Source organism: Limanda limanda, chromosome 1 (assembly GCF_963576545.1).
Source record: "Limanda limanda chromosome 1, fLimLim1.1, whole genome shotgun sequence".
NCBI lineage: Eukaryota > Metazoa > Chordata > Actinopteri > Pleuronectiformes > Pleuronectidae > Limanda > Limanda limanda.
The window spans coordinates 37,415,968-37,689,778 of NC_083636.1; the positions used below are offsets into that span (position 1 = coordinate 37,415,968).

The 273,811-nt window shown below is 42.0% G+C and overlaps 7 protein-coding genes across 11 annotated transcripts in view; 5 read left to right on the plus strand and 2 right to left on the minus strand.

Moving 5' to 3' along the window:
• Positions 1-26,254: 26,254 nt before the first annotated feature.
• sfswap (splicing factor SWAP) lies at positions 26,255-69,283 on the plus strand. 3 transcript variants are annotated; one of them, XM_061068953.1, is made up of 20 exons: positions 26,568-26,613; positions 27,969-28,040; positions 28,418-28,581; positions 30,706-30,837; positions 32,641-32,711; positions 33,618-33,843; positions 33,961-34,061; positions 34,872-35,037; positions 39,187-39,439; positions 39,550-39,702; positions 39,870-39,963; positions 45,756-45,831; positions 46,680-46,783; positions 47,147-47,276; positions 50,635-50,831; positions 57,373-57,779; positions 59,174-59,311; positions 59,682-59,822; positions 62,809-62,881; positions 68,558-69,283. In XM_061068953.1, the coding sequence occupies exons 2-20, from the start codon at positions 28,012-28,014 to the stop codon at positions 68,621-68,623; spliced, it is 2,721 nt and encodes a 906-aa protein (XP_060924936.1). In that variant the 5' UTR covers positions 26,568-26,613; positions 27,969-28,011; the 3' UTR covers positions 68,624-69,283. The 3 variants fall into 3 exon arrangements, with proteins under 3 accessions (XP_060924934.1, XP_060924935.1, XP_060924936.1); XM_061068951.1 differs by lacking the exon at positions 27,969-28,040 and having other exon boundaries at positions 26,255-26,613; XM_061068952.1 differs by lacking the exons at positions 27,969-28,040; positions 62,809-62,881 and having other exon boundaries at positions 26,255-26,613.
• Positions 69,284-123,480: 54,197 nt separating this feature from the next.
• On the plus strand, positions 123,481-185,833 carry mmp17a (matrix metallopeptidase 17a). Its single transcript, XM_061078448.1, has 10 exons — positions 123,481-123,588; positions 159,778-159,910; positions 160,840-160,975; positions 170,469-170,755; positions 176,424-176,600; positions 176,684-176,786; positions 178,778-178,860; positions 179,361-179,513; positions 179,615-179,872; positions 185,514-185,833. The coding sequence occupies exons 1-10, from the start codon at positions 123,481-123,483 to the stop codon at positions 185,831-185,833; spliced, it is 1,758 nt and encodes a 585-aa protein (XP_060934431.1).
• A 10,015-nt stretch (positions 185,834-195,848) lies between these two features.
• ulk1b (unc-51 like autophagy activating kinase 1) lies at positions 195,849-217,630 on the plus strand. 3 transcript variants are annotated; one of them, XM_061071944.1, is made up of 28 exons: positions 195,866-195,919; positions 196,120-196,433; positions 197,367-197,459; positions 197,863-197,904; positions 200,817-200,849; positions 202,189-202,225; positions 203,439-203,612; positions 205,784-205,857; positions 206,178-206,279; positions 206,787-206,845; positions 207,471-207,553; positions 207,916-207,966; positions 208,481-208,572; positions 208,734-208,899; positions 209,175-209,229; positions 209,413-209,499; positions 209,958-210,089; positions 210,168-210,316; positions 211,190-211,440; positions 211,532-211,719; positions 212,104-212,225; positions 212,355-212,480; positions 212,979-213,163; positions 213,468-213,652; positions 214,070-214,188; positions 214,271-214,428; positions 214,576-214,711; positions 214,953-217,630. In XM_061071944.1, exons 2-28 carry the CDS (start codon positions 196,344-196,346, stop codon positions 215,006-215,008), a joined length of 3,045 nt encoding a protein of 1,014 aa, XP_060927927.1. In that variant the 5' UTR covers positions 195,866-195,919; positions 196,120-196,343; the 3' UTR covers positions 215,009-217,630. The 3 variants fall into 3 exon arrangements, with proteins under 3 accessions (XP_060927921.1, XP_060927935.1, XP_060927927.1); XM_061071938.1 differs by having other exon boundaries at positions 195,849-196,433; XM_061071952.1 differs by having other exon boundaries at positions 195,849-196,433; positions 208,737-208,899.
• Positions 217,631-218,771: 1,141 nt separating this feature from the next.
• Positions 218,772-221,817, plus strand: si:ch211-222n4.2 (uncharacterized protein LOC101885505 homolog). Its single transcript, XM_061075767.1, is given in 6 exon segments — positions 218,772-219,117; positions 220,222-220,269; positions 220,673-220,790; positions 221,015-221,213; positions 221,295-221,412; positions 221,636-221,817. Coding segments are annotated over 6 exon segments (1,011 nt in total).
• Positions 221,818-224,952: 3,135 nt separating this feature from the next.
• On the plus strand, positions 224,953-234,697 carry crkl (v-crk avian sarcoma virus CT10 oncogene homolog-like). The gene is made up of 3 exons (XM_061073143.1): positions 224,953-225,969; positions 226,550-227,024; positions 232,453-234,697. Exons 1-3 carry the CDS (start codon positions 225,662-225,664, stop codon positions 232,585-232,587), a joined length of 918 nt encoding a protein of 305 aa, XP_060929126.1. The 5' UTR covers positions 224,953-225,661; the 3' UTR covers positions 232,588-234,697.
• A 2,800-nt stretch (positions 234,698-237,497) lies between these two features.
• Positions 237,498-240,038, minus strand: LOC133008063 (T-box-containing protein TBX6L-like). Its single transcript, XM_061075778.1, has 8 exons — positions 239,905-240,038; positions 239,597-239,699; positions 238,814-238,978; positions 238,573-238,719; positions 238,401-238,477; positions 238,227-238,297; positions 237,884-238,094; positions 237,498-237,705 (listed from the first exon to the last, which is right to left on the minus strand). Exons 1-8 carry the CDS (start codon positions 240,036-240,038, stop codon positions 237,498-237,500), a joined length of 1,116 nt encoding a protein of 371 aa, XP_060931761.1.
• Positions 240,039-250,585: 10,547 nt separating this feature from the next.
• LOC133011080 (matrix metalloproteinase-17-like) overlaps positions 250,586-273,811 on the minus strand; it is a 31,699-nt gene continuing 8,473 nt past the window's right edge. The window contains exons 3-9 of the mRNA XM_061078774.1: positions 271,414-271,700; positions 261,290-261,466; positions 260,108-260,210; positions 257,675-257,757; positions 256,783-256,935; positions 256,048-256,305; positions 250,586-250,899 (exon numbers count right to left, since the gene is read on the minus strand). Of these exons, the coding sequence (XP_060934757.1) occupies positions 250,586-250,899; positions 256,048-256,305; positions 256,783-256,935; positions 257,675-257,757; positions 260,108-260,210; positions 261,290-261,466; positions 271,414-271,700 (1,375 nt within the window). The remainder of the gene's footprint in view (positions 250,900-256,047; positions 256,306-256,782; positions 256,936-257,674; positions 257,758-260,107; positions 260,211-261,289; positions 261,467-271,413; positions 271,701-273,811) is intronic.

Consider the following 273,811-nt stretch of genomic DNA (forward strand, 5'->3'; position numbering starts at 1 on the left):
TCATAAATATATTCAGCAGAGCCTCCGGGGCCGCCACAGCATCACAGTCACTCAGCTCTTTAGAGGTGCACTGCTGATAATTGTCGCTGTCGCCATGCCGAGCAGGATCAGATAATAAACGTTCCGATGCCGGGGAAGAAAAAGCATCTCGAATCAACACAACGGCAAATTTCATCACCGGTTTCAAATTAAATGCGAAGCTCAAATGAACAGCATCACAAAGACAATCCGCATCACGGAATAAAACTCGACTCAGCAGTGCTTTTAATTTCCTCCTCAGTCCTTTATCCCTCTAACCTTTATTCCCATGATGTTATTAAAGACACGGCACCCTGCCATTATGCAGGCGGCTCGGTGTGGGCTGTATTGAGCTTCTCTCCGTTCTCTCTGCTCAGGTGCCTTTTCAACACAAATTGAAATCTGCTGTAATGGAACACCGTTAAATCAGGATGAATAGTTGCTGCTCAGAACAGCCGAATGGACGACTGTTACTCAAGATATGTTTTCATGCCTCAAAGTGAATCTCTTGTCCACACCAAACCCTTCCGCTCCATTTTCCCCATTCCTCTTCATACCAGTCTCAGCACTCACAGTTTCCCTTCTCACTAAGATTGCTCTGAAAACATTTTGAAGACCGAATGAACTTTTATAAAAACCTTGAAACGATCTTTTCCTGCACCGACACCAGCCTGGACAGACGAGGTTGCTCCAGTGATGCAACGACTGAACGAGGCCAACTTTCTGTTGCCTTCAGCTCTCAGGGATCGTTCGTGTTTTCATCTGAACAACTCACTTACAATCAGTGTTGGGAGTAACGGCGTTTAAGTATAACGGCGTTACTAACGGAGTTCTTTTTCAGTAACGGAGTAATCTAATTAATTACTTTTGTCATCGTTACAACGCCGTTATCGTTATTGATAATGTAAAGTGGCGCGTTACTACAATTTGGTTGAATGAAGCGGTCAGTCGGCGATCTCAACCGGCAGCGACTCCGCAGTCGCCGACCGGCCAGGGCTTACTCAGTCTCTCTCAGAGGTCCGCTCCTTAGTTTCGAGGGTTTCCACTGCCTCTCTTTCACTTCCTCCGCTATAGTGGTCACGCTGTTTTGCCGGCTTCCTCCGCACTTCCGCTTTCTCCTGTCCCTTGCGACTCCTTCTCCACCAATAAATAGGCTTGACGTCGCTCGCTACGTCATCATCCGGCGACGGCTGTCAAACAACACTGGTGTACTATCTTAATGGCCAGATTTTCCTTTGTTTCTTTTTACCCAAGTTTACATTTGCACTTGAATTTTATTTTCAATATTTATTTTAATATGTTTTAATTCTATGCATCATATGGCAGGCTGCAATCTATTGAGTTCAAATAAATACCAAATGTTCTAAAATACTGTATATAGTGTTTTTATTCTTCAATCAGTTAATATAAACATCTTTGACGTTAAAGATGTTACAGAACGTAACAGCGTTATAAAACATGAAAAATAACGCCACAGTTACTTTGCTGAGTAACTAATTACTCTTACAATGTGGTAACTGAGTTACTAACTCAATTACTTTTTGGGAGAAGTAATTTGTAACTGTAACTAATTACTTTTTAGAAGTAACTTGACCAACACTGCTTACAATATAGATGCAGCCATTAGTATGCCGTCGAATGACTCAGATAATTGAGTTATAAATCAGCAGCCGTGAAAACAATTTCTCATGAGACTTCTGTATTTTCACGCAAGGCATATACAATATGTATATCAAAGAAACAAATAAGAGATTTCACTGAGGGGTTCAGAAAAGTAGCAGATACACTGGTGTGTTTGTACATATCAAATCTACATGAACAATAAATTGGGTTTTCCCTTGTGGAGATGAAACATGAAACAAAAAAATTAAAATTTTCTTTTATGTGTCCATTTACCTGGAAGACTTGATATAAGTTGCTGTTCAGACGCCGCTAGTGAAAAAACAAATTGTTTATGAGACAGTTCAAACTCGGACTGAACTCAGCAAAAAATTCCACTTATCTCCCAAATTTCTCCTTTCTAGTTTAATAAGTAGAGTCATGAAAGTTATGAATGTATGTGTGTGTGAATGGGTGAATGTGACTCGTACCATAAAACACTTTGGGTAGTTGTTCAGAGAAACGTTGAATAGACCATAAACCCTAATTTTCACAGCTTGCGTCCATTAGCACTTTCTTGTGCCTTTTCTTTAATTTTGCATGATTACACACTGGAAGAGGCTCTCCAGGCCGAACCCCGAGTTCATGTGTGATACGAACAAAATCATGCCCACAGAAATGATACAGTAACACTAACACAAGAGCGACGCAGATTCATCTTTGACAGCTTTTCAGGGGCTTTTACAATCCTGTTCATCAACTCAAATCCCAGTCTGTCGCAGAACATATAATTTGCCAGCATGTCGAATGTACTTCTTCATTATTAATGTACCTGCTTGACATTTCCTTGCAGCCGCTTTTCTCGTGTAAGATTCTAATCATGCATGGCACAAGGGGCGGAAAGGTCAAAGTGACAGACTCCAGCTTAGAAGGAAATTACAGTCGTCAAGTTCATCTTGTTGTTATGGACGAGAGGAGGAACTGATTGTTTACTCTACACATGAAAAAACTTATTACACTGCAAATTGAACAGATGATTCAATCAATCTTTCTGTCTTGAAAGGGTTTATGGGAGATTTAATGCAATAGTCATTTGGTTTCATTAGGTGTGAGTTAATGTTAATGAGTCAGGACCCACGGTTATTGTTTTAAAATGACCTTTCCCTTAATACTGTATTACAATTTTTATTTTCACACTTATAAAACATAAATAAAATGTTATGACGTTGTTATTGCCGTAAGAGATGAAAAAAACAACTGCTTTACAGTCTAGGTTATTGCTGTTGCATCCTAGTTCATGTTTGGCACAGGAGGAGCAGTGGGTCATCCAGTGATCACAGGGTGGGTGGTTCGATCTCCAGCATCTCCGTGCTTCCATTATTGTGTGTGTGTGAGAATGGGTACATTGCAAATTGTAAAGCATTATGTAAATGCAGCAATTTTTTCATGGTTTAACACTCAGTAAACATCTAACGTACTTGTTTAGTAACTTTCATGTAGAAACTTGGGATAAAATATTTTATAGACATTCATATTTACATATCTGACAATGAAAAATTTCGAGTAAATGCATCTAAAAATATAGTAAATTACTTCTATCAAGAATGTAAACCATGAAATAAAAGTTGTAATCTGTAAATGAGTATAACTGTAATTTATAGATTTTTTTCAAAGATGATTCAATTGCTAAATGGTCTTAAATGTATTGAATTCTATGTAAAAGTTCATAAAATACACATAATATTGCTGGATATGTTTGTATTCTGTAGACTAACTAAAGTTTTGGAAAGTTTTTGCCAACTTTTTACCATTGTTCTTTTGATTATTTTTCACAGTTAAGTGTGTGATAGTCAGTTTGTCACAGGTCCCATCTGATTGTGCACACAGACTGGAGAAGCCCGGGTTGACAGCATATTAATAACCATGTGTTCACCATGACTGATGTTGTTTGTTTTTGTGAACGATAAGACGCCAGGGACGTTGTGAAGATGTGAAACAAAGACCTTTCAGCACTATTACCAACAATATCTGCAGCATCAGTTTCCCCCATGGTGCTGAGAGACTTCCATTAAAAACCAGAGCCCAGATATTGGACATAAAACCCACGAGTCCCGCTGCCGTCAGTCCCACACACATGGAGGAGCAGGTGGTGGGATGCCGGGCGGAGGGAAACAGAAACAAAAGGGGGAGTGGGATGATAAAGTGGGCCACATCTAACCGGCATCATGCTAATGTCGTTCATCAAGAAAAAAAAAGAAACAGCATTAAAAATTCATGATCCACTGGCGCTGCTGCAGAATGCTGCTGAGAAACTAACTGCCTCTAAAACAACACAACAGAGATTGATTAGGTGTCATCGCGGGAGCATCCACTTAAAACAACAGATGTAAAAAGAAAAGCTGCAGCGAGAGACACACAATCGCTGCTGGAGACGTTTTCAAACACGTTGAGATCCCAGACGCTGGCACCTGACCGACCCACCATCCACTTTCACTCTCTGAGTCACACTCTCCTCTCCTTCTCCGTCACCCTTTCCTCCCCCCTTTATCTCCCTGTCTGTCCGGGGGTCTCGGTAACGCTGTGAGTGTGCCTTCTAATCGCTTCATCTCCTCTTCTTCACCGGTGGAACAATGTGTCCCGACAGTCGACAAGACTCCGTCCTCCCAGGGGCATAAACAGCTGTGACTGGTAACCTGATTAAGAGGTCCGAGATAACATCTCATGTGGGCACTGAAAGAGAGAGAGAACAGAGAGAGAAGGAGAGAGAGATTTGAGCGATAGAAAGAAGAGATAACAGCCGGATTGATGAATGACCCACAGCAGTGGTCTTTGCCTCTTGACTCCTTTGGGAGATACTGGACTGTCAATGTATGTTAGTTCAAAAGTAAATATGCTACAGTTATTTAACTATACCTGCATACTGAGAGAAACATTTACATTTGAAAATCAAACTCTCAGACTCGTACTTGAAAGCGTTGAGGATTCTTTGAGATTGTGCCATTTTCTTTGAGTTACATAATATTATTATCAAGCGCGTGCAATGAGCTGCAGTCGCCTGAAACTGGAAATGTTTGGAAGCTCATTTCTGCCAGTGAAAGAATTTAAAGACAAAATATGAGATAATAGGTCACGATAAGAGTAAGTTGAACAATAATGAGAAAGTAAGTCGGTAAATAAAAAGACATTAAGACACAATTATGCAAGGTAGTAAATTGAATTCGCCATGTTTTTGAGATATTAACTAATTTTATCTGAGAAAGTTCTTCACTGTTGTGACTTACAACATTTTCCGATGTAACTCGCTAGAGATTTGTTTTTTTTTCAGCTTCACACTCGGACAGTGGGGTTCTGCATATTAATACGAGGTCAAAACATTGTCTTACAGTTGCAAACCTTATCTCATCTCCCTTCGCCCTGTTTCTCCGTCTGTCTCCCCCTCCGCTGCTCCCTCAGAGATTAACCACAATCCCTCACTCCCTGCCTGGTGATCCCTTTTCTGGTCCAGGCTTTATTAGGTTCTGAAGTGTTTATTAGAGAAAAGCTTTAGAGGATAGGGGCCTTGATAAAAGACGGAGGTGGGAGACCAGATGGAATGAAAGGTAAATCCTCTTCATTTCAGATTTATGAAGTCAACCCGCCGGGACATTTTAATTACTTAAAAAGACAAATCAAAGGAGTCCGTTGGTAAATGACAGACGGATTAATAGATATAAGACGTGCAGTAGATTTCAAGTCTGTACCGAAACTAGACTGTAGCTTAAATTCAGGAGGATGACATTAATGCTACACTTGTCAATTACTCCATCATTATTATATATAGTTAAACATCAACATAAATAAAAGGGTGATTGGTTTTTATTTGAGACAATATTATGTAAAACACTAATTGAGACAAAAGTTGATGCAAAACCACAAGATCAATAATTAGAGTTTCATCCTGAACTAGATTTGGGTTCATCTCTAGTTTGTTTGGTCCACAGCCGCTACTCTAGCTCAGTAGTCTTAGCTTCAAAGAAACACATCCTGCCTGACACCCTGTACATAGCAGAAAAGACAAGACACATATTCTCCGCAGATCCAAACAACACAAAATGAAATAACACAGGAACAAGATCAGTGGTTTTAGAAAATGGGATTGCAGCGAAGGCTCTTTTTAAAGTACTCTTCTAAGCTGACAGACTCTATTGAGAAATCCCTAAACTGAGGCCCCTCTCAGACAGCTGTCTGAGCCTCAACTTATGCGGTGGTCCTCTGCAGTTGTTTGCATCTTATACTGAAATCTCACAGATTTGAAAAGAGCTCTGTTGTCAAAAAGGATCCCGACCATGGATTTAGCAACTGTCTGTACAAGCAGTGAATATCAAGGGGCCCAGTTTTTTCATCAAAACAATAGTTTCCTAATCTAATTATCCCCATTTAGCTCAAACCCAACAGTTCTATATGAAGCTTCATGTCCAGCGATGAAGCTTAGCCCTCAGTAGATCTTTGTACGATTAATATATACATTTGTGATTAAGCCACACAGAAGTAAACAGGTAGACCCTTTTGAAAATAGCTTCTAAGTCCCCAGGAGAATCCCTAGGGTCCGATCCTGGGCTACGTTACTATTTTCTTTCAAGTAAAGTTTATTTTACAAATGAAAACATCTCCTTCCTCAGTTACGCTGATGACGTCCCGCTTTACCTGCAATTCCACTCACTTGTGATGTGTGAGATCAACATGAAACTGGATACACACAAAACTTCATGCAGCTTAATTATGATACAACTCTCACACACGCACCAGAGCGATATGTATTCCCATAGTCTTGCCAATTACATAAACACCATTTTTGAAACTTTTTTATATATTCCTATCACTTAAGAAATAGCTGTCAGCCTCCGAAACATCATAGAGACGTATGGGTATCCATCGTCTCTGGATAAAACTTCTTCTGATCTTTGTTCTTGTGTCTCTGCAACAGGGTCAGAAACTTCTCTACAATGCAGCAGCCTGAGAGAAGAATATCACATTGATCCTATTTTGGCTCGATGGCTCAACTTTTTCAAGTATTTCCGAACTTTTCAAAGTCTCATACAAACACGTTAAAAACCACACTCACCACATTCCACAGTGAAGTCTTGATTTTGACTCATTTTTATTTCTATATTACTTTTTTCATTATCAATTCTATCATACTCCATGATCCATACTTTAGTTTCTATTGTGTTCTGCAGCAGACTCGGTGCAGACCAAGTGCTGTTGATTGGTTTTTAAATATATAACAAACCATTGGCATGAACTGCCCCTCTATTCAAAAACAACCAGCCAAGATGTGCCAGACTTTTACTGGCACTGAACACCACCATGCGTTGCACATTCCAACATTGGTCCTCTGAAGTGGCAAATCATGATTTTTTCTTTCAGTCACAGGAGGGATTTGGGACTCTTTTGCTTGATGATGGGCCCAATAGTTACACACCAGCCAAAGGTAATTTATAAATTAGTCAAAGCTAATTATTTCCTTGTGTTTGCACGTGATCTCCTTGGCTGTTTTTTGTCCAGACCACTGTTTTTTGGACATTGTTTTGCTTCAGCTTTGTTTCTGGTCTGACGGTTCAATGCAGCCTTTCCCATCTCCGGGTCTTCCTGTGAGCCAACTGGATCCTGTGATGGGCAGAGTGCTGTGTGGGAGCGAGAGAGTGAAAGCCGAGCGAGAGCACTCAGGGTACAAGGCTTCTGTTTCTCTGCATGCAATTGTGTTAAACGCCCACTGACTGTCAAGGCTGTGGTGAGTGCAACAAGTACCAGACCAGGCCCAGGTGTAAATCGCTCCACTATGCTCTTTCCTTAAACCTTTTTCTACATTTGTTACATGAGCACTTTGAAGCCGAGGCATGAAAATAATTTCTAAACATGCAATCTCCCTCTTCAGTGTCGTCCTTCAAGAATTCATCCAAACAATCAATAAGCCTCGGGAGCGAAGGGCGAACAGAATCTGTGATGTGTTACCGTCCAGCGTCTTTTGAGAAACATCTGATTAATCACAGATAAACAGTAAAAGGAAACTTTAATAAAAACATCACAGGCTGAAAAGCGAAATGTATAAAAGCAGACTGACACACGCAGCATCTCAAACAACAACAGGTGCTTTTATGAGCTGCAACAGACTGAGCGCTGACAGGAAACAACAGCCACTAATGAATTTCAATGAGGAGAGACTTGGTTTTAATTTACAATGTTTATTTTGTAAACACACAAGATATGAATGTTTACGGTCTGTGGCATTTAGACCCCTGTGAGATGTCATCAGGGTTAGAAGGGGGTGGAGCAGAACATTGAACAGGAATACCCCCCCGGGGTCTAGACACTGGTGGTGGTTCATCAGTCAAGCGATAGTTTTGGATGGCCCATGTTCGTGAGAATTGTCCTATTGGACTTCGCCAATTGTGACATCCTCTGCCCTTAACCCTCAACAAGAGTAAGGAAAAACTACAAAACCTTCTTAAAGGAAAAACGTAGAAACCTCAGGAAGAGCCGCATGCGAGGGATCCCTCTTCCAGGACGGACAGAAGTGCAATGGATTCCACGAGTAATAGGTATATTGTCAGGCAGGTTGTTGCCTTTTTAGTCCGCGATCAGCTCCCACCGTGATCGGGTGCCGCCGTAATCACGATCCACTGACAGTCTTGGGATCCGTCATCAAGGTCCATGATCTCTGCCAGCATGATGTGAGATTAGGCATGTAGTCAGTTGAGGTCGATGAATATCCTACTGGGGACTGGGGACTGGAGGAGATTGGGGTGTAGGAGGGGTTATGCGCGTCACTGAAGGACGCCTGACTGCGGAAGAGAACAGAAGGGATTTTTAAAGTTTGACAGGTGCTGAATGATTGGCTGAAAAGCCCGCGCCAGACCTAATTCGACATTTAGAAATGCCCACAATCAGCTGATCACTTTGTAGGTTTAGTGGTCCGTAGATCAGCTGATTGTCTGCAGCTTAAGTCTTCCTCACTGAACTTGCGCTGAGCTTCATGTGATGTCTCGATGATAATTATATACAGAGTGATTCATTTTCAAAAAGGTATTAGGTTGCCACACGGTGTAGACAGTTGTAGATGTGTCCAGAGATGAAGAAGATTCTCATTTATCTTCTGTTTCAACACAACAAATATCAAAAAGTAGAAGTGCCTCATATTCTGTATCTGCTGCAGAAGTGCTTGCAACAAGTTTTATTCATTCTGAACGCTAGAATCAATCAGAGAGGCTGCACACACCCTTCAAATAACTCTCCCCCCGACAGGTGTCTCTGCCGCCTGACATGGAGAACGGATGATTGTTTGTTGGATGGTCAGGTTTGTTTCAGAGGCCGTCCGTCTTCTGCAGCTCAACGTCCATCCTCTCCCGCCCTCAAATGATTCTGACAGCAACAATGTCTATCAATGTGTCTGAAGCATCATGAAGGGACATTTGCATTTTCCACTCTGTGGAAGGGCTGCAACAAGGTACTCACAGCGTAATCAAAAAGCATTTGAAAGCATTTAAACTCGTCTCTATCAAGACGTCTTGGTGCTGTTTGGCTGCTGATGTGTTTATCCAGTCAGATCCTTCACAATCACCTCAATGTACAACGGATTTCATATTGTGTTTGACTGGTTGGTTACTTCCATGGAGAGATTATAGGTTTTATCAACCAGCACAGCCTCCGATAATAACAAACATGAACCAAAGACAAAAGGGGGAAAAGACCCAATTAAACTAATCAATTTAAAATTAGAACTGTTGTTGAGGGACACAGTTTATAATAGTGAAACCAAAGCAGATCAGTGGATGTAATTTGTAAAAGGCTAAATTCTGAAAAAAAATTTAAACCCAGACAAACAGCTTTTTATTTGAGGATATTTGGACAAGGAAAACATATTCAAACACACAAGAACATGACTGACATAACAGAAGGAGATTTAGATGCTTTATCAACTGCTGTTTGCATTTTGATCAGACGAGACGCACGCCGGCGCCCAGAGATTTCTTAACAGAGGGAAGGTTTGTGTCTGTGTTTCTAATGAGCCGATGCCGTCTCATTTTGAAAAGCGAAAATTGGAGCTATTTGGGCTCCTTAAAAACAAATATCGACTTTCACAGTTCAGAGTGGCCATCGGAGCCTTTCTCTTTAAATCCTCCAGAAAGCAAGCAAACCGTGTCTGAATGTTGATGTCCAGGCAGTTTTCAAACCGATACTTCCATCCCACGTGGGAGGGGAGGACATCGATGCTGCCGGATTAACAGCTCTCTTGGAGTCGGGTATTTCTAACTCATGCATTTGGTTAGAGGAGCACAATTAAGATCCGTCCAACAAGCAGACGTTGAGTGTCATAAGAAATCAAAACGTACTCCAGAGCGACAGAGGATGCAAGTGCGTGATGTCCAACTTGTAAACATTGTGCAGTGTTGAAAAAAGGCTGTAATTAATTCTGCACATTTTGCTCAGATAAAGAAATAAAAAAGTAGAAAGCAGCCATATGCTCTATGATGAGAAATCCTGACTGAAGCAGCCGATGCCTGTCAGCCGCTGCTATACCTGAGTTAACCCTTTGCCCCATTTGTTGCTGTGTCTAACACATCATGACCTGGGTACTCCACTGAAGCAGTTGATGGTGCAGACAGCCTGCAGTCCTGTGAGAACCAGTTAACAACTTTTCAAACTGCTCCTCTCAGAAGTCAGAATGGATTTGTTTGAGTGGCACCTGAAGTTAACTCATCCTGTGTGATTTTCGGACAAGAGGGCTCAGGTGGTAGAGAGGGTCGTCCACTAACCAGTCGGAGGTTGGTTTGATCCCCAGCTCATCCAGTCTGCCTTCCCCAAATTATCCTTGATGGCTGTGCAGACAGTGTATGACTGTGTGTTTTAGCAAAATAACTGGGTATAGAAGAGTTGTATTAAAGTGTGTGTGCATTCACTGTCAGTGGTTGATACGACTAAACAAAGTGCTAAATAAACACATTCCATATACCAGTCATGAGAGATTACCCAGTCCTAAAGATGTGTTTGCAAAACTCTTGTTTGTTCACTTCATTACTAAGTTACAGAGCTGCTTCTGAACATTAAATCCCAGTCACATTAACATTTTACCACCTACACGTCTGAAACTGACTGCAGCTGCTGCTCTCTGGGGCGAACGCCCGAGTCCCTGAGGCGTCTCACTTGGGGACGCCACCGCCCCGTGTCGTTTACTTTTCAATTAGATGCATATTTTGTCTTCTGGTTTCTCGAGGAAGTGAGCCCAGCGCATGCCACTTATCCCCCCCTCTGATTCCTACAACATGTTGTCGTGTAAGGTGGGGTGTGAGTGTTTACATTTTACCAGCGGGTGTGGGTAGGCGTGGGTTATGAGATTTAGAAGTTGTGCAGAGGGGGTTAAGTGGTTTAGAGGCGCACAGCAGAGAGTCGACAGTCTTGTTTTTTTATGAGGCTGCAAGTGACATGAATTCAGAAACGTCTCTGTGAGCATCCATTTGAAAAGGAACGGGCGGCTGCATCTGTGGCCTAATGAAGAGGCTTTTTTTCCTCCCCTACATGATTTTCACTCACAAATTTCAGTGCACTGCCATCTCCATCTCTCACAGTGGGCAACATGCAGTCTGTGTGCTTGTCCTAACAGGTTCATGCCAAACATGCTGGACCACATCTGGTTTATTCTGGCCAATGACTGTGCTGCCAATTGTCATCACGCTTCTTTTCATTTTCTTTGGCAAAGTTGTTGTGCAGTCATCATTCGTACAAGTCAACTTCATATCATAGCCTGATAAACAGGTGCACGGGTGTGAACTGCTTTTGTTTGCGCAATATTGTCTACAAATTACATTTCCACACCTAACGCAAGATTCGTTTTCAGTGTTTCCTATTGATTGGCGAACAGCTATATTCCTGCTGGCTCGCGCTATCGTCCATAAAGTTGTTACCGTCCACGCAGATAGTCACACCTCATAGTTTCAGCTGCAGTTTGGCGAATAGTGGAGTGCAATGCAGTTCTCTCTCACTCCAGAACTTGTCTGTCACTTTTAAGTCAGTGATCCTTCTAAGTCACTTGGAATCTGTTGCATGTGAGAGCGACATTTATGTGCATGTACGTGCACCCCAGCCACCACCAAGTCTATGTTGGAAAAAAATGCTGTGTCGTGTAGGAGACCAAATAATTGTCTGCATCATCTCCACGGCCAAAGTATTTTCTGAATAAATAAAGCATTTACTAATAGCATTGACATTTCTGGAGGTGGATGACGGGTATAAAAAGTGGATGAGCATCATACCAGAGACTGGGGCTTCACATTATAGTAAGATTTATAGAATGTTGTTATAAGTTTGTTGTTATAACATATCAAAAATATCCTAATTCACCAGATGTGAATAACCTCTTGGTGAACTTCATTATATATCATGACACTAATGTGTTTTACTTTGCTAAGGAAACAATAAGCTCCTGTGCTTCCACAACCTGCTGGTTGCAGCTGTGCCTTTTACAGAAACTCATTAAAATGAGAAAGTGAAGGGCTTTTTGACAGCAAACTGGCTTTGATGTTTCTGACTGTGGTGATATTTGATGCCCCGTTGTTACATCAGTGTTGGCACAGTGCCCCTCTATCAGCAGGGCTTCCGGGGAGTCATCAATTTTTTAGGATGTGGAAACTTCATTGAGGTTCTCACTGTTGCGTACTGTGACTCGGCGATTTTCGTTTTTCTTTATCTTTCTCGTCCAGCCTCGAGCCAGCGCTCTGTTCCTTTAAAGGAACTAGGGAGTTGCAGTCTGGAGCCAAGCAGGTGACCAGAGGAGGGTCAACACCAGTGATGCTTTGCTGCCTCTGGAGTCTGTATCTATATCTGTTGACAGAGTGCATCCCCAGCAGCCGTAGGTTTTATCTTGATATGGTGAACTTGCAAGCAAACTGTTATATATGCCCGGCAAATACATTTACATTTTATTTGGAGTCTGTATCAACCTCATGATTTATTAGATTTACCCCCCTTTGCCTCAGTTTTGGTCTCCACCAATTCAAGAAAGAAAAATCTCTAGTTCTGTAGCTGCTAAATGTTTCTATTAATCTTCATTCCACAGGTCATTCGGTGCTGAGGTAGCAGCTCAGGTAGGTCGGTTATTAAAGCTTTTTACAGCTGCTTGCTGTGACTAACAAAACCACTGAGGAGCTGTGAGAATGAAGCTAGATAGAAAGGCTGCAGGCTGGAAAACAAAAAGGGAAAGATGCTTTAAAGCTCCATGGATGTAAGAGGGTGAAAGAAGAGAGTCTGTTTGTTGTTTTTTCACTACAAAGATGATCTGTTGTTTTATGCAACATAGATCAGAGCAGATTTGAAAAAAGTTAGGCTTAGGCACGTACAGTAAGTGGAAATAATGGGATATGAGTCAAAATAAAACATGGATTTTATCTGCAAATATGACTTTTAGCTGCAAATGACTGCTTTTCCTTTCTGACTACCTGCATATTGTGTAAAGTGGTAGAACTGATCAGAAAATGTGGGGTGATGCTGAGCACGTCTGCAGACTCCCACTAAATTAGGAGTGGCAAGATAGAAAATGTGAAGAAAACCTTTGGGAGGATGTTCCCATGGAAACAGAATAATACACATACACACACACACACACACACGTACTGATGTGCTACAAAAGCTCACATGCACATTTGCATTTTAGAAGTTGTTCATGCTGTGATTTTAAGTGACACAGTTCATGGAACCGTGCTCACAGTGAATCACGGCATTGCAAAATCCTCAACTGTATTTACATACTGTTTACATCGGCTTATCAAGTTTCCTTTTCAGGGAGTAAATGTTTATGAATTCTACAATGCGTCTCTATAGATTCAAAATCAGTCGGCCACATTTAAGCTGCAGAACACAAGATGTTCAGCAGCAAGAGCAACATAGACTTTGTTTATTCCAGATATTTTAAAGGAAATGTGTTCCTGTTGAATTGCTCTACTTGATGAGAACCTGGACCTGGATTCACTACCTGCAGCCAGTGCCCTGATTACAAATCCTGAAGTTTTAGCTCCCAGTCTCTCTAGGAGCCAATTCTCTTGGCCCTTGTGAAGCCAAGAGCTCAAACTGTGGGAGCCAGTGACCCTGGGAGAAGAAACTGCAGCAGTGGGCGAGATGGGCTGATGGGCTAAATGAACAAGGAGCTTTGTGCTGGATCTGTAACGAACAGCGCACTGACAAAGCCTCTCTGTTCCTCACAGTGGAAGTACTGCAGTTCAAGAGGTTTTTTTTTTATAGAGAGCAGTGTAATCACAGAGGATCACTGCAAGTTCACTGTGTGTGTGTCTCTGTCTTTGTGTCTTACAGATGGTTTAAAATATAAAGTATGGTAACCTAAATCATAACTTTTTTCTTTTTATGCAAAAGCCTGTAAAACACTGTCAGTCCCTCTGGGCTTGCTCCACTCCTGTACACACATACACACACACACACACACACACACACACACACACACACACACACACACACACATACACACACACACACACACACACACACACACACACATGCTGTATGGATTCCAGCGCACTTGAGATATGCTGTCATGAAATTTTTAGAAATATATAATGAATATGAAATACCAAGATGCTATGTAATGATGTTTGGAGGTTAGATTAATTCATAAATATATAATACTCAGAAGTAGAAGTAGCACATATACAGAAGTAGAGGAGATGCAGTCATGGAAAAACTCCACTTGCTTAAAGGGCAGCACTTTAAAGTTTTATTTCCCTTAAAGTATAGAAAACTTGTCAGAAAACTACATTAGAAATTATAGATGTAGAATACACACACATACACACAAGTTTTTGCAGCTATTATATACAGGATAACCAAAACCATGCCTCATGCCTAACCCAAACCTTAACCAGGACCTCAGAAATGAAGTTGTACCTCATTAGGACCAGGCTTTGGTCCCCATGAGGTCCACTGGTCCTGTGTTTGTACTGGAGACGGTCCTAAGAGGGAGCAAAAACGAGCACACGCACACACCTTGTTCGGCAGAGCACACAACCTGCTTCTCTGATTTTGGATGGGCCTGTGGTGTGTGAAGCAATGTGAGTGGAAACATCTGTAGTTAGTGTTACAGTTCATATATACAGTAAGATATTATAATTTCCCCTGGGCAGACAACGTGTTCAATTATTCAATACATGAAAATATATTTTAAGGGCTGTGCAGTTGTTTTTCTTTAGGGCTTACAATAACTTTTAAAAGTTCAATTCAAAATCATTGTTTATTGATTGTCAGTACGGTTGCAGGCCATTTTTCCAAGTTAATAATTTAACATTTTGAATAAGCACCCAAAATAATTCTAATCAGACGCTGTATATCTGGTTATAGAGTTTTGAGAAATTTTCGTCATATTTGGAGGGTTTAATATTTCAAACCACAGCAAATGATGGTGAGGGTTCAGCCACGTCTACTACGGCTCTCATTTGTGCATCATTAAACTTTGCTGTATCTTTTTCAACTTTTTGTCCGAACAAACAGAAAATGCGTTTCTGTGTATTTTTCGTTTCCAGAACGCGCAACAAGATTGAGCTGTTTATGAGACTTAATTACTCTATCAAAACAAATTAAAATCCTGCTCTCCATCTCCGGCGCTGAGAGGTGAGTGTGCCTTCCAAGAATGCATTAATGACAACAGAAGGAACAAACTGACTCATAAATCAGCTTCTTTTTGGGCAGCTGGCAGGTCCGGCTTAAGGGAAGATGATAAAAATATATAACGAAAAAAGACAACAGGTGCTACAACAGGCCTGTGTTTTCAGATGTAACACTGAGACGTAAGAGGAGAAATGAAGGAGGATCACATGTTATCTTCACATACACGTTTCCTTTGGATACTAATGGATCCTCTTGAGTATTTTATCTCCAAAATGTGTGAGCGCAGATCCATACTCATGCTTATTTCTGCTCCGTGTGCACAACTGCGGTTCCACAAGCACGTGGCTGACATGACAACTCAACACCACCAGACAGTCAAGTTGAATTTTGAAGCTTTGGGGGCGGGGACAGTGGCCGTTGCTCCCTTACTTGATTGGTCACTTTGGAAGCTCCAGTCTCCGGCCTTTCTCTGATCCTCTAACCCCCTCCCTGTCATTTCTCTGTTGCAGTCATAAACTTCCTGGATACTTTATACAACAGATGTCAACACAAAAAGTTATGTAACATGTTGTGCACGCGGAAGAGAAATACTAGCTCGTGAGAAGGCCTCTGCTCCCGGACACTCTTGCTCCCTTGTGAGTGAGGTTTTCCCATTACATCGGCATGGTCCTTACGTGCATGAATCAAACAAACGCCACGATCCTCGGAGCAGTCTGGAGAGTATCAGACCCGACACACCTGGCTGGAAACATTTTCTCTCCGTGCACCATCTATCAGATCTCAGTCTCTGCAGGTGTCACATGCAGCAGCGCTTTATCATCACAGCCAGTCTTGTTTTCTTTGTGGCATTGTGACAAATGGAAAGAGGAAAAAAATGCAGACCTGAATTTTCTAGGTGATTAATTCCACTACTGTTGCTTATTCCAGGCTCAGGGATTTATTGACTGATTGACTCCCTGTAGGCACCCTGGTGATTACAGTATTTCTCCCTTTTGCCCACTTATTACATGCACTCGCTCCATATCACAAACTATTTATCACAGTGAAACTGAAACAAAGGTAAGAATTAATGATACCCAGAACAAGACAAAGAGAAATAAGACATTTTTGCTGAGTTGCTGGCCTGTCCAGTGCCAATTCACTGCTAATTGGTGAGGTTTTTTTTTTTTTAAAGCAAACAGCAAAAAGAATGTGTGTATCTCAAATTCCCTACTGTAGAAAATAGATGATGCAGGGAAATGGAGCTGCTTCTTGTAAATCTTGCAGCCCAGACCAGATGCTGTTTCTGTTGCCTGGGTCCAGACCTTAGGTCCAGATGGAGCCTGGAGACCAAGTTAGTTTCCTACAAACACCATCAGTTATTCTCCTCTCCTCCAAGCCTTTCAAGCCAAGGTGGTGGACTATAGAGTCATATCCTCATTACTGACCTGTCTATAGAACACCTACAAAAATCACAGAAGTTGTAACTTCTCACAAACTGGTCAACAACGAGAAGAACACAATAGAAAGAGAAGGATGGGAGGTTGAAGCCTTCTTTTATATAACATGTCTTCATCAGAACCCAATTAATTACAAAGTGGTTAGAGTCGGAAAGACTTAACACAAAGTCAAATGTACGTAGTTCACCTTTACTTTAATTTCATTAAGTTTTGCAGGAGTTAAGTGGCAGTAAAAGAAAATGTGTAAACTCTTTGTAATCTCATTTTTAAAAAGCGCCATTTTGATTGTAACTTTTCTTCTATTTGCACTAAAACACTTGTGCACGAACCACCTCTACATCAGCTGAGTTATTTCATCTCCTTTTATTGGTGAATAAATCTGTCGACAGGCATTATGCCCTCTGCAGTCACACACATACATACCACATGTATGTAACACATGATTTAAACCTCTAATTACTATGCAATGTTTTGCAAGTGGGGATAAAATACTCCAAAAGGTTAGAGGACATGTTTTTATGTCTTTGGTGCCCTGCAGTCAATCAGAATAAAGTCAAAAGCGCCAGTGGAACCCCGTCAATTATTCAAAATCCAATCACTGACTAACCGAAGACATGATCATGTATAATAAAGTATGTTCGCTGAGCAGACTAGGGTTTAGAAGAGATGTAATAAATTATCCAGAAACAACCGGCTTCAATGGGAAGAAAACAAAAGGAGAAATAGGAGGAAAGGGACTCGCTGGACTCAGAGCAATCGGCTTCCGATTGATTGGCTCAGAACTGGGACCTCATTATATCTCATACCTGATCAATGTGCAAGAAATACATTGCATCCAATCAATGGTTGCTTTGTTGAGTCTTTTACACCCGAGCACAAAACCAACTCCATGGCTTGTCACGGGGAGTTGAACCAAAGTGGTAAATGAATTCTTCAGCTAAATACTCGCCTCAGCAGCAGCTGTGCAAAGAGACCATATGCTCACTGCTTAATACAAACAGTGCAACAGAGTGTGGGGAGAAGATGAATCATGTTGTCACTTTCCACAGGTAGCCATGTTCCCAGTTGTTTGAGGAGGAGGCTGTTTCTCCAACCAGTTGTGTGACCTCAGAATGATTGGTGCAACCTCCTTCACACTGGTTCAGTCAATTAGCGAGAAATTCTTGATAAGCAGAATCGGAAAACATTTACTGGTGGTTTTGTTATCCATGGTGATTGTAACTTTGCTTTCTATTCACAGGAATAGCCACATCTCTGACAACTTTGAGTAAGTTCTGATGTTTTGCCCATTGAAGGCTGGTTCCTCCTATTGAGAAAAAAGCCAATCAGTGTTTGGTCGGCGGGATTAGAAAGGGGAACGTTAACGTTAGTTAGAATTAGAGGAATCATCGTATTTCTGGTATTTCTTGCATATTTACATGTGCTTAAAATCATTTTGAAGGAACATGGATTTTACAGAAACTCCTGCAAGAAGCAATAATTTGGAACAAGGAAATTAAGTGGAAACATGAAGCCGAGTGAATTAAACAAAAAGGCAAGGCGAGTATATTCATGTAGCGCATTTCAATAAGGAAATTCAAATTTCTTTACATGAAATGTAAACGGCAACTTTTGAAAGTGACATAAAACAATACAAAAAGGAGGGATTTTAAATTAAATTGAGTTACTATACAGTGTCCCTATGTCAAAACTAATGAGAGATATACCTTTGGTTGGTTAGTAATGCTTCCACTCTGTGAGCACCACTGCCTCAGACTGGCTGAGCAGGTCTGCAGTCGGTGATGTGCAGCTTTGCCACGACCTGCATATGTTGATTAGGAGGAAAACAAAGTGACCGAATTATCCTCAGTGATGTCCAGTATTTGAAAAATGCCAACGCGCTGCCCTCCCCTGCGCCCGCTGTCAAAGACTGTCAGGCTGCCATTCCATTAGATTCCAACCAGGCCGAGATGAAGAATGAGCTCCTCGATGTGAGCTGACCACGGCCCGGTCAGAGCCACTGAGTCGGCCTGTTTATCATTTGTGCAACGATTTCCCACCAGAAATGCTCAGACACATCTGAAAATAACCAAATTTCAGCAGTATCTGTCTGCTGGCTGTTTGTTTACCACTATCTATTTATTGGTTTGTCCCATCGGGTGATTACCTTTTGACTTGTTCCTTCTCAGCTCTGTCTCTCTCTTTTTATTCCATTGTCTTGGCTAAAAATTTCCATTTTCATTTTCCTATTTTGGCGAATGTAGTTTGGGCATAAAGGTTATTTTCCTCTCTCCCTCTCTTTTCTATATTTTGTACCTGTGTGTCTGTCTTTGAAACATTCTGACAAAAAAACAATTATCAAGTACATAACAATTATACCTCACAGTCATATATCATGGGGTTAATATTACAACTCACACTATAAAAAGACTAAAATAAATGAAGGATTAACATGATACGTCAGAGCTAGCCTCTGCTTCTCAGTGTAATCTGTCATTCCACATTTACTTTTGCTCTTTCTGAAAAATGTAAGAATTAAGAATATTCCAGATTTTTTCTTTGCAAATGATTTACTCTGTGATAAGTAACAGTTAATAATATGTGGTCTCCTCTGCTGTCACAGATGCTTCATGTGATTAAATGCCTTGGACCTCCAGCTGAAGGAGTGAAATGCCAAGTCACGGAATCATTTATATTCTGAGAGGTCAGGATAAAACAGGTTTTGTTCCGGACTAATTCAATCCTGCCAAGAGATGCTGTCACTCACCATTTCAATTAGTTATAGGAGAAGGCCACAGGCAAAGGTCAATTTAGTAGAAGAAAGTTGATTATTGATACAATAACAACTTTTGATCAGTTGTCATTTGTCCTCGTCCCCTTCGTCCCGTTGTTGTGTCACTTGCTGGTCATTGCTCATGGCTTCAGCCAATCAAGTTATCACCCCTGAAGCAGTATTTAATTCTGGTTTGAAAAATCCTTTTTGTCTCCCTGTGTCTCCGGATTCCTGCATCGCTGTCCTACGCCCCATCACGTCCAGCCTGGTCTTCATCTGCACTTTGGATCTGGATCCTTTACCGAATCTTCATCTGCCTGCCTTGTCCGGAACCTGGAAATCAGTCGTACCGGGAAACCTCAGGCTGTCCTGCAAGGTTAACAAAAACCTCAGTGAGCCAGCCCGATCAGCTCAACTCTTTTTTAATGTTTCAATAACCCACTCTCTCTGCCTCTCGCTCTGTGTCTGCGATTAGAATCCACAAATTACTCTAACCTTTACACCCGCTGTCGAATGCGATTTAGGTGGAGGCCAAACTACTTGTGTGGATTAAGTTGTTATTTGATTGACTTTGACTGCGGAAGCGGGACGAGACATGATAATTCTGAGACACAAAGACCACACGTCCTGGAGGGAAATTCTAACTTTTTTTTATACAAGCAGCTATAACTCTTTCAGTGTATAATGTTAATCTATTAAGAAAATGTGACATTGTGGGAATGTAAATCATTAGCATTACGTAAGTGTCTCTGCAAAAAGTAATGGCCACTGCTTTCCATAAGTTAAGTGAAGTGCAAATAACTCTTCCTAAAAATTATAATAACTGCATGACAATGGTACCTTGATTCTGAGCCTATAGGACTCTGCAATGACCTGATTCTTTACTGAGCGGGGGCTGAGCAGGCCTGAGAATCCAATTAGGAGCAAGATGCTACTTCAGTTTATTACCATCAGCTCATTGAATCAATATATTATCATAAAATGAAAATGTATGGTAATTTATAAGCAAACAGACTTCTTATTCATAAATAAAAAAGGATAAAAACTGCTTGAAGTTGTTGCACAGTTAGAGGTGAATGCGAGAAAGTTTGAGAAAAGAGACAAATACACAAAACTGAGGCAGCGGTCCAGTGTGTGGGAGAAAAATAGATGGGCTGATAAAAAAGACAACACCTACACAGACAGAAACATTCATCAATTTAAAATATGCAAGGTTAACGAAGCCATTTTTATCAAACACACGCACATGCGCGCCCTTCGTTTAATGTGACAATTGCTTTGTGACTGAAAACGAGACGGTTCAATTCAAAATGTCACATTTTCCCTTCAAGCCACGTGAACCTAATCACAACAGGGATCACATGGGGAACACTTTAAAGTGGATTTGCACAGCGCTCAGCTTGATGGTGACCTAATTCACATCAATCTGCACATTACTCATCACTGGAAACTCATTTCAATTTCATGCCTGCAGACAGATGGCGTGTCACACTGTGTAGAAAGTGAAAATGAATTCTTGAATATATATATATATATTTACGATACTGTATACATTGAGGCATGTGTGTATGAAGGCCTGGATTTCCATTATACACACGCACACACACACACACACTCTCTCACTGTGGCAGGACACACACATTTAAGCAGCTGGCACCCTAGGGTTGGAAGATATAGCCTAGAATTATATCAAGATAAAAAGCTTTGACATTATCAAGATAAATGTCACATTATTATTTCTTTTAGGTTTAAAGACAGATTTTTTTTCTCCTGATAAAGGATCATGAATATATTTTTTCTCTCCCTGTAGCCAGAACATAAGAAGTTGAAATAAAACAGGAAATAAAATATCAAACATGAAACACATGAAACACTTTTCGGTCTCAATAAATTAAAATCACAATAGATTATTTAATAAGACAGTGGCAGCCGACACAAAGGAATTCTTCGTATCGAGATAAAACTGTCTCAATTGCCCGATTTAAGTGAAAAGTTGTGATTTAAATTCTTTATTATGACAAACACTTTATGAATCTGAGGAAGATCGATGTGTTATACATCCTCCCTGTGTTTGCACAATGCATAATCAATGTATCGATACATAGTGACTCTTTATTATATTGATTTTGATGTAAATTTGATTCTGATCATTACTGGTGTTGTTTTATTGCTCACAAACTCATCAATCGTCTATATTTCTATACTTTTTATCTTCTGTGTGTTTGTTTGCATCCTGAATCACTTGAGGTCAAACCATAAACACCTTGAAAACCAATAACAATCAGTCATCTGTATTTCAGTATCACAATCACTCAGAGCCCCTCAAGGTGAAAAGCTCAAAATATCTCACCTACACAATCATCACAATAAAATTTCCGACGAGAGAGCCATGAATATTTATCTATTAATTTCACACTTTGTTTAACCTGCACCCGGAAAGGTTTGCTCTGTGTGAAATAATGATGAAAGCCCAGGGGTCCCATTAGGCTGCTGACTAATCCCAATAAATCCACTCCTCTCTGTGCAGTACGATCCAACCTGACTTGTCACGCTCCCCAAATACAAACAGTGTCAGCTGCGACACGGAGACATTTGTCCTTGTTGGCTCACGTCCTGTCCAACCTGTCAGTCACAGGAAGGATCGCCTGGATTTATACCACAGACCTTGACGTGAGTGTGGGATAATGCAAGAGGCCGGTAAGGAAACTGGAAGACTCATTTGGAACAGTGACATCCGACTGCTGAGACAGAGAAAAGCCAGCTGAGCTCTCAGCAGTCACCTACGATCATTGTGTCGACAAAAACAATCCATGCTTAGAATTTGTTCAACACCTGCCTGGATGCACAAATTCATATTGCATAAAACGCCCTTTTATGCAGCAAAGTAGATTTTTTCCTTTCCTGTCGCCTTTGTGAGTTTTGACATATTGTGTGAAGCATAACAAAGTAAATACAAAGTGTCCAAGCGTGGAGAGATTTGCATTTTTTGCAGCCACGCTGCTGTGTACAGTCGCTTGATGCTAAAGGTTTCTGATCTCACTGTGGGAAAGTGGAAGATTTTTTATTCTTCACGAAGGCAAATCTATCTAATATGACAGCTTAATCCTCTCAGGGAAATTATTCAGCGAGATCAAAGAATAGACTCGGAGCATTCAAAGTTTCCCCCGTGTCCTGATTCTGAGCTGATTGCTGCGGCATCTTGTAAAATGTTCCGGACACGTCAGTGATATTGAAGGTTCTGTCTAAATGCAGGACGAAGCCAAAAGTCCTATTTGCGAATTAAAGCGGTAGATACTGTGTAATAAATCCAATAAATTTAATGGTCAAAGTAATGGACTCTGTCTGACCCTGTTTCTGTCTTCAGTAAGAATACTGAGGCAGAATACAAAAAAGAATACGTAGACATCTTTTGACTGCATCATTTCAGGAAATGAGACCTGCAAAGAGAATTTTTGAGACATTTTTCTTTTAAATTCCCTATTCTCACCATTGACGCACTGCAAAGCCTTGTTATCGAGGCTCTTATTCACTGACTATGAAGAAGAGCAACAAGGCTGGATCCTGAAATCTTAAAATAACTCCTGCTTTTTGATGATACCACAGATTCTAACAAGAAACAATGGAACGAGTGACGCTTTCTAAAAAACTTATTTAGACAAATGAGATTGAAGCCAACCACAAAAAGTCTATATGTTAGAGAATGAAAGCAAAAAAATAAAACAATTAACTAAAACATTATTAGAAAATATTATAAATATATTACAGAAAGAAGGGAAACATTAAATTATCCACATTAATGCATGACGCACATTTAATTACCATCTGGTCATTAAAAGTGGCTTAATGCAAAAACAATTATAAAGGAAAACCCAGTGTAACTTCTACAGTATCATCCCATGTTCAAAAATTCATAGTATATCATTGTTGGTCATTCTGGGGTAAATTTACATGTATACATTAAAGTTTGTTCTGCAAAACCTTCAGCCTTTTAATTGGTGCTAAAGTAAAAACAAACAATATACAATTTCTAAACTGTGACACAGAGAACCACAACATGCAATTAGCCTATATTCCAATACTGTATGAAAAAAGTTTTAGTAGTTGCATTTTGCATATCAACACTTCACCCACATAAGCTATTTGTTTTTACACACACTAATGTTTCCCTCGCAGGACGACTAACTACTGACTTCATGCTCTCATTCCTCGATCTCTCTTGCTCTCTGCCCTGCTCGTTTCACCCTCTGCTTTTATGAGTGGGTTCATCTGAACCTGTGCACTCATTTTAATAAAACACATTCTGGGGTTGTAAATAAAAGAAGGGGTCAGGTGGGGGTGTGTGTGGAGGGTAAAGGATACAAATCCTTCTTCTCCTCTAATGTGTGCTGCTGTGGTTCACCAGGTCAGCTGTGTCTTTCATTAGGCTTAAAGAGTTACTCAGATTTACGCCTATAAATAATTCATCATAGCCATTGTTTGGCAGAATAACAAATATTTGCATCATTATTACCGCATTGAGGTCGTGTTTTCATCAGAGTTTGCTGGATTATGTAAAATCTACCAAACCAATTTCCATTCAATTTGGTGCACCACATACATATTCGAATAAATGGGCGGATCCAGTCATTTATTTTTTACTTCCTTTGCAACGTTGTTCTTTTATTTCTAAATAAGCCAGGTGGTGTAGTTTGCATCTGCAGTCTCTCAACATTGAGAACATATTGTAACATGCAAACATTTCCCTGTTGGTACAACTCACTCCTCTATTCTGTCTGTTCAGCACCGGTTTTCACTTTTCACAAGAGAACAGAGGAAAGTAATTCCATCTAAATCTCATATCAGGAACTGGTCCCATCAAGTTTTCTCCAGTTTCCTATTCATTCCCAATCATTGTTTGCCACAATGCCAAATCAGTGAAAACAATTGACTGTGGCTTCTTCCATGCCACCATCTGTCCTGTCACATTTGTAGAATAGATTACTGCTACAGAGGTAAACTTAAAAAGAGGTAGAACTGGGAAGGCTTAAAAAAGTTTCCCCCCCCCCCATTGATCTATGTTTAACTGTCTAAAAATAAAACTGGGAATGAAACATCATTATTTAAACCAGATGGTGGTAGACAACGACATCACCACTCAGCAAATGTAGAACTTCTCTCCATCCATCTCTGTGGATGAAATCAAATTAATAAAAAGCCACTTCTGCAAAGTGTCTGTTTTTTAAGGTCACTTCTTTCAGTACAGTCAGAGATTCTCTTTTCTAAAAACATTTAGTTTGCATTTTCAAATCCTGCTGCTCTTCAACAGTCAGAGAAAGTGCCAATCCAAACCGATTTGTCTTGTCCTCACTGCTCCATCACCCACTCGTATCTTTTCTCCTCCCAAATGCTGAAATAATCTTCCAAACTAAGGATTATAAAAAAAAGGTGCCCTGTATTATCTGAAAACCATTTCCCGGCATACAGTAATGTACTGTGTACCTGACCGTGACCTGATTCATGGATTTAGGCCTCAAAGGGAAGGGCATCAACTCAAGAAAATACAGATTCTTCCTTTATAGCTCTTTTTTTAATAGAAGTTTTAAAACCTCACAGTCCATTCCCTCCATTTAAAACGGCTCAATGGCGCATGCCGCAGTAATATATTGCAGTTTTAATGTTCCCTGAAAGTCTGTAATAAACCACAAAAAAATCGACTTATTCTCCAGGAGTTCTTCTGCGTGTGAAAAGAGTGGTTTTTAAAACTTTTAAAAAGTCATCACACTCCAAACTAATGAAAACAACTTTATTGTCACATCATAGAATTAAAATGCATTTAACTTTATTATATTTTCTTCTGAACCTGAGCTTCTTGTTTAGTTCTTACCTACATACCGTAGCAATTCACAATAGAACACGCAACAATAAAATAAGGTTAAGAAAACAATCTGTAAAAGTTAATGACAAATAAATGAATAAATAAAGCATTACGTAAAAGCCAGACTAAGTAGGTGGGTTTTTAATACACATTTTAAAAATATCAAACATCTTCAGCATGTAAGAACTGTTTGCAATGATGATTTATTGTGAAATTACAAAACAATATGCATGTGTTAAAGTCAGAATTCTGACTTTTTTCTCAGAATTCTGACTTTAAAGTCAGAATTCTGACTTTAAACTCAGAATTCTGACTTTAATCTCAGAATTCTGACTTTAAAGTCAGACTTTAAACTTTAAAGTCAGAATTCTGAGTTTAAACTCAGAACTCACTTATTTTTTCCACAGTGGCCCTAATCCTCTTCCGTACATGTGTGTGTGTGTTTCATGTCAATAATAATACAAAGACTATTAATGGGGTTAAATAGATTAGATCGGAGTTTCAGATTATGTGGAAAACAGAAAATAGTCGTGGCTTCCATGCAACAGAAGAAATGGATGATTAATACAAAAAAATGAGGATGTTTTCTGAATTAACCCAAAGTTTAATTTATTATATTCAATATTATCCTTTGTGCATCAGCTCCTTAACCAGCTTCATCTCAAACTGAGGTCATGAAGAAACTGGGGTCACCTCTTCAATCCAGTTTTAACAGCACATTGCGAGTTCGATTCCCTCCAGCACATTCGACAAATGTAAACGTTGCAAAAACAAGACTCAAGTAAAGATTATACGTTTATAATAAAACATATCATTGAATTAAACTATTGAATGATTTATAAATCTACATGTTACGTCTTTTAGTTTAAAGAAACGTGTGTTTAAGGCTGAGGAATCTGTCGAAAGTGCTGACGGGAAAACCCAGCTGCATCCACACGCTTTCCAACATGGCGGCCGCTGGCACGTAGAAGCTTGTTTTGCAGGACAACCTGACGGATTATCGTGATTTAAGGAAACACCTGCGAGCCGCTGGGTTTCCAGAAGCATCCCCCCGGGCTCCGGAGGACCCTGCCCTTCAACCTACCCGGTTTCCACGACTCTCCCGGGGACATGTATCGTCGCGGAGCCGCCAAGAAGGACCCCAACAACAAGCCTGCGAAGAAGGACGTGAGTGACAGTGAGAAATACGCCGACCTCCTGGTGTTCGGCTACGCCTGCAAAGTGTTCCGGGACGACGACCGGGCTCTGTACCACGAACATGGAAAGCAGCTCATCCCGTGGATGGGGGAGAAGAGCATCACGATTGATAGGTCGGTTGAACAAACGTAGACCGAAAACATTCATGCTAACCATCCTCTCCTCCTCCTGTCCCGTTAGCATGTCTTCAAAATGCAAAACAAGGGGGACCACTTGGGAGTTTGTCTTGTCTTGCAGAAGCTTGGGATGAAAGAGAAACACACAAACACACACACAGACACACAAAAAAAACAAAACTGTCAACCTGTCGACGAATGTTTCATTTTCCCTTGTTTCTGCTGACTTGTCTTCTTTGGACGTCTTGGAATCACAACACGTGGGAGTTTGAAGTTTTCTGGCACAACATGCGAAGATGCAAAGCCTTTCTCGTTGCTCACACCAGCCATGATGCTGAGCTGTCACTGGGACCATTGAGGACCAGTTTATCAGGCACACCAGCTTCAAACTAACCAGACCTGATTCTAAGGCTGCGCCAGTTTGAATTAGCTGCCTCTCAAACTGGCCACTGTGGGTTTTAAATTGATATTAAAATGTCATAATCCACTCAATCAATCCCTGGCAGCTTTAAGGTGGGCTTTGCATCTTGGCATGTTGGAGAATTTCCTCTGGAGACACATTTTTACAGTTAAAAAGTAAGACAATAAAGAATTTGTTGCAACAAAATTGACCTAAAATAGGAACTCGTGTTCAAATCAGATGGGATTTCATCAAGCTGCACTGAAGTCCACGAGGCCAGAGCAAATTCTAACCAAGACTAAAGTCGCTGCTGGTTAAGGTGATTCAAAACATCACCGTGCTAATTTAGACTTATCAACTTAAGGTTTAAACTTGCTTTTACCATTTCTGCAAAGAATGCAGGAGTTGATGGGGTAATTCTTGTCAAATCATCAGATTTTCGGGGCCACACTCTCACAGATATTAACAAAAAATGACATTCTGATTTGGTTATATGAGAAACATTGTGTCTCAGAACTTTTGCAATAGTTGGGACAGAATACTGTTCAGACTGATGGAGCTGGGAAAAAGCTTGACCTTCTCTATGGGAGACTTGACCAGTTCAAGTTACATATGATATTTAGTTTCCATAGGTCTCTCATTTGACCAAACCAGAATGCCAAATTTCATTAATATCTGTGAGTGCGCCCCAAAAGTCTAATGATTTGACCAGGAGGGGGGTAATGTAATACCCCTGCAGAATATTTAACACATTTTTCAAACCTCAGATTGGTGCCTCTGTCCTTTTGAATCACCTTCATCCGCAGTGGCCCCAACTTGTGTTTTATTTGTACAGCTTTTGTATGTGTGTCTTTATCACATAACCCAGTTCTTTCCCCAGCAAGGTAGGCTAAGGGGTCCTTCCAAACCCCGAATGCCAACCACAGCACCCCATTTCTTTGTCTTCCTGAAGAAACGGCATCTGGGAAGTGGCGTAGAGGGACGAACCCTGGAAAATGTCGTCCATTTGGGTTCTTACGGATAGGTATTTATGTGCTCGGGTTTGTGTGTATGTAACTATCTTTGCAGATGTAGAAGTAATCATGAGTGGTACAGGGGAGGGGGTTGAACCCTGTAAGGTAAGAAGCCAGTTGCTTTGTTTTTCTTTCTAAGGTTCATGGTTTGTAAGACCAGCAGAACCTTTATTAGGCATCTTAAGTTCGCTATTGACTTAATCAGTATTCTGAGAAATGTTCATAACTTCAAGTATTTAACATCAGGACAGACTAGAGGTAGAACATTTTAGATGTTGTAACTTTTGGGTTGTAGGTTTCCTTTCATTGGTAAGTAGGTCCATGTTGTGTTAAAAAAACAAACAGCTTGTCGACTTCCCTCTCTCTAATCCTTTTTATCATCCAACAGATACGATGGGCGTGGTCACTTACATGATCTTTCAGAGTACGACAGCGGCTCGTGGAATACGTCCTACCAGCTGTCGGAGGAGGAGGCCAGGATCGAGGCGCACTGCGATGAGGAGAGGTACCTGGCTCTGCGCACGGACCTGATGGAAGAAGAGGCCAGACAAGGTGGGCTAACTTCAACAACATACACACTTAATATATATCTCTACGTGAATCTACCCATAGTTGAACATGCAGCAGGATCCACAAGTAATTAATCACTCACTTAAAGTTTCCGGGCTGTGGTCAACCAAAGTAAATACAGTTGATTGATGTGATATCTACTCTTCAACCAGTATATGTTGGTTGCCCTAGCCCTGGGGGGGAATCATGCATTTAACTACATTCACCACAGTATACTGAGAACACTATGTTGTCCTCTCTTCATCCCGAATGATTATAAATAAACAACAAAGCCTCAAGCGTTAAAAACATAATTGATGGACACGGTTGTTGTCACAGATTGTTTGCTTCTCTCACTGCCAGAAAAAATGATTTAATTCTGGAAAGCTGTTGATGTAGTGCTCGTCTCCTTATGAAGGGTAACTACAACCCCATTCATTTCTCTGAGGAGACATGGTTTTTCACACTTAATGAAAGCAAACAGCGAGTCAGCCAAAGGGGAAGTATTTCAAACAGGACACAGGATGACTTTGTTACCCACACACATGACTTATAACCTGTACGACAACAGTAAAGGATTAAATATCAGGTTAAAAAAAGAGAATGTGTCTTTTTAAATTGCAGATTTTATTTTGTCTGTAGAAAAAGGACTTTTAGGTAGAACAGGTTTATTGGTACAGGTTAGTAAACAGGGATAGTTTACTGCTCTCTCACGTACATTATGACACTTACGAATGGCTCGACCCTCGTGTTCCACTGACAGATATTGATTCCTATCAGCAGCCGTCCTAAACCTTGTGTTTTAGTGGCATTGCAGGCGGCTGTCACTTTGTGCTAGCCAAGGTTACAGGGCAAGTTACAACTAAACATAAAGGCTACCAGCCAGTGGCATGGCTGCTGTCAAACTGAAATCCTCTCAAAACTTTGACACTTTGTTGAGTTTTCTACAGAGTTTATTACCTTTTATTACTGATATCACATTACACTAATTACTTGAATCCCTCGAGTCATAATTTCAGTCCGTGTCAGTGATGTCTTAATGTTTGAGGTTGACAATGTTCTCAGGCTATCACTGTTTGAAATATTGTCCATATAACTTTTTATTATCAAGCGTGTGTCCTCGTTTAATACTTGGGCTAATATGACAATCTCGTCAGTGCAAATAGAAAAGCGACAAATTTGCTTCTCTTTAATCTTGGCATCGTAAAATTGGATTTTTCCTTAGTGATATTTCCTTTCTTTTGAGGCATTTTCTCTTTTCTATCTCCATCTCTTTAAAAATGAACTGGCTTTGACTCGGGGATCAAGAGCTGGCATTTCTAAGGAAATCACTTTCGACTCATCGAGTGTATTTGCATCTCAGTCATTTCACATTGTAATGAAACCGGCTGTTTTGATGACAAAGCACCCTTCTGAAAGACAGACTTAATGACTGTAATGGAATTAATAGCCAGATTTTTAAGTGAAATATGGTGTCTTGTGCCAAAACAGACTGAACAGAATGTGTCAGCTAATGATGTGTCACACACACACACACACACACACAGACACACACACTCATCCCCCAGACTAGTTTGTCCTTGAATTTGAAAGCACGACCTCATTCACTGAGGGTATAACCCATCTGTCCAGTGAGAGATCAGTGGGGATGCACCGGAAATACTGAGAGTTAAAGTGGAATGTTTGACCTTGCTTCTTTAACAAAGATACAGAGAAGTTTGACGTGAATTTCAGTGAAACATTGATGGGGTTTGGGGCCAAGTAACTATTATTAGTCTTGATTGATCAATTATTGATCACAGGTGAGGCTGTAATCTAGGATTGGGTGCATCATATGACAAGGCGACAAGACTTTTGTCTTTGCAAAAACTGACTCAGTGGGCTTTACCAAGCTGTGAACGTTAGAATGCTTTTCAGCAGTTTTGTTTGGCACCAAAACATTATTTCAAAAGCTGTTGGGATTGAAATTAGCCATTTCTTGTAAAAAAAAATTGATTACAAATATATTTGAGGGGCACTTAAGGTCAACTTGTACCCAAGACTTTTGTCACGGACTGTATGTATCTGATAAGAATGATCAATCTGTAGTAAAATCCTGTCTGTTGCTTGTATTTTTGTTTTCCACAGAGGAGGAGTACAAACGTCTGAGTGAGGCTCTGGCTGATGAAGGCACTTACACTGCAGTGGCTTTCAAATACAGCGCTGACTACTACGATCCCTCTCAACCCACGGAGGAGGAGGAAGCTAACAAGGATGCTGGTGAGAATTCACTTCATTTACACACATTAGAGTGTGTCACTCCATTGGATAGAAATTAAATGGCACGAACAGGATGGCAAAACACACAGCACAACCTCTCAACCCCTCTCCTCTCCTCTCCTCAAAAAAAATCAGCAGTTGTCATATTCAAGCAGTGGTATAACTCCGCTGTTAGATGCTTATATGGGAAAACTGAAATCTGGATTCATTGACATACCCCTTGTGTCTCTTGACACATTGCTGGTGGTGGGCTCTGTGTCATGTCCAAGTTTTCGCTGCTTGAATTTTTTTTTCGCTGCTGCAGACTGCCGTGAAGAACACAGCAGGTCTGTCTAATCCATTTCTTCTTTTTTTTTAAACTATTCTTATCCAAGCAGCCATCTGCAGATACATATCCACCAGGGGGTTGCTGACGCTGAGTTTTTTGCCTGCAGAGCTCAGAGGGAACATGTCAACTTTATGTGAAATTACACAACATTAGTTAAACATCAAGGTTTTTCAGGGCAGTAATAACGAACCCCGATTTGAGGCCCTAAAATTGTTTTGCTCATTTTAGCCATGAGTGGAAGGAAGTATGACATTTAAACTGGTAATAATCTGTGAACATCAGTGTCAACTTTGGTCATATCTGACTAGGACGCTAATTGACATTATGTTTTCCCAAGCTCCTGACCCTAACTTTAACTATCCCAGCTCTATGCCTACCCAACTTTAACCTGACCTCTAACCAAATTATAACCCAAGCCATACAACCCAAGTTTAACCCTGGATAAGCTCTGTGCAGAAATGTATCAGAAGGTGAGGACTGGCCAAGATGTCCGTGCTTTCACAAACTGTCCTCGCGCCATAAGGTCCAAGTCAGACTGGTCCTCACAAAAATACAATTATGCAAACACACACTCACTCCTGCAACGTTAAATATTTGATGTGGACTTTGCTGGAAGCACTTTGTCCCAGCCACTGGCCTAACAGTTAACAGACTAGATGCCTCTCTCTGGGGACGTTGTAGAATTGAGTCATGGGTATGAATACATTTGCTAAAGCTCCCAAATGCCAGAGGAAAAAAAGTCAGCAACGTCTCACCTCACAGTGGCCATTAACATTTAAGCAATTTGACTTAACTCCCTTTTTTTCCAATTGTCTTTTGTCTCTCCCTTCATTTCATTAATGACTGACATGATCACCATACAAATTAATTGAACAGTTTAAAACCTCCACCATGAAATGCATATGAGAGCCACGATAGGAGAGTTTTAGGTCTGATGGATACAGAGACAAATTATCACAATATAAAACAAGTTCATCACTATTATTTGTTCATGAGTGGAAAACAAGCGGGTTAATTTCACTATGATTTGTTTTCTGCTCTCTGTCGAAACCTCCACACTAATTGTGTGACTAATTCATTTCATAATATACCCTTTAATAAGGAACTTAATTGGATCATGCAGTATATTTATTACTTGAAATAATTTATATCTGCACACTTCGCCTTAACTGAAGTACCCAACATTCATAAAGTTTCTACAGTAAATTTTTAAACATGTTAATTCAGTTTCCCTCTGACCTGTTTGCAGCACATGATACAGGATGAATATTGTTGTGGTATATTTATCTACCTGGGAGAAGGCCGTAGGCTTGTAGTTTCCCTCCATTTAAAATGCTTTCTGTACTCAAATCTTACCTGCCCGCACTGCTCAGCTGGGAATGTATCAAGCAAAGTATATTTACTTTTTTGCTGGCAAATGACTAACAAAGAATTGATTTCACTCTTTTTGTCCAAATATCTCATTTCTTGTACAGAAGAGCAGGAGGAGAGTGAGGAACCTTTTGTGGCTCCCCCGGGGCTGGTTATCCCTCCTGATATGGAACTGGTGAGTATTTTATTCCTAGATTCCTTCCTCCAATTTTTTTTGAAGCCTTTTATTTTGAGGTGTTATGTAATATTTCACAAAAGGGAAACAGATTCTGATACCAGCGTCAGAGGTTATGACCACTTCTTTCTCAGCTGTAGACTGTAATATTATATAAAATATGTTATATCGCCATTCAAGCATTTGCTATCTGTTTTCTAACTGTTTTCTGTTACTTATGTCTTTTTCTGTATTTTGGTTTGCCATCCCTGTTGCTGAGTTACAGGGGCGAGGGAGGATGCTTCCTCTGTGTATTTCACATCAACATAGAATTATTATTACACACCCACTTTCCCCCTAATGGCCAAGTTCTTTAATCAGAGTGAGAAGAGTCCTTGTGTGTCAGGAAGTCCTTGGCAGCTCCGAATTCAATAATGGTCTGTGAGGGCCGGACGCTGGCATCTTTTTGGCCAATGTCTTGAAAGGCGGTATTTATTATGACTTTCATCCCGATGAGATATGCTTGTTCTTTTGGAGATTGCTGCACTTCTCTGCGCTCTCGAAGTAATGCCAATGATTAATCAGTGAAAGCACACAAGGGGAACAATAATGAATGAATAATGGACCATTTCTTGTTCCACTGATTCTCACCCCATGTGTATTTTCAGAATTTATGTCATCACAATGAACATAAGAGTGCTTGGCATGAAACTACTTGCCAGACAAAATGGCTTCTGTGAGCTATTAATGAACTGTGCATTGCATCTTAATATTATGTGCAGCACAGTTCACCTTCACGCATGTATATCTGGTAATGATGCTTGTTATTCACTGTTGAACTATTTATTACTTCAGAAACAAGAAATTGCAGTTGCTGCATTTAGTTAAAGTGATGTTTATTTTCTTGTCTCATCTTTTTTTTTGTAGCCGGCAACCATAAAGACCCATAACATCGTGGAGCGGACGGCCAACTACGTGTCTAAGCAGGGCGCTCAGTTTGAGATAGTGCTGAAAGCGAAGCAGTCACGTAACTCCCAGTTTGACTTCCTCCGGTTCGACCATTACCTGAACCCTTACTACAAACACATCTTGCGGGCCATGAAGGACGGGCGATACATCATGTTATCCGCCAACAAGCAAGAGCAGCAGCAGGGTGAGTTACAGGAAGCCGTCACTGACTAGTAACATGCTCACACAGGCTCTACATTTGCAAAATCAAGAAGTGTCATGTACTGTATTTATCATTTTTCTTTTTCTTATCCTACTGTAGACTCAAACTCTGACGATTCGGATGATGATGGGGATGGCAATTACCTTCATCCTAGCCTGTTTGCCCCTAAGAAGTGCTCTCGTCTGGAGGAGCTGGTGAAGGTAATGGAAACAGGCTTCCTGGTCAATAGAATATTTAACGTTGCGTTACTGTCATGTGAAAACAGCAGATCTTGAAAATGTTTAATATGCTAAGAAAACAGCCAGTTTTTTTATTGTTTTTCAAACCAGTGGTGTTTTAAACTGCTTATGTAGGCTATAATCTAATCCCTTTCAATAATACATGATTTTCATTGGACAGTGAAAATAGGCAGCTCCTCTTAAGCAATCAAACTGAAGCTCATTATAATGATGCATACAAATGTGTTAATTCTTATCAGGACACCATTGCCTTTCATGCGAGTTACATTAACATCCCGTTTGTTTTCCCCCATGTCTGCAATAACTGTGTTACAGTTTTTTCCTGAGCACTTTCATGTTCCCCTGTCAGGACAGCCATTAGTCTCTGACTGAGTAGTGAGAATGGAGGCACGTCTTTTTAAAGACACATAATGAGCTCCTTTTAATAAGAAACTGTCAAGCAGTTGTCTCCCATCAGCAGGGAGTTCCTTTTCAAATCAGTCGCTCTAATATTCCTCTAAGGGCTCATATATAATATTTTATTGGGTTCCAAGGAAGATAACTGCATAGGGATACTTGCAGGGTATCGCACATTTTTCGCACTGCTTTCAAATACTTTCTAATGCTTTCATGGCTTCTCGCTTGATAAAGCTTTTAACATGTGGTGTTTGTATACACATTTAACGGGTCTGCCTCCTGCTTGTAGCAAGGTGTCATTGATCTTTACTCTATAAAATGTAACATCATGCTGTAAAAATTCTGTTTATAACAAACAGCCTTGTTGTTTTGCAGCCTCTTAAAGTCATGGACCCGGACCATCCTCTGGCCGCACTTATACGAAAAGCCAAGCAAGAAAGAAACGGCACTGCAGCAGCAGAGGCAGCCACACCAGTGCCGCCACCAGAGGAAGTAGCAGAAACGCCTGCTCCCACCACACAAGCACACTACACAGCTGACCGTGAGTATTGTGCTGTTTTCTGCAATTTTATTTTGTGCCATCTTGACTTTTTAATTTCCTCGGCCAAGGAGAGATCTTCTTGTTCGTCTACCACTGAGCACATAAATGGTCTCTTTGTTCTGCCACTGCTGGTTGTTGACTTCAGCTCCTCACTTCTTAATGCCGACCACAGTCTGCAAGTTATATTAAGCTCAAGGGTGTTCAGGGACAGAGTATAATACCAGGATGCCAGCTAACCTGTTCTTGGCTAGATCGGCCTTTTAAAGATGTTTTTATTTTGATTGGGCTTCACTGTTATATTCTGACAGCATGCAGTTGTAAGTCAGCCAAGTCGGCTAAGCTGTTTCCTACAGTTTTGATGTGATTTGCCAAACTTGTTGTGGATTTATGATCTGCCAGTTTCCTTTATCATGTCTGTTACTTGACTTTTGGGGGTCATCTTCATAAATTTTGAAGTTACTCAGGATGCTTGACGTTTTGATAGAGGTGTCATAACTTATTCCGGTGCCAGTGCACATCAGTCAGGCTTATTTTTACAGCACTGTTCATACAGACAATGGAGCACAAAATGCTTTACAGAACAAAAGCAATAAAAACAATACCCCAACCTTCATCCATGCACGGAGCAAAACAATATTAACAAGAATTGAGGAAATGCAATTGTAAATCTCATCAGGAAACACCAAAGGCGGGTAAACAATGATAAAATTATATAGAAATGATAATAAAACACTATATAGAGATCAGGAAAAGAGAAAGAGAAAATAATAAAATCTTCAGAAGGATGTGAAAAGGATAAAATACAGATCAAACGATAAAATGCTCAAGGAGACGTGAGAAAAACAAAATTTGAAAAACTCAAAATCCACTTTTTATGTTATTCTTTGCATCTTATTTATTATTTTTTCATTTCATTGCTGTCTTACAATCTTTCTTCATTGATACTGAGTCACAAAGAGTCAACAAAGAGGTAAATGTTCAAATAACTACGGGTACTTTGAAATATAATTAAAACCAGATAAGCTCTTAATCCACAGACACTTGTTTGCTGCTATCCTGACCCTCTCACAGATGAACAGCATTATAAAGAGCTACTTTAAATTAGTAATTGTGGATATAACTAACACTATTGAGGCTAATGTAGTAACTTGATCTTTCCCATAAATATGAATTATATAATATTGAAAGGAAAATCCTTCCAATTGGAACATATTTTGGGTAATTATTCAAGATGACACTTTTAGGAATTAATGAAGTGCAAATTAAAGTTATAACATTTAAATTTTCAAAAGAAATGGCTGTATAAAAATGTTATCTGCATATCCCTTCACTATAAGTCCCGACCACCCCTTCTCGTCTTTCTTGACCGCACCGCTGCTTAAGTAATCGGACCATGCATGTGTCCACCCTCCCCTGAAACAGTTTGTTTAAATAAACGCATGGTCGCTGGCCACTCTTGACCCGTGAGAGTTTACTTGGCCATTACTGCAATTTATTCATCTCGGAGACAGCTGTGGAGGGCGTCCTCTGATCTGATCCCCGCTGCAGAAATAAAGCTGTTAATGTTAGTAAATTGGTTGTGGATGACCTGGCTGCTTAATGCTGTTGATAAGTGCTGTGGCTCAGAAACGGGCTGTTAATTTGCCCATCCATGTATCTATTCTTGGCTTGGGTACAATACTCCTGTGTTTTAAACATTAAGATGTTATTATAGGGCGTCAATTAGAAGTTGCTCCATTACCTCTTTTATACCAGATTGCCTCCCGTTAGTGTAATGTATGCAATCACTCCCTCACACCATAATGGATGCTGTAAGCTGAATGTATGAGCTACTCCCAAAATACCAGCTAACCTCAACATCAATGTCAGTCTTTGAAATATATGAAAAGATCTAATCATCTATCTTAACAGTGGATTTTGAATTTTCTTCCCGGCCTTTCAGTAACACATCTTACGTCTTTATCTCAGCGCTGGCACATGTCAGGTTTGTAAATGATTCTGCGCTGTTTCCCATTTTCCTGACAAGAGAAAATTGGCTGTGTGATCAAAGTCAAACAGCTCAGTGACTAATGTGTTAATATCACAGTTTCCACTTTGACGCTGACCATTTATTTTGTCCTTGTCCCTGTACTACCCCCCCTCTCTCTTCTTGGGAAATGTGTTTTTAGTAATACAGCCTCACTGATAGATGAGATGACCTTTCTGTAGATCGCTCACCTGTTGATTTCTGTTGACTTGCTTCTGATGTAAATTAATTACTGCGGCGGACGTGTTCAACATTTAGCACAGCTCGACTGCAAACAGGAAAGTACATAGCATCAGCAAACTTGAGAAACTGCATCACAACATTATCATGAACAAATGCTGCTTGCACATTGCCTCCACTTTTACTAATGACACAGTTTAAAGCATCAACAATTAATTAACTCAGTTTCGTTCAGTTTTTTTTTTTTACTTATATAAAGCACCCACTTAGAGCTCATATTTATATTTACAATAAAGAGACTGAAGTTTTGGTGTCACCTTCATACCTCAGATAAAATGTATTGTGGTCACACAAATTACTTTTTCTATTGTAATAACCTTAACCCCTTATTGCCTGAATTAATTTCCAATTATATAAAAAAAGTATTATTTGTGTTTTTGGCTGTCATAGAGATGCTAAATTAAGTGGAGATTGTTAATTTCAATATAGCATATACAATAAATATAAATTTAGGTATGAGGCAAATAAGCGACATTAGGCATACTGTCGCTAACACATTTTCCAGTCTCTGGTATGTAGATTATTATATTGATCCTGCTTTTGCTTGAAATTGAATAACAACATGTTTCTGTACAATCATTGCTGTTCCATCATATAACCCTAACCCTCGCTTCCCGTAGAACGTTGATGCGTACATTTAGTTCTGCCGACAATAAAGGGCAGAAATTGCATTTATATCCTAGCATTATATTTGTATTCTGTTTTGCACATAATTCAATGTTGCACACTTACTCTGCACAAACAGTTGTACATAGTCTGTATATCTGCAAAGTTATATTTATTTTGGTTTGATAAGGACAATGCACAGCTCCTTAGCAGTACCAGAGTAAGCTATAATCCAATTTTCATCTGTAGTCCCTGGGTATTATACATTATTATATATATTCGATGAACCAAACATCAGATTTACAATCATATAAGGATACTTATACTTATATTCCTCAAAAAATGTGAAGTATATGCACAGGAATTCGATTTTATACGATATTTCACCTAAAAAAAAAAGTAAATTTCTAGCCCCAAGTGCCTGATGTAGCGAATTCGCTACAAACCGAAATCTGCTAATTACATCATCAATTTTCATCACATGAAGTCTATTTGAATACATATTAGCATAATAAGCAACCAATGAGCTGGTATGTATTTTTTATTTTAGCACAACTTACTCAAATTTGCTCAAATCCCCACATGTAGCAGGCTAAATCTACACAGTCTCCGGAGCTGCACTTCCGGTTTCCTCCACCGGATGTATTATCCACTCCGACCACTAGAGAGCGGCAGAGTGCTTCCAATACCATCCTAGGTATGTGTAGTATCTGCACCATCAGGCATTAGTGGGATACAATCATCACCTCGGCGGCACTCAGACCGGAAGGGGTTTGAGGCGAATTCGCGTCATACGTCCTTAAGGGGTTAAAGGGTCAAAGTGGCAGATAACTTCTCCCTGACCTGTTGATCTTCTTCATGGATGTTGAAAGAGAAAAATTATAAAGACTCTGAAATGAATTATTAAATATTCTCTTAATTTGTCACCATTTCTCATATCTCAAAAAGAATTGTTTCTCTTTACTTTCCACTTTCCTGCACAGAGGCATCCACCATACAATATATTTGCCTTTGAGGTCACCATAGACTAATGGGTATGAAAATGGATGGAATTATATTGTGCAGTTTGTGTTCACATTCAAAAGCTGTTCATCCGTGAATTAAAGGGAACAGTTCCACCCATACATCCAAAGTATCGATGCACAGCAATGTAATCTTCCATATATCCCTCATGAAGTAACGTCACTGTTTCTCCTTCATCTGGCACAGCTGAAGCAGTATGAAAGGGACTCCATTTAATTCAATTGCTCCTTGTTTGTTTGCATGAAATCCAACAGCAATGTACTACGGGTACTACATGCTGCCTGATGGAACGTTCTGCCTGGCCCCGCCCCCCCCAGGGATTGATGCAACCGCCTACTATAACAGTATGCCGACAGCTGGAGCGACTGCTCCCCCCGCTGCTTCTGGGGCTGGGGCTCAGTTGGCAACAACACCCACCCCTCCTGAAACTGCCCCCGTGGCACCACCAGCTACAGCCTCCTCTCAGGTCACCAGCTCTGCTGCTCCAACAAGTGCACCAGAAACCAGGTAGGACATTTAACAGACTTCAACAAAGAGTAAGGTGACACAAGTAATACAGTTTTAAAAACACATAACCTCTCTCTAAGTTTAACAACTTTGATTTTCCCTGAAAACAGTTCTAAAGAAGAAGCTCCAGTGTCAGCACCAGCACCACAAGCCATCATCCCCCCACCACCTGACACCCAGCCAGTCATAGACAAGCTGGCTGAGTATGTTGCTAGAAACGGAGTAAAGTTTGAGGCCGGTGTCCGTGCCAAGAATGACCCACGGTGAGTCGCCCCACCACAAATAAATCTGTGAGTCATATCCAGGCTCAGGTTTAGAAGCTCAGTAACTTTTCCTTCTTGTGCTGCAGAATCTCTTTCATCAACTCAGTTTTTTCGAGTGCTTACCACTGATCTTGAACAATATTTGATCTTCTTTCTATCTACTATAGGTTTGACTTTCTGCAGTCTTGGAATCAGTACAACAGCTATTATGAGTTTAAGAAGAATTACTTCATGCAGCGGGAAGGAAGAAGCACAGCAGAGGTAAGATTTATGTGTGTGGGCTCCTAACGACAAATTTCCCTGCAGATTGAATTTAAATCAAGACTACTCCACTAGTCTAACAATCAAAATGAGCACAATTTAATCATGATTCACAACAACTGCAGGCAAATCATGTCATTGTGTTGCTAACTTTAGCAAAGATTGCACCTACAGCTTTCTTTCCTTGCAGATCAATGTCCTATGTGCTGTATGTGATTTTGCATTGCTGCTGTTTGCTGACTGGCAGCTGCGTAAGATCTTAGACGCAACAGTTATTAAGCTTCGTTCGTTAATAAAATATTAATAATTAGTTTAGTTAGTCTGGTATCTCTAGTAATGACAAGCGGTAAATCATTAACTTTATCATTAACACTAATTGCCCACATCCTTGGTTTCTGTGAAAAGGAATTTGAGTGGTGGAGCTTATCTGTCATTCTTAGCAACTCCACATGTTTGTCCCCATGTTGACATTGGATTGCCTTGGACTTGTTAGATTCAGTTGACGCTTCAACTACTGCATTGTCATTAATTGGAAATGGGTACTCATGGTTGTTAGAATTCTAATAGTTGTTGTTACAACAGTCTGCTACACAATCATAAATGACAAAAACTCCCACATAAAGCTCTCAGTGCCTCAGTAAGACGTGTCAAGTGGCACACGAGTAATAACGTTGCCATCGTGGATGCTGCTAAAGGATTTTTTACAAAACCGGTTAAGTCAATTTTCAGAAAGGTCAGAGCAATAAGGCTCATATCAGTCAAGCAAAAACACATTCAACGCTCCCATTACAACTGGCAGACGAACAATTGCACACAGAGCTGATGAAATTAAATGATAGAGAGTCGAGTTCTCGCAAAGCGGTGGCAGAGTTGTTTGAGAACCGACCATCCTATGCAAAATCAGCAGAAATTTGTTGTTGCAGAAGTAAGTGCTGGGCTGGGCCCAAACATTATTACCAGTATTAACACCGTTCTCTCTTTCTCCTGTCATGAAACTCACTGCTCTCTGTGTAATTCTGCATCTGCAGCCAAATCTTAATCTTGGGAAAAGGTTGTCTAAGGATCCACTGCTCTTACAGTCAACCTTGAAATTAGCCGCTTGTTGCTGATATGCCTTTATACCTGCTGTGCTGTAATTAGAGGTATCCAGATCAAACACCAGCGTATACATTAAAACAGACGGACCCAGTCTTCTGAAGCCTCACATTTGCTCCATGTGCAGAACAAGAACAGTGGATTTCTTACATTAAAGTCACACTTGAAAGGATCCGTTGACAGTTTCACAGAGAGAGGAGACATTCACAGCAACCAAATCTCGTTATAATTTACATATTCGCATGTAAGTATCTTTTGAAACAGACTCAGAAAGTATGAAACTTATACTTTGAGGTTAATAATCCAGACGACAGGAGATATATCATATATCCTCTCTGCACTTGTAATAAATCTTACATGCTGCACAAAATAAAAGCAATTATGAGCTCAACTCCCTGAAAGTACAACCTGTTTTCATGCCAAGGTCCCTTTAGAATACGATCTCATGACACCCTGAAGATGAATGGACTGTGCATTATAAGTTTTCACCAGGTATTTGAGTTGTAATTTGATTTTATAATTGCAGCTAGTTTTCTTGCAGTTATTAACCAACAACATCCAAGGTCATAGTTTGAATATTAGGTTAATGAGTATATGAATAAGTTAATGTTAACTTTGCAGTTTGCAGGCAACTACTTATTTTAAGGGGAAATTTCACAAATATGCCTGGATTTAGCAACTTGAGTATTTCATGTTTCATAGCTGCGCGCTGGTGTTTCTTCAACCATTATATTTTGTGTCAATAAATTCATTGGAGCCCACATTAAGCCGTTTTCCCTCCCAGACAAGGGATCTATGTGATTTGAACAGTAAAATATTAAGTGAATAGATGGACATCTAGATTCCATGTCCACATGTCAATACAGTTCTTTCAGAAAGTTTTAAAATACCTTCACTTTTTTTCCATAGATTCAATTATTTGATTCCACTGTTTCCCTAGTCAATCTTACCTGCGTACTACAAGACGGAGAATTTAATATATAGGAAAACACTGAAAATACCGCAGTGAGAAAAGTATTCAGACTTTTTTCTGTGACACTTGAAACTTAGCTCAGGTGCCTCTCGTTCTCTTGGATGTTCTTAGAAATGTTCTACACATTGACTGGATTCCATCTGTGGTAATTTCAGTAGATTGGACATGATTTGGTGGCACACACCCGTTTTCTATGGTTTATCAAAGCTGGCAATGCATATCTGAGCAAAAAGCCCACTGGCACACAGAGTCACCTGAGAACAGGGTGAAGTCTCTGAATACGTCTGTGTCTGAAGGCACTGGATGTCTATGCACTTGCATACAGTCCAGAGTTGTTGAGTTTGGTGTGTCTTAAGAAAGTAGCGAGAAGTGAGTGAAAGAAGTTTTGAGAGGGGCAATTTGTCTCCTGGCGAATCAAATCCATTAGCTTGTCAGAGTGCAGAGGAGTGTGGCCCATTATGACACAGCTCAGGCTGCTCCAGCAAACAGGTGCTTTGCTGTTCTATCAAAAAGCCTGCCTCGTGTTTGTGATTTGTGCGGTGCGTAATGGGATGCAGATATCACTGCTCTCTGTCGGTGCTATTATTTATGCTTTCAAAGTTAATGAAAAAGTGACAAAGGGGGCTGGAATCAGTCAAGGCAGACGGCAGCAGGTTGCGCGGCTGCTGTTTACGTAACGCTCAAATCTCGTACGTTTTGGGAATGATGCACTTTGGGGGTGACTAAATAAAATTATTATCCACAAAGGAAAACTTTCTAAATAGTACAAATCATCACTGGATGATTGTTTTATGTTGATATGCAGGTTTAAAGCACCCATATGTGTGATTTAGTGCCAGCTCGCTGTGAGTTGGCAGATTGTGAAAGAGGACGTGCTCCATGGGTAGAGAGGGTAAGAAAAACTTAGTCCTTAATATCAGGGGATGCATGACTAAAAACACATTATGAATATAACAAAATGTCTTCTTACCCTTCACTTTGCATCTAATGCTGAGATGCGAGCAGAAGCTATAAAAAAGCGTCCAAAAAATAAATAATTAACTTCCGATTTAAGACTGAGAGAGGATTTGACAAATCTGTATGGAGTCTCAATAAGACAATTGAATTGGGGCACAACACAGCAGGACTATGTAGGATGCACTGTAAATCACTGCAGCTGTCATCTCTTCTGCTGTCATTGAGACAATTATACTCAGTTATAGTTTTTCGCTGGAGATACTTATCACTGTTATCTGACAGTTTTCATTTAGCGTCAAATGTATTTAAACTTTCATAGAAACAATTGAACAATGACTTTATTGGTTGTATTTACCTTGAACATTAAATATCTATTGAAATGAACCAAAGCAGACTTCCTTTGCTCGACAATATAGTTCAGTTGGGGAGACGTCAAGACATCAGGCTAAGAATCCAAAATCTGGGGCAAGTCAAACATTTTTCATTTGCAAAAAGCACGTGTCATTATGAATTCCTATGATATCCGACCACTTGTGTTCAGCAGTCAAGGTTTGAAAAGAGATTTTGCAGGCCTGCTATGAAATGCTGCATGTTCCCATTCAGCATGGAGGAGTATTACCTTCTGACCTGTCCTGTGCTGTGTTAACGAAACATGTGGGAATTAAAATGTGGAAGTATTCTAAATACTAAGCTTAAGGAGTCTATATGAGTGCTATCAAGTTTCTGCATATTGCAGCTGAGTTCCTCTCAGGATGATGAGTGAGTTTCTTCCTGCTGCGTCTCCTGTGAGCTTTGATTTGCAAGTTTTTTTTTGGAGTCATGTTCTCTGGGGCCTCTGTAAAGTGCTTTGACTGTTGAAAGCTCTGTTCAGATACAGCAGAATAGTGGGAATCTGCCTTTGAAGCCTTCTTCAAGCATGATAAAATGAACCCCGTGAGGTTCATGTTTTTTCTTCCTCCTCCTGTGGAATTGGCTTCATCACTGCTTTTCCCTCATATTCTATCAGTCGTTTATATTTTGGATAGCGGCTGAAAGCACTCGGACCACAGGTATTGGTACAGAGGGTTTCTGGTTATCTGGCCTGCGCACACGAGCCAGCTTTAACAGCTCTGTGAAGGCACTTTGTTGATGTGAGGACTAACAGACCATTTAGTAGAATATTAGAAAGGCAATTAAGATACTTACAGCAATTTAAGCAAACTAAATAGACTTACACGACTAATTATACTTGTCAGAAAAAAGAAAAAAGAATGAAAAATGTGACCAAACAAGTAATACTGATATGAATTAATGCTTCCAAGGAGATACTGTATTCACATGATGCTGTGACGTGCCTCCTGGAAATGTTAAATTGTACAGCCTTGGCTAGATACATTATTTGCGCTGTTTGAATTTTAAGTATGTTTGCATTTCTGTCAATCTCTCTGTTCCATTCTTGTAAATGAGATATCATCAATCCACCTTGAGGGAATTTCTCCTTTTTGACTCAAAGATATATAGACTGTATTTCGGTGGTTGAAGGTCAAGGTTGCTATGACCTCACAGTACTTGAATTTGGCAATAACTGTACTCAAACACTAATTATGACAAATCTTAATACAAATATCTAATAGAATACAGTTGAAAGTGATGACATTTTATAATGTATGTTACACTTTGCTGGAAATAATTAAACTGCATAACTCTGGTATAAACGTGTACATGACCATATTTCGTGCAACCTGACTGGTTGGTGGAGGAAATAGATATATATTCCAGTTCAAACCAGAAAGTGTGATTCAGATCCTCGGACAGTTTCTTGCTTTTTTATATTGTTATTTTTCCTTTATATTGGATTCAAAGAGCAGTGACAGTCCAGTGAGCGGTGGTTTTGTCCATTCATGTGTAAGAGGAGTTCATGTTTATGTGTGAGTGAAGGAGAGAACTGTCAGTCAGCTGTTGCAAAGTAATAGAGGCAAAAATGTGAGCTTTCCTTGAGACGCCTCTAGACACAATTTAATAAATTCCACTGCTTTTTTTAGCTTCTCTTTATTTTACCTGCTGTGCAGTAACAGTGGTTCACTACCGCTTGTTTTCATCTCACTAGATTTGCTCGACTCTAAAGAGTTTTCTGCTTTTGTTAATCCCCTCGCGAGCTTTCCTATTCTGCTCATCACCACCACATGCTGCCACGGGCAGGAATATAAAAGTACGGAAGAATATACATTGGGCTGGAGCCAGAATTTAGTTCTACACAGTAACTTTTATTTGTTCCGTAAAACAAACATTTCCAGTAGCACCGCAGGGAGACATCTTAAAGAAGAGTGAACCTTGACCGTGGTTTGCACCCTGCAGATGACTGATTACAGTAATTAAATGCAACAGTTAAAGTTTCATCGGTAAGCGATGCAGAGGAGGAAAGAGCTGACTCATCCAAACATTTTTTTTAACTAACTGACGGATAGACGACTAGTATTCCTGAATGCTTGCTTTAAAACTTTTAAACACCAACTTTTTGCACATATTGCTTCTCTGCTTCCTTCCTTCCAGTCATAAAAGCACCTGATGTAAAAAATTAAGCTGAGCAGGTTTCGCTGAAATCTCATTTACACCACCATCTGTCTCTTGTCAAAGTCGTACTGGTTTACCCACAATGTGGAGTCATTTTAGGGGAATACAATTTTGTGGCGTTTACAGTTATTTCACAGGTTTGCTGTATAGAGATTCAGACTAAGTTCAAGTTTATATCTTCTTTTCTTTTTCTCTCTCTATATTTTCTTTCATCCAGAATGTGACAGTAGATGATGAAGATGATGATAAGCTTCAGGCAGACAAGTCACTCAAGGACTCGATGCTGAATAAAGGTAATTATTATTCTCCCACATTAAATCAGATGGAAAATATGTGTATAGGAGTTAGCATGCACATATTTACTCTAGTGTGTTTGTTTGTGTTTATCGTATTCTTATGCACAGCTGCTTGTGAGTCTGATGGTATTTATGCTAGCAATTTCATTCTGCGATATCAGGCTGGAAATGTCTATGCATGAGATGAAAGCGTCTGCTCTCCACAACACTGGAGGGACCCATAAACATCCACATATATGCAAATGAGGGCGTGCATTCACATGGGCTATTTGGAAACGACAGGTCACGGAGCCGGGCTGAGAAAACTGATAACTAGCTGGAGTATCGCTCAAGTAAACTATATAGCCCTCCACAATGAGAATCCAGGTCCTATATTAAGGTTATTTCTTTAGAGAACGAGACGCACGGCCGGCTCTTTCATCTCAATGGTAATACATGTGATTACAAAAAATAAATCAATGTGACACACCATTGCTGCTTCATATCAGTTTTGTGGTTAACTCTCTGTTTGCTTCTCCATCAGACTGTTTCTATTCTATTCTGCATCTTGTCCAGCCTGTTAGTTTTCCTGTCTGTGCATTTGTGTATTACTTACTTGCTCCTTTTTTATTGTTTCTCCTTCCTATTACTCCTTTGTTGTGTTATCTCATTCTCCCTCTCTGTCCTCCAGCCTTTCCTTTATTTCTTGTCCTGCTCTTTTTTTCTGTAGTTCTCATTCATTTTTATTCTACTATAAATTAGTCAATTAAAATAATACCCAAGGATGCAGTAGTCTTCATGCACATACACTCTTCTGAGTCTGTTTAGTTCTTTATAAATCACAGTTTAACTTTCTCTCTGTACAGCCTCCTTTGCCCCCATCTGTTTCGCCATCAAGGCGAAGGAAAATGATTTGCTGCCGCTGGAAAAGAACAGAGTTCGACTGGACGACGACTCGGACGACGACAAGGTCAGGTTCAGATTTGTCTGTTCAATGCACATGCAGTAGAGTTAAGGGTAATTGGAGGTGGGTATAAAACCTGATCCTTGATGCTGTGGATCAGAACATTGAAGGAGTCGTCCACTAACCAGAAGGTCGTGGTTTGATCCTCAAGTCCACATGCAGAAGTGTCCTTGGACCAGACACTAGACAATAGTGCTTTCACTGTGTGAATAATGTCTGATGGAAAAGCATCGCATAAAGGAGTTCAGTATAGACCTGTATCACTGGGTTTGCATCCTATAAGTGGTTGTTGAGACTAGAAAAGTGCTTTACATGGTCCATTTACCATTTTGAAAATGTATAACAATTTTCATACACATTTGATTGTAGTTGATGGATGATGCGGGACTGGAGGCCATGATAGGTGGAGCTGAGATGATCCTCAAGGAGCTTCCTCCAATCAGTGCACCAGAGGAGAAGAAGCCCTCGCTCAGTTTAGAAGAGTTGGAGGCAAAACAAGGTAACGAGTTCAGAAAAATGAACTCCAGTTTTGACCGAGCCTTTTTCTGTCCCTCTGTCCGAACCTCCCCCCCTTTACCCTATCAGCAAATTTAATTGTGGGTTCACAGCTTCAACCAATAAGTTACACCCACTGGCTGCTGCAATTTTCTGGGAGGGTTGGAAAACTGGAGGAAAAAACAAAAGAGGAGAAGAGGAGATGAATAAATCCACTCAGTCTGAATTATGCATTTCTTTTCACCAGGCTTCCCCGCGGTAGGATACATGCAGTGTAGTACAGTTAACTACAGCATATATCTCTCCAAAGACCTAATGGAGATGTATTCTCTACTTAGTTGTCTCTCTCTTTTGTTCAGCAGTTGATAAAGAATACTGCATACTGTGTGAATTCAGACTGCGCTAAAGTAATTCATGTCAAAAACAATGTACTGCAATAGGTTTATTTACTACTTGGACTATACTTCTATGGATTTTTGGCATTGAAAAAATTACGAAAGCTCCTGCAAAAGAGGTGGGAAAATTATATTTTAAGTTTTCATAAATTCTTATTTCATTGACAATCAATTTGAAAATCAATAAGCGTTTTATTGGTAACTGGAAGCTACTATACATATTATTCATTATCTCTTGTTAGACTGTCATCTCCTCCAAAATATGCTGCTGCTCACCTTTAGATTTAAAAAGCTTGACAGAGTCATCATCCTCTGTTTTTTAAATACCATTTAAAAACTAAGTGGTTTGCTTTTCCCTATTAGCAATCATTATATAGTATGTGTAAGCAATTTTGCTTTATACAACTAAAATGATCTTTAACCCCAGAGTAGCTGTCTGGCTGGATGGAGAATTAAATTTACTGATTTTCCATGAAACCATTTCGGTCTTTGACTGTTTTGGAAGAAACACAAGAACCATTTATATCCCATTTAAATCTTTCTTACAACCAAAGATAAAAGTGAGTCACATTTTCAGATGTCTGTGATATTTTTTTATAGCAATTAATTAATAGTTTTTTTTGTGGAATGGATTTGAAAGGGGAACATAGCCAAGGTACAAAATCCTGCAAGAGCTCTTGCTACTAAATGTCCTTCTGTCGTCTTATGCTTGAGATAATTCCTACCATTACGTACCAGACTGTATTCTGATGGAATAGAAAGAGGTTGCTTGTCAGACACATGATTGAGGTACCAGTCCTTCAGTCAGTTGTTCCCACAAAACCCCTAAAGACATTGCAGGCTTTTTGGACACTGATTTTAGGATTTTATAAGGTCTGGAAGGACAGAACAAAGGTGTTTTATCCTCCCTTATTAAAATAGATCCTAAAAGGAAGGACAGACAGACGGATGGTCAAAGACGAATATGCTACTTTACAGCAACAAGGGGTCTGACAGGTCCTGTTTAGGTTCAGCGGACCCGTGTTGGAGTATAATGGTGTCTCACTGACCTGAAAGATAGCCCAAGAAAGAGGCTGGAAAAGCTTAATAAATAGCAGAGCGAATTGGCTGTGCTGTGTGGTAAAGTGGTTGTCAGTCAGCAGGCCAAACTTGATCAGATAGCAGGAGAATCCGTGGCAGACTGCAGAACACTAATCTGTACTGATGGGCTGGAGAACTGCTGCACACGCTAAATACGGCTCCCAGTGATAAGTACATGAATAGTTTAGGCTGCAAACATTTCCCAGTGGCTGAGCATGTTGAATAGCAGCAGTACAAGACTTTGTTTTTATGCCTCTACGTCAACGAAGACCAGGGGCCAGAGGCATTATGCGTTTGTTGGCCCTCCATCCGTCTGTTTCATTTTTATGAACACAATACCTTGAGGGGGTTTCTTCACATTTGGTACAAACGGTCAGTTTAATACAAGGATGATCTTAGTAGATTTTTGTGGTCAAAGGTCATGTTCGCTGTGACCCTGTGAACGCAATATCCCAGAAAGACCCCCGGGATATCCTTTCAAATTTAATATAAATGTTCCCTTGGAATCAAAAATGACCTGATAAGACTTTGGAGGTTAAAGGTCAAGGTCAACGTGATTCATGAGTGCGTCATCTTAAGAACGCGGACAGGGCAGTAACTTGACCTTCAATAAATGTGGAGAAGATGTTAAATACACTATTTAACACCTAAAGCGTATTAAATTCATTGAAGGGAATACTAAAACTTTAATATTTTTGTGTTTGCTGTATAAATCCATATATTAGGCTGCAACTTATAATTATTTTCTTTATCTGTCTGTTAACTTTTCCACAGTGGCTTAATAGTTAAGTCTTAAGCTGTTACCATACAAAAAATATACAAAATCAGCCAATTATCACATATGAGAACAAATAGGAACCTTTCAGCTCTTTTCAAATCAAATGCCTACTGTATAAACCCACTGGACAAAAAAAGTACATCAGGATTTTGCTGCATGATGAGTTATGCCAAATGAGCCTGTAGATCCAGTGGTGTGACTCAGACTGGCCAGGACCGTGTCACTGTCTAGGGTACAGAGGGATTCTGCTCCACTTGACTGTTGTTCACTCTACACTCAAATATGATTTGCTCTGGCATCCAGCCTATTTTTAACCCTGACGAGTTAAGAGTAGCCCCAGCGGTTGTGTAACTTAAAAACAACTTGTTTTCCACGAGCACTTGCTTTGTACGTCACCGTCCTGTCTCCTCTTTCCCTCTCGTCCTCTTGTTCTCTGCGCCCCATTTTGTTTGTGTGCTCCCCTAACCTCTCTACCCCGCCTACCCATCCCCGTCACTTCATATTCTTTTCTCATCTCTCAGAAGAACTGTGCATATATCTTCCACCCCCATTGTCACAAAGATGTCTGTCTCCTCTTCTCTACCCACGTTTCCTCCCACTTTGCTTTGGCTGTATTCCATGAAACTATGTATCACCAGAGACTGCCTGCATCATCATTTAGAGCAGGAACTTGACAGCAGTGGGAAACTCCAGAAAATGCCAGTCATTACCTTATTTAGATGTGATGATGCAAGTGAAAATTACTCTTATCATGTCCTTCTTGTGTCTTTCTCTTTTTGTCCTCTTTGTCTCAATTATATATTTTTTCCCCCACATTCAATTTTCTCTCTTTAAGCCTCCGTCTCCTTAAACTCTCTTTGTGAACTCTTTTCTGAAATCTGTGCTTTTCTTTAAGACCAATAAACTGAGAAGCAGAATGCAACTTCTCTTTCCCTCTTCGTCATATTACTTTTCAATCATGTTTTCCTCCTTGATAACCATTTTGTAAAAGTAAAGTATATCTAGCTGCAGAAAAAGGCAAAAAAAGGTGGCATTACCATTTTTCTTTCATGTTCATCCAACCATCGCTCCCCTGCTTTTTACACTTAACTTTTTTTTTTTGTCCTTAGCCAAGCAGAAACTGGAGGATCGTCTAGCAGCTGCAGCCAGAGAGAAGCTGGCCCAGGCGTCGAAGGAGTCCAAAGAGAAACAGCTCCAGGCGGAGAGGAAGAGGAAGGCAGCGCTCTTCCTACAGACCCTCCGCGGCCCTTATTCTGGAGAGCCCGAGGCCAAGAGAGCCGAGCTCGACTCATCAACACAGCTTGAGGTAGGTTACTGCTGGGTCGGTGTTTGTAATTGTTGCATCTAAAATATTGACTTAACATTGTAACACTTCAATTTGTACAAGTAAAGAGTTCAAGTTGTAGTGAATCTGTTAAGTATGAGACAGGGATCTCCAGCATCACAAATCTCTTGCTGTTTGCATTTATTAAACCAATGGCTTATTTCTTAGTTTGTTACTTCTGAGCTACTGTAGATATGTGGTGGTACAACTTGGCGGGCTTCACTGAATAGGACCCACTCTTTATGTAGACATGAAGGGTTTCATTTAAAGTAACGAAAACACTGCAATTCTCAATTTGAGAGGATTATACATAAACATACACATACAACCAAGTATTTTATTCAATTTCTGCAATATGATTCCTCTAAATTTGACACACTGGATAGACCTGAATAGACCTGTCCACACTCAGTCCTGAGGTCATTGGCACATTGATGGGGGGGCCGTGGCTCAGGAGGTGGAGCGTGGCATCCACTAATCAGAAGGCCAATGGTCCAATTCCCAACTCCTCCAGTCAGCATGTCGGAAGTGTCCTCGGTCAAGCCACTGAACCCCAAACTGCCCCTGTGGATGTTTGATGTATGAGTGATAGAAAGCACTGTATGAATGTGTGTGTGTGAATGTGAACTGTAATGTGAAATGCTGCGAGTGGTAGATAAGACTCCAAAAGCACGATATAGATGCGGTCTATTTACCATTTAACATGTTTTGTTGGCCCTGGATTCTCTTTTTGTCCTCTTAATTTTTGTCGTGAGGCTCAATAAGACAAAAATCAAATTTTCTACAGTTGGTTCAGTATCTCTTTACTGAAACGGCCTCATCTCATATGTCTGGGTAGGATTTTAACGTGTTGACGCCAGATGTCATTCTATGTTTTCCAATCATGTGTTATTGGCTCTGCACGACACTTTGTGAATACTGGTAAACACTGCACATCCATCCGGTAAAGCACGTCACATATTTTTATTGAGCTGTTGCTGCTGAGCTGAGTCCGTGCTTATCTCAGAGGAAAGGTCAGTTCTGACTGCTTTTCATGTACAGGCAGCTTTACTCCTGTGGTATGACAGCAATGCCAGTTAGTCATTAGAGGTGGGATTGTTATGATGAAGAAATTGATTGCTCTTTAGCTGCTGGCTGTGATTATTAAGCGCTGCATCTTTTCCTTGACCCATAGTGTTGTAAACAAGAGAGTCTGACCCTTAGATGGAGTTCTGACTTGAGCTTGATATTTAAAAAGCTAATTTCGTTGTTGGTATAACTTTTATTTTATTATTTCATATAAAGGCTGTCCATGCACATGCTTGCACGTTACCGCAAGTATTTTTTCCTAACATCAAGCTGTAAAGAAAACTCAAAAACCTGTTTTGAAAAAAAATTAATCTGTCTGAGCTTTTATATTTATCGACTTCACATGCATGTACACAAACTGGTAAGAGGGACAGAAACTCGTTGTTTTCACTATGGAGCGTTTTAATATGATTTTAAATTGTTTACTGCATTTAATTATAATAAAAGAATGCCATGCACCAAGACCACTACAGTTAATATAATTATTCTGTAAAATGCCCAGAGCGCACACGAGGAGATGGGAAACTAACCACCATGTCACCCACTTATTCACCAGCTCCTCTGGTCTCTGTTTCAGTCTTTGAGATAATTCAGGGTGTCTCCATCTTAAAATTCATAATGCATAATTCAAAACTGCCATAATGCAAATTTTAAAAGCCTTTGTCCGTTATATTAAACATTATAAGGATTGGTAACAATACTTGATAGTGCAAATAGGCCTCGGTGATGGTCATTTGATGTGTTGATTGCATATCAATTTGATGGATGTTGATTGTCAGCTCCTCATGTGATCCCAGCGGATGCTTGGTGAACTGGCTTGTTGCCCGTAAGGCCAGGTGGCGCTGGGCCCACTCCCGTCACTGTTGCATCAGTTGCGTCACTCTTACCCAGCTGCTCGGTGATGGAACTACCAACATTCAGATCATTGGTCTACTGATGAATAAACAGACGCTGTAGTTCAACGTATTTCAAGTTGACATTGTGAATCTGATTGGTGTTCAGTAAGTCTTTCAGGGGGGAATTATTTTGATCTATTTGGAACGTTGAAACTTGTTGAGGAAAACACTTTGCGAGTTGGTGAGTTTGACCACCACCGCTCTGCCTCTTTCTAAAAGGCACATCATCACATCCACCTCCACCATCAGCATTTTTATCGGCAGAAACCCTCGACTCTGCGCTGCCCTCTAGTGGATACATTACTTAAAACCATGCCATCCCTAAGGACACATGGAAGTATACTGTCACTGATGGTTAGGTAGTTATAAACAGACGTATCTCTTTTCGTACGTAAAGGAGAAGATAAACAACCCAAGAATGTTGCATACGAATATTAGATTTCGGTTTTTGAGTTTTAGTTTAAAAGTGTACAGAGGTCAGGTTAAGACGAGGGGAGCTCAGTGGGGAAATGTCTGTTTTATTTTTATTCCTTGATAGAAGGAATAGCAAGGTAATGAGCTTTCTACTATCAGACAGCATGAAGGGGTTGAGAATCAATGTTGAAATCAGATAAACACGACCGTACAAGCCTGCGTAATGATTCATTCATTACAAGAAACACTTTGAAGAACCACTGTTACCTGGATTTGGAGTGAAGGGAGGTCCGAATAGATCCAAGGGGAGTAAAACTTGAAGCTGCAGTGAAAGTTCTGGCAGCAGCTCGCTGGAAGTTACTGCCGTATTTTAGAAGGCCAGAAAATTAGTGATGCAGCTAAAGAGATGTTTAATGAGACATGTGAATGCTGATGCCAGGTCTTTGTGGGGTTGGCAAAATGAGCTGACTTGGATCTGTTGATGTATAAGCTCCATTTATCCCATATAGCTCATCATGCTGTTTATGCGACAACGCCATAGGAGCAAGTGTAACTTTCATTTTTTAAATCATCATGATATAGTGATGGTGCTGCAAGACTTGTGCATTGCACGGGCTGTAAACTGCTTGCGTTTGCTTCAGATTGTCCATTTGGCCCAATTTTAGACTTCATCCAAACCACTTAATTTCAGTTTTAAAGTTTACCACTGTCCTAACCCTAACCCTAAATTCACGTCTGCTATCCACATGGTTCAGGTGTTTTTTATTACCTAAAAAGCTGCTGGCTCCATTTTATTTGGTTAACTCCAGAGCTGCTTAAAGTGTGGACAGAGAGCGACTGAGACTTTTGGAAACAATAATGCAGGAATCCGCATTTTGTTCCTAATTGGGTCCAAGAAAATAACCCCTTGCTCTTACTTTGGATCATTTGTATTTTTTCGATTGCATTCTTTTTGTAACTAAGCAACCTAGGAGCAGATAATCTGCTTCCTGTTGACACCACCATGCCCGTCACCACGTATGTCATTGTGTTTGCATGTGCATGTGAGCCATGTATTGGCTTAGATGCATCCGTAAAACCCTTTTAAACTTACAACACGGACTCCGCTGGATTCATCTGTTAGAGTGATGATCTTGTCAGTCAGACACGGTAACTTCAACACAAATATTTCTCACCTGTTCATTCAGACATGACAGAACAGAGAAGGTGGTAGTGTCACTGCTGAGAAGTGCTGCTAACTGGAAAGTAATGATGTGACGGAGCATGAAAAAACCCAGCCTCTCCCCTAGTGTCAGCTGGGATAGGTTCCAGCCCCTCGCGACCCTCAAAAGATAAGCGGTATAGATAGATAATGGACGGATGGATGAGCATGAAAGAATGTTCTCAGTTCTTTCACAGGCTGCCATCAATGATGGATTCTAAAAATTATATTGCAGTTGAAGCCATTATTAATGACCACTGTGAGCATGAGGGAAGCTCGCCTATTTCTCACAGTGACTTTTCTAATAAATTTACTCATCAGTTTCCTCATTTATTATAGATTCCTGCTGCCTAGACCACTTTATAATATCTTTTGTAGACCTAGAATGAAAAGAAATAAGGACTCATTTATTCCTATTAACTCACATTCTGTTGGCAAAGTTTTTTCCTGATTCGTCTTCCATGGCCTTGGCTTTAGTAGAAAATAATGTAGAATAGAGCAGATGTTTCACTTTGCTAGTCTTATCCGACATGAGAAACAGTTCCTTAGCACTGTAAAATAGCTCATTTGCAGAGTCTCATTAGAGTCGTTTATTTCTATGAGCGTAGGAGATGGTCATTAAGTGATGATGATTTATTGCTGTGTTTTACTTATGCTAAAAATACGTGTTTAATCTCTATGAATTTAATCTGTTTTAACCTTCTGCCTGAACTCTATATGTTAATCTGAGGAATTCACTTAAGTCTTTTTTAAAGTGTTATGGAAATGTTACTGTATATAAATATAGACGACTCGTTTCCAATTCCTCCCACTACTTGAAAATGAAGCCGAGATATTCCAGATGCAGGTACTGCAATCATAATAATAACAATAATAATAACACATCTCATTTATATGTTGCTTTCAACAATTATTATCAAAGACACTGAACATAGGTTGAAAAACAGACAAAGCAAATTACTACAAATATAAATTATACTTTAAAAGCAGCTCTGTTCAATCAAACTGTCAATGACATTTGACAATTTTTTCATATCATATATAAGAAAAAATTATAAACTTTCATACTTGCCTTTTAAATAACAGATACCCTATATGTGAAGTGAACTTTGATTTTTTGTTTTGCCCATGTCCCATTTTCTAACATTGAACGGGATGGGGTTAATGGCCTATACTGCTGCCAGCCAGCGGGGGGGCTCTTATGCTGTCCATCCTAATATACAGTCATTGGGTCCAACTCAGTTTGATGGGCGTTGTGACTTACATATAACATCATGTCTGTCCAAAAAGTAGCTCTGGCCCCACCCACCCCCAACGATACACACATGTTTGTATTTCCAGCTTTAAGACTCTTGATGTTTCTGCTTCCTCTCCTCCTCCCCTCCTCCCCCTCCTCTCTTACCCAGGGAACTTTTCATTGTTAATGTCCTAACTTCCGTATCTCGCCGCAGCAGGTGTGTGACGGGGCGCCCATTTCCTTGGCCTGGTGTTGGGATAAGCTTCCCATGTGTCAGTCCTAATTTTAAACCAAACCTCGCTCCCTATCATTTCATTATCTTAGCCTCAGCCCCGACAGCAGATAGTGTGCAAACAGAAAGGTGTAATAAATATTCTTCCCTTTCTCTGTTTCCCTGCCTGTTTTTAGATACTTGTTGTTTTGTCTTCCGTCGCAAGCGTTTCTCTCTCCTTTCTTTCCAGGCTCTTCCTCTTAACCTCATTTGCCTCCTTCTTTCATCTTCTTCGCATCATCCTCATCATCCTCTCCCTCTCTCTTTTCATGCTTCACCCGTTTTGTAAACATTGTGGCACCTAATTGACAGTTGAGTGGCAGAGAGAACCGCTCACTTGTTAAGCTAGGAGAGCTACATTTTAATTGAGCTAGACGATGACACACAACCACACGCTCCCTTCATGGCTTCCATGAGCATTACTCATCTCTTTGTCAGACGTGTCATTCATGTCAAAGTTGGCTTTTAAATTAGGCCATTAATTATCCGTCTCCCTTACACCACCATGAATGCCTCCATATACTTTGTAGCATGGGGGGGCCCCAGGAGCAATCTACGGCCTAATCCTAGAAGATGACATGTGACCTTGAAAGATTTAGCATCATGTTTAATCTGCTGATGGAGCGGGCCCCATCTTTCCCGTGTGAACCCAGCAGCAGAACAATCTAATACGAGCCGACAGACCCACACTGGGGTAATTAGAGGCACTTTGCCACTGACAGTTGTAACTCAGTGTGTAGCCAGATGGCTGCACTGTGTTGTATAACCCGAACCATCTTTTAATCAGCTGAGTAAGGAAAGAATATGAGTAATAATTTCCCATGAGACCAGGGGACTTTGAATCTCCCTGAGCCGTCCACTTATGATCCCATCCCTCTTTTAGCACTTTTAATATCATCCTAAAAAGAAGTTCTCCTGATGTCCATTTTTTTCCACCACTTTTCTACTCCGTATCGAAAAGATATCGTGCACAGATAACTTTTATATTTCTCTCTGTTAAATAATTAATCAAAGTATGGAAATATGTGTGACAATCATTTATATTTGGGGAGGTTTAGGAGTGAATGTCTCACTGGAAATCACATGTCAGTTATTCTTTGAACCGTTTCAAGCAAACGATTAACTTTTCCTTCACAATGGTAGTTGGATTATTCTGTAATATTCTGTAGCAAGTGACCCGGGGGATTTTGCATGAATACATGTCTTAATTCACTCAACCTTGTGCATCACCTGCGTCTCCTTAAGTGGCCAGGCCCCCATATTGATTGTCCGCAGATGCATAGAGATAATAAGCATTTGGGAAAGTGTGCAATGTCCCTAATGGCAAAAAGGGGCGACACTGACTGTTTAATTCAATCAATACATTATTTATGTTCTTTTTTTATCTTTGAACCAATTAAAACAGAGAATCCTCTTCATTCTCCCTTTGTCTCTAGATGCAAGAAGCCCTCTCTGTTCTGTCTGACCTTGCGCTGCCTCATCTTTCCTCGACACCGCCTGCGTATCTTCAGGATCAAAAGCCTCCCAAGGAGAGCCATGGATCCCATCGCAGCAGGGCGGCGCCGACCTCCTCATCCTCCCACAGAGGATCAGACCGAGACAGGGATAGGGACAGAGATAGAGACAAGGACAGGGACAGTCACCGAGATAGGGACCGGGACAGAGAGAGGGAAAGGGATCGGGACAGAGAGCGGGAAAGGGATCGAGATAGGAATAAAGATCGAGACAGGAACAAAGGCAGGGACAAAGAGAAAAAGAAGAAAAAACACAAGCGGAGGTCAAGGTCGAGGTCAAAGAACCGACACGCCCTCCCCACGGCCTACAAGAAAGGCCGCCGGTCCCGGTAAGACATCATGCACACTCCCCTTTCTCACTTGTTCACAACTGTCTGTGGAACAGCTGTGAATCTTTACATCTGAACTTTTTTTCAAATTTAGTTTAAGAAATGAGGAGTTTAGAGAAATAATATCACAATTTTCTCACAATAGTAGTTTGTAAATTAAATCGTCAATTAATGCAACATGTAAATATAACAGCCGGTGTTGCAAGTTAACCGAACTGAATCAAATTGTCCTCCTAAAGACTCACTCACTTCACGTATCCATGGTTGTGCTGAAAGATAAAATTCTGTTTCTTTCTGTATGTGAATCCAAGGCTTTCAATTTCCACAGACAATAAAATAAATATTAATGTCCTACTTAAAGAAGCCAGTCTGTGATTGCTGCTGTTAAAGGTTTGGGACGTTTAATGTGACAGGCTGAGAACATGATTATGAATCACCCTCTGTTTGCAGTTCCACTTCAGCTGAAGATGTAGTGCATAACGCACTTCAATCATAGGAAAAACAAATATTAATGGAAATAAATGATTCCTTCTGACCTTTCACTTGCTTCTGTTTCTAATGCTACGCTTTCTTTCCCTCTTCCTGCCTCTCGAAAAAGAGAGTGAGAGGAACAAATGCACAGAAGAAATGCACAGTCTAAAGAGGAAGAAAAGAATATATGAGAAATAACATTTAAAGAAACAATTTAAAAGGGTCGAGAGACAGTTATTAAGCAGGAAGTGCTTTATTTTTGCCATTTACCTGTCAGGCTGAATTGAACAATATCGACCAGACAGCTTTGTTTTCCTCCACAGCACTGACTGATTTCCCTTCACTTGTTTGTTTTGGCTGGGTTTGTTTCTATAAAATAAATATAATTCCTTCGCTAACCCACTTTTTCATGTTTTTTAAATTACATGCATGCTCTGCACATGAGCCAGTGGGAGAAATTAATTTAGCTGTGCCCTTTCTGGAAGGAAATCTGAGAAGTGCATTAATCTCTTACATAACCATTAATATTTAATACTGTTTTCTATTCAGGTTAATTTAGAGAAACACTATTTACATATTAAAGGCCTGTGTGATATAGTTGTAATTCATAGACTTATGGCCTAGTTGCTTAGTACTTGGACTTTCTTGTATACTCACTTTTATATTATACAAACTAAATGTGCTCTTTTAACTGCCTTAATGTGAACTGTGCCACATTGAGGTACTTAGATTGTCCAATTGAACTTATTCACACTTTCCTTTAATCCTCATTGGCTCTTCCATACTATCTCTGTTCTCTTCTCCCTCTCTTTCCATCGTCTTCTCTTCTTTTTCATTTCAAATGCATCTTCCGAGGTTTGCCTCCTGTAATTGAATGGCCTCCTGCCGTCTCACACCTCCTCTGTCTCTGCTCGTCTGGCCAGGTCCCGTTCACACTCCCCGGGGAGAAGAGAAAAGAAGGGCAGCTCATCAGAGAGGAGACGTGAGGAGAAGGAGCGGGAGCGCCATCATCCCAGCAGCAGCAGCAGCGCCGGCGTACCCAGGGGGCATTCGAAATCCAGGTAATGCTAACAGCAGGTGTCACCAGCCTGTGATCAGAGGGGGAGTCACGGGTCGGAGCATACAGCACCAAATGTGCTTTTTTTACACCTGTCAAGGCAACGAGGGGCTTTGCCATTTGTCACAGACTTTAATGTTTGATGCTTTCATTATTTCTTCTCTAAACTAGTGGAAAACTGCTGATACTATGTGTCCATTTGCGTTGGCTTTACAACATATGACAAGATACTAAAACCCTGATGACCCCTGAAGGAAGCAAGCGCTGCCTTCAGAACATGTCCCCTATGATACACTGTGTATTGCCTAGTGTTGCTGTCTGAATAGGAAATATTTGAACTCCTGCTTACTCCTGTCTCGCTTTGTACCTCTCAGGTCACCTTCTGAAAAGAAGAAGCGCCTCTTGTCGTCCTCGGGACAGATGCAAACTTTGGGTTCCTCTCTCTCTCCGTATAACTCACCCAGCAGAGTTTTATCCCCATCAGCTAGCCCCGCCTCCAGCCTGACCCACTCAAGGTAACCCTGTTATATATTTTCTTGGTGTTCACATATGAAGTATGTATAAGGTGATTGTCTGGGTGAGACCTGTCTGGGTAGAGCACGGAGGAGACAGGATATGACGAATATATTCCACTGCACAAGGAACAGTGTTAAAATGCCCAAAACTCTTGGATCTGGTATTTCCAAGTTGATCTTTTCGAAAACAGAAGCCAGACTGACTCTAATTAATATCCTCTCTGTTTACAACTCTTGCTCTAAACATGTTTCTTCTGTTATTTTGTCCAAAAAAAACCTCATCCCCGATGATTTTAGCTTAGCAACCAGAACCAGTACCTGGCGACCTGTAAAGGTTTGGATTCCTCCACGTTTTCCACTTGCTCATGAAGCTGTATTAGCAATAAGTCCAAGCATTTGAAGGGTTTAAGGGGTTGTTTAAGATCAAACGTGTTAAGACTGGTTTAGAGTGTTTTGTGTTTTTTTGTCTGCTTTTACAAGAGCTGCTTGGTGCTACTACATCAGAGTGTCAGGGAACAAAGCAGCTCTGTCTTGCTCTTTATTGGATTTACACTCCAGTAACCTCAGCCAAACACGTTACCCAAGGTAACATTCACCAAAGACATTAAGCCTTAAAGGAGAACATACCGTTTGAAAATCGGAACAGTATGAACTAAACCTCATTCAGATCTCAAGTACAAACAAACCGTCTCAGCCACAGCCCTGTAGCTTGAGATTTAGTATATAGCATCATTTTAAGACCCTTTTTAAAGGTTTCTCCTTTTATCAAATTTAATCCAATCAAAGAGGCAGTATAATTTTTATCCATTTGTAATGTGTGCCATCAGTATAAACTGCCGCATCATCCACAAGATCTGCAGAAAACAACTGTAATTCCATCTTTGTGAATATGAAAGTGGGTAAAACAAAGCTTGGGTCCTGTCACTGGCGTCGGAGGAATTCTAAATCCACTAAGGATGGAAGATACTTATTTTAAAGAGCCAGTGATAGATTGGCCCGGAGCCTACGTCTTTCAGCTTCAAGGTCTTAAAGCACCAAGATAATCTCCTCTGATGTCTGGGCGTTGTTGGTTTGATGCTTCAATATATCCAAAAAGGAAATAAAGATGTATACATCAATGTTTGCATGGTGCCAGGCACAATGCAGAGTCACGTGGACACAAAGAATTAAGTCATAGTTTATTCATTCCTCGCCCTCCTCTCCCGTTTGGTCCCCAGATAAAACATACATCCATTTTACAAATGGATTCTCAAGTAGAGCGGACCATTTGTAACACCAGACCATTATGAATAAAAAAACACAACTTTCCATTTGTATGAATCCAAAAAGAAATCACTGTCATGTCGACAAACATGACAAGAAAAACGGTCCCTGGTCTATTGGAGGAGATGAGCTGTAATTAATTCTTTCACTTTCTGCTTTTTTTTTAATGTAATAGCATCTTCTTAAGAAAGAAACTTTTACTTTCCCTCTGCCCCGCCATTTCCAAAGCCATCTACGTTTTTTAACTTGTCGATTCTTCCTCCCTCATTATCGTGAGTCTCAGAATGAAAAAGTGGAACTTGCAGTCAAAGTAAAACTGAATAGATTTTGGTGGTCAGAGTTCAAGGTCACTGACTTCACGTCTGTCCCATTATTTCCCACACATCCATTTGCCGTTCTTCTTATTCCTCTGAGAATCTGGAGGCAATCCCAGGCTGACACTGGGCGAGAGGCGGGTGCAACCTGAGCAGATGTCACAGGCGCTGACACATAAAGACAAACAACCACTCGCACTCACATTCACAGCTACAAGCGATTTTAAAGCCACCAGGTAAAATCACCAGTTCTTGTAAGTGCATGTCTTTGAGAAACCCAGAGGAAACCGACCCAGTCACATTAACAACATGCAAATCCCACACGGAGCCGTGCTAATGACACCTGGAGCAAATTTCATCGTCCACTGGGACTCCAGGGCTTTGTGGTCAAAGGTCACTGTGACCCTGCAAAACACATGTTTGGCCTTAGTTCAATAATATATACACTAGCTACACATTTCACACAATTGTCTAATAGAGTAAATATCATGAGGTGATGAGGTTTTATATCCAAAAGGTCAAAGGCCAACTTCATGGTCATTACTCATTGCCATGACTCAGGAACATTAGGTGGTTTACATTGTGACTTTACATCTTGAAACTAGATGTTTGCCGTCTGCATACAACAGCAATACGATAACTCCAGTAGGGTATTTCTGCTTTTTGTTACTTGTATGTATTGAATTATCTTTTCCCTCAGGTGCCGGATAAGCGGAATCATTCCTGGAGATTTATTTTTGTGCGTTTTCTGTGTTAACAGAAGTTCTGCATCACCTGCGTAGGCGGCGCACAAAAAAACTGTGTGAATGGATGTGAGCTGGTTTGTGGCAGTTTCAGGTTTTGCTGTTGACTTTCTGCAGAGAATGGAGCCACAGAAGCATAATATAATAATCCCATATTTTATTTTCACACAAAATTGACTGACGGAGATATTTCCTGTGTAGGAGTGATGCCGGAAAACTCTGCAGCATCCGCAGCTGCCTGATCTGCAGTTTCCTTTCACCTGTTGTGTTCAATCAACTTGATGCACACGCGTTTGTCTATTTTAAAAGTCCTTTTGATAAATAATGAAATGTTAGATGCTGGTGAGATTAAAAGCTGTAGACAGAATCATGAAGTTGAATTTGAGGCCAGCAATTTTGGCACCTTCCGCTGTTTGTCCAGATGATTACACGCTCGGCTGCGTCTGACAGTGTTGACGTGATAGTTGTGGTTTTTTTGTTTGTATATTTGAGTTTTCACAGGTCAGGTTTCTCTCTTACCTCTCACTCCTTTCCCTTTCCCTCCTTCGCTCCCCAAGCCTGTCCAGCTTTGAACTTTTCAGAAGACATCATGAATACTGTATGTCCTCTTCTGTTTTCATGATTGGCTTTCTGCCTCCTCTCCCTTTTTTTGTCTCCTCCTCACAGGGATGGTTCTCAGGAGAAAGACAAGGCGGTGTCCTCATCCATAGTATCCTCTGTTCAGTCCAAAATAACTCAGGTACTTTCATTGTTTTTTTAAATCCCAGATGCGTCGGCTGTCAAACTTAAAAGCCGAGCCGGTAAAAGCAAAGAGTGCTGTTCTGTTTCCAGCATGCAAATAGAAAGGACACACAAAAAATATCTGTTTTAAATACATCCTGCATTTAATACATATTTATCTCATAAAGAAATTCTTCATCATGCCTTATAGATTTGTATAATACACTCAGACCTTAAAGTTTCTTCAGATCTCAAACTTTACAACAAAAAATGACAGTCGCATGTGTTTCTTCAACATTTTGTTCCAAAACCGTGAGCATCGCTATTCAGCAGCAACCGTCTGCGTTTCTTTTTGCTTTCGGAGCTCGTCCACGGGGATTTGCTCCCATTCAGCCAGGAGAGCATGAGCGAGGTCGGCTGCTAATGAAGGTGGCGCTGAGGTCTCGCTCGCAGTCACTGTTCCCGAAATTAAATCTAAAGGTGTTCGAGGGGGTTGAGGCCATGTTGAAACAGGAAAAGGGCCCTTCACTAACTATTGCCATTAAGTTGGAGGACACTTTAGCTGAAAAGTGTTTTCACGCCTATAGTTTGTTTGATGAGTTTGAAAACAGTTTTTTTTGTTGGTTCCGCTTTGTTTTCACACAGAAACACAAATGCTGCAAATACTGCAAACCCCATGAGAACGTCTACTCTTCTTATTGTTCATATGTGTGTAGGCAGGAGCAAGAAATTAATTGAGGAATAAGGTTCTGCGTTCTGGACACGTGTGAGAGAAACATTGCACCAACATTTAAAGAAACGAATGATTGGAAATTTAATTTGCTCATAACTCTGGTTTTTATCTGGGCAATATCCAAGGGTCTTGTTTAGGGCGGTTGTACCTGATCTAACCAGACTAGAAACTAGGAATTATGCCTTTATATTTCTGTATGTTTTAGCTTTAAGAATTCCTTTAAAAAGGTTATTCCAGGATATCTAACCTGGGGTAGACATGTGTAGTATTGCTAGACTCTGAACAAAGACCCAGAATCAAACAAACAATTTGAGCCGTTCTCAGTGGAAAAAAGCTCATTAAGTAAACACTGTAAACGCAGTTGCCCTTAAAGATTACATTGAAGCCACAGCTGCTGTGTCGCAGCTGGTGGAGACGATCCATTGAGCCGATTCCAGTTTTTGTAATTACTTTACTCACCCACATTCGCAAACATGGGGCCCAGGTTGAGAAAAACCAAATATAAAATATTCCCCTTTAATAGAACCTAAGATATCAGAACCAAACAATGACAAACGGCTCCAGACCAAATATATACAGAAGCATTCAAGCCTGTCAACATACTTTTGTCCTTTTATAGTGTATTGTAATGTAATGACCGGGTTATGTGACAGTTGAAATGAAGCTAAGTGGTATGTTGAACACCATGTTCCCCATTGGGCTCACAATGCCTGGAATAATGTGTCTGAATAAATGTTACCCACTCATTAGTCTCACTGTAACCTCACACACACCTCGCCAATGAAGTCTGACCCGCGGTGCAGGTTTTCCCCGGTTGCATCTGCAATGTCCAATTTATCATTGCTTTCACAAATGCACCACGATCACATGCATGCACACGCACATGTTCTGTGAGGAGAAGCTGCAGAACGACTAGAAAAAGGCTAAAGCACCGAATGGATTTAGGGAGAGAGAGAAAACACTGGATCATTAGAGTCTTAAAAACTGCTGGTCTTTTATTTGTCTTTGTTGGTGTTTGTGTCAAAAGCTGTCAATACTAATCTGAGCTCCAAGTCAATGCTCCTGCAGATGAAAATCACAAACTCTTTTTCCTAATTCTATTTTTAACTGCTGTGGAAACACGGAGAAAACATTTCCGTTAAATTTTCAAACTCAATTACCTCGATTTTTCCAAACGCCTTTAATCAGTTGGAAGTAGAAAGACTTTTCCCCCGCAGCCGTCTCGACTTAAAATTCTCCATTAGTGTATTTGATCAATTATTCCGAAATATCTGAGCTCTTCATTTCCAGTGATGCAATATTTTCGCTGCTATCGATTCTCATGCAACCAATCTGCAACTGCATGCGGGTGTAGAGCCCAGTGTGTCGGTGTACACAGCAAATGTGACTTCAGTAATGTTCTGCAAGTAAATATTTTATAAACATGTAGCGTAAAAGAGCATTTAGAAGTACAACAAAAACACCAAGCACCGAATGTAGAGAAGCTGCAGTGAATCCAAGAAGCTAATGGAGGTGAACAGAGTGTGAACTCAGAGGCGACACAAGCTGAAACACAGGATCTGGATCATAGTCCCTCACCTAGATTGGCAACGCTTTGTGTGTGTGTTGGTGTGTGAGAGTGTGTATGTGAGTGTGTGTGTGTGTGTGTGAGTGACTGCGAGTCCCGGTGAGCTTCCCTCCCGACACTTCTCTCGAACCAAAAAAACATCTGACTTTCTCATTATTGCTCACAAACAAACAAACAAAGTTCTCCTCCTCTCCCGTCTTCATCCCCGACAAACCAACAAAAGCAGGCCCCCCCGAAAAACACTGTGTTCGCCCGCAGTCGCAACACTCGCACAGCTTCACTACCACTAACTTCTTATACCCCATCTGTGATGTTTTACAAACACATCGTGAATAATTCAGCACATCCTCATCTGCCTAATGGACTCTTCTTTCCTGAGGGTGCTCGGTCGCTATTTGCCTCATCCCGTCTCTTATTTTCCTAATGTTTGTCTTTGTTCCTCCGGTTTCTGTCTCCTCTCCTTCTCCGCAGTGTGTTTGATGTGGCGTGCTCTACCTAGTGCTCTGTGAGAGGAGCTTTTAGACCTGTAACGGGGCTAAAAAGAGAACATTTGAGGAGAACTTATCCGAAGCGAGAGTGCGGGAATGTGCCAGTTGTAGACGGAGAGAAGGCTCCAGGTGTTGCATAGCTCACTCGGGACCTTCCTTACAGTATAGTGAAGTGTAATCCTGTGAAGTCGAGTGTGGGGATGTTTGCAACTAGCAGCGAATGTGTGAAATTGCCTCCTGAGCTTGCAGTGCAGTTTGCTTTTGAACTGGTTAGGAACTCCTGTAATTTTTAGCCTGGGACAAGACAATTTGAGTATCAGTAAGTGATGGAGGAAGTGGGGGTGGAAGCTGCACAAATTACTCATGAGGTTAATTGCGTTTCCTTCTCAGGCCATCACTGGTGCCTGGGTCTCCATGATAAGCCCTTTCTAGTTTTTATCTAAAGTTTCCTACGTTGCTACACGAGTTTTTAAATTGCATGACTACCAGTGTGTCATCTTCTAAGTGACACCACTGCTCAATTTGAAAACTCCAAAGCTGCCAGTGAGTGAAGCTGCAGAGAAGAAGCAGGTGGACTTCCTGTTGCCACAGGCTTTTAATATCCAGCACTCAGTTGGTTCATGTCTGTGACAGAGTTGGTCATTTCAAATAAGTAGAACAGGACTCAGTGGAGAGGGCTCCTCCTCCGCTAGGGCCCAGCACTCCGATTAAATTTAATCAAACCTGATAGCTAACACAACAATGCAGATAATGAAATCTTAATCTCCATTGTGGGAGAATGGTGCGTTGATGAAAAGACAAACCAAATTAATTCACATTATCTCAGCGAAGCATTGGTGGTGGCTTCAGCTTGGGAGCCTTGTTTTTCACCATGTAATGGCTGGAAAACCCTAGTCCCCAATGAAACCTTAGTTAAATCTGCTGGAGACAGATTTATATTTGGATCGGCACCAAATTACACAAATGTATAGATAGCAGCCCCGTAAATATGCATGATTCTTCTCTTATCAAGTTCCATGCATTATTTCCTGGGATATATGTAAATACGATCAAAAAATTGCTTTCAATGTGAGAATAGAGTGAAAACAAATCCTGGATCCATCTCTTCGTCCAAAATGTAATCATTTGTTTCCTGCCTCATGTCCCGCTTCCAAGTTTGATTTAAATGTCTTTTCAGTTTATCTTGCTAACAAACAAACCAATGGAAACCTTGGTGGTGATAATAAGTTCACATTTCAATTACAGGACCTTTTAAGTGTGAAATGCACCACATCTGTACTCTGTCTCTGATTGGTGCAGAGTAAGTAGTTTCTCTTCAAATCTAAACTTTATTTCATGTTTTACAGCAGGTTGAATGATATAAAGAATATTTAGTTGTACATCCTTTGTGTTTTCGAACTCTGTAAATGAGCTTCACCCTCTTTCAGATTCATGATGTAACCCTTGCTTGCTTCCCTGTGGGTGAGACAGCTGTAATGTAATTCTGGATGTAATTCTTTGCTGCGCTTTTATTTGCCACTTGGCGTTAACAAGAATTCAGCTGTTCTTTGAGCTTCTGTCCACCGAGTTGATGATAATTTGGAGAATTGTTTGTCACATTGTGTGTGTCTGTGTTTTGAGTAATAACAATAGTTTGAGAGAGAAAGCGCCTCTGAGTGATTTGAAGCGACAGCCCCCTTCCCTCTGTGATTACAGCTGTTAATTTGTCTCGTCTGTCAGTGAAGCTCAAGGGTGAATATTTGTCCATGCGTGTTTGAATCACTCTTGGGAGGCAAATTAATTCTTCTCATTCAGCAGTGTAGGCGTTAGCCCCCTGGTCAGCAAGAAATCTACATTTCTACCTCCAGAGGGAGGGAGAGGAAAGTGAAATCCTTAATCTGCACTTAATACGTTTAAAAACAGCTTTAATTTGAATGACTGAGCACAAACTTACACCAATGTCATACAATCCTACTCCTTGGTTCTGTTAGTGGAAAGGAAAGTGGTCTGAAATATGTCAACTAGAACGGCAACAGTTGTAGAACAAATCATTTTATATGGTCTGAAAATATGGGACTTGCAGATATTGCAAATAAAATATCTTCGGTTATATTAAAAGTATCAAGGAAAACACAAATCAATATCTTAACCTGCATCTGCACCGACATACATTTAATGGTTTATTCCCAGTCCCCCATCCCTCCACCAAGTCAGGATGAGATTGGTTTTCGGAGAGTGCAGAGCTCAGCCAAGGCTAATGCTCCATCTCGCCATGTTTGTTTCTTCCAAACACTTTCTCTCTGTTCAGTAGTTTTTGAGTAAAGATCCTTCAGGAGTCAACACATCAGCAGCTCAAACAAAGAGCCGGCAGCTGAATAGTGAAGTGCACATTGGGGAGTTGATTCCCATCGGAAGCAGCATTACCAAAAGTTCTCCGACACGACAGGGAGTAATTAGACTTAATCAAAACGGAAATGTTTATCAGTTGCGGCGCAGCAATACACTTGGAATAATAACAGCAGAGAGTGAACCACATCACTTTCATTTCAATTGTTATTCCAATAAATACCAATAAGAGGTTTTTCCCTTGATACTTTCCACTCAACTTTTTCGTGGCTGTGCTCTGTTGCTTTTTTGAAAGAAGAATAAATAGATGATTTTGAGTTGAACCAGGACTTACAGAACCATCACCAGCTTCTGCAGGATTTAGAGCCAACAGCACACCCGGCCTGATGTAAACAGCCCTCAGGGCCTCATCAGGTTGGCAGCCCCAGCCGGTGGTGGTGTTTTACCCTCAGGCGCTCGACAACATGCCAGTGTTATCGCTTCTTAACACCCACGTTCCTCCAAACCCAGAGCGCCTGTATTCTACTTAAGGTTCATTTGATGTCACATCTTCCTACAACTTGTTTCTCCTTCTGTTTTCAGGATCTCATGGCCAAAGTGAGAGCCATGCTGGCCACCTCCAAGACCTTCCAAGCTCCCAACTCCTAAAGAGGACACGGCTTCTTATTCGTCAAGGCAACCCTCGGTCTACCAGCGAGCGGCGTTCTCCGGCTTCTTGGGAGATTAACGTGATCTGGATCTGTCGCCGCCGTGTTCCTGGATTCATAATTTAATCATGATTTGAGCACCGGCTGATTCGGGTTGGGCTGTGTCTTCTTCTGCGGCGTCACGCGAGTGCAGCGAAGGAGCTCGTCCAGGTGAAAATCTGGTTCACCGGCTGGGAGATCACGTCGACAGCGCTTTGAGGGGAGGCTTAAATAATAATGTTATTGTGCAATGTGTTGGAAGACGCGTTGCCTTCCTCCCACGTGCTGACAGCCATTCTTTGCAGCATTAGCTAAAGCTGCTGGAGGTCTGTACTCTCTCCTTCTATGAAGGGCTGCGTTGTTTTGATCACTTAATTTCCATCCTCCCTCATCTGCTATTCCCTGCTGCCGTCTTCCTTCTTATTCTCCTCCCCCAGCTGTCGTCTCTCTAGCACCTCACCCGTCTAACTCCCAGATGCTGTTTTAAATTTTTATTCTGCCCCTCAAACTGTCTAGTACGTGGCCTTCTATTTTTGTTCTCAGTTTGTACTGTAATGAATTTATTGGAGAGCTACTTTCTAAAGCAAACAGTAAATAAAGTTTCAAATGTGATTTAACCGTGGCTCCGTCTCCTTGTTTTCTTCTTCACCTTGATGGACTCCTCCTCTTCGTCGTAATGTTCAAATCCCCCCCCCCCCGCACTCCTTCTCCTCACCGTCCTTCACTGATAAGATGGAAGAAATTATGTTTACCGGCCCCAAACCTTCACCTCCATTGACGGCGCCAAGTTGAGTGTCCCATCCGATAAACCTGACAAATCTAACATTGGATCTGCCTGATATCCTGCAGGTGTCCACTGAGGCTGCCTGAGCCGGTGCCTGCGACTCGGCTCAGGCAAACCGGGGGAACAGAACTTATCAGTAGATTCCTGCTCGATGACCTCAGGCAGAGAACAAGCTCATAAAAGATTAAATGTTCAGAAAGATAACACTTTTAAAGCCATACAGAGCCTTGAAGGAATCAATAAAATGCCAAAATCAATTAGAAATAAACAGGCCACCGATAAAAGACACTAAAGGAGGTGAAATGTGTTTTTCGGGGGATAGAGCCTCGGTAACAAAGTCCCGTCTATGTTCTCGACCAATCACAAGTCAGTGTCAGCTGTCAATCAAAACAATTCACCCTGTCTTTAAAGCATCAAATTACTCAAACCAAACTTACTGGGAAAATTTGCACTTGAATAAACATCTGTGGAATAAGCATCACCTAAAATGACAGAAACCATATTTGAGGTAAATCTATGTGTTGGAGTTTGGTCCATGTCCCTTCCACTAACATGGATGAGACAGGGTTTAAGACCCACACTTCAGGCAGACATCAGACACTAATCTCCATGGTAACCTGACTCCACCCGTCAGCCTCCTGCAGCGAGAGGTTCACACAGAGCTCAACCGTCTCCTCTCTTCTCTTCACTGTAAGAGATTCCACCGTAGCTCTTTGCTCTCCGCCTTTAACGAAACCATTAGAGCGTCTCCTGCTGCTCCAGCGACCTGGAGGCCTCGTTGGCACCTCCTCCTCTGCAGCTGTAGTAAATCCTGCCTCCTCCACCGTCAGGGAAACTCTACGAGATTAGACACCGACAAAATAAAGAAGTGCTCCGAGCCTCGGGCCACGAGAACGCTGAATATCTCTCCTCTCCTGACAAACGTCAGCAGCTGACACACACGCGCTGTTTGCAACTGATGTTATTTTTTATTTATATATTATATTTCTTGAATATATTGAGGTTTGGAAATTATTATTCTATATGCGCATTTATAAAGCAGCAAACACAACCTGGGCTTTCTGTATCAAACTGTCAGTGCTCACACGTCTCCACCTTCATTTGTGTCGTTCTTTGTTTGATCAGTTACTGTTGTTTATCAATTATCTTAAGGATATTTTACAATAATTTATAACTGTCAAACATTAACATCCCTCACAACACAATCATTGAATTAATATAAATAACTTTGTTTATATTGCACCAAAAAACAGACTTATAAGTTGCTTTACAGGTTAAAAATTAAGAATTTAAGAAGAAAGAATTAAAAGCAGTGTAGCCATCACAACATTAGGGCAGAAATGTTCGAATAAAACATTCATATGATTATATATGTGTTGTCCAACATTAAGTGGGTTCGTGAAAACAGGAAAACACGAAACTCCTGCAGTCAAAACCCCCCACGGGCTGTTTGTCAGCACCGATGGAGCCAGGTCAACAAAATAACTTGAGCTAATAACGTTATCTCCATTTCGCCTGCAGCAGGTTTCTCCTCTCGGGATAAAAAGTGCTTTGTGTAGGATTTACTCGGTTTGAGTGGCAGTGGTCGTCCCGGTCAATGTGGCCCCTGCAAACACGACGAGGTTCAGGAGGTTTTTTTATTCATCTGTAGAACAACTTCAACACATCTCTGTCTGTGAAGATGAGCCGGGGAACGTGAATCTTTTGGAAAACAGTTTTCTGTATCTGTTTAATGTTTAACCCAATCCGTCCTGGACAGTTCTTTCCTGCTCGCACTCATATTTACACCTTTGTCGTCACCTCACCATTACAGGTTACTGTTATAAACATGTCTACCAGGGGCGTTTCTAGGATGGAAAGAAAGGGGGGGCTTAGCCCCTAAGGACAAATATGAACTTTTCTCAAATAGAGAGAAATCATTTTCCTGCTTGTAAAGGAAAGACGGATATACTTGTTTTGACTAGGGCGGAGCTGTCACCTCTGCTAAAGAATCTTCTTATATCCATCTGGTCAATGAATTGGATGATATACCGGTACAATAGCGTTATGAGGGACACTATGACATTTAGTTTTAAATAGCATTAACTGATTATAAACATCAACATTCTATAGGCACTGATATTATTGTTTTAAAATACCAGAGATAGATATTAATGCAAAGAATAGAGAGCTGTCGATAGTTATTTCTTACATTTCAAATTTGCTCATTCACACTCTTGCTCACTGGAGACCAGGGTTCGAATTATCTTTTTGTCTCTAAGGGGGTCTCTATCTCATAAAAAAGTTGGCGCACCGCGCACAAAGCCCACCAAGGCTATACAATTAAATAGCCTAGGCGCGAGCAGCGCTTTTGCGCACGGTAGTCATAGGCTGTATATAACTTGACGCACGCACACAACAGACAGAGACATTTTTGTACAGGAATTGATTTATTTTAATTAACTTCAATATATTATTGATTGTAATAGTCCATATATATTTCATTACTGCCAAATCGGATCCTAAATCTTCTACTATTTTTAGTTTTTTTAGCTGTTAACCCGAAACTTGTCAGGGCCGAATATGAATTCGGCTCCGGTGGCCTTTTTTTCAGTGGCATAACTGACCGTGATGTTTCTTTTAGATGTAGATGTATTTATCTCAAAAGCATGTTAAGCTAAAAGCACACAAATTCTTCTTTTGACTTTATGACCTGTCAAATTCTTTGCATCTACTATGCGATTTGCTCCAGCCTAGTGGTGTGGGGGTGAAGTGCAGTCATGCTGCGTTCATGGGCGTCAGGTAGGCTACGGTCTGGCTATGTCCCGTGGTATGGTATACTATTTTAATTTAACGTCTTAATGGTAAGAGACCACACAGGGATGGATAATGAGCGTTATTTAACATTAAATTACAATGTCACATATAATGTCACGACTATTCTGATAGTCGATTAGTCATGATTATTATTGTCATTATGAATGACACAAATTCTCAATTGCTCTTATTTAGCAAACAGCTTTTAAATTTTGCTTGAGGTTGTTCGAGGCATGTGATGAATGAAAATAAAGACAATAAAAGGTCAATACTTCATTAATAAAAAATTTCTTTTAATAAACTTTGCTGCATATAAGGGTACTGTTGACACAAAAGAAAAGAAAAGAAAAATCAAGCTTTTTTCAATTTAAAACCAAGGACAGGTAAAGTGCTAATAAAAAAATATTAATTTAAAATCAAGAATCCATTTTTCCTGTTAACAAAAATGACAGGGAAAATAACAGCAATATAAACATCCACAAACCAAACTACAGTCTTCTTCGGACTAAATAATTGTGATGAAAAAAAAAAAATGTTTTATGTGAAATAAACGTTTGTCAGGCAATAGGATAACATAACGCTTTTAAACTCGTTTAAAAAAAAAAGTTTAAACCATATTTTTGTAATGGATTCTAGAATCCTGCGCACAGGTTTACACAGGTATATACGTTCATATACTATAACATCTGACTGAGATGACATCTGACATCCGCATCGTCTCCGTTACGATGTCACACGTGCCTCCTCCTCAAATGCGCGTGTCATGCTTCCATGCAGAGCAGGTCCGCCGCACAGATATTGCAGGTAGTTTTTCTGTCGGGCCATGTTAAGAGTGAAGTTCTCCCGAACTTTTGACTTCCTGGTACGCTGGAACGGACGCACCCATTGGCCCGTGTTTTGACGCTATTGCACATGCACAGCTTTCAGAGAGAGGAAGGAAGCGAGATGGCTCACTCCTCAGCTAATTCCACCAGCACCTCCGGTAAAACGACTTTTTGTTCAGCTGCACGGCACGAGAAACACGCGCTATGACGTAACCAACGATTCATCGACGAGTAAATTCGACTATTTTTGTCATCGATTTTTGTAGACGACGTTGACTTATCGTTGCACCCCTACTTCAGATATGAGAGACCCCCTCAGATTTTTGACTTTGTTGCTTTCATGGGAGCTAGTCCTCACTCCAGGGGTGGACTGGCCATCGGGCATACCGGGCATAATCCCGGTGGGCCGTTGACCCAATGTGGGCCGGTCTGGTCCGCTATGTTGTTGTTTTGTTTTTTTTCTCTTCTTCCTCTCTAAATTCCCTCCAATTGGGCCGGCCAATTGGCTACAGAGGGCTAGCAGTGTGTTGCCAGCATCGACACATATTATTGGTCTATTGTTTGTCATTGTCAATCAATCATGGGCTGACAGGCTCAGAGAGCCCTGACAGTGCTGTCAATCACAACACAAACCAGGGTGGGGCGGGACCTCATTGCATTGGCGGTGGGAGTCGCGGGACGGGCTGCTGCTGAAACAGAAACTTAAAATGGATAATAAGAGTAAAAAACGCATCGGGGAAAAAAAGCAGAAGTCTCTGGAGGTGGAGGCTGCTAAATGTGCCAAACTGACGGACCTATGTGGTGCCGGGTTCACCAGCCCAGCAGCAGCAGGTGCGCCGGGAGACGAGCGAGGAGGACTCGACAATGATGAGCGAGTGGAGGCAGACATGTGAGCGCGCATTTTCAATTTTCAATACATTCTCCAAACTGGCTCGTTACTTGAGCAGCGGAGGTTGGCGTCGCACGCCTCTACCGACGGCGCACCTCTCTCTCTCTCTCTCTCTCTCACTCGCTGCCCCCTCCCTCCTGAGATGTGCAGGTCCCGGTGGCGTGTTTGCCGTCGGGGGGGGGCAGCGCGAGAGGTTGGTCTATCCCTCCGCAGGTTCACCTTCAGAAATCTTGTTACGACTTTTACTTCCTCTAGAATAGGATAAGAGATAGTGTCTTATTTTGTGTGCCTATAGTATAGTGGTTATACTGTGGTTTATTAATGTTCTTGGGCAGACACAAGAGGCACTTGTTTATAGTTAAATAGAAGTTCAGATGCACTGGTCCATTACTATTTGAACCTCAGCATCTAGGGTTCAAAATTGGTAAAATTATACATTATATGCATATTGTTGTTGTAATTTTTCAGTCAGTTGAGATAAATCTTGAGGAGAAACATTTTGGGTTGTTTTGTGTCTGTATAGACCTACTATAAAAAGCAATTTGCATTTTTAATTTTAGTTCTTGTACTTTTGATACTTAAGTACATTTCAACACCAGATACTTTTGATACTTAAGTACTTTTAATATGAGCTACTTTAAATTGACGTAACTTATGTCTTCTAAATGTCTTAATGGCAGATGTGCTCGGCTAATTATGTGGGCCGGTCTGAGCCAAAAAATGCCCGGGCCGTTTTGTTCTCCCAGTCCAGCCCTGCCTCACTCTATGGGAGCTCAGCCCCCTCTGGCTCCCACGTAATTCGAACACTGCTGGAGACATTTTCTAACAAAATAGCTAGCTAGCTAGCTTAGTGTTAATATAGCTCATTACAATATTCCCTTTCATTTGCCTCAAGTAAACCTAAATTTAAGCAGGTAACAATCGTTAGAAACTACAGATAGCCACATTCTGTAGCCACCTGTACTTACAATTTCACTCCGTGCATCATTTACTATGAGCTAAACTCCTTGGCTGTAATCCTGCTGTCTTGATGAGAGACGTTACTTGACAGAGTGAGAAAGCCAGCGCAGCAGCGATGCAGACTCCCCAAGGTCCTAGTGCCTGGTCTTTTATTGTTAAGTATTATGAGAGGCTATTGGATTGTAATTTGAAGGGGGAGAAAACATAAAAACCAGAGCCGCACTCACATATATAGCATGTTAGAGTTATAAATAACTCCATGTGTAAAACAATAGTTTAATTTAAAAAAAAAAATTACATTTTTTTTTTTTTTTTTTTTAAATCCCAATAATTATTTGGGGGTGCTGAACAACATTTTAGGGGGGCTTCAGCCCCCCTAAAACAGGCCTAACGACGCCCCTGATGTCTACCTCTGTCACTTGCTCCGGTTTGGTCTCCACCATCTCCTGAGGGAAAAGCTATTTGAATCTGTGAACGGCAAAAACATGGAAATATGGAAATTTACATTGGGTGCAGTTGGGGCTCGATTAAGTTTCTCTTGAGCTGCAGTCAGAGTTTGACGTAGTCGTTAAAAGTGTTGAGACTCAAAACTGTGGGACAATCAGGCCCAGGTTTGGAAAAACATGAATTATCAGCCACAACAAACATAAACTGACATTTATCGCTAGTCAAACCATCACAAGATGTTTTCAGGCACTTCACATGTTTTAACTTTCGAACGTCGATCCCATTAAAGCAATCAGATTTCGATTCCTGCATAGATTTCAGTCTGTATTCATGCTGCATCGTCCAAAGAGATTGAGCGCAAAGTATTTTGTTTCCTCTGGCAACGGCAGCAAAGGACACAACAACACAAGCAGCAGAGAAATATGATTCATATGAGAAAACATGTCTGAGACGTGTTGATTAAACTCAGAGCTTCACTGAGAGAAGAACAGAACACTCCCACTCGTGTCATGTTTTATTGTTTTTAATCAGAAATGATCTTAAACGATCAATTACAACAATTCTCTCTGGAACATCTATCCAGTTATGTAACTGATGTTTGAAAATGGCATAGAATCACCTCCTTAAACTAAAGGTCAATTAAAAAAATTGATAATAATAGACTTTAAACTGAACCTTTCAAAACAGGGATACAAGTCGCTAGGAAACAAATTACACTATATTATGGTAGAAATATGAGAATCAAAACGGTACAGATGACAAAAGAGTTAAAAACCTGATGAAATAAAACTTTTTTAAAAGCGTCAAATAGCCGGTAAGATGTATGTAGAACATGTTATGTACAGTGAAGGGTTAACCTCAAGTTCTGAGAAAATAATCAAACACTCTGAAGTTCCCACTTTACAATAGTGACTTTTTCTCTTTGTGCTGGTAGCATCAGAGTCCTCGCTGTACTTTCATTCCTCTGTTTCTTCTCTCGAGAGCCCGACATCTCGGAGGGAAAGGTCAGAGCGCGGAGCAGCTACACTAGTGCTGCGCCGACAACAGTCTTACATCTGACAGCACTTTTGCTTTTGTGCGCGGGTTCTTCAGGGCAGAGCTGAAAGATTCTGTATTGATTCCACTCTGGCCTGTTAGATAACTGCCCGAGCTGCTTCTGAGTATTTTCGGAGCGGGTCCATGTGAAGTGAGAGGAGGCCAAGATGTCGACTGAAGCCTCTAAAGTTGAGTTATGAGTCCTCCAGGCCGAGTCACGAGTCAAGATTGGGGCTTTTCATGCTGAGATGAAAGTCTTGAAATCAAAAAGAAACCTGTGAGAGGTGAAAGTATTTACCCAGAAGGTTGTTACATATCTTATTCACTAAAAAAATGTGTTTCTCTATTTATATGTTAGTTTCATAGTATAACTGTCAATTCATTTTCTAAACACCCATTTTATTCCAGAACTATGCCTTTATCTTTGTTTCTTTATGTTCTTACTTAATTATTTACCAAACTAGTTTACTGCTGCTGCTACAGAGCTTCCCTGCAAAGGTTTTTCCCACAACTATACAATAAACATCATGAATAGTGAATCTTCAACAACTGCAAATGTTATATTAAATGTTTTAGCACAGGCATCGTAAAACCTGTCCTCTGGTGAAAAATGTATAAAGCAAAGAACTGAACAAGATCCATGAATTACTTTCTGTGGAATCTGGGACAATTTTGAAATAAATATTTATATTTATATATCACAATGGTAAAGAAAGTGATGAAGAGCTCCTGGATCTGCCCCCTTCATCCAGATCGGTGCAGAAATGTGATGGGGTCGGTTCCATCCTTTCACAAAGTTTCATGGAAATCCGTTTTGTAGTTTTTTGGCGTAATCTTTTGGTGTTAAGTGCTGCAAACAACCTTTAGCCCCATTTTCCAAGGACCGCTCTGTACAGACGTCCCCTGGTGCGATTTTAAAGAGGAACCTGCTTTTAAACCACAGGTTTTGATGCTAATTCTGCAGAAGCCTTGAACATTTCAGCACAAAATAGAAACAGCAAATTATTTTTCCCCTACGATTCCTCTCATCATCACATTTAATGAACTGCTCTCTACAAGGCTCCCCTGTTGCATGACTGCAAAGAACATTTACTCAACAGATCCAAGATTGATTATTTTATCACATTTGGGCAAAAGGCTGTGAATAATAAAGTTCCTCATGGTTCCCGGTGAAATGTAAAGACGAGCAGCTCTGTGGATAACGACAAGGTGCAGATAAATAAGGAATCCATTCATTTGTACACGTCAGACTCAGTGTCTGGAGTTGGTCACGTCTCCACTGTGCTGCGGTGCATGAGAAGTAAAACTGCTCCCAGCTTAGACAAGGGGAAATTCATCATTTGCTTATGAGCTGATAAATAAAAATAAAGGTTTGCATCCCTCCCTCTTATCAGCCGGGATTCTGTACGGGTCAGAAACAGCAGCCGGCGGTTCATCTGTCCGATCCGGGCTGCTCCCAAAAAGACACTTCCTTCATTACTTTTGCCCTTTATCTGTCTGTACAGCTGCACTGGCTTTGATAAGGCGGGCGGGTGATGCCCGATGCAGCATTTTTCAGCGGATAATTGTGCCGTATCACTGAGGAATAAATAAGTATGAGTCAAACAGAAGTCTAGTGCGGAGGATTCGTACGAGCGATGAGCCTGGATCCCTTTATTACCCATCTCATACTCCTTCTGAGCACGTTCAAGGATTATGCAACATCCAGCTCCTTTGGCCCAGATTCCAGATGTCAAGGGGAAACAAGACAAAGGTCAATGACGCAGCAGTCTGGTGTCGGCCTCAGCAGATCTCACACCCCTCTCTCCTTTTATTAGTTTAGCATCTCACTTGGCAACTGGTGCACCGCTGATTATTCTTTTGTAGCTGTCACCCTAAATCAGGGCTAAGGCCAACAAGGTTAAAACATGCTTGTAGAGTTGATTGTAATACGTTGGCCGGACGCTGTAGAAAGTGAAAGGGAGCAGCTCGGAGCAGCGGACAAACCAGGTCATTTACTTCTGTTGTCATAGAGATAAAACTGACACACAACTGAGCTTTGTGCCGCGTTCTCACGTCTTTCAGCTCATTGTTTTGTTGCTCGGAATCATTATTGTGTTTTCAGCCTTGACCATTAAAATATTTTTTCCCTGTCACCAAATGGTGGAAATGCAAACCCAGGGACGAGATGATGAAGACTAAATTTCATTCCCTAAGGAGTTGGTGGAGACCAAAACGGAGTCGGACACTTCTCCATACTAATGATAACGATGAACCTGCTGGAAATGTAAATCAGCAATTGTGTTTGCAGCTTGTGGCCGAAAATCACAGAGCTATATTTACAAGTTAAAAAATAAAACATTGACATTTTATAATTATCGGTAGAGTTGCCCAAACCGAACCAGAGATAAGACAAATGTCAACCTCAGTCTGTGGGGGGACACTCATACAGAGAAATGATGTCAGAGCGGTAAACAGTGAGTTAATATAGTGACGTCAATGCGAGAATCTGTGAGTGACAAGTCGATAACGTGTTCGCCAGAAAAATAATTACTCAGACCAAACATCAAAAAAAGGACCGAACCAATTACTGTAATTCTTCTGATCTTGACACCCGAGAAAAGTCAAACATCAAAGATCACGCTGGTCATCTCAAAACCGCCTGAAGTTCAGAGATCAGAGGAAACCGATATCAGGTTTAAATGTCCTGGTTGATCATTGAACATGTAAACACAGAAGACAGAAGTAACAGACTCCTTCAACGCTTTTGATTCGCCATAGTTTTTAAGGAAATACTTTAGAACTTATAACCCTGACCCCTTAGCACCAATAGCCCATCGATAGGTCATGTGATAATAGCCACTTCAGCCTTCACCCCCCTTTCAATAGGGGCCATAATAACAACAAGGCCCCGGCCAAACATTAAATCACAATTTTAATATGTAATCAAATCGAGCTCATCACATCTGCACTGATTGATTCTGGCATAAATTGCTGGCTTCCGCACTTTCATTAACTCGTGCTGGCAGAGACAGACTGCGAGTGGGACTCTGACTGGGTGGGGGGGGCAGAGACTTGGGAAAACAGTTAGAGAGAAACACGAGGGCAGGCGAGTGATTTGTTTGTTTTACGGGATCTGAACACGTCGTAACTCATCGCGACATGTGAGGAGATGGCGGGCGGGGGGGTAAAAGAATTGGGCGATAAAGACAAAGGACACGATTCACGTTCATCAACAATAATAATGTCTATTTTGGTGACTTTATGGCCAAACATTAGGATGATTCAGTCCTCGGGGGGTTTTGTGAGTTAGTGTCGAGCTCATGCTTTAATTGGAGTGGCAGATCCGTGACGTAACATGTGTTGTGATCTGGATTCCACCCGAGGATCTCCAGCTCGTGTCGGCCTCTGTTTCCCTGGTGATGAGACGCCTCCGTGCCGGAGTGTAATCACGGTTCACGGTTCCAATTTATTTCTCCCGGTCGCCAGCAGTGGCTGTGACAGATGTGTTCTGACCAGCGACTCGGAGGAGCAGGAGTTGCTGCTGGTGGAGCGAGGACTCCGGGAACCCTGGACAAGACGCAGACAGAGACACAGTGCTCTAATTAAGACTCGTGGCAAGAGGAGAGGGAGTCCCGGTGGTGAACAGAGGTCGGATGAGATGGATGTAGAGATCTCTCCTGTGTTCATATCTCTATTTATCTTCTGTATCTGTTGTGGTGCCCGCTGCATGGAGACGATATCATGTCATCCAAAGGTTTTATTAAATAAAACTCCACCTTACTGGTTTAAGAACAACAAGGTGTGGAAATCACACATGGTGTCAAACTTATGGAACATGGAGTTAATACAAAGATGGACGACACGTCTCTATCTCCTGCTCCAATCCAGAAATGAGGTGAAAAAAATATCCTGGATACGAACTCTGGAATTTGGTTTGTAGCCACGGTATCAAAGTCCCGCCTTTAGACCCTCTCGACCAATCCCGAGTCAGTCTCAGCTGTCAATCACAATGTTTAACCCCTTTTATTACAGCATCGAATAACTATTTAAATTAGACTAACTGGAAAAATAAAAATGTAAAAAATAACGGTTTTACTTTGGTCCATGTCCCATTTGCTAACATTGAGGAGGCAGGATTTTTGACATATGCTGCAACCCACCACCAGGGGGCGATCAAGCCGCTTTCGCTTCTACTATTGCTATCATTTGAAAAAGAAAATAGGTTACTAACTTTAAAAAAACTTCTATTGGAAACACACAAATTAAAGTTCGGAGTTGTATCAGTTTAATCTGTTTAATTGAATTCATTTGTGTGTTTCCCACTGAAGCAATTACTTTAACAGCCGAACTCTTTGCAGCATGTCAGGCACATGATTCCAAAGGGTTGAACATAATCTCTTAATTAATCATCGGTATGTTCTGGGTGTAATCAGCAACACACCAATCAAATGGTTATCTTCCCATTCCCTTTAAGAGCCAGATACACCAGCCTGGGTTGATGTAATCGATGCTATTGGCTTATTAGAGCTGAAATAATACAGAATGTACTGCAGAGGAAACGGCTCCCTTCAAATACAGTTTATTGCTTTGATTGGTCAAATAATTACAATGATAGCAACGATACACCTCATTTGTGTGTATCAGAGGTTATTATGATCACACTTGTGTTTGCAGGACACGACCGGCTTCACTTTGGCAGCCGTGTCCCCCGTGTGATTGGCCACTCGTTACTGGAGTTGTTTGCAGTCGGCTCAGTTTAATTCCTCTGCCCGTCACCTTCTTTCAGTTTCTCTCCGGCTTTGTTTGCCTTCTCATCCTCTCTTTGCTCTTCCTTCTCTGGCAAATACGCAAACAATCTCCATGTTGTAACGTCTCACCCTGTGTTACCTGCTTCTTCAGTGAGTGCACTGTACTGGCATCAGGGTCCAAGCTACAAATGGACAGAAAAACTTAAGATACTTTTTTGACTAAATTCAGGGGACCACATCCTCAGGGTGGAAGGCCGAAACCGACGGGGACAGTCTTTCCTATTTTGCGTCACTATTGACTTGGGGCCATTACACCTACTGCAGCTCAGCCACCTGCATTATTAGCTTCTTAGCTTTGTCCCCATCACACTGAATCAGATCGATTGGCCCAAGAAGGACACGCCCATTTTAACCTTCGTTGCTTCGGGAATGGAGGGACGCATTTGGCTGCCATGTTTGAAGGGACCTTTGAAATTAGACAGCCAAGTCGTGCTGCTGTTACGAAATCAGTCGTTGAAGGGTGTGCCCTTAGGGATTTGGACACAGCTTGCGTTGTATGTAGACATAATAATTCTCGCATTCCTGTCTGCATCCTGTTGCTCTTCTGCAAACCTGTCGTTTTTTTCCCTGATTTGATTTTAATGTCCAGCCCATACCTGCTGATTTTTAACCTTTCCGGCTTATCCCAAGTGTAAAGTCTGTTAACTGCCTCTGAAACCCTCCTGCTCTGTGTCAGTGTCTATATGAGGGTCAAAGCACCTGGGGTCAGTTGACCTGAAGTGACCCGAGTCACAGAGACATTTTCCAATTTACAGAAGGTCAGGAGTATTTCTTTCTGGCCATCTTTCAGTTATATTAAAATATACTTCAATCCAAGAGAGCAGAACCTTTATTTAATAAAGACTTTGGCATTGAATCCGTCGATTAAGGAGATCTACGGCGGATAGACCTGTGAATAGCAGCCAATCTGAAATCCCTGAGGAATCCTCAGATGGTCCTTGACACCGGCGCCGGCGAAGGGAAGAAGTTACGAGCGGCGCCGACTGCAATGACAGCACAGAGAGGCGGTTTTAAATATTCCTCAGCGAAAAGAGGTGAAGCCTCAGCGAGACGTGATGCAGCTAACACCGGCTGACGGTTGTCTTCCTGTTTGAACTCGCACCGAAAGCCTCATTTCATTTTTATTTACACGTCGCAGAATAGAATGCGGCCGCAGCGTGTCAGAGTAAAATATTTATCACCCTGGTGAATATGTTGGGATTTAAAAATAACAAGACACTGAGACAAAGGGGCTGAAAAAGAACAGAGCAAGAAAGAAATATCACAGTAAAGGAATTCATATTTATATTTAAATGAACATTTTCCATCATAATCTTTTAAAATAAGCCGTAATCACGTAAAACAATTAAGGATTTTAATACTTTGCACGAGTGTGTGATACTTTACTGTCTTCTCTGATTTGTCTTTTACTATAAGAAACATTTAAGAAAACTTCACAAACAAAGGGGTTTTGGAAAAGTGTGTATGATTTGTACTGTAGAAAGGCTGAGGGTTAAATCTGCACCAGAACTTGGGGTGTTGGACATATAATTGGCCCCCTGGTATAAATTGTGGCCCCTTCATGGCCCATTATTTAAAAAAATCCTACATCTGCCTCTGGCCTTTTATGGAGTTCAGATTCTTTGTGTGGACCTTGTTGGGATTTGTGTTTCTATTTACCTCAGTTTCCATTTTATGTTTTTTTTATCCTTTTTGAACTGCCGGAAGTTTTGTATTCATGTCTCTGTTTGCATTTTGGATTTGTAAGTTTACTTTGAAGCTTCTTTCTCTTTCTTTCCTTCCTGTCTTTGCACCAATATGTCACACCTGAGTTCAGTTCTTCTCCTCCCTCAGTCTCTGTTTGTTTGTTAGAATCCCAGGAATCTCAAGTTCTTTCAGTGGTTTGTCCACATGCTTGGGTTTCCTGCTGTTTCCGATCTGCTCCGTGCTGCTTCTTTGTTTGGTTCCTCCATCAGCCAACATAACCGAGAGTCCGTTTCTTCTGTATGAAAACCACAGTCATCGATTCCTGCCTCGTAGTCTGGTCAGCCTTTGAAACCCTGCAAACCCGAAAACATGACAACTATTGTCTGTGACTGTTACAGTAAGAATCCCGGCAGAGCCTTTTCCAAACATGCATTTGTGTTTGTGTGCACGACACTCCAGTGATCCCTTTGTGTCGCATTCGTCAGAAATGAAATAACATTTGTTAGAAATCATTCAACTCGAAGATTTGTGGAGCCGCAGACACTTGTGCAGATTATTCATTCCACTGCTGGCAGTGTGACAAACACTCACACACACACACACCTGTCGTTATTCCATTTATATTTAGTCGCATCACATCCTCGCTGCAACAACAACAGGATAATAACCCACGGGATCTGAAAGTCAACATGCTTTCTTTTTGTCAGATTGAAGAGTGGGAAAATAGACTTGAAACCATAATGTGTTGGGAAAAGACAAGTGTGTGCCAACTGCCAAGAATGTAAGACAAACGTTGTTCCAAACTTTGAACAGCGGATCTGGACTCACACTTGATTGGATGGTGTCATTACTACAAGTTTGAATCGTTTCCTGAATCCTGTGATCTGATCTTGGCTCTGCTGGAGATTTACAGTCAGACTGTTATCATTACAGCTCACTTGTCTGTCTGAGCTGTCATCATCCCACGGTTATGGTCCTACATCAGTTTATGATGAACTGTTTTATTGACTGCACGAGGCGTTGAACAGGACGTGCTGTACATGGAAAATACACCTGCTCGTAAAAATTAAGGGAACACTTAAAAGTCAGTTAAACTAAAGGGCAGTGAAAGTGACAACCCCCCCACAGACAGTTGCCCTCTTTTTATCCTTCCTTCTCTAGCTTTGTCTTCTGCTGGCAGCATGAGGTCGGTACCTGCAGCCACATCAGGTTGCACAGGTAGTCCAGCTCCCTCAGGAAGGCACATCCATACGTGCAGTGTTAAGAGCATGGAGGAGGAACCAGGAGACCGGCGGTTAGAGAGCTGGGGTCACAGGAGGGCATCAACCCAGCAGCAGGACCAGTGTCTGCTCCTTCACGCGAGGAGGAAGAAGAGGAGCACTCCAGCAGGCTTCTGGTGTGCATGTTTCTGACCAAACTGTCAAAACCAGACCCTCTTTAAAAACAGCAGCTAAATAAATAGTCATAATAAAGCAGCATGCATAAACCTGATCATGTTTTCGCAGGGTTTACACTATACACACATTTACGAGGCAAGATTTTAATTTTAGAAGCTGCAAATATTGCAGAGATCCCGACCCAAAGTCAGAGACACAGACAGGAAAACATCTGTATATATTAACATCTAGATATTCGATCAATTAAAAAAGTTCCATATTATCAAAGTGAATAAATTTAGGCTGCAAAAAAAAATATAAATGTTGATTTATGGTTATTTCCTTTTATATTTAAACACCTGCTGCTCTTCTTGGAATAATTTTTCTGGACTGTGTGTTTGAATCATGTTTCATCTGAAGAGTGGAGTGGTCACCTCCTCCTCGGTGGCTTGTTCTCTGATATGTTCCAGCTCCGCTCGTCCTGAATCCACTGGGAGATGCGATCTCTTGTCTATGCAGATGTCGCTCTGCACAGCTGCTCCTCACACGATACCGCTGTGTCATCTCTCCGGCTCTGTCCTGATGTCACTGTGCAAGCAGAGGAATCCAGAAGACAATTGGTGTGTGTAAACATTAGCCGTGCACCACTCGAACGTTACTCCGATAACTTGTGTTGACATGTCGTCGATTAATTCAAACAGTTCCGCCCTGCAGACATAAAATCTCTCAATAAGTCTTCTATCTATACACTGTATGTCCAGAGGATTTCCATAGTGCCTCAGTACTCAGTGATGCGGAAATCCTGCTGATCATGCAGTTTGTAGGGCATCTTAAAAAGTTTGTTGAAAACTTTCAACCTCAACTTTAAAAGCTCAGAGCAGTGTAACTGGACGAGCTCTGATTGTGTGATACTAACAAAATCCCTCGAAAGCCTATTTCTCCTGAGGCGTGATTATTTTGTCATCTCTCATTACAGAGTTTTACAGGAAACGTATTATTTCCTCATAGTCATGTTCATAGTTTTACTTTGTGCTATTACTTAAAACAGTTTACATGCTCTAATGTTCAGTAAACACATCACTCTCCTCATAGTGTCCTTTGCTGCAGCTCCTCTGTTCAGCCTCTGTCTGAAACACTTTGTTTTAGCTCCTGTCTCTTTAAGGCCCCCACTTTAATTTTTTTACTTTGCAGAGCTTTTATAACTTTAACAAACTACATAACCCCCCAGGGGAAAGAAATCTGAAAAAGCATGATATTTCTCCTTTAGCTGTTCTTAAAAAAACTCAATAATCGCCATGTAGGAGTCAAACAGTCACTGAAACATTTCATACTAAAGCTGCACAGTGTCGGATATCTGTAAAAAACACAAGTCCCTAACCAGTGTTATAGAGACTCTGTGTGTGTGGGAGAGAGAGAATGAAAAAACCGAACAATGAAAAATCGGACTTTTAGCAAATTGAATTTCTGAAAGGCCACGGTCGGTCAACAGCTTTTTGTTTTCTCGGCCAGATTTACATTTCAATGTGTTTGGCCGAGGTCGAAGTTTCTCCGAGGTGAGAGCGTGGTCGGCGCTGAGGAGGAAGATCAACGGAGACGCACTCCTTCTCGCCTCTGCCTACATTTTATCGACAGCCGGAGAGAAACCTACGAGGATTCATTTTGTTCAGCAGCCGTTTGACCCTCCTCTGTAACTTAAGTCTGCAAAGAAGCATCATTTTCTGAACCACACTCGTGCACCAAGCCTTGCCTCCGTATGTGAGACAAATCATGGATACACAACAGATACAGGACTGTTTCTCTCTGCTGGTCAACAATCAATCCCCATCTGCTAGTGGAAAATGTGGACTTGCAGAGAGACATCAGAGGATTTCAGTCCCATCCCCACTAGAAAGGCAGTCGAGTGTTTACCGAGGACAGAGGTTGGTCTCGGTAATGATGCTCGTGTGGAGAGGAAGCAAATTCTAGTTGACAGACGATGGAGGCTGTCAATGAATATATAGTAGCCTGTTATTTGGAAGTGGAGGATGGCACAATGAGGGAGGTTGGAGCTCGGCCTATTTCTTATTGACTCGCTGTGACTCACTGAAATGATGGTATGGATTTTGTTGTAATAGGTCATCTGCTTTTGTCTGCGCTCTGGATGAAGGTCGCTGCCGAGATTATCCTGGAATGAACTCCATTCTCAGCTTCCCCTTTTCAGCTGTGCCATGTCCTCGTTAGAACTTGGGTGGAACGTTTCTGTGAAAGGTTTGACACGGACGCAGACTTTTTAAGATTGTGTTGTAAAAGAACTCCTGAAGGCACATTCATTCTCAACGTTACATTCAAACGTGAAGAAAAACGGAGCCTTATATCCAGACTATGCTCTCATTTCCTCGGTATGTAGTTAATATAGTTAAAGAAAGACGAACAAAGAAATGTGATCAATGGCAGAACTTCTTGAGGAGAGACTTTACAATATAGCCATTTTTTTTACATGTTTGTTGTCAGAGAATCAACTCTGCACTGCCCTCTAGTGGATGCTTAGCTTGACAATCATTTACGTAAAGGTCGTATGGAAGTATACCATCAGTGATGGCTACAGCGTTTGAAGCGGACATATCTCGTTTGTATTTAAAAGCAGCATAAATAAGCTGACGTTCAGGTACAATATTTTTTCTAGCGTAGAATATGTGATATAAACCTTCCATCCTGCAAATTTCTTCAACTTCATCTATCATTTCACACTGAAAAAGAGCGCGAGCGAGCTGCATTCCCGAACCAAGTCTTGGCCTGATCTCAGAAAGGACTGCTGATTGCAATCCACAGTGGCATCTGAAAAATGCATAGCATTGTGTTTGGGCATTGATTTCCCCTTCCCGCAGTCACAAGCCAAGATTGTAGGAAAGAAAAGAAAAAGTGAAGGATGAGGAAAGTAAAAGAAAGGCATGGGGTGGGGGGGGGGATGAGGAGGAGGGGACTGCAGGCATTCCAAAAGGAAATAAATCCCTCATTAGTGCAACATTTGGCTCATGTTCCGTAACCTATTAGTCAGAATCAGCTTAATGTCCAGCAAATGAACAGTGATTTGTCTTGATGTCCCTGCTGCAGTGACTTTAATCATCAGGCCACTGAAGTGGTTCCATGGAGAGAGAGCAGCAGGCTCGATATGTGTTTACAGTAAGAGCTGGACACAATAACACAAACAGCCCAATTAATTAGATCCATGGATTATAAACTGTGACAAACAAACAATGTGAGCCGTGCAAAGTAGAATTTGTTGTCTTGGTTTTTGCATTTCAGTGAAGAATGATGGATTCTTACTCAGATTAATTCTGTTGTTTTAAAAAGTGATATAATGTCTTTATCAGAGAAACTTGAAAAATTTTGTAATTTTTTCATTTTTTTGAAAGTGGAGAAAGGGAAAGAGATGTTGTCTATATTTAGACTTCTTGACAAGACATTTGTGCAAATATTGACTGTTCTCTTGAAGCCAGAAGTAGTGTAATATTGTCACGCAGCCAAGAAAACCTTCAGATAGGAGTTCAGAGAGGACGGGGGGGGGCAAATATGTGACTCCAAAGAACATCCAGGTCAGGGTATCTGCAGGAGTTGTACAAGTGCACAAACAACAACAGGACTTACTTGTGTTTCTTGACGTTTCACCTCTCATCAAAGACTCTTCTCCATTTCTTACTCAACACCTTCCAACTCCTAAAACACCGACACCATAACATGCTGTTCTGAGTTATTCTGAAGCAGCTGTACTCTTTATATTGGACGGTAACAAAGATCTGTTCTGTTGTCTAAATTTAGTTTTTTTTAACCATATATCCAGACTTGTTTGTCGCACCATAGTTTTAAATAAGGGGCTGTGTGAAGCTGCCAGTGCATCTTCCTCACCTGCATTCTTTTCCTTTTTCCACACACTCTTGCCAAGACTTGGCATCTTTACCTGCCCCCCGTTTGCAAGACCTCGGCTTGGTTCCCACTCCTCCACACGTTGCCAAATTACCTCCGAGAAATCGCAGGGAAGGTATTGATGCTGAAATGGTGTTGACACAGCTGCATGCAGGAAAGCCAAACTCGGTGTCGGGGGTTCGCAGAAAAGAGACCGAAGAGCCTGACTCAAGGGGGCGGATGTAAAAAAGTCTTTACAAGTAAAAGAAGCAGGAAAACTTCCAGAAAACACAAGTCACAAGTGAAGAACAGGATCAGAACTGGAAGGTGACTAAGGAAGAGGAACTGGATCAGTATGTATCCTGATGAAGAGGAGGTCAGGTGACTCCACAGGTATGAAAGAGAGGAAGGTGGGTGGGGGTGTCAGGGTCCGATTAGAACATAAATATCAACAAGACTGAATTAATGAAGGAGACGATTGAAACTCAAATGATTCATCACTTTGCAATAATGTGACTTTTTGGGGTACAATCATTATTAGGGCCCGAGCACTGCCTGACAGGTGAGGCCCTATTGAAATTGTAAGGATGCCCTATTGAAATTGTAAGGATTATTATTATTATTATTATTATTATTATTATTATTATTATTATTATTATCATTATTATTATTATTATTATTATTATTATTATTATTATAATTATTATAATTATTATTATTATTATTATTATTATTCAGGCAAATTAATTGTCTTTTTGAGGGCTTTAACATGCTCAAATTTTGCAGAAAGTTAGAAAGTGGTGAAAAGAAAAATGAAAAATGGGCGTCGCAAAATGGCTCAACGGTGCCCCCCGAGACCCCCGGAATGTGTTCACGTTGACCGATCTTCACAAAAATCGATACACCGGTGTATCATGACTAGACAAACAAAAAAGTCTCAGGTGCAATTGTAAAAACGCCATAGGAAGCCTGCTATTTTGCATTTAGTGGCCATTTTGGCCATATTTTGAATTGTTATTTAAGGTTCCTGCAAACGCTCTGCACATCGGAACTCTCCTCAAAAACGTTTTCACACAGCAAACGAACCAAACCAGTGTTCAGATCGAGACCACCTCTTATGGTCGGACTCAATTTTGGAATGTTTTCCGAGCTGTGGTCCGAGGAACCTTTCACACCTGTTATTTTGGATTGGACCAAAAAGCCCGACGACCCGGAACCAAACAAGGTGGAATCATGTTGAACCTGTGCGGAACTGCATGCTGGGAAAACACAATACACTCAAAACAACCATGCGTTGCCGTCATACATTAAACATAGACGCACTTACACCCCCGATACCCTGACACGTGTAAGTACAGCTGTGAACAATGCTCTCGACTTTATCTCCAATTTTTTTTTTTTAACCTTCCCTCTCTCCAGCGTCTGTTTTGCAGCTGAAAATGTCTGAGTGCCCTGAAGTGCACGCTTCAGCTGCTCGGCTCCTCTTAGCGGAGCCAGCGCAGCAGGGAGACGTCCCCCCCCGGTGCTTTTAAAACCACTTACCAACTCCTGCACTCTGTACACACAACTTTTTTCCGCCATTAGATTTAGTCCTTCACATTTGCACTTTTAACTCTCATTATGATTGAACTTTTTCTTTGTCTCGTCGTGTTCCATTCCTTCCTAACTTTATTATTTCTTTCTTTCCTGCTCCTCTCTTTTGTCTTTCTGACGACTCGTCTCTTTGTGGCACTTTGTCCGTCTTTGTGTGTTTTCCTGTTTGCTCTCCTCACTCTCTCTGTTTGTTGCCGTCACTCCTTTGTATTCTAAAGGGAGATGCTAAATGCGGGTTCTCCATGGATGCATTGTGTTTTTATCTGAAAGCATTTTCAGACCCGTTTCAGCTTGATGGCATCTCGCTGCGCATCCTATTTTTGGGCCTTTTGTTCTCTTTTCTCATCCCATCTTTCCCCTCTCATGCGAGAAGGCCATTCAGACTGTGGGAGGTTTTTTTTGCCTGAGTGCGAGGACATCATCATCAGCAGCATCCTGTTTCCAGCCCACTTCTATTCACCCTCCTGGTGTCTGTTGCTCTCTCTTGGCCTTTTCTCACAGACTAAACCGCCCCCGCTTCCCTGAACCCCACTCGGTGCGCTGCGGCCATTGTTCCCCCGAAACATTAACTCCCTCATATCCTTCCTCCCGGGCTCCGAACCCTGGAACACGGACAGAGCCCCTCGAAAACAATGGCGCCTGAATAACCGTGACATTGGACTCCGCGGACAGTTCCACCGTAATTGGAAAAGATCTCTAATGAGTGAGGCTGAATGGCCACTGAGCCGGGAGCCTGGGAGTTTGCATTGTCCGTCTCCTCTGAAGGCTTTGGATGGCACCACTTTGGCATCGTCTGTGTGTGTGTGTTTGTCTGTGTGTGTGTGTGTGTGTGTGTGTGTGTGTGTGCTCACATCTGAGGATTTACTGGAAGAATATTAATTTCGGGGGAGCGGGTCATTCCCACAGTACACATCCCATCCGTTGGTCTTTGGCTGACTTGCTTCAGCGCTAACGGCTCCTCTTCACCGGTCTCTCACATCCTAACCACCTCCCTCGGAACATGCATGTGAATCTTTTATTCCTTTTTCCAGTTCTCTCTCACCTCTCCGTGAACAGAGGCGGTCGAGGGAAGCTTGCTGAGGCAACGCCGCTTTTTAAATAATGAGCTTCCAGACAGCGGAACAGCCCAGTCACATCTAATATCCCCTAATAAAGGTAGAGTGGTTGCTTCCTCCTGCGGCGAGGGCCGCTCGGAGAGGAATGCCTCTTAATTAAGGGTATTATTACTCCTGAGGGACCAATAAGGAGCCCGTGGGTCCCATGTGTTCATGTCTCCTGTTGACCTCTGACCCCAAATACCGCGTCATCTCGTAAATTTTGTCTAGGCTACAAAGCGATAAACCCATTTCGTGAGCTTGTGTATGCTTTTGAGACTGGGTACGATGTAGCTGGGGGGGGGGGATAGCTTGGTGAATTTGTTGGATTTATTGTTTTTTCTAAATATATTATATTTGATTTACAATGAAATAACAAAAGTTCAAACGATCAAATATCTCAATCTGCTTTACAGGCTGAGAAATAAAACGACTTTTAGCAAAAGATTAGCAAAAACTCAGAAGAAGATTTAGGTTTTGGTTTATTCGGTTTTATTCGGTTGATTGGGTAAAACCTCGCAACATAATTCCACGTTCTATGTTTTTGCTTCTTTCTCCCGCAGCAGCATCTGTCTCCTGCTTCAGCTCTGATATTGCTCTCCATCCTCTCCATGCTCAAAAAAATAAGAAAACAGTGAGGTCGCGATCTGTCTGAGTTTCATTCTGACTGGCAGGCGCTGCTGAGTTTCCTCTTAATCTAAGTAGCGTGCATTCGATCTGGCTTTTGACCGAGCGGCCATGTGTGCGTCTGTCACGCCCAAAACCTGCACCACCAACCACACAGCAAGTCAATAATAACGCTGTGACACTGAGTTCCTCCGGGTTTTCATCAGAGAATAGATTTCCTGTTTTTTGTTCCTGTTCAATCTGATGACAGCTTTATTGACCCGTTCCCCTGATGTGCTGCCTTTTGATATTATGAGGTAAATACACCATATTGTGCACAGTTAAAATATAACGGGTGAAAATACCTCCTCCTGGCAAATCCTCAGTGACAGAGCGTGGCGAGCGGCAGGAATCGGCATCGGTGTTTTCTCCACCAGCTGTGGTCTCGGGCAGTCGGAACCACTGAGGGTTTAACAGCCATGTCAGCGCTTAATTAACATGCCAGACCAGAGGAAACGGCTCGTGTTCCTTGTTAAACACGCTGAAGGCCATGCGCTCAGTGCACAGACTGTCTGAGGGTCAGCGGGTCAGACTGCGACGGTGATGACGTTTCCTGTACCTGTTTTCCTGAGTTCGTCTGAGGCTAAGTGTGAGTTGAACGCCTGGTTTATTATTCACAGGCTGAGATTACAGCCGCCGGCACTGGGTCAACACTGACATGAGAGAAACGCCATCGTGGTTACTTGAGTTATCGTCCCATAGATTTTGGGACGCACATTGTCCATTGAGTCAAGAATGTTACGTCTGCATTAAGCATCTCCTTCAAAATAAAATCCAGATGCTGGTTAAAAATGTATACATTACAAAAAAAGTAGGTGAAATATACCTCTTAATCTGATTTGATCTAATCTGTTTAGAGCTCAGAGGTTAACTGTGAATAATTATAGATCTTATACTTTTACATCTTGTATAAATTACACCAGGTCGTCTCAGTTAAACACAACCTGTCATACTGTTCCAAATTTATATTCTTAAACCAAGTCCTTTATTACTCAGGTAACAAATATTCACATTTGGATTCTCGTCTGGACGGAGATTCTACTCAATATTTAACGGCCAAAGTAGCATGCTTGGCCAGTAGGTGGCGATAAAGTCAACAAGCTGCCAAATACTAGAGAAGAAACTGTAGTTCAAGTAATATCGGTCAAAGCAGCTACACAGTATTGCGATGCTAAATTTACCTGCAAACTTGTAATTAGACCTAGCGCTGCTAACCAAAGTGCAGAGAAATCTGTATATGAAGTTGTTGTTTGTGGCACCTGCTCGTTTTATTATGCAATACAGAAAAAGCAACATTTTACATCTGGATATATGTCTGTATTTAGTTTTTGTGTGATTGCATGTAGGGAAACGTTTGTTTCCGCCGTGTGGACCGGGCTTGCTTCTACATACATTCATAAACCAAGTAAACAACAAGGATGATAAATAAATGTTTATGGCTGTAGACTATTAAACTGAGAGTGTTAAAAACAAGTGTATAACTCCACTGTGCGAACCTCCAAAGACTCACTTACATGTGAAGAGAGCAAACTAGTGGAACTGAGAATAAACTGTTTACAGGGGCTAATTCATGCATGAGACAGTGAGCATTGAGTTTGCAGCACAGCTCGATTAGAGAAACTTAATGTGGTCAACATCATTTGTTTTTTTTAACCAAGCAGTGACCTTGCTTCGTATACTTCCATACGACACATTTACCTCAGTGAGAGCACTTCTCCTCTGCAGCTCTACGGCGTAATGACCCGCGCTCCTGTTACTCTTGGCTGATCCCTCTCTGCCCTCCCCAGGGTGTTTTATTTTTTTGCCATCCCCGATCGAGCCGGTGCAGTCGGTTGGATCCTCCAGACAAAGAATCGTAAAAACTTTAATCTGCGATGAATCGTCCGCCTGGTCCTCTTCCAAATCGGCAGTTGAAAAACGTTTTTGAAAGAATGCGTTCCACTTGGGATGCTTGTTGTTTCATTCATGGTTAATTATCAAACGGGGGAAACGGCTTTGAGACTATGTCAGATCCTACATCTAGCAATACTCTATCTGCTGGGATAGCTGATGACTTGGACATTGTGATATTTGAAATATCTTTTTCCATTTGTGTTAAAGTCACATGAGGCATTTTATCTTCCAAAACTCTTCTTAATCAACGACTTAAATCACACTTCTCTTGGGATTTGATACACACACCCTCCAGAATACTTAGATGGATTGTTCTTAGCTTAATCAATTTTGGGTCCTTAATGGAAACATCATTGATTCACTCCACAGACCCATAAACTTTTTTTATGATTCTTTGAGGTAAAACAGATTTAAACGAGTGGAACAGGGGAATACATCTTAACTGATTAAACATTTTAACTAACTTAAGAGAGTTCAAGAGTCACGATCAGAGAAAGATAACTTTTGAGCCATTGGGCTAAAAATGAAATAAACAACAGCAAGTCAAGAAAGTGTGGAGTTTGAAATATTTCCCCAGATTGACTGTGCTGCTGTGAATAGAGTGTGGGGGGGAAAAAAGATCACGTCTCTATGGTGGAGCCAGAAGGAAGAACAGCCTGAGCCCATTGATCAGTTCATCGCACAGACGAGACACACAAGTGGCCGACAGCGCAGCAAAACGCTGGTGTTTAAGACCTCGGCGTAGCCTGGAGGGTCGGGAACGTGCGGCGGCGCCGGAGGTCTGAATCCGATACAAGCTTCCAGGGGAGAGAGGCTGCAGCGGAGACATGGAGCCAGATGAGAGAGGAACATGCTGCAGGGTTCTCTGAAGGAAGCCGGAGGGGTGAAGACGCTCAGACAGAGATTCTTAAGGGCACGGCTGCTAAAGTTTCAGATTTTTATGAGCCAAACCAATAATCCACTAGATAATGTAATGCCTTTTTCTCTAACCCATAACTCATCGTCAAAATAAATACATTCTAATTTGACAGGATAGAAATGATTATATTTGCACTGCAATCCATCCAGTAGTTCATGAGATATATTCAGTTAAAACAAAGATAAACACTGTGATGGGAATTTTGTATTTAGACATGTTCAAATGTAACAGATTACATTTATATAGAAAGAAGTTTACTGAAAGATGTATTTCTGTGTTTAAGACTCATAGTCAGAGTTTAGCTCAAGTTAACACTATGCATAATGCTCTTGAAGGCCTTATAGACGTGGCCTTCTCAGTCTAGTGTGAACAAAAGGTTTCTCAACAGGGGCCAATTAAGTCTTCTGCAGCAGGGAGCTTCAAAGGCTAATAGGTGTGACCTGCAGAGACAGGAGATCTCTGAGAAACTCACAGGGTCTGGAACAAGATGCGTTTAGCATCTTGTTCAAACTTCAAAGAGACCGCCAGAGACCAATGTCTGGTCTTCCTGTAAACGACATGGAGAGAAGCTGATTGGACAAATGTATTTTACTGTGGAGAGGAGGGATCTGATTGTATAAATGGAGTGTACTTTTGAGAGCTCATTGCGATTGCCCTCACATCTGTCACCGTGATGTTTGAGCTCTGTGCCATTGAGGTCAAGTCTGTTGTCGTGACTTGACCTTTGTAAACCGTCCGCAGACGGTTTGAATTAAACATCCAGAATTGATAATTGCTTGTTGTGTCATGATATGTAATAATTTTCCCATTACATTTGGCTGTTGTTGGCAGTGACATCCACGTGAGCGACTCTGGCTCTCGGTGCTGAGGGTAGGTAATTGCGCCGGGGCAGTACGTTTGGAACTAAACCTTTATTATTTCAGTGGGCCTGATGTTCTGAGAATCCGGAGTGCTCACTGAGGTGGGCTAAAGAACCGACTGGGACAGGCAAGCAGTTTCATTCTGGTAAAGTATAATTCTTGTTTTTAGATCTTTTAAGGAAAAAGGTCCAAAGAAATTCACTCATTCAGGGAAGTGAGTTACAGACGTGTATATACTAAGGAGGTCTTAGAGACCGGTGTAGGATTCACAATAAGCTTAATAGGTTAAGATTCTTTTCAAAAAAAGATCAAAATGTTAAACAGGGTTTAGCGAAAGAGTTTAATGCTAAATTACTTTAATATTGGGCGCTGCGGCATGCTCATAGTTATTGTAAACAAGCAGAAGAGTAGAATATAAATATATAATAGTATTATTATTTTGAAATGGAGGAAAAGCTGTGACAGAGAGACCTAGGCCAGGTCTGTATCGTCTCAGCATAGCTATCTGTTGAAAAATCTGATAAATTCCCATACATTTTATACCTGCATGTGTCTTGTTTAAGAGAAATGTGAAATTAAGTTTTCTCTAAGGCGATTTGATTCATGCAGAGTTTTAGAATTGTATTAGAGGAATTAAAATTAAAACTTAGTAATTACAAGAGGTGATTACAGTGGTAATATTATAACTGAAGGGGTTTTTCTCATTGTCTCTTAAAAAGTGTTTTGAAGGTGAAAGGTTACTATCAACGTTACACAAATGTTGATGATTTGATACAAGTAACATGCATGATTTGATGAGACTAATCTGAGAATTACAGCTGAAAAAGAAAAAGTGAGGAGTGAGTGAGAGAGGATTTCTTGGAATTCTCAACACTGGAATAAGGTGAGTATAATTTCAATCATATTTGGGATATATGTGTAAGTTTTAAAGGCTTATATCAAAAGAAAAAGAAAAAGATTCAGATCAATCTTAAAACGAATTTGAAAATAGACGTTTTTTAAGAAATAGGAAAATAATTGGCTTTAGAAATTAATTCTGAAACATTAGGGTCTTTTCCATATCAGTAGAACTTAAATTCTCAAAAGATTCGTATTCTACTGAATAAATCAGAGTTTAAATTGATAAACAACCATTACAGAGATGAATTTACCACAGATTTCTTCTCCTACAGTTCAAGATATGGTTCTGAAGTATGGTCATTATAGTGTTACACAGTTTGGCTTGTGGGTAAAAAACTATGATTTTCCAAACACAGGGAACATAACTTTAAATCAGTTGAAGCAACTTAAGATCAAATTGCTCATTGAACAAGAACGAAGCAAAGAAGCAACAAGAGGGAGAGATGTGGAGCTATTTGTGCCAGACTGGAGAGCATTTGAGTGTTGGTTGACTGAAGTCAACATAAGAGACAGTATACAGAAGGAAGTAACCGAAATAATCTCCAGGTATCAGTCTCTCCAAATAGGTTCTGATCTGGATACATTTCCACTGAGAGGGAGATCGTTGCAGACAGAGCAGGCGTCGGCCTCAAACGTCCCAATCGACACTTCCAGAATTCAGCTTTGTTGTGGAGGTGGAGGTGAGCAGGCTTTCAGTTTCCACCATTTTGCATGTGGAAGATGTGCTAATTTTACAGGGACGCTGAAAGCTGCCCAGCCAAATGCTTGGAAAAGCCAAGCCCGCGGACGTGGGAGAGAGAGAGGACGTGGGAGAGATGGAACTTGTTTCATATGCGCTGAAGCAGGACACTGGGCAAGAAATTGCCCTGAGAATCCACACAACAGTGTTACTGACCAGCAGTTGAGCTGGGAACAGTAGAAAATGCCATCAAGAGCAGACCATGATGGAGAGAGAGAAGTTCAACAAAACTTCATATAAGTAAGAACACAGCTGCAGACACCATGTGAATTAATGTTACACATAAAGCATATGGTTAACATTATTATAGTTAAATTAGAAATCAATAAAACTAATTGCTAAAAACACACAAATTAAATCTATTTTTAGGTTCAGGAACTAAAAGCACCAGTAAATATGTGTAAATAGTGTGATATTACTCTTAGAATGAATGTTATATAGCTCATAATGATAGAAAAACATATGCAAAAGTTGTAGATAGATCCATTTTTATCATTGGGGTTTAATAATGTGGTTAGAGGCTAAATGCAAGACAAACATTTATCTCTGTTGTCACTTTACTGCTGGGTAAAATTTAGGGGGAAGATAGAATAGTATGCTAAATTTTGAAACAGCAGGGCAGTAGTGGAAGACAGAGTTGAATAACATCTGCATTTATTTAAACGAGAAAGGGGGATCTGACACAAGCGTATCAATGGATGATCCGAGACAAATTTCTCACCTCTAAATTAACATCCTCTTGCAAAGAGCAAGGGGAGAGATCAAATTAGAGCACAAATGGTATTTACTTAGATTTATCTAAACACTTGGTAAGACAAATTTAGTTTAAAAGGTTATATAGTAAGTAAATTAAGGATAAAATAAGTTTGGTTGCATTTAGAATAAGTAAATACGGTGTTGTCTCAGTAGTTTTTGATAGATACATTGGCTATAAGAAAAGAAAATACATTTAATCAAATTAAAAGATTTTAAAAAGGAAGGTTTAAAGTTAATCGCAAACGATTTTCTTTCATGCTAAATCACATTGGGGTTTCTGAACACATTTCTGCATGAAAATGTATTTCTTTGATGTAATTGATTGACATTTTTAGTTTGTTGTAAACATTATTGATTTTTCTGAGTTGATAACAGGTACTATCATGTTTGTGAAACGGACACATATATGATTTTGGTCTGATCAGAAGAGCAGACGCAATAGAAAAGAATATCTGAAATCTTCTTGTGGAATATGAGTAATCTTTTGTTTAAACAGAAAAACTTTTTCCTTTAGGGGAAAAGCAACAGATGCAAAGTTTCAAGCAAGTCTCAGAGCAATGGCAGCTTCTGAGAGAACAGAGTAATGTGATATGTGTGATACTTTGAAATAAGACTCTACTAGTGTCATATGCTGTAACAATGATATTTGCTTGAGAAAATAACATTCACTTTTCAACAGCTAGGAGGTTCAGCTATGATACAGTATTGTTTTGGATGATAGACATTACTATTTACAAATAGAAAGTTTTTAACTAGGAAACTCTTAACTTTATCAGTAGAGCAGATTTAAATGGTTAACAGCTGATTACTGTGAAACTGAAGTGTTTGATGACAGGTTTTCAGCATCACAGTGTGATAACGAATGACAGAGGGGTTTTACGACTCTGTTTGAAACAAAGGAAAACCGTACCCATCATTACATGCATGGACCAAAGAGATGCAAATATGCTAGTGGCGAGAGTGTCAAGATTTACACTGATAGCTTGTTTGCATGGGGGTTCTGCATGTGATTTGGGCTGAAGAAGAAATTCATGAGATTGACTTCACACCATTGTCTTGCCTTGACTGTGTTACTGGTTGCAAACAGTATGCAGTCTGTAGAGGACATGGAAGGCATTTGAATGATTCTTAACACTGACATTTAATGTGGGTTACAGGAGCGGTTAGCAAGACTACATCAAACTAATTTTTTTTAGAATGCAGATTTGGGTTTATTAGTTTAGGAATTACGTAGTCTTGATAGACTGTGTTTTGTTTGGTGGTCGATGGACTTTTGATGTGGGATATGGATGATTTTGTTCAACCTGTGTATGTTTTCTCATTAGGTTGGATTGACACATGACTGGAGTCAGTGTGTCAAGAGAGAGGAGTAACATATGCTGGATATAGATGAATTGGGTTATTGGGTGTACACAAGAAACACTCTAAATAATATTCAATAAAACTTTTTTAACAGAGTTATGTAATTTGAGTTACAAATAAAATAGAGACATCCAGATTCTACAAGATTGACATCCACCTCAAAACAAACGGTTTAATCATTTATAGAGAGGTTTAATAAAGATTAAGTTAAATAAAGTAGGTTAGGGAAATAAATAAATACTGTTTTGTTTTATGATATGATTTCTATGCAAGCAGAAGTGTTTCCCAAACATCTAAACAGGATTCTCCAGCGGTGAAACAGATACTGTTCGGAGAACTCATTCCATGATGGAAGATTTCAAAAGGATGTCCGCTGACAAGGGTAACATATTCATAAGTATAGCATTATGGATACTGGTGAGTATGAGTATCAACACAAGGCAACATCATGCCACATCCCGCCAGGGATGGGACAGTGGAGAGAGAAGGAAGTAAAAAAACAAACATAGCAAACACATTGAAAAACACATTGAAAAACAAACTGGTAGATTGTTTTAAACTGTTTCCTGTACTCTTTAAAATCCACAGGCAGACGAGGAGATTCTATCTAAATCCATGGAGAGAGGACTGCGTGACCTGAAACCAGGAGACTGGATTGTGCTTAAGGACGTGCGGATGGAAGAAGAAGACGACGTCGATGGAACGAGTGCAAGCCAAATGCCTCTCAACACAGATGACAGGAAGGTCGCAGAGGTCAACCTGGAGATGAGGGCCAACGCAGGAGGATTTCCAGAGCCAGGGGTGGATCTACAGGACGGGAAGTGCTTTGTGCCAGTGTGTGAGCTTCAGTCTGAAATTTTTAGGTGTTGCAAGGAGAGTCAACACATTTGAAGAGCTACACGCTGAACACAACCGCACCAACAGGAGATCAGCAACACATGATTATACGACTGAGAAGCATTCAAGGGAAAAGAGATGGTTTCCCTGCTCACGAATGCTTGGCAGGAACAACATCAAATTTCTGATCATCAAAGTCAGAGCATACAAGATGTCTCTGAAACAAGATGTTCTTCAACAAGGAGGTGTTCGACACACGATCAGGACGAAGTGTGGCACCAATACAGTGAACATTTTGATAATATGATGATCATCATGTTAATAATTGTAAAATACGTTATTGAAGTTTGTAGAAACTGATCATTTTCAATTGTGTAACTCTGTTGTATTGTTTTTGCACTAAGACTAGTGTTACTTCTTTAATTCACATATCCTGGAAAATTCCCAATCTAAATGATGAGATGTTATAAAGATGTTGATCCCAGATGGATAAAAAGGGAGGAATTGTGATGGGAATTTTGTATTTAGACATGTTCAAATGTAACAGATTACATTTATATAGAAAGAAGTTTACTGAAAGATGTATTTCTGTGTTTAAGACTCATAGTCAGAGTTTAGCTCAAGTTAACACTATGCATAATGCTCTTGAAGGCCTTATAGACGTGGCCTTCTCAGTCTAGTGTGAACAAAAGGTTTCTCAACAGGGGCCAATTAAGTCTTCTGCAGCAGGGAGCTTCAAAGGCTAATAGGTGTGACCTGCAGAGACAGGAGATCTCTGAGAAACTCACAGGGTCTGGAACAAGATGCGTTTAGCATCTTGTTCAAACTTCAAAGAGACCGCCAGAGACCAATGTCTGGTCTTCCTGTAAACGACATGGAGAGAAGCTGATTGGACAAATGTATTTTACTGTGGAGAGGAGGGATCTGATTGTATAAATGGAGTGTACTTTTGAGAGCTCATTGCGATTGCCCTCACATCTGTCACCGTGATGTTTGAGCTCTGTGCCATTGAGGTCAAGTCTGTTGTCGTGACTTGACCTTTGTAAACCGTCCGCAGACGGTTTGAATTAAACATCCAGAATTGATAATTGCTTGTTGTGTCATGATATGTAATAATTTTCCCATTACAACACAGTCTTTACGTTTCTCTTAATATTCCCACCTCACCGCAAAAACTACTATTTTCGGTTCCCAGACCAAAGTCGTACTTTTACCAAGGATCAGTTTCCACATGAGCTGCTTCATGGCCTTGAGGGAACGATCCCCAGACCCGCTTGGTGTTTTGCCGGCAGGTAAGAGGGAATAATTGTTCCCAATTTCAAATGGAAATGTAATCAAAAGATAATGAATGCATCATAAGTCTTTGTAGGAATCAATCTGCATTTAAAGCCTGTGTGGCTCAACAGTGCGCGGGAATAAAAAACGATGTTGTTTTGAGAATTCAACTTGACTCATAAGCAGGTTTTTATGAGACCGGGAAGCAGTTTTCGCTCAATCAAGCCGTGATGTCTCTTCAGTAGTCGCCTCTGAATGTTTAGTGTGAAAGCCCCTGGGCGGCAGAGACCATGACCGTGGTTTCAACAGTGACAGACGAGTGCGTGTTTATTCAGACAGCCCTTGGTTCGTCCTTGCTGATGCACAAGACCAATGATTAACCTCAACCGCTGTAGCTCTTATCTGGTCCGTGAGTCAGGGCTACGTGCAGGAGTTCGGCTGAGAGCGCCTCTCAAGAGCGGAGGGAACGGAGAAGAGCAGTCAAATCCTCTCCTCTGATCCCACTGATGTCTGAGCTTAACTCTAATTGAGGAGGTGCTCACTCCACGGTGGTGCGAGTCCCTGAGATATTTCTCCACTGAGCAGCTCTTTTCTTCAGCTAGATAAGATGTCATTTACTTCCCCCCCGGTGTCTCGCATGCAGTCAACCTTTAAAAGATCAATTGTAATTTGGGCTGAATAACCTCAACGACTTCTGATGGATTGTTCACATGGGCTCGCGGGGGACTCAGGGATCAATACATCTCTTTGAAAATGAAAGAGGTGAACGGGTGTTCTGTGTTTGCTGCCATCGGAGTGAAACACATACTCCATCTGGTCGGATCCCTACTGAGGCTGCAAGTGAGTCACAGATGAGTGAGCTCGCTACTAACCCATTGGTATGAAGGCATTGGCCGTTTCGCGTGGGGCTGTCGGACTTGTCCTCGGATGTTTGTGGAGGTGCGGCTTGTTTACGTTCGTGCTGATTTAGTCGGATTGTAATGAAGAGAAGCAGCAGAGTGTGTGTGTGTGTGTGTGTGTGTGTGTGTGTGGAGCTCGAACGTGTTGTTTGGGGTCAACCTGTGTGTATAGATTCACGATGCTCTTTTTTATGTCAATCCCTTATCACCACTCCTCCTCTCTATGAACAATTGTATATCTTTTGCAACCACATGTATGAAAGATTGCGACTCATCAGATTTTCCATAAACCAAACACTGACATTGTCACCTTAAAACATGGTAAAGGGGAGGAGCAAAACAGGTTAATTGTGCCCTGAGTTAAGAAACGGCTCCCGAGAACAGCTGATTACAGCAAAGACGATTTTGTGAGAGCGCCCTTCAATTCTCTGCTCGTTTATTTACAACGACACCAGGGTCTGAGTAATGAGGCCACAGTAATGAGGCCCCATGCCACTGAGTTTCTGCTAAACGCTTCATAGTTTTCAAGGTTTGGATGAAACTAGAACATCTAAGAGTGTATGTGTGTGTGTGTGTGTGTGTGTGTGTGTGTGTGTGTGTGTGTGTGTGTGTGTGTGTGTGTGTGTGTGTGTGTGGTGTGTTTGGGATGGTGATGGAGGTTTGCACTTCAACTTTTACAACTTTACAATACATTTTTGAATATGGCCCGAGGTCCCTTATGTGTCAGGTTCCCTTGAAAAGCTGTTGGTTAGGAAACAGTTGCTTATTTACACATTCAGCAGGTACACAGCAACATGAGCACTAATTCAGGGTTGTGTATCTATCTGACAAGTTTAATATTCACTCCATCAAATCCTGAGGGAAACATCCAGCACTTTTGGTTCCTCTTTCTTCAGCCTCTGGTCGCCAAACTTTCATTAAAAGTAGCATCTTGCTGCAGTTGAAATCAAGAAATTAAGAAAGTAAAGAATTTAAAATGTACCGTCCATCACAAACTGACTGGGTTATAAACAATCAGTACAAATCATAATTCTTTGAGATTTTAATTATGTTCTGTATCAACAGTCTATTGTTCAGCATGACACGTATTCCCCTGGAAATGGATTATTAAATTAATAAACTGAATATGAATTAGTCAAGTTAAATTAAGGTAATTTTAAGCAGAACAAATAAAAAAGTGTCAGTTCTCCTCCGTTCTGTCAGTTCAATAAGAATATTTGGCAGCACAGGAACATTCAATTCCCCACAAATGTCAGTTAGCACAAAGAAAGGTCTTTTGCTCCACAGGTCCATACTTGACAGATCTTTATTAACTAGCATCTCACCTGTGAAGGATTTCCATTGTTGCCCCTCAGCTGGAAAACGACCTCCTGTACACGGTGCACAAAAAGAAAGTCAATCTCAGGGACTCCATCAGCGGAATAAGGAGTGACTCTGCGCTGCCGGCAGCACCGGCACCGGGAGAGAGGGATAAAAGATGATGTATTCCTCACAGAGCCTGTGGGCGACTGATCCCTTCAAGGGGGAAAGCACAGATGCAATCATGAACTTGTCACATAAAGTCACAGTAACGTGGAGCACGTGAACCCAAACACCACAAGACCGATGCTACAAATCCAGGAGCTCTCCCAGCGACACACACGGCAACTCATCGCCGGATTAAGAGCTTAAGGGTTCAAGGGTTTTGAGTTAGCATGATCTTTATACGTGTCCATGTGGCAGGATCACACACCGGGGACCTGTCATCACCTTAATGTCTCATCACCACAGACTAAGACCTGATAAGTGCTGATATAAGTCTTTGAGCAGCGATTGGCCTCCTCTCCGGTTCTCAGGCGATGCATCATGTACAGTAGTTGTATCTCAGATCCATTCCACCATAACCACTGTTGTTACACCGAGCCACCGGCCCATCACATCTGTTATTCACAGAACCATGTGTTAGCAGCTGTTTCCAGACTCATTAGATAGTGATCCTACCTGGACCGATGAGACAAGCTGTTGTGGTCTGACTTGTAAGGTTGTGTGGACGCCACAACCCTCATCCACACACAACATTTACTACACACTGACACAAACAGATGGAGCAGTTTGCAGAGACGCTGTTTAATTTTAATGATTTTTGTTGTTGTTCTTCTTCTTTCTCTGTTCTTCTCGGCAAAGATGCATTTCAATTGGAAGACGTCTCGTGAATGGCAAATGATGATTGTGCATCATTTGTAAACATTATAGAATTGTTAAATTCTGAGGATGTTAACTCAGAAAATTCAATTTGGAGGTGAGCAGATTTTATGGGAACTTAATGCTTCTTGATGTGCACTGTTTTGTTGGAGAGGATCATGAGCTGGAGGATGATACTTTAGTTTAATTCTGTAATAAACAAAAACAAGGAAATACATTTGTAAGATGTTTTAAATAAAATCAACCCCAGATAATCTATTAAAATCATGAAAATATGCAGAACATCTTGTGAGTCCTTCGTTTGCTTGGTTGCTATTTAATCAATATCTGCTGGAATCCTCTTTCATGAGATCCATGGATTATTCATGGACTCAGGAAATTAGATGTTTATCTACTACATAATGTATGTGTGCCAAACGCTAATTCAAGAGTGATAGTCAACACAATTATGCAACAATTAATGTTTTAAAAGAGAGTGAAACCTGCGATTGATCTTTGGCATAAACGTCTTCATCACATCCTACTCATCATCGTTCTGCATTGACAAACAGAGCTGAGAATGTGGATTTCAATTAGTACAGGTCATAATTGAAAATAGGGAGTCACCAACATCTATGGGTTCAACCCCAGTGATAACATAATTAAAAAGCTGAGATGGAAGCCCACACATAAACTCTGGTGATTGGAGAAATCAACTCTAGTATCTGACACGCCTCCTCGAAGGAGACCTGGAGAGTTCTGAAGCGTTAAAGCTGGAGCTGCAGCGCCAGTCAAAGCGTCTGCAAACAGTCAGACAAAATAATATTTGACTGACAGCATGTGGGTCTACTTTTCCCACATTTGTTTCATTTTCTGAGGCCGAGGTCGGGCTTCCTGAGAGACTTCCTGTTCGTCCAAGTGAGGCTGGGCCAGCGCTTCTGTTGATTTGAATGTAGATCTACGTCCATGCATTGAGGTTGAAGCCTCTGGCTATTTGGCTGAAGAAATTCGAAGCTTCTCAGATGTCCTGACTGAACATTTAATGATCCTTCAACAGCATTTAACAGGAATGATGGAGCTTTGTTTATTCAGCATTGAGAATAGTAAGTCTATTTTAAGTCATGGTGCTAAAATCTAACAAATTGCAAAAGTGTAAGAACGTAGCTTAAGCACATCAGATGGCACTTCTACTTTAGCTGAGTATTTCTATTTTTTGAGACTTTATACTTCACGCCAATACAGGATAGCTACCTGATTCCAGTCATTTTACTGTTTGATGGTTTAAAACCAAATGTGTGCTGAGTTTGGACTGGGAAAATCCTGAAAGGACCTCTGGGAATCCAGTTTGTCATGGTTCCCTCGGTAGGTTTGGGGCAGGGAATCTGCATGGACCATGTTCAGTTTTGGAAGCAGTTGCTTGGCGTTCGAATAAGAAAGGTCATCGAAGAACCCCTTGATGGACATAATTAATAAAGTAGGATATTGAGCTAAGAATGAGACCTTTCAGGTTTGGTCAAATGTTGGGAGAGTTTGGGGATGTATCAGATGAGTCAGGAAAAGGAGGCAGGACTTGACCCATGCAATGGTCAACAGATGAGATGACCTGCTGACCCCAACGAATGATAACGACAGGGTGGTGGAAAAAGTTGGAAGACTCAGGGGAAGCTTTGGTAGAGGTCTGTCATCCTGTCAAAGCCCCTGGGTGACACTTCTCTTCAGAGTCGAGGCTCCAACATATTGTGAACCAACTCAACTCACTTTTCAGAAGACTGGAGGGTTCATGTGAGTTTAGCAACGTACTCTGCATGTGTTTTGTGGACTGGAGAAAGCTTGCAGCCTCGTCCCCCTGGGGTGTCTTGTGCTAGGTGCTGCAGTAGTTCAGGGTAACCATGGGCCATTGCTATGAGTCACTCAGTCCTTGCGTAACTTGAGTGAGAGCTGTGTCTATACTCTTTGCAGTCAGGCAGGACATGGGGAGATGTGAGAGGAAAGAAAAGCCTAAAGATCGAGCTCTCAATTTACTTGTTGATATTTGCTGTTCACTTTATGGTCGTGAGCTTTTGGTTGTGACCGAAAAACCAAAATTATTAGTAACAGCAACTGAAATAAGTTTCCTCCACAGGCCGAGCTCATCCTTCCAGACTGCTGCTCCTTAACATCGGAGTAAGCCATCTGATAAGAATGGCTTTGGGTTTCTGGGGTATGTCCAACAGGCATTTGGCTTTGTAACACCTTGAGGTTACCCAGGTGGAGCAGGTTAACTAGACCATAAGCAGGAAGACAAGCAGGGGAAAATCAATGAACGGGGGAAGTCTTTCCTTCAGCTCACTTTCGTGCCCTGTCTCGCTCTCAGCGGTCCCATGGGGCTTTGGTTTCACCCTCAATGACCGTCCCATGTCTACTGCGGGGGGGTAAATTAATTATGTGCAGTGACTCATAGAGAAAATGCAAAACTGGAGTCATTCCTCAAAAAGGTTCAAGCACCCAGAAAAGAAAACACTGTAATTGGACCAAAGCAATTTACTGTCTTTTTTTAGCCTTGATGGTTTGTCCTGTGAGTTCCACGGTCCGCAGAGAAATTGACCTGAGGTACAAGAGCATCTGCAACATGGAAAGATACAGATGCTGCAGGAAGTTTTGGCGTAATCATCCTCTTGCTGCTCGGGTTGTGTTGGTTCTGGAGTTTATTACACATGCTCTTTGATGCCCCTCCTGTCTCCTCAGATGCCAGAGTTAGTGGGGTAATTAAGGAGAAAGCCCAAACCCCCCCACAAGTCCTTTCTGCTACGCTCCACCCTGCCATTTACTTGTATCCAGCTGCTAATTAATGAAGTGCCGTGAAAGGGTTACCCAATCAAATCAGTGGACACACATAAATCAAAGACTGTCTCTTTTTCTCCCCCAGAGATACTGGCAGCACAGTCAGAGGAACTATTCAGGAAACTCATAAATTATGTTGAATTAGTTTACACGGCTACTTACATGTGTTTGAATGATCCAGGGTATGCGCTTAAGGACAGGGACGTTTCATTTGCAAGCTGTTCCCAGTTTAGAAAAGCGTGAGTGTGCATGCAGACATGTATTCATGTGTCGCTGCGGAGGCGCATGCTTACGCTTAAACACGTTTGCAGGACGGTACACACACGTCTTTGTGGCACTGTCTCTGCTCGGTCGCACAAAAGCTGGGCCCATTAACCAGATTAATTTGAGAGATTGGATGAACATGGAAGGATGGATGAAGGGTGTAGGGAGACGGGACATAATCCATGACAGCGAAGAGGGAAAGGGAAGATGAGATGGGCGAAGAGGATGATGGATAGCTGTGTGTTGGACAGCAGAATCAAGAGGAAGGGGAAAAGTGCAATGATATGAAATAGCAAGGGGGGAAGACAGGCACATGGGACAAAGATAGAGAGAGAGAGGAGCGAAAACAGGTGGGCGTCAGAGGAAGATTAAAAGTGAGACCGAAACAACGGGGATATGGAGGCGGGATCTTCTCGTGGAGAATAATGGCAACCCCTCTCCTCTCTCCTCTACTGCTCACTGAAGGGCACTAAGTGTCTTGGCAAATGTGTATCACAGTCTGGGCAGCTTAGGCAATTTCATGGAGCTAAAGAAGATGATGATAATCCAGTTAAATTGAAAAATGGGAATGTCTATGGATCCTCGTTCATCCTGTAATTAATCCTTTCTTACATTCATGCAGCCAGATAGTTGATACGATTAGGATTGACTGAGAATAATACTTCCCTCAGTCCGGCCCTGATGAAACACCACTCGCTGCCCTGTGATGGACGACACTGACGTTTCTCTCAAGCTGAGCATTGAGCAACATGGACCTGTGTCTGCACGGCACCGTTTTTTAAGTGTGCTCCAGTGATGCTTGGCCATAAATAAATCACTACATTTTGTGGACCCTCTATAGTGTTTAATAGAACTGTTAAATGGAGTTAGGACAGGAGAGCTACTGTGTGTTTGTGTGTGTGTGTGTGTGTGTGTGTGTGTGTGTGTGTGTGTGTGTGTGTGTGTGCATGTTGTGTCATCAATTTAGCACTAATCAGTTAATTGCAGGCCAAACCAATGTCCCCAGTTTTCTTCCACGGCACTTGACACAGCATTGGATGTAAAGTCAGCAAAAACTGTCTTTGTTGTGCTGATGATGCAGTTACTGCAAATGTCAAACCAGCCAAAGTAAAACTTGTTTTGTATTAGTAGTAAAATGTGTTGTGGTTGGTTCCTTGGGAGAATAAAGCAGTCCTTATTAAAACTGTACTTGTAGGAGTCATTAATTTAATATGTGTACAAGATTATCAGAGAGTGTCAGAGGGGTTATTTTCGTTTTAACCTCTGAGGTATGTGGAATATCGACTTAATTGGCTCCAAATTCAGTATGAACTTAACAAAAATAATTCTGGTGGTGTGCCTGCATATGCAAAAGAGCCTAAAGCTCTGGGTCTTCATTGCATTTATATGCAGCGATGAATAAACATCTGAGCCCGAAGAAGACTTTCTAGTAATTTCTAAGGTAACTGCATATTATGCTAACAAGGCGTATAGCCCTAACTAGCTAATGCATCCCAAAGGTCTAGACATTCAGCCCATCGGCTATTTGTAACTATGCTTGTTGTTTAAAGATGAAATGAACTAGACATGATATCTGAGAAGAGACATATTGCGAACTTTACAAAATGCTGAGAAACACTGAGTTTGAAACCATAAGAAATATAAGGTAAACATTACAGCAGCTCCCCTCTGGAGATGTTGCTTCACGCTGGAGGTGATGAGCCATATATCTCAACAGAAGCCTTTGCCTTTCCAAGTCTCCACTTATTTGTACCTCAAAGAATGCACAGAGGACATTTACTAGATTTACAGGGGACAACAACTTCTTAGAGAAGCTGCTTAAAACTGCAGGCTTCCGCCTCACTAAATCTGAGCAGTGACATTTTGAAGGTCTGACTCTGGTGAAGGGTATATTTATCTTTTTTCGAAAAGCATCACAAGCCATTGTAGGGCCACGGTGCTCTTTATGGGAAGTCAGGTACTAATGGGAGCCTCCTAAAAGGCAGCTTGTCCAAATGTTGTTTTTGAAATGTTTTTTATCAAAGAGTCGGCCATTTATTTTGAGTACCGAATCACTTTCTACCCAATTCAATATATTTCAGGCTTTATTTCCCATCAATCAGCACATGACAACCACTTTCATAGAGGTATGTTATTTTTACATTAAATAATATAGTTTATAAAAGTATAATCTAAGAATATAAAGGCAAACTTACAAGTTGAAAGAAATCCTTGGTAGATGTCAGAAATAATCACAAAGGGAATAAAGAAACTGTTGGATGAAAGGTGGTCAGGAGCAGAGTGGACTTCATTATTGTAAGTATGGAAAAAGTTTGAAACGTGCTGAATTCTTACTCAAACTCTCTCTCTCTTTATCTCTGACACAATCAGACAATTGTTGGCTGGAGAACAAATCAACTGCTCTACCAGGGTACCTGGGCTCCTCTGAAACACTTCACCACTTTTATGAAATTGTAGACAGGTTTTTGAACACCCAATGGCACATAACTGGGCACTTTAGGACATTGGAGCATGAGGGAAACGATTTCTGGCTCCAGTGCCGAGCAGTAAATGTGGGAAAAGTCATGGACCATGCATCCCTGAGTGGAGCGATCTCAATGTTGGAGGTATGACGGACGTACAGATCTTTTAAACAGGACGTGTTCTGGAGGAAACGTCCTTTAGCATTTCAACAACAACGCTAGACTATCTGAGGGACAGGTCTCTATAGACTCGCTGACAAAGAAGAAGAGATGTGTGGACACTTCAAATATGAAAAAGGTCAAAGGATCTGAATATTATTAAAAGTTGATGTGAATGCGGTTGATGCTTTCGAACAAGTTAATCCACAATGCTGTGTAACGCGGCTCCAGGACGATTTCTCTCTCGCTACACTTGACTGAAACAGCCATAAAATAACTTATTTGGCTCTTTATTTATTCCCCTGAGCAGCCGAGACACTCACAACCATTGAACGAACACACAAACACATAAATACGCTGAATTTAAAAGCTGGACTTGAGGGGAGATGAGGATGGGGGGCGGAGAATAACATAATTTATTTATGGAAGCAAATGGGATTTCAAAATGAGGAGCTGAGTGGATGGTCGTTCAGTAGCACTGTGTCAAAAAAGAAAAGGCTCATCAAATAAAGTTAGTTGTTTAAGGCTTAAAAACAGAGCGAACGCCAAAGTGATGGATAAACAGCCGAGAACAGATCCGTGTGCACTCAAGTAGCACAGGACTGCTGCACTCTGTTTACTTGCACTCTGATGAGTCCATTAATGTTAATTTAAGGGAGAAATCAAAAGAGGAAATGGAATATTTTAGTAAAGCCTAGAGCAGCGCACATCTATCTGAACCGTGTTCATATGAATAGGAAATCTGGGAAAGGGTTAAGACAGGTTATTCTCGGGTGCATGGGATGAATCTCAAAGACCAGACTGATATAGAATATTTCCCCATTAATTTGTAATTAGGAAAAACAATTAAACATAATATTGATTTATTCATGGAATGGCATTTACACAGTATAATGCATAATGCCTTTTTACCCTGATTCTGACAACCATCATTAAACCATTTGCTGACAAATATTCAAAACAACGTTTTTATTTGATGAAGGAAACACAGGTTTGCTGAATTACAAGTACAGGTCTCAGGCTCATTTTCAAATCAATGCAGCCTGTAATTAGAAAATCTATGAGGTCTCATTTTTAAAATGGTAATATTAATAAGCGGAAGGGCCCTGAGTAGAGTGCAAGGTCATACAGTCCCCTTAAATGTGATCAAGCTTCGCTAAATTGCACACATTCACAGATATCAGTCTTCCAAATATGCATGAATTTTTTAATCAAGATCCATGAATTATTCACAGAGAAATTAGTGAAAATATTAATCTTGCAAGAAAGAAAAAGAACATGATGGTTTCACTCGCGCCAAATTTTAACGGGTTTTTTCTTGGGCTAGGTCCTGTTCTTCCACCAAGTTTCATAGATATCCGTTCTGTAGTCTTTGCGTAATCCTGTTCACAAACAGACAAACAGACAGTGGTGAAAACGTTACTACTTGGTAAGGTAAGACCAGGTTTCATCAGAATGTGTCATATCATGCAAAAACATTGCCTTTCAATGGTAGTGGGAGGATGTTCTTCACCAACTGGACACCTCAGTACCTGGTGAGGGTTACCTAAATGTCACAGCGCACCTCGGCATTCTACATCAGTCACAGTGGTCGGCTTCCACGTGCCTCCAGCAGAATGATGCAGCATGTGGCAAAGCACTGTGTTCATCAATTCAAGATGCTGCATTGGTCTGAAAAGTCTCAACCAGCACAGCGCATACAGATCAGAGTGGAAGTAGAATAAATGCACAAGCTGAAAAATATGCAGAGACTGAATTATACCATTACAAGAGCATAGAGGCAAAGAGGTCCAACCCCATGCAGGGAGAATGACTCTATAAAAATCTAAAAAAAACACAGTACTTGTCCACATGTTTGTTTAATTCCAATGCAGCTGCAGTGTAAGTGTGTGTGTGAGTTTCTAGACTTGACTTCAGCTTTTCTCTCATCATTTGTTATCAAAGTCAAGAATGAAGAGACCGTGTCAAGCAAATTGTGTCTTGTGAGTCACTGGGTTTCTTTCAATTAGAAAATAGTTGATATTCATTGGAGCGGGTCACAGCCGGTTTAACATTCATGAACTTGGTTCAATATTTCTCCACACGATGTTCCCAATTTGTATATAATGTATCTAACACATCAGAAATACAAAGACAGGAGATATAAATGTACGAGTAGTGACTGTAATTATCGGATTTACGACCACAACACAGAAGCTTCTCCATCGTCCTGTCTTGATGCGGTTTATTGTTCAGTATTATTCTTACTCTCCGAGGGCGTCAGTGCTCTGGCGCTCACAGATTTTGGATGACTTGTACAGTAGCAGGGCGCTGGCAGCCAGTTTAGTTCAGTCAGAACTTCCAAGTGTCTTTTACACTTCTCAGCATTTGCTCAACTCCCAGAAGATGTGTCGAGGCTTTTACACATCCTGCAACACTGCCGAAGCCAAAACATTTGGCATTGTAAACTCCTCTGAGGGTGTAATGGGCAATGTGTTGTGGGCACTCTGAAAAACAATCTCTAAAGTATCTCTGGCACGTTCTCTTTCCTTCTCGTCCTCTATTTAGGTCTGTTTTTTCTCTCTTTGGGTCACATTGTCTCTCTTCCACTCTTAAAGAATACTTTAAAGGAGGCTAATAAACAATTTGAAGGGTTAAATTCGCAATATATGACCGAATCTGCACCTGAATTATGTTTCAGGGTTAGAGAGAACCATGTCACTGTACAAACATTAGTGCTGTATTGCCTACAATAAGTTCTGGGCTGGATTATTACTCTGGATATCCAAATAGCTGTTAACCCCATTGTTTTCACTGTGACTCGCTAATATTAGAAGCTTTAATTGGGCTCCCTGGGTGTTTCCATGTCCTAATTCTGTCGGATCCAAAGCAAGTGAGAAAGCACTTTAGTGTAGAGAGTCATGTACCAAGCGGCCATGATAAATGATCAGAAAGCCTTTTTAGGGGAGCATGTAATCATTTGTGTGCTTATTATAATAAGAATAATACTAGACGCAGGGTTTTGTTTTTCTTTCTGTGTCCTAAACACTCTTCAAAGTGGTTTCTCCTGTAATGATCACTTGCGTTCATTAGAGGACTTCTCAGGGCAGCGGAGCTCCTTCGGTTGGAGAACAGCTCGTCACCTTGTAGCACTCGCTTCACATGCAAATGAGGGAGGATTGATCTTTTCTTTGAACGGCTCCACTTGCTAAACACTTGTTGTCGATGTTTTGTTTTTTGCTTTATTGTCTTGCAGGGGAGACGCAGCGGGCCTACACCTGACAAATACAAATTGCGGGAATGACATAGGAATGGAATAGGCGAGTGTGTGCGATGAGCAGATGAAGGGAGAATATAGAGGAGAAGGAGGGCGAGAGAGACCAGACGGTCGCTGTTGTGATGCATTGCTCTGCTGCAGCCCCCATGGTGCGGCAGTTTATTTGTCACAGACACAGAAGTGTCAGACCGGAGGAGAGCAAATAATGCTAACTAGCCTCCCTGTGCTGTCACTTAGTTACACTGAATAAAGGAGGTTTAATAGACCACCCTGAGATATACACAGAGAAGCAAGTGCTGAACAATTTAGAGTCCTCTACAGTCATTGCAGTTATTATACTGTAAAGGTATATGTTGTCCATTCCAATATGTCATACAAATTCAAAATGTCAAATGTCAAAGAGACCAAATACACACAGTGGAATGATTTGATTAAAATGCCTGGTTTTCCGGCTCATATTTATAAGGATATCTCCAAAGAGGAGTTTATTTTTTCATTAGTGTTTCCCTGGCAGCAGGATTACGCAAAAACTACCAAATCAAGTTCCATGACATTTCTCTGAAATATATGATGGTAGCGGGGTATGACGGTCCATGTGGATGATAAAAACTTTATGGATGACAGCATAGTATGCGGCTAAACAAAGCAGCAACAATGCAAAACACCAAGTTAGAGATCTCTGACGCACAAAAGAGAGCGACAACATTTGTCAAATTTGGTATCAATTTTTATTGATTAATGTCATTCTTTTTAACAAGTGCTTTATATTTCCTTAACGTAATCTTGCTTTTAACTTTCTTATATACATATATAATTTTCTACCCATCATAACAAGGAGTCCCTGGCCGAAGAGATATTGTTTCTCAATGGCACTTTCCTAGTTAGATAAAGGCTAAAAGATCGGCCTGGCACCAGTCCACACTGGAACTACACTAAAGTCTCATTAACATGGAGAGATGAAAGTTGCATATCCGCAACTTGTAGCTCTGCCACCTCCTGACCTCGCTCTTCTAAGTGTTCCTATCCTGCTGGCGTTTATTCAGACTCCAGGGACCAGAGAAGAAGGAGACTGTAGATGTTAAACTTCGGGCATTCATCTTTTCTTTTTTTTTTAAAGACCTCTTTCATCCACAATGTAAAATATCATTATGCTGTGCTGTCCTGTAGCTACTGATTTAATCAAGCTTGTAATCGTCCCGTCGCCGCTGACAACGCATGGAATATGTTGTGTGATCAATATGCATGTCATGAAAGCTGAATGATGTGGGGGTGCGCTGCAGCACTAGTTCTATGATCACACTTTTACAGGCCTCTTAATGCTCGGCTACTTGTCTCTTCATCTCTGCAAAGGGAACATTAGCATGTGCCTGCTCAGCCCCCCCGGGGGGATCAGCCCCTCTGACCGAACCTGGCTCTGTTTCAGCTCAGGGAACAGCAGGGGAGCTAGTTAGAGGCGTCCACCTGTGTTCAGAGAACAAGTCATGTTCTATTTCAAAAAAGTCAGAACCCTTTTACTGTGCTCTGAAGGCAAAAAAACGTAGAACTGTATCCTCAGCAGCCAAAGTGAATCCTAATATTTACCTGGACACACTGGTCAACATTGTGGCCCTCAGCAGCCTCTTGGAAAAGGACGACAGGGTAAGAATCTTCAATTCTGACTGTCGCTAAACACAAAGTCAGGCTGAACCACAGCCTCCTGCTCATCCCTGCTGCCACACAGCAGGCTCTGCACTCACAGCTGGGGGTCTGTTTATGTTAGGTTTACTTCTTGATGCCGATGTTTGAAACGGGGAAAAGGGAAACTTATGTCAGTTCCTCGAAAACGTTCTGCTCAAATGTGTTTGTTTTCACCAGTTGAGGACAAAATCTACGAGGGTGGTATCAAAGTGTGACTTCACCCCTAAGTTTTGGATGAAGTGCATTTCCCTAATGCATAGATTAAACGTCCCAAACGTTTTACTCTATATAAGTATTGGTGCTGCAATGTCCAACATGGTTCGAAACCCTAGGTGGGGTGATGAGCCATATTCAAAACATAAATGTAGATTTTTATTGTTATAAATGTTATTTCTAAACCAGCATTCATGTATTTCATCAAACAACTGTGGTACAATTTCGTTTTTTGTGTTTTTTCTACAGCTCTGAAAACCATTGAATCAAATTGGATTGGTTGTCTCTTTAAGCACAATGGCCTCATCTTCCTTAGCAGCCATGTAGCCATAGTGACAGGAAGTGCAGATTAATGCAAATTGCCATTACATTCTGTACATAGCAACTAGCAAATCAACATGTGTTCTACCACAGACAAAACACATTAAATGAATGCAGTGTGGGGCTGAATGATTGAAGTGTTATTATTAATGGTCCAGCAGTGCAACTCCTCACATGAGGGGAAACATTCCAGCTGCTTCCTGCAGCAGAACAATCACAGATGTTGTCATTTGTAATTTTATTTCTTGTCTTTGCATGTTTCTCCGTGATTCTGTCTACTACCCATAAATAAACAGAAGCAAAATTGGAAAAGAAATATGCTCGTCGGTTGCCAGCTTCTCATGGAGTCTGACGAGGACCAGAAGGCTTATTAGGTAAAGAAGAACCCTTTTCATGGTAGCTCATTAATTGTGTTCTCTCGGCTCTTTTGTTTACCGGGCAGTGAGTCTGATTGATAAAAACATGTTGCACATTATAAGGGAAGCGGCGCGAGTGTGGGAGAGGCGTGAAGGAGCGTCGCTTGTAGAGCCACTCCAGGAAACTGGAGGAGAATTGATCATGTTTGGGTGATGAATGATAGTGCCAGTGCACCTGCGGATCCTGTTAAGGAGCCGGGAGAGTGCTGTTGATCTAAATCATTGATGACTCCCGCTGATGGCTCATGCTGGGGTCCCACCGATGAGACGAGCGAGTTCTTAACGCAGAGCACGTTTTCTATTAGTGCAGCCGCTGTAACAAGGTGGGAGCGAGTGTGGGGGGGCAGCCGGCGTAACGCTGACAGTAACAGACACCATCTTCAGAGGGCGGTGGGGGGGGAACTTGTTCTGTTCCTCCCACAAACACCCCTCACATTGTTCCTCCTCTCTGGCTTAACATGATGCACACATGAAGAGTGACGATGTAATTCCCTGGTATGGTATTTAACTTTCTGACAATTTGGGAAATTTGCTTTTTCAGCTTTTTTCTGCAATTACCTCCAATTTGTCATTGGAGGTAGCTGCATTCACTTTTGAGGAGCTGTCATGAATATATTTGTATATGTTAAAGAAATGAGATGAAACGTGTCAGTGAGTTTGAGATGTGGTCACCTTTGGACAGAGCAGAATGAACTGTTAGGCTGGTAGTATAGAGTATAGGGTCGAATAGATCTTCTTAATTAACTCTCTGCAAGACAGTGCACAAGTTTAAGTCTCAAAATGTTGAACTTTTGCTTTAATTCACAGTCTCTCTGTCTGTGGAACAAAGTCCTGATAACGTCTCTGGTATGAATCAAAGTCTCATGGTTTTAGGGTAATTAGAAAATCCGTCAGGCTCTCCCGCTGTAAAATATCACATAAACTTTATCGATCCAACAAGGGGAGATTTTAAAAAATGACCCTCGTGTAGGACTTGAATGGATACTCGGGGACGCAGGGGACAGGGACGCAGATAAATATCTAAATTGATAGCCTCGGTGCTGATGCTAAGAATGAGGATGATGCTTAATCATGTTGCTGCAGCTACAGCAGCTCAGTGCAGCTGAAACCTTGTTGTCGTTGGAGGACACACACAGACAGAAAGCACACTCAACATAACACATGTAAAACAATCTCATGGACCAATGCGGCTTTTAGAAGAGGCCCTTACTTTAAGAGGAGTACCGTGCTCCACGCGGTGAAGAGGCACTTCACCAGCCTGACATAAATTCTGCTTTTCTGTCTGAGTAGAGCTACTTCACTGACAGGAAACAAAGAGCGGTGGTGCAAATAAATAAAGCAGTCTTTGGCCAAAAGATAAAAAAGTTAAATCAGCCTCATTCATTTCATCCCACTGTCGAGTAGCAGACTTCAATGGAGATATTCCATCTGTATCTACGTTTGTTGTGACATTTTGCAGCACATGCGCTGTCAAATTGAAGATGCTTTCTTAATTCTCACATGTTTTTTCCATTTGCATGTGTTTTCTTAATTTTCTGTGATGTAGTTTTTCCTCAATTATGATGACTGATGTTCGATTCCCATCATTAAACATTTTAATGGGGAATGAGCGATGTTTTGAAACAAAGACTGTAGGAAGATCCCACATCCTATCGCCAACATCATCTGCTTTCAGAAGATTCGGAACAAGATTAGCAAGTTTCTGCGGCTCTGACAGTGAACTGTTGTCTGTGAAGCTGCGTCCACACACTTTGGATCAAGCAGCCCCCCCACTCTGTCTCGGTCGGCTACATCCACCCTTCAGTTAACCCGGCAGCCAGTGGGTTACGTCATCCTCTCTGTTTCCTGATGCTGGCTTCAGACTCTGTACCTTGGAGCTGTCTTCATATCCTCTGGGGTCTTCAACTTTCCCTCATTGGCTGGAAAAGACCCTGAACCGCCTGCATGGAAATTCTACATGCACTTTTTGCACATTTTCTATTCACTTCCTCCTCCGTAACTGTATATTTTGTAATTCGAATGAAGCATTTTTTCTCCAGGGATCATTCCAGTTTTTTCCTGATTCAGATTTCTCTTGACCCACTGCAGACCAGTGACCTCTGCTAGTGTTTTCTGTATTCTGCCCAGCGCTCGCCGGGATGAATAAATAGGATTTTGTTTTGCCCTGTGCTGCACTTGTAAAGTTTGCTAGAGGACAGGAGCAAAACTGACTCTTTTCTATAAGAGCAATATGTTTTTTTTTCCTGCCTCACAAGGGTGAATGTGAATAGAGCAACAGAATATGTTAAGGAAAGTGACAGAAGATGCAGTGTTTTTGGAAAAGGTTGAAAAAGGAGTTTGGTTTCTGAGGCTCAGTGTGGGAGAAGCCTTTTAATAAATCGCGTTCTCTCATCCGTGTGAATAAATAGATAAGAAACAAACAAACAAAACGATTGTTTGATACTTGCTGTGACCCAGAGACGCGCTCACACATGACTGACATGGTAATCTCTGCCAGGGGATGTGAGGTGCGATTCTAGTTAATAGTTAAGTGTTCTGGAAACTTGGTGAGTGACGTGTTTTGAAGGGAGAGATTTTTCACAACATGTTCGAGGAGCTTTTCCTGGGTTAATGTATGCGCATTATATTGAATTTTTAGTTTGCTCTCGTGAGTTTCTATACACCACAGTTACAGTCAATGTTTTTTAGGCATGTTGTGAAGGAAATGAGGAAAATTGTATGTTACAGTTTTATCTGCTAAATTATGGACTGTGATTATAATTGAATTACCTGAATAAAAAAACAAAAAGAGATTACATGTTAATGAATTCATATATTTTCACACAGACTTGAGGTCAATGCCTCTGTATGAATTACTGCATGATCACAAATTATTAGTATATTCAAAAGAGATTTCTGAAAATGCAATTTGTTCGTCCACACGTTATCTATCCAGCTTATTATTTTTAAGGCCTACAGTCAATTTAGAAACAATAAATAAACTAAACTGGATGGTACCTGAAAAAAACATGTGTAGAACATATAGCAAATTCTACTAATACTGCTCAAGGATGTTTTTCTATCAACTACCTTTCATTTAGATAGTACAAATAAAAAATACAAACAGTTATAAAGACACAACCAAGCAGCTTTTGGATGTATTCTACAGTATGTGTTTGTTTTCTTATTTAGAGCAGTGGGCAGTGCTACTTTGAGTGGTAACATCTTCATCTCCCAGTAATGAATCATTTCCCCCGAAGGGTAATGGCTCATTTTGCGGTTCGAGTCAATCGTTTTTGGAACAGTTTGCAAATCTTACAGCCAAATCTGAAAGGAAAAGAAAAAGTCTGTTTTCAAGATGACGAATGACTAAACATCCTCTTTGTGCACTTTCAGCTTGGTTGTGTTTTAACAATTAGTTGGGATCATCGGTGTAGAGCGGTTGCTGGTTCAAGTCCTTGTAGAGTTACCTTGTATCGGTTGGTCATGATCAAGGTCAAAGGTGGACAACATGACAGCTCTCCTCAAGTGAAACCAAAGCATCTTGATCACCCCTGGTGGCTGAAGGAGGATGGTTTCGGTAATTTTTGGGAGTTCTTATAACAATGATGTTTGTTCAAGGGCTAATAGAAAATGATGATTCCTTGCAATCAGCTGTAGATGTTTACGTACAGAGTTAGACATCATTGAAATCCTGATCTTTGCAGCTCCACTGGCTCTGTTGGCGATTATTTCAATTAATCCTCATCAACAACAATGATTTTGAGCTGATTGTGCAGAATATGATGCCAGATAAATTTACAAAAAAAAGCTACATAACTAATAAAAGTGTAACACAAACAATAAGGATCAGGGGCTTATAAAGGCTTTGTTGTTTGTTAAATGGATGTGACAGTGTGAATGTGTAATACACTGTGAATTATGTGAATTATGTGAATCAAACTCTGTCTCCAGACTCAGAGAACAGAAGCCACACAAACACATTCACATCACTATTCAGAGACGCGTGGAAAGATTTCCTGAATTCTAACGTCAGCGATGTCACAAAGTCTGCAGCGAACTCGACATCACGCTGAACAAACACGTGTTACAATACCAGCCAACAAACTCCATTCGGTGCACGTCCACAGAGTTTGCTCATAATTCTTCAATCTGAGCAAAGAAAATGAGTTGAGTTTCTGTGGGAGAATATGTGGAGATGTTGAAACACTGCAGGTCAAATGAGCCCAGGAGTAAACTGATGTTTTAACCTCCTGTGAAAATAAAAGTGAATCACTACGACCGATGTGCGCTGAAATATCCAGACGCCACAATCTACCTGCTGATTCAACAGGCGCCTATTTCTGCCTGTAAGTGAACTGTTCATTTTATCATCTTTGTATATTCAGTGCAGTGCAGATAATGGCCCAATTTCTATAAGTTAATATTGAATAACTGATATGCTCTGTCAGTGGGGGAGGGGCTGTTTGCCTTCAGTATCCTCGGATTAACGAAGCCAAATATTTGATCAGAGCTAAAGCAAATTCAGTTTCATTTTATTGAAAGTATTGACTATAAATCGTTAATCGCAGATAAACCAATAAGGATGAACACAACTCTTCTAACTTCAGTCTGCATCATAGACTGTTTATAAAAAGCTCTGCACACAACGTCCAGAACGTAAAACAATGACAAATTGACAACATAAGGGAGATATTACCACGGACCAAGCAAAGCGTCAAAATGCTGCGACGCATGAGTCCGACTGCGACTGAAAGCAAGTCAAGTCGAGAAGTTTCCAGCCCTCAGCACTAAGACGGCAGGAGTTAATGCTGCTGAACAAAAAAACTCATTTTTCATGTCTTTCTCTTCTGGACCAGTGACAAATGATGCTCGAGGGATCAGCAGAATAAATAAAGGGAAGTATATATGGGCTTTGTTATGTGGATGGACTGATGATAAAACACCTCTGAATTGTTTGGCAGGTATTGACAAAATAAACGATTAATTATTTTAATTGGGGCTGACAGATTTGCTTCAGTTGCAGAACATTGTTTTTTCCTGACAGCTAATTTTCTGCTTATCTTACCTCGAAATTGTTACGAGAGGTAAACAAATAAATGTTTGCATTTCAGAGAAACATTCGCTGAAAGAACCGCGCTTCTGCTGATATGAGTATTTCTCCGGTACAGTCTGGTGCCTCTGGGCCTTAAACACCACAAACACCCACATGGAGTAGCACAACTCGTCTCGACCTGCCAGTCAGAAAAAAATAATGATCATCCTATTAAATATTACCCAGAAACCTATTGGAGATGGAAATGTAATGGCCCCGGCAGTAAATCACCTGGATAAGATTAATTTGTGCATGTGGGTGCCCGTGCCCATGCACTTATTATGTATTTCTTTGCGGTGGAGTCATGAGGCGGTGGCATAATAACTGCGAGCTGTGAATCATTAATGGCAGTGCAGTGGGGTTAAGGAGGCTGTCTATCAAAGCAGACACAGGTTAGTTAAGATGCTTCCACGTGGGTGGACACGGAGCTCTGTGTGTGTCTGTGTGTGCATCTGCATTATGATTCCACATCTAAATGGATAATTCACCTTGATGTTGCGGGGGCAGTCAACCGTGATTCTCACCAGCGATAACAATAATGTTTTACTGTTTAAAATTCTAATGCTCTTTTGCGTGCGCCCTCCACAGGGAGGCCTGGGTGCAGCGGTGCAGAGTCATCCTCAGGTCAGAGCCGACACAGCTCATAAGGATGCACAGGCTGGCAGAGGACATTTTTGTGAGGGCGGATCATTTCCATATTGGGGGCTTGAACTTGGCTCCTCCAGTTGAGGAGTCTTGTTTGTCATTAAGCTCCCACCGCGTATACGTGTGGGAACGGTGAGAAAATAAAATGTAATTGCTTGTTGTCCTAACTTTTAGACTTTCAATTACCATGGAGGCTTCCTGTGACTCCATTTATTTTAAATGAGGATTTTAGGATGTTTGTTTAACCTTGGGCACGGCAGTCATGCCTGAGAGAGAGTGAGTCACATCCATGGAAACTGAACTCCACTAAAACTACTGAGGAAAACTATTCTGAGGGAAACATTAATAAATGATTCTCACGAAACTAATATCATTAGTCAGCAGTTATTCATTATTAATGTGTCATCTATTTTCCAGCTTTATTTTACATTAAATCACTAGTGTAACAACGTGAGCATGTTTAATTACTTTCTTTACATTGACTGTTGTTTCTTTATTCATTAATTTTGCATGAATCCTTTTTAAAGGTCATTAAATACAAGGCGCCTGAAGGCAAATTGAAGTTTTCTCTCAGCTGATTTAATAAAGTCAGAAACAAAGTCCAGTAGCACCACAGGGCAAGTTTCATAATCTGACTTCAAAATAAAAGCATGTAACTGTACACTTTGTGTGGGAACATGGAAAATTGATTGATGTAGAGTAGGAGTCATTTTGTGAGATAATTAAAATGCTTCTGGGCATAATCTTGTAGGTCAAATTAGTTTTTCAAGTCTTATGTACATCATGTACATGGAACGATAATGGGAAATATAACCTGTATGAATGTATATGTTGGTCAGTCTTTTCTAAGGTGTGAGAAATTCCTGAAAATGATTCAAACCAACAGCAACAAATAATTATGTCCTGAAGGCTAATTTGATGATCTTCAATTTGTTGAGTTCAGATGACAATTTAAATTGAATTAGAATTCATTTTTAAATAAGTTAAATTGGACTTGTAAATGTTGATTGTAGCTTCAAGCCCATCATAGATCATCTCCACCCTATTCTTTCACAATGTCAATATAATTACATAGGCTACAACAATAAAGAAAACGGATTACATCTCATATGGGATATTAATGTTAATGGGAGGATAATGATTGAATCCTCGACCTATTAGGTTATTAGTTACTAATATTGCAATTACTGTAATAATAAAAAACATCATTATAATATGTAAACGCAACATAAGGGAATACACAAAAACATTTAAAAATCAAATTAAAACAAAAAAATCTGATATTAAAGATTGAAAGTAACAATGCAGTACAAGAAAGTTGAAATCATTTGATTTAGTAAAAGAGGCAAACAGCAGCATAGAGACTTGTATCGGTCCTTTGGATTAAATTACGTTTATTTAACACAGAATAAATAATACATTCAAAATGGAAACATCATAATAAACAGTAGGACAGGAGGAGACCGAGGTGATCTTATTTTGAAGCATCCATCTAAATATAATACAACATCACAAAACTCAAAGTTTATGTGTAGAAAACACTAAATAAACAGCATCATGTTATGTTATCATGAATGCAAAAGTAAAAGGTGACTGTGTGATTCAAACAGGGCTTTCAGTTGCAGCAGTGAGGTGTTTTACTTTGGTAACCGTCTCCGGAAGTGGAGTGTGTTGTTATGGTTACCTTGACTCTGATCTGTGCCGCTCACTCGATCGCAGCTGTTCTCATTTCCCAGAGCTCAGTGAGAGAGAGAGGAAGCCGGACGCGCTTCAGCAACAAGAAGAAGCAGAAGAAGAAGAACACGAACTTCACCTCTCTGTGTGTAAACATGACTCAGCAGTAAGTGAGCAGCAGCAGGAGGAGAACCACGTGGTGTCTGTGGATGTGTGAGGGACACTTCCCCCCTGGCACCGGCGTGGGGTCGAGCCCGCGGATGCAGCGGCCGGGGGTCGGTGCGTGAGCCCCGCAGGACCATCCACCTGTCTGAGGGGCGAGCACGGCTCCTCCACTGGTTCCTCCACTGGTTCCTCCACTGGTTCCTCCACTGGTTCCTCCATCTGTTCCTCCAGAGGTCCCCGGGTGGAGGAGGATTATGTCTCCGGAGGTGATGATGCTCCTGGTGCTGGTGCAGATCCTGTGGGTTTTACCTGGGACCGGAGCGGCTCCTCCTGTGAGCCCAGAGCAGCTGGACACCGGGGTGGTAAGTTTCACACCTTCTCCTTCATGCACACCCTATTCATGCACAAGTCCACCCCCCATCCCATCCCTCCTCCACCTGTCAGTGGATCCAGAGGTGCAGGCTCTGGATCCTGGCTTCCTCCCCCATGTCCTACTTCTGCTCCTCCTGAGCGTCCAGGGAAGGAGCAAGTGCTGCCTCCTCCAAATACTCGACCTGCATGTTAACGCCGCTCTGCAGCTCCACTGGGCTGGAGAGAGAGGGAAGATGGACAATGCATCGAGCGGATGGATGCTGATTCCTCTGAGAGAAAATCTAATTCAAAACATGGGCCTGTCATAAATAAATGCGTGTGATAATCAGGGTGTCTGTGGTTTGGAGCTGCACGTTTTCATTAAAACTGGCAACCTCCCACCATCCCATCCATTCGAGCTGCCACTGCTCATGGCAGGTCCCCATTGATCATGTGGCACATCAGAGCTCCTCAGGAGGAGGGAATCTCATCTATCTTTATGTTCTTCTATCAGTTCTAAAAGAACATGAGTCCAGATTAAAACATTCCAAACAGCTGTATAAAGGGATAAAACCTTGTGTGGGCTGCAGGCGAATATGAGAGCATCGTCTTCGTAAAACTTTAAACGTCTCGGGCTTCGAAAAGCTGTTAATCATCTTCTCCTCTGAGCAACGTTATAGGTTTCCGTTGCTCTTCATCCCAATCCTCTGTCTTTCCTTCCACTGCTTCCACTCCTCTTCTTAAAACCTGCACTCAGGGATTAAGATGTTTTAACAAAGACGATAACAATAGCATTGAAATGGGTCAGTTTCTACGATCTTACTTATTCTTTCTTAATTCCAGCTTGAATTTGCTGGGGCTTTATTTTTTTCTTTAAATCCCAGACACTTTGATTGGTAGCTTGAATGGACAGTATTTATAATCCAGCTAAGATTGCATGGGGGGGTTGAGACAAGACTCGAATTCGATGTATGTAGGTTACCCAAATTTGTACTTGAGTTTCATAATCTAGAGAAATTGTCCATGAGTCAAACACGGCACACACACAGTAAGCCCACTAAGCATAGATTATCCATATTTTCAGTTGGTGTGAAAGAGCCAGACTTGGTGCAGGAGTGAATTCCAACAACCCTGACATCAGGACATGCTCCGCTGCACCTCAGCTCTGAATCAATCTTTTTGTGGTTTTCCAAAAGGTCAGTGTCATCCGGCAGTGTTTTCGTCACAAACTATATACAGCTCTTTTTTTTCTCCCTGTGTAGCTTTGGCCACAAACAACCAAATGCCTTAAAACAGGCCTTGTTATATTGTCCGGTTGCAGTTTGAAAGTAAGCTGCTGCCTCTGAGCACTGACCACAATGTGCGTTTTCCAGCTTCGTCTGACCTTTCTGGATACAATTTAAAAAATACATGGACAGAAATTGGAAACCTATGGCAGTACTTGTTTTTTCGTGCGGGTCTGTAAAGCTCCTTCTCTTTCTCTATGTTTCACTTAGTTGCACTTATCGCTTGTGGTGTGGAACACAGAGAACCCAGCAGAGTAGAGATGCCAGATCTGTGAAATTGAGGATTGATATCATTAAAGTGTATCTTCACCAGCTCCTAGCCTAACAACACCCATTAGAACAGTTTTGCGATAGGGAGACAAGGAAGGCGAGGGAGCGGATGTAAGAGTGGAGGAGAAGTGGAGGAATATTCCACTCTAGAATAAGCTGAAGTGGGAATTAGTGGAGGACCATGGGCGTCCTGAGTCCTACCAGTTCAAGCTGTTGGCTCCAGTTCCTCCCTAACCTGGAGCTCTCAAGGCCGATGCAATGCATGGAAGAGTGGATGGGGGCGGTCTCCGAGTGGTTGTATAGCAGATTATCTCTGTAAAGAATAATTACTGTCGTGGATAGGACACAATAAGTACAAACCTTTTACTTTCCGGATATTTTCGTGACCTCTGACACGACAAACACAGCTGTGTCTGTAGATGAAGAGCTGAGGTAAGAGCAGCAATCTCCTTCCAATTTACTGCGACAGAGAAAATAATACACAAGGTGGAAGCTTTCCTGCGTCTTGGATAGAGCTGAATATGACACACACAGTCCAAAGTGGTGCTGTCACCTCTGTGCAGCCGGCAGTCTGAGGGCCATTACTCTTGTGTTGATGCCTTGCTCGAGTTCATGTGGCGGTAAATGCAAAAGCAACACTGGCAGCCCAGGGTTGGATACACACCTAAGAACGTCCACATTTGTTATCTAGACTGGCACTAACTTCTGTTTGTCTACTGGTGCAGGTCCCCACACACAAATCTCACACTCTCTGGCTACCTCAAGAGTTGTTAAAGTCAATACATCTATAAAACCTGTGTGTGTAGAATTCAAGAAACTTTGTACAATGCAAAGGAAAAATATTGACTCTTCACTGAGCACTCGCACATACAGTATATATTGCTTATATGCTTCCAATCACATTTTCCCGTTGCACACACAAAGCAAACTCTCACCAGGTTCACCAGCTGCCTCTGCCTCTGCCGCATAGATCCATTAGCAGTAATGTATTGGTCATCAATGACGAGGTCGTCTACACACAATGATTTTTCTTGAACCCCGGTATGATTCCCACTGTGACGACACACTTTGAAAGATCTTCGATAGAGCGTCTGCAGGGTAACTAGCTCTACTCTCTAAGTCCACCCCGGGAGGTAAATGTTTGAACTTCCTGTGCCCACAAACCACAAAGACATGAAAGTGCCTTTCAAGTTTATCATTTTGTACCCAGTTTCACCCAGCTTGCCCACTTTTCATGAGTAAGCACTTGGAATGATCTTTGCACTGCTCCTGCAGGTCCAGGACAGGTCTTACATTCCCAAGTTTTTTGGGGGCTGCCAAAGAAGTCGTCGGAGTACAGACTCTTTCTTCTTTTCCCAGGAGAGGGAGCAGGAATAAGCTCTCTTTGTAGAGCAATGAACCTCGGGGGAGTGGGTGTCTTCCTGTCTGCTCTTCAGAAGCCATATGTCCCTGCCTTTCTCTCGAGATTGAGAGGCCGATGGCAAAAGTTAAGTCCATATTTGTATATATTTGAGTCATACTAAATGTTGTAAAGCCCTGTGCGAAAGTAGGTATTTTTTAAATCAACCTCACTGCAGCATAGTCGCCAATCCTCTGGGTGCACAGATTTGCTCAACTGGAGGGATTATGCATCTGTGATTTTGGGGTTATATCATCGTCAGTCACCAACTACAAACCTTAACTACAAATCAGAATGTGACTCCCTATGATCCAACAATGGCGAGTCAACACAAACCCAATTTGAATATTTAGAGTGCAGTTGTTTGGGCCTATGGGTTAGTGATAGGATTGCTAAGAGCTCCCACTTGCAGAAACGTGAATCGGTGTGTATGCACTGTAGTATCTTTAAGGAGGGGATATACCTGATAAAGGGTGAAATGTATTTTAGACATCCACCGTTGTCAATTAATTGAGAGACAAAAAGTTCCCCTCCTGTATTCATGGCAAAAAACAGAGATCCTCTGTGTGATCCCCGATAGGGAGGGCAGTTTATCGCAACAATATAAAGTAACAGCCGCTCCTAGTTCATCACGGAAAGACAGAACGAGAGTACGAGAGCAGGCAGAGCCGATGATGATTAGTTGGCCGGTGACTGATTTCCCGTCACTGGGGAGCCAGAGGACACACAGAGAGCATTATTCTGCGCCACTGTAAAGGCCGTGAAGCACGGATAGGATCAGCTGATTGTACACATCATTCTTTCTCCTCAGTGGATAAATGTGAGTCTAATCATATTCGCTATTCAATCAGCATAAAAAACGTGACAAAACAAAAGGAACCAAGCACCACAAAACAATCTTCTCCTCCCTATCATTGCTCCCTTCCAGACCCATTACACTTCAGAGCCATGACGCTCCATCACTTGGCTTTTGGTTACGATTGTGAACCTTGTATACAGCGTGTGTCTTCACACAACCCCACAAAGTCCTTTAAGTATCTGAACTACACAACCCAGTACAGATCTAAAGATTTAGTTTCATAGCCTCGCTGCTCTCTGGCTTGATCTGCCACTGCACAGCAGCAGGCGAGGGAACGGATTCCCAACAATTAAGATGTAAATACGCCCTGTGTTTTTTCTACTCATCATATCAGGAGTTGTTTTATTTTTTTTACGTGCTGTTTTCCCAGAGGAAATACTCAGCTGAACAGTCAGGGCTTTCCCTTGGATAAGCAAGAGTGAGCTCAGCAGATTAGCAGATGATAAATTACCTACAATGCCGTTTATTCAGCCACCTGTGGATATTTATTCATTAAAGAAACACAACCATTACACATTTGAGTAATGATACCAAAACCTTAAGACTGCGATAGTGTGTGTGTGTGTCTGAAAGGACAACTACACCCCACCAGTCCCTTTCTCGTCTTCATTTTGCGGTTTAATTTCTTCAATGGAAACACCATCTGGCATCAATTCCTCTGGAGCGGCAGGCGCTCCCCCGTCTGCTGCTCTCATACCGCCACCGCTCGCTGCCTTCCCCCCACTGCTCCAAATCCAAAATGATGAGTTCCTATCAGGTCCTGGAATTCCATTAACAACAAAAACAAAAAATGAACTCAACGAAAAAGACAAGAAGTAGTCTTACACAACACATTTTTATGCTGTTAATGAGGCCCAGGAGCTTTTAGTGACGATCACAATCCCAAATTCCTTGAATTGTGGTGACTTCTTATGATCAATTCTGATGCTATTTACTAGAGTCTGACTGATATTTAGGGACTGATGCCATTACGGATCTTTCTTATTTCAGATACAAATGTACAGAGAAATTCAGGAGACGCCTTTATCTAACCCTTATGATTAAGAATGTTGAGAATCTTTTATTATCTACATAGATATGTCCGTGAAGGCTAAAATATGCTTTTAATATCTGCCAACAGAGAAATCTATTCTCAATCCTTTTAGTTTCTTTTGTAAGGTTGAAGACAGCCATGTTTCAAGGGGAAAAATGTCGAGAGGGCGTCACTAATATGCTGAGATTCACAACAAGAACTCAAATAGCATTCAGCAAAAAAATAAAGCCCTAATTTTTTACATCCCGGTGGAAGAACATCCACTCACCACTCTGTTTGAATCCCAGCTCATTTCCTTCAAGTACCATTCTCCCTCCTCCATAATCCTCCGTCCAACAATGGTTCAGCAGCGAAAATGTTAATTTTAATAATTCACTTTTTGATCTGAAGTATATAATGGTGAGATCATTTAATTTGCAAGCCCTGTTTCTAATAAACTCAGTCTGGCTACCAACTTCACCACTGCACTCATTAGTACAGTGTTTGAAATGTGGGTGCATTTCACCAGCATGGGATTCGGTCCCCTTTGCCCCTTCTTCACTTACTCTGTCTCCTTCCATTTCCTTCCTGCACTTACCGTTGGAGGCTTTCTACCACACATCAGGGTTCTGCTGATTACGCCCAGAGGACCAGAGGGGGCTCAAATAGAGAACTGGAAGCAGGGACAGTCAAAGGAAAGTATGATGGAGGGATTACTTCAGGAACATGACTGAAGTGCAAGAGAAGAAGACTTCTGCTTATTGAACACACTTCTTCCCCAAAGAAAAATGGAATTGGAAGTATTTCTGTAGGTGCTTTCAGATATGCACCAAAGTTCAGACATTATCCAGAACTTTTCCTGCAAGCGCCTTTGGTAAAAAGTCCAAAAAACATCAGAGTGAGTCTTATCGAAACAGGAAGAATGCAAATATCTTGGGGAAGGCGCTGACAAAGATGTCAACATGGAAACACAATAGCAATCAAGAGCTTTTGTGGATAAGGGCAGATGCTGGCGTCAATGTTCCGTAAACTAAAATACCATTTTCATCAGCGGTATTTATACATCATGGCCAACCTACTGCATGTTCTACCCAGACACCCCCCCTCGTCCGAATGGTTTCGGAGTTTTTCCTTTTGTGAACATTTCTGACGCAGACAATCTCCAGTTTTTGTAGTTCATGTCTGGAAAAAAGCGTATGTCTTGTCTATGGGTGGTTGAATTGATTGGTTGTTATAATACAAGTTACATAGGTAATTCAGGAATGTGTAACCATGTCAGACAAAACAGTGTAGATGCTACTCACCATAAATCTGTGCTTACACTCTCAGCCTGGATCATTGGGAGACTTATGAGAGCTGCTGTTCCACTTCCATTAAGCATCGTGACCCACTGTCTGTAGAGATGTGTCGTGGGACTCGTATTGAGGACAACAAGATTATTTCAGGAACAATGTCATGTGTGAGAAGACTTGCACACAGAGATTGACAGCGAGCCTGTGTTCAGCTTGGAATATACTATATAGCACGATCTCGGCTTCTTGGGAAGACGGGAAACCCCAATCCACTCCTGTCCAATCTGTCACGAGAAGCCTTGTTAGGCCTAAAAGTTCTCCAGAGATGTGCAAGTTTCTGAGAAGACTGTCAGCGACACTGCAAAGTTTATGAGTTCCTCAGAAACCAATTCCACAAGGATCCCAGGAGCCCGGACATCTCATTGGTGGCACTGTAGCATGGTGCTGTGGGACCGATGTGTGGCAGCTGCTGGGCTCCTGCATGACTGTTGCAGACAATGACAACACACTAGTTCTGAGTTAAAGTTTGACAGCAGGAATACAGAACTCCATTGTCTGTAGAAGTTTCTCACTCTTGACTTGTGAGTAGAATGAAATAGAAAGGAACATAAATACTGGCCACTGACCCTCAATGCAATGCAGATTCAAACCAGTTTTATTCTGAGAGCTTCTGTTTTCCCTGTCTTCTCCTTTGGTCCATTGGTTGGTGCCATCCCCTGCTTCTTCTTCTTTGTTTGGTTTATTGAAGGCTGACCTGTTTTACTTTTGGTTTCAATAACATCCATTTATATATATTTTATTTGTGTCCTTTTGTTGTAAAGCCAAAAATTATATTTAATATGAATGCTCAAAGTCTTTACCTTTCTTATATTTGCTGGTGTCGACTAGGATAAAATATTGTCACTGCAGATGTAGATATATGTGTGGTTATTCTATAGCAGCCTGGTGTAATTTACATGTGATTTAATCAAAGTGAGTGCTGTTCCATAATGGCTCTGCAACATACCTGCCGCCTTCAGATGGCTGCAGGGCTTTAATGAACTGAAAGCAGCTGGAGAGAAATTCTGTGGGAAATAAGGGTCATTTAAATTAGGATGTTATTCATAGTAATGATGTATAGATTTTCCAGTTGCTGATGCAGATATTTAGAGAGCAGTATGGCTGATGGCCAATATATATACTCCCAATATTATGCTGTTGTCTTTTTGAGAAATGAGACACAATTTACTATACAAATATATTACTCACTGAAAACACACACAAAGATAATACATGTATTGTTATGTGGATATGAAATTGCCTCTCTCTGGATGTGAGATTTTTATCATTTTGTGCAGCCACTTCTACACCTGAGACATATTTTCCATGAAAAGTGACATTTCCATGAAAAGTGACATTTTGATTTGCTCTCTCTCAATTGAATGAACGCACCACCTGCTTGCACCTCTGCTTCCACCCCTGCTGCCTGTGCTGCCGCGCTTGGCACTGAAATACCGCACAAATGGGAAAAAGCAAATGGGTCCAGAAAAACCAAACTGTTGGAGGGCAGCTTGTGCTAATCATTGCCCCCAATCATGAAAATAGTTCCCTAAGGGTCTTATAACTTCCCATAGCCATATATAGATATTACTGCTCTGGTGCTGACTGAAGTGCTGACTTAGTGCCACTGCAATTTTGTTAAAATATATTTCAGTGAGAGACCAAAGCAGCAGATAGGGGAATTCTATATGCAAACAATAGCTTGAAGTCATGTACATTCTTCTATGGCTAACTGTGGGAGTGAAAATCAGGTCTGTGCAAATGTGCCCAGTTTCACAATGAGGAGGATTAATAAAAAGAGAACCATACATATGCATGACTTCATAAATATCACCAAGACAGTACGTTTGCAGATATCTGCCTCCTCAGAGTTTTATTTTATTCACAGAGTTTTGGTGCTATTTATCAGAGCGGGTGTTTATTGGAGAAGTGCTGAAGTATTTTCCTCAGCTGTGTTTGATCCTTGCCGTCTCCCATAGGCTGTTATTGACTGCATGGCTTACTGGTCCTGTGGTTTTGAAGCAAGCTCCCTGTGTAGAAAACCCCAAATCATCTCCATGTGGCCTTTCTATTTTAACCGAGGCATCTCGTCTCCCTGTAGTCACGGACCAGATCAAGGTTTTGGTTACCAGTGCTATTCAAAGGATTGACCAGATCTTGTAATTATGGTGGTTTCTGGAGTTGTGCTGCTCGCATGTTAAAGTTAAAATAAGCTAGGGACCCTCCAAGTGAACTGAAGGAAACCCCAAAGCAACAACAGAGCTCCTCTGAAGTTTTCCTTCTGAAACTGCGGCAGGATTGTAGTAAATGGAGGATGTACTGTATGTGTGTTTGAATGCGTGCAAGGGGAAGCAAAAGGCTGTTGCCTCTGCGGAGAGTTGTGCACATTCTGATTTTCATCTCTGACATCGGCACAGTAGTGATGGCACAGCTGGTTGTTGGTTTATTTCCTATCAATCTGAAGGATAAGTAGCAGAAATGAAAGGGGTGCGTTTGATGTGTGCTTTGGAATTAACGTCCAGTACTGTACGCTCCCAGAAATGAGGACACATTAGTCTGTGTGTCTGAGTAGCGGGGAGAAAGAGGGAGGCAGACAGACTGAGAGACAGAGTGAGAGACAGACTGCACAACTGGAAGGCATCAAGTGTTTGGCCAATGTCTGTGAGTGGTGTCTTAGCATCATAATAAAAGCTTGGATGCAATAAGCATTAAGGCATAAAAATCAGTCGTGGCTACCGAGAGCTGAATCATTTTGTCCCACAGTTTCAAACACAGCCACATTAATTTGGAGAGTGACTGTTATGTTAAAGATTGTATCTGGAGGTGCCTATTAGCTCAGTTTTTATTCATTGGCTAATTATGTATCCAGTGTGTTTTCGCTCTTTCTATCTCTCTCCAGCCCACGGGAGACAAACAAAAAGTGACAATTAAACTAATTACATACCCTCCACAAAAGATTTAGTGATCGCACTGTAAACTCTGCATGAATGAGAAATAAATTAGATTAAAGTTCAAGAGTTACACAGCAGAGGGGATTTGTGGCAGGTAGCCAGGAGACATGGGGAAACAATGTGTTACTAAATTGATGATTAGACTTGAATTAGACAGTAATGCTTTATTTGTAAAGTGCATTTCAAAAGCATCGCAATGTAAGATATAAAAGGCATCATGACTAAATATGGAAGTTCAATGTGCTCCTCAAACACTTGTCTACTCACCTCTGCTGTCTGCTGTCATATTCTTTTAATTTACGGGGATGAGATCCTTTTCGGGTGGAAGAGGGGAGATTCCTGCAAAGTTATTAAATGATTGCGATGAATGTCACATTAATAAGTCACGGCCACTCAGCTCCTCGATCCATTTAGGTTAACCAAGTTCAATTAACTGATCCTGAAAGAGCTGCTTCCACTTTATTCTTCATGATCCTTAAAAATGACTACAACGTCACTCTGTGCAAATTTGAATACGATTTGATTCAGGTTACAATAAATTACTTTATTTTTTCTTTTGATGTCATTTGGATTCATTAAATATCCTGGATTGTCTCACTGATGAGTTTTTGAGCGTCTGCAGCTGTTTCCTTGTGGTTGAGTCTGAGTTTTTCTTATTTTATTACCAGCAGCCCAAATGGAGTTTACATCTCAAACAGGGAATCAAAGCAAGATAGAAGCAGTACAGTGTGTAAACTGGGTCATGGGAAGATAAAATATTTCCGCAATACAACTTTCCACCAGGAGCTGGAGATGTTGATGACGACAAACCCTCGAGCAAGTGTCACAGCAGCACATGTTTTTTTTATATACACGCAACCACAACCTGCAAGTAATTAAAAGAAAAACTTTTTTTTAAAGTGCTTTTAAATGACAGTGGAAGATGATTTTTATGACTGATCAGTTAAATGAAAATCAAACCGTATTCTTGAATCGCAGTATTTTCAAGTGAATTTAAAAGAAGTCTGAGGCGTTTAACACAACCGATTAGTGTCTATTGATTCGTCTTCTGATGCTGACCTTGATTTTTTTACCTTGTAGCTGCAGAACAAATCCTCAGATCAGACAGCTTGTCAGTGATGCACAGCTGCTGAAACCATCAGTCATCAATACAGGTGCAGGGTTGAAGCCAGTAAGTAGTTCACTGTGGTCTGTGGAGCTGAGGAGACCCACAGATGTGAGCATGTGTAAGAAACTCAGGAGCAGTGTCTGCGTGACATTGATCTTTTTACGTGTATATTGGCCTCTCTGTGTTGAATGTGATGGTTTACAGAATCACAGAGCTAAAGTTTACAGGAGCGGTAAACTTTAGCTCTGTCTACGGTTTCTGTTGTGGTAATCATTTTGTCTAAACGAAGTAATAAAACTTCTAAATTCACATTTAACGGCCCCACAATAAAGGTGTACTGCAAATGATTTACTCTGACAGGCTGAAACCTGTATGTTAACAATAAATTACGCTAAAAAGTAAGTTACCGACTTTTCTAAAGTTTTTCCCTGAGACCAGTCTACCAATCCTTTCAAAGACACCATTATACACCCTGTATTTCTAGGTATGCTTAAAGGTCTTGTCTGTATGTGGAGTTTCTGAACTGCATTTCAGTTTTAATGCATTTGTGTGTATGAAGTTGCATTTTTATATCACTGCAGCTATGCCTTGCTAGTGTGCTAACTCAAAGCTGCTCTATTGTTTGAAGTACTGCTGAAGTAAACACAAACCCTGTAGCTCCACACACTCAATTATTCGTCTTAGACTTCTTCGGCTTCTCCTCCACACCTCCCAAGTAGTTTTTATCAGATTGAGGCAGCATGATAATACAAACATTCGTTATTTTCCATGACTGTAGGGTTTTCTCTCTCCTTTCTCTCCCACTCTCTCTCTCCGTCTGTTTCCCATGAACACCGGCTCGGAGTGAATCTTTATTTTTGTTGATCCTTTGTTCTGTTGTCAAGCAGATTTTGCTTGAAAATGAGTATTTTCTGTTTCTATGCATACAGTACATGTGCATGTGTATTTGCCTATGAATGTTGTGTGGCTTTGGCTTTGTGAGTTGGTCTTTATGCTTGAGTTGATTTGGTGTGTGTGTGAGCTTGAATGACTTTACTGTGCAGGAAACAGGTGTTTAGTGGATTTTGTACAAGTGAATCAGCAGTGATATCTCTGCAAGAAAACTTCTCTGTAAAGTGCCAAAACAGTATAAAATGCGATTTGTATAAGTATGATTCTACAAAGCCTGTCTTCTCATTTTATCAATGTGTGATTTCTAGTGACATTTAGCTTTTACGATTAAATAGTTGATAGTGGAGAGTGAGACAGTGTTCTGCTCATTTTCAAGGTAGGAAATCTCGGCCTCAGCTCTGGCTTTACCTGGTTTTGTTAGTGGCGTGCCAGACTAGTCGGTAGAAACCATTATGCAAATGTGAACTAAATTTGAAGTATCGGCTGAGTTTACTGTCCAGGTGTCTCAGGAGTTTTCTGTGTGGGCGAGCAGCTTCCTTTACTGCAGACTTTGGGCTATTTTACTTTGCAGACCTTTCTACATTTACAAATAACTTATGTAGCACACTAGAGGAAAGAAGCATCATATGTCACCTTTGTACTTGGATAAAGCCAGAACTTATTTAACAGGGATTGGAAGTGCAGGAATTCAAATCTCCGGTGTTTCAAACCATATTTCTTCTCTTTTGTGTTTGCACATAACTACAAGACTGTAAATGTATTATTTTACCTGTAAACATGTTGTTTTAACCTCTACAACCATTTTATGCCTTGGCCGCCTGACTGTCGTGAATGTAAGATGAGCTCTACTCGGATTTCTCTCCCACTAACTGTCTGGAAATGTCTCGGTATACAGTTACAGACTTAGCTATGCAGTAGGGCTCCGCTCTGCCCATAAAGTATCTCACTGCCTTGTAGCACCACAGCGTTATCCACAGGAGACGAGTTGAAAAGCAGACACACACACCCTCAGCCTGACATGCAGCACGAGGAGGGATGTGCACCAGGAATGAAGTCATAGGAGAGAAATATACAGCCCATGAAATAAACTTGTGACAGCCACGCCGGCTGTCTGAGTGTGGTGCCGCGGCTACATCACAGCGTAGAAGTTTTGCCGAGAGTTTGAACCTTGACCCCATTTCCAGGCTGCAGTCGTGTCGAATTGCAAAGCAAGCAGGCTCCCTCCGCACCTCATTTTGTCCAATTCAACTCTCTGTGTTTCAGCCTTGAAGTTCCACTTTGGTGCTGAACGAGCTCCGTGCTGCAGAGTCCCAGTGTCTGGCTGTGGAGGAACCAGCTGATCCACTGCGGGCCTGTCAGTTCTATGCAACACTTTTATTGTTATGTAGGTCCAGCTCAGTTCCTCTCAGCTTCTTTTCCCTAATGAAACCACACATATCGAGACAGCTCATGTCTTTCTGCAGGTGCAGCACAAACACACACACACCCCCTCTTTTCTCCCCTTCTGGAACTGCTCCTCTTTTCTCAGATAGTTCTTCAGTGTCACAAGAGCTGGTCATCACCAAGTCGTGTGTGTTGTACTTTTCACAGCTGGGAGCCGTTGGGGGGCTCCTTAATAAAATCCTTCTTTGTTTGTTTTGCATGCTGGAAGGGGAAACTGTCTGTGACTGTGAAAATAAACAGACTAAAGTTTGCAGCCTTGCAGGGATGAGAAGCTTGTCTGATGGATAACAAGGTTTTCTCTTCAGACACATGGGATGTAGCACATAGACAAACAGAAAACACACATGCACGATGTTGCATGGTTCATTCATGGTGACAATGTCTCGGGTACAGCCTGATAAAGAGTTCAGGAGAAGCAAACTTTACTTTGAGCACATTCTAGGTAGATGCATTTGAACCCATGTATCATTGAGCATTGAACTAGTTCCATAAGCTTTGGGTTGGATCAGTCAACACACTAAACTAGAGCCTGATTCTACCATTTAGAAAATATATGCATTTATTTTGAAAGCATCTCTTTATTGTCCTAATTTATAAGGAAGTTTATGGTTTTATTATACATACATGGGAAACGGCACTCTAATCAAAACCATGGTCACTAGAATCCAACATGGCAGGACATGTATGTAGCGTGCACCTGTGGGCTTCAGACCAGTTGTCACCAGTTCTCAGTGCGCGTTGTCATTTACTTGCCTCATAGCTTAACCATTGGGCCTATAAATTACATACAAGATCCATAAATACCCTCATATATTTACCGTGTGTGTGTATACATACATGTATAAATTCCCTGAGCTTGTCTGAAGTCGGAGCCGACAGAGAGACCATCTCTCATAACTTCACTTTAATGTAATACGAGCCAATAAATCCACGAGTGAAGCTAAATAAAAAATACAACACGGTTAACTTAATTCACTGGATTTATTTTGACTGTCACACATAAAACTTTGTGAAGACTAAAATCAAATCGCAGATTCACGCTCTCAGAGTGCACACTTAAAAGTTAGAGATTAGTCGTGACAGAGGATGTCGTGTGCAGTAGTTGTGCAGATCTGTCACGCATACAAGCGTGTGTGTGTGTGTGTGTGTGTGTGTGTGTGTGTGTGTGTGTGTGTGTGTGTGTGTGTGTGTGTGTGTGTGTGTGTGTGTGTGTGTGTGTGTGTGTGTGTGTGTGTGTGTGTGTGTGTGTGTGTGTGTGTGTGTGTGTGTGGTGTGTGCTCATTTCTGTTGTCTCTCTAGGATCCTATCAAGCAGAAACACAGAAACCTTACTGGGACGTAACCCTAGTCCTAATGAGGCAAAGTGGCTTTTTCTGAGGTCCTGGTTGAGGTGAAGGTTAAGATGTGAAGTGTTTTTAGGTTAAGGTTCTCGCCCATAATGAATTAAAGTCAATACAGTTTTTCTCCGGATAGTTGTGCAGTCCTGTGTGTGTGTTTGTTTGTGTGTGTGTACGACCTATCCGTTTGTGTGTAACTGTGAATACTTCCTCTTTGCTGTGGCATGTGGGCTGAATGCCACAACGGGGACACTGGGCTGGCGTTATTCAATCCATGTGTTTGTGGGCCTTGACTCGGTGCCATGCCACACTACCGCCCACAGAGAGGGGAACTTCAAAGAGGGTTTGGGGGCTTTTTCCCCCCCGAGTGGGGGCCACAGAATCTTCTGCTTGTTAAAATAAACTTCAGTTACAGGGACAAGACCTAATTGGCTCCAAAAGCCATCAGTTTGTTTATCTTTAAACCGAGGTTGACTTATTTCCTCACTGCGTGCACTCTGTTTGAATACCCTCTGGAGCTAAATAAAATATGCTATTTGGTGGATAATTTTGTCCAATATTCTTCAGAAGTTCACAGCCCTCTGACAGCTGTGGATAGACTGACACCTTCGCAGTGCAAGTGCTGTGCTCCAACCTTTTCAAGAACAATTTATAAACCCACACAAGCTCTGACTCAACACAAAGGATTTGACTTCCATACTTCAATTTCTAGTCAATGTTGCATTGCAATATGCAAAGAGTTCGAAGTTTTTTACAAATGCAATTGATTTCACTACTTTTACTTTCACTTGACCTCAAAGGAATATGCCCACTGCTTTTCCACCTCGCTCTTTTAAACCAACACAGATGTGATGACGTTAGGGAGGGCAAAGAGGGACACGCAGAAACAGGATCCCATGTTTTCGAAGTAAAAATCTCAATGGCCAAAGCTTTTTTTAATTTGATGCAAAATTGTAAAAGAGGAAAAAGTCCAGACCTCAGGTTTTCCAATAAAACCACTAAAGCTCCGCTTCATGGAAACATGTTATGACTCCTGGCGTGCAGAGGGAACGGACTTTATGGCAGGTTTTTAAAAAAGTTGCTGTTTACGGTGCTCGTAAAGTCGGCATTTACTCCTAGAATCAACACATTTAATATCACACATGGTTTCCCCCTGAGTTGGGTCAGTAACGTAGATACATGATGGAGCTTCTTGTGCTTCTGTTTCCTCATAGGCTATATCCACACTCAATGTTTTTAGTATTAAAATGAGTCTGTATTGTTACGTTTACAGCACTGTTTTGGAGAAGGCTACTGTTCTCGTTGTAGTTTGGAAACTTCAGGTCTGCTTTATTATCTGGACGGGCAAACAGATGATGCAGTCACCAGCCTTCACTTCCTAATTGGTTCTTATCGGTCACGACTACCAGCCCTGAATGCAAAACATTACTATGGATCTCAGCTTTAGTTTCACTTCTCCAAAACTGTCCTTCAGTTCAGCAAGTCTTCAAATACAATATCTACTGTATTACTACAGTTGGCATCGTTGAACCAGAGCTAGACAAAGTCTCTCACAGCTGAGAGGCTGTTTGCTGATGTGGCTCAGGTGTTGGGCCGAGGTTTTCTGGAACAAGCTGCTGAACCTCAACAGCAGAGCAGTGCACTGCAGAGCAGCTTGAGCACTAGCACCGTGTGACATTGTGATAACATGAAAGGGGCTGTGAAGGGCTTTATCTTGCTCAGATAACAAATAACCAAATATACCATTTACAGTGATGATTATAGTTTTTGTGACTTATTCTGGCATTTACTACGACATAGAAATTATAGGTTTTTAGTCTTTGGAGGTGGAGCTGTGCAGTCCCATTATTGGAGAGTGACTGGAAGTGAAGGCACGTCATCCATCTTGACATAACGTCTATGGTTTCAAATTATAGATCCATCTGCCCCATGTGCACAGCTGGAGTCATTACATAAATGATGTCACGCCGCCGTCTTCGCCAGTTACTTCCAGCAAGTGGGTTAACTCTCAGATCAATTCCCTCTATTACCGGCTGTCCATCAATCTCTCCGTCCTCCGGTCCCCCGCTGCTCCGTATTTAACAGGACTGAAGCAGTGGTAGCTTCCATTAACCAGGAATGTCCAGGTCACTTAGTGTTGAAGATCTAAGAGAGGTCGAGGAACCAATTTTAAAGCTCTCCCTCCTCTCCCTCCTCTTCCTCCTCTTCCTCCTCCTCCTTCACTCACTCACTCTCTCTTTCTCTCGTTTTCTTTCCTCGGCAGACAGGAGTTGTGTCTCAGCTCTCTGTCGAACCAGCTGTCTCTAAGCCAGGGATTAAATGATTCACTTATCAGCCACACTTTAATCCTCGCTGTCACACTCTCGCTTTTTTTTCTCTTACACACTCGCACTTTGTTGATTCACATGGGTCCGCCAAATTGAATTATATTTGAATTATAACCGAGAGTTTGAGTTCTGCAATTATACATTGACATTTGCCGGCTAGTGGGAGCCCGGGCGTTGAAGCAAGCACACCCAGCAGAACACATCCTTACAACAAATCAGCCATGTGTTCCATTATAAGCACATTAGGTGGAAGTACTTGTCTAATGAGGTGATTGAGTGCTTCAGCAAGCTGGGGTGCCTGCCATCTGCTCGCGGCATTGTAGCTTTGATTCCCACAGATGACGACTATTATATGTCAGTCCTTGGCCGTCTTTACCATCCGCTGCTCTGAGCCCTTCGCACGTACAGTAGCGTGGAGCGATTTCACCGCCCACGCTTCTCCAGACGTTTGTAGGTTTCCAGCTTCTGTGATGAAAGGATTTACTGCTTTTTTTTCCTGGGGGTTTTTTCACTGTTAATCAGACAAAACAAGCAATTTGAAGGAATAAAACTGGATTCTGGGGGAGGATCTGTTAATAAAATCACACCAATAATTTCCTCGGCCAAGAAGGTTATGATTGCTCCTGTCCATTGGTTGGTTGGTCAGTTTTTCAGCAGGATTGTGCAAAAACTGCACAAGGTATTTCCACAAAACTTGGTGGAAGGATGGGACATTAACCAAAAGAGAATTCATTACATTTAAGGGTCAATCCGGATAAAGAGGCAGATTCCCTTCCTGTAAAATTGCGAGAGGTTTTGTGACATTTTCACAGATTTTTCTGAGAATAATTCGATTTAAACTATATTTTAGGCAATTTACATTCAAGAGTGTGTGCAATTTTAAAACAGGTCCAAATAAAATATGGATGTACTGGATTTTAATGCGATTTCAAAGGGGGACTGTTGAGCCTTGACGGAGGAAACTACAATTGCCCTCAGTAATCTAGCTGCACCCAATTTCACACTCGTATCAGTTCCCTAAATGTGCCGGATCTTTTTTTTCCACACCAAAATTGAATGTGTTCTTCCCTGACTCATACACATCCTTCCACTAAGTTCCGTAGAAATCGACATTTGCAGCCCATAAGCCAGGTGAAGCCAATAATGAAACTATATGGATGCAACATATTAAATGAAGTATCACTACCATTGTATTCTTCTGACTCTATTCGCTTGGTAAAGATGAAGCTAAACATTGAAACTTTGATTTTCAGTAATTGGTGCTCCTGCTTATTCATCACTTCCTTCTACATTTGTAGCTCTGTTTGGGTCGTGCCAATATAAACGTTTACTGGTTATCAACAGCGTTCAGAACATTTGCCAACAAGGTAATATTTCACCCCCCCAGCTTTGCACATAAAGGTTATTGTATTCCCCCCCTTCCCCCCTCTGTTTTCCATTGCACTGGGAGGCACAGGTAGAACGTGTTGCAGCTGCAGTGTGTTGGTGATTATTTACTCTCTGGCGTCCACTTGTAAAGGCACATAAGAGCGTACATGTATCATCTCTGGTGCCTGCTTTTTATTAGATAATGACTGCAATCTATCAGATTTGGACCGTGAGAGCACTCTCTGGAAGCATATAAATGTGCGTGTGTGTGTGTATGTGTTAGTCCTTAATTTTCTCTACACATTCACTCCAGCGTTGTGTTTGCTTGATGTGGGTAAACACGCTGAAAATGTCCTTTCAACCTACTCTTCATTTTCTTGTGCTCCATCAAAAGCATTATTATGGTTTTGCTATGCAAATGCAGAAAGTATGAGTTTGACAGTGTTGCAGTCCGCCTACATGGGAGATTTTATTTATTTATATTACTTGATCAAGTTTGGTCTTCGTGCATATTTTACTGAGGATTTTATACGTTTACGAAAACAAAACGAAAAGTAATAAGCCCCCATAATATGTGACGATGATAAACCCCCCTGACTTGAATTAGGCAAACAGCTCCACTGTCCCTGCATCAGGATGAATCGTGAGATATAAAGAAAAAATAAGACCTCCATCAAAGATTGCGATCGTATCCTTTTTAATTTTAGATCAAGAAAAAAATGTTAAGCCTTGGAATGAAAACCACCCAAGATCAATTTTGCATCTGCTGGAAACTGCACAAAGAAGCGAGCTGATGAATAAAGAAATGGTTTCATTTAAAATTGTATGTTTACATCTCGGAGCCAAGAGAGAAACAAGAGGAGGTTAGAGCGTTGGAGAACGATGATGCAAATTTGAGGAGGTTGCATTGAAGGCTGTGAACGTTTGGTGCTTTGCCCAGTTGCCCCCTGGATTGAACTCGTCGCAGTCCAGGGGGCAAAGCAACAGCTGTGCGACTTAATGATGAAATAAACATGAGGAAGTTGGTTGCAAGAAAAAATGCATGACGCCTCGGAGCTGAATTCAGCTTATCTTGTTCTTTACAAGGTCTTTCTGAGTTTAGTTTATAATTGTTTTTACCCGGATTAAAAGATAAACATTACTGATCAAGTAGCAGTTGAAGGATTTCTGCTACAACATGAATTATTCTCGCTGAATGAAGAAGTCATCAGAATTGAATATCTCAGTCTTTGGAAATCTCGAGATGTTATGAGCTGTCTTTTTGAAGCCTCTGGTATTATCCAACACCATCTTCTTTTTTTAACGATAGAGACCAATATTTAGAGAAGTGATGGGTAAGCCTCAGCCTGACGAAGAGCTAGAGAACAACGCACGCTCACCTACACCTGCTACCTGCACCCATTGGACAGAGCTAGCTGTGAATCGCACGATATCCACACCCTAATACATAGTTTACGTTAGAAATCAAGTGAGAAGAGGAGACATTTTTTCATAGACTTCAATGGAAACTCTCTGTATTTGTTTGTAAATAAGTTTTCGACCAGTTGAGTCGCCCTCTGCTGGTAAGTTAATAGAATACAGGTTTCAGGTACGATGTCCGAATCTAACTGGACCTCAGCTCAAATAACATCTTGCGTCTGAAGTCGTGAAATGTGTTTAGACTCAAAAGTGCTTCACGTGTGATTATTATCATTGCCCTTTTATAAATGGACTTAATATGTATAGTGTGTGAAGTGAAGATGAATTGAAATCAGGCCAGAGCTCAAATCCTCTCTCGAATGAATGCCCGGTATTTCAGTCCATTACCCATAATTCCTCCATTGTGTTTGTCCCTTTCAAAGTTAGAAGTAATATGCCCTCAATCTGAAGGCCACAGGCTGTCACTTATATTTCTCTCCTTTTCTCCCCTCCCTATTGTAAATCAAACTGTTTTTTTATTTTCTTTTATCTGCACACACCTTTTCTTTTCTGATAACTTATCCCTGCATATGGACGTCCTCGTCGCACAATTTAATTTCCGGAAAGCTTCCGGCACAAGGTCTTCCTTTGAGGAATAACTAAACAGTCCAAGATTTAGAGGTCGACGTGACTTTTCAAGAGCTGCACACACCTCATTGTGATTATTATAAATGTATTAAGTTGAATCACCGTGCTCGTCAGTCTTCCTCCACCAACTGTAAGAATAACCTTGAAGCTCCACACACATTTCTTGAATCCCAAGCAAGCTCTTCCAACAGAAGCAAGTTTTGTTGAATCAGATTAATTATGTGATCGTGCAAAATGCAAACTAACCGATTGTTCAAGGATTACAAACAAAGAAGCTTTTTGCATATCTGGCTGTTCTTCCTGACAAATGGAGGAATGAACGTCTGTTGTGCAGCTTTGTAAAAAAGTCTTTGATATTAGTATTGATATTTTATACGGTTTGTACCAAAAGCTTGAGTGTAAATTATGCATTTTGGGAGTAAGTCATATTGAAGGATGCTTGATAACCACTTCATTTTCATCACCAACGGAGGCATCCTTCAAAAAGCAGTTTCTTATTCTGCTTTAATCGGATACATCAGTCAAACACCTCCCTGAAATGTTTCTGTGAGTCACCAAGAGAGGTTTTTGAGCGGAGGGATGATGGAGAGGTGCAAAGAAAGACAGATAACGTCTAGACAGGCATTTACACACTTTTTTCCACCTGCTCCAGTTTAATATTTCTATTTAAGGTAGATCTCACATCATCATTTCAGATGTCAGTAAATGACAATTTGCCGTGTTTTTCAGTCAGATCTTCATTTTGATGGGTGACATGGACAGATAAAGAGCAGCCCACAGATATTATGTGACACACTCTTTCCAAAAAAGGGTCAAACATATCCATCTAAATTGTCAGGTGAGGTTTCTAGTTTTGCAGACAGCACATAATATTTCTTTGAATGTGACAAATTCCCAATGTCCCAATTCCTTTTTGACTACTTTTACAAGATGTTAAACTAGAGGGGCGCTCAGAGAAGGCAAACCTGTAGACCACACCTGGATCCAACCGTTTACCTGGATCTCCTCCAAAATGTAGTGGCTTCCTCCTTGGGTTTTTCTCCACCCCTGCACAAAATTCGATGGAAATTGGTCAATTAACTTTTGAGTAATTATGCAGACAGACAAATAAAACATAACCACCTTGGCAGAATTAAACACAAAACAACCTACCACTGTTTGTGTGCATAATTGATATTACCTTCAGATAGTTCAGTGCAATGTGCATGCAAGGAAATCTGCAGTTTATTTAAATGATATTTACTATGATCGTAGAGAACAATAATAATCTTCCTGCTGTGCTGTGGTGTTTTACTCCTGCAGCTGCAGCACAGATCACCACCAAGGAGCAGAATTCATTTTCAACACAGCACAAGATGATAAATAAGCCAGTACAGGGTTAATGAATGTCACAGAGCACGGTCGTAAGATGCTCCACCATCCGTCTCATCTGTGTGATCAAAGTATGATGCTGAAAGAAATATATATAATGCATAAATGTATAAGAGATGTAGTTTTCACTGTGTACAGTCTATATACTAAATATGAGCTGCTTTACTACCTAATTAACCACAGACAATGAAAATACTTTAGAACTTAAAGAATTAAATGCGATGCTTCTTTTGAGTAGCAAGTAAATGTGATATTTAATCTCCTCCTCTCATTCTCAGGTAGAAGTTAAAGGACTCATTTAACTCAGAGTTGTCACTTAAGGTTTTGTAGAAAAATGTGAAGTTGGCCAAAGTGGAGAAGAGGGAGCAGGGCTGAGGTTAGAGCAAAGTATTATAAGCTTTTATTCCTATCAATCTTTTCCTCCTGCCTTCTCACACATTTTGAAAAATTGCCAGTTGAGTTCTGGAGTGTGTGGTATTCTCCTGCAGGCGTCTCTCTGAAGCCGATATAACCGCATTGCTAATATTCCCTTTGTGTTTTGACCTGGGCAGAGAGCCCATCCATCTCGCTCCCTATCTTCCTGAACCTTATGTATATTGCCCAAGACAATGTGTGGAAGGTGGGTTTTAAATCTTCCATCACCTTCACACACCTTGAAGGCTACGTCCACACTAATTCATTTTCGGTTTAAAATGCAGCACTTCTGCAGCGTTTATGTCCGGTGTCCACATTACTCTGCAGCTTTCAAGCCTCTAAAAGAGAGATTTAGGAAAAACGCTGCAGGCTCTTGTTAAGTTTGAAATATTATGGGATATGGTTTAGTCTGGATGGAAGGAAAGTGAGACAACCTGTTTGGGTCTTTTCCACGAGTTGTATTAAAAAGTCCGACAACGAGTCTCCACTTTAAGTTGTTCACAATGATGCCAAAATATCACGATACGAGTCTGTGCAGTAGTGATCAGGGAATGGAGCACCAGTATGGAGGTCCCACCAGTACTGAGGTCCCAGCAGTCTGGAGGTCCCACCAGTACTGAGGTCCCAGCAGTCTGGAGGTCTCACCAGTACATGCCCTCGACCAATCAGGAGTCAGTATCAGCTGTCAATCTTGATGTTTCCCCTCGTTTCTATAGCCAATAACTAATTAGAACAAATATCCAAGTGCTAAAAAATAGGTCAACTGTTTCTTGAAGACAGTTGACCTCATCTAAGAGGCTTCTTCAGATTAGAACGATAAGAACAAACATCAGTGGGATAAGAAGTACGGCAATTGACAGAAACCATCTTTTACTTGTTAGTTTGGAGGAGGTGGGGTTAATGAACTATATTTTGCGGAACGTGCAAATTAATTTCTGGTTTTACTCTTCGCCAATCCCATTCCTCGTTGTTGCATTTCCTGCAGCCATTAGCAACCACAAGTAGAAAAGATAATCTGTTTTAGTATTTAAGACATTGTCAGGTGTGTAAGTATGAATTATGGCTGGGCAGAAATAATTGTGTATTAATCATAAACCAGGTAAAAGTTTGAAATAATAGGGATATCCATTTGAAGTCATATCGCCCAGCCCTTGAATGAATGCAGATTATTTTTGAGGCAGAGCAGAAAACACTTCTCAAGGGATTTTCTTTGTTTTAAATCATTTAAAGCGTTGTTTTTAAAATGAATATATGCATTACGTAACAGAGGAGGTCCCTGGTGTGAAGACTCGAAAGTGGAAGAGGTCAACACACTTTGGAAGATGGCAAAACAAGTGAAATGGAAAGCGATTGCGAGGAGTGAAAATGCTGAAAATGCTGAATGAATTGTGGTTAAAGTTGTGATAATTGCTTTTCTTTTGGCCCCTTCGAGACTCAGCAGCAAATCTGAGCACGTAGCCACAATATTGTTGCTTTATAAAGTTGTGGCAAAAGAGTCAGCAAACAACTGCCCATTCACACATCCAGCAGACAAAGACCAACATTAGCATTCATTCAGAGTCACAGCTCTGGCAACATGATGAATGTAAATCAGATATGTGCTCCTTCTGCTCAATATTCCTTCTCTGCCTCCGCCGACTCCGAAGAAAATAATCTGGCACTTTATCTTGCTAGGTGTTTTGGCTCTTAATGATTACCAGCAAGTTGTGAACACTGGACTTTATTTGTTTTTCTAAGCTTAAAAGGCCCCTGATCCAGTGTTGATATGAAGGAAATATTGATTATTGGAGCTTAACATTTTATTTTTTATTTTTTTTAAAGAAAGAAAGCTGGTAAGTAATAGAAGAAAAACTAAGATCGATGCAAGGTCCCTGGTAATGTCTGTCTGGAGCGTGTGAGCAGTGAAAACCCTCCAGTCCTCTGCAGCGTCTCTGTCCTCTGAAGCAAACATAACATCAGATCACGAGGGGAATGATTCACCGCTCGCTGTGTTTCCATTTAACTCGTCCTTCTTACCCCCTCTGACATCATACGGTCGTGCATGTCAGCTGCACACACTCTCGAACAGAGACACATACTTTAGGAACATCTCGGATTAAGCGTGACCCTCGGGGGTCAACATATGCTGCTGGTGTTGCACACACACGGCTCCACTGTTTCAGTTTCTCTCTCAACACACTGTGTCACACACTCTCACCAGATACACACCCCGGAGCTGACTCTTCTGCATTTTACGCTTGCGTTGGTTTTCTTGGGACTCTGTTTGAAGACACTCTTACATGAAAATGTGCATTAGAACATAATCACAATCAAGAAGGCTGTAGAGCGAGTAAATGGCTGCAAAGATGGTTATTGAGGTTAAAGTGAAGTGTTGTAGTTAATAAAAACACATGTCTGCCGTGCACTTAAAGACATCCGGGCCTTAGTGAGTTGTTGACCTTTAATCTTTTACAGACAGGGCCATGAAATGAGATGACCTTGGTTCTCTGCAGAGAAATTAAAGAAGAGTTGTGTGTTGACTGTTGAAGACTCACATCTGGTCTCATCTGGTCGTAGTGCCCAGGAATAAACTGGAGGCTTTGAACCAAAACTATGATTATTTAAAAATGGATGCTCTGAGCCTGTCACAGACGTGTTGGTGTCTGTGTTAATGTTTGTGGACATGCGCTGATATCAAATTGGTTTTATTTTATGATGCACAAACATTCTGGCTGTTGGAAATAGTGTCAATATGTAAATTTAGTTTTTACTAATATAGATTTTTCTTAGATGTTAACATGATTCAATGTTAACATGATTCAATGTTAACAATACACAAAGATGTACATTTATGTTTATAGGTTTGATAATGACATCTTAAGAATCATTGAATTGTTTTATTTTTCATATAAAGGCTGATATACTGACTGCAGAAGTATTTTTGATTTGGTGGGTTTCAAATACTTATTGGACATGCCGATCATGTAAAAGGACCTATGTGAATGGTGCTTTTGATTTTGACCTACACCTCAATCTGTGGAGACTCAGAAATTAATTAATCTTGATGACCCCTTCAGCTTCATGTACATAAATGTTGTCAGTTCTCAGGTCACAGTAAGTGGAGCAGCACAGGTTGGTGTGTTTTCAGTTGATAAAAAAATCATAGTTTACATTGTAAAGGCTGTGGCTATGGTTTCATTCAATAACGTCTCCCTTCTCATCTGAATCTCGTCCTGGCTGAGGTGAAAAGTCGTCTCCATTTATTTTTTGATGAAGGCGTTGTGCTTTTTAACCCAGACTCTCTGTTGATTTAATCCTTGACCAATTTGATCAAATCCCTCTCAAAATAAGGTGCTGGCAGATTCCATTTCACTCAGACATCTACCACCCCGAAGCTTTAAAAAGCTCATTTTATAACAAACCAAGTTCTGGCAGCCATCAGAATAGTTTATTTATTAAGGGATTCTCATTCGCACTCGGCACATTCACACTAGGTAAGTCTGTTAGTGGTAATTTCCGCTGCACATTGAGACTTTCTCTTTGCAGTCGCCGCTGCTCTCTGATGTTTTCATTGGCGCTGAGACAGAGAACACGTTGGGGGACGGGTGGAGATTGAGGTGCATCTAATTTTAAAGGTCGTAGATCTGCAAATCCTAAATGAGGCAAAGGCTTTGAGTTAACGTCCAAGCAAAGAAATTATGAAAAATGAGTTTCGAGGCGTTTAATCAATGCCATGGGAGGAACTTTAAATCACAGATGTGGTCTGGCTCTAAAGTTGGCAAGAAGTCGGTTTGTTTGAGTTTGGTTTGTTTGTGAGAAGTGAGACAACAAGTGTGGAAGGTGCATCACAGAAAATATATCTAAAGCTCAGTTTAATTCTCACTCTTTGATCATACCTTGTTTGGTTCGAAACTTCTGACTTTCCAGGTCTAAGGTGCCTCAGACCAATGTACCAAAGAGGTGGTTCCAGATCAACCTGAACCACGGTGCGGTGTGAAAACACTTTTCTGGATTGTTCAGACTGTCGGACCAATCTGCAGGAAGTTGAGACGCCGTTTAACGATAGAAGAAGAAAAAGAAGCTGAATCAGATTGGCTGTGTTGTCTTCACCTCTGATGATTTAGTTTTTTGAAAACCTAGGACATTCATTCTGCTGGTGGTGATACCATAATTGCACTGGCAACAAAATTACCAAAATGAACCAAACCAATCAATGTCATTCCCTGAATTGAAATGTTTAACCACAACTAACCAGATCAAATGTTCTGGACCTTGATCCAGACTCTCAGGTGTGAAAATGACTCTGGAACCACTCCTGTGTGTCACCAGCTGTTTCTCTCCCCCTCTTATCTTTTATATCCTCTTTCTTTTCCTCACCTCTGCCTGCACAGGTGAAACAACATCCTTCACTCCTCCAGGAAACTGCATTTGCTTTCCAAGTCTGTCATTGTTTCCAGTTTTTATGAGCTCCTTAGTCAAACACACAAGATACCACTGCTCCTCTTGTCACATCATCCCAGTGTAATGCCTCGAGTAAACGACTTCTCAATATAAGCCGCCGATATGAAATGGAAAGCTACTCCAACTGCTTTGGAGAACGATAGCATCACTGCAGCTACTGCATGCACTCCCCGGGTGTTATGGAGAGGAACAGTTTAGAGAAATCGGCTTGGCTGAGATGTTTTCTGAAGACAACACTCAGTCTGTTATGTGTGAAATTGTGGCTAATAGTTTTGATATCTTACTTTAGGATTATACTAAATATACTTAGGGTTAATATCATATCACACCGGGATTCAATTTGAAATTCAACAAGGACATTTCCACAAGCAGAGATTTGGAACATCGCTCTGGGAGAAAGGGTGAACTTAAAACCCAACTTTATTTTTATAGAATCTTTATCTTTATAGCCCTTAAGTGTTTATCATAGCCATTATAAAATATATATGTATGTAGTCGTCAGGGATGCACACATTTAGTAAACAAACTTTTTTTTTATTTTTGAGGCTCATTCCCACACAATGGTGAAAGTTTGCCTTATATTTAGTTATTTAAAGAACTTTCATGAATATACCCCCCAGATCTTATGAATATTAATATATTAGAAGCATTTGTAGGGTGAATTTGATTCCCGTCAAATGCTTCTTGATAGAAACTCTTTTTCTCTGTTGCTCGGCAACCTTGTAGCCGACAGGAAATACAAGGTCCGCCCTCGTCCCAGAGGCATCTCAGAACAATGTAAACACTGAAGTGGCCGCTGCTACTTCATTGAACTTTGAGAGACACTGAGGTCGCGGGGGTTAAACGTCTCCTGGTGACTCATTACTTGTCACTGAGGCGGGGGGGTTTGAGGGACTCGGCAGCTGTTGGTCTGGAGGAGAAAACAGAGGGAGGCTCTGTCAGACAGGAGCTCGAATGCAGGAGGGAGAAAACAAATTAAGCCTTTTACAGAGGCTGAGGTGACCTTTGACCTTTGGCTGAATGGAGAAGGGAGTTCGTCCCATCCGATGGGATGTGCTGCTGGTTCAAATGACTTCCTCTCTGACTTTAACGATGAAGAAATGCTGCTGAGTTAAATACAGAATGCTCTGTTTATAGGCTTTTTTCCCCTCTGTCATTTTGTGTCGACACTTATTTCCATTTCCCTCCTTTTCTTTCATCTCTATGGGGAGTATGATTCATATATTTCATCACAACATGCCAAAATACAGGTAGGGAGAGCGAGTAAATGGAGAATTGAGGATGACAAATGGGGATAGAGAAATGGGAGTAATGAAAGAAATGAAAGAACCAGAAATATCTACCGCAGCCGTTTACCTGCTCAGTCCTCAGGAGATAATGCGATTGCAATGACCAGGGCTCCGCATTTCAAGGCCAAGCTAATTTCTTTCCACGGATAATGTAGCATGAAATAGAACAAACAGAACCTCTAATGAATCAATGCCACCGGTGATTGACCGAGTGTGTGAGGAGCGTAGGAAATGTGTGTATGTGCTGTTAGATCATAGAAGGACTAAAGTGCAAAGAGATTGATTTTCAGCTCCCTTTTCTCATAAAGAAATCTGGATCAAATGCAAAGTGGGTTTGTTGTTTTCTGGGGAGAGCTGTTTCAGAAGAGATGTGATTTGTCCTGTGGTGACTTCACTTCTTGCTTTTATGTTTTATGGTTTACTTAAAAGGTTGAGACCTGGACTGACGGCTACACAAGTCAAGTTTGTGCAAAATTTCCCCTCTCAGGTTGTCTCTTTTGAAACGGTTTTCTTTGCGCATCTTGATAATCATCTTGTTTTTTATCTTAGAGTCATGAATAAAAACATTCCTAGGTTCTCAAGTTTGATAAAAAAGATTTTTAATAATGCAGGGGTTTGCATCTACATAATGTTTAGAATATTACACAAGTGAGTTACATGGTGTCGTGCAGGACCTCTGGGCTTCTGTTTTAATTTGGATTCTGTTTGGATTCATAACAGTGGATGTGTACACAGTAAAAACTGTAAGAGACTATCAAGAGGATATAGAGGATTCAGCAAAACACTGAAACCGATACTTTAAACTAATTGTTTGTACAAGGGGAGATGTATAAGGCTTATCTTCAGGTTCATAGTTTTACTTTTGGTTATTACTTGAAAAGGTTTGCATGCTCTAATGTTCAGAAAACACAACACTGTCCTCATACTGTCCGTTGCTATAGCTCCTCCCTCCTCCTGACGACCTGTTTCAGGAGTAGAATCTGAGGGAACAGGAGCTCCCTTGACTTTGGGCTTTTTATCTTTGCAGAAACATGTCTCCTTCAATTTAAACATGAGAGTCAAATGATAAATTAACCTACAGGAGATCATACATGTTTTTTTTTCTGTTAGATCAATCCTTTGCTCTGTATTTATTCACAGGCATTGAAGTGAGACTCCCTGCTGTTTTTGTGGATGACGCCGTTGCCAAATTACCGCAGCACTAATCCTCAAGGTGCAGTCGACTATCCTCCCGACAACACATTGGCTCAGAGCATGATAAACAACCAATTGCATGCTGTACGCTCATGACTCAATATGTTAGCGCCTCTGAATTAGAATGTGGCTGCAAGCTCAGATGGTTCCTGCTGTCCAGGGGTTGCAGTGAAATGTTTACAGTTTAGTTTGTATCATGTACGCTGGAGAATTGCAGGCTGTAAAGACCCTCATAGGCAATTTTAACCAACCCATGAGAATGTTTATAAATACTAAAAAATCTCATGACAGCAATTATTTCTCCTAGTTTGCAGGGATGCAGTTGCGGTGAGAACAGGTTCATTCAAGTGCATCTTCAGAGCTGGAAAGATGCAGCTACGTTGTCTGACTTACAGGGACTAAAGCTCTTTGACGACTTTATGACAGGGACGATGCTGTGCATGCAGATTTTTTTGGAAGTCGAGCTAATGGCTAAGATGCTGAAAGAAGAACTTATGAAGGAACCTCGTTTTGCCGCTCTGAAGCTGCTCTCACAACAATAAGTTGCATTTTGCATTGTGTGCAAACGCTGTGTGTTCTCCCTCAACAATGCAACTATGCTGGCGAGTTTGCAAAACTCCTCCAGACAATTGGCGAGAGGTGTCAGGACGTGAAAAGTAACCACAGGAGCTCAACACATTTGCTACATCGTTTAACGTGGGAGCAGCCGAGGAGCCTGACAGCCGACATCATGGAATCACTGAGCTGCAAAGCATCGACCAGCTCAGAGCTGCGTACAACAACCCCCCCCTGCTGGAGTTCTAGTCACTCTATGTGCATCCTGAGGACTAGAATGAGACGTAATATGTTGGGTTGTTCGTCCATCTGTCCTGTTCTTGTGAATGCAACATCTCAGGAACAACTTGAGGTAATTTCTTCAAAGTTTGTTCATTCCTATGTTCACTTGGACTCATAGGTCAAGGTCACAGTTAGCTACATTGTGAACACATATCTTGAAAGAATTCTTTAAAACTTGGCACAAATCTTCTTTAAGACTCATGGTTGGTTGATAATATTTTAAAGGTCAAAGGTCAAGGTCTTACAAAACATGTTTTTCTGCCTCTTCAACACGATATCTCAAGACTGGCTTTACGGAAATTCTTCAGTTGTCACTGGGACGAACTCAAAGATGATCTGATTCGATTTCAGTGGTCAAAGGTCACAGGGATGTGCACTGAAACTGCCCTGTTATCAAATGAATACAACCGCAGGGCAGTATTTCTAGTTTCCAAGGAGAAGTTAGAGTTTCTGTATGTTTGCTGTGAGCAGGTATTTTCAAAACAGACTCTTGCAAAGTTCCGATTCTGCTCAAAAAAGATTGACCCAAAAAGTAACTTATTCTTGTATCGTCCATTTAACATCAGATGCTTTGCCAAAGCAACTCCACAAGCAGCTCCAGCCATCGTATTAGTGAGGTTAGTGTAATATATGTGTTCAATAATTTAGTACAGCCCTTGAAGGATGATATAAAAATTTAAATGGCCCTTGATAGAAGAGAGTTTCCCAGCCCTTGTTGTACAACATACAGTGGAGCTCCCCTCAATATTGCAGCAGTGCAGTGTTTTACAGCCGCCGTGTGAGAATCAGTGCATCTTATTGAAGCAGTGAGCCAAGCGCCCAGAGATGGGGAAATATAATGACGTTACATAATCACTGTCATTATCGTTGAACACTTCCTAAATGTTATTTCGCTTTAGCTGTTTGCATTCACTGCTTTTTCACTAATCCTTGTGGATTCTGTGCGTCGTTACATAACAGTTTTTACTAATCTGGGAACAAAGTGGTTTGATGTGTTGCAGACGGAGGAACACACGTGTTGTGTGCCAAACATGCAAGTGTGTGACGAGAGTAACCAGGAAAAGAGTCTGTGTTGAATCCACTTCCTGTGAAACGTTGCTTCTGTATGTCACGTTCTTTCATCTTCACCCTGCTGCTGCTGAAGTTCCTCCACACTGCTTCAGCTATGTGTCAAACATGTTGAGAAAACACCTTAAACCAGTGAATTCAGAGCAATTTTTGTTATGCTTATGCTACTAGTGGCATAAATTCAACCAATTTCTCATATGCAGCTCAAGAAGTACACTGTGCCTTCTATCTTTACACTGTGGCACATCACACCCCCCCTCGTCCTCTCCGTCTCTCCCTTTGCCATCTTTGTTCTTGTCTTGAGATCTGCTCTCCCTTTTGTCCATCTGGCTCTTTGACCTGCGAGCGATAAGGAGGAGCAGCTGACAAAACCAGCTTCAGGTTCCCGTCTCTCCACCTCTGAGCTGCCCCCCCCCCCCATCTCTTGGCTCCCGCTCTCTCTCCTTTTTGTACTCCTATTTATTTTCTCTTTCTCCGGTGCCTTTGTTCGGCAGGGGACTGATTCGAGTCTTGTTCGGAGAGACATGTCAAAAATGTGGGGGAGTGGGCTGAGGAAGAAGAGAAACAATTGATCATGTCTTTCTTTGCAATTCCAATGTTTTGTAAAATTTTTATGATTGTGGTAGATTTCCTTATTCAGCCCAGTGTCGGAATAGTATGAATAAAACAAAGTAATGTAATAAGCAAATAAACGTTTCAGTTTATCATTGGGCCGCAATCTTTTACTGAACAAATTTTTGCTTATTTGTTCTTCATAAAAAAAACAAAATCTTTATGGAAAAATTCAGTATGGTGACATTTTAACCTAGACATATAAAAAATATGTCAAGAAAAACTGCTTGGTTTGTTTCTACCCATTGGATTCATCATCTTGGGAGCATAAATGTCTAATTATATTTATAAGGGAGAGTTATGGCAAAATATGTTCGATCCATAACCATAAAGTGCCCTTTTCTGATCCCCACATATCATTTAGACTCGGCTTGTGTTCCGCCACACTCTTTTCTTATAATGACGCCCCATGGCTGCGTCTGTTGAGGAATCTCTCATTGATCACTTGATAAAAATACCCTGTTAAGATGATTGATCCACGCTTCCCATCACTATTTTCTCTCCTTGTGAAGGACCCAGTCTTTGTTTGTTCTCGCTGCCTCTTTAAGCCTTTATTGGCCCATTATTCTTCCAGCACAATCTGTATTAAACTATACAAATGACTGTTTGTGTTCATCAAACTCTTGAATGAACAATAAAATCCCCTTTAAAAAAATTGTGGAAAGTCTCTGTTTCCACTTAGCTCCCCTAAACACGTCCCACACTGATCTTTATATATTTAAGATATATACACAACCATAAAACATTAACTTTGCCTTTTCAGTACAAATCCTCTCAATTTCTTGGCTGGAAACGTGGCTGTAAAGAGGTTGAATGAGAAACATGTTTTTACAGTGGAAAGTGAAACGTCCACAGGAACTTAAAGTACATAAATACACACATAAAACCAGTCTGGCTGTAGAAGTACCTAAACCAGTCCCATATTCTCTAATCACAACCAGCTGGTATTAAACACACATGAGAGGACACGGCTACCTGTTTCACACTGGCCAGTTTTCATACCACGTCATAAATCCACCTTTAGGAAGGTCAGCTGGAATAAAGCCAGTGATGCTGAAGTGAGTGTCTGTCTCCTTCTTCTTCTTCTTCTTTTGGGGTCAGTGTCATTCAGTCCGCTCATGCACAAATGACATTTATCTCCTTGTCTGCGTGAAATTATAGCCAGCGGTTTGATTTGATGTTTACAAGGCTGTACAGCAGGAGGCTCCTGAGAGGATGAGTATCTTCAGACTCTTCTTCTTCCTCCATCTACCCAAGTCTTTCTCCATCTTTCTTTTCTTTGACACACACACAAGCACACAAACACAAAAGCACACACACACACACACATACACACTTTCTGAGCAGCAGTCCTGACAGATAGATAGATGATGGAGTTTGTTCTCTACGGCGTAGAACAAACGACCTTGTGTCAATAAATATGCGGCACAGCGATGCATTGCTTTTTAATAAACAGTCCAATTATGCCGAACTGAATTTTGATATTGGGCAAATCTGCACAGCCTCTAAAGATGTTCAGGGACAAAGTGGTAAAGGCCTTTTTTCTGTCTTGACCACTTTTGTACACACTGTACTTTCTCGTCTTGTCAGATTTAGGCCTTGTTGGTTGAATTGGCTAAAAATGCTGGAATTGATTGAACATTGTGCCACAGAAATGTTGCATAGAAAGAATTTATTATTGTGGTGGACTGCTGTTAAAATGGCTCTTATTTTGGAACATTAGACAGGAAGGATTGAAAAGACCACATGTGACAAGAGATGCATAAACACAGACTTGATCTATATATCTATTTACAGTTTTTGGTTCTTATCTACGAGTGGTGACCCTGAACTGCAGATTCTACACATTTACGCCGACGTCAGCAGAGAAACAGAAACATGACAACGTCCGACAGAGTGATTAGATCGTTCAGATAAAGAGCTTCTGTGGTGCTGGCTTGGCAGGATGTCTTTTGATTTCCGGAATATGTTTTCTCATTTTGAAGAAAATGTGATAGTCGGAGTGTTAGACCTCATTGTTTGCTGTAGTTTTCTGTGTCTCATGCGTGACGTAATGGTGGATGATTAAAGAAGAGTGTCGTCCCGGCCATCTGCGTCAGTCCCTTCCTGCTGCTGTTAATCACAGATTTAGAGAGAAACTCACACGGGCGGCTTCAGTTCTTTCATCATATACCGGCTGAGCGAGGCGTCTGCCCTCTCCACTCTACCTTTCCCTCTTTTTCTCTGAGAATTAAGTGTAATCAAATGTGGCCTTCAGTGAATCCATTCTATCACTGAGCGTCTGTTGTGTGTCATCTGAGCATCTGCAGTGCTTTACATGATCTGTGAACAAAGAAACTTGCAGCTGATGGTTGCAATGGTGCATATTGTATATTGCCTCCATTGTTTACAGAATTCCTACAACTATATAAAGTATTTTATACAAGTAGCCGCACCATAATTGCACTCTAGTGCTGTCACTTGCCAAAACGGAAATTTGAACGAAATTGACATGACACAGAATTAGTTGTAATGCATTTGAATATTTGCCTCATCACCCACATGCATGTACGTAATCACAAGGGTTTGAACACTTGACGTTACTCTGCTCGCCCGTGGTTCCTCCTCCGCTGCCAAAACAATCTTGGAATATTAATGATTATAAAGAAAACCCTGGTTCTGCCCCTTTGTCCGGATCCATGTCTAACTCGTTCTTTCTTGCCCCATCTCCCATCTTTCAACTACGTTATGTGAATTTCCATTCAGCATTTTTGCGTAATTGTGCTGACGAAGCAAAACAACAAACAAGAACAAGCAAACGAACAGGGGTGAAAACCTTTCAGTCGTTTCTATAGTTTAATTTAATATGCTTCCTACTTACTTCAACTGATAAGATTCCTCTCTCGTGTGCCTGTAAGTGTCCGACTGCCTTTTTGTACCTTACGTAAGGCGCATTGAATTGCTTTTATTATCGTACTATCACTTCAGATCCAGCAGCACTTTGGGATTGATGCTCTGAGTGGTTTCAACGATGTGCTGAAACTGCTCAATTGTAGTCACAAGGTCCACTAATGGTATGGTGGTATTTTTTGTATTATTCTCTTCTTTGTGTGACGCACAGAGACACAGAAAGCTTGTGTGGATATGCAGACCGTGGTATTAGCTGATGTTTTTCTAGATAACATACACTCAAAAGGGAGAAATCCTCCTCCTGGTCTCAGCGAGCTGGTCCTTGAGAAAGAAACCGAATCTATAGCCGCTGGTTTTCGTTGACCCTTTGATGTGACTGCCCTGTGAATCAAGAAAAAACTGACGTGGAAGTTTGACACCGAGGGAACAATATCGCCTTCTGAATGCAGTATCGTTATTTTTTTGCTGCAGATTCTGCCAGAGCTTTCAGTTTGCTGACATATCACTTAGGCAATGAGAAGTAGGGCGGCTGGCTTTTGAACCTCAAAGTGCTTCGCTGTAGAACCTCAGCATAACCTGCCCCAGAATCGCTGTGCTTTTCACCCCGACCACATACAGGGTTCCACATGTCGGCTCTGTCGGGCTCGACCCTTGATGCTGCTCAGAATTTAAAGCAGCTCTCTCTTTTTTTTTTATCTTTACCTTCTACTTCATCGTTTTTTAGGTCATTAACTTTCCTAATTTTCTTTTTTTTTACCTTTTCTTTAAACCGGTAGATGTGCTGTGATATATTTACAGAACATCTCAATCATAAACCTCAGCTCATCTACCTTTTTATAGCCGAGCCACCTGGCATGAGCGCCGGCACTAAAAGCACATCATCACAGAGATTTCAGTTTTTATTAGTGAGTGAAAAGTGGCCCGTGTGCCTGACATTTATCAGGACATTAAAGTATAAGGCAGTGTGTGTGTGTGTGTGTGTGTGTTAGTGTGTGTTAGTGTACAGGCAGGGATTTTGTAGTCTGTAGACATCAGAGATATAACTCAGATTTCACACAAGAATAGGACGTTTCTGGAGTTTTAGACCCTCTCCATAAGAATTTGTGGACACGCATATACACTTAACAATGCAACCACTAGAGTCCTACAGATTTATCGGTTCACTCAATAATACACTACCTTCTACACCTGGGTGTTTGTGTTTGTATTTTACAGAATATGCAATGTGAAAAAGATGTGGATCTGTGTTTGCATTTCTTGTAAAAACAGATTAAATTTACCTTTCTTTTTTAGAGGAAATAAACCATAAATACTGAACCTTACTTGTTGTTTTAACACTGACCCCAAATGTCTCCTATTTTCTTATCATCCCCAACATGCTACTTCATCTGTATTCTGTAAACTCCTTGTTTGTTAAGCAAAGCCGAGCACGCGGAGGCGAATATCATCAACATAAAGACTTGTGACAAACTAAAGTTAATGGGATTTTCACAGTGTTGTCGGTGTGATGTTTGCCTCGGTATTGATCTGTGTCATTCATCTCAGTCGAGCTCTGATAAAAAATCCGTTAAAAAACCTGAGTGGCTGTTAGATCATGGAGAGGTAGAGCTGAGAGAGGGAGGACGGAACGAGAGACAGAAACAGCAAGAAAGAAAGAGGAGCAGCCGGAATCAATTAAAAGAAGAAAGGGAGGGAATTTGGCCGTAATTGGAACGGATGATAATTGAAAGTAGAAGAGAAATAGTTTCACCGCTTCTGTGAATAAATATCCCTTATTTTAATATAAGCAACCAAAGGAAAGACTCTTGAACATTTTACACAATTTGCAAAGATGTGGAACAGTGGGAGTATATGAAATATCATTGATTGCAAGTTGAGAAGTACGCGAAAACAAAACTGACAGTAATCAAAATATCGGTATTAAACCACAGACTTTATATACAGCTGGGCAACGTGCCTCTACTTCCTCCCACTTTCCAGAAATTAAGCCAAAATATCCCACATACGAATGCGTTCCTCGTTTCTCCTCGTTTTTATAGAATCAACTATCTAACAAGAATCAAGCTTACTGGAAAATAAAACACTTGCATATTCATCAGTGTTCTAAGAACTACCTAAAATAATAGAAACCATTTTTGAGAAGAATTTTGTTGACCTTTATTTGGGCTTTTTAGTTTGGCCCATGTCCAATCTGCCAACTTACATTGATTTTCCTTCTCAGTGCTGCTTTAAAACATCCTTTATTTTTGAGTCCTTTATTGTCTGTTGTTCCAGACAAGAGCAAAACCTGTCGCACAACCAACACAAAGCTCTCACAAATCCTGGATGCTCACATGTGTACAGACACAGAGCGTAAACACCAACAGGTGTCCGGCCGTCTCAGCAGCCGTGGGATACTTGGAGTCATTGAAATGCCTGCGACGACCCTTGACCTCTGTGTCTCCTGTTTCCCTCTGCAGGACTGGCTGAGCAGGTTTGGCTACCTCCCACCCCCCGACCCAGTGACTGGTCAGCTCCAGACCAAGGAGGCCCTGACCACGGCCATCAAAGCCATGCAGAGGTTCGGAGGCCTGAAGGAAACTGGAGTCTTCGGTACGTGGGCTGTGTTTTGCTTCGCGGAGGGAGAGTTCCCCCTGATGGAAGCTCAATGTGTGTGTTTTTGCTGTGTCATGACAGTACGTGGGTGTGAGAGGATGAGTTGTACTTTGATGTGAAGTGTACCTGGGGATAAAATGCAAGACATTCCCCACAATGTAGTGCAATATCTCGCAATCCAGCTGACCGCAAACACAAAGAACGTCTTTCGTAAAGTGCCACCGAGTTGAATCAATATCATCGTGACACAACTGCCGAACATTAGAACATTAGTCAAATTTATTTCACGCCTTTTCGGCTGGGTTGCATAACATTGCAAAGACGTCTAAACAGCATGGGACAGCGTGTAAACGCCAATCACCCGCTGTCACACACACATGGGCCGGAATGACAGCACTGCACCATATGACTGATAACAGTGGCATCTGTAATACTGAATAACGGCATATTGATTAGTTTATATCCTCATATATATACTGTACACGTTGTTTCTCATAAATAACTTCCAGTCTCACTCACATTTACACGCCACTATCCTCCTTTACAAGCAACATCATTCTCTGCCCTGACGTATGCGAATACAGACGACAGGGAGCTTGATACTACGTGTCATTGATTTTAAAATAGTACCCTGGTGTAAGCAAGTGTAATTCCTGACCTGAATAGCAGCAGGTCAGAGTTTGAGTGTGAATGTAAAAGAGGTTTCATAGATAGCATGTATGATTCAATGGCCTCTCAAAACCTCTGTTAGATGCACATATGTATTCATGTGAGGACACAGCTTTTATTCCTTAAACTGATGTTTTCCACAAAGATTAAACCACTTTATGTTAAATAAAATCTGTAGCTATTTGTCAAGTGTGTTTATGCCTAAGATGCCTGTCTAATATACCCCCCATCACATGCTCTTCTCTGCCTGTCTTTAGACCAAGCCACGCTGGGTCTTATGAAAACACCCAGATGTTCTCTGCCAGATGTGTCCGAGGCCGAGGGGATGGTGGGCCGCAGCAAACGAAGCGCGACCCCTCAGAACAAATGGAATAAGAGGCATCTCTCCTGGAGGTAGGGATGGAATTTAGTACACATTGACTTGATGCAATGACGAAACGCCTCGAAAGAGTAAAATAATCCAGAATCCTGGATGCCAAATGTCAAATGCTTTGGAATATGTGATGCAGAGATACTGTTGGTCAAGTGCATTGAACCATACTGAACCAAAATCATGTATTATTTACATGTTGAAGTAAATCATTAAGTATTTACATCTGTAGTTATGAAGAATGAAGCTTCACAGAGATGTGACCACTGAGTCGATGAGATCTCATCATAAACACCATGGTGGGTTGGTGACGGTGTTTCTGCACAAACAATATAACAAGCTCATCAGTCAAATTCTTGTGTTGATATATTCATTTAATTTATGTACTTAAGTACAATTTGACTTACCTCAAAACACTGTGATCTAACAGCGGGAACTCAAGAGACTCGTTTAGTCTCATTACAAACAGCAATAGGAATGATTTGTGCAGTAGTATTTCCATTTTATTCCACTTTATACTTTTTCCTCTTTAATAATTCAGATATTGAATTACACTTATTACAACATTCATTTTAGAATTGGACTTAATAGTTTTGTTGCAGATTCATCTTATTAATACAAATTAAATCAACAAATAAATTATTATGTGCAATTATGGATTAAGCTTCCCATCAGTACTTCAAGTGGTTGTAATTACCTTTACCACCGACAGCAGCATTAGAATATAAATGAATCCATCCATGGTCATAATCTAATAATCTAATAAAAATATTATAAAGATATTCTAACCTTCACCTGCACATTGTGGTTTTGCTACTGTGAAATCTTAGTAGTACCACTGTACATTTATTTTTGATATTTGTTGTTTTAATTGTGATAATATCTTTCTGTGAGATCTCTGACACGATTACTGATTACAGTCTCACGTGTTGTCAAGGATTCGTAAGATCAAACCTTAGATTTTAGCAGCGAAACCACTGCTGAAAATGAAAAACTATTCCTCACAAAATTCAGGAAACAAATTAACTACATGCCGTCTGTATTAGTCTGATTTTGTACTAATATTTACTGCCGTGTTTCAGTGTTTGTTTTTCAGTGAAGTTCAGTCCGTGTCGAATGAGAACAGAGTTCTCTCTGCCTCGGTACATCACATTATTGCACTGCAGGGAACTCAGAGTCATAAAGCATTACGCTTTTTTGCCACTTTTCTCTCCATCTGTGCAGCCCTTGATAAATAACATTAGGTGAATCTTCCTCAAAGCAGAGATGTGTAGTTTCTGGATCAATTTTTGGCTCCGAGGAAGAGCATTGTGTTTAGAGTGGTGTGCTGGTTAGAGAGACTGGCTTCTCTCCTCTCAGATATACAAAGAAACACACTCCTGTCGCTGTGTAAATGGAATATATAATAATTCAGCAAGAGAAATACATGGATTACAGAGTTTGTTTTTTTAAATTACTTATTCCATCTGCTTGTCCATGCAGCCCAACTCACGGTCCAGCATCTGTTTAACTCCTAAAGATCAAGAGTCATTCTGCAGTTTATACAGTTCATGATGAAATAATATGTTCATGTTAAGTGCAGTTGGAACATCTGTCAGGGAAACAGCTTAGTGCTCGACAGCAGAGGAGGAGGAACATATGCTTGCTCCTGTGCTCGTTCACACACACTCGCCATCAGCGTTTTTTATACAACGAGGAGATGATGAACGCTGGTGGCGCGGTGGCGAGCTCGGACATGTAGCGTGTGCAAATGTGTCCAAACACAACGCATGAGCTGACAAACAAACATATGCAAACACACAGGAACACATCACAATGCAAAACACATATATCTGCTTGTGGTGACTTGTGTTTCCCTCCATGTTGCGTCTCCTCCATCTGGTGAGAGGTGGTTGCTCAGGATTAGTGTCATTGCACAGTCGTCATGACGACAGCCTACTTCTGATGAAGATCTTCCGGCTGATCTCTTTAAACCATTCATGGGGTTTGTTCAAGGGCTTGAACGTCTCCCAATTACATCCCACTGTTGTTGATACAAAGAGCCATCATCTTATTACTCTAGCTTGTGGACGACATGACTCCATGAGCTCCCTATAAGTGAAGCCAAATAACCCTGATGGCCCCCTTGTGGCTGACTGTGGTATAGGTCATAAACCCCTGCCTTCTCCGTGTCAGCTGATAGGACATAGACAAACTTAAAAAGTCAATATGCACTTAGAATACATTAGTCTCAAAATGGGTTCATATTCCAGTAAATCAGGATTTAATTACTTATTTGATGTCATAAAAGGGGCGTGAAACATAATGATTGACACTGGAGACTGACTTGTGATTGGTCAAGAATCATATGTATCGTCAGAACCTCAAACACGATCACTACTGCGCAGACTACTGGCTCCAAATGGTTGAATGGGAGGAAGTGGAGCTATTCATTAATCTTTATATCAAGTCGATGCTTATTACCAACTGAAATTATGTCGTAGTCACTTTGAGTTGCTGCCGCTGTTTGCATCCCTCGGCTGTATTTTGCGTGTTGTGCCAATTAGTAAATATCAGCAAGATAATGTGCTGAACTCACAGGAACAGTTTAGCCACAAACCACCTGTGACACATATTGGCTGTGTGCTCCTTCATGAGTTCTTACATCATCAAGTTGCTCTCTCAGCTTACACAGAGTTTTTATGGCTCAGCTGGTTCTTGCTGCAAGTGTTGTAGCTGCAAAGTTTCTAATTATTCATGACAGGTATGAAAACTCAACCTCAGGACAAGTAACAGCTGCAGAATGTGTTGCAGATTTTATGTGCGCTAACGAGCTAATAACAAGGGACAAGCAAGGATCTGTTTCATTTGGCAACATTTGATTTTGATGATGCGTCGCAGGACTCTTTCTTTCTGATTTAGTTTCATTATTATTCTCCTGCTGGTGTTGAGCCTCCTTTTTCACCAGTGTAAGAGTTTGAACTGCTTTGGTTCAGTGGAGGATCGGGCTGTTTACAGCTGACAGGCCACCACGGCTTCTCACTCGAGCGCGGTGCTGCTCCACAAGCCGCAGTGCGTAGCTGACAGCAGGAACCGACAGGTGGTCTGTGAGAGCCCTGGCAATGAGGATATGTGGGGCCGAGATGCTGTTTGTCAAGAAAGTAAGTTTGGTTTGTAAGTGTGTGTCCTGCAAACTAACATCATGACGCAGCTGCTTTGCTGAGGGTTGTTTTTTCATTTGGTTTACAAAGACCAAATTACCTTTTGTCCAATTCCAGACACAAGAACTCCTGTCATAGCTGAAGGATAAAATCAGGTCAAGGTGGGTTTGCTAGTTTGTTGCCTAAAGTAGCCAAAATACACAATGTGAATTAAAATATAATATGCAGCAGTAAGTTGCATTATGTATACCGAGCAGAATGCATGTGGGTACACAGCGTACGGAGCGGTGATCTGTTCAGTGGACGAGCACTAGTTAAACAAGTGTTTATGAACCCGAGGGAAAGTCTCAGGTTTTATTTTGCCCAGACCAACTTGCAGTTAAGGAGAATGGGACACACACACAGGTCTGATGGGGCCGAAGCAACAAGAGGGATGAGCTGAGGAGGCTAATGGAGCTCAGGTAGGACAGAGGAGGAAGCAAAGTGAAGCAAGCTGCAGAGGGAAAGCAGAACATCGGGGCACTGGAGGATTGAAAGAAAACAGGTCAATAAGCAGGAACCCTCAGCCGATGAGAAGGGAGGGGGGGGCTGCAGTGCTGTAGAAGCAGAAAACAGAGAATCCACGTCCAGCAAGACGAGCATCAGACTACAAACTCTACGAAGAAATATGCTGCTATATTGGTTTATCATTGTTATTTATGATGATTTGCGCTTTGCATTGGACAATCCTGCAAAACCTCAAATATCTAAGTAGCTATTAGATGTATTTCCATATAATAACAGATATTCAGAACCCCTCACCTGAAATCTCAGGTTTTTAAAATCTGTATTCTGAGCCCAGCTTTAGTTTAAGTTTGACCAAGGTTACAGTTTCCTCAGCCTCTGGCTACAGGTGCCGGGCTGGTCCATCCCTCTTCAGTGAAGAGAGAGAGTCTTCTGCTCCTCACTGGTTTGCAGCACCAGAAGTTAAGACTCAGACTTTGAGAGGGGACTCAGAGTTCAGAGGGATGAATCACTTGTCCCCCGGGGGCAGGATGGTCGTGGCGTATTGATAACAAATTACCTGGTGACTCTGTCCTCGCAGGCATTGCCTTGTTGCAATAATCTTCCACATCCACCCACCAGAGGCTTTCAGGCGGAGGTGCAGAACATTATTTTGTTGGGGATATGATTTTTGCACGGAGCCTCTCTCTCTCTCTCTCTCTCTCTGTGGAAAACCTGGTGGCAGCAATCCAGCATCCCACTGCACGGAGACAGTTGTTAAGGAGTGAACATCTGCTTCAGGGGACCAGCATGCACCCTGCTGTAAGGACCCGCTGTTTTATGACTGGAACATTTTTCTATTTTTCCTTCTCTTCGCCGTACTACTGCCAAACTACTGCTGCCAATCATCACGCCTCTCAGCTCGGCTTTGAGAATTAACCTGTCTTTTCAGTCCAGTGAAGCCACCTTTCCACACACAGCTCTCGCATTTGTGGAACAGCCCAAAGCGGCCAAGAGTTTCTGCAAACTGAAATACACATGAACCCTTGAATTTCTCAGCCTGGATCTCCTGCCATGAAGCAGATGGGGAATATATTGTGCTTTTTTATCAAAAACACTTGTGGATCTATTGATTTAATATTCATACAGGTTTCCATATGATGTCACATATCAAAAGAGCAACATTGATATTTCATACAGAACTGCTGTCTCCTGCAGGAGTGTAATTGACTACATATATTCTTTAATCCAGGTTAATGTATAAAATGTTTCCTTATGGACCTTTCCCTTTCCATATTTTTGTATGGCATACGCGGGTGCCAAGCTGATTCCCAAAGTGGAAGAATCTTCGCTTACCCACTCAAAAAACTTCAACAACAATCTCACAACTTTTACCTTCTACAGTCGAGTTCGCCTTTATTCTGCTTCAAGGTCCCTGCTCTGCCGGCGCCACACAGAGAAGATTCATATTCATCGGCAACAGATAAAGCTGCAAGGAAGCGAGTTGTGCTCAGATACTTTCAATCAGTTCAAAGCTTCTGGAGGAGGAACATGGATCCACAGACGTGGGTGTAAAATTGGTACGGAACAAAGAGGAGCAATATTTGAATTGGACTGTTGTTATTTCTCAGATATGATCTGACCAGGATTATTATGATAGTGAAATGTGCCATGGAGCCTGTGATGGCGAATCCCCATCAATCCCCATTTCTATGTTCGGCTTAAGACCTTGATTTCGTACAGATTTTCAAAAGGTGGAAGTTTTACATCCTTCAGATAAGAAGTAGAACTTTCTATAATAATTCATCTGCTCTACAACTCTGAAAAAAACTTTCCACAAGTATTTCAGTAACAAGAAAACTAGATAATAATTAAACTAGGAATAATTTAAAAATTAAAATGCATTATATGTGCAGCCTATTGGGATTTCTTCTGTTATTATACTTGTATTGTTGCTTTAGATTTTCTTGTGTGTGGTCTGCTTTACGATGGACAGAATTTGCGCACTCCAATAAATGAATTACATATAAAACCCATTCCCTTACCTTCCCCTCCTCTTATTTATTACAAGTCAAATGCATTTTAGCCCTAAAAGCTTTTCTCTTCTCACGAAGAAGATGGAAATTAACAGAGACCAGAACCTTAACAAATCCAATTTATCAGATATAAGCACCCCACACTTTAAAAGAAAGAAAAAGTAATTTGGTCCTTTTAAATTAAAAACAAGTCGCAGGGTTTCTATTTAACTCTGTGGTGAAGAAGACAAAAAAGACATTTCTATATGTGGCAGAAATTATTTTCTTTATTTTTTATCGAGATAATTATCACAATGGTCTTATTCCTGACCCCAGTTTCCCCTCATGCCCCTTTCCTCTCCATCTTATCACCTATTTCCTCTTCTTGCTCGCTGTCTGTCAGTTAAACACCACAGAGGAACATCATGTCAGTTCTGCCGACTCAGTAGTGTCCGGGGATTCTTAGATGCAAGCAGCTCTTTATGCAGGTATTAGATTTGATTGATGTGCAAACGTCTAACAGCACGCTCTCTGTTCTCTGATATTTACTTGCGAGTCAGTGATGCAGACTCAGGAGCTCTGCTGCAGCTAAACAACCCCTCGGCCACGTTCCGGCTGATGACTCCTTCTTTCTGCTGCAGCCAAAAACACTCGGATCTGCACTTTTTCTCCTCTCAAACGCTGCTGGCTCTCGTGATTTTAACCCTCTAACTGCTCATCAGTCACAGGCGGGACATGCCAGAAAATAAACGTTTTACGCTTCGATCATACAGACGGATCATCCACAAGTTTATCATTTCAGAGATGAGCTGGGAAAACCGTGGAATGATACGAGCGCTGCGTTGCTCCACACTAACACTCGACCACAACTTTTTACCGTCATCATTTGTTCCCGGTGAGTTGACGCCCAACCCGTGAATAAATGTTTGTTACACCCAAAGAAGTCACATATCTATTTAATTTTTTTTTTTTATCGTCAGACACCTCGGCTGGATTGGGTTATTAAATACATTGGTGAAGCTGCATTGAATTTACTGACATGATTTAATAGCAGATGAGATGAAGTTTGCAGTAATTCCTCTACACATCTATGTGAAGTAAAATAATCATAATTATAAAGTTTGTATTAGAAATATATCTGCTAATTTTACCTGTGGAATACATCGAAATATAGGTTCCCCACTACGCTCCATGCAGTTCATAAGAAAGACATTTCATGGAATTTTGCTTTATTTTGAGTCAATATGTAGATGAACTGCTACATCAGCTCCCTCTTCACCATGGTGACGTGACAGGAAAGAGATTCTTCACTGCTGCTGTCGATTCCCATCACATTCACAAACATGAACGGAGACAATGCGTCCTCTGTGGCGGAGGCAGAGTCTGAGGACCTGGAAGGAGCCTCATCCATAAACATGGCGCTGGCAAAGGTCAGTGAGGTGGTGCAGCAGCTCCGTGGTGGCTACGCGTCCGGTGTGGATTTGGTTTGGGTCCTGACCTCCATGCAGCATCAGTCACGTGAAGGTCAGGACAGTTTAGTGAATAAAAAGACATTAGTCAGTTTTAACCTGGGGACCTCCTGGCTAACATCTGACATATTAACCATCAGGGCCAATTTTGTTCAGTATGTTGCAAAAGGACACTTCGGCGTGTGGAGTCGGGGAGACGGGGATGGAACCGCCAACCTTCTGGGTTAGAGGATGACCCGTTCTCCCTCCTGAGCCACAGCCGCAAGAAGTGAATTAAAACGGAATGAACTTTTGACTGAGCTGGAATTCCTTGTCACCCTGTTTGTTGCTTTTAAATTGTCGCATCACAATCTTTTACGTTTAAGACAGGAGAACAACTATTGTAAAAAAAATAGTAATTTCCTTTCAATAAAGATCTGACAGTTTGATTAAAACCTAATCGATAGCGATCAACTTGTAAGATTGAGAAAGTGACAAGATCCCTGTCACCGTCTGTTAACTTCATCAGAAACTAGAGAGGCTCCACAGCGGAGGGACACCTGCTTCATTCTCCTTGCTCCTGCTGTCTCCTTAAGTAAACACCAGCCGCTCCCTGGGACTGTTCTCCTCATATGAGATGCAGGACAGGAACGCCTCGACCTTGCAGGACTTACCTACAATTGCACACACACACACACATACTCACACAAACCAACACATACATTTAGATGCATACTTACGCTCTGACCAAGACGTGCACGCAGCCTCTCCTTCCTTCTCTCTTATAAACACTCTCACTCACACTCACAACCACCCTCGTCTGTCTGAATTAGGACTAATAAGCAGGTGAATTGTCTGTGGAGTTTGAGCTATTTGCTGTGACCTTGGCTGCAGCAGCGGTTTGCAGTGAGGGTCGTGCATTCACTCAGTATGAGTAAGTGGACAGTGTGGGCACATGTTTGTGAGCATGAAAAATTCATACTTACTGTACAGCACTGGTCTCCCCTCAGGACAGAATAGAATCTAAATTCGATTCTGAAACGACCCCGTGGCATATATTTTCATTTTAATGAGGAAAATCCCATTTTCTTATGGCTGTAAGCTCATGTTGCATCTGTGTCTGAGTGTTTTGTTAATAAAAAGCTTTATTTGTTAAGTGATTAATGGATAACCAGCATGAATGTGGAATAGATATTACAGTGAAATCCTTTACCATGTACAATATATAATATATATATACACACATTTACAAGAAAAATACCCATACTTGTACTTTTCAATTAGATTTCGCAAATACTCGTGATTCTAGTCAAGCGTCTGATATTTTTAAGTGTGTGAACTTAAATGCTGAACATGGGTACAAGTAATAAAGTTGAATAAAGTGAAGATTTACTGGGGGGGGGCGAGGGTTTCTGGCAGACGAAAGCCTGAGGGCAAAGAGGGAACGAGGGTTTTTCAGGCAGGAGCAAGAGAAGTCAGAGCTGTGATCGTGGACTCAGGAGCACGAGTCGGGGATCGAGCGGGAGACCAGTAAAGATGAGGTGGTAATATGGAGGTGGGTCTTTTCGGCGAGTTTGGAAACAGCAACATGAGGTTATCCTGAAGGGAGTAAAGGACACTTTCATTACAAATCCCATTTTTATAGAGGTACCCAGCGATAACATCACATCTGCGTTTGTGAAAATCTAGGTAATCACAGAGTTTTTTCTCTTTTTTATTCCTTCAGATGTTTCACAGAGAATATTCAAGTTTTTTATTTTGTGTGAATTAGTTTTTTTCTTCATAAATTTACCACTTTAATGTCTGAAATTCTCTTTCAATATTAACCCCACGCAAATTCTATTCCTGCCTAAATCCTGTGTGTGTGTGTGTGTGTGTGTGTGTGTGTGTGTGTGTGTGTGTGTGTGTGTGTGTGTGTGTGTGTGTGTGTGTGTGTGTGTGTGTGTGTGTGTGTGTGTGTGTGTGTGTGTGTGTGTGTGTGTGTGTGTGTGTGTGTGGTTTGAGTAATAAAGAAAAAGTAAAGTAACTTTTTATATTCTATTAGCAGTAAAAAAAAAAACGTTCACTGACTTTCAAAGTAAAAGAAGTTCTTTGAAACATGTTTCAGCTCCAATCTGCTTCGTTGTGTTCCTTCTTTAACACTCACTCCGCTGTATGAGACAAATCCTTTTTCTGCCTAAATACAGAAAAAGAAATGTAAGGAACGATTGTTCTTTCACTGACGAAGCCTTTGACGAGTTTTGGACCAAATCAGACTTTTATTTCATCTTTATCTGCTGCAGCACAAAAGGGCCACAAAGCTTCACTAAAATCATCTCAAGTTGCTCTACATACTGAGAAATTTAGCAAGTTTTTCAGTAGCTTGTTTCACATGACAGACCAAGTGTGAGGAAACTAACGTCCACTGCTTCTCTCCCTCTCGTCCCTCAGAGTGAGGACCTTCCCTAAGGATTCAGCCTTACTGGGCAGGGACACCGTTCGAGCCCTGATGTACTACGCCTTGAAAGTCTGGAGCGACATCGCGCCGCTCAACTTCCACGAGGTGGCCGGCAGCGACGCAGACATTCAAATCGACTTCACCAAGGCCGACCACGACGACGGGTATCCGTTCGACGGGCCGGGGGGAACCGTGGCTCACGCCTTCTTCCCCGGGGAGAGGTTCACCGCCGGGGACACGCACTTTGACGACGATGAGGCGTGGACCTTCAGAGCACCAGGTGAGGAAATGTCATGAGCTGTACGCAATTGAAGATGCCTGTGTGATATTGATTGATGGACATTAGAAAGTAGAAGTTGGAAGGTAAGTGAGGGAGGAGTGATGTTCTAGGAACAGCTTACCAAGACTCCCAGTACTGAATAGAGGGGACTGTAAGGACGTTTTTAGAAGATAACTGTGGAAATGTCCAGAAAATGTTGTCTGGACAGTTTCTGCAGTTTGCCTTTCAGATATGAGGAATACAGCAGGAGATTGTCAGTGTTGGATTTGTTCACAACAACAGGAAAATGTCCTGAGTAGAGCAACAGGAGGCAATAACGTATAAATCACGCTGCAGCAGATCACTGCCAAAAGTTCTCGAATCGTATTGTCTTTCCAACTAAACATCTTCCTTTGGGTCTTCTATGTTGATGGCACCTATTTTTCAACCTGAGATATTTGTATTGTTTTAGTTTTGTTTTAGAAACGTCATCAAAATGCCGGTGGTCTCTCGCTGTGAATTTTTATCCTGCAGTTATCTAGCTTAGTCACAAAATGTGCGAGGTTGACTTGCTTTGACATTCGCCTTCTAACGTGCAGCCCCTGCGGGAAGTTGCAGTGAAACATCGTGAGTCCAGTGCGTGTTAGTTAAAGTCTTAAGCTGCTGTGAAAATCAAATGTGAAAGCGCCTCAACGCTGTTTGAAACTCCGTGTTTGCTGAGGTGTCTCCATCCAGAACCAGAGAGCTGACGGTGTAATGTGGAGCCACGCTGTGCTTCCACCTTTTGTTCGTGTTCCAGATTCTGTAATGAATATTTAATGTGTTAGTTCTATCAATTCAGATACAGGCCGCGGCAGGGAATCAAACTGTGGTTAATTGTTTTCACGAGCTTATTATGAGGCACAAAAGGTGTCATTTAATTTCCTCTTTCTCATAACTGCCATAAAGACAAAATCCATTCTAATGTGCCATTGATTGACTTTGTTTTTTTTAACTCTGAACAAAGGATGACTGAGCTTACCTCAATGTTCAATTGCAGCACACGGTTTTACGTTTCTTTACAGATTAATGATTTAGAAGAAAAACAGAAAGAAACACATTTGGACTCATTTAAGTATTTTTAACTGAAAGTAAAGTGTTTGGTTTGATTTGTGGGGACAAGACGCTGAAAGGATTCGTCTCTACGAGACCTCGGAGCAGCGCTAATCTGTGATGTCAGGCAACAGCTGCTCCAATGGTAATCGATAACAGAGTGATGTGGACACAATGACACAGTCCTCAGATGTGCAGGGTCGTACATGCACTGTTATAAAGTGAGGGAACCGTGGTGGAAAGTCGTCCTGTCTACTGATTGAAGTGAACATTTCCTTTTTGTACTACTTTTTATTTCCATCCCAGTGTAGATACTTAAATAGAATTACTTCTATATATTTTTTTTTCCATCAGATGCAGTTGCTAGAGGTCTGAGAGCTTCTGCAAAAAACTGTCTCGTAAAATATTTTTTAAAATGTCAGACAAGATGGAGAATATTGCCCGAGGTTCATATGAAAGTATAATTTTTGGCCTTTATTTGATAGAGACAGGAAACGGGGGAAATGGGATGCAGTAAGTGGTGAAGCCAGTCGGGAGTCAAACCAGCGAGCTGATGATGTATGAACTCAACTGATATGAGCCCAAACCATTTATCCCTTCAGCTTGTTTGAACCTATAAGGGTACTTGGGAATCGAATGCCGTGTTAAAGAACGTTTATCTGGATCCGTGACTAGATTTAAATGGTTCCTCCTCCTTGGGTCATGCACCAGGTAGCGAGGGTCATTGACTACAGATGGTGGTTTTATTCGATCAGTGAATCTTCTGACAGTTTGTGAATGTTTGATTATAAACAAAGTGCTGCTTAAAGGAGCGCTTTGTGAATGTCTGTGAATGTAAAGCACTGTGAGTGGTCGATAAGGTTGGACAAACGCTAAATAAATACTATTATATTTACCAAACACGCCTCAACAAGATTTAATGGAAATCGGTTCAGTAGTAACTGTGGAACTCCGCTGACGGACAGAAAAACAATCCCACAAACAAATGGTAATGAAAACAGCGCACGCAACTATGAAATGATTAAAGGAATTTCCACCTCTTGCATTTTTGACATTAAAATGATGCGAACACATTCGTGCATCATTAAAAAATACCTTAATAACAAAATATGATGTGTTCTGCATGTGTGGATGATACACATGTTTCTTTTCCTGCTTACACCTTAATGATGACGATGATCAAAGATGAACCTCAGGCTGAAAGCTAGACTGCCCGGGGCTGCCAGGCTCTTAGAGGTGTCCTCCTCCCTGGAAACGGAGCTGGAAACTTGTGTCTTGAGTGTGTTTGACGCCGACTCTCCCAGCCGGAGAGTCCGTGACGCAGCAGGGACCTGCGCTCGTCTCCATTCTCTTGCCTTTGCCCTTTTTAAAGCGCTGAACCATATGTTGCAGCAGCTCAATCTGCTTCAATTAGACCTCCCAGCAGGCCGGTGGCAGCACATGATGGCTTAATGCTGTAGTAGTTTACAGCGCTAACTGCATAGAAGGGAGTTTGATTAATGGGAGCGGAGCAGTGAGGGAGGAAGGGAGGGCTCCGAGGTGCTTTCTTGTTTTTATGATGCCAATCTATTTCTCTCTTCAAAGGACGTCTTCCTCAACACAGACAAAAGATGATTTAAACAGAGGAATTAAACAAATAAAACACCATCACACTCGCAAATTACTCAGCAATGAATGGAAGTCGGCCATAGGACTAAAAATGCGGCTTTTTAAGATAGTTGTTTCTGCTTTCATCCATTATCTATGCCGTTCGCAGGGGGGAAATCCCAGCTGACATGGAGCAGGAGGCGGGTACAGCCTGAATTAAAATGTGGATAACAGACGGGTTCGCACCAAATGCTTTAAATTAGATAATGTCGGATTGGGGTCAGCCTCTGTGATTTTTTTCTCCATTCACTCTCACACTCTCCAATGAATCTAACCCCAAATTTGTATGTTTTGGGATTGTGGGAGGAAACTGGAGAAAACCCAGGAAGACACAAGGAGAACAGAAAGACCTCAGCCACAGAACCTTTGTGTTAACTTGTCCTTTCTCACACTCTTGTAGTTTAATACCAACTCCTCAAATGCCTTTAGCAATTCGGGACTAACCTCTTCACCAATGGGGTCCCTGCTAATGAAAGAATTTTAGATCTTCTCTTACTTTCCTCAAGAACTGAAAAGGGATAATAGCAATTACCTGTTTAACTCTAAAGTAATATTTCCGTCTGACATTTGGTTCATGTCCCAGCTCTCCGAGTGCAGTTTTCATTTCAGATTTGTTCAGCCTTTTATTCTGTTACAATAATCTGCTTATTCGCCTTTTTTGACTCTCGAGCCTGCATTGATAGATCTTTGGCTTCTTGGGCGACGGCACAGAAATGAGCTATTAACCCAACGGCCACATAATTATGATAAATTTGGGTGCGTTCACACCTGTGATCGGATCACCCAGAATAAAACAGGTCCTCTTATTGAGATATGATGTCTGGGTTAGAGTATAAACTGTGCAAGAGCCTGGAATATAAAAAACTTCTACATTGTGATATCCAATAACAGTATATATAGATAATGGCATCCACACACTTAAAGTAGATGTATGTGGGCCGGCTATGGATGCAGATATTTCCAGAATAGATTTTTATGGAGTTCATGAAACTGTTTCAGTCTCTGAAGAAAGAGCTCAATCGATACATTAGTTCTTCTGCTAAAACAGTTTTCCAATGAAAATGAAGACGCCTCAATATTTGTCCCGAAACATAAACTCCTAAAATCAATGTTTGTAGTAGATTGAAATAATTCCAAAATACTTGTTAGCAGTAGAGTAAGGGTTAGAAGTAGGGTTACGGTTTGCAGGGGGGTTAAGGTTACTAGTAGGGTTAGGGGTTAGAAGTAGGGTTACTAGTAGGGTTAGGGTTACAATGGGGGTTAGAGTTACTAGTAGGATTAAGGGGTAGTACGTAGATTTACTTGTATTTAACTTTGTTTTGACATTTGATCTCTGTAGGGAACTGTGATATATAACCTTGCTCGGAGAGGCAGCTTTTGTATCCCAGAACATTCACAATCTTCTTTAAACGCAGCAAAAAAAGAAAAATTATAAACCTCAAATACTCTGATAAAAAGACATTGATTTTAGACTCATTGCAATACAAAGTGATGCAAGGTCACAGCACTACAGGGACTCGCATCAGAAGGAGAGGATAGCCCTCGGCTAGCTGTGCTCCTTTTCCATCCACCGTATGCTACACTGTCCTTATTAAACTTTCAACCAGATGCTCCAGGCTGTGTTTTTGTAGCATTCTGGATCCATCGTGATAAATCCAAGCTCGAGGTAGCCCTTAATATATTGTATCTACTCTGCTTCAAAGTAATGAGATTTAAAAAAAAATGCAATATCCAATAATACCATGAAAAGAGTTGTTCTATTGTGTATAAGTTACTGTTCCTGCCCTGAACAATGCAATAATACAATTTTGCTTCTGTTTACACTTAAGCTCTCTTTCTTTCTCTTTCTTGCTGGCTTCTCTTCTCTCTCTTTCTTTCATGGGTGTCCAACTCGATCAATCTCCTCCATCGACCCAAATTTCTCAGCCTTTGTCGCTGTCGGCTGGCAGAAGGATTCTTTCTTTCTGTCGACCTGTAAATACGATGACATGGTACCTACTTTGTTCTCTCGCCCTTGTTCTCTCACCCTCAATCCTCTCTTTTGATCCACCTCTCCTCTCTGCACCGTGTGCTCCTGCAGATTAGAGTTGGCATTTGACTTGCGACCGTCCCAGGTGTTTTGAACGCGAGTGCTCGTCTCCAACTGTCCTTTGTCTCCTGCAAGAGCTCGACACCGAGATGTTCCCGAGTGGAGGCCAACAGGAGGTTAACAGAACGCAGACTTGAGCCCAGCCACCCAGGAGCTCTAAGCCAGCTTGGCTCGACACGCTAGCACTCGCGTTTTTGCAAATCTAAATCTCCAAGGCCTGGGTTTTTGTTTTGCTTGACAGACTCAGACAAGGACTTTTTTGGAGGCTTTGCCTTTTTCTTTTTTCAGCCGAACATCGAGGGTGAATGTGCTTTAATAACCTGCAGCCTCTTTAGATGTGTTTTTTTCCGCACACAGGTTTTGATTGGCAGCCCAGGGACTCGGGCTGTATTACCATAGTTATCTCACCACACCACATGCCTAACAGCACTCAAAGCCACCGGAGCTGTCTGTCACGCCTCTGAAGTTACAACTTCTAGAGTTCACTCATGAAAGGGATAAACATGCAAACAGGGGTCGTGTTGCTTCTACACGAGACACAGATGTTAAGCAGCAAGGTGATCTCAGCTGAAGTCGAAGCTGAGACAGAACTGAAACGTATCAAAAGTGAGAATTATGTTTTCACTTTGAAATCCTTATTTTTACCTCTGATTCCCCAGAAGCATGAGAGTTCATTTTGAAAAGCTGAGAGTGAGGAAGATTTTGAGTTTTGTCATTTATTGCAAGTTCATGTGGTATATTTATTTCTTAATAGAAAAACAAACAAATTGGCTCTGCGGGTTCTTTTTAATTGCCTTCATAATCTCTTTTGATTTACCTCTATGTTCAGTACCCATCCTCTCTCTCTCTCCGCTCCTTCAGACGCCCATGGGATGGATCTGTTTGCAGTTGCAGTCCATGAGTTCGGTCACGCCATCGGCCTGGTCCACACCTCCGCCATCGAGTCCATCATGAGACCGTACTACCAGGGTCCCGTAGGAGACCCTCTGAAATACGACCTGCCCTACGAGGACAAGGTCCGCGTGTGGCAGCTCTACGGTACGAGGGAGCATCAAACAAAACTACACAGTCACGTTCCTTTTCGTCTGTTCATTTGATCTTTAATCACATTTCCTCCTCAGGGGTCCGAGACTCAGTGTCCCACACTAATCGACCAGCGAACCCCTCGCAGACAGCTGAGCCCCCCGTCCTGCTGGACCTCCCTGAAAACAGATCAACTGTCTTGTAAGTAAATGCTGCGTCTTCTTAATGCAGTTACTCTGCCACTAAAGCGAATGAAATAATCCACTCCAGCCTCTTCATCAACAAAATTCGATCTTCTCCGGTTTTTGTCCCAGCCTTCTCAAACACTCACAAGCTCATGATTGATTATTTTCTAGCGTCCCTCAGGTGATTCTGTCCACTGATGTAGTTAAAAGGTTAGAGCGTCATAAATGTCCTGTGTATGAACACAGACAGGCGGAGTAAAATGACCCTTAAATGGACCTGAAATACTGCTGTGTGGATTCATGTGTCCCCACAGCCCTGTCAGTTAAACACAACCTGTCGTGTTCCAGCTGGGCTCCGGCATTAAAACTGCTCAATGTTCAACTAGTTTAGATTATAGAAATGGCTCTTATAACCAATGTTACAGTATTTAAGAAAATAGTTTTTAATTAGAAAATTTGCTCAATTTCTTCCACAGTTTAAAACAGAAAAAGATCAAATTATTAATTATATTTTAGCTAATTAATTGAGGTACTCTTTGTGCCCCTCAGTTTGAGAGTCACTGCTCCAGGAGAAATATGTATAATCTATCTAATAACAATCTGATTTATCGGCTGTTTGCCTCGGGAGCTGCATCGTGCTCAGTGTCATGACGACGTACTGCTGCTAAAAGCAGACAGATCAACACAATAACTCGGTTTTACTATTATCTTCTTGCCAACATAACGGAACCTGTCATGACCATCTGGGTATTAACTTATCATTCAGCCTGAGGTGGGCATTAGAGGGGAGAGGATGTAATATTCAGAATGATCAGAATATATAGGCAGGGGATCATAAATATGAGGAGAGGACATGTTGAGGTGGATGTTTTGGCTGCAGATAGAAGATGAAGGTGAGATCACCTCAGGGATCATCCTCTGGGGAGCATAAATGGTCCCTAGTGGCAAAGTGACATGAGGGCGGCTCCACAGGAAAGATGATAAAGAGCGAAGACAGTAATTGACTATAAATTTGAGACAATCTTTTGGATACCTTGACACTGCAACCGACCCGACCTCAGAGAGAACAACAGCCACATATCATTTATGTTCCCAAGCTGTATCTAAAGACAGACGACATGACCGCTTCCCGAAAGTGAAGTTACATTTTTAGAGATGATCTGGATTCAGGAGCCTCTGGTAAATCTCTAAAATCTGATGTTTTAATATTTTGCTGGAACTGTTCTGTTAAACTCCCAGGACAAAAAAAAGACTTTCATTCCGTTTGTATCCTGCAGAGTTACAGCTCCATAATTCTCGAATTTAGCCTAGTGTTAATCATGTAGATGTAACTCAAGCAGACAGTCAAGAGACTCTGCCTGTGAGATCGCTGCACTCTGATACAGTGAATTAAAGCAATCAACGGGGGGGCAGCTTACGCGTGGGGAAGTGATCAAACTGAGCTTCAACCTACATCGACTTCAACGCTTGCTGACCTCCCTGCCTGCACGTCCCACAAACATGCAGAGTCTACGCAGCAGCTCCAAACTGAACAGGCAAATAAAACCCACTTACCCTGGTATCAGGCTTTCCACTGCCCTCATTACTTGTTTTCCACCACCTCCGTCAGGACGTGATGCGGGGGGGGGAAGCTGGATTACGCTTTGATAAAGGTCACGAAGGCTGCCCACTAGTCCGCGGTGTCGTGTTAATAGAGCCCTGAATGGAGATCTTTGTTTATAATACAAGGGCTGGCGGCCTCCCACTCCCAGTGGTCGCCCTGTGGTGCTAATGGCTTCATCATTGGCAGGCCAACCACATCACTGCTTTAAATCACTTATTAGGCCCAGGGATGAATGCAATGGGGCCCCTCACTGTGTTTATCCTGTTTAACTGTAGGGACAACATGCACATGCATCCACATGTTCAGACGGTCAGTGGGTGGGCGCAGTTTTCACATGCTTGGTTATTTTTGTGTCCAAATGGATTTAACTCTATTTCCTTCCTCTAACTTGTTTCCCCTCTCAGCCTGGCACGAGACGCCCCAGACAGATGCTCCAGTAATTTCGATGCCGTGGCACAGATTCGCGGGGAGGCCTTCTTCTTCAAAGGTATTCAAGCTTGAGAGCAGAGAGTGAACAAGAGAGACAGACAGAATGACAGATAGAGAGTGACGGGAGAAACAGAGGTGAATGGAGTGAGATAAAGCGAGTGAGTAAGGGACAGGGACAGGGGCACAGCTCAGAGTGGCTCCAGCGATCGAGAGGAAAGTCATGTGTGGCTCCGAGGGCCCGAAGCACAGACGCAGACGCCATCACAGATTCTGCAGCCTGAACAAAATGTGGCTGTAGTGGCCGGGCTGTCTGGCCTAAATATCTGCTGGGGTTGAAATTGATCTCTTTGGCTCATTTGTGAGTCTGACTAGAATACACTCACAAAACAAGACAGCTTACATTTGCCAAAACATGTTGAATAAAATCAAATTTAAAATAATTATGTTAAAATAACGATACGTGACGTGTATCAGCTAAAGACTCATCTGTGATTATTTCTGTACCTGACTCCTGAAGGATATCATGAAACAGCTCTAACCTGCTCCTGTCTGTCACAGGGAAGTACTTCTGGAGATTAACTCGAGAGAAGCACCTGGTTTCTCTTCGCCCGGCTCAGATCCATCGCTTCTGGAGAGGCCTGCCGCCCAACCTGGACAGTATCGACGCCGTGTACGAGCGACCTGGGGACCACAAAATTGTGTTTTTTAAAGGTTAACATATCTCCTGTCATATCTGCCTCCGTAAGTCTTTTAACTGTGACTACAAAGGTATTATTTTTCCCTTTTTAATAACATCTGTGTTTACCCCTCAGGTCTCAAGTACTGGGTGTTTAAAGACAATAACGTGGAGGAAGGTTACCCTCGTGCGATCAGTGACTTTGGTTTGCCCTTGGAAAGCATTGACGCAGCGTTTGTTTGGCTGCACAACGACAAAACCTACTTCTTCAAGGACAACAACTACTGGCGCTACGACGACCACCTGCGGCGCATGGACCAGGGCTACCCCAAAGACAGCTCGCTGTGGAAGGGGCTGCCGCCGCACCTGGACGACGCCATGAGGTGGTCGGACAGTGAGTAGCCCTCAAAAAACGATCTCCCTTTCATTTGCATACTGCTTTGAGTTTCCAGGCACCTCAGCCAGGGCCGTCCCTAGCACATTTGGCTCTAGGCAAGCTTCACTCCCTAAGACATGGAGCATTCAGTTCCTCATCCAGACTGCATCTGGCATGTGGGAGGACGTTCCCCCCCAGAGAGACAGTACGGGGTGCAACTGCTCCCGTGCCAAACGTTCCACCTGAGTGCTGCGGTCGTTTACTGATTTCTCTAATGAAACATAAACCCATGTGACTATCACGTATATTAGTAGGAATAATCTTTATTTACTGTTAAAGTCATTAAATACAATATTTTGGGGCATACCACATATAGAAGGGGGCGCAACATTTTTTTTTTTGTTGTATATATATATTTTTTTTTTTTTGCTGGGCGCAGTTTTTGGCGCCCCCCTCTGAGTGGCGCCCTAGGCATCCGCCTATGTCGCCTGTAGGAAAGACCGGCCCTGACCTCAGCCTAAACTTAGTGGTGAAGTTAAACTTTATTGATTTGCAGAGAGATTTAATAAATCGTCATGCTCTGCATCTATAGAGAGACATTCGAGTTTAAACAGACCACATTTGAAACTGAGCAATAAACAGAAATTTCCTCAACACTGGAAAAGTAATGAAAATGTGAGAACAGATTTACTGACTCTGAGGGGAGCTGTTAAAAATCAGGGAAAACTTGCGTCACTCAGGTAAAATTAAATCTTTGAGAAGGAAACAACTTTTATATGTAAAACGCTTAAACTGTTGTGTTTAATAAAAAAATTTAGGATTTTATAACCCAAATGAACACTGTACACCAACTTCCACATGAGAAACCACAGATCCAGATACACAGGCTCTTGTTAATATGATGTGTACGCCCACAAACTGTGAGCTGCGGTTGTGGGAAATGGAATCGAACAACGGCGTGCGTTCCCTTCAGAGAGCTCCTGGATACGAGCGGCTCAACTTTCCAGACAACCAACTTTTTTTTAGATCACAGACAATAAGTCAGTGTAGCAGAATGAGCTGGTGAGACTCTGCAGCTCAGCGTGCCAACAAGAGCCCTGACCTTTACACTGCAAACGCTGTGGAGCGCCGGGCTGCTTGTTATAAATCCACAGGCCGGCCTCCTCTTGTTAATCCATGCTGCCCCTGCGAACTCAGCAGAGTCAGTCAGATTCAGGGGGAGAAACACAGACAAGACACGACCGCTAATCTAATTCAAGAGGTCCCACCGCGGGTCCTTCCTCCAGCTTTGACCCAAATACAATCGATGCCTGGCAGTCGATCCTGATCCAGTTCTGCAGATCCATCTTCTGATACAGCACCGCCCGGCTCCGAGGAGGAACCGGAGTTTGTCATTTGAACGGACGAGCAGTCGGTCGGCTTGTAAAAGGGCTAAATGGCGCCAGAGCAAGAAAAAGGGAATGAAAGAAAGTCCCATTCACAGACTGCTTTTCAGATTCACTGTATCTTCATCGATATCAGTTACTTTCCTCACAGCAGTCAACCTCCAGCCCTCATTCACACCCCATAAGCACAGTTTAATTTTAGATATATGTTTTTATCAGAACATTTTTTCCACCAAAATGTCAGTATTGAATTCTGTAACAATCCTGTTGTTGCCAGATTTAACAGAAGCGTGTGCAGGACTCAGGAGGATCTATTGGAAGTTATGAAATATGAAAGTCAACATTATTTTTTCATTGGTGTAGAATCTGAAAGCAAGAATTGAGGTTTTGTTCAGAATGAGTCTGTCATATCAGGTCCTTTTCCTTTTCTATAGTTCCCCGTCACGTTGTTATTGCTGCTCTTTATTGTCTTTCAGCTCATTGTTGTGGATCACAGATGATATTAATGTGTGTTTTATAGCTGGTTTTGTTGCTTCAGTGGCCCAAATCAGATAATAAAAAAAAATGTTGAGTGTACTAAAAATGTAAGTCGCTTTGGACAAAAGCGTCAGCTAAATAACATGTAATGTAATGTAATGTAATAATACCGCTTTACAAGATTTATGTTTGTTTAATTTTTAAAGTTCTCCCTAATTAACGCTTGCTGTTTGAAACTTCCAAGAGTAAAAATGATCAATCGGTGTTGATCAAATATCGGTGATATGTGGTGTATGGGGACAACTGGAGCCTCCGAAGGGCTTTGCCTTTCCAAACATTTCCGCCTGATGAAGTAGACCTTTGTGGTGTTTGATCGCGGCAGCGGGGCCATTGCCTTCTGTTCATATATAATTAAACAGGTTCCAGAATATAATTATAGTGTAATTTCTGAAACACATCAGGGAAGAAGTGTCGGGCGCCAGATGGACGACCCGCGTCTTGTTCCCTCGCTAACGGCCTCGAGTTGGCTCGTCGCTCTGTGACATATGGTCGCCCACTAAACAGCAATTGACATTAACTTAGAAAAAGTCACCATCAGTCACTGGCGACCTTTTTCAAATATAAATCGGTCAATTATGAGCTTTGATCGGCAATCAGGGCGAGTTCCGGGTCACGGTTCACGTTGGAGTCACTAAGCATGAAACTTCTTTACTCTCGTTGGATCTCGATCGGTTTTCCTGAGCAGCTTTGATTCGTCTTTTTGCAAGAATTGTGAACCGCTGCTTTTCTAATTTCCTCCATGTGCAAATTAACACGATCAGACATTTACCACAGTGTCCAAGTGAGTGAAATAGTTTACTCAGAATAAATTAGACTTTTCATTTAAGAAAGCCCAAGGCAATATTTACCCACAACATTTTTAATGAACAATTAATAAACCAATGTAAAGCTTTATTTGAAAGCATATTTATCTCCTGGACTGTTTCTCTCTGTTTCCACTCTCTCTCCTTCTCCTTATAACTCCCGATATGTTGAATACCACCTCTTTTAAAACACATTTCTATCTATGCACAGTATTTTTGGTTTTGTTTTCAAGTTACGTTTTTCCTCATCGAAGTTTCAGCATTTTTCTTATATTGACTATTTTATTTATTTATTTACTTATTTATTTATTTATTTGTACGCTTACAGAAAAACACACTTTAATCTATGCATAAATGTGTGTAGTTCTAGTTTCAGATTTTGCTCACTAAAGTTAAGTATTGTTTTAAATGTTACTGATAATTAGTTGATTCCTAGTCATTTGCTTTAGGATCCATTTAGTATCTACCTCCCACTTACCCGCCCACCCCCCTCCTCTCTTTCCACTCCTTCTCTGAGTGGCTAAAGCTTTATAGGGGGGGGGGTTGAGTTAATGAGACCATTACTGTATCATATCATGCCTGAATCTGTAAAATCTCTCCAGATGCATCTGTGCCTGTAAAACATCCCGGCCTTTTAGCTTCTCTCAAATTTCTAGTACCTTCTATAAAACTCCCTACAGACATATGCGGGTGTAAAAAATCTATCTGTGTGTGTGTGTTCACAGCTGGCCCTGTGTAACATTGTGCATAATTAGCATGACATTACACATTATGAGGAGTCGTTATTAGTGAGTACTGGAATGTAAATTACAATAATTAAAGACATTCATCAAGACGCGTCACTTCGAATTATATCTGTGAATACAGTTTTACACAGGTTCAGTGTTTTGATGCATTTTTGTCTTCTTGATATTTTGGTTGCATACACAATATATTCATCATTTGAGTGTAAACATCATTTCCTTGTTTTGTTTGCAGCTTATTTGTTCCGATGTTTCTCCCAGAGTCAGAAGTTGAAAAGTATATTAATAAGCTCGTTGAGATTTAGAGTCCCTGACTAAATAGGCAGAAACGTAGAGCTGGTTTCATAACTCTATTTAATCACTGTGCGGCACAAGGAGGAGGTGGAGGACAATCGTAGGAGACTTAATGAGTCCCAAAATATGAAATTAATCAATAAGACAGTTGTTATCCTTCGCTCTGAAAGTCACAAATAATATTAGAAGCGATGAAGGCCATTTTCACTGCAGGGACACATTTTTCATGCTTTGAGCAAGAGAGGAAATCTATTGAGGTTTATCTTGTTGGGGTGAATTCATAGCTGGGAACTAACTTTTCAAACACCCAAAGATTTGTGTTTACTCCTAACTCGAGTGCAGAATAACTCTGAAAAATTAATATTTATTTTCTTTTACATATGCTCAGTTGAAATATCATGTGTCCCTGCAGAATGAGTATTAGTCCCACTTTTTGGGGGTTAGGGTTTTTTAACCAGCAGTGTTTCCAACTCTGTTGAAGTGTGGATGCCAAGAGTTCCCGCAGCAGAGTTAATGCTTGGATGTAGCCGTATGGATGTTGCCTAAGATGTAGATCAATTCAATTTTATTGCTGAAAAACTGATATATCATGATAATTATGTCTAACCATTTAAAATGATCGTATCAGTGTGTTCCTCTGACTACATTAGAGCTTTGGTTCTGAGTTGGACCTCAGGAGGTTTCCTGCTGCTGCTGCTGAGCAATTATAATAGGCCCAACGCTCTGGACACGTTTCCCCCATTGGGATTAATAATGTTTACTTTACCTTCACATTGTTTTGGCAGCCTTTACCCAGCGAGTCCCCTCTGAGGAAAACTCCCTCTCCTTGTCCAGATCTGATAAAGAACTTGTGGATGCTAAAAACTGGAACAAAAAACACTAATTAGCTGGAGGTGCTCAGACCTTGTTTCAGGTCTCTCTCGATGGGAGAGCTCAGGTTCACCTCTCTCCCAGCGGCGGCTCCCAGCTGAACGTCTGGAGGCTCTTTTTTTCGTGTTGTGTTTCGAGGTCTGTGTTGTGTCTGAACTTTTGCCAACTTCTCAGGTCCCTGCTCGATGCTTTCGGACGTGCGTGTGCGCTCGTGCGTGTGTGTCTAGTAACCAAACTGCCTGCATATACTCTACGTAAGATGAAGTGACAAGTGATGGTGAGCGGTGAGAGAGAGGAGTGTTAAGAGACAGACGCCCCGGAGAGAAATCACAGGTTTATGAGATGGATATGAAAGATGATTAGGGGAGAGAGTTGGTGTGATAACAACAATTCTGGAGAGAAATAATCCATATTGTTATTGTACATCAGCTTTCTCAACAAGCTCACACATGTATTTCTGTTTGCTGTAGTTTAATACTAAATGCCATAATATTTGGGCGGAAGAGGGTGAGAACAACCTTTAGCCCAAAAGGACTTTTGTTCTTGTATTGACTTGTTTTCTGCCCTCACACCAAGAAGGTTCCCGGTTAGAATCACGGCTCGGGTCTTTCTGTGTTTATCTCCTGGTACTCCAGCTACCACTAACATCTGGCTTTTGTCTGCAATGGGTACAATGGGTATGTACTCCTGGGTCAAATTATTCCGCTGTCCACAAAAGTTGTTATTGTCTCTATGAGGGAAGCACGACCCTCAAGTGCCTTGGTTTTTGGTGCATTTGTGACATCGAACATGATTCACAAGGAGAAAAAAACAGGGAGGCAAACGTCTTTGTATAACATGTTTGCCCGTGTTAAAAGAACTTGCATATACCTGCTAATTTTGGTGTAAAACAAGGTTTATAGGTCGGCCTGTGATCCGCTGGTGACCTGTCCAAAGGATGAGTGATATAGATAATGGATGGACATGTTGTTTTGTCTCATTGCACAAATAAATACCAACCCTCTCTCTCTTCTCTCTCCCTTTGAAGGCTCGTCCTATTTCTTCAAGGGGAAGGAGTACTGGAAGGTTCCGGGCAGTGAGATGGAGGTGGAGGCAGGTTACCCCCGCCTCATCGCCAAGGACTGGCTGCTGTGCACGGAGATGCAGTCGGACTCCCCCGACTCGGAGGCCAAGAGCACGGAGACCAGGGTCAACGTGCACCGCCAGCCGGACCACGCGGAGAACGGGTACGAGGTCTGCTCCTGCACCTCGGACTCCGCCTCGCCTCTGGGCGCCCGCCCCTCCCCCCTCTGGCTGCTGCCCCCCCTCTGGACGCTCTCGCTGGCCCTCAGCTCCGAACTGCTATGATACCAAAGCAAAGGGACAAAGTTCTCAAGCTGAGGTGCAAGAGACAGACTCTCAGGAGGACACAGGAGGGCCGGGGGACGCAAAATACAAACTCTACCATTTGTTCATATAAATTTCAATTGGTATGTTTTTTGCGGTTGTTTCGCTGTTATTTATTTCACATGCCATTCGGTGTCATCTTAAGAGCCTTCCACTCCAGTGAGGCTACTGCATACAGTTATCATGTTATTATACTAGGGCATCCCTAGTAGCCGTCAAGTCACTGACAATGACAGTGAAAGATCCATACTTTACAAATTCAGTTACACAGAATCACAACTTCTATTCTTTGGCTTCTCAACTGGCTCAACTGTTTCTGCGAGGAATACGAATTGATGATTGGGACTTGATGGGTTCACTCTAAATACAGAAGTATTCTAATAGCACCAATGATTATTACTTGTTTTCATGTACAAGTTTACAGCAATAATGAATGGCCCTGTGGGATGTAAGCAGAGAGACACAGGTACAGAGGTCTGGTTTTATCTTGAAGGAATTAAAGAAAATGTTGCTGATCGAACGGTAATGTCTGTACGCTAAACAGGAAGTGACAGCCGGGAGCTGGTTAGCTTAGCTCAGCATGAAGACTGGAAACAAGGGGGAAATCCATATTTGTATTACTATTTAATACAGATTGAATAATACTGTAAAACAACATGTGGATACACACGCTCGAGTCATGAGTTAGCTGTCTATCACGATGTTTCAACCCGTTTTAAAAGCGTTAAATAACAAATTAATACCAAACTTAACCGAAACATGCATCAGTTTGTGATTGAAGATATTTTGAATGTGTACTTTGACTTTTTTAGTTTGGTCCATGTCCCATCCAACGACATGGAGGAAGAAGCGGCCTATACCATAGCCAGCCACAAGGGGGCGTTCAAGATGATTTGGCTTCACTTTTGGGGAGCTACCATATCGTTTATCTTTACAGTCCATAGTTTCTCTCTGTTTCCAGACTTTATGTCTAGCCAAGCTGAACCAACCCCGGGTGTGGCCTTGTTTCTAAAAATCTATTAATCTTATTACAACCGTATTCTCTGTAACGTCTGTTGCTTTAAGCGGCGCCTGGTGAGCAGAGCCTGCTCGCCAAGCTGCTCACTGCCTCCCAGCGTTCACCAGTGAAATTGGTTACAGTCAAGGATTTGGTCACGGCCGCGGTCGAGGTTCGGGTCCATCAATCCATCACAGAGGCAGGACTTTAAATCAGTCCGACAGGAGGAGCTGCCTGGAAGACTTAGAGCAGGGCAAAGAGTGACATTAGAAGCATAGATCCTGTAGTTTGACGGGTGAGTGACACGCCGGCACGCATCAGGGCGGACAGGTGAAAGGTACGCTGGGATGTAGAGTTTCTAGATAGCTAGGTTTACAGATGACAGGCCCCATGGGAGGTGGACAGAGAGACTCAGGAACGGCATGCTGGGATGTCGACAGGTAAGATGAACGGCCTCAGCAGTCAGACAGGTGAGAAGCTTCCAGTGCGGCTCCACGGAGAAAAGTTCACGCTGGGATGTGTGGAAGGGAAGACAAATGAATGATTTCCTGTTTGACAGGAGATCCCAGACTTTCTTTTAACGTCATTATCCTCCAGTTAATCCCTCTGCTGTTCTCCCGCCAATTCATCATTTCAAACATTCGCTGCCATCATCAGGGGCGGTATTTGGTTTGGTTGTATATTTTTGGTAATAAATATGGATAGATTGTGATTCCATATTGCTTCGATCAGATTATCGTCCACTGAGCCTTTTTTCTTCGTCAATCCAACCTCCTATTGGTGGCGTCCTTCGCCGACCTCACAGGATAGATTTACAGTATTCTTCTTGCAGATATATTTACCTACAGTTTAAATATAGACACAGATATATTTGAGTTGAGATATTCCATGGTTTCTGCAAAAAAAATAAAACAGGTGCACTGTGTATATTTCAAGCTGTGGTTTTTTTAATGTAAAATATTTTTGTAGAAAAATAAAAGAACCTGGATGACTTTATCGGCGTAGTGTGGTCACTTTTTTTTTCAGTCCATCACTCGTACTCAGTCCTGCGGCTGTGTGGGCTGAGGGTGTAATTATTTAGTGTCACTGAAAAGGAGCCGGGGCTGGAAGACGGATGAAGGTGACATGACAGCTTGCAGACACCGACTGGGAGAGGCTGTCTCTTGATCTCCTGAATCATGTTTACTCCTAAAATGGTCGTCAGGAATTTAAACCACGTCACGTCAGTCACATCACACACGCTCGTCCTCTGACTGGTTTTATGAACAGGTTTAAATATATACTATAAATACACCCCTGCCTCATAAGAGCAGTCACCTGACATAGAAGTATTCAGCACTTTATGTGATGCCTGGTTGAAGATGGAAGTGATTTGTAGGTCGCAACTAAGTAAGTGGTAGGGAACATTGAACCGGAGCCCGATGGGAGTCACACTGAAGCTCTCACTCACTTTTATAAAAATTACAGAAGTTGAAAGTGAAGGTGACCTCCATCAAATAAGGAATAACCAAACTTTCGGGTACAATAACTTTAAATTGAAGGACATTCGGAGACATCGGCCAAGGCTGATCTGGCCCCTATGTCACCATATTGCAGATACATGTAGTGCATCAGATACATATACCATGACATTTTAACCGTTTCATTAAACACGTGCAAAATATCGTTGAAAGGAATATTTGTTACCATGATGAATTAAGATCAGCCTTCTAAAAATACTAAATCTAGGTCATTATCCCGATTGGTATCAAATTTCCCCTTATCCTAGATATGAGCACTCTACAGATGTGATCTTTTAAACAAAGAACTCAATTATGTATTAAATATATTGAGAAATTCACAAAACTATGGAACAACCTGTAATGTTCAAGAAAGAAACATGCTGCTGATCCAAATCCACATCAAGGTTTGATGGGTTTTTCCTCTTGAATGAAATCAGTTCAGTAGTTGTTGCCTAATCCTGCAAACTAACAAACAAACAAATGGCCAATCTAGATCATAATCCAGATCATAATCCGGATCATTATCCAGATCTTAATGTAGATAATTATCCAGATTATTTTCCAGTTCCGCACCAACATTTTCCACCCCTCAGTAAAATGTCATGGAAATCTGTACAGTAGTTTTTGCGTTATCCTGCGAACTAACACATTTAAAATAGATAAATATACAAACGCAGATGAAAACATAACCTGCTTGCTGGAGATAAAAAGCATCAATTACTGTGTTAACTGTAGTGACCCTTGACTGAGTGTTTCTTCTTCTATTTACAAGTGCATTTTTCAGTGCTGCAGCCCTGAGATTACACACATTAATTACACCTGCCATTGTGTTTAGTTGTAAACAGGCTGTACATCTGCTCTGCTTTTCAAATGCACCTTTTCTCCCTGAATTCTCCTAATTTATTACCAGGTTAGTTTGAAGCGTGTTCATTGTTATTCCCTGAGCGTCTCCCTTGTGTCTGCCGGTGCAGGTCGGGCTGTGACACCACTAAGAGCACTCATTTTTCTTCCCTCCTCTTGACACACTTGAGTGGGGTTAATTAACTGGTGTGGTTGGACGACCACCGGGGGAGCACCTGCCCCTTGGGGGGGGGCACACAGCCGCTCGTCCAACTGATCCGGTTAGAGATGATGTCTGAAGCAAACCAAAGTGATGGAATTAAAACTCCATGTGTTTATACACTGCTGTTACTGTAGTTACTAGATAAGGAGAGTGGAATCTATTAAAGGTCATTGCTTAATAAAAAATCCTATATTTGTTATAAGTAGTTTAATAAGTCAAGTTTGCAATGAAAGATTTCTCTGTCTCCTGACTAACGGCAGGTCAAAAACCAAACAGTCCCCTTGAATTTAATCAGGCTGCACCAAAGTTCACACACTCATAGATTTAATATTCAGTTTCCCTAAATATGACAGATCCAACCCCTGATCCAGATCGGTACCAAAATTTAACTGGTTCTTGAATCTGTCCTGACATATAGATACTGCATCTGTCTACCAAGTTTCCTGGAAATCCGTTAAGTAGTTTTGTGTTATCCTTTTTAATAACGAACAAACAAATACAGATGAAAACATAACCTTCAAAATGAACCATATTCAAAATGTTACTCCCAATGAAACCAATGATACAGCTCTGATGGTGAAGTTTGGGTTTTAGCTAAATTAAAAACAGACAGGTGTGGCTAACATCTGTAGAAATACTGTGTGTAGAAATGACTGGTGGATTCAACAACATCTTCATCTTCTTCCTCTCCCACCAGAGGCCTCTGAGCTGACAGATGTTAACCTCTCAGATCACCACAGATGAAATAGTGTGTGCAGGAGAACTGACCTGTGCAGTCCACTGATGGACAGCTTGTATAAGTAATTGTGTGTGTCCATGCGCCACAGTGCATTTGTCCCCATAGTCAGTGTGTGAGAGGGAGGCTGTCACGAGTCCAGCTCCTCACTGATGCATGGTGGTGTAAGGTTGTGTAGGGGAGGACTCAGGAGGGAGAAGGAGCCGTTTCAAACTGGCGTGGTGAGACGATCATCGGCCCACTTGTCAGTCCGGGCTCTGGCAGCTCTCCGCCGTCACATTCCACCAAAGGTCATATTGAATTCAACTCTTGCCCACACACGTCAGGGGATAGAGCAGGAGGGAAGGGTCGTTCGGAAAGAAGTTGGGGCAGGAGCTTCGGCTCCACTTTTAATGAACTGGTGTGACAGAGAAGTGACGGAGCAGGAGATGAGAGACGTCACCTGGATGAAGATGATGTGTGGACGGGTGCAGCAAAAACAGACACATGGTACAAGCCCATATGAAGGTATGAATACCAAAAGGTACTTCAAGCTACAAACAAAAGCCTAAATTATACAGGTTTTGGTTTTGACTTACACTTAATGTAATTATCACACAGGCCAAATTAGCTCTTAAAAGCATGAGAAACCCTCCTGATCTCTCAGGACTTTCAGTTTCTCTCAGGAACAAACCCACAGTTTATCCGATGACATGGCTCCTAATCCAGCAGAGATGAGGGGCAGCGGACTGAGTAGAACATGACATCTACGTCCTCGGGTAAAACTACATCAGTGACCAGCGCCTGCCGCTCCACAGGCCATTACTACCACAGACTGAGCAAACAGCCCTGCACTAGTTCAAATGAATCTCTCATTGTCTCGCTGGCCATATTTATAACAAGTTAAAAGCTGTGTTAAATGCGATCTCTGTGCTCAAGTAGCCTTTAAAGTCAAGGCATGAATAGAGAATAGGTCAAGGGACGAGACAGAGCAGTTGTTTAAAAAGCATTTAACAGGTTGTCCCCTTTGTTATCGCACCGATCTGTTATGTAAGACGACTGAAGTCAGCGCTGACACATTAAACCAGTCGCGTCTCCACGGCCACTCAGAGCTACTTGATGCTTTATCCGTTACGTCACATCTCTGAATACGAAGGTCTCCCCCGAGTCCAAGGCTCCCGTGGTTGTAATAGAGCGTATTGAATTTCCTTCTGCTCCTCACTTTAATTATCTGGCATGACCTATTGGCTGGTATCACACGCCTCAGCATAGCAATGCAGCGAGCAGACAAAACTATTATGCTGATCAAGTCTTTAAAGTTCATTTCAGCGCCGGGATGAGTTTGAAAAAGCCTTGACCTTCGTGGCCGCATTCAGCGATCCATCGACAGGAGAAACACTGGCCACCTCTCAGCTGTACGGAGTGTTCACCGAGTGGAGAGGGAATGTGTTGGTGTGAGACTGAAGAGATGCAGGGGGCGAGGCCACAATGCTCGGTGTTCGCTGAGTGAAGGGTGATGGTGATGGATGGAGATGTGTGCATCACATTAAAAATGATAAAAAATGTGATAATAATATCGGTCCAAATGTTCAGGGGGAGGAAAGACAAGTAAATGTGCCTGAAAAGGCGTTAGAACATGTTTTTTTTAAACTAATGTGTATGTAGTTAAGAAAAAGTGGATAGTGAATGTCAAAGTAGAGAGTTTGATGGATGACGGATGAGATGAAGTCGACTGTTCTCAGGACAAACATACAACAACAGTTCTCAGTTGTGAGGACTGACACTTATTCTCATTTTCAGAAATCTCTGTCTGTATATGACTCTCATATCTTGAGAAACTTTCATGTTATTGGCTTCAGACTTGGTGTCCGTGTTTTCAAGGGCCCGAGGAATTGCTGAGTCAGATTTTGTGGGATTTGGTTTGTTTGACAAAAATAAACTTTGAATAAACATGTGACTAGCTCATTGTGCAGCAGCGGAGGCTTCAGGGTTCTGCAGTGTTTACTCGCTGTGGCTCAATCACTGCTGGTCACTTTAACAGTTTCAGAAAGAAAAGCTGAAACGAGCATCACCGGGCCAAACTTAAAGTTTCTGTCTCAAGAGTTGAGGTAAGTTTCCTCAGTTTGTGTGTGTGTGTGTTTGTGTGTGTGTGCAGGTAATGCAAATACACAATCGAAACTCATTTCATTCCAATGCAGAAAATATCACTATACTGAACAATACACATCAACCTCTGAGACAATAAGTTATAGCTTTTTTATAATATTACTTTCTATCTGTAACTAATGTGGAGTGTTTTATCATATGCATGGCTGTCCTTGAGTCATCATTAGTGGTTATTTAATGCATTACACGCACACCAATAAATCAGGTCATTATGTCCTTGCATAGTTCAGATGAGTTGAGGAGCCAGTGTGTGTGTGTGTGTGTGTGTGTGTGTGTGTGTACTTGTGTGTGTGTACATGTGTGTATGTGTGTGCGTGCGTGCGCACATAAATATCTATTGTTATAAGGGCCAATTTTGGTTCAAAATTATCATTTTGAGGACATTTTGACATTGTGAGGACATTTTGGCTGGTCCTCACAAAAGCAAAATGGGCTATTTGAGAGTTAAGACTTGGTTTTAGGGTTAGGATTAGAATTAGGGATAGATTAGGGTAAGGGCCTAGGGAATGCATTATGTCAGTTAATGTAATCACAACTATAGACAGTCTTGCCTGTGTGTGTATGTGTGTGTGTGTACGAGTAGTTAGTGTTATGTCTCTTGGTGTATGTGAACGTCTGATAGCAGATACAACACAAGTTAAAGACGTGTGATATATAGAAGTTACTTCGTTTTTTGCACGTATTTAAGGACACTGCAGGCTGTGGAGTCCGTCCTTTGCACCAACCGTCACCAGCAGGGACTTAATATGGGGCAGGACGAGACAATCAATCATTAGGAGCCACGGAGCTTCTGAAATATTCAAAAGCCGAGCAAACCCCTGCAGAGTGGACACCTGTGACAGTGGCTGGTGGGCAGCTCCCAGCAAAATATGCCAAACTGTCTGTGTGTAGTCAAACTTTGTGACACAGTGAAACACTTGATGGAAAGCAGCAGGGTGAAGAAACTGAATCAGTGTTTTTTTCCTGTATACATAAATAAATGCAACCGCGGCTTGTCAGCGGAACATCATTGTGCAGACCTGTGAATGAAGCCGGATCCTTGGCTCAGGGAAACTACCATGACTAAATTTATGATAGAGGGAAACAGTGCTGTTGGACAGTGCTGCACCGGCATTATAAAATAACTGGCTGTCAGCGAACTCCCTATCTGCTCAGGTGCAGTAGCAGGAGACAATTTGTTATCGGACCGACTGAGAGAATGCGGAGAATTGGATGTTCCTCCACAACTTGGAAAAAAAAAGATGTTTAAATAACTTTCCACTCTGTTTCCAGGTGTAATTTATTCCATGATACTGTCGCTGATTATACAGCATTTACTGAGGGAAAGGTTTTTTTATTTCAGGAAACCTAATATCCAAAGGGTGAGATAACACAAATGGAAAGTTGAAAAAGGGACTTAAGATTTCTGGGTTTTCCTTGATGTTTTCATATCAGTGTTCAGCATAGACGACTCTGCAGTCCTCTACTTCCCTCCTCTGGTGGTTTAACATACAGAGAGGTTGCTGAATACAAATCCTTGGACTTCTTCACACATCAACAGCCTCATACCGTTTAAGAAACCTGTCAAAAGAGCCACATTGGGATTTATTACAATTTGGTTATTTAATGTACCTTTCATCGCACATCTAAGCAAAGAGAAGGTATAGACAATAGAGTGTATTTGTATTTCCTAGTTTGTGTCGGTCAATGTTTTGTCCCTCATGCCATGAAAGCACAGAACAACAGAAATATGTCTGTGGTGAATTCACATCAGATTGTTTGCTGTGGTTAAACTGTTAAATTGCACATGTATCATCTGAACTTCACAGGTTGAAGGTCGTGATCAGGGACGTGTTTATTTAATGGGTAAAACAGAAAAGAATTTCCGTTAAGAAATTGTAACTGAAATCACAGATGGACCAAAGTCAAGTTACATTACTGCTCAAATAAGAAAGAAGGAAAAGATAAAGCTGCTGGGCCTGGTGGGGAAAATAAATCCTAAGTAGGCCAACGTGTCTCTGGTCAATATAGAGGAGGAAGGAAATGAAATACCCTCAGAGTAGAAATAGTACACACAACTATATAGTACACAAATAAAAAGAGAAAGGTTTATGTTTTTCTTTTTACTGTTTCCTTCATTGCAGTTCCATCAGGAGCGACTTACAGAGAAATAAATGAAAATGAGTGAGTGAGAAGTAGAATAAAAGGCTGTGATTGGATGGTTTTGAACAGATTATATGTATATCATCCTTTTCCATGTGGACCCTGTATATCTTCCTTCGTCCTCCTTCTCCTCCTCCTCCTCCTCCTCCTTTCTCTTCCATCTCTCCATCACCACTCAGTGTTGTTCTGCCCCCATCCTCTGGACACAGAATCAAAATCAAGGTTGCTGCAACAATCCAGATAAATGTCATGCATAATGTAAAAGTGTCGGCCACTATGTTCTAATGAAGGCCCTCAAGGTCTCACTCTCTTTCCTCCATTGTTATTTCTGTCCATGTTATCGATGTTCTTCCATTTGCAACTGCTCCACATGTCTCTCTCCAGGTTTGACTGACATTCTTTCTCATTATCTACACCTCTCTTAGTTTTTGTCCCATAATCTTACATTTTTATGGATTTTAACTCAACTGTGTCCAAAGATGCAGTGCATTTATTTTACCACCCACTTCTCGTTCCTCCTCATTATTCTACACAGGGGTGAGTGTCATAAAAATAAAAGCTTATTGTCGAGAATGACACTTTTATACAAAGCAGAAAATATGTTTAGCTCTGTTCACGTCCCCTCCAGAGTCCATGATGAGAACTGTGGGGATGATAATGAGTATTGTGAATACCCATCACTCCATCTAGTGGTGAGTGTATCAATAATGACTGTGAGGTCACCATTTCATCTTCAGTCAGGGGAGTAAGGTATTATTTCCTCTTAGAAAATGTATTAATCCAATATAAATGTGTAAAGGCCTTTAGAAGGGGAAGCTTAAAGAGGCTTTTATAAACTTGTGGAAGAGACTGCTGCTAGACATCAGAGAAACTGGTTCAGTAAACATCTTTAAAAGAAAACTTCAAACACTTCTCTTTACTTATCTTACACAAGGCTCATGCTTTCATTATTTGTATCCCTGTCTTTCTTTGCAGTCTTTATGCATTTCATTCTTTTATATATTTTTTTATTCCAAATGTTTAACATGTTCTTACGTTACTTAAAATCTGTTCATTCATATGAATGCTATTTTAACACTTAAGCACTTTGAGCTGCATTTCTTGTATGAAAGCTGCTGTACAAACAAATGCGTTTATTATGTGTATTATTGTTGTTGGGGGTCCTATTTGTTTTTAATCTTGCGTTATTGATATTTTATTTTGCTTTAACTTTGTAAAGCACTTCGTAACGTTGTTTTGCAATGTGCTTGTTTTATTATTAATACTATAATGTTATTATTATGATGATTATGATGATTATTTATTTCGTGACTCAGGGCCCTGCTCGGCTGACGTCACACCTCCAGCTGTAGCCCTGCCGCGCATGCGCAGTGCGTCGGAGGCACGCCACAGTCTGTGTGTGTTCGTGAGGGAATCGAACCTGTGACACTCAGCTGGGACCACCATCGTGTTCACAGCCGCGGTGAGTCACTGGACGCGGGTCACGTGTTCTCACAGCTGGACGTCCTGAGCTGGGGTCGGTCGCAGCTCGGCCGCGGGGACGCGCAGCCGCGGGGACGCGCAGCTCCTGGATGTAAACAAACCGCAGCTCACCAGCAGCTGCAGCCAGCGAGCCAGCGACTCCATCTTTCTAAACAAAGCAACCTTTCCCTGCTTTTTAAGTTCGTTGACTCGATGGAGACGAGCTCCAGGCCTGGGTACGAGCCCCAGCGTGCGGGACCATGAGAGGAGAGGAAGGTTCGATGCCCGCGGCCAGTGAGAGAGGGGCCGACCATCCGAGCTGCTGCAGCCGCCGCTGCCCCCTCCTCCGCCCGCAGAGAGCCGCCGACCCGAGGCCTCCTGGTTCCTGCTCCTGGTCCTAGAGAAGAAGAAGAAGAAGGGACAACATGGAGACGGTGGGGACATTCGAGTTCAGTCGCAAGGACCTGATCGGACATGGCGCATTTGCTGTCGTCTTTAAAGGGAGACACCGAGAGGTCAGTGGTCAGCCTCTCTCCCCCATTAATATCTCATATTCATCCTATAACAACACACACACACACACACTCGAACCTCCAGCAGATTAAAGGTGGTTTAAATGATCTGTGCTCATTGTTCCTGGTGCATTTCCTTTCACTTCCCCCGGTTTGTGTTTGTTTCCATCGTACGGCCTTAAGAGGCCTGGCAGCCCAGACAGGATGTTCTGAGAAACGAGAGCTAAAGGCTCAAAAAACTGCAATTCCCTTTTTTAAATACACAATTTTCTGCAGGATTGTCAATTTGTAAAGAGTCTTTACTTCTCAAGAGGCTTATAATGCACATGATGCGCGTCCATGAGCGTGGAGAATGTAAATATAGGGCAGCAGACTTGTATTGTGTCCAGAAGCCTGAGGCTGGGGCCAGCAGGGATCATGTTAACATGTCCCACACTTCTAAATAAAGAATATACAGTTGAGAGTAATTTGATTAGATGCTGTTATCATCATGTATCTTCTGAGAGAGAGAGAGAGAGAGTCAGGCCTGCAGCTGCTCTGGGGCTTCATCTGGGAATTTGCATTGCAGTTATGTTGCATCAACATGAGAGGATGACACATATTGATTGTTGCAAATATGAAAGTAAAGAGTCACATGCTGCAAGACTGCCAAAAATTGATGTGGAGACCTCCTGTCTGATTTCAGCGGGAACCACATTTCATTAAGAAGAGAAGCATATACAGACCAACAACCATATTTTTAAATAAATATATGCTTTAGTGTTATACTTCATATAACCTACTATGTTACTTGTGGTAGAATCCACTGTTTCTTTTATCAATGAACGATTCAAACATGTTGACTAGCTGTGGACGTTTCTACCTGTGTATCAGGTTTTCATTCACCAAGTGTAACTGTGCAATAACGATGATTTTGTATGTATCGTGTGCTTCCAGAAACACGACTGGGAGGTGGCAGTAAAATGCATAAACAAGAAGAATCTGGCCAAATCCCAGACCCTGCTGGGGAAAGAGATCAAGATACTCAAGGTAAGTTCCCTGGTTTCCAGTTGTCATAGAATAAATACTGAGAATAGTATCCAGGGCAAAATAAGACAGTAGCTGTGTCCTGGAACCTCAACATGTTTCACTGTGATATTTCCAAGTGTTATAAAGTGTTTCTTACTTTATTTGGCTGCTTATATAATGCTCAGCGCCATATTTTGCTGTTTTGCATGTAGTGTTTCAGTATCCAGCCCTGGAGAGCAGCCAGATGTCAGAGTGAAATATGAGCAGTGATTATCTCTGCATGTTTATCTCCTCGGAACAAGGAGATATCATCGTGAGAGTAAATGTCCCAGGAACAACACGGGAGCCTGACTGGCTGCTGAACGTTTCTGTTAAAGTCAAATATGTGCATGCACAACAATGGCTTTGCTTGTCCTTCCTGCAGGAGCTGAAACATGAAAACATTGTGGCGTTACTGGACTTTCAGGTATTTAACGACACACTCGACACCCAAAAAAACCGAATAGATTACGTCCGTTTGAACAGACGTCTGTTTACACGTTTAATCATGGCACACTTTATTGTCCCAGTTTCCTCAGCGAGCTCTCCGAGTGGAGCAGATGGTTTTGCTGGATGTGACCCACTTCTGTCTCACGCATGCTTCAACTGTTTTGTTTTCACTCGTGTAAATGAGGCTTTTCTGCATTTCTCCTCTGCTGCTTCCTGCTCGAGCACGTTTCCTCTCGGTTTTTCTGCGTTTACAGCGAATCCTCGTTAAAGTTTCAGCGAGTGCCTCAGACTTTGTGTCAGGTTAGAAGTCTGTCATCATCCCCCCCGTGTTTACATTCTGTCTGCAGTTGCATGGCCTGTCCCTGCGGCTCCCATTGATCCGGGAAGTGTAGTGTCGTCCCCTTTCGCTTGCCTCAGGCGTTTCTTCTCATGTGTGTTTACTCCTCTTTTCGTGGAACAAGGCAGGTGCTTAGGGTTCAGATCAGGTGATTAGGTGCAAACACCCAAAAAGAATACAACCTGAATCCACAATCCCAGCGATGTTGTTGCTTGTGTCCTAGTTACCAGTCGCACTTAGGCACCCCTTCCCGATTGTTAAGACAGCACAGCCCCCACACAAATACCTGTCTTAACTCACCAGCTGCCTCTTTTGTCTTTGTAATCCACGACTCTGCCTTCTCGTCAAAAAACACCTAACAAGCAGGTTGTGCTGATCCAGGGTCAGAGAAACTTGGAACAAATATCTTTAATAATGTGTTGCAGCAACGTCAACACAATCCAACTGCGTCAGTATCATACTTTAACAGAAATATTTCTGGTCTCACTCTGTTGGTTTTTAAATTATTTCTGGGCTATTGAATTATTTCCTTTATCCTGTATGAAATCTGCATCTTAAGTGAGAGCGGATAATGTAGGTTTTCCGAGATTTGTTCTATTGATTCAAGTTTATGTTTCATCCTCTAATGTTATCTTTAGCGTCAGAGGGCTTAGTCACCAGGCACAGGCACGAACAGTGAAGTCGTGACTAATTATACATTGTTGAATTGGTGGAAAATAGGGAATTAACTGCTTTGCCTTAGAGCTCCTCTTCAGTATCTCTGCAATCAGGTCTTTGCTCAAGCACGACCCTAAAATACTCCTCTCTCTCTAATCTTCATACCCACCCAGTCACTGTGTCACTTCTCTGGGCATTTGAGGTTTGAACTGGTGTCTGATTACAGGTTTGTCGTCTCCCAGCTGTAAAGAGTGTAGACGTCCAGAGGAGGGGGGGGGGGTCCTAACACTCAGCAATTTAACTAGGTCAGGAGGAAACTGAGTCCAAAACAAGCAGTGGACACCAGAGAAATGCTTTTACTTTGCTTTTACTTTTCAAACTTCCCCAGATTGTCTCACACAAACTGACTCAGACATACTGAGGGAGTCGACTAATTGGGTGTTATTGTCTGAGTTCCACAAGTTTTTAGCCAATGCGACAAGTTCCTGTTTCGAAACAGGTTTTGAGCGAGTAAGGCAAACAGCAGCTGGATCGTCTGGGCAGAGGTGATAATGGGATGTTTATTTAAGAGTCGCAGTTTCCCTGTGCAGCCCTCACTGAGGACACTGCACCTTTTGAACCAGGAAATAGCTGACACCTCAAAAGAGACACGGTGCTGTCTCTCACTGTTGTGCATTGGGTCATTTGCATTTCATTCACCCACCGTGGCATCGTACTTAATATTTTTATTGCAAGTCATGGTGCAGAGAATCAGCCTGTGGAGGAACCAGGCACCTGGTCGCCGTCCATCTGCTATAAAAACAAACAGAACAACCAACTGGTAGAAGGCCTGACTCAGCTGAAACGCCAGAGACGCTCTGGCCTCTGGTGGATCCAACAAGAGATGAGGTCAGAGCGTCAGTCATCTGTTGCCATGTGATAAGAGGGAGGCCCCCCCGCTGGTTGTTCATCAGACCTCGTGTGGGTTAGAGAGGATCGTAAAAAGAAAGTAAATAACTGATGCTATACCAGTTGCTTTTACTTCAGTGCTGTAAATTCACGCCCCTTTCACTTCTTTGCTGTCGTTGTGGGAGTTTACGAGTTAACGTTACAGTCGAGCACCTCTCCCTCTCTCTCTCTCTCCCTGATTCACCCATTGTGTTGATAATGCTGTTGACAGCCGAGCCAACTGCTCCGATTCCCTAATTGTTTTTGGCTCAGCACGAATGTAGAACTCTGTGTTGTTGGTGTTGTCACATTTCTAAGTAAACAACGCAAACAACAGGCGTCACTTTTTGTCTGGTCTGGAGCTTATTATTCATTATTAATAACTATCTTAATACAATCGACATCAATAGTAATAACAAACAGACAAATATACAAATCGTTTTTTTTGCATTGTGCCAGTACTGTAGGGAGGTATAACACAAATAATTGATCTGCCTCAGATTTGTAAAGTGTTTGTCATTCTCTGCTGAATGTAAAACCTCAACCATGACTCCGGAGCAAAAATCAATCCTTAAACTTTTGAAAAATATACTGCGACTCATTGATATTTTCATTGAGTTATTTCAAATTAGAGAAAACAGGATATTAAAATACAAAATAAATCGAGGCCACTTCATATGTGTGTATATATTTGTGTCCCATAATTGATTTTGATATAATTTTGGCATTGATTCAATTTCAACTTAGAATTTTAATCAGACTAGTAGCTTCACTTGTGTTTCTTCTTTTTCCATTCTCTCTCTCTCTCTTTAATCCTCCTTTTCTCTGCGACCCTTTGCGACTGTTGCTTATTCCTCCAAACCTCCAGCTTAGTTTCCCCGGACGGGATCAGCCTCCCTGTTACTTTCTTTGTCTGTCGCTGACATGTGTTTGTTTACATCCCCCCCTCTTTTCTTCTCTCTCTTTAGGAAACTGCCAGCTCCGTGTACCTGGTAATGGAGGTAAGCTCTCTGTGATGTGTGTCTTTGTTTGCCGAGCAGCTGTATTGTCAGCCCTTGCAGGCAGCTCTGACAGGGCCCGGGCTATAATTAGCTGTGTCCTCAGGCATCAAGGGGGATAAGCGACCGTCAGTCAGCCATTCAGCTGCTGCAGGTTTTATTCTCTTCACCGTGGCCACATTTCACTGGTGAAGTGCCAGAGTTAAAAAAATATACTTTTAAACAAATCATCTATAACTTGAGTTTGAGGAACTCTATTTTCTAGCCTGCTCAAATACAATAATACTGACATATTGATCATTTATATAAAGATGGACGACATGATGGCTCCATAAAGTGAAGCCACTTTTACTGGCTGCAGTATAGGTTATAAATCCTGCTTCCTCCAAGTTAATGGAAGGGACATGGACCAAACTAGTCATTTCAGATAGTTCTTATCACACTGATTTGTTCAAGTGCTTGTGTTTTCATTAAGTTTGGTCTTAATTAGTTATCTGAGACTGACTCACGCTGCTCAGATACGACTCTCAGATACATATACAGTATACTTATGTGAGCATGCAGCAACTGACAACATTGTTGTTGGAAAGCAGCCACGGATGTGTAAAGTCAGGCGAAGTTCAGCAATGGCCAAAGGCATCTTCAGATCCCAAGATGCAGTGTTCACATTCACAATGAATACATGTTCTGCTTGAAAATGTGAAAATGGTTGGAATGTCTTTGGTAGTAAGAAAGTTCTTTATTTTGTTATGCTCCATGGATGACTCCACATTCTAAAGTTATAGAAGCAACATAAACAGCAAGTGAACATCACGTGACGCCAGTGAAACTCACTTTGACTCTGTAGATACTGTGTGTCTGTTTGAAGAACATTTACATCTGCAAAGACATAATATTGACATGGAGTCACGTGTCCTTTTAATGTCACTCAATATTTGAGATTGGCTGCAAAAGAGCAAATGTACAGAAGTGTAACGCAGATATAAATAAAGCCTGAAAGAAACAGCAGATGCATTTCTCCAACTCATGCGATTTATTACCATCTTCACTGTTTCTGAGTTGATCTCTGCATCTTAGAGAAGGAAATGACTGATGCAGCCTTTCAGAGACACACCTGTCATATCAATGATGTTGGGAATCAGAGCAAGGTTATAAATCTGTAACACAGTCGTCAAGTTTCTCCTCGGTCTCTCTGCTCCCCTCAGAGACCGGGTGATGTCAAAAAACGTATTTCCTGTGTTTACACATAAGGTATCGTTAATACTTGTGTTTTCTAACGTGATTCCGTTCTGTCTGCTTCATTTCCCCTCCCTTCTTCTCTCCCTCTCTTTTCCAAACCCAGTACTGCAATGGGGGGGACCTCGCAGACTACTTACACTGTAAGTGCAGCAATTCATCCATGTTCAGTAGAAAAAGACATTGAGGCAGTTGGTGAAATATCATGTTTGTTACTTGATGACAAGGAATCTCTCCACTGTGTGAAAAGCAAGATCATACATGTTTTTATGCAAACAAGGTGAACAGGTTTAAAATAATATTATCTGCGAGTGTTTTTATAGGGAGGGAACCATAGAAGCTATAAGATCCATATTGGCATGGGAGTTGTTTATTTTGATTTACAGACCAGGGAGGAGTAAGTCTCAGTGATGTGAAACTTCTTGAGTGAATTCCGATTCTTCCCAATAACATTGCAGACAAAAGACGGATTCTAGTGGGCTATTTTACCACTGGAGCGGTGGCTTAATATTAAGTAATTAAATATAAAAAATACATGAAATAACTAGTTCTGGCTCTCTTCCACAACAATTTAAAAAGTATATGAAGTAAAGTATAGACTGAACGGCATCCACATCACTACTCTGTCTCTTCCAGTCAGACCACAGGAAGCAGCTTTTTTATCTTAAGTTTCAGGAACAGCTACAGGAACTTTAAGTACCTGAGGCTTAAAATAGAGTTTGACATACTGTGTAATACAGCTCACAGAGAAACGTGCCTCCTGTGTTCTCCTGTCTTGATTCATCATACACACAGTACGTGAGACAACACCTCTTTCCAATGAGTCAACAAACAGTTTATCCCAGGTTCACCACATCTCATAAATCACTGGACTCTGAATAGTCACATAGTTCCACTCGTGTTCTCTGATCTGCTAACGTTGTCCTGTCAGGTACCAACCCACACTCTAAATAAAGATCCTATTCCGATAACTCAACTGCTCTGGCTAAGAAAACATTTTTTACAAGTGGTTTTGGATTCACTTCCCACTGTGGTCAGTAAACTACAGGTTCTCCTGGTTGAACCTGGCTTTTAAAACTCTGTGAGGAGCGAGGTGGAGTCAGAAAGTAATTCAAGAGAAGGGAGGAGCTCCGTGTGGCACCACTGTGAGATGAGGGGGGGGGATTGGAGGGGAAAGGAGACGAGGAGCAGGAGGTCACACGGGGCCGATGTCATCGCGTACACAAATATTTCAACAGATGATCTGCAATTTGAGCTGCAGATGTGGTCAGAAAATATTGCCATTTGAGAATTGAGCCTGCCCACTGTACCCCCACCGATATACCAACCTTTATTCTGATTTATGTTTCTCTGCAGCCAAAGGCACGCTGAGTGAGGATACCATCCGGGTTTTCCTGCAGCAAATCGCAGGGGCCATGAGGGTCCTGCAGTCCAAGGGAATAATCCACCGGGACCTCAAGCCCCAGAACATTCTGCTCTCGTACCCACAGGGACGCAAGTCGCACTCCAACAACACCTGCATCAAGATTGGTAGGTGTGATGGTGGGAGGAGCTTGTACTTAAAAACATCTGTAATCATAATGTATTCTGATGTGCATTGTATCACAGCACATCGGTTTCAGTTGTTGTCTTTTAACACACTGGGGTTGTCACAAAGTGCTACAGGGTGAAAGCGATTGGCAACAACTTTATTTTATTCTGACCTTTGCGGAAGAAACTGCAAAAAAAAGAAAACTACATAGATTGATAAAAGTTCAATGGTCATCTAGAGTTAGTCAATAATCGACATATTACACTGAATAAGGTAAACAAGCCGCTATTTGACATTATCTGAACTTATCTTAGCCCTTAACCCATAGAATCTGATGGTTAAAATGTGTAAAGACGGTAAGAAATAAAATACTTCTTCACTCCCACTGTGAGAAGACAGTATGTGGGTGTACGTTGGGATTTAATGGGAAAGCACCAGGAGCCTCTACGTGAGCAAACGCTAATTGAATTTCGTGGGGCTCCGTATGGAAATCCCTCCAGCGCAGTAAAGCTCGTAACAGCAGTTTTATTGCAAGAGGACCTCATAAGGATTTTTTTATCCCAAGGCAATTGATTCCACTAAGATTAGAAGACTAATCTTGTTAGAGGAAATTTATTAGATGATGCAGATAATTTTTACATTTTCCTCCGGCGGTGTTGGTAGTCTGGCTCTGACACGGCACACCAATGGAAAAATACCAATAGAGAGAAAACCCAGTCACAGATCCAAGAGGTATGTGTCTGTTTGACCCCGAAATATGACGTTTGTGTAACAGCAGGTAATCACCATGATGTTAAGTGTCATGTGCAAGTACAGCGTTTGTGTGTGTGTGTGTGTGTGTGTGTGTGTGTGTGTGTGTGTGTGTGTGTGTGTGTGTGTGTGTGTGTGTGTGTGTGTGTGTGTGTGTGTGTGTGTGTGTGTGTGTGTGTGTGTGTGTGTGTGTGTTGCTCGGATGTTTGGGAACTCAGCTAATCCTTAAGCCCGTTAATTCTTTATTTTCCTCTGGAGAGAGTCGGTGGCCCAGCGGGACTGAAGTCTGAGGCTGGTGTCGAGCTCAGTCACAACAGAGTGTTATAATCCTTATGGCTGCAGGAAAAACACACACACGCACTGTACTTACACAGATTCAGGTATACACATGCACATGAAGCAGGGGACTACTAAAATCGATTTGTTGACTCTTTGAATAGGCAGCATGCTGGTGCTTAAGGAAGTTAGGTAACCTTTGTCTTTGAGTATATATATATATGTACTCAATATATATTGATTAGGATTCCTATAAAAACTGAGCTACACAGCAGTGAAGCTCTACTTAGTGGATATTTTACTAAGCCATGAGAGTAAAGTGGGTCCAGAGTGATGATGCTTCATTGTCACCAGTAATCACACAATAAAGTAGAAGATATGGAGATAATATTAAGCTCAGGCTGCTAGAATAACATGACAAATAGTTTTTATCGGTTTTATAAACAAACCGACCATTCAGATGAGATCCTGTAGCAGGAAAAAACTACTTTTTCTGAGCACTATCATGAGCTCAGTTTTTCTCAGGAAAGGTCTTTTCTATTTTTACCTCCACCAAGGAGGGTTTGTTTTCAGCCCTGTTGGTTTGTTGGTTTAGCAGGATTATAAGGAATGGACTGAACAGATTACCATGAAACTTGGTGAAAGTTTTGCACACGGGTCAAGACAGTGTCCCATACACTGGTGCAGTTCAAGACAAAGGGGGGGAATTCAGAAATGTTTTATTTGTTGCTTTCTTTGACATTGTGTTTTTTATATATATTTTCACCAATTTCTCATGGAATAATTCATGGATCTTGATATTTGAGGAGACTGTTGGGCCTTGGGAGAGGTATATGCTGTACTTGGTGCCATTCTCGTTGAAAACAAATAGACCAATCTGCTGAGCATCGACAAAAATGACTTCCAGAGCACTATGAGCTATTTCTCTTGTTTAGCAGCCATCTGCAGTTTTTCTTTAGAAAGGTCTTTTCAATTTGTTTCTCTTATTTAATCATTTTATTTCTGTCCCTGGGATCAGAGCCTGGGCTGGATGGAAATTCAGCTGCATTTGATTCTTGCACCAAATGTTAACTCATCCATCTTTTGCCTCTGCTTGTTCTTTATCCTCCACTTCCTCCCCCCCTCCCTCCCTCCCTCTCTGCAGCGGACTTTGGCTTCGCCCGGTACCTTCAGACTAACATGATGGCGGCTACGCTCTGTGGCTCTCCTATGTACATGGTAAGCGTTTGTTGTTTTTTATATATACAGGAAAAATAGCCAAAATCATCATTGTGTCAAAGTTTCAGTTGGTTGATCAACCCTAGCAAATTCGATTTTATGGCTTCTGTGTGTTCATTCATAGCGAAGGTTAACAGGGTCCATTATGGGCTGTTTATCTTAATATTCTTAGTATTAAACAGAAGAGCTCTAGCTCTTGGTAATTGAAACCCATCTCTAAAAGTATCCCGCATAGGAAACAGTAATGCAGCTTTGTCCTCCAGCAGTAATTATGAAAACTCCCATCATCTCATTAAATGTTCATGTTTTTACCTCACCAGGCTCCTGAGGTCATTATGTCCCAACACTATGATGCCAAGGCGGACTTGTGGAGTATAGGGACCATCGTGTTTCAGTGCCTGACAGGAAAGGCTCCTTTTCAGGTAAACACGTCAAATTCCTCGGTTGCATGCATTGCAGATTATCTTCTTCATCTTCCTCCAAACGAGCAGGAACCCGGTGACTTGTCCAATGCTGAACAAGATGAAAGATGAAACCTTTTGGAAACTTATCTTATCTAAACATATCTTAAACCAGCTCAGCAGCATTTCAGAAGCTTCCTGACTGTGAAGCTTTGTTTCACTGCCTCGTTAACAGGCATTTTTAAACATGCTCTGTGGAATCTGTGCAATGGCAACGCACTGGCTATAAAATGAATGTGACTGTAGGATGACCCTGTGCTACTGCTACGTCTGTATATGCACACGCTCACATTCTGTCTTGTAATGTCCAAAATATTGGCTTTAATCCCTCTTTTTACTTCATATTGAATTATTTCAGTTGTTTTATTATTGTTTTTATGCTTTTGTGAAGTAACCAGAGAGTGTGACATAAGTAGAGCTCATCCTTATCAGTATTGTTACGTCTCTCCTATCCTCTGTCATCTGCAGGCCAGCAGCCCTCAGGACCTGCGGCTGTTTTACGAGAAGAACAAGAGTCTCAGCCCAAAGTGAGTTAGAGTTACACTGACATGACAACATGGTTATATTGTTATTTGGTAGACGTCCTGAAAACACTGAATTATACCATTCTTTCTGCTGTTGTGTGTTTTTGCTCATCAGAAATTAGCACATTTCCTGTAATGCATCTTCAGAGTAAAATAAACAACGAAAAGTGAAGTTCTGGCCAAAATTAGGTTTTTAGCGCTAACCCCCAACGTGCAGTTTGCAAATCTCACCTTCTAGAGAGATGCTGCCAGCTGGCTGTTCCAACAGCTGAACAGCAGTTAGTTTACAACGTTGTCAAAGATGATGAGCCTCCAACAAATCACCCCCACCCACTCTTTCTAAAGCACAGGCTCTGCAAAGGTTTAAGATTCTTATTGAAAGCCTGTCGGAGAGTCCTGTGATGAGGAATGTGGACAGATACACAAATAGTTGGAACAAATCATTATCAAATCATTATTTAATTTAATTGTCACATTACTAAGCGACTAAATTCACTGCAGCTAAATGTGTTTCCTTATCAATAACAACAGGTGTCTGTCGTATTTTGTGACCATTACAGATTCCCCTTGAGTTTCTCTTTTTTTCTGCACAGCAGCAAACAATAATTACGGTGTTCTTTGTTTGCAGCATCCCCAGAGAGACGTCCAGTCATCTGAGGCAGCTACTGCTGGGTCTGCTGCAGCGCAGCCACAAGGACCGCATGGACTTTGGTGAGTGAACATCAGAATGAGAAGTGATACAGTAAAATGAATAGATCTGTGTGGTGCAGTGAGTTTTCACCGATGACCTGAATAGTTCATTTTGCCATAAATGGGTCGGGATATGTATTTGTAGATGGTGATCTAGTTACCCAGGCAACAGACGTGGGAAATGTTCCTGTGAATGTGACGTTTCCACTCAATGAAGAAGTGCTAGATTATGAAATGTCACCCACAGAGCAGAACACTGTGCATGTGTCTGTGTGTTGTCTACACAAGAAATCATTATATTTGCATCATGTGCTCATGGTTACATAAATTCTCCTTTTCCACAAGATTCTGCTCATTACATTTTCCTCTTCTGTTGTTTGTAGATGAGTTTTTCTCTCATCCTTTCCTGGAGGCGAGCTCGTCAGTAAAAAAGAGTAAGTAAGAATAAATATTATGATGCCTAACAGAACCTTGTTTGAATAATTCTCACTAAAACACGAGTTCAGGTTTGTAATTATTTTTGTGAATATAAACAATCCTCAGTAAAAAGTCCCCGAAACATGTCATCCTTCAAATCCATGACTTATTCTTGTAGAAATCAACAGAAAACTTGGAAAACACTCGCTAGTTGGCATATTTTTGTAAGTGCAAAACTGTTTTTTGCACTTTTTTTTTGCACAGTTCTTCCAAAAAAGAATGCAACCCAAAATAATAAATTCTTGAAATTATATCAAGATTAAAGTTTTCATCCACATGATAAACTAATTGCATTATAGTCCATTGTACACCCATATAGTGATGAACTTGATAAAAACCTAGTGTATTTCCGTTAGCAACACAAACACCTGTCATGGTAAGTGACCTGGTTACTGGTCCTGTAAACAAACGTTCTGCTTACGTTCCTTGGGTTATCTAACAAATATGTTGTGTGCATTTTTTCTGTCACAGCAACTCCAGCTGTGACCATGACCTGCTTCCCGAGCTCTGCGTCAGCCAGCTCCTGTAGCAGCTCCTCCACCTCTCATCTCGCTTCGCCACCGGTTTGTGTTTATTGTTGTACCCCTGCCTCTCTGTAGTTCTTCTGTCTGTATCTGAGTATTTATAGTTGTGTGTTCTTTATGTGCAGTCAATGCCTGTTTGACGTCCTCTCACTCTGTGCTTCTTTGTGTATCTGCTTCGTTCAATCTCTCCGTCCCTGCAGCAGTCTCTTGCTGAGGTCCAGCACTTGCGGGCCAAAGCTCTGGCCTCCCCTACCCAGGAGGCCACTGGTTTTCTCCTCAAGGACTCGTCTGGGGGGGGCGGCAGCAGCAAGAACTCCTCCTCCTGTGACACGGATGACTTTGTCATGGTGCCGGCTGACTTCCCCGGTAAGAAAACTGTTTTTTCATGAAATCTCCTCCTAAATGTCAAACACAGCTGTGCACAGATTCAGCTTTGGTTCCAGCTCAACTGGATGAAGTATTTGAAGTTCGAGTCTATATATTTTTTATAGACTGGCTCTATGTGGCATTTACAGCGTTTCATAATCTCTTTTTTCTGGAGTAGTGATGCGCGGATGCAGTTAGAACCTTATTTTCTTCAGAAAGTTTCTTATTCATTTAATAGATAAATATTCTGAGATTTTTTTATTCTGGTTTTCCAGCCGCTGAGCTGACATGTGAGAGTAAAGTGCTGCAGGACAGCCTGATGACCAGTGGGTAAGTGGGATTGACCATCACCTGTATTTTTCATCAATTCTACCTTATTACAGAATACAGTGAAATTAATTGATATTCATTCATTGGATTTATATTAAAAGTGAGAACATATTTCCCTAAGAAGATGCACCTTAACAAACGTGTCACAGTGTGTCTCCTGTTTCTTTTCCTCTCTGTAATCAGCTCTCTTCTTGCCTCTGCTGGTCTGTGCAGTCAAGTCAAAACACCCCCACGCTCGCCCCCCCACAGCGGCTCTCCCAGTCCTGTCAGGTAACAGCACTGAGCTGAAAGTCTACATTTCTGGTCATGCAGGTTTAGAAACTAGAACATGTGGTAGAATGGAATACTTGAAATTCTCTGACACTTGTTATATGCTAATGAGTTGACTCAAGCTGAGAGAAAATACTAAATAGAAATATTGATAATTAGTGGTGATCAATGCTAGATCTGCATAAATGTACATTATACAAACGCTGAAAGTTGAAACATTTCTGCTGAATTTTTAGGATCAGAAAAGAATAAAATAAAAGATTTTACAATGTCTTTAATTAAAAGATCATGTTTTCTTTACAAACACTCAGTATGGTTAGTCACATTGAGTACTGTTACACGTACTCCTCCACATTGAAACACGCACAGACACAAACACACACACACACACACACAGTGTCTCATCTTGTCTGACAGTTTCCCTTGGCACACTCTGTTCCTCTCACTGTTGCTGGCAGGCCTAGCGAGTTCTTGGGAAGTAACTATGGAAACCAGAGCAAGTCATCTCCTATCCCAGTCCCCACTCAGGTCCAGAACTACCAGCGCATGGAGCAGAATCTGCAATCTATTAAACAGGATGGCTCACCACGGTCTGTATCCCCCCCACACACACACACAAAATGCAGATGACCTGAATCAATGAATGCTGATGAACTTGTTGTCCTCAGGTTGTCGACCCCGGTGCGTCGCTGCAGCAGTGGAAGCTCGTTGGGCTTCGCTCGGCTCGGACCTTCGCCGCCGCACGTGCAGGCGACTGTCACCACGACCCGCAGACTGTCGCTGGGAGGCGCTCGAACTTTCCAGCTGTCGCCTCAAGGTAGCTCAGAGGATAGTGTTCACTTTCAAAATCACGTTCGCAGATGCAGGTCACACAGTTTTCCCCCAAAAACTGTATCTCGGCTTGTGTATTGAATACAAAGCTCCAGTGAGCATTTTGTTTGTTCTATTGTAACGGAGCTGTGTTGAATCAATGAGTCCACCAATTGATTAGTTCAGCAATACCCTCGTGTCTACTTGTGACCACTCGTTATGGGCAATGGGTTTCTACTGTGTAATTCAGCAGGGACAGTTTAATTTGAAGGGTTTTTAGAGGCTTGAAAGAGTAAAAGAATTCAGTCTCTCACAAAAAGAGATAAAAACATAAAAGTCGGGAAGAAAAATGGACCCAAGTCTTTTAAAACTTTTGTTTCTCTCTTGGTTCTTTAATCATCTTTTGACCCTGCAGATTTACTTTGGGACATCTTCTGGTGTCCTGATGAGCAAGTTAGGAACTCACTGGATTATTTGATGAAAACTTGCATCAATTAATCCTTTAAGCTCCTCATATCTGAGGGTTTGAATCAGATAAATTCAGGTTTGGAAGTGTTTGTTGGATAAAACAAGGAATTGAATGATTTTGGTCTGTAGTTTTGAGAGTTATTGGCTGAGAAGATGAACTGCCTACACACAGAGACATCCTGTCGTCTCCTCTGTGCTTCACACTTTTCCTCAGTTGTCGGACATGCATGCCAGCAGAGCAGTGGGAGAGTCAGACAGGACGTGTCTGTCTCTGCCATCTCTTTGTAGATTTGTTGTTATCTTGTCTGGTCTGACATTTAATTTTTTTTTGCAACACCACCTTCTAACTAAAGGACAACGAAAATATATATGAATACATCCAGACCTCCTTCTGCCCTCCCTTCTGTTTCAGCTCCTCAGCACGCGGAGCCCAGGCCGACTTCTCAGCAGAGGGCAGGACTGGGAACCCGGCTCCACAGCGCCCCCTGTCTTTCCGAGTGCGTCACTGGTGGCGCCAGGCAGAAGATCAGGAAGCAGCACTCGGACCCGGTGGGCGGCCCCTCGTCGGGCCTGATGACCATCCGACCTTTACACTCGTCCCCCAGACTGAGCGAGCTGATGCAGCGCAGCCCTCTTCCCACCATCCTCGGCTCCCCCTCCAGGGTCAGTCGGCTCCGTTGAGATACACAGCACTAGAAGAACACATCCAGCAGCCGAATCCGACCACTGATATAGCTCAACTGTCTCTCCTCAGGTGATCCCTCCGTTTGAGTTCCCCAAGCCTCCCAGCTCCCCGAACCTGGTGACCTTCCTCACGCAGCAGGGTCTGGTCTTCGGCTCTCCGTGCAGCAGGACTGCCCCGGCAGAGCTCGGAGACCCAGGACATCAGGCCCAGACTCAGGTCATCCACCGACTGAACGATGACCCCAAGAGCTTTGGGAGGTTAGTTTGTTGTTTCTGCTTTTGTTCACCTACAGATGCAAGACACATTTTTTTATATGGTTTCTATTTTCAAGCTGGAAATATATCGTCTTTCATAAACCATTCATTGCTGGGTTTGAATTGTGTTTTAATTTAATTTCAGGTTCTGATTTGTTATTATAGCATTTCAAGCATAAATACATCACATTTTATCAGAGCACCTGCAGATCTGTTGTATTTCAAGACAGAGATTAGAAATCATAAAGCATGGGAGGAAATAAATAGCTTAATAAATAGTTATAATACATATTTAACAATGATGTTGGTCTAATTTGTTCATTTTATTATTTTTTTTAGTTTATTTGCTCCTATGTTCTCCGTTGCCTCCCCATCTTTCCTGTGCAGGTCTCAGAGTGCCGGCCGTCTGTCTGACATGCTGCTGATGGCTGCGTTTGGACCGGGCGGACCGGGGGGGGAACGAGGCAGCGCAGAGAACCTGACCCCGGAAAAAGCCATAGAAATAACAGGTGAGAGACTCTAGTTGATTTACCAGTGTCTGTATGTAGTCAGATTTTTGTTTTTGAACACTAAAAACTATAACTCTAAGTTGAAGCTCAACCTTTACCTTTTAGTTAATCCTCTTCTCTCTCCTCTAGTGCCCCCCGGTGGTGGGGTAGGCCTTGCACCTGGATCCATTAGCCCTGCACAGGTGGTCTTCACTGTGGGCTCTCCTCCCAGCTGCAGCACCCCACCTCAAACCTCCCGACAGAGGAAATACTCAGGTAGCACATGCACACAAGTTATTTGTTTTAATGTTGCCTCTGCAGCAAGTGGGAATCAAACCACACATCCGCAGCAACTTTAATATTCTGCTCAACATGTTGTACAACATGGAGCACCGGAAAGCTGCTGTTTTCAATTTCCATGATGTGAAAAATTAATTAAAGTGATTGTAAAAAGCATCCAGGGTTGATTTTCAGCTGACCCTAGATTTAAATGAAGCCAAGCTGTGGAGAGATTTAGTTCCACTCAGGGAGTAATAACCCAAATTGCTGCTTTTCCTAACACAATTTTCCAATTGGTAATTAGACTATTTATGGGAATAAAAACTAACTTAGTGGCTTGATCATTAATTTTAATGCAGCTATTCATTTGAGAAATAACAAGCAGCGTAGCTCGGGTCCACATGCTGATTTACCTTTTTATTCAAGAGCAATGAAAATGACACATGATATGAAAGGATTTTAAGTCTCACACTTCTCTTTTTCTGACTCCTGCAGGCTCATTCATCTCAGTCAGCCCCGCAGGCTCCTTCACGAGCCGCTATCCTCAGACAGGCACCTATCTGGACGGCTTCGAGGCTCCTTCCAGTCCTCGCTACAGCTTCACTGATCCCATCACAGCCAACATGGGAGGCCCAGTAACCTTTGAGGCACCGGAGCTGCCTGAGGAGACGCTGATGGAGGTGAGGAGCAGGTTTCACTCTCAGCTCTGGAAAGTAGAGATAAAGGAGTCATCACTTTTTATTCTAAGCATGTATGAAGTGAGGATTTTTTTTACTCCAACCTGGGGGTTTGTTCAGCTTTCCTCAAGAGAGTGTGGAGAGAATATTAGAATAAAAGACAGCATGAGGTAGTTCAGGTGCCTGTAGCTAAAGTTAAAATGCCTGCGTCCTGTTTAAAACTTGCCTTCAGACTGAATGACATAGTCCCCATCTGTTTTCCTCCGTTTCTAATTCTAATCCCCCCCCCCCCTCTGTCGGAGCGCAGCAGGAGCACACGGACACGGTGCAAAGCCTCCGTTTCACGCTGGACTTCGCCCGCTGCCTGATGGAGGTGGCCGGCGCCCGTGGTATCGCGACGGTGGGGGAGCAGCTGGAGGTTGCTCAGGCCTGCCTCGGTCAGCAGCAGAGCCTGGTGGCCGATCAGATAAGCTCGCTGAGCCGAGAGTGGAGGTGAGGCCACATCAAGTCCGGCTGGGAGTCTTTGTGCTGATGGCAGTGATACTGTTAATTCCCTCTGAAGGGAAAGATACGTCTGGCTTTGCACAGTGACTAAGCAAATTAGTAAAAAGATTTCTACATTGAGATTTTCAGCAGGCAGTGAGCACATGTGCCGAGTCTACTCAAAACCTTTTTTTCTGAATGCAGAGTTGCAGCAGAGCAAACAGAAGCACAGTGACTGAAATGCAATCGGCTGAGACATTTCTGTTCTGCTGAGTAGTGAACTGAGGAGTTTGAATGTAGAGAAAGAGGAAGATTTAGATCAGGGGTCTCGATTCTTGTTTTTAAAGACAGCTGGTGGCAGAGATTGTGTTCCGTGCCTTACATTGTGTAATGTGTGTGTGTTTGTGTGTGTGTGTGTGTACACAGTCATGCAGAACAGCTGGTTCTCTACCTTAAGACTGCAGAGCTCGTGTCCACTGCCTTGCACACAGCCATGGAGCGAGTGAAGCAGGGCAAACTCTACCCATCCGCTACAGTCAAACAAGGTATGAGCCATTTCCTCAGATAAGAGAGAGATGTCGCACGTGTCGGAATAAATTTGTTCTTAACTCTCTGTCCTTCGCACAGTCGTGAGGAGGCTGAACGAGGTGTACAAGTCCAGCGTGGCGTCCTGTCGCACGCTCAGCACGCGTCTGGAGCGCTTCTTTTCCAGGAAGCATCGTCTAATGGACCAAATCAGCTCCATCACAGCAGAGCGGCTGCTGTTCAGCCACACCGTGCAGATGGTAAAGCTCAGAGAAAACTTAGCAGGAGTCAGTCAGACGCTGCATCCGTGGGCATCCAGTTAATAATTAGTGTTAGTTACTACTTGAATGTGCTCTCTAATTATTATTCTGATCAAGGCTCAAATCAAGCTGCTGTTGTCGTCCCAGGTTCAGGCGGCTGCGCTGGACGAGATGTTCCACCAGGGGGAAGCATCGGTCCTGCGCTACCACAAAGCTCTGCTGCTAATGGAGGGCTTGTCTCAGCTGCTCACTGAACAGGACGACATCCTCCGTGTTAGCAAGTGTAAGTATGTCCATCGGCTCATCTTACACAAAGCAGGGGCCATGTCCACTTAGCTCCGGGTACCTTCCATGAAATATTCATCCCTGCACCATTTTTTTCTCTGATGGTAAAGTGGATATTTCCGCCTGGGCAGGTGTCACAGAGCTAAAGCTGCTCGCACACAACAAACCTGCATGTTTTTATGGACGTGATTTATGTTGAGCCACTCACTGACACTTTCCCTGTTTCTGTGTGTCTGCAGGTAAGGAGTGCATTGAACGCCGCCTCACCGCTCTGCAGTCAGGACTCTGTGTCTGAGAGTCGGACTTCTGCACGGTGGACTTGGATCTCAGTTTCCAAATACTTCAGTCTCCACAAAATATTCTGTTTTCACCAAAGCCTCCAGCTCGTCGAATGGCTTTGTCTGTTTGAACAGCGGCAGTGACTTCCCCCCCCAACAGTAAACCAGGCTCAGTGCTGGACATGAAGCACTTGGGCTGTAAATGAATGTCCGCGGTCTGGTCTCTGTGAGAGGACTGTGCTAATGGCACCCAGGATGGTATTTTTTGGATTCCTCTCACTCGGCGTAAACACATCTAGGAGCAACTAATGCCAAGTATCCACGTTCAGCTCTTAACTAAATATAAACACCTAGCGCTGCAAGAAGTAAATATAGGCGACACGCTTCAAATTTGCAATAAGCAAATCTGTAGATAAGATCAGTAGCAGGAGGGAGGGACCAGAGTTCTGCTGTTCACCTACATGTCGGACGTTTGCTGAGGAAGTCCAGGAGAGAGTCATGCTCATCACACGTTTCTTTGTCTTATACCCTTTGTTCGCTTTGCTCGGTTTGTTCTGTCTTGTTTTTTATCTTATTGTGACTAGTTGAAGGGATGTAAATAAGACGATGTTGCAGTCGGTGACCGGAAGCACGTACAGGTACTTTTACAAAACAGTTGCCAAAAAAAGACTTTTTAAAATGCAGTTTTGTTTTTGCTTTATGTTTGATTTACTAACCTGGTTTGCGAAAAAAGAAATACTTGTGTTGACATTTTATTGATTCTATATTGGCTCAAGACCAAGTCCCCTGAATAGAACAACAGGATACTAAAGCCAAATTTAGAAAATGGGCCCCGGAAAATCCTGCACCGTGCACGTTATAGCTTTTCAAGAGGGACTGAAACTGGTCTGTTCAGAGTTTCGCAAGTATAATCAACTTTGAATGTAGCGCTGACAGGAGAGAGACACCGTCAATATTATCCCGATGTTAGCTAACTATCATTTTCGACTGATCCGGGAGCTAAATGTTTTTTGCACTGTTAAAGTACTGTAGCTTGAGTGGAAAATGCTGAATAGTTTGCTGACATTTCTGGACAGATTTTGCTCATGTAGAGATTTTCTACTTCCCTACTTTTAGTGCAGTTTTAGTTGAGTTTCTGTCCGAAGCTGATGTGTGTTAGATGTGTGAGTGTTGACAAAGAGATAAGCTATGAAACCGTAGGAAGATTTATTCAGGACAAAACGAAGGAAAAGGAAAAATTAGCTTTACACTGAAAAACAAAAAAAAGATTTGCATCTATAGTGCTGTGTTTTATTTGAGAGTAGCTAGTGGGTGGTGATGTGTTTGGTTTTCTTAAAAAAAGTGATGTGTTGATTTGGAGTGCTAGTTTTATTTGTGCAATGCTGATATGGACCTTCGACCATACATCCCCTTAACTCCCCTGAACTCTGGGCCAATGGGAAAGGTCAACTTCTACTTGAGTTGCTTTGGAGGAGACGTTTCCGTGTGTGCATGCGTGCATGAGTGAAGTTGTGGCGTTTGAGGTGTTTAAGTGGGATTTTCCCACTTTTTACATACAAAACCAAATCCACTGACAAATTGAGGGCTCCTTTTGTGTGACAGGCCCAGGACGACTTTCTTTTCCCTGAGCTGAATCATCCTGTTGTCTGTTGTCACTTTATTAAGAGGGTGAATAAGTTCATATTTTATCATTTGTGTGGTGAGGACTGAAGAAGAGATGGTGAAGCCAGTGTGGCAGCAGCAGAAGAAAATAGAGGAAAGGGTTTTTTTCTTAGTGAAGATTTCTCTAGATAAACATGCCATGTGTATTTGATTTGTGGCCTTTTCAGTTTTGTCAGAGATCTTTAGTCTGAAGTTTTCTTTGACGCAACTTTACCGAGAACATTCTCCGTGTGTATTCATCCTTTCTGTGAGTGTACATTCCGTATATCAGCTCATCCACAGACTCCACACGTGATGCTGTGTTCAGGCAGGACACTGTGACTTTGTCTCAGGAGATGGTAGCAGAGGGTGGTGGCCTCTTTTCTAAAAACCCAATGCATGTGTCACTTTTTATGTTCCCTACAATCATTGCTGTCAGCCCTCCTAATGACAACGAGGGGCTTGTAACTGCCATAAGGATCATTTGCGCAGCAGCTGAAATTAACAATGATGGAGAACAACAGGTAGTAGTACAAGGACCTTTCCACTCTGCTGAAGTTTCCTCGAGCAAGTAACTGACTCCCGACCAGCTCTTGGATTGCTGTTTAAAGTGAAATTAAATGTAAACATCATAAGGATTAAGCCTTTGCTCTGTGCACTCCCACGATAATCTGTCATACTCTCTCCGTATGTTTGCAAAGAACATACCTGAATGTTTTCAGTTTCATGTTTTGATTTCCCCTTTTTTTCTGTATTTCCTGTACATATTGTAAATTAAGTTATTGTTGTTATTGTATATATATACAGTATAAATGACGCTGCAGGCATAGAGAGGGCAGAACCATTGCACCTGCACATTTCCAAAGAAAACGCCTCCTTCTTCCACGTTGTCACAAAAGCAGTTTCAAGCTGTCGGACACTAACTCAGCGTCCCTGTGTGATGTAACCTTCACTGTTTGAGAGTTGCAACATGAATAAAGTGAAAGGACAGGTCTTAAGATGATGTGAGTTTTCTCTACTGATGTGTCGCCTCAGTTATGAAGATGTTTTATTTGTTTTTGTACAACAGGAATCCTTATATGGCACTTTAATTTACTAAGTCCTCAACATCACCATGGCTGCTTTAGTCTTGGAATAAATCAGATTACTCAGTTGTCCCGTTATCTGTGGGATGAAGCCTCTATCGTGCCGCTGACCCATTAAACCAAGTGTAATGGGACTTAACATAAAGTCCACTTAAAGGAACATACCAGTGTTTTAACATTGTTCACATGAGCCTCTTACCTCGGCCAAAGAGGTTCAGTTACATTTGCATTTGTTTGTGTGTTTGTCTGTTTAATAATCAAATTTACTACGTTTTTCCTCTATTTAAGATTGTGAAAAATTACATTTCTGTCGATATTACCATTTACATCACAAAGACTTTACAAAGATAAGATAAAACTTAATTGATCCACACACCATGAGAATTCAGTTATTGTTATTGTGGATAATTTTAAATTTCAAAATAGCCACAAAACAAGTAGAAACTCAGAAAGGTGTTTAGTTTGTCCAGTTTGGGCTACTGTAAAAAAACATGTCGGCCTCTGTAGAGAGGATTCCGCCCTGATGTGGATATAATGTATATTAATATACAGGCTCATTCTACGGTAAAGAAAACAAATTGGCATAGTTTGTATGATTAACACACACTTGTCAAAACAACACTAGTGTGTATTTATATTTAATTTCTGCCAATAGATCCGTTTAACCTCAATCTTACACTCTGAACCTTTAAGTGTGTTTTGTGCCTGGCACTCGGTACCGCCCCTCAACTACACCCACCAATCAGAAAGTTAGTTTTAAACACTCCACCCCGTTTGATTGGTTGATGCATCTGCCACTCCTGATGGAAGAGGGCGGGACTTGCCTTGAACTCGGGCGGTCTGATTGGACGCCCGGTTGTCAGGGCAACGTTGTGTATGACCGTGAGTGAAGCGCATGTGAACTTCGAGAGTCATCCTGGGTAATTAAGCTGCTAACTAGCTAACCAGCTAACTAACTAGCTGGTTGATACTGGTAACGTTAGCTTGTCCTCACTGGGAGCATGGTTGACAGTTAGCTTGTGGTGCTAGCTCGGATGCTAACTTGGTTAAAGTCATGATCCTAAAGCCGGGGGGAGCCACCGCCATGTCAGGGAACAGCCTCCCACCGGTGAGCCACCTGCCGCACTGGACCCGGGTCGGGCGTCCCGGGAAACCGAGACATTTACCGGCAGCGAACCATCACCTCCACCAGCACCACCTTCAGCCCCTCCAGCACCTGCAGCCCCTCCCCGGGGTCCCGGAGAGGGGACCGGGGCGAGCTGCGGAGCTGCCCGGGCAATGCGACCCGGATCCCCGCGTCGTCTCCCTGGAGAAGAACATCCAGTTCCTGCAGCGGCAGCACAGGGACACTCTGGAGCGGCTGCATGCGGAGGTGGAGTACCTGAGACGGGAGAATAAAGGTGAAGGTGGTGGGGAAGGGAACCGGGACCACAGCCTGTGTGATGTAATGGAGACTTTATAGGAAGTCACTGGACGGTGCAGCCTAATAATTTGGGATAATGAGCATAAATAATTCACATGTTTATAATATAAGAATGTGGCAAATGCTAAATGCAAAATAGCTGTCTTCCTGTTCGCGTTTTTCAAATTGCACCCATAGACTTTTTTGTTTGTCTGGTCATGATACACATGTGTATCGATTTTTGGGATTTTGCGATTTATGTTGTGATAACACTCATCTCAATTTGAAGTTGGCCTAATGTAAGCCCTTGTCAAAGTACCTCAAAGTAAAAATGTGGATCATACAAATACTATAAACGAAAACAGTAGCTACAAGAGTGAGGAAGAACGAGAGAAAACTATACGTGATGTTTAGAGTTATGAAATATAACAAATTAAGATGGTTCAAGATGTTTTTGTGCTCAGATTTGGCTTGTGAGACTTATAATAATAACAAATCTTTATTTATTTAGTACTTCCCTAAACATGGTTGAAATGTGTTTCACAGAAAACAAATCAAATCATAAAACAAATAAAAGCCGAGTAATAAAACAATAACAAATGAATAACAAAACTGAATATGGGAAGCTGCTGACTCAGTCTGTAGTATTTCCTCGGGCTGGGTGTTCCAGAGCCTAAGAGTTTAGAAATAGAAAGATATGTACTTTTATATTCCCAGAGGAAAGTTGCAGTGACATGGACAACTGACACAAAGCCCTCAAGGGCATCAGATCATATCAATCCATATCATTTATACCCATATTTTCAAGGCATGAACCCTGTAACCTGTGGTGCCTGTTGTATAATGAATTCAAGTTAATGGCAAAGACCTGTCCCACTGACAAGGTGCTGACACGAGAGACATTCAATCCAGGTACGGTGGTCACATAGCAACTCCAGGGTTCTGAGGGTTTCTCTCAGTGGGAGGTGAACACAGATCCGATGTCATGTCACTGAACAGGCCTCATGCTGGTCCATATAACTTCATCTCCACCCACCAGGAGACTTCCCAGTCTTCTGGCTTTGCATCACACACTGAATTTCTCTTGTTATGGATGTTGCAGAGTTGCAGTATAAGATGATAATGGAGCCTCCCAAGTCGAGTAGAAAAGGTAAGGCACACATCTTCTTAAAGGACTTTGATAGATTAAAGCAGTCATGTTTGATTCCTCTCTGGTTGTATGTGTAATTTTATATTTTGATTAATTCAACTGAGAATGAGTTTAAATAAATAACCCAATTGGGAATGTGTGCTTTCGGCTAATCCTCTAATCCTCTAAATCCAATATTACAACAAAACACTTATGTTAATTAGTTTGTAAGATGGACAGAAATTAAGTTCTGAAAGCGATAGCTACCATGTAACAAAATATAGCAAGACCTATTTCAATGCAGTATATCATCACTTCAAAGCCACTGCAAGAATAGGAAGATCCAGGTTGTTATGTGAAATCCTGCATGGTAAATAACATTAAGACCTGAGCGCTTAGCAATACCTGACCATCTTTCTTCCAGTACCGACACATAATCGACGAGGTGTTCGGCCACTAACTCAGGGAAGAGAAGCTCAGACAGGACTCTACCTGGAGGAGCAGCTACAGGACACGAGACCATCACAGGACCAGGCACTAAGGTGAATTTCCATCCAGCTTAATATAATATATTAAACTTAGCAGTGTTGAAAACCTCTGAGAGCCTGGTCAATAACAAACATATTATATATCAGGTCTTGTCATACAAATAAGGCCAGTGAATGGGTTTGAGTCTCCTCCCACAGCTGGATATATAACAACTTGGCAACCAAAACAGTTTGATGACTTAAAGTTTGAATTGATATTATCTGACTCTACTGGGAAGAAGCACAGCAGAGGGCGGTGAAATTCTGGGATCCAAACGGCAGGACCACGGCCCAGAGGTGAGGGGCGGGCTCATCACTTCATTACAGCCTCTACGGATTCACAGAAGCCCCTCCCATCCGCCGCGTGCTCCCACAATACAGGAGTGTGAGGTTATCATCCGCCAGCTCTACAACGCTAACAGTCTACAGTCTCAGGAAGTAAGTACCCATCAAACAGAATATTCCAGTGTTGTGCAATTAAAAAAATCTGGTATTTCATGACCACTATGTTTCACTTAGATTATACGTGTGAAGTCTCTGCTGAGAGACATTGTCTTGAGCAAGAAGATCACGCCAGAGAACTACATTCTGACCAAGGCCTACCTTGTTGATGGCACTCGGTAAAGTGATAAAGAGCATTTTCACTTTCATCATCATCAACATACAGTACAGCTTGAAAAGAAATACCACAGTCGGGACTAATATTTATCTCATTTCAGCAAATTAACTGAAGAAAATAAATTTCCAAAACTTACTCTTCAGACGTATCCAGATAAAATGTATGTATATTCTCCTCCTACGACGCTTTGTGATTTTACTGTATATAAAAAGGTTTTCTATTCATTTCTATTGATTTGCCTCGATACAACACATTTCTCAAACCTCTATTCACAAACAACATACTTCCTCTCTCAGGTCTGAACCCTCCCACTCTGGCGTGGTCCTCCCAGCACTCAAGCAGAGCCTCAGCTCCACCATCGCAGAAAGACAGAGGAGAACTCGAGCTGTGCAGAGAGACCGCTTTAAAAGGACTGTGCATTAACCGGATCAAAACCACCACAGCATCAGCAACGTCATCCACAGGGGCGGGGTTTTCTCAATCCTTCTAAAACAAACCTTCCTATCCAGCGATGCAATGATTGCACAGTGAGTGTATGTATATGGAAATGTACTCGTATGTTACAGGTAATATAAAGAAAAACAAAATGACTAAAAAGCTTTTAGTTCTACAGACAATAGAGGAGAAAGAATGCCTCAATTCTAGATTTGTACTGGAGATAATTTATGTATTTATTTATTCATTTTCACAAAACAATGACCACATCTGACTTAGAGATGGCTGCTCATTCAAACTAGGTCAGATGTTTGTTAAGGTTTATTTGGGTTTTCACTGCACATTTGCTCTAATTCTGCCAAATTTGTGGCAGAAATACTGTATTCCTAATACCAGAATGGAACTGATGACTTGTCACTTTTGAAACAGCTTAAAAGTATTAAAAACAGTGCAAACAACCAAACTATAAAGCCTCCATGTGTAATTAATGGGACATGAAACTCACAGGCTTATTTCTCAGGCGTTTTTGTGCTGGTCACCACTGTATGTTTAGTAGTGTCAAGTCCTGACTGGGCAGGTATCACCAATCATATACCTGCTACTCAACTGAGCAAGATTAACACAGAAAACTCTAATAAATTGTCTCAACACAAAACAGCATTGTGCCTGTGTTTCTCCTCCCAGATTTATATTTATCACCAGTTTATGACTAAAAAAAAGCGAGAAACTAAATACCTTGGTGCTGGTTCCTTTGCTATACAGTATGTCTGCTATATAACTCTCCAAACGCCATGTGTGCAATACAACTAATGTCTGCAGCTTTATACTCACTCATGGGAAAATAAACCCATTCACCAGCACTTGGCCTACTTTCAAAACATGAGTCAAAACTTTGCACGTAGTTGTGCAACAGCACGGGGCAGGTTAAGAACTGCAGTCAGCTAGGCGGGGCGGATAGTTCAGCATCTTCCCCCTCTAGAGCGATTAGGAGTAAACATCTATTCATACTTCGATGGAATGATCAGGCTGTAATAAACTGGGACTATAGAAAGGATGTGATGCAACTGGCTGCATTCAAATGTTACAACACTGACTTCTTAAGAAGCAGCCCAGCCAGTAACTCACAGCAGTGTAAAAAGTAATACTGTTCCTTAAGGGCACGGATTTTTCTCCTTTGTCTTTTGATGTAGAAGTAGAGTGAACAGGAAACCCTAGTGGATGGTCATGGTACAGTCTTGTATTTGAACCCAGCCAGATGTATACAAGGCCACAGTTGTACTTGACCTCTTCTATATATTTAAGTTTGTGTGACATTCTTTGCACCAGCCCAGACAATACAAATAAAGGTTTAAGACTTCACTGTTATGTATAAACAAGAAACAGATCCAATCGTCAGCAGGTCACACACAGGTTTGCCATAACTTGTCTTAACCATTTCCAAAACCTCACAGGAATTTGATTTATTTCCTTTCTTGCATGGAGTGTATCTATCTGGTGAAGTGACAGAAATGACAGCCAAAACAATAACCAGGTCGAAACAAAGGATTGAAACCATGGTTAAATAGTCTTTTGTGAAAATGCACGATCAAAATGAGTCCGTAAGTATCTTTATTTTTCTAATAGGTCTGCAGAGGAGAAAGTCCTGTTAGGCTCTTTTATCCCAATTTGTTGCATCACTGTGTCTTTGTGGAAATGTGGGAATTGGCAGGCACTAGCCAGTAAAACCCAGTGGGAGCAAATCTATTAAGATTCAGACAGTGTTGCAGTGATGAGAGCCGCTCTGTGCCAGCTGCAGCCTCATCAGCCAGGGTCATCGGAAACTTTGACAACGAGAGAAGCAGAACTGGCTCTTTGTATATTCCACTGTCATCGATGAGCAGGCGTTGTCCCACCTCACTGGACAGCCTGTCAGGGTCCTCAGTGTTTTCCAACGCTTTTGTCTTTTGTTTTTTTGGCATTACTCTTTTTAAAGGCGTCTTGGGAGACACTGTCCCCTGCATTTTAATTCACTCTCTCCCTTTCAGCATATTGTGCTGGGAGCTGGGCAGGTTGGAGAGCGCCAAGTTGATGTGTCGTGCTCCTGTGCCAGATAATACTTTTTATGAGATTGAATGGAGGGGGGAAGCTGGAGAGCAACAGGACATGGAAATAGGGAAACATTAAAACACTTTCTACTAGTGTAAATAGTTGTAAACTGAGCAAACACACATTGCAATCACTCATTTATCATCAGAAGGTAAATATAGTCAAATGTACCTCTGAATTATGCTTGGAGACCATTAACCCTAACATCTTAAATGGTAACAAATTAACTACATTTGAAATGTGAGTATTGTTCCCTAACCCTAAAATATGACACAATGTGTGTGTGTATTGGAACATTTTTGACTACTATTATTAATAACAATAGTACATAATATTTGTATCAGCCCCCCAAAATTCCATATGGTACAGTCTATGGCACGTGTTCTATATAAGAACATGACATAATGCAAGTGCTGCAGCAGGTAAATTAAAAAAAAACACATACTTCATTTTTTACATTGTTCAGGTTGTTGTTAAATATGTGTTGTTATATATTGTAAATTATATTTTATATTGATCGCCATCACCACAGACTGTTTCATTGAGCTTTTGGTGACAGTTATAAAAAAACAAAGGCAGAGATAACGGTTCATTTATTAATGATCCGGTTCTTGATTTAAAATTGATCCGTTCTGGATTCGGTCTTGACGTCACTGTCGCTGTGTCATGGCAAACATGATTGACATCTCTGTTCCGCGCAAGGGGAGGAGGGGAGGGGAAGGGAAGGGAAAGGGGGGGCTGTCCCCGCCCACCCCCTCGTCAGTGACGTCATCCGGAAAGCGGGACCCGCCCCTCCCGTCGCCATTTTTTCCGGGTCCCGTTATTCACTCTCATGTGTGAGGGGGCACGCGTGGAAAACACGTTTAAAGTATTTATATAAAAAAATAAAAGTCTGGTGCAGCCCCGGGGGGGGGGGACGTACCGGAGGGGGGGAGAGGCAAGAGGAGGAAGAGCAGGAGGAGGAAGAGCAGGAGGAGGAGGAAGCGGAGGAAGAGGGGGGGGGGGGCGGAGAGGAGATGCACGCTCCGGACACGAGCCTCCGCCGTCAGATCGCTCCTCTGTGTGACGACGTGTTCGTCGCCGGCCGCCATCTTTCTCCTCACAGGAGAGCCGCGGGTTCGATTCCGTGACGACACCGAGGAGCCGCCGAGCTGCGTTGCCCACCGGCGCGGCATGCGGATATAAAGAAGACGAAGAAGAAGAAGAAGAAGTGAGGGGCCATCTTTTTTTCATATTTGTCTCCCTCCCTCCCTCCCTTCCTTCCTCCCTCCTCTAACTGACAACCGAGCGAGGCGGAGGGTTCACCGGAACCGGAGCTGGTGCTTGTTTCTCGGAAGAAGAAAGAGGAAGAAGAAGAAGAAGAAGAAGCCTCGTTCATCAGTTGCTGCTTCGCCCCGAGTTGAGCTTCCTCCTCCGGGCTCCACTCGCTTCACTCGCCGAGCACAGGAGACACATTATGCTCCAAAGTTGGAACCAGCCGGTCGCCGTCTGCATCTGAAAAAACACCAGGTTGTTGTTGTTGTTTTGTATTTTATTATTTCTGCTTATTTAAAATAACAGAAGAAGAAACCCTCCGGAGCCGGCGGCGTTTGTGCAGAAACCACCCGGGGGAAACCCTCTCAGTCGGCCGGGGCCACACATGCCCTGCCCTGCCTTCCTCCAACCCCTCCACCCGGCGGTGATCGACCCGCACACGGTTTAACTTATTCTCTAGTTTTTTTTAACTTATTATCTTTTGAACACAATCATGTCCGGTCGGTTCGATTCCGCCGACCGGTCGGCCTGGTACTTCGGGCCCGTGTCGCGACAGGAGGCTCAGACCCGGTTGCAGGGGCAGCGGCACGGGGTGTTCCTGGTCCGGGACTCGTCGACCTGCCCCGGGGACTACGTGCTGTCGGTGTCGGAGAACTCCAAAGTGTCCCACTACATCATCAACTCGTTGCCCAGCAAGAGGTTCAAGATCGGCGACCAGGAGTTCGAGCACCTCCCGGCTCTCCTGGAGTTCTACAAGATCCACTACCTGGACACCACCACCCTGATCGAGCCGGCTTCCAGGTAGGAAAGTCACCCAGTGGCCCCCCTTCACTACATTTCTAGACTCTAGTCCTCTAGAAACTAGAGGACTCAAATACCAGAACTCCAAATACTGACCCACTTTCAGGCAGACCGCAGTAACCTGTCTGCAGTGCACCCAGTTTGCCAAATCTGTCACCAGCTCTGCCAGTTTACTGCTTTCATTAGAGCTCTGTGGTGTCCCAACAAAAACAAAGTCCCTGGTTGGTGTGTTACTAACCAGTTGGTAGTGTTACCTTAACTCAAACCAGATATTGCATGTGTATCTCTAGCGCCAAAAGTGTGCATCCTTCCTGTATGTCAATATGCAATATTTGACACAATTACATAGCCCTGATTAAAGAGTTCTGCTCACCCAGTTGTATTCACTGCATAAGCAAACCTCCATGTGCAAGTGTATTTGTATAAAGTCTATTTAATGGCAAATTGGATTGTGTTACAGGAAACCCATCTTGGAGAACATACACCCATCAGCTTATCTGAAATCCACTTGACACAGGCCTCCTTTTTTGATAACCTCATCATGTCTCCCTTCTTTGCCCCTTGGTCTTGATCTCCCCAGGTACCCAAGCACAGTGAATGTTCCCATCCAGCCAATGGGCGGCCCGGACGAGAACGTGGAGTATGTGCGGACTCTGTACGACTTCACTGGCAGCGATGCGGAGGACCTCCCCTTCAAGAAGGGGGAGCTCCTTATCATCCTGGAGAAGCCAGAGGAGCAGTGGTGGAGCGCCAAGAGCAAAGACGGGCGTATCGGGATGATCCCCGTGCCCTACGTGGAGAAAGTGGTACGACCCTCATCCCACCCCGGCCAGCCTTCCCACGGATCTCGCAACTCCAACAGCTACGGGATCCCCGAGCCCTCCCACGCCCTCGTCCACGCGTACGCTCAGCCCCAGACGCCGTCGCCGTTGCCCCCCGGCACCCCCGGAGCAGTTATCAATCCTCTACCGTCCATGCAGAACGGCCCTGTCATGGCGAAGGCCACTCAGAGACGAGTGCCATGTGCCTACGATAAAACGGCGCTAGCTCTAGAGGTATTTCAACGCTCATTTTCAATTCTTGCCTTCTGTTTAATCTAAAACTTGCATTTTGTCTTCCTTCTGTCTTTACATCTATACTCCATGACCACATGGAAATCATCAGTCATTCAATATTATAGCTTAATAATATGCTGTCTGTGTAAAAGATGGGGTATTTTATCTAGCACCACATTGTTTGGTCTTCATAAAGGCAGCGCAAATCTGTGAATTCTGCAGACAAGATTAATGTTTAGCTTTGAACGCATTAACGTTTGGTAAAAATTTCGCTAATAGCAAAAATCAGTAATATTTTCAGATCACAGGTCGTGTTCTAAGTCCAGCTTATTGTTTGTCACGTAACCAGTAGTACGTTTCTTTTGTACTATAGCAACATGGATTAAATCTGAATGCTACTGAAATAGCCTTGGACATAACTGTACTTGGTTTAAAGCTACAGGGCCTGGTTTTTATGTTTTTATAATACTCAAGTCAAACATGAGTCTAGTTGCAGTGTTTACAAAAAGACACTTAGGAACCAACTCAGCCTTGACCATACAAACAATAATGTACCATTCAATACCTCAGTTTTAGTTTCTATCTACAACAAAGAATATGTAAGTGCAGAAGTATTTCACTTTATGAAGAGATATGGCTTCAAATGACCAAATGATAGCTCCGTGGTTTGTATACGCCTTAAGCAATTTTGTTTTATTGGTATGCTAATGAGAAAAGATCATTCTTTTACAATTCTTTATTTTCACCTTGTTGTTTCTAGAAGTGTCTCAGATTCGGCCAGCCCTCGAAGAACACAAAAAAGTGAAATGAGGAATCGTCCGTTTCACACGTTTAGCAGATCATATCTAACACTGACAGTTTCTTGAAATGTTGAACTGCATTCTCCATTCAAATTGCAGTAGTCAGTACATCGTAAGGATGTAAACACCGGTGCTGCCCACAGACCTACCACATCCACAGTAGTGTTTCTATATCTGAAACTGTCGTAACGTTACTTGTGGTGCTTCTTCAGAAACTACGCTCCTGCTACTGCTCGCTGGCTGTACTGCATACACCTCATCTGTTTATGTTTATTATGACATTTTGGGGGTTTAAGAGAAACCACACCCTGTCTGCAGGTGATTCATGTTCTTTTGCTGCACGTTGTCATCCTACGATGGGCTGATGTTGTGGTGATGTTGCTAGTAGCATGCATGGACACTTTTAGAATATGATTCTCTGGCCTCTGATTTGACTAGAAGTCACGGTTGGGTGAAGGAGCTGGTGGTGCAGGGTGATTTGTCGACATATTGTCACTCGATTTTCCTCTGTAAAGCCATTAGAGACCCGGTTGGACTGTTTGTCTGTAGCACACGGTGGCTTTGTCTTCTTGCTAGCCGGCTAGCTGCTTAACAGGCAGCAGCACTGTGGCATTTCTCAGCAGTGCACTCCGGCTAATACAAATCTGCCCTGACTGTACTAACATGTTGAAGCATGTGATCTAATGCTCGGTGTGCACTCCACATCTATAGTGGGGCTCCCGAGCTGCAGCTATGTCCTCAGGGGAGGCATTGAAATGAAAGGTATCTTAGCTAGAGATGGCTATCATTAAGATTTGAACAGTGCTACCAAATACTGCTTATTGGTCAGGTACTTTCACAGTATTCTCATGGGTTGTTTTTTGACAGAAACAAGGAAGCAGATGTTGTCTTTTTACTGGGAGGTCGTTTGCTCTGAGTTATCTGAAACTATGAAGTTGTGACATTTTGAAAGATGCTCTGACCATTTCAGATTGTATCTTTGAAAACGTCATTTAAGAGTGTACGTTATAGGATCATGTTTACTTCACATCACTTTAATTTAGTAAGCTGCATGTGTGGAGCTCTAGCATACATACCATACCTTACCTGAGGCAGTAATATATCCACTGCATTTCACCTGAATGTCACTGACAGGTTTCTACAAATCCCTGGTGTTTCCTCCCTTTACCACACTTCACGATCCTAACATGTTAGACACCCTGTGTAACTGACACATTGAATGTCACACTTAAATAATTTATAATTTAATTTATCAATGATAGTTCATTTTGGAGACAGCCACCCTCGACAGGGAAGTGAAGCAAGAGGCTAAGATGTCTCACGCTACTGGATTTTCTTTTTGTGTAGCATGAAGTGAGTGTTCCTGCAGTTCCACAGAGGTGTTACAGAGTGGAAGTTATTTTTACCTGCAATAGCGATGCTCAGCATGAGCAAAGATGACAAACTGCAGCTAAATGTTTTTACTGCACTGCATTGCTAATAATAATGCTTGTTGAGATGCCAGACTTGTTTTTCCCTTCCCTCAGCGTCCATGGTGATGTTTTTCGTGGTCCACATTTTCACACGTCAATGTGTTATATACGGTGTTTTCAGTATGCTTCCATAATCTTACCCTAGCTCTGCTGCTGTTCGTCAGTGAGAGTGTGTGAGTGGTTGTAGGAAGTGGCGCACTGTGGTATTCTAGTCCCTGTGACTCTTGCACAGGAATGAAAGTGTAAATTTGGACCATGATTAAACCTGGTGAATGGTATTCTTGCTAAAGGTTAGCCTGCGTCCTCTAACGTAATTACTCCTGTCGTCTCTGCTCTCCTCCTTGTACACCCCCTTTTCTTAAATCGATAAGTGATGACGACAATTAACACAGGAGAAGCGTTATACCTGATTCTGCTGGACACTGAGTTAAACGGGTCAATAAGAAATGTCTGCACCGCTCCGCTGCCTGTCACCACCCATCTTCTGTCACCGGCTGCAATGAGCAGAGTCGGAACTTTCCATTTAATAAGAATAACGATTGTTCATTTAACCAGCTCCACACGGAGAGACAGAGAGAGGGCAAAGCTGGTCTCAAATGTGTGTATTTGAACTGAATCAATATTTTGTTCTCAATCAGTAATGCCTTTATCAAGCCTAGCCGATCTCGAGTCTGCGTTCCCATCTGCCAAACATGCACGTTGTTCTCTGTCACCTCGCAGAGTGGAAATGAAGATGTCTACCCAGATGGTGAGCATATAGCTGCTGTGAGATTATGAGTCACGCTGCCTCTTATTCAACAGTCATTTCTAGACCTACATTATTGCACCTCAGACGTGCTGCTGCTGTTGTGAAAACTGCATCTGAACTTAACTAGTTTTGTTAATCCAGTGGACAAAGAGGGGCTGTTCAAATCCATGAGGCCGCAACTGCTTAAACCTGGTGCCCTTCTGTCTCCGACCCGAAACAAGTGAGGAAGAATCTAAAGGAAGATTGTGAGGCTAACAGCAAACTTTACTTGTATATTGTTGTCACGGTAGACAGGAAGGCAAACCCCTCCTCTGGCAATGGGAAAAGAGTCAGTCGCCTTTTAAATATCAGGTTTATCTGTGTTATAGTCATGAGAGTACATTATTGTTTAGAAGGAGCTTTCTTTTGATTTGGTTTCTCTTGCCTCATGGAAATGAACCCATCAAACTGTTGGGGCTGATGTGTCCACTAGGATGTACACAATAAACCTTACACTCACCATCTGTTGCCCTGGTTGAATGAAGTTTATTTGATAACGTCAGCAATGGCACGTTTGGGATTTACCATTGGTAGACTTGAAGTTATAACTGCTAGTGTCCCCCCTCCCCCTCTCTATGTTTCAGTGGGTTCAGATGTGTCTCTACATGTTGTCCATGTTATGACTTTAGTTTAGACTGATCCATAGATGAATGAACACACGCTGTGAAATGATGACATTTCAATGGTATTGGCATTGACAACCAAATTACTGGTATTGTGACGTCCTTTGTTTGGGATTCCTGAGAAAAAGTTCTTACTTAATCACATTTCTTCTTTTCTGCTCATTCGACATGTTAATGTGGTTGTTACTTTGTTTTTGAACATTATAACTAATCTTACTATATCTTAAATATTTTGCCTAACTAAATGGATAGGGCCCAACTCAATTGTTTTTTCGAAATCTAGAATTTTTAGTTACTGCACAGTTACTGAGCAATGAGTATTGTCTTTACTTGAACTGAGGGGAGAAAGACACCAGAAACCTTATACATCAACCATTCGGGGGAAAATATATTATATCCTGTGATATTTTTGATTTACAGTTCTAGTTTTCAGCCGAGAACACGCACCTCGCCACGTCTCATCTTATCTTTTCTCTCCGTGTCTGCCTCAGAGAAAGACCAGGCTTGCAGCTCAAACCCTTTCGTTTTGTACTGTGGCTATTTCGGGGCCTGTGGGGTTTCAGAAGCAGAAGCCCTGAGTCATTATTTATCCACTTCAAAGACAGACACTCCACAATACATTATATCAGGTTATGTCCTTTTTGTTTGCATTCTTTTGTTTTGCAACATACTATTCTGCTTTTTACTGCTTTTATAATTCACGATTCTTTAAGATGATTTTGCCATACTTCACGATTCTTTAAGATGATTTTGCCATAACTCTTTTACCCTGAGCTTTTGCCTTGTCATAATACATTTGATCTGTTTGAGTCTGTTTTGAAAGTACTGGGTTTACAGGGATTTCTTCAACATTCATCTCTTGAATATTTTAGTCTGCGTTCATAACCGTAATCCAACACTTCACATTTTTAACTTTGGAAATTTAAAGGCAATATTTTCCGCCTTCACATGTTTTATTTAATTTTTGTGATCTTAATCTAAGTTTTTCTCCTCTTACTTTTTTTTCAAACTGGCAGATTCAATGGAAGTAATTCTTTGAAATGCAGATTTCACAGCAGCTTTTATGACTTAACAGCATTCTTATCATTCCAGAGTGGCGTAAAGGATTATTGTTACAGATGATGTGTAGGACTGGATGTCCTTGAAGCCTCATTTCAAAGTTAAAGCTACAAATAGTGCCTTAAACATACATGTTTCAATCACGATGGCGACTTTTCCCCTTTTAATCCTGATGAAGAACGTGGCTTTGACAGATTGGGGTCACATGCAGTGTCACTAACCAATCTGAGCGGCCGCTCTGTGGTGCCTTGTCATCTGTTAAAACCACAGTGTAAAGCGCATGTGGAAAAAATCTTATTTTGAAAAAGGAAATTTGGTAAATCAGTTGTTCTCATTGATGGGGAAGCTCAGACTGTTTGTCTATATTGGCGAATATATATAAAGATCTTTGATTCCTGAGATGTCATTATCAAATCCTTATGACAAAGAGATGGCTTAGTATTATACAGTATTGCCATAAATGCTTTTATAAATATCTATGTATATAAAGACAAGACAAATAAATGCAACCAAATATTTAGAATTTGAATTATAATAAATAAAACAGTTTGCCGTTGAAAAACTCATATCGTCCGTTTACTGACACTTGACAGAACTTAAACTGTCATACATGCAATAAGTAAATGTTTCTCTGTGACTCATATACTGCATCTCCTGTAACTCCGCTTCTTGTCCTTTCCCCCTCAGGTTGGTGACCTGGTGAAGGTCACGCGGATGAATATAAACGGTCAGTGGGAGGGTGAGGTGAACGGACGCCGAGGCCTCTTCCCATTCACCCACGTCAAAATCATAGACCCCCAGAATCCAGACGACTGTGACTGACCTCCCACTGGAGCCTCTTGCCAGTATCGACGTGTACCCAAATCTGCTGGCCGACGCCCCCTTTCCCCCGCCATTGTCACCGCGGTTACGTGCTTGCCTGCTTGGGGCCGTACCATGATTGCGGCCCCTCTCGTTGCCGACGGTCACAGGGCTTACTGACTGTTTACACCTTTGGACAGCCGATCCAAACTTAAAAAAACCCACTTCTCCCCCCGTCCCCTTTCCCGTGTCTTGCCTCCAGACTGGGCAGTGTTTTTTCGCATTAGTGTCCTTTTCATTTCCAGATCACTGGGCATCAGTGTGAGTGTGTGTGTGTATGTGTGTGTGTGTGTATGTATGTATGTATACGTGCATGTGTGTAGGAGTGTGTTCACAATAGATATTTACCACATTACATCACATGACTGTTTTTATTTGATTTGTGAGTATTTGTTACGTTTGAAGTCTTGGGGACTTTAGAAAGCGTTGGTGTGCGATTGTTACGTTGATGCTGAGACGTTTGTACGAAGACTCGGACTTGGGAGAGCACTGAGGCTACGAGGAGTTAACCAGCCAGTCAAATCCTTATTTCCCCCAAACAATCAACAATCAGTCACTTTTCTTACTTCACCATCACACACTTACTGGCCACGAGGATTTTCAGGTTGACGGTTCCTTGTTGTGTATGTGATGTGCGACCGGAGTCGGGAGGTAGCAGATGTGGAAGATCGCAGTTGTAATTTGACGTTATAGATCCGATAATCCCATCCAACCTGGCACAAGTCTGGCTGACGAGATTACTTATCCTCCTGTCGATGAGATGACGCGGCCATTATGTAATCTCATCTGCTCCTTATTTGTGCCACGTGATCAACAATATTTCTTTGTTCATTGTTATTTTTAATGGAGACATCATGAAGATGTGTTGTGGAGGGTCTTTTATTTTTTCCGCATGCCCACTTGGTACTGCTTGACTGCCATTCTCATTCTTTTTAAACTTATAGACTAGCAGGATGTTTAGTGCCAACAGCAACAAGCTCTGGAAGATATATTCCAACTTTTCTCCAGTGAAGTGCCGAGCTTTGAACAGCTAGCTTAAAGCGCAGCATGAGCACTCGGGACTAAAGGCTTTTACTGAAGCAAGAAGTTCTGCTATGTCAGTGGTGTAGGTCAGGAAATGTGGAAATGTCTCAGCGAGCCTATGAGATGCCTTTTTTTTCCAGATAGTAAATGCATCTTTTAGTGCATGCAACGCCCTCTCTAACCTTATCTTTTAAATGTGATGTTACAACCTGCTCTATTCCTTCAACATTCAGTCTCTGCACAATTTTTTACTCATTTTATGCAAACGGACTCCATCGGACTAGTTCAAACTGTGCTGCAACCAATTCAGTTTGTTTAGTGGGAGCTGAGGATCGAACGGTTACGAAAACATTGCCGACCCCCCCGACATTTCTGCTGTAAAAAGGTTTTGCTCACGTGTATCCCCCCCCCCTCCCAGTGCGCTCTGTTCAAATCATTACTCAGCCGTTGACTCTGAGTAACTGTGCCGCTTTTAGTTGTATCCAAATTTTTGTTTTGTAGTCGGCTATTAAATCAAGCATTTTTAGTTTTGTTCAAATGAGTGATGTTATTAAACAAAAAGTACCTACGGTGACATTTACAAAAGGGAAAAATGCCTGCTGGTTGCCTCTGTGCATGACCTCTTGGCCGGGGGAGATGTTTCTGCTCGGCCGAATGCTGCTTAATGTCATTCGTCTCCTTATTGAATAAAGGTTTCTCTTATTTGAATCCCCTCTGGTCTGTGCAAACAAACCAGTGTTGGGGGTTTTCCTCATCAGACATAATGAAATCTACTAATTAAGCAATATGCCCTGATTAGTTCCTTTTCTTGAGGTGAACTCGCTTTTCTCATGCTTCTGAGTTGTTTCTTTGTAATGGCATTAACAGTATTACTGTGCTCTCTTCTCATATTCTAGAAAAGCCTGTCTTGTACTTAAGAATTGAAAATTGTGCCTTTTATTTTCTTATACCATTTACATGTGTTAATATTTCCCATGGTTAACACCTGTGCTGGTATTGACCCTTTATGTACAGAACAAGTAAATAAAATTTACGTCTACTTCTTTAAGTCGCTGTGATGTCGTCCATGTGCTTGTTGTTTTTATAGGAGATGTGGGGGGGGGGTTGTGTCACAGGTTGTGTATCTGGAGCACAGGACACTCGCTTGTGCTCTAATTTTTGACAGTTCCAGTTTTGATATCTGGCTGCGCCCAGGAGAAAGGAAGCAATTAATGAATTTTAATGAAGTGCTATTAAAAGATAGTCAGCTGACCTAGAGGAGGGGAGTGGAAAACTTTTCAAGGGCGACGTTTCAGACGAGCATCGACAGCGGCTGTTTGTTCAGCACTTAAAACCAGGTACAAACAACATGAGTATGAGGAAATGCGTTAATACAATGTTATGTCTTTCGTGTACTGAAGACTCCAGATGCATCGGCTAAGAGAAATATGACTCAAATGCAAGTGCTGGCAAAACAGGTTTAGATAACTGTACTGTATATGATTTTACCACGAGCAGGGACCCTCTTAATTTAATCGAATCTGCAAGATGATGTAACAGTTTATTGGATGCACCATGGCACAGATATAGTCTATAAGGCATAATGCTTGTCTTTGTATGGAAATAAGTCCCAGTGCCTGTGCCAGGTAAACAAATTAATTCATCGGTAAAACCACCACAGCCATCTGTAGGATAGCGTGCCATCCACACACCTCATTCCAGTTCCAATATTCATGTAAAATATTCCTCTCTCTGGGACATTATCTTTTCATGGTATCGTTGAGGTTTAGTATAGATCTCGTGAAACTGGTTTTGCTCCGGTTGAAGTCCGGACCAAATGCTCACATGCCCTTTGGTGCTGCCGCTGTAGCTCGAGCACACTAATTGACCCCATCTGTGCTCGATGATTCATTTCACAGCGCGAGAGGAATCCAGGATGAGCTGCTGTATGTGGGTGACCCAGATGACCCAGGCTGCCACAGGAAGACATGGAGGGTGGAACGTGTGCTCACAGAGTCACAGTTTGAAAGCTTCCCTACAGGCAGCATGTCTGAATCACTCAAACCAAACCTGCTCCACCATGTGTGTCTTGTCCTCTTGAATGAAAAGCACTTGTTATTACATTTCTTTATAATATTGAGCTTTAAAAACTTTATTATGTGCTCTAGAAAAAGGCTTCTGCAGTGTCTTCTCCCCCTCGTGCCCCAGATATGTCCTCACTCTCTCTCTCTCCCTCTCTCGTAAAACATTTACAGCACAGACGCTCCGGCCTTCTGCTGGGGAGACTATGCCAGACAATGATGGTAACTCCACACTCGCTGGCTGTCATCGCTGTGTCAGGTCAGACTCGCTGCTCGGGGACGGTCTCGCTCGGCTCCATCGTTCTCGCCCTTTCTCAACTCATCCCCCAAGTTGTCGTGTAATAATGGTTCAGCCCAGAAGATTCCAGAGCAGTTGATGGGTTACAGAACAACACTTTAATGGTTACACATGTTTTATTACCTCCACTAGGAGGATATGTTCCCCTGTCCATTCGTTTGTTTGATTCTCAACAGGAATACCCCAAGAACTACTTAACGGTGGAAGGATGAAGGAGAAACCCATCAAATCTTTGCAACAGATCTGGACAAAGGGGCAGAACTAGGACATGTTTTCACTATCTTTAATATTCTCACCAGGCATAACTACGAGACTGATATTTAATGGTGTGCATGCAATCTGATGTGGACTGTGGGACTTGGCAGAGAGCGCAGTCTATTTGTTTGTATTTGAATTTCAAGAGAACAGCGGGTTCCTTATTTACATGATATTGATGGTAACTAGAACAATGGTTGCCACTCGGCTGGTTCATACTGGTTCTATGGATGGTGATGACGGTCCATTGGTTGGGCCACCACTTTGGTTAACTCTGAAATACCTCTTCAAATGTCACCTATCTTACCAAATATTGGGTGGATTCCTATGAAATTTAACAATATTCATGTCATGTGATATTTCAGCTTTTCATCTAACATAATTAACATGTCAGATTTTAGGTTTCATGATGAAACATTTGCAGAAATAAAGCACAATAACCTCTTTGCACTATATATAGTGATAATTGGCACGCTAAGTAAACTAAGATGACACAAGACCTGCTCACTGAGAGCTTGTTAGCATTTAGCCTAAAGCAATGCTGCTGCTGTGCCTAAATAAAGCCTCTGCAGAGCTGCTGATGTGGTTGTAAACATTATTGGTTTTAGGGTTACTGACTCACGTTCGAATGTTGACATTTTTATTTTAATATATTCAGTGGATCACATGAGTCAGATGAGCTGTGTCCTCCAATCTGATCCTAACACTTGGAAATAGAAGCAAACAGGATGTCGTTCTCCATCTCCATTTATTGGGCTGTTTATTTCCTTAGCATCTAAACCTGAATATAAAACTGTGTCACTTCTTGATGTTAATATGACTGATACATGATGACCTGTCTGAATAAAGCATGTTCACAGTCATGATGTTGAATAAAACTTCAGTTTTTAATGCAATGTTGTTTTTGTTTTAAAAGATTTTATTTTTCACTTATTTCCCTTCTGAAAACAGCTCAATATACAGTATATACGTCATAAAACACACAGTCATCTATATACTGTTCATCTATTTACAACAGACACCTGTGAAAACTCAAGTTTGCAGGAACATAAATCTCAATTTTAGAAAACCCTGATTTCTGCCTATGTTACACATGAGGTACTGGACATATGTGAAACTGTGTACACATGTTTAACACACAACATGTTGTGTATCCGTTTCTGGTCCGGTCATAACAAAATAATTTCTTCATTGGTTTCAAGGCCTTAGTGACATTATCCTCCAAGGGTCAAAGTTCACCAACAGGAGTACGAGAAGAGAGGGTACTGGCTCCAGTCCGCTGTGTTGCCGTGGTGATGGTGGTGCTGATGGTGGTGGTGGTAGGTGTGTGGTGGCTGGGCTCCGTGCTCCGCTGTGGAGAGTGTGTGAGGAGGGGGGTGGACGTGGGGGTGCGCTGGATCTACATCGTTGGACGGGAAGGGGAATCTGGCGAACTCCACAGATCTGGAGGAAAAAAAGTGATGTCTGGGTTAATTTTAATGCATCATCGTGAGTTTCATAAACTGGTCTGACTACAGGGTTAATACATTTTTGTATTGCTGCTTTATTTCAGTTTATATTTGATCCCCTTGCACTAAGCCTGAATGGATTTTCCTCTCATCCTCGGTGTCTGAACACAGACCTGTAGTGCTGGTGGGCCACGGACGCAGGCACCATCTGTTCTTCGCAGCTGTAGTCGTACTCGTGCAGCTCCAGGGGCTCAGCGTGGAGCCTCTCCGACGGGTCCTGCTCCCCCGCCCAGGCCGGGAGGTGACCCCCCTTCAGTGAGGGCTGCACGGAGGCCTCATCCTTCTCCTGCACCGACTGAGAGGTGGAGGGCATCCTCTGCAGGTCTGAGAGGGAAATACAACGTTAGATGTGGGATCTCACAGATATGTCAGAGGCATTGGACCGCTGCTTACAGAAAATACTCGATAATCCCCCCGGGCTTTGTATCTGTTGGCGTAGGTTGATTAAAAACGTACCTGGAGATGTTCTACAAAGACTCTTCCTGTCCAGCGTGTGTCTCTTTGCAGGAGGGCTTCCATTCCGACACCTATGGAGAGATAAAAACATTTAAATCCCAGCTACAGTTACACTCACAGAAACGTGTAAAGTAGCACAGAGTTGCTTTCGACTGCATGCAAATGAATTCTTACCTTTTCCCGTGGGAGTGGGTGCCTCCCTCTCTGAAGCCCTTTGCGAAAGGGTTGTGGTCAATCTTCAATTTGGTGATCTAACAAAGAGACAAAGACACCTCACTGTTAATCTTTGGTTCTTTTTCTGAGATTTGCTCAAACGTTTGTGTGTTTTTCGAGGGTAGATTTGCACCTTTGGGTTTTGGTAAGCCGTCACTGAAGTGAAGCTGGTCTCAGGGAAGGAGAAGGTCTGGAAGGGTCCCCAGCGGACGGTGTAGGGACTGTCTGCTTGTATCACATGGAACCTGGGGAAGTAGCGATGCATCGAGTGCAGGATGATCTGATGAGGGAAAAAGGAAGAGTGGAGTGAGCCAAATGAAGATGGATAAACAGCATGGTATGATTATTTAAAGATAGCGTGGGTGGTGTCTTACGTGGCCGTGCTGGTCCAAGGTGTTGTTGGTGAGCTTCACCTTGAGGAAAGACAGCGACTGCTTCATCCAGTGACTTCCTGTGGCCGGGGAGTCTGGGTGCATGAAGGTCCGACACGGGGGCTGGGGCTCGGCCTTGCCTGCGACCTCCCACTGATCCTTTTTCCACTACAGAGAAATTGGGGGAGGGATGCAAGGGTGAGTGTTGAGACCTCAGGACGAGACTTGATTAATCAATTTCATGAAACATGTTTTTTTCTTTCTCATGGTGGAGGAAATCTCTATTTTTGTTATTAATCACAGGGACCTTCTTTGTGGTCTTCGGTCAGGGAGGCTCTTTTTTCTGCTCCTTGATTTTTATGAGATTTTTTTAACGTAAATCGTAAAAAAAATCCCTGTTTCTCCCCAGTCTCCTCCCTTGTAAACTCATTCACAGCTCTCCTACAGTACTTTAAAACCTTTATAGTGTACTTCATTGTTTTCAAGTGTGTGCTAAGAGCAGTATTTGTGACCAAATGGGCCACATCATGGTGCAGGAGGCTGTTGCCTGTGGACGGCCGACTGCCCCTCACTCACTGATCGTGAATAAGGAGGGATGCTAATTGATTGGGCCTCCAGCTGTGAGTGCACAAACAGGAAGCAATGAAAGGCTTTGATATGCAGCGGCTTGGCCCACAGTGGGGAGGGCCGAGTCTGGCTGCAGAGCAAACTGCTGCTTCTTTACAAACACACACTTTGGAGTCCCTGAATTTAAAGATGTGCACTAATACACGTGTGTGTGTTTACCTTGTATTTGAAGCTGTCTACAGGAACCATGTCCATCATGACGATGTAATTGGCAAAAGGCTGGAGCCCGGTCAGGCTGACGCTGCAGTGGGGGAACACTCTCCTGGAACAAATACACAAAATCATTCAGTCTGTGAAGGTTACAAATGTTTCCTTGGCAAGTGGAATCAAATTGTTGTGATCCTTGAAAACGGAGCTGCAGAACATGGACAACTTCTTTGCTTTGCAACACTGTTTACATATAACACTATATTATCAAGAAGCCAGAATTATCCTTGATTCCCAGCTCAGTAAGCGACTGATCTTACCTCCCATGCTTTGTGATGATCATCTCTGTTCCGATCTGGTCGAAGGACTTCCAGAGGTCTGCGTTCTCCAGGATCATCCTGATGCTGCCCTGCTGGTATGAGTCGGCCGTCGGGGGGGATCGAGGCACGCTCATGTTCGATTTAGAGTCTGAGGACAATAGGGAAATAAACATCTTAACAGTTCTGCAGCTGGAGGTCTAGAGTTTTCAAACAGTTCTTACAAAGCAGCCAGATCATATCTCCCTGCGGTCAGAATGTATTATGTGCTGTGGGGATCAGAATAGAAAAACTTGTTCTCTGTATTTATTCCTCTTCAAAACAGTAACATTGCAAATTGTTCAATGCATGATAAGAATAAGAAAATCCTTTTTACAAAAGAAAGGAATCTGTGGGAAAAAGCTACATAACTATTTAAATGCTTCATAACCAAAAGCATCTTGCAAGACTAAAATTAATTGACCTACAGCCCAAAAACAAAGCATTACATTAAATATCTCTCTTTATGTGCATCACTAGATCCAGTATCAAGATGCACAAATTAATTCTACACAGAAAAGACCAAACTCACCAGAGAAGTGTTGCATGTCCTGGTCCCAGTGTCCTCCCAGTGGATCCTTGAGGTTCAGAGACTAAAGTGCTGCCTTGTTGTCAGAAGTTCTTCTAACTCTGAGGTCAGATCCACCAGGGGTCTCTATCCTGGAGATGTCCGGGCCTTGAACTTGATTGGTCATTACACAGAGGGCGGAGTCTAAACAGCAGAGGGGGTTGTAGTAGTCAGGATGGACCCGAGTGGGGGGGCAGGTAAGAGAGTGTTACCTGATGAGGAGGCCTTTTGTTGTGAAGTTCACACGCTCTGTTCCCAAACTGTGGCATTGTGGCTAAATGTTGGTGTCTCTTTGTTTTTTTTACTTTGGCTGCTGGTACGTTGGGGGTGAAATCACAGAGCAAACGTAAAAAAATGACCTGAAGAGATGTCAGATTAAATGAAAAAGCATAAATCTCTAATAATTTAAATCCATCTTTCAATTTCTCTACTTCCTCTTTTTGCTTGGTCTCCAGCATACGACCCAGGCCTGAGAGCATGAAGGCTTCCCTCCCTGGTCTCCTCTTTTAGGTCCAAGTTGAAGGACGGCTGAGCAGAATTTCAAAGTGCCTGTGGGGAGAGAGGAGGGGGGGGCAGACAAACAGGTCCCTTCCTGGCAGCTTCAGGTTTGTGTATTGAGGACAAGCCGGGATATTACAGGGCTGATTGTGCTCGGGGTCTAGCCTTGACAATGGCGAGCAGTGCCACTAATCCTATGAAGCCATTTGGCCCCATGCCATTTGGCCCCCCCCCTTCATGCTACCTTAAGTGCCCCGGGAGGGGGACGAGCGCTTGGATGGAGCCAGCAGTAAGCAGCCCGTTCACATCAAAAGGCCGATGGGAGGAAGGAGATGGGGGGGGGGGGGAAATCAAAGCTAAAGTTCTAATTTAAATCAGGATTGCCTTTGTTTTGTTTGGTTTCAAATCCTAATGAATATTTCAAAGTTCTCAAAAGACACGAGCCATGAAGGAGACATGTATATAAATGATGCACGAGGCTGGAATGTTGCAGAGATAACAAAACACAGTGGTCATCTGGGGTTTGAATACTTCATCAGTGTAAACATCATTTAGATTTAATGAAGAGTTGGAACAGGCTGAATACAGATGCATTAAAACAGTTGAATTCTACAGCATTAAAGCAGCTTTAAAGAACTACAGCGACGCGTACTAGAGTGTAAACAACGGCCAAGGTCCAATAATCGTAGATATCAGTCATAAAGGATTTTTTGGTTGTCCAAAAATAAACCTTCATGACATAAAGCCACACAGGAAGGATCGAATTCACACTTTATTTTTTTTGTTTTTCAGACTTAGATTCAAAATCGTTGGACAATAAAGCGATCACACCTTACTTTGGGCGGGGGGGCATAATGGTTGTCCAAAAATAAACCTTCATTACATAAAGTCACACAGGAAGGATCGAATTCACACCTTACTTTTTTAGTTTTTTCAAACTTAGATTCAAGATTCAAAACTTTATTGTCCAACGATGCTCACAAGAATGTAACAGATCTTATCTCTATGTACAGCACACAGATTGATAAAATACTGCTTAAGACCACACAAGTCATTACCCAGAATAAAATTCAAGAATCACACATTGAGGTCAGTCAGACATTTTGTTCTCACAGTGTGGTTTCAAAGTTTCTTCTCAGTCATGCACTTTTGATGAGGAGATATCCTAAAGGTTCTCACGGTCACATCAAGGAAACAAGAAGTTTGTGTGTTTAACATGGTGACAAAGTTTTCAGCTGCATCATCCTGAAGCTAAATATCAACCGGGATCATTTGTTCAAAATGTGTTTAACTCCAGAGAGATCCACACAATGTTGTTGGTCTCTTATTGCTCTGTCAAACCAAACACTTGATTTAAATCCTCTCAGCCATCAGGAAAACTGAGAGTGAAAGCGTGTTCGTTTATCCTTTAATATGAGAGAAGCCGATCCAAGGGTTTGGTTCAATCCAGTGTTTTATTAAAGATACAATGAAGAGTTATTCATAGCTATGGACAATTATCACAGCCTATGCTAATTAAGTTAGCAGTAGGAAGTTAATAATGGCCCCGAACAGAAGGGGTTTGATATAATTATAACAGTAGATTTGATTGATTGTTTATAAAATATTGGAGGGGTGTCACCGCAAATCACTTTGGATCTCCCTTATTGGTCCAGCCGCAGTCCCATGCCTCTTGTCACCGAATCCAGGAAGTGACAGGGAGCCGCTCTCAGTGACGTTCCTACTACTCGCTAGATAGTCGCTAGGCAACTCTCCCTACCCTGATAGTTCGATGTTGTGTTCCATAAATTAGCCTTGAGTAGAAAATGTCATGCTCCTGCCATCTTGGCTGCACCAAATTAACCATAACAAACTCTCTCTAGACTCTCCTATCAAGGCAGCTTCTAATTTGTAGATTAAACATTAGGAAGGAAAAGGTTATTATTAAATCATTTGTATGAAGCCTAATATCTAGCTAAAACTACTCATATCTTTATTGTTAAGAATTCTGTTAGCACAGACTAGTTAAAAATTTGAAATCCAAACAAGAGTGATGAAATACTTGGAATCTTGTTCTTCTGTTTTCCGCTGTTTCTCTGACCTTTGTCGTGCGTACTTCAAATGTTCAAATTAGAGGATGTGAGACTTTCCGACTTAAAGTTGAAACCCTGACGAGATATCGAGCCTAAAGCTCAGTGTTGCAGTGAATAGTTGTGTATTTTGGTAAGTTGTGTGTGGGACGTACCAACAGGACAGAATCATTTCCCTGAGCAGACTGGTGCACTTCTCTCTGGATGTCACTGCACAGTGAGAGAGAGCAGAGGAGTGTGTGTGTGTGTGTGTGAGGCATTTCCGACTGCAGGCATGTTGAAACATTTCTCTTCGGCTTAAATCAACTTCGGGCTTGAACGTGGAATTCGGTTTGTTCACACCTGCGGCATGTGTCACCTCCGCAGCTCCTCCACAGAGTCGAGCTGGTGTAGAAAAGACATTACTCACATCTGCTGCTGCGAGTGGTGTTTTAGCAGGCGGGGGAGGAAGGCGGTGGGGGGGTTCTGCAGTGGTAAATGCAGAAATGCACTGTCAACATTTTTTCAACATTAGGTTTAAGGTGATTTATTCGCCATTTTATTTGCAGTGAATCCAACAGTGTAGTTAAGTGCAGATCACAGATAACACACCGCACAACACTCTGCAGCGTTTCTCCTGCACTGCATCTGAGCCATGTTGTTTTTCTGAGGTGTCAGAGTTCTGCTGACGTAAAAAAAAAGATCTCATTGCACAGGAAATGCTGTGGTTTCAACAGTTTCAATGAGATGGTCTCGGCTGCAGCTGCATGAGCCTGGCGCTGGTGATTCAGGGATGTGTCTCTGTTTGTGACCTTTCCACCACTTGAAGTAGGATCCTGAGCGACTAGAAACAGAAAGTAAAGTGTGAATTATTTATATTCTTCCTCCTTTGTACAGAACCTCCTCCAGGATTCTGCAAAAACAATCTGTAACTTCTCTGATAGAGACGTCATGTAGGCTGCATCGTTCAGATTTACATTTCCTCAACAAACATCCACGGGATAATGATGCTCATCAATGTTTATAAACCAAAATGTAATTAAAGTTCATTAAAGCTTTGATTTGCCAGTGTTTAAAGTACAAAAATCTTCAAATGCTTAAAAGGTAAAAATATAAAGGTAGACTTGTGCTATTCATATATAGAATAATTAAAATGTACATATATATATACCTTACATTAACGCTCATTGAACAAACCTCTATGTCAATATGTTTGTTGTATACCTCTAACTATCTATCCAATTCTACCTACTGTTTTCTTTCCAGAGTCATATGAGGTCTCTGTGACCTTGACCTTTGACCAACATGATCTAATGCATAGTACACAGCAATTATCAACCTGAAAGGAATTATAATATTACTAACATTAGGAAATACACAAATTTTCAAATTTTTCAGTACAAAGAGTATATATATATATATATATATATTTAAAGCATTAAGAAGACGCAGCACTTTCCATGCTTCATCACCTCCTGGTCTGCTGAGCTGGGAAAATGAGCCTTTCTGCACATAATGTAAAATCCTGTTTCACGGGCGTTAGGAGGATAATGTAATTTGCAAAGGATAGAGATGCATTTACATCTTTTTTCAGCCTTTTTCTCTGAACCACTTTTATTTTATATATTGTCAGACGCTTCATGAGAGAAGTTTATTCCAGCACAAAACATAATCGTGTGTAGAAATGGATGAAGGGGAATTACACAATTTATTCTCACTTCTGTAAATGTGATGTTTGTGTTTGCTGAAAATGAATGTAGTCAGTATATCAATACTGAATTGTATAATGTTGTGTTTGAAATGTTCATGTTATTACACATAAACCCTGATATATGTTTAAAAGCTCTGTGACAGTATACGTCAAAAGATGGACGAAATGATGGCTCCCTGAAAGTGAAGCCTGAATATCTTGATCACCCCCTGGTGGCCGGCTGCAGCATTGATCAGAAACCCTGCCTCCTCTCTTTAGAGATGACCTCCGGAGGATGTCCAGAGAAGTAGAAGAAGGATGTGACGTATGAATTCTGTTATGATCCCATGTTCTTGTTTGCAGCACATCGGCCCTTATCACCGAAAGATCTTGTGACATCGTCATCTGCGTCTTCTAAGTGTGTGGCGTTCATCATTCATCAGGTCACTGTTAGACCCTGAGACTCCAGAAGTGTTTTGTGGACTCACACACTTCACCCGCCACCTCCATCGGCACAGTGGTGAGTGGATAATGAGGGAATTGTCATTTCTCAACCTTCGGACATTTACTAGAGGACTGGCTGGAGGGAGTTCGCAGAAAGTCTGCTCTCAGTCGGACATTTGCGAAGTTAGGAGTTCAGTGAATCTCTGAAAGCAGCTTATGACTTAAAAGGAAAGGTACGAGGCTGCAATATAACTCTTTTGTCAGCAGACAAGAGAGATGTGTGAGGAGAAAGACAATTAAGATTCAGAAAGGAAAAACATTTCAAGCGCGAGGGAAACAAATTGCCTGTTGGTGCTGAAAGTGCAGCCTGATCAAGGACATCTCAACGCTCAGACATTTTTCATGTAAAGCAAATAATGACTTTTTAGGGCTTTTAGCGTGAACAGCATGACAAATGAAAGGTAAGCAGACGAGACAAAGAGAAGGACAAAAAGACGGGAAGAGGACAGGATGAAAGATGAGGAGGAGGAGGAGGAGGAGGAGGGATTGAATGAAGGAGAAAAACTTCCTGAGTCTGGATGTGGTGGCTGAAGATTAGAAGGTAGAAGGAAAGTGAAAGGACGTTTATTCTTCTGAGGAAAGGGGGATAATAAGATGAGGAGGTAGAGAACCGATAGAGCTTCATGCAGAGATTAATTTATTTCAGAAGTTCTGAAGTAAAATATGTTTGTTGAAGAATCATTCAGGAGGAAATTACAGAGCTGCTGAAAGTTCTTCAAAATGATTTTAGTCTCTTTGTTGATGTGGAATTTGAGTCTGTGGTCAACAACACGTTCATGGCTCCAAGCAGATTAGAGGCTTATGTCCTGTTTTCAGTTCCTGTTTTTACTTTTCATTCCTTAAATAATAAGATTGATGAAAACAACGGAGAACGCACTGTATTTTATTCTTTTAGATGAATGATATGACAACTAATGGCAAAATCTTATATCCTAGCACCAGCAGAGGGCAGCAGAGCATCAATGAATAACTGTGAATGGAACAGTAGTTTTCACTTTGCTGCACATTTACATTAAATTATTGAAGAAGATAAAACGGGTTTGGTTGATTTACTAGTTGACTGATTGATTATTTTTATTTTTTATTCAAAATTTTTTATGTTAAGTTGCTGAAAATGAAATAACATGTACAGAAATCTAGTTAAATATTAGTTATTTAATGTCACATTCACTCATTATCCATCTGAAACACATGGTGAATTTTGCTGGACATTTTTTCCGGCAGTGAATATTTCAAACTGAGTTTTGGTAAAATTTTGACTGGTTAAGGAACTAGTCCAATGTCTGTAATTATTATAACTGGCTTTACTTCCCTTTGAATGTCATTTCCAGAAAGCAGATCCACGTGTGTTCATGCATCTGCTGATTTCATTTGTTGTTCCCACAGTCTGAAAGTTGCTCTTTCACATTATAAAACAACAATGGTGTTTTCATTGTTCAAAAACAACCACTCCAGCATCTTGTCACCTCGCAGCATCTCCTGTGGGTCGAGTGTCGCTCCCTGTCAGATATGCAGAGGCCCACGTTGTGTATTCTGCACCTGTGCCAGCTTCGGGGGGGTGGTCCTGCTCCAGGGCTCCAGGCCTTCAGGGCAGAGATGTGTGTACGTGAGGACAGGCGAAATGCAAAATGGACAGACACAACAGCTGCTCCTCTCCCCCATGACCGGGGCTCTGTCTGAAAACCCAGCACCAGACACACTGAGGTGGAGTTGTGTCTGTGTTGGGATCGAACAGAGAGAGGCTCAGAATGATTGTTGCAGAGCACTAACCTGCTTGTGTTACTGATTTCACTTTGTCCTTGTCACAGGTCTGACAACGAGAAGTTAGATACTAAACTCATTCAGGGATCATTTCAAAATTATGGTGCAGTGAACCTGCCTGTTTGGAATGGGTTTGTCCTCTGAAGACAGCAACTCCAATGATTCCATTTCAAAGTCATCAAATTAGGTCTTATGCTGTTGTTTTGATTTAGTGACCCCTAGGGGCCAAAGTAACATATTGTACGTTTAAGTTTGGATTTAATTAGCTATGTCATGATTGACAGCCGAGACTGACTTGCACAGACTTCAGGATATTTTGGCTTAATTCTTGCGAAGGAATCTGAATGAACAGTACATCCTATATAACTTGTGAGATTGTAAAATCATTACCAATAAAACAAGTCCATCTTGTAATAAACACAAGTGCCCCAATTTCCATATGAAAGCCGTTTCCTGTCTCCTCTGTGGATAATGATCGTACGGCTCAATTGCTTTCTTATCTCTGCCGCTGTCTAGAGATGACATTAATATATTTTTTTACCCCTCCCCATATCTGTTTGTCGTCTTGCTGTTTTTGTTCTCGTGGCAGCCCACTCTTCTACTTCCAGTTTGCCTCTCTCTCCGTTTCTAACCCTGTCTGTTGCGATCACTCACTGTCAGTCCATGTCTTTCTCCTCTTACCGAAACGCTCTCGTCCAGAGAACCCTCCCACTGCAGCTCCTCAGCTCTCCTCCAGGCTTCAGTGTTTCAGCTGCAGAGTGATTGATTGGTTCGGCCCGGCCCATCTGGAGACTCAAGCTGTGACAGTGTCAGCTGTCGAGGGAGCTCCATCGATGATGCCTCTATTTGAGCATCTCCAGTGTTTAAAATCCCAGTTTTCTGTTCTTTAAACATCCAATATGACCGAATCAAACACATCTAATCGATCTGTTTATCACATCTTACTTGAAGTGCGGCTAGAAAGTGACCCCCTCCCCCCCGCTGCACTCGCCTGTGGGTGCAGGTGCCCTCCTGCTGGTCGCTGAGCTGCACCGGTTAATTAACACCACTCGACTGTGTCAAGTGAGGGAAGGGAAACTGCTGCTGTCGGCACAAGTAGTGACTCTGTGACTTTTTAAACTTTTAAACTTGAAAACTACCTCAAAGCAGAATGAGGGTTCTGGGTCTGCATCCGTTTTGGTGGAGGGGGGGGTGGGGGGTACAGCCGCTGCGCTTTGGGTGGAACAAACATGCACAAATTTGTGTCTGTGCATATTTGAGACATTACTTAAGTGTGTGTGTGTGTGTGTGTGTGTGTGTGCGCGTGTTTGTGTGTGTGTGTGAAGACACGACAGGCATGATTTTATCTTTGATCTCTGTCATAGTCACATCCGAGCAGGTGAATATTTTTGGATTTGGTGACGTTACTTTCCTTGAAAAACATGTCAACACATTTTTGCATGCACTCAATGTGTGTGTGTGTGTGTGTGTGGGTTAGTGCAGTGGGATTGACACAATTTGGTTTACCACTAGCTGAAACCCAGGTTCCTTTTCATCGACACTGAATCATTTTTCCGGAGTCTGTGTTTTACATATGAAGAACACATTGTCTGAGTCAGACGCGTTCACGACAACAGGAAAATGTCCGGAGCATTCAGGCACTTGAGTAGAATGTGCAGACGGCAGGACATGAGGTATAAATTCAGCTGTTTTTTGCTCTTAAAAGCTTTTAAATCTCGTAATCTCGACAATTTGGAATCTTCATCGTCTTCCTTGCGTGTGACAACTTTTTCATCCTGAGATTTGTGTATATTTTGTAAATTGTGCGTCCATCATGCATTAGAAACATCAAAACACTCACTCGCTGTTTAACTTTCCAGATATTTTCCTTCCGTATTCTCACTCGGACATTTAACAAAGGGTTTACAGAAAACGTTCAGAGAAACCGACCCTAACATTTGCATTTGCATGTCTAAAAGCAGCTTAAATAACCCTGATACAAATTCATGTGACCCCACTAAGCCGATAAAGTCAGATCCTTTTATTTTTCTACAAAAATATTTTACATTAGAAAACACAGCTTAAAATATACACAGCCCACTTGGTTATGCAGCCGCTGCAGCACCTCTCAACTCTAATATATCCGTCTATAGGTAAATATATCTTTACAGCAAGAATAAATCTGGGCGCCATGTTGGAGAAGGACTAGAAGAGGTGAAGAGGGAAACTGTCCAACAGTCACAAAAAGCCTCTATAATTTCTATAACCTGATCCAAGCTATGTAAAAAGTCAACAGGGAAATCTGACACAAAAATGCTAGAGAACCAAGAGCAGGGACAACCTCCTACCCAGAGGTGGAAATAATGAAACCATGGAAATGTAGTCGTGAGCAGCAGCACTTCACTCCGGAGCAACGCTGTGGGATTTAGAAGAAGAAGAAAAGAAAAAAAAAGTGGCGAGCATCTGTCTCGCTCTCACATTGAAGAAGTTTTCAAACTGTCGGCGAGAGTCAGAGCCGTCACGAGCACTTAAGTCTGGTTCCGACCTCACTTTGAACACTGATGGATATGTGTGGATTATGGGGTTTATTAAAGGGTCAGTTTCCTTTAAATACTGAAGATGATTCAAAAAGCTCACTTGTCTGTGGTGGTTTCCTACAGATGCACAAAGTTCTGTTCTAGTTTCCGTAAAAATAATCCCAACGAGTTCTGTGGAGGATCTGTGCTGCCTTCACTGCCCACATACCTCCGATCATTCTTTACGTTAGCATGGTTGTCATAATACGTCCTCTAGAGGGCAGCACAGAGTCAAGTGTCCTATGATCGTCTCACTTGATCTATCTGGCAACACTGCCCCCCCAGGATTCCCAGTGGTACTGCTCCATTTTGTCTGTTTTATCCGTATCTGTCTGTCTGCGTTGATTTTCTCCATTGAGCTAACACTGATATTGTTTTTCAGAAACTATTACATAAAACATGAACCATCTGTTTACTCAGATACCACCAGAGGAAAGTGTGATAATATGTTTATGGCCCTTTTAAACTAATGTTGTGCCAATTTCGTTAAACAACCAACTGTCATTTCATCAAATAGGCAACAGTGTGTGTTGGCATGTTGTTACAACCTACAACCCGAAAGGCTTGTATCCGTCTGTGTGTGAGACATCGATCAGTGCTCATGATGAGAAGAAATCAATATCCATTTCCCTGGTGCGGGTCGTCCACGAACCGGAAGGTGGTTCGATCCCTGGCTCCTGCAGTCTGTGTTCCAGAGTGACCTTGGGCAGGATATCGGGGTAACAAATTGCCCCTGATGGCTGTGACGATAGTGTCTTAATGGGTGGGGGGAGAGAAAAAGTGCTGCACATAGAATGTTGTGTGAATGTGACTTAGTGACAAAGAGCTTTATAAGAACAGTCCCTTTATCTCCTCCTTCAATAAACAGTTATAGAGCGCCGTGGGCAAGTTGATGTCTTTACCAAATAAATAATAACAAAACGAGAGCAAAAACGATGCCGAATGATAAAAATGAGAACTATATATTCCAGTTGCAGGATTGTGTCCACTGGCTCAGGAACTTGGTCCCTTTGCTTTGGTATCATAGCAGTTCGGAGCTGAGGGCCAGCGAGAGCGTCCAGAGGGGGGGCAGCAGCAGCCAGAGGGGGGGGCGGGAGGGCCGGGCGGATTCAGAGGTGCAGGAGCAGACCTCGTACCCGTTCTCCGCGTGGTCCGGCTGGCGGTGCACGTTGACCCTGGTCTCCGTGCTCTTGGGTTCCGAGTCGGGGGAGTCCGACTGCATCTCCGTGCACAGCAGCCAGTCCTTGGCGATGAGGCGGGGGTAACCTGTCTCCACCTCCATCTCACTGCCCGGAACCTTCCAGTACTCCTTCCCCTTGAAGAAATAGGACGAGCCTTCACGAGGAGAGAGAGAGAGGAGAGAGAGAGGAGAGAGAGAGGAGAGAGGAGAGAGGGGAGAGAGGAGAGAGGAGAGAGGAGAGAGGAGAGAGGAGAGAGGAGAGAGAGGAGAGAGGAGAGAGGAGAGAGAGGAGAGAGAGAGGAGAGAGGAGAGATGAGAGAGGAGAGAGGAGAGAGGAGAGAGGAGAGAGGAGAGAGGAGAGAGGAGAGAGGAGAGAGGAGAGAGGAGAGAGGAGAGAGGGGAGAGAGAGGAGAGAGAGGAGAGGAGAGAGGAGAGAGGAGAGAGGAGAGAGGAGAGAGGAGAGAGGAGAGAGGAGAGAGGAGAGAGGAGAGAGGAGAGAGGAGAGAGGAGAGAGAGTGGAGAGAGGAGAGAGGAGAGAGGAGAGAGGAGAGAGAGGAGAGAGGAGAGAGGAGAGAGGAGAGAGAGCAGAGAGAGGAGAGAGGAGAGAGGAGAGGGGAGAGAGGAGAGAGGAGAGAGGGGAGAGAGAGGACAGCGAGGAGAGAGGAGAGAGAGGAGAGAGAGGAGAGAGAGGAGAGAGAGGAGAGAGGAGAGAGGAGAGAGGAGAGAGGAGAGAGGAGAGAGAGGAGAGAGGAGAGAGGAGAGAGGAGAGAGAGGAGAGAGGAGAGAGGAGAGAGGAGAGAGAGAGGAGAGGGGGGGGGGTGTTAGTGTGTCTGTGCTCTTTATTATCAACAGAATTATCTTTGCTCTCATCTCAAACACACAACAAGCTCTGAACACGTAGAAACATCGAGGGCCTTAATTTCGTGAACCAGTGATCCAGAGTAGAAAGTGTTTATGCTAAGCACTTCCCCCCCCACGCACGCACACACACACACACTTGAGATGCAAGGAGAATAATTTGATTGTGATTGCAGAAGATGCATAACAGCGGGATGTGTATGGAAAAACAAATTCATCACGGAAAATCTAATGTAAAATGAAAGCAAATATAAGTTAACAATAACGATGTTGACAATGTTGCTAAGAGTTGTTTGCGTCTACAGACCAGTTCAGTCTCAGTTCCTCCAGGGACACGTTGCATTTACAACAAGAGGTCAACGTGACCTTCAACCTTCTGAAATCAAATTCATCCTTGAGTTCAACTGAATTTTGTTACCAAATTTGAAGAAATTCCCTCAACTGAAGACATTATTGTTTCTATTCCTCCAGTGGCACGAAAACACAATGATCATTCCAACTCTGCTTGTATTTGTAATTGTGTAACTTTGTTTGTTTGATGTGCTCTGATACAAATGTACCTTTGAGTCTCCTGATAAAACGATTCTTAAAACTAAAACCTCCCGATCAACCTAATAGGTCGACTCTTTTCTCTCCATATGAAAACAGCAGCTACTTTATTGATTAATATCTAGTTTTATTTGCACCGACAAAAATGTCAAATCTTTTAGGAATAAAAAGTAAACACATGAGGATCACAATCATAAAAGGGTTTAAAATACATCTGCGTGTGTGGTAACTTTGCCGGCTCTCAGTTGGACAGCCGAGATCACAGCACCGCCTGGTGGGCGTTCATGACATGGTAATTGCATCGTGTCACCTGATCGTTACCGACACTCCCCCTACTGCGCCTGTCCTTTCACTGCAGTGTATTTAAATTAATTAGTGTCACCAAAATACTAAAAAAGGCTCCGACAGAATCTTGAGACAAAGACTGCATGCTGTGGAAGAACCACGTTTCAGGAACAAAGCCTTCAAAGCCAATGTGAAGAAATAGCTTCGGTGTGATAGCTGCAGTCATAACATTCCTTTTGTTGGGGTTAGGGTTAGTTCAGTCAAATCTATAAACCTTAAATCAAGTTCCCGAGGTGTCATGATGAAGGTGTTGAAAGAAGCGAAGATGATGAAATTAGAGCAAATTGAAAACAGACCAATCAGAGCATTCAGTTTACTCCTGAACACAGAGCGGTATGTTTACATTTATTCCTCTTTTCTAACCTCATCTTTTACTGTTTTTCTCTTGTAAACATATTCATTCCATCATATTAATTCTTATCCACACTTGTAATTATTCCCTTTGCACTTGGCTCAACTGGTTTTGTTAATGTCCTGCATGAACAAATCTCCCTTGACTCGACAATCTCTTCCAAATAAGATCTTCAGTTAACGTTATTTCTGCTTCTTCCAATTCCCTCTTTTGGTGTTTTCCGTATCCATCTGTCATCGTTACTGCAGGACAGAGCCCAGAGGCCTGAATGACACAGTCTTCTCCAGCTTGTCTCTTTTCCTCGGAGACCAGAAGTCAGAGCGGCGCCAACGTCGGTGAACAAATCCCTGAATCACCTTGAGAAGAGTTTTTCTTTGGATGCTAAAGATAAATGTCAGCAACGTCGAGCAAACGAAGTTGACAAAAGCTGCTTTCACGGACAATTTCTAGAGCTCATGTGCGAAAACAGGTAAACAAAGGCCTCTTTTGTTTTCTGGGTTGATAATAATCCAATTGGATTTGGATTTGGCTGCAACACCGTTTAGCGCTGAAACCGTCTGCGTAGTGGTGAATAGTTAATGAGTGAATTTTCATTTTATGGTGAACTATCCCTCCTTAAGCTCTTTAAAATGGTCTGTGCAGGTATCATGGTTATTTTTGTATGTTTGTGTATTTGTCTAATAAATCCAGGAGCCAAAAATCTCTAATCTCCCGCCTGCTGCTGCAAAGTTAAATAAAAAGAGGCTTAATACTGCATTTATTGCACTAGTTAGTTTTTGATTAATATGCCAGTTTGTTTTCTGCTGTACATGACGTTTGGGACCGGATCCTTATTTACTGCATATCCCAGGTTTTAGGTAATAACGGAGCATGTGACCGAGACTGTGGCTCACTGTTTGTATTCGTTTCTGGACAATGGAATTGGAATGAGCTATTTCAGGCTATGGCTCCACACACACACACACACAGACACACACAGACACAGACACACACACACACACACACACACACACACACACACACACACACACACACACAGTTATTAGTGGGATAAATGCATTGTTGCTCATGGTATTTCCAGTGGATTTGCTGACAATACGACAACAACAGATTGAAGGGAAATCTGTGGCTGTAGAGAGATTTCTGTCGCAGCCAGTTTTACTCGCTGGTCTCTTGTTTTCTTTTTTTTTTTTCTCTAAACATTGCCGACGTGGAAACAACCAGGGGACCGGCTCGGTTCAGAGGAAGTTCAGTTGGATTTTTTGGACTGAGGCCCCGTCTAAAATTGTAAACCCTTTTATTTTAAAACTCGTATAAAAAATGCAGTGTTCACTTCCAAACTTTGTGGCAACAGATGTCGTAACTTTGTTTTGACAAATGTGAATCTGTATTCTCCCTTTTCCCATAGATGTAGCAGCTGTAATGATTCCTCTATTCGTCCTCTGAGTCAAGTCATCCATCCCTTCTAACACATCTCCTCTCCTCCCTTTCCTTGTCCTTTCCATCTCTTTCCTCAGGTATCCCTCAAATCTCTCTGCTCATCTTTCATCGAGAGGTGTCGCAGTCTCTCCTCCGTGCTGTCGCATCACTCTTTCTCCCCCCCCACCCCTCCCTCTCTCTCCTTTCTCTTCATATTCACCCTGAGCTGCTGAGACAAACACAGAGAGGCGGCTTTGATGTGGCTCCAGGTCCCCGGCCCCATGGTCCTCCAGTGTGCGCCTGTGCATGTAGGTTTCAAAGCTCACCCTTGCAGGCTCTGTGCTGATAATAGCCGGGGGTGCAGCAGAGTTGGGACTGTGCGATTGGCCTCTTCTATCTCTGACACAAACACATGCACGCTCATGCACGCTCATGCACGTGCGTACCATCATCAAAGAGCTGGGAGCGAGACCTCTTAGTCTTCAAGCTGAGGAGATAGAACCCAGGCCACTAAACACTTGACAGGGAAAGAGCTTCCTTGTATTCACACCCTGGCTCCAGCTGAGAAGTGGTCTCACATTTCAGGAGTCAGGGGCTGCTTTTCCTTTTCTGGGTATTTTTTAAATCTAGCACCACCCACAGCTCCATGCACACAGAGAGATTACTGTACCTCTATCTTAGTGAGAACACACATCTGCACAATGCATTTGAAAACCCCTTACCGTAACCGTAACCATCCAAACTAAATGCCTAACCCGTACCCTAGCTAATCCTAATTCTAACAATAACCCTAGAAGCAGGTGTTAGCCTTCAAACAAGCCTCTGAAAAAGTGAGGACCGGCCAAACTGTCCTCACTCTGTAGGGTCTATGCCTAGAATAGTCCTCACAAAGGTATAAGTAGAGTAACACACACACACACAAACAAACACAAACATCGTCACAAGGCTCTAAAATGCTGCACAATTGCCCCCCCGTTAGACCTTTCCATTAACATGCATTCGTGATCAGATGAGAGTGGCTGCTTGACGGGAGCAGGCGCTGTGACCTTGACGCTGGCTGTGATTACACTGGTTTAGCTCTAAGGTTTCAGCGTGTTCGCCTGATACAAATGTTTCAAATAAAATATTTTCAAATCAGAAAAAAAAAATACACAAACAGAAGAAGGAGAAAAAAACAATCAAATGCAAATGTGCCTCTAATCTGGAAACCGCAGCTATGCCTAACAAAAGCATGAGCATGGGTGCAGACAGGGATTGCCAAAATAAACTCAAATAAAACAAACTGTATGAGTCACAGCAAATACTGGAGTAGGGAATATATTCATCTGGTGGAATGTCTTATCTTGGAGCGACAGAAGTAGATGCAAACGCATAAACAAATAAAAAAGTTGTGCGATGTTCGACATCAGTGAATATAACTTGAGTGTCTAAGGGTTCCAAGTGTAAAAGTCTGTTGTATTTTGAGTCTTATACTTAAAACAACATGAATTTTCTCTCTTTGAGCATGGAAGCTTTTTTTGTTCATTAGAAATAATGTTTTGGACAAAGAAGTTTGACCTGATGATGATTTTGAAAGATCCCCATGATCAGACAGTTTTATTTTGAGGAGAACATTGAAAGCTGAACCAAAAACACATGAATGGACCGTAGAGGAAGAGTCTGTGTCTTTAAAGATTCAACTGTGGCTCATTAAGCGGCTGGAAAATGGTCAGATGGGTCGATATCATGTTTATTTTCGTGTTTGTAACTAAACAAATGTTTTGCCCAATCGACCACTCACCGTCCGACCACCTCATGGCGTCGTCCAGGTGCGGCGGCAGCCCCTTCCACAGCGAGCTGTCTTTGGGGTAGCCCTGGTCCATGCGCCGCAGGTGGTCGTCGTAGCGCCAGTAGTTGTTGTCCTTGAAGAAGTAGGTTTTCTCGTTGTGCAGCCAAACAAACGCTGTGTCGATGCTTTCCAAAGGCAAACCAAAGTCACTGATCGGACGAGGGTAACCTTCCTCCACGATGTTGTCTTTAAACACCCAGTACTTGAGACCTGAAGAGGCAGAACACGGAAAGTAGACTTAGATAACATAACAGACGGCGTTTTCCACTTGAGATGATACGTCTGAAAAGATGAGAGACACGTGAAGGACGGAGAGATGATACATTTAAATGGTTTAAACATATTTTCTGATCCGCAGCCGTTCTCTGCCCAGAAGACTGTTGAAAATCTCACACCGACTTGTGCCCGTGTTCCAGCACCTGTGTGTTTTTATTCAGTTTATAAGTCTTGTGTTTAATCTTCTCTCACAGTCCCAGTCACGTTGTATGGAAGGTGTGAACAGCCTCTTCAGAAAGACACGAGGTCATCAGCAGTTTAAAAATATACCAAATGCACTGTCACTAAAAATACAGTTTGTACTAAAGTATGAACAAGAGAGAGAAGCTTCTATGATTCCAGATTCTCACTGTCACTATTGAAAAAACTAGAAACGTTGACGACATATTAGAAATGCAGATGGTTTTGTACCTTTGAAAAAGACGATCTTGTGATCTCCTGGTCGCTCGTACACGGCGTCCACGCCGTCCAGGTTGGTCGGCAGGCCTCTCCAGAAGCGATGGATCTGAGCCGGACGCAGAGACACCAGGTGCTTCTCTCGAGTTAGTCGCCAGAAGTACTTTCCTACGAGGAGAAGTACGGGTGTGAGTATGGGGGAGCAGCCATCTTCAGGCTGGAGGCTAGAGATATTGTTATTGGTTATGTTTTGTGCATTTCCTAACAGCGCAAATGTAAATTCATCTAATTGGCTGTCACTGGTATTGTGTCGAAATCTTATCGAAATTAACCTGCTCTGAACTGTTTCCCAGTCTTTTAATTTTCACTCTTTCTTTGTGTTCTTTCTCTATCTTTATTAACTTGGAACATGAAATTACTTTTACACAATGATTTGGCCTCGATTCAAACAAATCCACTCCTAAAACCTGATGGCTGCAAAATAAGGAAAAACATACAGTAAGAAAAAGAAAAGACTAAAGCTTGTGTAGAAATGATCTCTCCACATTGAATGATTTTTTAAATTAGTCAATTAAAGTTCAGCACTGTTAACACTGCTGCTGCTCGTCTGGGTCCTCAGTGGACGGCTTCGGGGGGGATCCCTCCAGAGGCGCAGCCATGAAAGCCTGCTGTAATTTTTGGGTCTGTTAGCCGGGCTCAACCGGCTCAGCTGGGTGTCTGAACAGCTGCTACCTCCCCCCCCCTTCCCCTCAGCTTCTCTTTCCTAGCTCTCTCATCCTCTTTTCTTATCGCTATCTTACTTCCGCTCGTTTAGCTAATTTCTCTCTCTTTTTTAAAAAATATATTATTTTCCCACGCAGCTCTGCAGCTTTGCGTCTCGCGCTCTTCTCCCTCTGTGCCGCTGTACCTTTGAAAAAGAAAGCCTCCCCTCGTATCTGGGCCACGGCATCAAAGTGACTGGAGCATCTGTCTGGGGCATCTTGCACCAGCCTGGGAGACGTGAAGAAAGAGGGAAGAGGATTAGGAAACGAGGGGGAGAAGAGCGTCTTGGTCAAACCAGTTTAACACTTTACACTTTAAAACAACGACAAACAATGATGTTTTCTGCAGCTGATGGAGGAGGAAACATTGTCCCATATCTTTTAACCTATCCACATTTTACTCCCACTTCTTCTGGATACCTGCACGAGTCGGTGACACCAGGTCAAAGATGAGATTCTACCACATCAACATGGTGAAGTCCCTCTGTGCATTTATCACTGATTTAAAGCCCCGATGTGGTCGGCCTGCCAATGATGAATCCATTAGCCCCACTACGCTGCCAGGCCTTGTATCACCAACAAAGGTCTCCATTCAGAGCTCTACTAGCACCACACCACTGCTCAGTGGTTAGCACAGGAGGCCCGGTCAGAGCTTCTCATCGTGGCAAGATGAAACAATATCTAATACAGGCAAGTTATAAAGGTCGTAATTAAAAAGTAGCCTACTTTGACTTAGATTTTCTCAGAAATTCTACAGTAAAATCACCACCATGAGCAAATCCAATGAAAACAAATCCCCTAAACCAAAACAGCACGAAAAATCAATGGGTTCTTCCCTGACCCAATCAAAATCCTTCCCCAAAGTTTCGTAGCAATATGTTGAGTAGTTTTTGCGTAATCCTGCAGAAAACACATAAGGACAAGGGGGAAAACGTTGCCTCGGTGGAGGAAAAGAAAAGAAAAGAAAAGAAGCTTTAATTTAAATCCAAATGAAGACAGGTTTATAAGTTGTTTTGCCCAGGCCTCTGGAGGGACGTCTTTAAGGTTAGCGCTCAGTGGTTTGGGAGCGTGTGCGTGTTTATGCACATTCAAAATACATTGATAGATTAAAAATTAAGTCTAATTATCCTTGATAATAAAAAAATACTTCTGCCTCTTAGCCGCCCAACTTGCTGCAGGGAATTAGCTAATTAGACGAGCAGGCTCCGAACTACTGAGCCAATTTGCTTTGTTGACACCTCATGATTTCATATCAGGAGGCAGAAAACTCTTCTTTACAACACATGTAGTGAATTCCTGCACAGATTCATAACATCGTCTCTCAGTGGAAGTGGTAAAAAAAGTAAGAAAATTAAAATACAATCACGACTTAGTCATCCTGACGTACAGGGAACAATCTGAATAATAGAAATATCTCTAGTACGACGTGCACTACAGTTTCCCTGCAATAAACCGTACCTGGGTGAAGCCTGTTAAAAGTTTAGCATTCTTATTTGGTGCGGCTGAACTTCTGTTATTGCTTTAACTTCATATTTTGAATGACAGTGTAAACATACAGAGTCAAGAAATCTAGTGTATTTGTGTATTTGTGTGTACGAGCAGCTTCGCAAACAGAAGCCATCATAGAGAAGCACACTCTAAGTTGTGTTTGTGGAGAAATCTCTGAGGTACCAAGATACAGCAGATTTGTATTGACCCTCTTCGAAGTGACCATGTTGGAAATTGGCTTGAACAAAAGAAAAAGAAAATCAACATTTATCGTTCCACAAAAATGTCATGTTAGAGGTCACAAATAATTCAATGTTTGGGAAACACTGAGAAGATAACTGTGGTTCATTGTGAAACGGAGTTCCTGGTTCTTCAATGTGGCTCACGATGCATTTGAGGTTGTGCAGTCAAAATAAAGTGTCCCAGCTATCTCTCTTTTTTGGTTCTGTACTTAGCTCAGACCACTTTCGATCAGATCACACATGACGGATGTTAAAACTAGGCTCCGGGTCCCAGACCGCCTCCAGATGTGGTCTGAGTGATCAGATCTTAAAAGCGTCCTCGATGCATCTTGGGGTTTGTGGGTGTGCATCCTCGACCCCAGCCTGCTGGTGCCAGGCTCATTTGGGGTCTGGCCTAAAACTTTGAAATGATATCTGGGTTGAGGTTTGGTTCTGTAATGTTTGGCTGGCCTGTCTACTCGATTTCACACCGCATGTATCTGTAATCGGGGATAACATTGGCCTCGGTTTTGGTTCGGACACAAAAAACACCGCCTGTCGGGTCTGGGTCACGATCGATTACTTTTATCTCCGGTTCGGAAACAAACTCAGTTCTAAACGGGTCTAAACCAGCGCTCCTCTGGCCATCGAAGCACAGGCAGTGTCATGTTGAATGAGATCCGCAGCGAGAGAAGCCTCGAAAACATCTGTTAAACTTCAGCTCCGGTGCCGCTGGGTAACTGCGTTTTATCTCGGCTAAAACGTCCAGGTCCTCGAGTGAGAGCCCGAGGGAGAGTCCAAGAGGCTGGAGTGGACTTTAAGTGCGAGTACAGTCCAGTAACTTTTTGTTGCATGACTCTTTTTACTCACAGAACGTTGGACCTGTTCTCAGGAAGGTCGAGGAGAACGGGAGGCTCAGCCGTCTGAGAGGTGCCGCCTGGTCGGATCGTGTGGGACACCGAGTCTCTGACACCTGGGAAGAGAATTTACAACATATTTTGTAACATTCTGCTGATTCATAGTTACTTTCTGTATCTCTCTTCTTTTGCAATGTCATTAATTTCTTATTCTGTACCGTAGTATTACCGGGAGTACTATGTGCGGTTCCTCTCCTGGAGTTTTACCTCCACTTCACCTCCATTCACTCCAACTCAACCTGATTCAATTCGCTCACCCTCGCCACTTATTCCCGCACTTCATTCTCTCTCTCTATGCTTATCGTTCTCTTCTCTCAACCCCGCTGCTTCCCTGTATCAGGGAGCGGCGTTAAAAGGTCAAATGCCACAGCGAAGCCCAATTAACTCCATCCCTGTTTTCATTAAATCAATAACCTCGCTCTGCAGAGCTCATCAACTGCTTCCTGCATGAGGAGGTCTCCGTATCGTCAGTATTCTGAGCTGCCACCGGCGAGCAGCTGCCTCCGCCGCTGCACCGGGAACACACACGTAATTACAGCAGAGGCTCTCGAGTCATGGTCAGTGGAGGAGAGGAGGAGGTGTCGGTGAATGCAGATGTGTGCGTCTCCGCGGGGTTTTCACACAGACAAGAGGATTTATCAGAGAAGAAGCAGAGATTTATTGTACGATCTATCAGAATTAATCAGTAATAACTGTAACTTCCATGTTCATAATGAGATAATACCGCAGATAATGCTGGAAATAAATATCTCCAGTAATGACTTTAAAGGGCAAGGCAGGTGGAGACACAAGAAAATATGCTGATAAATGTCATACTTCCATTTTAAGTCACAGCTCCTTCATAGTTATATGACAGCAGAGTCCCCAGTACTCATACAGACAGAGAGAGTGGAGACCCAACTCGAGCTCAGGCCGGGTGAGGACAAATCACTTTGAATTGATATCCGAATTGGGGTAGGCCAAGTATCAGGGACAGAGGAATTAACTGCATCGGGTTCCTGTAGTTGTTGGGTTCAGGTCCAGTTGGATTTCTCTCTCGTTCAGATGATTTTTAAGCCGAAATCTAATCGAGTACTGGAATACTATATAATAATGTGTGTTTGCTTCACATTCACACACACACACACACACGTACCATAGAGCTGCCACACGCGGACTTTGTCTTCATAGGGCAGGTCGTATTTCAGAGGGTCTCCGACGGGACCCTGGTAGTACGGTCTCATGATGGACTCCATGGCGGAGGTGTGGACCAGGCCGATGGCGTGACCGAACTCATGGACTGCAACCGCAAACAGATCCATCCCATGGGAGTCTGAAGGGGATGGAGAGATAGAGAGGGGGGAGATGGATAGAGAACATGGATGAGTGTCAAAAAAGATCATGAACTGAAGAGAATACGAATAAACATAAGGCAAACTCCATTAGAGCACAATCCAAAGGTCAAAGTTAATTTCACTGAATGGTTTAAACTTTTCTTTCAATATACAGAATAATCAGTAAAAACAGTAGCTGGCTCCACGAACCCACTTCAAGCTGCTTTTAACACGGACACAGCGAACTCATGCTCGACCCCTCACACCAGTTACATGAGCCTCTATGTTCAAATGAAAATTAAACAAAAAATCCTCGATATACAGTATGCCACAATTAAAAAAGTTATTTTCCGTGACCTGTACCACATCCTTCCACCAAGTTTTTTGAAATTCAGCCAAGTAGTTGTTAGAATTCTTGCTAATAAAGCAAACTAACCAGCAAACTGACAGAGGCGAACCTCCATAATTGACAGAGGTAATTTAGTGGTTATTCCAGCTGTAATATAGCAGAGAAAAGTGGCGTAGGGTAAACTGCTTCATATCAGTCACTAATATCATTATTTAAATGGTCAGACGTGTTGTTTAACACATTTTGACATATGCAGAATACGCAAGATTCTTAGTGAGTTACTTTGCGATGACCCAGCGGCTGAACTCTCTGATGTAGCCTTTGAGCTACGTCTGTGTCCTGAGATGACCCGGTCCAACCCCTGCTCAGGTATTTCATCCTCTCTCAATTCATCTGCAAATTAAGAGGCATGACAGACAGCTCAGGGGACTTTGAGTGCTGTTAGGCGTGTGGTGTGGTGCGATAGCTATGGTAATACTGCCTGAGTCCCGGCACTGCCAATCAAAAGCTGAGAGTGGAAAGACACCTAAAGAGCCTCTGGGCTATTAAAGCACATTTGAGAAAAAACAGCGAAACTCCTTGTCTGGCTTTGCAGAGGAAGACAAAACCCGGGGCAAGGAGATTTAGATTTGCAGAAAGAGTTGGCATTTCGAGCCGAGCTAGCTTAGAGTTCCTTGGTGGCTTAGCTCAAGTCTGCATTCAGTTAACCTTGCACACACTGCAGTACCCACCTGGGGTACGCAGGAGGCAAATGCCAACTCTAATCTGCAGGAGCACGCGGTGTGCAGAGAGGAAAGGTGAACAAAAGGAAGGAGAGAGAGAGAGAGAGAGAGAGAGAGAGAGAGAGAGAGAGAGAGAGAGAGGGGGGGGGGGGGGCTCTAAACAGAACAAGCACCATGTCATCAGCTCTACGGTTCACGGGCGTCAGACAGAATAGACGTGATGCCTGCGGACAAAGCGGGAGCAGAGAGAATTCGATGGTTGAACCCGATTGGTTTAGGAAGGAAGAGAGAGAAAGCAACAGAGTTGAGTCAGAGTTGAGTCACGTAGCTCGACAGACTATTGAATCCTTTTCTGTTCAGCGGTTCATTATTTGTCCTGCAGGACTCACCGGTGAGCCATTGGCTTCTTATCAAACTGAAGCTTTCATCGCATGGTGATGATGATTTGAACGAAAGGCCTTGATTCACCAGAAACTCTAAACTCTGGAGATTTGCTAATCATCTGTCTGGCTACTTCAAAACATGTTACACAGCTTGTCCTGGCAGCCATGAAGTTTTCCTACACGTCAAACTTTTTGCAGACCTATTCTCAAACTCATGAGGAATGAGAAGTCACTTTTTAGGCTGCAGCATAACCTCAAAAATAAATGATACATTTCATGAGTGAGAAATTGACAAGCTTCTTAGGCCTAAGTTAGAATAACTGTTCAGCCAGGGCAATAGTTATCCTATTCTTCCTGCCTGGGTTTTTTCCAGGGGTTAGATTAATTGGAGACTCTTATTATTTGTCTTTGTAACTTGGCCTGTGATGGGCTGGCGACCTGTCACGGGAGAAACACGACTCTGGGCCAATGGGTTTGGCTTGAGCCCTGTCGTAACACTTTAAGGTTATTGAGAGCTGTTATTGGATGGATGGATGAGTGAGAAATCCCTTTAGAATCACAGAATTTAGAAAAACATAGTCTTTAGGTTTTATTAAAACTACTTTTAGGAGTGCTCAGCTGGAGCAAGCCCGGGACTGGGACATGTTGGTGGACGTGGGCCAGTGGCTTAAACTCCCCTCACATATGGTCCCCTGCACCCTAAGACCTGGTCCGACCCCCTGTACTTTGTCTTTGTCTGGTACAGGCTGGTTGACTAAAAGGCCAAAACACCCGATGACGCTGAGGTGCACAACTGAAGCCACGCCCCTAACATCAGCTCCCTGAGTCAAGAAACCTGACGTGACGCGATAAGAAGCTAAACTGAATCAAACATGACACATGGTGACTCAGTGACCAGACCCACTTAATGTAACAGCTGAGGACAAGCTGCCGGGACCACAGCCAACGTGCAGCCCACCGGGCCACAACACACTGGGATAAAGACCAACACAAATATAATCAGAGTCACCGGAGTTCACTGGCAACGACGTGCCCATTCTCCGAAATGTCTTCCTCTCCCGGCTGCAGCCGTGTGCATCCGACATCATTAACAACCTCCTCCATCCACATTATCTAAACCCTCCCTTCCAGCAGGAGCAACCGAGGGACACTGGAAACAGTGAGGCACAAAACCTGCGTCTTCCCTTGACCAGAGCTCCTCATTGATCCATAAACCGAATAATGAAAGGCACGGAATTATATGATATAAAAAAATTGTCCTTGCCCTGGTTGCCTTCCTTGATTGTCAATTACTCGGTACTTAAAGTTGTATTTCATACCTTTTTCCATTTTTTTCTGACACCGAATATATTTAAAGTGTGGCTTGTTAGTGTGAGTCCTTTTAATAGGTTATTACCTAGGCCAAGGTTTTCCTCTTTGTTGTCTGTTAGTTAGCAGGAGATCGAATTCTTTGTCTCATTATTGTAAGTGTAATTATTTAACAAAAAATGTTTGGTCAATAAACTCAAATTTCTGCTTCCACCTATTCAAGCGGCAAATAGAAGGTTTATTTAGGCTTCGTACAAGTTGATGAGAAATTGGCAAACTGAATAATGGGCCAACAATAACTTCACACAACACAAATTATTAAACAGTGTTGTATCGTCATTCCTCTCCAGCTCCGTCGAAATGAATTTGTCACTGTTGTTCTGAAGAAATGAATCTGAATATTAGGTTATTTTTCCCTCTCTCTCTCTCTCTCTCTCTCTCTCCGGCTCGGGCGGCGTCTAACAAGGTAAACAGTGGAACAATGCTGTGCACTCACTACAGTGGCAGATGTGTCCATTGTTTCTCCTACAGAATGATGATATAACCTTGGTTATCACAGACTCGTTCTCAAGGTAATCATCATTTGTTGTGGGAGTCGTCAAGGGCAACATCTATAATGTTTCAATGAGGTGATGTAATCACTCGGGCCTGAAGTACCTGGCTCCATCCACCCCCTTCATTGAATCTACTCCCAAAGTTTATGGATTCTCTCTTGGACCAAGCCCCAGCCGTCCACCAAGTTTCAGTAAAATTGGTTCAGCAGTTTTTCTGTAATCCTGCGAATATACAGACAAACAGCAATGAAAGCACAACTTCCTTGGCAGAGATAATAAAATAACTGGAAAATCCACACGATGTAAAGTTGACTAAAGTAAAGTACTAGTTATAAAACAGTGACCTGCTTCCTGTTGTCTATTTGTTTCTTGTGTTGACGCTGAACACATCCTGACTGAGAGATAAACAAACACACCAGGCTGCGTGCATGGAAAAAAAACTGAACATCATGAAAAATTCACCTGCTTAATGATGCTTTTGTTTTAGTCGGAGTAATCAGTTTGCAACGGCAGATTGCTGTGATCATAATAATTAATAGACGCAATCTGGCGCCTGTCAAAGGAAAAAAAAACAAAAACAGCACTTACAGGCCTTTGCTTATTTGATCTCAATGAGATTCCACCTCTCAGCGCTGGCTAATGGACGCCAGCACCATCCATCACACAGCAGGGGGTGAACTGGTCCGCTAAATGTGGTGCTTAATATTCCACTGCTCAGCATCATCATGCCCATTAGGAGATGGCCTTCTGCGGACCCAGATCCAGGAACCTGCTGAGAGCAGAGCGCCGGGAGACCGGGCCGGGGAATTAGCGAAGGCAATTACTCAGCCTCGGATTTGTCTGATAAGGTTCATTTTTCTAAAGACGATTACAGAGAGCACTGCAATCTGCTGAAGCGTCGACATTCGCTCTTTACCTCGTGGGCCCGACCTAACAGGTTTACCTCTACTCATGGGATTGCCACGCGATTGAAAAGTTGCAAAGAACAACACTTGATGGATCCGATAGCTGTGTGGGCGCCGGGCTGAGCATCGCCCGTCCGACAGAAACAAAGCATGCACAGAGGCAGATACTGACATTTGCTGAACAATGCCTGAGAGACGCCGGAGGAAGGAGTTGAGAGATAGCAGCAAGGTGAAGCCGGCAGAGTGTGACATGAAGAAATTAAGAGTTGTTTAATTAACTTTCTCCTCCTCTATGCCTCAGTGCGTCAGTCTAACAGCCTAAGATTCACAGAGAAGGAAAACTCACCAGCGGGAAAAAGAAGTGTGGACTAGAATGGCAGAGATGGCAGAGTGAGCCCCTCCACCAGCGGCCCCCTTACGGGACCACATGTAAACTCACAAGATCTGGATTGTTTGAAAATCTGTCTTAGCAGATTTGAAATTATAAAAACCTCTGTATTTCTATCTTCACAAATTCTAAAGGAAAAATTCCAGATTTAAAATGTTAAATTTGTACGTATATATTCAAAATCGGATGCGAAAATTCAACATCTGGGGATACCAAGGATAAGCAATCGATTCTGTCTCAAATAGGATCAACATCCAGCCAATCAACCACAGATCTGCACCCTCAGTCACCTAAACATGCCTTTCCTCTTTATCAAGATCTATGAATTATTCTATTATATATGAAAAATCTACAGAAAATATATAAAAAACGAATATTAACAAAGTGAAAAAACCCCATCTTGAATCTGCACCCTGATCCGGAGCCACACCAGTACATAATGGGTTATTCGCTGACCCATACGTATCCTTCCTCCAAGTTTAAAAAAATGCGGCTAATTAACAGACAGACAGAAAGACGAGCGCAGATCAGAACCCTCAGTCCCCTAAACATGCCTTTCCTTTTTATCAAGATCTATGAATTATTCTCTGAGAAATCTAGGAAAAAATATATAAAAAACCTAATGTTAACAAAGTGAAAAAACATCTTGAATCCGGATCCACACCAGAACATAAAGGGTTCTTCACTGACCCGTAACAAATCCTTCCTCCAAGTTTTGTGGAAATCTTTTTTTTCTCCGTAACGCTGCTAATTAACAGACAGACAGACAGACGGAAACATAACCTCCTTGTCGGGGGTAAGAACCTGTGGTGACCTGAACTTCACCCTTGACACCACAGAGGAATTGAGCAGACTCTACCCGATCTGTAGGGATCATTAAAGACGAGCTGATTAAAGACGAAGGAGGGATTGTTTTTGTCTTCAGACGATTGAACCAGTTATAAATAGCAGCCTGTGCTTTACGGATTCAAAAGAAAGTCTCATGTGCAGGATGTGGATTTCACGATTTTCACGATTTCTGAGGAAATATCCATGAAAAGAAGAAACATCTCACATCTGTGTGGTGATTCATGAGGCACAAACATTAACCCTCAGTACAGTAGCTGTTATATTCACTGCAGCTCGGTGATAACAGTGTTTTGGTTTTGCCGGATGATGGAGGCAGGCAGACAATGACACAACAATTACAGTCATACAGATCTGACCTCTGACCCCTTTCTCCTCTGCTCTCCCGCCGCCATAAGCCGATTCTATATCTTTGCAGCTGTTGTTAGCCCCCCCGCTATTGTACCCCATACATTTATTCAAACACACACACACACACATACACACACACTCCGGTAAAGCGGCAGCATCGTCTGCCGGCCCTGCCACTGCTGCCCCCCCGTCGGAGGTCTAATTGGAGCAGATTGAGCCGCTGTCCCGTGACATATGGTTCACGGCCCCAACAGAGCAAAAGAAAGGAGGGAGATCCAGGCAGGTCCTGGCCCCATCACAGACTCACCAGCTGGGACAGACAGCCTCTCCGTCACACACACACACACACACACACACACACACACACACACACACACACACACACACACACACACACACACACACACACACAAACACACACACACACACACACACACACACACACACACACACACACACACACACACACAGACACACACTGTCTGTACCCTCCATCTTCCAGGCTGAAGTGTAATCTAAAACATGAGGTCAAAATGCAACATGGGGCTCTGGATCTTTCTGCTTTGTGGACATCAGTTAAACCCAGCGGCTTCTTGGCCTTCAGGCGGACTGGGCCGCCACACTGGTGTCAAAGACAAACAAAAATCCGTAAAGTATTTACCAGCCCTGTCAGTGCCTTAACCGGCTCTTTGGGTGTGTGTGTGTGCGTGTGTGTTTGGACTGGGTTCACTGTTACAAAATGTGCTGAACTCTCAACGACCTGACCTGAGCTCATACACTGACCCAGAAACAACTGGGCAGATTTTTTGAGTTTGGAAGTTCACCCTCAACGTTCGTGATACGAATGTTAACGAGCCGCTGAACTTCAGGGCTTGAAAATGAGTCGGAAAAGCAGCGTGGTTCCGTGGCAACGATGGAAACCATGTAAAGTCAAAATGATTTTAAAAACCCAAAGGAGCACGACAGCAGAATAACCAAACAAAACATCGAAAGCAGGAGATATCTTGTCTTTGTGTAAAGTTAGAACGGAACATTATTGAAAAGAACTGTCTTGCAGCGATATATATTTATTTGTGTTTCTGTATAGTTGCATAATGTGCATGTGCTGTAACTGAGCTGTGGCAAACAGTGCATTACACAAGATAATGTGCATGTAATTGTAAAAAAATAATGTCCGACTGGCATTAAAGCAAAATCTCTTGATCGTATCTGACCTGCTGCTTCACCAAATATAATATTGCCTGCTTCCGGATTTCTCTCGGTTTTTCTTCCTCCTTTGAAAGTTGAAATAAAATCTCTTATTTGGGATGTCGGTGGGGAGAAAGAGATAGAAAAAGGCACAGGGCTGCCAAGTCGAGCAATTATTTTCTCCAGGACTGGAAAAAGGCACTTACAGTCATAGATGTGGAATTACGGCAACCCCACATATCACAAACCTTCTGGCAGCACTTTGCTTCATCTCTTGGTTTCGGGGATTTTTCAGCATAGGGTTGGAATAAACAGCACAGAGAGTAACAATTAGTCATGAGCTGCTCGGGTTCTATTTTCAGTTGAACAAAGACCTGATGCAGACGTCAGTCACTCACGAGCAGCGTATGAAATTAGCAATAAGCCTTCAATAACGTAGCTGTCATTTCCCGTGACTGATTCCCTGTCAGAACTGGATTCCATTTTCTCTCTGTTATGACAGAGCATTGATTTCTTTAAAACAATCACAATCTCCTTGAGCGCTGCTGAACTCAGGAGTTTGGTTTGGGTCGGACTCATTTTGATACAACATCTGCATGTGGGGATGAGATCGCTGTCATTGCAATGGATGATGCACGCCGTCCTCTGTTATTGTGACCACGGGGGGATTTTCAATAAGTGCTCACACGGCTGGGCATACACCATCGGATCTCTCATTACAGGCTTGGACCGGGTTTCGTGTGTATTCATACCATCTCGGGGGGGATTTATCATCACAAGCTCACTGCAGATGATAAACTATGTTTTGGAAAATGACACTTTATTGATGACCGTTGGGCAAACATGTTACTGTCAGACAGCAAATGGTGAAAATATAATATTTGCAGATGCATTATGACCGTTCACCTGAAGCACCGGGAAGGCTCGTCTTATTGCACGATACACAACTTCATCACAACTTGCTCTTTTCAGCTCGGAGGTTTCTCACTCGGAGAGATGTGGCGTTTGCACCGGTGCAAACATTTCTGCCGTGAGAGATTCTCTGACAACTTTCGTATTATCAAGTTTGTTTCAAGCCCATTTCAATCCTCGAGGCTCCCTGTGGGACTCCACCACCACCCGAGACACTTCATGCACTTACTTCTAGTCCTCAATCAAACCTCTACAAAGACAGAACTTCTGGCAGAGCACTATAGCGGCATGAGGCCTCCTTATAGAGGGTTTCCAACAATGGGGTGATTGCAGTCTCTTGTACATATCGTTGTTGCTGTGGACTAGTGCAATTACCTGTTCTCAGGCCCCCCCCTCTCAGCTTGGGGGCCCCAGGCAATTACCTTCCTTCCCTACCGTGCCTCAATGCCTCTGAACTTCAGTTAAGTTTGGTCATACAGCTGTTTCCAGGGTCAGCTATGAACTTTCATGCTCAACTTCCACTTTTATTTTTGCCTTGTGAGAAATGTTTTACTTTCACCATTTCTCACATCAACCTCTGCCGCTCTCATCACCTCGTCCTGTCTCCTCTTCTGTCCAGCCATCGTTCAAAAAGAAGGGGATGAATGGAGGTGCTGAGCAGAGGAGTGAGGGATGTCATTTAAAGTCAAGTCATCCGCATGAAGGGAGGAATAAAGAAAGCAAGTCGGAGAAAGCTAATGATTTATGCTGTCATCCGGGTGACCGCGACTGAGGCAGCCTCTGCCTGACGATCCAATCAGTGGGACCAGATCCTTCCATCCGCTCATTTCATCCGGATGAGTGGACTTGTACCGCTCCTCGTCCTTTTCCAATCGCCACCTCCCTCCTTCCTTTGTTTTTTTAAATGAGGGTCGGGAGAAAATGAGGTTGACGCTAAGTAACAGGATGGCGGAGCTTCAGAGAACCAAAATTTTGCCATTTGGACTCGTTTTGGGGGAAACTGTCCTGTTGTGCTGCTACTCATTTCATTTTCACACCGTAAAAAGCTCTGGATTTCACAATTATTCATTCAAAGAGATGCACAGTTCAGCTAAAGTGCAGAGAGGAGGCGAGTGAATAATGATTTCTGCAGAGAGGATGGATTTCGCTTTGTGAGGGAGTGAAAGCACGAACAAGTGGATTAATGAACCAGTGAATGTGAGTCCAAAAGCAGCCAGAGTGTGTTGTGTCGTGTTTTCTCGAGCCGAGAATGACAGATATTTCCAATATGAGCTGCGATTGGCAGAGCTGATTGAATTCCACTTAGAGCCGCGGTCGTCCTGTCCTCTTTTCTCACTCGCAGATTTCCCTCTGCGAGTAATCAGGCTCTTTGAAAACTGTTTCATGAAAGAAATTTGGCCGGATCAGGCCGGATCAATTAGCCAAAACCCAAGAGGTGACTGTGTTACACTGAGAATGAGCCAAACACAGCCTGTGTGCCCACAACTATAATAAAGACAGACTTAATAACAATAGTTTATTATACACATAGTTATGGTTTATTAGACAAGCTTATGAGATCTGTAGACATTAAAGGTTCATGGGGTTTCATTCTCAAAGCATAAAACTATTGCCTTGTAAAATAAAGAATATTGATTGATCCATCTTTTCTTTTTTCAACCAAATCTTTTGATCAACAGCTTACCTTTAAAATAAGATGCTGTTCAATATATATGTATATTTATATATACATAGGTCGGGCTCAGACAGATATTTGTAGCCTCTATCACAAACACACAGCCGCAGCTAAGCTTTGAAAACAATGTTCCAGAGTTTTGCAGCTCTTCCATCAATTCCCACTGTTTTGTAGATATTTCAGGAAGTCAGCATGTACACAATCATCTGAATCACACACATATATATTTTGCGTTAGAGGAAGTAAACACATTGTCAGTGGAAATCTGTTTTATATCAGTCTGTGCTGGTGACACCAAATTGATGCTTTAGATTTGTTCACACACACTCAACTGGTTTCCTTGATCTGAAAGCAATGTGGCTCACCTGGCGATCTGAAGGTCCACGCCTCGTCGTCGTCAAAGTGCGTGTCCCCGGCGGTGAACCTCTCCCCGGGGAAGAACGCGTGAGCCACGGTTCCCCCCGGCCCGTCGAACGGATACCCATCGTCGTGGTCGGCCTTGGTGAAGTCGATTTGAATGTCTGCGTCGCTGCCGGCCACCTCGTGGAAGTTGAGCGGCGCAATGTCGCTCCAGACTTTCAAGGCGTAGTACATCAGGGCTCGAACGGTGTCCCTGCCCAGTAAGGCTGAATCCTTAGGGAAGGTCCTCACTCTGAGAGAAGAGAGGGAGAGAGAAGGGATATGTTACGTTCAAGAAGGACAGAGAAGAGGGGAGGAGGACACAGAGAGAGACGACAGGAGACAGGACAGAAAAACTAAGCAAAAAGTGAAAACGAGAAGAGAGCTGCGGGCAAAGTGAGAGGAGAGAGAATGACGAAGGACAAATAAATAATGAAAGGATGAAAGGTCAAGAGAGTTGAAATCTGTGGGAGTAGATAAGAGAAGAGGGTGACACATTCGAGATGAACATGGAAACAGGAAAGAGACGAGAAAGGAAAAGAAGAATGACTGGCGGAGCTCAGGAGAGGTTTGGTATTGGCAGGACGCTGAGCTCTGAGTCGCATTGAAGCACAAAAACATAGAGATCAAATATGTTTGCCACTGGGACAGACCTGCATGAACAAACCAGAGTTACTGTTTGCATATTTTATGTGATCTGTTTTTGTATTTCATGCTTCGCTGCTCCTGCCGCTCACTGGACTGATAAGTCGAGGCCACAGCATGAATTGGAAGAGATTACTGTGTCAGCTCCCTGGAAAAACTCATCACTTTTTCACTGTCTTTTCCTTTTTCACACCTTCTTGTTTAATTTTCTTCCGTCCTCACATCATTTCAACATCTCTCAAGCTATTTCTCTCCGACGAGCATTGAAAGGAGACGAGAGGGAACCGGAGATCATCCCGGCATCGAGCTAACTTTGTCAACCCACTCTCCATCTAAATCTCCCCCTGCTTTTTCTTGTTCTTTTTACCCTTCTTTCATTTCCTCCTCCTCTTTGATGCACTTGACTACTTTCTCCCCGCGAGAGAAATTTGTCAAAAAACAAGAAGCAATTTGGCCATTGCAGGATTGGAAATTCAATCAGTGTTCATCTGTAGCAAAGCAGGGCTCGGAGCCTGGAGAGTGCCGCCTCGCCTCACCTTCACACCGGGCTAACACACTGAGAGAAATCAGTGGGATACTGAGGGAGCATCCTCTTAAAACTTAAATAGCAAGTGAACAAAACATCGAAACAGATTGATTATTGAATGTTGCTTTACATTAAAAACTGATAATACAGAGAAACGCCTGTTTTCTGATGACTTTCTTCCACCAACATCTTTATGTGTTGTTGTATATAATGAATACACGTAGGTGTTCAAGGTTGTTCTGGTAGCATCCATGACATTACTGCACTATAGGGTTTATTGACATCGCTCTCAAGTGTCGTGACAACCTGTAAACAACCTGTGCTGCTCATTTGTGCAGCACTTTGCATGAAAAAGGAAACAAACACTTGAAAACTGGGTGAAACGGCAAATGGAGCGTGAGCAACAGGAGCGTGAAGTCTGTGGATAAATAGGATTATGAATGAATTCTCTCTCACTCAAGGGATGCCACACCGTTTTTCTTATTTCCAATTAAAACACCCAAAATAATCATAATCAACTTCTGGTGCAAAATATCAGAATACATCTCAAACTATGTGATTGTATTTGAATACTAGAATCTTCTAAATCCAGTGGTTCTGAGCCTGGAACAAAGGACATTACAGGGGAGCAAACTGACTTGGCTGTAAAATGTGAAGCTGGTTCATCACGGGAGAGGTTCTAAAATTTTATGCTCCTAACTTCCAAAATAAAAGTGCAAGAGAATTAAAACCCAGATGATCCCAAAGGATATTGAATCAGGGCTAGATAACAAAAAAAATCCACTATGTGCACATGTTGCAATTAAGGGAAATTGTTTGCGTAATCCTGATGACTAAGAAACAAACTCAGATGAAAACATAACCTCTTTGACGGAAGTAATGAGACATTATTTATTTGTTCATCTTATATTTAATTTAAATACTATTCATGAAATATTTTGGAACAATTATGACTAAAATATGAATATGACTTATCCTTCCCTGCATCTCGTGAACCCACCGGAGATCCCGACCCTTAGTTTGGGAACCACTGCATTCCCCCTTCATGGTGCATATGAAAATCTCCCTCAGCAACATTAACATCACAAAAGCCTTATTATTTCTGATTGGTTTAGACAAGCTGCTCCAGCTACGGGACGTCAAACTTGGTCTGCGCAAATCATGTTCAACATTCAGGTAACAAATAAGTTCAC

Excerpts from the sequence above, each read along its gene's own strand:
- sfswap (XM_061068951.1), top strand. The coding sequence starts at position 26,414 with ATGTATCGTCGCGGAGCCGCCAAGAAGGACCCCAACAACAAGCCTGCG. Across the intron at positions 28,582-30,705 it reads GGAAGAAGAGGCCAGACAAG|AGGAGGAGTACAAACGTCTG; the intron begins GTGGGCTAACTT and ends TGTTTTCCACAG. Across the intron at positions 62,882-68,557 it reads TTCAGTCCAAAATAACTCAG|GATCTCATGGCCAAAGTGAG; the intron begins GTACTTTCATTG and ends TTCTGTTTTCAG.
- mmp17a (XM_061078448.1), top strand. The coding sequence starts at position 123,481 with ATGTCTCCGGAGGTGATGATGCTCCTGGTGCTGGTGCAGATCCTGTGG. Across the intron at positions 123,589-159,777 it reads AGCAGCTGGACACCGGGGTG|GACTGGCTGAGCAGGTTTGG; the intron begins GTAAGTTTCACA and ends TTCCCTCTGCAG. Across the intron at positions 170,756-176,423 it reads GTGGACCTTCAGAGCACCAG|ACGCCCATGGGATGGATCTG; the intron begins GTGAGGAAATGT and ends CCGCTCCTTCAG.
- ulk1b (XM_061071938.1), top strand. The coding sequence starts at position 196,344 with ATGGAGACGGTGGGGACATTCGAGTTCAGTCGCAAGGACCTGATCGGA. Across the intron at positions 200,850-202,188 it reads CCGTGTACCTGGTAATGGAG|TACTGCAATGGGGGGGACCT; the intron begins GTAAGCTCTCTG and ends TTCCAAACCCAG. Across the intron at positions 211,720-212,103 it reads GACCCCAAGAGCTTTGGGAG|GTCTCAGAGTGCCGGCCGTC; the intron begins GTTAGTTTGTTG and ends TTTCCTGTGCAG.
- crkl (XM_061073143.1), top strand. The coding sequence starts at position 225,662 with ATGTCCGGTCGGTTCGATTCCGCCGACCGGTCGGCCTGGTACTTCGGG. Across the intron at positions 225,970-226,549 it reads CTGATCGAGCCGGCTTCCAG|GTACCCAAGCACAGTGAATG; the intron begins GTAGGAAAGTCA and ends TGATCTCCCCAG. Across the intron at positions 227,025-232,452 it reads AAACGGCGCTAGCTCTAGAG|GTTGGTGACCTGGTGAAGGT; the intron begins GTATTTCAACGC and ends TTTCCCCCTCAG.
- LOC133008063 (XM_061075778.1), bottom strand. The coding sequence starts at position 240,038 with ATGAGCGTGCCTCGATCCCCCCCGACGGCCGACTCATACCAGCAGGGC. Across the intron at positions 238,720-238,813 it reads CCTTGGACCAGCACGGCCAC|ATCATCCTGCACTCGATGCA; the intron begins GTAAGACACCAC and ends TTCCCTCATCAG. Across the intron at positions 238,298-238,400 it reads ACCCACTCCCACGGGAAAAG|GTGTCGGAATGGAAGCCCTC; the intron begins GTAAGAATTCAT and ends ATCTCTCCATAG.